The following is a 288,358-nucleotide window of genomic DNA, read 5'->3' as shown; positions in this document are numbered from 1 at the left end:
TGATTTTTCTTCTCTCCAGCCCTGGGAGAGCTCATTCATTCTTAGAACTTTAATGATGACCCAAGAACAGATGGCTTCATGTTTAGAAGTCAAGTTCTGAACTTCTATCCAAGCTCATGCCTCCTTGTACCCCAGATTCCTGTTGGATATTTGCATTAGTCTCTAAACCTTCCTTCATATTAATATACCCAGATTATCTTCCCTCAAACTCTGTTCCCCTCCCAGTCTCCCTACATCCATCAATAAAATCACTCCTCTGATTCCCTGCCTCCTCTCCTTTCTCTTAGGAAGTCCATTTGTTGTTGTTTTTAAGTCTTCATTGAATTTGTTACAATATGGTTTCTGTTTTATGTTCTGGGTTTTTTGTTTTTTTGTTTTTGGCCAAATAAGTAACTGCCCATTTAGGACATGGGCATTGCCCACCCGTGTACTAGGACCTGGGGTCAATGTTAACCTCAGTGTCAAGCAAGTAGCTTGGCCTTGTTTGACATTGTATAGAAAAGTCTTAAAAGGCTGGCCCCCTAACCCAGGCTGTTTGAGCAGGGAGTTGTTTCAACTCCCCCTCCACAGAGTCAAGTTCTCAAAGCCCTCTTGAGTTCCCTCCAATAAGGATTGTGGTGGCTCAGTGGGAAGGACCCGCCTGCAGATACAGGAGACTTCAGGTTCCATCCCTGGGTCGGGAAGATCCCCTGGAGGAGGCAATGGCAACCACTCCAGTCTTCCTCCCTGGAGAATCCCATGGGCAGAGAAGCCTGGCGGGCCATAGTCCATGGGTTTGCAAGAGTCGGACACGACTGAGCGACGGAACAGCAGCAGCTCCTTCCGGTCAGCCCTCTGGAGCCCTTGCTGATCCCCGCAGAGTCCTGTCCCCCTGCACCTGCCTCCCCCGCTCCCCAACCCGGCCCCAAGGAAAGCAAAACCCGGCAAGAGGGCGGTGGGATTACGGCAAATGAAGTCAGGCTAATCCCGGGCAAGGGCCTTTTATCCAGGAAAAGTCTCCATCAAGCCATCATCAGAGCCCTCCACAATCTCCTCTTATTAACTCGCATGCCGGAACGCTGCAGAGATTAAACTCAGGAGGAACGCGATGCTCTGCATGCAGCCCGACATGCAGGGCGGACGCCAGGGGAGGGGGCCGGCCGGGGGCGGGTGGGGCGCCGGGGGAGCCGGACAAACGCCAACATGCTCTGCGATCTTCCCGCCGGAGCCTTTGTTCCGCCGGCACGTTATTTGGTGACCTAGACGGGGCATAATAATGCACTTTATCTGTTCCGTTTATGACGTGTGTGTGTCATAGGTGTACATGCACATTACTGGCTATAAAATATGTATCATATGTGCCAGAGAGAGAAGAGAGGCTGCAAAGGCCTCTGACTCAGTGAGAATTTGTTTTCTCTTAGGCAAGCTGCACCCTAACTGCAATGAGCATCCCAAGCAGAGAGTTTCTGAGACGTCATTTCACAAAGTAGAAATAAGTATTTAAAATTTGTTTTTCGGTTATTTTACGTCCTCAGCATTTTCTTTTTTTTACATATTTGGCTGCGCCAGGTGCCAGGTCTTAGCTGCATCACGTAGCATCTTTCTAGTTGCAATGTTTAAACTCTTAGTTGGGGCATGTGGGATCTAGTTCCCTGACCAGGGATGGGACCCAGCCCCCTGCACTGGGAGCTTGGAGTCTTGGCCCCTGGACCACCATGGAACTTCCAGAAATAACTTTTTAAAACTAAAAGAAAAACGACTGTGTTAATTCCCAAGTTCCAGAGTCTGGACAAAGAACAAGCAACATGACCTTCCTTGACACTGGTTTATTTTCCAGAAGTTGTCGTGGACGAGAGAAAAATGGGATGAGAAAACAACTAGATATTGAAGATATTGCAATTTCTTCAATAATATTGAGTATTACTGAAGAAATTACATGACAGCATGTTCACTTCCTGCTTGCAGACCTACGACAGTAAGTCTGAGAATTTTTATATTTTCTGGAAGGTGTTCTTGATTAATGAAAGTTTCATGGAGAGGCTTCCATAGTGGGATTTAAAAAAAAATTGGGGGGCTCAAAGAAACCTGGATTCAAATCTTGCCTTTACCCCTTGGGAGCTGTGTGATCTGGTGTAACCCTCTTTGGCTCTTGGTGAGCTCATTTTTTAAATGGAATAGCAATACCTACCTTGCAAGTTTTGCATAACGTAAAGGTCCTTTATGACCCAATATGCTTCATAGAGCTTTATCATTTCATATTTACAAAGATGCACTAGGGGAGTGATTTTGCCTCTAAGATTGTCCTTCCTACTTTCTGCAAAATAGATGGGACAACAGCCACGCCAAGAGAGAAGGAGCTGAAGGAGATTAAGTCTCTCTGATTGCCTTTGGGAGGCCATCTTAACCCCGTGCAGTGTCCAAGAAGGAAAGACAGTAAATTCCAATCCATCAAGCTGTCCCAGAGGCTCAGAATACATGTTATATCTAGTAATATAATTCTCTTAGGAGACAGGATTGACATCAGAATTGGTTAATTTAGACTTCCCCGTAGACAAATTGGGAGATGCTCAAGACATTCTCAGGACCGTTTGTTGACTCCAGGTGAGCTCACTCTTTACAGGATGCAATTAACACCCGTGGGTTCAAGTAGGGCCGAGGCTGAGCTCTGTCACTGATCACCCGAGTCCCTTCCCCTGCGTCATACGTTAGATCTCTAGAGCCACACGTTCATTCACTCAGTCTCTTGCTTAGCAACTGTGTATTTCAACTGCTTCTTTGCTTTCAGAATACTTCTGGGGGACTTCCCTGGTGGTCCAGTGGCTAAGACTGCAGGCTCCCAATGCAGGGGGCCTGGGTTTGATCCCTGGTCAGGGAACTAAATCGCACATGCCACAACTCAGAGTCCAGACGCTGCAACTAAAGATCCTGTGTGCTGCATCTAAGACCCAGTGCAGCTAAATAAATATCTAAATAAATATATTTTTTAAAAAGAATTCTCTGGGAGGGGAAAACTGGAGATGAAGTGGCTAGAACTCCGTGCTTCCATTACAGGGGACGTGGGTTCCACCCCTGGTCAGGGAACTGAGATCCCACATGCCATGCACTGTGGCCAAAACAAATAAACTACTTTTAAAAAGACACCTACAATATTTTACAAAAGAATACTCCTGGAAGTTATGATCCGTGCGAAGGAGAAGTGACAGAAGGACTCCCCTGACTGGAGAACTCATCTTAAAATAATAAGAGACAATTTTGACAAGTCTTAAAAATCGTATCCTGTGCCTTTCTTGCTGTCTTCAGCCTGTTTTGACACCCACCGAAATCATCAAAGACAGGAGAAGACAGGGAAAAGTGAAATGTGTATTTTTATTAAGCGGCATTGGAGGTGCTCAGCAGATTTTTTTTTTTTTTTTATCAGCAGATTTTTTAAAAAGCAAAGATCAAAAACAAAGGCAACATCCTGTTTAGCACACGGGGGTTGCCTTCAAGAGATATTTCATCTGATTGAGAAAAAACTGGGCATGGGTACACGGAGAAGCCGTCACACCAGGGAACAACTCGAGAACGTCAAAGCATTATTCTTTCAACTTTCCTGAAGGTTCGAAATTTAAAAAACGAGATAAAGATGTCATATTCATTTTCACATCAGTGTCTCAAACAATATCTGTTTTATTGGAAGAGTTTAAGGCAGAGAACAGTTGTCCTAATTTGAAATGCAGAGGGAGTTGTCTATGAAAGAAAAAGGACCTGGGTTGAGTCTTTTGAGATAAATCGTAAAGCTCATGATTTTTTATGAGATTTCCTTCTCGAGTGCATAGGCTGTGCCAGGCTCTCTGGTAGTGCTCTGTGAAAACTGTTCTGTGTGATCCTCATAATAATAATCCACATTAGCTTTGCCACCCCATTCAACAGAGGGGAAAACTGAGGCTCAGAGACATTATTCGCGATCTCATGGCAAGTGAGGGTGAGAAAGGTGATGTTGTTCAGTCGCTCAGTCGTGTCTGACTCTTTGCGACCCCATGGACTGCAGCACGCCAGGCTTCCCTGTGCTTCACTATCTCCCAGAGCTTGCTCAAACTCATGCCCATCGAGTCAGGGAAAAAACTGGAATGTGAGCTAATCCGAGGTCAGTGCCCATTTCTCTGAGGAGCAGGATTCAGGTGAGTCAGAGAGTATGCCAGGCAAGACCATTCTGCATCAGCATCATGACAAAAAGATCACGGCTTGTGAGGAAAAGAAAAGGTTGGCTGTAGCAAGGATCGTGGCTTTCTCTTTGCCTTTTCATGCTGTTCGTAGGCTTCTCTTGGCAAAAGCACTGGAGTGGTTTCCATTTCCTCCCCCAGTGGACTATATTTTGTCAGAACTCTTCACTATGACCAGTCTGTCTGGGGTAGCCCTGCACCACATGGCTCTGACAAACCTAGACAGCATATTAAAAAGCAGAGACATCACTTTGCAGACAAAGGTCCATTTAGTCAAAGCTCTGGTTTTCCAGTAGTCATGTACAGATGTGAGGGAACCATAAAGAAGGCTGAGTGTTGGAGAACTGGTGGTTTTGAACTGTGGTCCTGGAGAAGACTCTTGAGAGTCCCTTGGACAGCAAGGAAATCAGACCACTCAATTCTAAAGGAAATCAACCCTGAATATTCATTGGAAGGACTGATGCTGAAACTGAAGCTCCAATACTCTGGCCACCTGATGTGAAGAGCCAACTTATTGGAAAAGACCCTGGTGCTGGGAAAGATTGAAGGCAGGAGGAGAAGGAGACAGATGGGTGGATGGGTGGAGGCATCAGTGACTCAGTGGACATGAGTTTGAGCAAATTCCAGGAGATAGGGAGTTCTTTATAGAATATAAATAGCAAATTCCGGGAAGTTCAGGGAAGCCTGGCATGCTGCAGTCCATGGGGTCGCAAAGAGTTGGACACGACTGAATGAACAACAACAGCAAGGATGACTGGCTGTTCCTACTTCTGACTTTCGTATGAAAACCCTGAATCTTAGCCTGGCACGAACAAGTCCCTGTCCCCCTCCCAACGGTAAATACACATTTCCCAGTCTCCTTTGCGCCTGCATACGGTCACATGACTTAACTGTGACCCATGAGATTTAAGTGGAAACTATCCGTCCAATTTTCAAATAACGTCCTCAAAGGAAAAACCTGTATCCTTTTGCTCCTTCCTCCTTTCTGGCTAGACTGCGGGCTGGAGAGTTGGATCTGAAACGGCTAATCGTTATCCAGGGTGACCTTGGCACTGGAGGTCACATGAGGAAGCAGCAGGACAGAAGCGGGCTGGGTCTCCGGGCACCTGGGCGAAGAACACCATTCCTGTCCTGGGCTGCCTAGACTGGGTCTTTGAAATAAGAGAGAAGCAAGCCTCTGAGTAGTTTACATCTCTGTTATTTGGGGCTATCCTGTTACTGGCAGTGGAACTTGATCCTAATTAGAACGCAGTCTACTTTGACCTGAGCCAGGTGTTTCTGTGGGTGATCAGTGGCGGAGCAGTTTGGAAAGAAATGGAGATCATGGAGAACCTCTCAAGTCAAGTCAAGGCTTGTGTCACTGGTTTTGTAGGCTTTCCAGGCAGACAAATATAATAAAATTGGCATTTCCAGAAGAAGAAATACTTTGGCTGGGTGGCGTAGAATGCCCCAGTCTGGAGAACGGATGAAAGAATTTAAAGCATTTGGGAAATGGTGCCAGTGAGCCAGATGTGAGGTGTTCGGGGCCTCAGAGAGGGATGGGGCTGTGTGGTCAGGAAGCGGGGCTGTAGGTCTGGGGTACAAAGCTGATCCTGAGGGTCAGACTGCGGAGTGGTCAAAGGTAACAGATTTCTCCTTGGTGGGGGCGGCGGGGAGGGCCTGTGGTACCTTGGCAAAAACAGGGACTCCATAAAGTGAAAGGAGAGTCACAGGGGGACAGAGAGTGTCTCTTAGGCTTGTGGAAGTCCTGCCAAGACATCTCGAGAGGTTCAGGCGGGTGTCCATGCCTGTAGCTCGTTAGAGGAAAAGTCTGAAGATGCAAGTTTAGACAACGGTTGGCGTAAAAGATAGGCTGAAACTGTGACCGCAGGTGAGCTCTTTTAGGAATGTGCTACAGAAATCGGCCCCAAATCCTAAGTATGAGGATGGAAAAGGGCAGCAGAGAGAGAAGGGATGAGGCAAGAGGGAGGAGGTGAACGGGAAACACTGTCTCAGAGTCGAACGCAAAAGCTTGCATCAACAATGGAATGTGCCAGAAAAGAAACAGACGGCCCAAGAAGAAAAGATGATGGAACGGGACGACGACGAGGTGTTATTGACCTTTCAGTGACAGGCATCAGCCAGCTGGGAGTGGAAGCCTCGTTCCAAGGGAATTGGAGGATGAATGTCTTATATGTGAAGGGAGGCACATTTGAGAAACTTGTCTATGAATTGAAAAAAGAAAAAAAATAGCCAAGACGTCAGGCTTAAAAGAACAGTGGTGTCAAAGCTCTTTATCGGGAGCGGGATCCCCGTATGGGTGAGTTAACTATAACTGGGAGGAGCTGCCTCTCTAAGCCTCGAAAGCATACCACTGAAAGTAGAGGCTACTTAACGTCTGAGAAAAATACACAACGCCGAGCACAGCAGGTAGCAGTTACCCATCGAAGGTCTACTTACCCATGAGTGCCTTCGGATGATTTCCTTTATTTTATCATGTATGTTTAGACCCAGCTAATTGGCCCCCACGTGAGACCCTGCACTTGTGGAGAGCAGACGAGAGTTTGCTGTAACCCCCATACCAACCATTTAAAGAAGCAGTCCACTGCACCTGTCCCGTGGGGGCCAACAGCTTTTGAGGATCTGCTGGGAGGAAGGAACCCTCAAAGCAGTGACTCAAACAATTCCTGTTGGTCCGCAGCAGCCAAGGAGCACACAAAAGTATCTGCTGTTGTTCAGTCGTTTCCGACTCTCTGTGATCCCATGAACTGTAAGCTCCTCTGTCCATGGGATTCTCCAGGCAAGAAAACTGGAGTGGGTTGCCATGGTCTCCTTCAGGGGATCTTTCCGCCCCAGGGATCGAACCCAGGTCTCCTGCGTCGGCAGGCGGGTTCCTTACTAGTACCACCTGGGAAGCCCCTCCCTGTCCTTCACTATCTCTGCATCTCTTCGCTGTGCAAAGGCATAGCAAGACCAAAGCATAGCCAGACAATGTGCTGAGCCAAAGCAGACTTCCTTTCACCAAATCCATCCCATGAAGTTGATGCCTCAGTCTCCATCTCATACCAGAGAAACCTGGGACTCAGAAGAGCTGAACGCGTGGTCATCTGTTGCAGAGGCTTCCCTGGTGGCTCAGTGGTAAAGAATCCTCCTGCCAATGCAAGAGACGTGGGTTCAGTCCCTGTGTCGGGAGGATCCCCTGGCGCTCCGCAATCCAGTATTCTTGTCTGGGAAATTCCATGGACAGAGGAGCCCGGCGGGCTACAGCCCACGGGGCCCCAAAGAGCCAGGTATGACTTGGCGACTGAACACACACCTGCTGCAGAGCTCACGGTGGGGATGGGTTGAGCTCATTCGGCATCTGGAACCCGGGAATTCCACCCTCACTCGATGGGTGTCTTTTGGTTCTGGAGTTCAGAGACCTGGAAATCTACCCAGCGCTCCCCCTGCTTCCACAAACACCTTCCCAGGAGGTGAGAAGTCGGCACTGACCCAGATCTGGGTGAGACAGTCGCAGGCCGGCAGTGACCCCGGCCTAACTCGGGCCAAGGGCAGCCAGACGAAGGACGAGCCTGTTCTCAAGCAGGGAGGAGGTCGGGGGGGGGATGCGGATCAGGGACCCAGGTGCCAGAGACAGCAGAGCCCCGTCTGCCCTTTCGTCCACAAGCAGAACAGGGCCAGATCCGCGGGCCGGAGTTTGAACCTCCAAACAGTCTGGCAAATCCTGAGCAGTGTTACGCCTTCCCCAAGGCCCCTGCAGCCACCAAAGCCCCAACTCCATGGAGACAGACACAACTCTGACCTTCACAGATCACAGTCATCATGGGGCCGGCCGGCCCCTGGAAGGGCTCCACCCAACTCAGACACCTCCAAATAGCTATTCTCTAAAGCACGCCCAGGACGGTTACCTCTCTACGTGAAGTAAGCTCAGAGATGAAAGACCAAGGTGATCATTTGAGTCTGGCTTATGCGTAATTATGCATTCATTAGTCAGAGCTTTAATTACCCGGAGATAAATGTGCCTTTAACGTTTTGGGGAAAACTGGCTCCAGCAAAATGCATTTCTTTTGTCTCCCAGCCAGGGACAACTAACTGTTATCCTGGGAAGGGCTTAGTGGGGAGACTCCAACCTAAACCATAAAAGGCTCTTGGCCATTAAAGGTGACCCCACTGAGATGGGCACAGCATTCGCGGGAGATTCTGCATGACCGGGGAGCCCAGGAGAGCTCCCGAGGCAAGGGCACTCCTTGAATGATGGAGAGCGAGAAACCTCAGGGCCAGAGAGGGAGGCGCGGAAGGAAGAGGGCAGGGAAAACTTGGGTCCTTAGGTAAAGCATCATCTCGCGACTTCCTGGCATGAAATACAGAATCTCAGACTCCACTGAAGACCTACTGAATCAAAATCAGTATCTTCTGTGAGCCCTGGTGGTTTCTATGTGCATTGAAGTGTGAGATGCATTGATTTAGGGACCTCATACCCCAAGACCAGGGCTTCCCAGGTGGCTCAGTGGTCAAGAATCCCCGCGCCAATGCAGGAGATGCAGGAGACGTGTATTTGGTCCCTGGGCCGGGGAGGAAATGGCAACCCTCTCCAGCATTCTTGCCAGGAAAGTCCCAGGGACAGAGGAGCCTGGTGGGCTGCAGTCCCTGGGGTCACAGAGTCGGACACGACTGAGCACCTGAGCGCACACCCCCAGGACAACATGCCTTCGGCTCATGTTAAAACAAGGAGCTGGTCTTCGCTCTCTCTCTCCTATTTATCATGTGTATTAAAGAGGAAGGGACTTCCCTGGCAATCCCGTGATTAAGACTTTGCCTCCCAATGCAGGCAGTGGGTGCGAGTTCAATCCCTGGTCAAGGAGTTAAGATCCCACATACCTTGGAGCCAAAAAACCAGAACATAAAACAGAAGTGATATTGTAACAAATTCAATAAAGACTTTCAAAATGGTCAAAAAAAAATCTTAAATAAAATAAAGAGAAAAATTGGAGGCAGAAATGTGCATATGTGTGTGTCTAAGGAGCGCTTTTTCTTTTTTAACATCTGGCAGAAGGCAGAGATTTTTCCCTTCCAGTGTTGCTTTCAAAGGTAAACATAATTGAACGGGGGCAGAGTGAGGGCGGAAGTAAAGACCATAAAACACACACAATGCCAAATTGAAGTGATTAATAAAGCCGAGAGGCGAAGCCTCCCCAGTGCGGTGTGAGATGCGACAGACAGGTCAGGGCAAACCTAGGGAATTGACTTCAGCGCCTCTCGCCTAAGGGCTGGGACAGGCAGCAACAGAGACAAAACCATTTCACAACGAGGAGAAGAGGAAGCTGGCGAGAAAGAAACCTCAGAAGAGGGGGGACGGGGTGAGAAGGGATCATGTGGGGAGAGAGATGCCTTGGGTGGCGAGGTTATCGGTGCGGTGGGATGTTACTGCAGCATCCTCACCGTGCCCACAAGTCGGATTAACAGACCACAGACGCCAGGCATCCAGGGCTGAGGTTTGAAAAATCCGCCAAAGTCCTAAGGTCTGAGGACAGACTTGCCTTCTCATCTGAACGCCGCTACTTACTAGAAATGCAAATCAGGGGGAAATGTAAGTTTTCTCATGGATCCTCAACTTCCTCATCTGTAAAATGGGGGTAATTCTACCAACCTCAGAGCGGTAATGATGAAATGAGATAGGGCATGTTAAACACTAAAGACAACAAATGAGAACCGACATTGCAGTGCTCTGTGGTGACCTAAATGGAAAAGAAATACAAAACAGGGGATAAAAATTCGTGTAGCTGATTCCCTTTCCTGTGCAGTAAAAACAACACAGCATTGCAAAGCAACTGTATTCCAATTAAAAAATGAAGCAAAACACATTAACCTGAGTCGCAAAGCCACACCCAGGTTCAAGGGTGCTATTTTCAAGGAAAAATAGTACTTCTTGATGGGAGAAGCCATTCTTTTTCTGATTTATGCAAGATGTAAATGCATTTATAAACAAAACAAAGCCAAACTCTTAGTACAATGCCTGGTACATATCACACTCTCAAAATGATAGCTATTAAACTTTTCATTTTCCCAGCAATATTCCAAGCATTACCAATTTCCCAGAAAATGTCTTCTCTTGACCCTGACCTTAGGCTGTGTTCTGAGTGAGGAGAAATGATTCAATTGCTTTTATTTTTTTTAAGGTTTTTTTGATGGGGGCCATTTTTAAAGTCTTTGTTGGATTTGTTACAATATTGCTTCTGTTTTATGTTTTGGGGGTTTTTTTTTTGGCTGTGAGGCTTGTGGGATCTTGACTCCCCAGCAGGGACCAAACCCACACACCCCTACACTTCCCTGTTGGAAGGTGGAGTCCTAACCACTGGACTGCAAGAAAGTCCCTCACTTGCTTTTATGAGCACTGTCCTCTGCCCCCTTAGTGCTCTCATTTATTCCATTCATTCACTCAGTAATTGCAAGAGCTTATTGAATTAGCCAACTCAAAGACACTTTGGGCATCAAAGCATCCTTGAAGGACTTCCCTGCTTACTCAGCAGTTAAGAATCCACCTGCCGATGCTGGGGACTCACGTTCGATTCCTTGTCCAGGAAGATCCCACAGGCCTTAGAGCAACTAAGCCCTTGCTCCACAACTATTGAGCCTGTGCTCTGGAGCCCGTGCCCTGCAACGAGAGGAGCCACTGCAGGGAGAAGCCCGAGCTCTGCAGCCAGAGAAACGCCTTCTCAGCAATGAAGACCCAGCACAGCCAAAAATAAATACATAAAATTCAAGAAAAGCATCTGTGGAAGGAGAACGAAAATGCACAAAAAACCAGGCAAATGCCTGATACCTTCTCGAACACGTGCACCTGCGTTTTCTAGGACCTGGCTCTCAAGAAGTTCGGAAAGGGATTTGAGCCAACTTCCTGGACCTTCTGGAAGGAAACCCGTACTCTCATGAGTGACTCCGGTAGGCGGCGAGCAGCTCTGCACTCCCCGAGTCCCTGGACCGTTCCTTCCACACTGGGTCCTTCAGACGAGCGCACGCGGTGCTGAGGAAGCCAGACTTGGTCACCCTTTGAGTGGCTTCTTTGCACTGTGGTGCAGTCTGCATCCCAGACTGGAGTCTCTGCTGTACGCATGTGTGTCTTTGGTCCCCGTGATGAGGGCCTGGGAAGGACGCAGAGGGGGAGGCGGGGAGGCTTTGAGAGTGATGCTCGACAGCTGATGAGTCACGGGCGCCTTTGTCAGACACTGTCAACCCAACAAAGGACCTTCCAGACGTGCCGGGTGCAGTCATCAACCTGAGGGTCTGCCCGGCTCAGGCCCCTGAGTTCAGCCCAGTGACGCACATACCTTTTTGCTTTGAAGGACTATTTCAGAAACGGTCTCCTAGAAACGACGCTATGGGCATCACAACTGCTGCCAGGTCATGATTACCTATTGCTCCTTTGGAAAACAAGAACTCATCCCCGCCCCCTATTATCTGACTGGTTCCTCTGTCAAAATCCCACTGAAGAGTGTTGTTGCCGTTGTTCAGGCACTAAGTCGTGTTTGGCTCTTTGCATTCCCTCGGTCTGCAGCCCTCCAAGCCCCACTGTCCTCTGCTACCTCCCAGAACTTGCTCAAATTAATGTTCACTGAGTCGGTGATACTATCTAACCATCTCATCCTCCACTGCCCCCTTCTCCTTTGGCCTTCAATCTTTCCCATCATCAGGGTCTTTTCCAATGAGTCAGCTCTTTGCATCAGGTAGCCAAAATATTAGAGCTTCAGCTTTAGCAATACCCAGTGCTAAGTAAGGACCTAAAAATGTGACTGACTCATCTCCTGATGATAAATCTCTTCCAGATCCAGAGTGATTTATATGGAAACTTGACTTAAATATTCTGCTTGGACTTCCTCAGGGACATCCGTGAGCCATCCATGAAATGCCCCCAACTTTTTGGACCCCAAGGACTGGTTCCATGGAAGACAATTTTTCTATGGACCACAAGTGGGGGACGGTCTGGGGATGATCACATTGATTGTGCACTTTATTTCTTTTATTGTTACATCAGCTCCCCCTCAGGTGATCAGGCATTAGATCCCAGAGGTTGAGGTTCCTGGCCCTAGAGGATGAAGTATTTGCCATCGGCTCCCTCTACTCTGGTTTCTCCTTCCACTAACAGTCTGTAAACAACTCTGCACCTGGCCATAAACCACAATCCACTGTTAGCCCCAAAGAAAAAACACAGCAACCAATTGCAAAAATCTTGGCTTCATTTGCAAACCCCTATAGCAGTTACTCATATCCAGATTGTTTCATCCTGAGCTCCTCAAATGGGCCAACGGGGGAAGGTGAAACAATTCCTCATTAGAGTCAACCACAGGGAGTACCAGGACTAATAATCTCCCCAAGGGTCACCAACACATGTGCCATCTTGGACCCACTGGGGGAGATTATCCCACCTTCAGAAAGCTTGTTCAACAAGCCGACCAGCCGCTCCACCCCTGGGTGCATTGCGCTGAGATTACCCTGAGACGACTTGGTCTTCCAGTGGTCTTTTCCAACGTGAAGATAAGAGAGCTCCAGGTTGGTCTCAGAACTAAAAATGAAACATCAGCATGAATCCTTAAATGGATGCTTTCAACTTCAAGATGCTTGACGTGTGAGACCACTAATTATAAACATTTCTGCAAACCCGAGTTTTAATTCCGTTCCCGAAAACTTGTCCATCGGCTTTTGATATTTTAGAACATCAGGCTCTGACCAAAGTTCAGAGTCACAGGAGGCAGGACGCAGAGTGGTTCATCCGGGGATGGGCTGAGAAGATGAACGTGAACTTCCTGGCCCAGGGAGGCCCTATAGTTTTCCCAGCGTCTCTCTACATTCGTCAAATGGGGCCAATAACACGGGGCCTGTCTCCTAAGGAGGTTCGAGGAGTGAGCTAGATAATTCATAACACATTGAGTCCAACAGACACTAGCGCTCAATAAATATTAAAAGCAAATAGGAAAAGAGAATGTCCGTCGTCCCAAACCTTTTCTCTTCTCTTTCAAGTTAAAATGCCATGGTAATCACCGGGATGGTTTGTTTCCAGGCAATAATAGAAAACCATCCATCCTAGAGTCATTTTAAATGAAATAGACATTTCATCTCATTGACACAGATGCAGAAAGAGGTGGGATGGGCGTGAGGGCAAGCAACAGGCCGATTTGGCCTGGGGGCTGGGAGGAGAGCGAGGGGAGGTACCATTTTGGTGGCTCTATGGCTGATCCAATGAGATTTGGCTCAGCGTCTAGTGAGATGCTGACTGAGTTGATGAAAAATGGAAAAAGTGAAGAGGAAAGCATGAATCCCACCAGGCCGCCTCCTCCTTCTGCCTGTTGGCTGCTGAGCTAAACACATCGCAGGCTTCCAATAACTCTGAACTAATAATCAAATGTAAAAGCGAGGAAATCATTGTTCTTCCCAACCTGGCTGCCCGCCCAGCTGCTACTCGGAGGGTGATGAGCCGATTTTTATCTGCGAGTAGATCTCCCCTTTGCCCCGAGAAACAGAGGAACCCCATCCAGCTGGAAGACTTTTCTCAGCAGCCTTTGCTTGGACCATGTGCCTTCTTTCCCAGCACAATCCTCCCCACACCCCAGGGAAACTCACCCTTGCCTTTTTTTCTTTCTTTTAATAAACAACTAGATTTGTTCCAGTTTCTTTAAGGATCAAAGTATAAAGAGTCTACTTTTGGCTTCCAAGTCTGCACTGCCAAGATCAGAGTTCTATGGAAACTGATCGGAGCCCAGGAAAGGCCAGGGAGAGATGCCACTAGTTCTTGAAGCTAGGAGGGCCCTGGAGGTTCCACACCAACTCAGACCTGGAGATGGAAGACACTCTCCAGACTACAGTAGATTTATGCCCTCTCTGTCCAGTCTCCTTGAGGTCTCCCACTGTTGGCCTCAGTTACTTCTTCCTGGGAAGTTGCTGACTAAAGACTGAGTAGTCAAAGGGGGTTATCAAAGTTTGTTATCAGAGATGGCCACAAAAAAAAAAAAAATGAAAAAATTGAATGTCTCAAACAAGTAGGGGTCAACAGATGTTAAAGGTGGTTATAGAAAATCTTGGTTTCTTAGGAGTCTCTGTGCTATTTGTTGTTGTTGTTCGGTCTCTCCATCATGTCTGACTCTTTGCAACCCCATGGACCGCAGCACGCCAGGCTTCCCTGTCCTTCATCACCTCTCAGAGCTTGCTCAATCTCATGTCCTTTGAGTGGATGATGCCATTCAACAATCTCGTCCTCTGTCGCCCCCTTCCCCTCCTGCCTTCAATCTTTTCCAGCATCAGGGTCTCTTGTAATAACTCAGTTCTTTGCATCAGATGGCCAAAGTATTGGAGATTCAACTTCAACATCAGTCCAGTGAATATTCAGGATTGATTTCCTTTAGAATTGACTGGTTGGATCTCCTTGCAGTCCAAGGGACTCTCAAGAGTCTTCTCCAACACCACAGTTCAAAAACATCAATTCTTAGGTGCTCAGCCTTCTTTATGGTCCAACTCTCACATCCATACATGATTACTGGAAAAACCATAGCTTTGAGTATACTGTGCTCTGTGCTATAGAAGCTTCTAAAATACGGGGCCAGGCGGGGGATGTGGCGGGGAATTCTGACAAGGGTATTTGATTTGTAAAGAAGAAATATGACTTAAGTAACTTTAGAGTCCAGAACAAAGGATACTCACACCTCCCCAGAATGCTAAGCGGATCTCAGAAGGACAGGTATGGAGGTGCCAAAGACCCTTGAGTTCTTAATGTTACCCAGACTAAGCCCACTTTCTGTTTGTCTAAGCTGTGTGTGTTCAGTCGCTCAGTCATGGTCAGCTCTTTGTAGCTCTGTGAACTGTTGCCCACCAGGTTCCTCTGTCCATGGGATTTTACAGGCAAGAATACTGGGGTGGGTTTCCATTCCTCCTCCAGGTGAATCTTCCTGACCCAGGGATTGAACCTCATCTCCTTCATCTCCTGCATTTGCAGGCAGATTCTTTACCACTGAGCCACCTGGAATGCCTATTCTAAGCTATTGGACACTGTATTCTAAGATAACCCAAGGCAGAAAAATCTGGGTAACAGAAAGATGAAAAGAAGCAATAAACTTTACAGAGGAATCACCAAGGATTTCCTCCCATGAGCTCCTTGAATGTCTTTAAAAACGTCCCACTTGAAATGTTCCATATCTACACACTAGGATGTCTAGGTACCTGTCTGTTGCAAAGGTAAGGCCCACATCATAGAGGGTGTAGCTTCTCAGATGTTTTGTCTTTGGGGAAGAATATCCTATAGTTATCCCAATCAGTGAAAGAGTTTAAATTCTGTTACCCATACATTGGGAGGAAATGCAGAATGAAGCCCTCACCCTACTGGCTCCAACTGCAGCTGTGGCCCCCTCACCACATGGAAACTGTAGTGCTCAGAGAATCGGGAAAATGAGATTCTCACATTGCGTAGAGACTGCCCACCCATCTTTAGAAGCTGAGCTCCAGAGAGCCCTAAGCTGTATTTGTGTCTGTATATGCATGTTCAGTTGCTAAGTCATGTCTGACTCTTTGTGACCCCATGGACATCTCCAGGCCAGAATACTGGAGTGGGCAGCCTTTCCCTTCTCCAGGGGATCTTCCCAACCCAGGGATTGAACCCAGGTCTCCTGCATTGCAGGCAGATTCTTTACCAGCTGAGCCACAAGGGTGATGGAATTCCAGTTGAGCTATTTCAAATCATGAAAGATGATGCTGTGAAAGTGCTGTATTCAATATGCCAGCAAATTTGAAAAACTCAGCAGTGGCCACAGAACTAGAAAAGGTCAGTTTTCATTCCAGTCCCAAAGAAAGGCAGTCCCAAAGAATGCTCAAACTACCACACAATCGCACTCATCTCACACGCTAGTAAAGTAATGCTCAAAATTCTCCAAGCCAGGCCTCAGCAATACGTGAACCGTGAACTTCCAGATGTTCAAGCTGGATTAAGAAAAGGCAGAGGAACCAGAGATCAAATTGCCAACATCTGCTGAATCATCAAAAAAGCAAGAGAGTTCCAGGAAAGCATCTATTTCTGCTTTATTGACTATGCCAAAGCCTTTAACTGTGTGGATCACAATAAACTGTGGAAAATTCTGAAAGAGATGGGAATACCAGACCACCTGACCCACCTCTTGAGAAACCTATATGCAGGTCAGGAAGCAACAGTTAGAACTGGACATGGACCAACAGACTGGTTCCAAATAGGAAAAGGAGTACGTCAAGGCTGTATATTGTCACCCTGCTTATTTAACTTATATGCGGAGTACATCGTGAGAAACGCTGGGCAGGAAGAAGTAAAGCTGGAATCAAGATTGCTGGGAGAAATATCAATAACCTCAAATATGCAGATGACACCACCCTTATGGCAGAGAGTGGAGAGGAACTAAAAAGCCTCTTGATGAAAGTGAAAGAGGAGAGTGAAAAAGTTGGCTTAAAGCTCAACATTCAGAAAACTAAGATCATGGCATCTGGTCCCATCTCTTCATGGGGAAACAGTGGAAACAGTGTCAGACTTAATTTTTTGGGGCTCCAAAATCACTGCAGATGGTGATTGCAGCCATGAAATTAAAAGGCGCTTACTCCTTGGAAGAAACGTTATGACCAACCTAGATAGCATATTGAAAAGCAGAGACATTACTTTGCCAACAAAGGTCCATCTAGTCAAGGCTATGGTTTTTCCAGTGGTCATGTATGGATATGAGAGTTGGACTGTGAAGAAAGCTGAGCGCCGAAGAATTGATACTTTTGAACTGTGGTGTTGGAGAAGACTCTTGAGAGTCCCTTGGACTGCAAGGAGATCCAACCAGTCCATCCTAAAGGAGATCAGTCCTGGGTGTTCATTGGAAGGACTGATGCTGAAGCTGAAACTCCAATACTTTGGCCACCTCATGCGAAGAGTTGACTCATTGGAAAAGACCCTGATGCTAGGAAGGATTGGGGGCAGGAGAAGGAGATGACAGAGGATGAGATGACTGGATGGCATCACCGACTCGATGGCCATGAGTTTGGGTAAACTCCGGGAGTTGGTGATGGACAGGGAGGCCTGGTGTGCTGCGATTCATGGGGTCGCAAAGAGTCGGACACGACTGAGCGACTGAACTGAACTGAACTGATGCATGTTCAGTCACTCACTCGTGTCCAACTCTTTGTGACCCCATGGACTGTAGCTTGCCAGGCTCCTCTGTCCACGGGATTTTCCAGGCAAGGATATTGGAGTGAGTTGCCCTTCACTTATCCCTGGGATCTTCCCGACACAGGGATCGAACCTGTGACTCTTGCATCTCCCACGTTGGCAGGTGGATTCTTTACCACTAAGCCACCTGGAAAACTCTTGTCTCTGTATTTATTGGACCAATTTTTTGGCCCCCAAGTAAGCCTGATGCATCGAGCACACAGCCTCAAGGTCCAAGTCAGAAAAGAAAGAAAATAAAATAGCCAGGGGAATCCAAGAGACTCGATGCTTTATAAATAAGTTCTTGTAGTTTCTAGTGTCAACCTCTGGAGGGGATGGGGGTGTGAGATTGCTTCCTGCATCAGCTCTGGGCCCCTCTGGAGGAAGCCCATTTTGATGTTCCAGCATCCTGCTGGTGTGGGACACTGGGGCCCTAGGTACGCAATGGCTCAGATGCTGGCTACACAGATGATAGGCCACTTAGGTGTCCCTGGATCCAACCGAGTCATCAACTCCACCCTCCAGTTATCAGTAAAACTCGAGGACCCCAGAATGCCTTGGGCTGATGTCTTAGGTGAATCTTCACTGACAATTTCAGAGCCAAATATATCCCTAGGTAAGAAATCGTTTTCAAAAGGAGGAAGTTAATCCAGCTCAACCACTCTTCACCTTAGGCTAGAGGAAAGAAAAAAGGAAGAAAGGAAGTTGTCCCGTATCCTCCGGACTCTGAGCGGGTTTACCCAAACGTTGCCAAGGCGATGTGTACATGAGTCGGTCTTCGCTCTGAGCCACAGTCGCTGACTTGACAGAGAACACCCATCTGGACTGCACCATCGGGGAGCGGCCAGGAAGCACGGGGGCACTGCAGCGTTCAAGTTCAAACCCAGTGACTCAGCTCCCTGCAGGAAGTCACGTGCTTTCTGCATATTGTCTGTTTTTCTCTTGGTGTACCTTATCCCCCTTTCGTCTGTTCCTCACCTTTGAGGGAGAGATAGGAAGACTAGGTTTGTCCAGACACACAAATCCGATCCTCCCCACCGTTAGAACAGAAAGAGGGCATCAGAGATGCCAGGAAACTCGGGGGAGAAACGTACCTTCTTAGGATGGAAGAGACTGGCTCACCGTCACCCAGAGAAGGCAGAGTATGTCTCCTGACTCCCATCCAGAGCTTTGCTACAGAAACGACAGTGACCTCACCCAGGATCACCCAGGAAGTCAACATACTTCACGGAGGAAGCACAGAGCCTGCCCCACACACAGGGAAGGACAGCAGATGTTTGATGAGTCAATGAGCGACTGCAAGATAGAGAGTATGGATGAGTTAATAAGATAGGGAACATAGAGAATACAGATGAATCAGTGAGCGACTATAGAATAAGGTAGAGAATGGGCTTCTCTCATGATTTTGTTGGTTTTTTTTTAAATTTATGAGCTTTTCTTTTGTCTTTCTTTGTTGTTGTTTAGTCGCTAAGTCGTGTCCAACTCTTTGTGACCCCATGGACTGTAACCTGCCAGGCTCCTCTGTCCATAGGATTTTCCAGGCAAGAATACTGGAGTGGGTTGTCATTTTCTCCTCCAGGGGATCTTCCCAACCCAGGGATGGAACCCACGGCTCCTATATTGGCAGGCAGATTCTTGACTGCTGAGCCACCAGGGAAACCCCTTTATTTTTCATCACCCATATTTTATGACTTCATACACTATCAAAAACATATTTCACAATACTTGATGTGAATAAAAAACCAATCCATATTTTATTTCAAAATGATAAAATAGGATTTTTAATAAATATGAGAAAGAGCTTATGTTTTTGTATTCTGTGTTTCAGAAGCCATAGGAAAGATGTAATTCATGAAGAAAAAAAAAAGAGTATGGCAAAATGTATTCTGAATTGAGCCCTTGATGTCCATCTAAATCTCCTGGGAAATGAAGCCCTGTAATTATACTTTGTCTGAAAAAATGAAGGCTCATGGGTTGCTTCATAATTCCTCTATAATCACAAGCTTTCTTCCTTTTTTAAAGAATGTTTATTTTTAAAAATTTCATTTTATTGACATATAGATGATTTACAAGGTTGTGTTAATTTCTACTGTACAGTAGATTCAGTTATATATATGTGTATATATATACATATATATATATACATGCATACATACATATATACCTTTTTTTCATATTCTTTTCCATTATGGTTTATCACAGGTTTTTGGATATAGTTCCCTGTGCTATCCAGTAGGACCTTGCTGTTTATCCATCCTATGATATAATACTTTGCAACTGATACAGAGAATAGGCAACTCTTCCCAAGGTTTCTGGATTTCAGTGTCTACTCACATCTACAAAATAGCCAACAGCGAGAACTCCTGCATCTCCAAGAGCGCAGCTCACAACCCGGAGCCCAACTGCTCCCAGGACCCCAGGCACAGCCTCCTCTGCTGAGAAGAGGTGCCAGAGTCCCCTCAACAAGCTGCCCACATGCCCATCACAGGAACATCAAGCAGCTGCCCCCCAGAGTGTCGTCCGAGTGTGAGCCGAGGGCGGAGGCCAGACGGTGATGAGGAGGGCAGCTGTGCGCAGCTGGAGCAGACGAGCAGGTGACCCTTACCCATCCTGCCTCACAGTACCGTTTCGGACCAGGGCTATTCATTTACAAAAGTAGCATCTCACCTAGAGACTGTCATACTGGGTAAGAAAGTCAGAAAAAGGAGAAATATTGTGTAAAATATGACGTCCTTTATACGTGGAATCTAAAACATGATACCGATGAACTTACAAAACCGAAGAGACTCACAGACTTAGGGGACAGACATGGGGGAAAGGACAGTAGGGAGTTGGGGACGGACATGGACACACTGCTGTATTTAAAATGGAGAACCAACGAGGACCTGCTGTGGAGCGCAGGGAACTCTGCTCCGTGTGATGTGGGAGCCTGGACGGGAGGGGAGTGTGGGCGAGAACGGATACATGTGTGTGTGACTGAGTCCTTTCACTGTTCACTCGAAACTATCACAACTTTGTTTATTAATCAGCCATACATGGCTCAGATGGTAATGAATCTGCCTACAATGCAGGTGACCTGGGTTCAATCCCTGGGTCGAGAAGATCCCCTGGAGAAGAGAATGGCAACCCACTCCAGTATTCTTGCCCAGAGAATCCCATGGACAAAAGAGCCTGGTGGGCTATAGTCCATGGGGTCGTAAAGAGTCGGACATGACTAAGTGTGCACACACACACCCCAAATCAAAATAAAAAGTTTTAAAAACAAAAAAATATAAAAGTACCATCTCGACTGAGCAGTGCCTTCTGCGGCTCCAGAAGAGAACCAGGTTAGTTAAACTTAATGAGGCCCAAACCAATGGTGGTGTCCTTATCTTACGTGAAGCCAGTGAGATTAGCCAGTTGCATGCAACTTATAGCTTCCCAAAACACATGGCCAACAACAACGCTCATCTATACGTATAAAAGCACTTGAAGAAACACGCAGCGTTTGCAGGGAGAGAGGCTACATGTAGAAACAAACACCCCAAATCACCTTCTCGGGATAAGCTTGCAGCTTCGTGGGCTTTTGTAGCCAAGCCCTGCTGGCTGGCAGCTTGGTTTATCTCCTTAGCGGGAACCATGATGCATTTGGCTGGCTCTTAGCTTCCAATCCTACTTGTAATTTGATCCGAGGGTACATGGTTGGGGTCAGACAGTGAGGAGCCTACAGGCTTAGAGGGGAGCCTCTTTGCTTGGTGTGGCTCCGTAGGGCGCTGAGGTATCTGCAGAGCTCTGCATCCTGTGCTGGGTCCTCTCAAAAGTCAAGGAGAGGACCAGATTCAACTCCGGCTTCAGGAGCTCCCTGGGGCTGAGCGCAGAACACACCTAGACCCCCGGGGACTTGCCATTACCAGGGCACCATGAGATGTCTTTTTAAGCATCAAGGCTAAGATGGATGCAGCTGTCACTTGTCCAGAATTCCCAGCAAAAAGTGCCTCTGGTATTCAGTACATAAATATTTGTTGATTTAAACCAACTTCTGCTTCTGGGCTTCCCTGGTAGCTCAGTTGGTAAAGAATCCGCCTACAAGCAGGAGAGCCCAGTTCAATTCCTGGGCTGGGAAGATCTGCTGGAGAAGCAATAGGCTACCCACTCCAGTGTTTTTGGGCTTCCCCTGTGGCTCAGTTGGTAAGGAATCCACCTGCAATGCAGGAAACCTGGGTTCGATCCCTGGGTTGGGAAGATCCCCTGGAGAAGGAAATGGCAACCCACTCCAGCATTCTGGCCTGGAGAGTTCCATGGGCTGTAGAGTCCATGGGGTCACAAAGAGTTGGACACAACTGAGCGACTTTCATTTCTACTTCTGCCCCCTACTCTTCTGCCACCAAAGAGAAAATAAATAATGGTAATGGATGAATTTTTTTAAAAATGAGATTGACTTTGGCATCTAGAATATAGTGCTTTTTAAAGCTGTCTTATGGATTTACCCTGAAATGAGCAAATCCAACCACTGCCCACCCCCCCACCTATGCGTGCACCTGATCTACCCTCCTGCAGCCCTGACCTCAGACGGTGTTTTAATTGCTCAAACAAGTGCCTTCATGACCCTCCCTCTTGCTCCACGCACCCAAATCCTGCTGCGTCTACCTTCTGGCCTTGCCTGGAATTGCTTCCCCCTCCCTTTCCCACCGGCACTGCCGCAGTTGAGGTCACCTGGCAGGTCTCCCTGTGCCGATCTCTCCCCTGTGCTGCCTCCCGCGTAACTCTGCGAGGAGCCCTCCCCATGGCGCCCCTGTCCTGGACCAAGCGGCCTCCCTGGTACCCGCCCTGCCTTTAGAATAAATTAAAACCCCTTCCTGCCTGCAGCAACCCCAATCCAACAATCCATTCTCGCTCCACCTGACATCTTACAGCCCACTCACCGATGACTCCGAACTTCTCACCGTTCCCAAAACGCATCCTTCTTTTTCTTTTTTTTTTTCCAGTTCAACCAGCTTTTCCAAGTATCCCTTTATTTGCCAAGCCTTGTGTTGGGCATAGGGGTGCATGCCACGTGTTCTCAACTGCGGCACTGTTGATGTCTGGGGGACACGTGTCTTTGTCGTGGGAGCCTAGCCCATGTGTTATAGGATGGTCAGCTCCATCCTTAGCTTTTACCCACGAGTTGCCGGTAGCAACTCCCCCCAAAGTTGTGACGACCAAAATTGTCTCCGGACATGGCCAAATGTCCCTCAGAGGGCAACCTCCTCCCCTTTGGGAACCTCTGCTCTAGAGGAAGACATGCCCCCGCCCTCCCCTGCCCGTGGTTTGTCAAGAGTGATGGGTACCTACAGCGGGTCACATCAGCAAAACCCTGTCAATGCTTGGCACCCTGAGACCCTCAAGAGGCCATCTTTTCCCACCTTCACCCCGCCCCTTCCACCCCTCTTAAAGCCCAGCTCTCATGACGGCTCCCTGCAACTTATACACAGAAGTCAGATTGGGGCTCCCTGCATTGCGATCCCCACACGCTTGACTTACATCTTGCTTAATGCATCGCTGACTAGCTCTTCCTGTCAGTCAAGAGTCAGCATACTTTTCCTTGTGAAATTTGAAACTAAATATTTTATTTTGGAACGTAGTCTATTACTACTCAGTGAGCCACTGTGGGCGAAAGCAGCCACAAACAGTAAAAGTGATTGGGTGAGTCTGTGTTCCAGAAAAGTTTTATTCACAAACAAGATAGTGGTGTGGCTGTGTTCCAATAAAGTTTTATTTATAATATGAGATGGTGGTATGTCCGTGTTCCAATAAAGTTTTATTTATAAAACAAGATGGCTGGCTGGATTTGGCCATGTCTAGGAGCCCAGCTCTGAGCAGTGAACTCCTTGAAGTCAAAGCCCATGTCTCCTTGACTCTTGTGTCTAGCACCTCACGCAGCACCTGTGCATCTTAGACACTGTGACACTCTTTAAATGATTAATAGATCAATGGATCGATGATAGACATCAAAAGAGTATTCACACAACACATCACTGTAAGATTTTTAGTGTATGCATTAAGGAACTGACCAAAACAATAAAAACAACCTCCATTGTGAATTCAGTAATTAAAGACCCAAGATGCACTGAAAGAAGAGATGACCTCCCTTCTCTGGAGCCGGGAGCCGACGTAGGTGTAAGATGGCCAGAGTAAGTACAAGGCGCCCCACCAAGTTTGAAATGCAGAGAAATAACAAATGAATTTTAGGCATAAACATGTCCCGTGCAATGTTTGGAATATACTCACGCTAAAAAAATTATTGATCGTACATCTGAAATTCCAGCTTCACTGTTGTTCAGTCGATCAGTCGTGTCCGACTCTTTGCCCATGGACTGCAGCACACCAGGCCTCCCTGTCCTTCACCATCTCCTGGAGCTTGCTCAAACTCGTGTCCATTGAGTTGGTGATGCCATCCAACCATCTCATCCTCTGTCGTCCCCTTCTCCTGCCCTCAATCTTTCCCAACCTCAGGGTCTTTTCCAATGAGTCAGCCCTTCTCATCAGGAGGCCAAAGTATTGGAGTTTCAGCTTCAGCATCAGTCCTTCCAGTGAGTATTCAGGACTGATCTCCTTTAGGATGGACTGGTTGGATCTTGCAGTCCAAAGGACTGAACGGAGTGCCCCTTATTTTTCTTTGCACCTTATTTAGGTGTCAACTCTCGATGCTGTCTCCTGTTCCCTCCTCACAGCCTTCCAGTCAGAAAGACGGAAACCTGTCCGACCTGCTGGTCCACCCTCCCACCCACCAGGAGGACGGCCCCCTGTACAACTCACAGCGGCAGCAAGCAGCTGTGTTGGAACTGGAAATTTAATTAACAAAATGCTAACATGTAATTTGGAGTGGGGGGGGGGGCAGTGTTATCACGAAGTTAATAAGAGAACTATTTTAATTGCGGTATTTAACAAGTTATGACCATGCCGCCGTGTTCTCCGGGAAAGGATTCACATCGTTCAAGAATCTCGGAGCCCAGAAGGGATGGGATGGCGAGCGGAGGTGGGAACGTCAGCACCGCTGTGCTTCTCTGCGGCGTCTCTTCCAGGGCTCTGGCTCTGGCCTTTAGAAGCCCCCAAGGAGTCGTGTTCTTCTACCCCATGACTCAGAGAAGACAGCTAGCTCTCCCCATCTTCCAGATCACGTTCCAGCCCATCAGGGCCTGGGGAGGCACAGAAAGCCCAGCCTTGGTGTGCAAAGCTTTCCTCTGTGCCCACGTGTGCTGGGGAAGCGAGAACTGGGTTTTGTGCAGCACATGGCCCCTCCTTGCTGTGGCCCCCTGCCTGCTCACCCGCCCCGAGTGGGCACCTCTGTCCCTCCCCTCAATGCCCCAGACAGGAGCAGAGCCACGGGCCTGGATGCAGGGCAGAGCCGGGAAGGGAGTGTCTCCGAGCGACGGGGGCCACTGTGACCTGTGTTGTCACAAAGCAGAAACAGCAGTGGTGGGAGGGTCACATGGTCTTTGCTCACACAGGCTAATCCCAAATCCACCAGCATCAGGAGAGGGCCCGTCCTCACTGTGCCGAACAGGAGACCCCACTCTTGCCAGACCTCAGCAGGATGAGGCTGGCCCCAGGGAGTACAAAGGGCGTGTGACCTCATGGCATGAGACCAGCCAGCCGGGGACAGGAGTGGCCTCGGCTCCCCCCATCACTGATCCTGTGCCCGTGACTCCGAGGCATTTTGTCACAGCAGCTGGAGGGGCCGCTGCCGGGGGAGGGATGGGCGAACAGCTGGGCACTCAGCCTGCGAGAGTGGTGGCAGGGGAGCGGAAGTTCAAGCAGAGGCAGGCAGAAGGCACTGCTACCCGGGAGGCGTGTGCCCTTCATGTCACCGAAGGAGGCTCTGAAGTCCCAGGCCTGGGAAGTCGAGACGCGAGGGCTGGAGTTTGGCTCACCACTCCTGAGCATTCACAGCATCATCAAAGCAGAGAAGCAGAGAGGAGAGAGAGAAGACACATGTGATCTTAGTGGGATGTAGCCACACCCACACAGATTACCCTCCTGAGGCAGATTGAATAGATCAAACTGCTGACAGAGTTTTATCCATGCTGAGCACTGAAATCGCCACTGCCAAGGCTGGTTACGACTCTCTCGGTGTCTTCCTTTCCTTCTTTCACTTCTCATCCTGAATTGCAGCAGGTCACAAGTTGTTGGGGGAGCTGTCCACGCTAAGAGGACAGGGGTGAGCCGTGATGACCCAGGGCCTGAGAGAGGTTGAGGGTGTCCATACAGGAGGACATCGTGACATTGTACGGGAGGCAGGGATCAGGACCATCCCCAAGAAAAAGAAAGGCAAAATGGTTGTCTGAGTAGGCCTTACAAATTGCTGAGAAAGAAGAGAAGCTAAAGGCAAAGGAGAAAAGGAAAGATATTCCCATTTGAATGCAGAGTTCCAAAGAATAGCAAGGAGAGATAAGAAAGCCTTCCTCAGCGATCGATGCAAAGAAATAGAAGAAAGCAATAGAATGGGAAAGACTAGAGATCTCTTCAAGAAAATTAGAGATACCAAGGGAACATTTCATGCAAAGATGAGCACAATAAAGGACAGAAATGGTATGGACCTAATAGAAGCAGAAGACATTAAGAAGAAGTGGCAAGAATACACAGAAGAACTGTACAAAAAAGATCTTCACAACCCAGATATCAGGATGGTGTGATCCCTCACCTAGAGCCAGACATGCTGGAGTATAAAGTCAAGTGGGTCTTAGGAAGCATCACTACAAACAAAGCTAGTGGATGTGATGGAATTCCAGTTGAGCTATTTCAAATCCTGAAACATGATGCTGTGAAAGTGCTGCACTCAATATACCCACAAATTTGGAAAACTCAGCAGTGGCCACAGGACTGGAAAAGGTCAGTTTTCATTCCAATCCCTAAGAAAGGCAATGCCAAAGAATGTTCAAACTAGTGCACAATTGTACTCATCTTACATGCTAGCAAAGTAACACTCAAAATTCTCCAAGCCAGGCTTCAACAGTACATGAACTGTGAACTTCCAGATGTTCAAGCTGGTTTTAGAAAAGGCAGAGAAACCAGAGATCAAATTGCCAACATCTGCTGGATCATCAAAGAAGCAAGAGAGTTCCAGAAAAACATTTACTTCTGCTTCAGTGACTATGTCAAAGCCTTTGATTGTGTAGATCACAACAAACTATGGAAAATTCTGAAAGAGATGGGAATACTAGACCACCTGACCTGCCTCCTGAGAAATCTGTATGCAGGTCAGGAAGCAACAGTTAGAACTGGACATGGAACAACAGACTGGTTCCAAATCGGGAAAGGAGCACATCAAGGCTGCATATTGTCACCCTGCTTATTTAACTTATATGCAGAGTACATCATGAGAAACGCTGGGCTGGAGGAAGCACAAGCTGGAATCAAGAATGCCAGGAGAAATATCAATAACCTCAGATATGCAGATGACACCACACTTATGGCAAAAAGTGAAGAACTAAAGAGCCTCTTGATGAAAGTAAAGAGGAGAGTGAAAAAGTTGGCTTAAAGCTCAACATTCAGAAAACTAAGATCATGGCATATGGTCTCCTCACTTCATGGCAAAGAGATGGGGAGACAGTGGAAACAGTGTCAGACTTTATTTTTCTGGGCTCCAAAATCACTGCAGATGGTGACTGCAGCCATGAAATTAAAAGACGCTTGCTCCTTGGAAGAAAAGCTATGACCAACCTAGGCAGCACATTAAAAAGCAGAGACATTACTTTACCATCAAAGGTCCATCTAGTCAAAGCTATGGTTTTTCCCATGGTCATGTATGGATGTGAAAGTTGGACTATAAAGAAAGCTGAGCGCTGAAGAATTGATGCTTTTGAACTGTGGTGTTGGAGAAGACTCTTGAGAGTCCCTTGGACTGCAAGAGGATCCAACAAGTCCATCCTAGAGGAAATCAACCCTGAATATTCATTGGAAGGACTGATGCTGAAGCTGAAGCTCCAATACTTTGGCCACCTGATGCCAAGAACCAACTCATTGGAAATGACCCTGATGCTGGGAAAGATTGAAGGCAGGAGGAGAAGGGGACGACAGAGGATGAGATGGCTGGATGGCATCACTGACTCGATGGACGTGAGTTTGAGTAGGCTCCGGGAGTTGGTGATGGACAGGGAGGCCTGGTGTGCTGCAGTCCATGGGGTCACAAAGAATTGGACACAACTGAGCGACTGAACTAATACAATAGGAGAAGCTAATCATGGGGGCCTTGAAGCTCAAGCAAGATCAAGAAGCATTAGGAGGAGGAAGGGTGGCAGTCGTGATAAGATCTGGGTTATACACGAAGGGATTGATCAAATGGGTAACTGTCATCAAGACAACAGAAGCCAACTTTCTCCCTGTTGGGAAAGAGAGCTACAACTGCAGAATGGGAGAAAACGAGAATGAGCCCTGTGGTGTTGGACTGAAAGTGGAAATGATGAAACGTGTGGTTTTTACTAGAAACAGATGGATGCAGAAATAAACAGGGATGTAAGTTTAAGTACATACCCTCATGAGTGCTGTATACACTTCCACATATGTGTGTGCACACATATTCCACTGAAATGATCCAGCAGTAGCAACACCCTCGAAGTGATGAGGACATTCCCAGTCCCGCACATTATTTTCCCATAAAGGGACCCAGGATCCTTGAAGGAATCACCAATTTCAGGGCTGGGCAGGGAAAGTAGGAGGCGAGCATGGACCACTCTGTTCTGCCACAAATAAAGAAAGTACTCAAAACATAAAGAGGACGTCTCAAAAGGGCCTCCAGTTAGCTTGAAGGAGGTTCCACTTGCCAAATCTGAGATCATTTGAGAGGCAAAAATTAACGACAGAATGAGCCGTGCGGTGCTAAGCCGATTCAGTCGTGTCTGACTCTTTGCAACCCTACAGAGTGTAGCCCGCCAGGTTCCTCTGTCCCTGGTGACCACCGACTTTTTACCGTCTCCATGCGTGCGTGCTACATCTCCTCAGTCGTGTCCAACTCTTTGTGACCCCATGGACTGTAGCCCATCAGGCTTCTCTGTCCTTGGGATTCTCCAGCAAGAACAATGGAGTGGGTTGCCATGTCCTCCTCCAGAGGATCTCCCCGACCCAGGCACCACCTGGGAAGCCCAATGACAGAATGGCTCATGACTAGTAAAATGAGAACCCATGCGTCCAACCTGACCTAAATAAATAACTCCAAAGTGTGGTAGGAAACGGAATAGTTGCTGGGTCTCAAAGTGCCTTCCTACACAAGAAAGATATTTATTCGCTCCACAGGGGAAAGTAGTAACTATAGCATAGAGAAGGCTTCCCAGGTGCCTCAATGGTTAAGAATCCACCTGCAATGCAGGAGACGCAGGTTTAATCCCTGGGTTGGGAAGATCCCCTGGAAGAGGGCACGGCAACCCACTCCAGTATTCCTGCCTGGAGAATCCCATGGGCAGAGGAGCCTGGTGGGCTACAGTCCATGGGGTCGCAAAGACTTGGAGACAACTGAATTGACTTAGAGGAGATTCAGTGGTTATGGAAAGAGATGGTTCTTCCCAGACAGCCGGCCCCATATGAGGGTGACACGTTTGAGGAATTGAAATTGAACTTCTTTTTTTAAATATTTACTTTTATGTATTCACTTATTTGGCCGTGCTGGGTGTTAGGTGTGGAACGCAGGGTCTTCGATCTTCATCACAGCCTGTGGGGTCTCGTGGCCTGAGCAGGGGTGGAACCCAGGCCCCCTGCATTGGGAGCTCAGAGTCTTAGCTGCTGGACCACCAGGGGTCCCGAAACTGAACTTCCTGACCTCCAAGCAACACAGATGTATTCACACCAAAGTCACAAATGCTTCCCCAACTCTGACCTGAGTGCTTATGGAAATGCATGGTCTTGTCTGAAGACTGGCTGATAAAACCTCAGAACACACTGATGCTCTCCTGCCCGCCACTCCCCCCACCAACCCTGAGCCCAGCTTAGGTTTCAGAGGTGGCAGATCCAGCAGAAAAAGGAACGAGGAAATGCCCAGAGGACCGGGGCAGGTGTCTTTCTGCATAGAATTCTCCAGGAGAGGAAGAATGTCAGCTATGCTCCTCACTCATGAGCCATAGCAACAGGCAGGCCAGCGAGATGGCTCAGATCACATAACATGGCCCTGGCGCCCAGTTCCACGTGGCACCCTGACAAACCAAACACGAAACTGCCAGGCTCATTCTCTGCCACCTGCACTGCAGAGAACTCGACTCTCATGTGCAATGAGAGAGTTTCAAAGTGGGAGAGATCAGCCCAGGGGTCCCAGCAGATTTCACAGCATAGCCTTGAGAAACAGGTAGCTTCCATTATTCTCATGAAGTGTTGCTACATCAAGAGCATGGTTGTGATCACCCAGCTGAGATGGTAACCTATCCATGCTCATATTTAGAGACTGGGTCAGTTAGGATCTCTCTGGCCATGTGTTTAGAAAAACAGCCATAGGGGAAAGATGACTTTGAACTGAAGACGTTTATGCATAAAGCAAGAGGGATGAAGACAGATGGTCACAGAGTGGGTTAATTTGGTAGTTCATATGTGTTAGGGCTCTGAGTCACCTCCCTTGAAATTTTCTTCCCTTGTCCTCATGGTCACCAAATGGCTGCTGCAGCTCTGGACATCAAATACTGTGTCGATCATTGATCATCTGCTAAGCACTGTACAAGGATGAGCCAAACACTGGGATCCCTGACTTCTTCAGACTTATAGTCTATTGTTGGTCCAGAGGTGGCCCTGGGTCCTGCCCACCTACAGTGATCCCTGTTCCTTTCAATTCTGTTTGCAGAAAACAACTTTGAACAAGCCAATCTGTACTCATATTTTTAAACTCAATGGTGGTTTAAAAGCTGGAATATCTGGAATTCCTTTAATCCAGGATTCCCAGTTTACTAATTCCTTAAAAGAATGTTATTAAATAACTTTAAAATGGTAACAACAGAAAGTAGCTAGCACAGTGCCTAGAACACAGTGATCACTTGAAGTCGGTTCCCATCCTGGTTCTTTTCTTCATATTTGAGGCTCCAGGCCACCACTGCCGCTGCCCTACTTTCAGGAAAGAGAATCTCCTTGTGGAACTCTTAGCCAAATGGTTTTCTAGTGACATGACGGACTATGACCTGTAAGAAACCTTCTCTCCAAAACTTCCATTCACCCACATGGGCATCTGAAGTAATCAGAGCCTGGGTCCTGCTCATGAAATCAATTCCAGATTAATTTGTACCGAGCAAAAAAGCTGATCCACAGCTTCAGGAAGCATGTCTTAACTGGTTCAACATCTCAGAAGCACATGCCCTGAGAACAGAAGATAGGTGGATGGATGTCCACATGGATGGGAATTGAGGATCTTCTCTTAATTGATGTGTTTCTACATCTCAGTTACCTGGCTGCATGCAACCAAATCTAATCTTCCTGACAATTGAATAAAGGAGTTATGATTTCCTTTTATTTTCACATGAAGAAACTGGGATTCAGAAATGTTCAAAGATTTACCTGAGGCCATACAGCTAATGGTAAAGCTAAGATGAAACCCAGGGATCTCAGGACCTGATCCTTTTTCTTTTTTAAAACTAATTTTTAATTTTGTTGTTCAATCACTAAGTTGTATCCAACTTTTTGCAACCCCATAGACTGCTACATACCAGTCGTCTCTGTCCTTCACCATCTCCCGGAGTTTGCTCAAATTCATGTCCATTGAGTCAGGGATGCCATCCATCTATCTCATTTTCCGTTGCCCGCTTCTCCTCCTGCCCTCAAGCTCTCCCAGCATCAGGGTCTTTTCCAATAAGTCACACCTAGGAAGGTGGGACATTTCTGCATTGGTAGATCACTTTTTTTTTAAGTGGAAGTGGAAAGAGATCCAAGCATATCTAATACTAAAATTAAAAATATAGCAGTTTGGGATGCTTTGGGTTAAGAGATGGCTTTTTTCTGAGCAAAAGGTATTTTTATGGAACTGTAACATCTACATAAATAGCAAGAGAGCTGGAATGGAGAGAGAAGAAGAAGTCATAATTTGATTCCTCTTGTTGCTGTGTAGGAAAAACACTCCCTCCTGATTTTTATACCCCTCTGCCAAGGTGGAAAATTTCCCTCTAGGTCCCTGTATCAAACCTAAATGCCAAATCTCCGGAGGGCGTGTGAGGAGGAGGCCCGCGTTGACCCAGCTTTGCTGCAATAGGTTAAACGCAAAAGTGGAAGCCAAGTGGGGAGGACGGGAGAGACGAAGTGACAGGCTGAGGTCAGCACCACGAGGGTGTCATTCTGGGCAAGACCTTGATGCTCTGGTCGAAGTTTCCACTTCTCTGTACACTGGAAATAGCCAGCTGTGCCCCTTTGCTGTTAAAAACCAGCATTGGTCCCCCGGCCACTGGCCAGGCAGAAGTGGGCAAGGAGACAGAACAGAATGGGGACCTTCCCTGCTTGCCCAGGAGACCACGTTATCAAGAATCCTGACTTCAGAGTCGGGGTATTATCTTCGCTAAGATGAGGTTTGATTCTTTGAGTTCTCGGGTCCTTCACTCCCATGCCCTATAGATCTTTCTCGGACAAACCCTTCACCCACCCCAGAGGGAGACCATGTCCAGTGGACACTAGAGCTTCCTGGTTCCTGGGGTTCCATTTCAGTGCCGTTGACTGTCCCTGCTCTTTACCACCCAGCCCACGCTTCTGGCCATGTCCTGGACTTGCCATCACCCAGAGCGGTCCCCCGTCTGTCTGACCTTCTAAAGCCTGGGATCTCTGGCGTGGCGCCCTATCTTCCCAGCTCTCCTCTCTGCCCGCTCTCTCACCTCATCATGTTCTCCAAAGCTGGGGCACCTCCCTTTTCCCCAGTCTGTCACCTTCCTCCTGGTGTCATTTGCTTCCCTGTTAAGCCCATTTGGCTGTGGCCACGCTCTGCCAGTAACAAAAGCATCGCTGCCTGTCTTTCCACTTCCAACCCCACTCGTGGACCAGGCCAACCAAAGGTCTGCTTTGGTCCCACTTCCTGACGGCTGGACAAGGCCGGAGAACTGCTCACAGACCCCACACGTGGGCAGGAGGACAAACGCCGAGAGCCCATCCTGGCTGAGTCCTTCGAGGTGCTCAGCAATCCGCCTAGAGTTTTCAGATCAGTCCCATCCCTCATCCTCCTAGCAACACTGTCAACATTTCAGCCCCTGCTGCCATCTTTCCCAGCAGCTATGAACCCTGCTTCTTATTTCATTGGAAAAAAAGAAACAATCAACTATAAACTTCCTCACTTGGAACCTAACCTACCTGTACCGCTACCTCCTTCCTCGTATCTCAAACACAAACCAGACCTTCCCTTCCGTCCCAGTTGAATCCATAACTTCACACTCATTTCTTCCATAACCTCCCTCAGTGTTTCCTGAGTTCTTTATTTCTCTCTCTCTCTACTGACTTTACCTCTTAGTCTATTAACCTACTCAAGTGTTTTCTATCTTAAGAAAGCGTCTATATGTACACTATTGATATTATGTACTGACACTATGTAAAAAAAGAAAGATAACTAATGAAAACCTACCTATTATTTTTGCACACCTGAGCCTACTAGCCAACTAGTTTTTATTAGTAACAATTATTTATTAACAAAACATAACCCTGAAAGCTAATGTATTGAATATTGATAATGTGTCAGGCACTGTATCGGGAACTTCACATGAACTACGTCATTTAGCCTTCTGCCTCCCTTTATAAGGGAACAAGGGAGATGAGAACTTGCCCACCTTCCCTCTGACCCCTTCACCCATCCCCAAAGGCAACCGTGAAGGAAACCCCGGCCTCCGTGAGCTTTCCCCTACGGCTGCCCCAGGGATCCTTGGCTTCGTCCTAAACGAGGCACCATCTCAATCATTACGGGGTCCCAAACCTTTCCTAAGTGTCCTACCTCCGGCTGTCCGGACGCCACCTCCCAGTATTTGACCTCCGACCCTTGTTAACAGGCGTCCTCTGATTTGACCTCACCCAGGGCCCTTTCCACCCAGCCCGAGGCCCCTCAACCCTAGCCCCTCACTCAGGCAGAAGCATTGCTTTGACCATGACAACAAAGGGCTCCTGGGAAGAATCTCAACATGCCTGGACCATCACCATCAGCTTCCTCCACAAACGCATGTATGGTGCTGAGCAGGGGAGGAAGGAGAGATAAGATGTTCAGAGATGGACGGAGACATGTCACAGCATCTGAGCAGAGCCAGGGTGTTTGTTGCCTGGTTACGTTGCATCAAACCTGACTCCGGTCCTTCTTCAAAACCAGTCCTCCAAAGATCCAGACGCTGCCCCAGAAGGAAAGGTGGGCCCGCCTCCTGAGTTCCTGGGAGCATCAGCTCATCAGCGCCTGCTTGCTCCCCACCATGAGATGAACCCGCTCACAAGGAGCTAAGGGGAGGAGCAGCAGAAACAAACTCCAGGCATCTCACCGGTGAGAACACACCTCCCTCTTGCTGCTCAGATGGTCCTGTTAGGAAGAACAGACTCAATTGGTTTGGCCTCAGCTTCCCTCCGAGCTTGTTTTCAGCTCCCAGTCCTTTCTCCATCCTTCCTATGCCCCCTTCTCCATTCTCCACACTGTCCCCCCTCTCCCAATCCTGTGAGCTAGCTCTTGTCCTGGGTTCAACATTCCCAGGACTGGAAACGCCAGGCAGAGATGCAGGTGCTAACAGGCAAAGTGTGGGCTGGAATCTAGAATGACCTGACCCCCCGCCAAGAGCTCCTTTTGGTGAGGAGCGACCCCAGATTTCACTCGAAGTCTTCGGGTGAAGATTTCGTGAATCTGGAAATGACAAAACTCAACAGAAAATGAACGGAATGAGCAGATGTATGTAGCGTGTTTGGGACGATGAACAGCACATGGTGAGCTGTATAAACACTTGGACCTGAGTGGAGTTTGTGGGAGTTTACATTTCAACACTGAAGCTGCCTGTATATTCCAGATCCTTGCAAATGGGTACCTGAACCTCTGTTTGTACATCCTAAGTCTCTGCTCTGTCTGCCGCCAGTCTAAGGTTTTCTCTCCTCCATTTCAGGTCCTACCAATCTGTGCCTTTGCATGCATGGCTACAGATCTCCCTCTTTTGTTCTTGCCACCCCTCCTTAGTCTCAAATCCAGTAAAACCCTTGATTTCCCCAAACCTTGTGCTCGTGTCTTTCCTATCGCCTTGGCAGCAAACACCCTGGCTTCATAATAATAACCATTTAGCGCTTTAGCATCGAGCTGTAATTACAGGAATGCACTGGAAAGCTGATGTCAAGTAAGCTTTCCTCCCCCAAGCACATTGGCAAGGGCTCTGGTTGGGTTTTGAGCGAAGACCCTCTCCGGAAGCCTCACAGGAAAAGGGTCAGCCCCTGCGGAGGGAGGTGAGACGCCGGTGGTCTGCATTTCAAGGCCAGCGCTGAGCCTGCCCGTTCCTGCTGCACACCGCCAGCACAAAACACAGACTTCTTCCCTCCGAAGCAGAGAATCCTCGGCATCCTTCAGAATCATGTCTCAAAGAGGACAGAGGCAAAAGGAGAAAGTCAGCCTTCCTCTTCAGAAGGCTTCTAGCAGGAAGGGAGGAATGGGTCTAAGAAGCAGGAAGCCTCCTGCGCCCCAGGGCACCCAGGACTCAGCTGGAAGCAGACCGCCCAGCTTCATGAATCGCTCGAGGGTGATTCCCGGTGCTGGCTGCACTGGGTTCCAGCTCAGACTCTGCCCAAGGCCCTTCCAACCTCAGGGAGAAGGAGGTGACAGGCGCCTCTCTTCTGAGATGTGATGAAAGGTATGAGTCACAAGAAGTGGGTGGGAAGTTAGCCCCGGGGTCAGGGGCCCAGAGCATCAGCAGCTGGATGGAGACACAGGAAGGGGGGGGGGGTGCGGATCCCCACGGAGGGGGGGGGGAAGAAAAACAAAAAACTGTGTCCAGTGCCTTCCTTCTAGCCCACTCAGATATTTCAGAAGTGTGCCAGATGCAGAGTGGGCAAGCCTGAGAACCAAGGAGCCATCCGCCGATAAGCACCGAGTGGGCTTACCCTGTGTCTCATGCCAGTCTCCCCGAGGGGCTGGCAAACGGGCGGAGGCAGCCTGCATGGGGATAAGGAGGCTACGGCGATAAGCTGGCTTTGATGTGGCCACGATGTGTCACGGCAGAGTTAGAGGAGATCTTGGAAGTCACTGAAATGTGGATATGCAAACCAAGGCTCAGAGAGGGCATGGGGTTTGCCCAAGACACACAGCCCCCTAAGTTGTCTGGCAAGACTTTGTTTGGTCCCCAAGCCAAGCACAGAAACGCTGGTACATGAGTCCAAAGATCAGCTCCAGAGTGGGGACACTCCCTTCAGAGCAGATCTCCACCACTTCGCCTGCCGGTCACAGGATGGACACAGGTGACCGCCATGACCTTCTCATCCACCTGCCCGTTGTCTTTTTTTCCAGGTGAGATTCAGCACCTGTGGTTAATCCTAAGAAATTCAAGTCTGATGGAAAGCTTTCCATCAAATACCACGAGACACGTGAATCTTCTACTTTTTATCGAAAGGACAATGGAGCCCAGAGCTGATGTAAACATGGTACCTTCTACCGCAAGGTCTTTAAAAACAAGCAGTAGGAAAACAATTTGTAGGCAATGTAGGCAATAGGGTATTATTCTGTGCTAAACGGAAATGAAGTATCAAGCCACAAAAAAGATGTGGAGGAATGCACGTTAGCAATTGAAAGAAGCCAATCTGAAAAGGCTACATATTGTAGGATTCTAACTACATGGCATTCTGGAAAAGGCACAGCTAGAGACAGTAAAAGCAGGGGTTGCCAGGGGTTAGGGAGCGGGGAAGGATGGATAGGCAGAGCACAGAGGATTTTTAGAGCAGGGAAATCTTAGGGCAGGGAAAGATTGAAGGCAGGAGGAGAAGGGGACGGCAGAAGATGAGATGGTCAGATGGCATCACCAACTCCGTGGACATGAATTTGAGCAAACTCCGGGAGTTGGTGATGGACAGGGAAGCCTGGCGTGCTGCAGTCCATGGGGTCTCAAAGAGTCGGACACGACTGAGCCACTGAACTGAACTGAACTGAAATTGTTCTGCGTGAAACTATAATGGTAGATACATGTCATTATACATTTGTCCAAATGCATACAATGTACACCACCAAGAGCAAACTCTGTTGTGAACGATGACTTTAGGTGATGACGATGTAGGTTCATTAGTTTCAACAAATGTGCCACTCTGGCGGGAGATGTGGATACAGCGGGAGGCCATGCATCTGTGAGGGTGCAAGGGGCCTTTGGGAAATCTCTGGACCTTCCTCTCAGTTTTGCTAAGAATCTCAAATTACTCAGAAAAAAAAAAAAAAAATAGGCTTTAAAAAAAAACCTATGGTAAGAGGAATCCAATTCCATTCAACCAACATTTGAGTTGCTAATTTCACCAAAAGAATTTTTTTCTCACCACTGTTTGCTATTTTCAGCTTTCATGATTTTCTGCTTCCTATTGTACTTTGTGGAAACACCAAGGAAAAGAGCAAGAGGCCTCTGGGCCTAAGAGAGTGCTCTCAAACTTCAGTGCACACGTTTCCACACTCCTCCGGCATTCTCGTTTAAAAAGCAGATTTTTAAACCCTACCTCTGGCCCTCTAACTCAGAGCCTCTAAGGGCCAAGCCAGGCTTCCCAGGTGGCTCAGCGGTAAAGAATTCACCTGCTAATGCAGGAGACGTGGGTTCCATCCCTGGGTCGAGAAGATCCCCTGGGGGAGGGCAGGGCAACCCACTCCAGCATTCTTACTGGAGGATCCCAAGGAGAGAGGAGCCTGGCGGGCTACAGTCCAGGAGGCCATAAAAGAGTCAGACATCACTGAGCGACTAAACAACACAAAAGGCCAGGGACTCTGCATTTCCACAGCTTCTCCACGTGATCACCATGGATGCTAACCTTCAGTAAAAACTGCCTCCCTAGTACCTGGAGCAGGAAGATGCCTCTGGGAAGAAGTCTGGCAGCCGGACCACTGTAGCCTCAGGTTATAATTGAAGACTGAGGAGAAAAGACTCATAAAGGACCACAGATAATAGGTGAAGAGCCGGAGGCATGGAGCTGACACTCCCCTCTCAGGAGAGTCTTCAGACCCAGCAACACGGCTTCCCTGTGGCTTCCCCCTCCTAGACGCGAGCTTCTGCGTCAGGTTCGTTCATGACCACCTCCCCAGCTCCTGCCCAGGATAGATGCTCAACGTCGTGGTTGGTGTTTGCTCGCTCAGTCGTGTCCGACTCTTATTAAAGAAAAAGAGATCAGCTTTGTGACCCCATGGACTGTAGCCCACCAGGCTCCTCTGTCCAAGGGATTCTCCAGTCAAGAATACTGGAGTGGGTTGCCATTTCCTCCTCCAGGGGATCTTCCCAACGCAGGGATTAAACCTGCATCTCCTGCATTGCAGGTAGATTCTTTACCTCTGAGCCTCCTGGGAAAGTCCAGATAATAAATTAATGCTGAACAGATGAATCAGTCTTGTCCAGGAGAAGAAGCAGGTAAAGACACAAGCAAAGGTCTCCCCAAATGACTTAATCTTCCCCTCCATTTAAATGTGCAGCTCTCCCCGGAGGCCCCACTACGAGGGAGAATGAAGCTTGGACACGATACATCAGCTGCTCAGGAGAATGTGACCCCTTCTGGAAACCAGGGATATTCTGTACCCAGAAGTCTCAGCTCTCAGGAGCCCCGCTTGCTCTGGAGGGGGTGCGGTGAGCACTGCTCCTTTCCCAGGATACTGAAACGAAAGCTGCTAAACACACACCGAGGTCTCAGAGGGGAAGAATGTGGAGGAAAATGTGTCTGATGGGGGCTGAGCCCGGCGAGGCTGCCACACTGGCTTCCCCCAACCCCTGCAGCGAGTGGCAGAAATAAAGTGATGCCTGGGGCACATTGGCTCAGCGGTAAAGAATCACGTGCCAAAAAAGAGACAGGGGTTCAGTCCCTGGATGGGGAAGATCCCCTGGAGGAGGAAATGACAAGCCACTCCAGTGTTCTTGCCTGGAGAATTCCATGGACAGAGGAGTCTGGTGGGCTACAGTCCATGGGGTCATGGGGTCACAAAGAATCAGACGTGACTGAAAGACTGGGCACGTATCCACGGGGCCTGCAGAAATCTGCTGCCCTCCCCTCAGTACCTGCCCCCCCAAATTGCAGAGTGTCCTGCATGCTACCCTCTAAGATAATGCAACTTTGACTTTTTCCTACTCTTTGAAATCACAAATGCTCCTGGAATTGCTATAACCAGATTCACACTAGGATATGTGTTACTTTAGTTTGTTAGGGCTGTTGTAACAAATACCACAGACTCAGTGGCTGCGTGGCAGGCAGATTCTCTACAGTCTGAGCTACCAGGGAAGCCCTTCCACCACGTTCATTTCACTGTGGCATTTGGAGATGCCGCTTTTTCCTGCTGCGTGTGGCCCGCGGGGAAGATGGGCAGGCTGGCCCCCCACCCCTGCATAACGCGACTCTGCAGAATTTGGAGGCTGGTCCACTAACTCCGTCTCCCAAAGCCCTCAGTCGTCCCAATAACTTGCTGCCAGATTGAACCTCCTCCGAGCCCAGCACGCAATGCTGCTTTTGCTCTTGGGGTGCCTTGAAGATATTTCCCAGGGGCGACAAGGGTAAGCGTCCTGTCACCTCTAACACACTTTGCGTTCTCACGGCGTCAGGCCAACCTGGGCTCTGCTGCCTGTTGCGTCACTTACCACCTGCACAGCCTGGGGCGGATGACTTAACCTGTGCCTCAGTTTCCTCCTCTTCAGGGAGATGGTGGTGACTGTCCCTGTTATCGTAACGATTAGACAAGACAACGTATGTAAAACATGTGCCTGCGTAAGGACGGCTGGGCGCTACCCACCCTGTGCATGTGCGTGCCTCCCGCAGCCCTCTGCCTGTACAGATAGCAACGGCTCCCTTGCATCTATGCTGTGTATTTGGAGATATTAAAAAGCGTGCCCCTGATGGTGGTCCAGTGATTGAGAGTCCACCTCTCAGTACAGGAGACACAGGTTCGACCCCTGCTCCGGGAATTTCCCACAGCCTGTGAGCCACAACTTCCGACGCCCACACTTCAGAGTCTGGGCTCTGCAACAAGTCACTGCCGTGAGAAGCCCCGACCCCCGCAAGGAGAGAAAACCCTCGCACAGTCACCATGACCCAGCGCGGCCCAAAACAAACAAACCAAAAAATGTGCCCCGACTGAGCCGCACGTTCGTGGCCGTGATCTGGGTCAGCCTCCTTCCTTGCGCCCTTCTCCATAAAAGCCCCAGATGTTAAGGTTTTATGGTTAAGAATGAAAAGGGAAACCTTTCGGTACACAAGGAAAGTACGATGTGTGTTTTCAATTTAAAAAATAGGTATAAGGAATGAAAATTCAGGCTTCCCGGGTAGCTCAGTGGTGGAGAGTCTGCCTGCCAATGCAGGAGACGCAGGGGTGAGGGTTCGATCCCTGGGTGGGGAAGATTCCCCTGGAGGAGGGCATGGCAACCCACTCCAGCATTCTTGCCTGGAGACTCCCCATGGACAGAAGAGCCTGGCGGGCTACTGTCCATGGGGTCCTGGGGAGTCGGACACGACCCAGCGGCTGAACACAGCACCCCACAAGAGTCAGGGACCATCCCCACCTCTGTACCCCATCCTCTCCCTTCAAGCCCCAAACATTCTATTCTGGATTAATCCGCTCTGTAAGTCGCTTTAGGGAAAAATCCTCCAGTAAAGACTGGGCGGACACAGTCCACCTGGCCGTGGGGGATCGCGCCTCAGGACAGGAGGACCGAGGGCATCACAGCTCGAGGCCCAGGGCGGGCTGATTCCCACGGCCCCCACGCAACCCCGAGCTCCACGTCTTCAGCAAGCGAGGCGGGGCCCTCCGCCCCTGACCAGCGGTGACTTTGGAAACCCCGCACTCAGGCTGAAGAGTTAGCCCAGCCTCGCGGCAGAGGGATTCCTCTGCAATCCGCACACGTGTCCCGGGGATCAGGCCCTGGGAGGTGCCGCCGGTCCGCGGCGACAGCTCAGACCCCTGGCCCACCGCCCGTCGAGCTCCCCAAGCCCTCTCGCTCAAGTCGACTTCAAATTTAATCAAGAGCAAGTGAGATGTTCTTAATTAAGATGGTCCTCTGCAGGGCCATCACCCGGGAGCGGGGAGGGGACCAAGGAGATAAGCATCTCGTCGTGATGCAGAAGGCTGGAAGAGCCTCCCGGAGCCTCACCTGTGAAAACAAGCCCGGACGCCAGCGAGCACGCAGGCGCAGAGCATGCAGGCGCAGAGCATGGGCTTCGCGGGAGCCGGAGCCCCGCCTGTGGGTAGCGGGGCCGCGGAGGCTGCGCAGATTGCTCCCCAGCCTCCAGGAGAGGCCGGCCCCCGCGGTCCCCCGGGCAGCAAGGAGGCCCTCCCGGCCGCTCAGTCTCCCTCCCCGTCTGCTCGGCCAAAAGGCCTGCCAGCAGCTCCCCGAAAGCTGGTGTGAGTTAGTAACCGAAGTCTGAGAAGGATTTAAAGAGACGATAAGAGAATCGAGACAGACGTCCGGGGCGGTCTAGTGGTTAAGACTCTGCGCTTCCACTGCTGGGGGCACAGGTTCGATCCCTGATTAGGGGAATAAGATTCCACATGCCACGTGGTATGGCTGAAGAGGAGAGAGTGGATAGGAAGAGCTGAGAGAGGAAGATGACAGGGACCGGGCAGTCTGGCAAATCTCTGGAGCTGCGGCCCCTGGGGAAGGCTTCTGGCCTCCATGGATGAGCCAGGCAATTGTTGGGCATTCCTAAATGTGTGGCTGGCTGGTTCCCAACATCAGAATAGCCCCCCGTTCTGGGATGCCTGGGGAAAAAAAACAGATTGCTGGGAGTTTGCTGGATTTAGGAAAAGACCTCCTATGGGGGCCAGGAAATGAGCATTTTAAAATATCCTACAGGATGTTTGGGGGCCACCGTGGTGGTTCAGTTCTAAGGAATCTGTCTGCCAGTGGGTTCAATCCCTAGGTGGGGAAGATCCCCTGGAGAAGGAAATGGCACCACACACAGGTATTCCAGCCTGGGAAATCCTACGGAGAGGGGAACCTGGCGGGCTACAGTCCATGGGAATCACAAAACAGCTGGACATGACTTAGCAACTAACCTACAACAACAGGGAATCTTGAGTCCGCGCTTTAGAAGGCTAGGGTAGTCTCAAACAGGGATTGGTAAACTACAGCCCAGGGGCCAAACCTGGCCCTCAGCCCGGATATTAACTAATGTTCATTTGTTCATCCTTTCACAAAATACCTGATAAGAACTTGCTCTAAACAGGTCCTGCTGTAGGTACTAGAAATAAAACATTGAAAAAACGTTGTAATCTCTGTCTTCATGGAAAATGTGTTCTAAACAGGGAGAGGGAGGAAAACATTCCCCCCACCAAAAAAAAAAAAAAGAAAAAACCAAGTAAACATGTAATATCTTCAGATGATAATACAAGCTATCAAAGAACAGTAAACAGTGCCAGACGTCACCCTAACACAGGGACATGAAGATTGGGTATAACACAGAAAAGCATGCAGGCGATGGCAATGACCCCTCTAGGGGATGGTGAGGCTGCTTCAAGCCAAGATTCTCTAACTTCCTGGGACTCCAATATAGTTATTTGTGGTTAAAAAAAATTGAGCATTCTATCAAGGAAGTTATGCAACACAAAACAAAAATAAAATAAAAACATAAAAACAAACAAACAAACAAACCCCCACACTTCTGCCAGAGGTCTGCTTTTTTTTTTTTTTTTGCTGGCTTCTCTGCTGAGATGAATATTTATCTGCACGCTCTGCAGGGAGGTGGGGGCTTCCGGCACCAGCAGAAGAACGTCGGGTTCCCAGAGGCAGCCAGCTCTCAGCTACAGGGGTGGCAGCCGGGACCCCAAGCCCACCCCTCCAGAGCCCACAGCCTCATTTTCCACATGTAACCCGAGATGCATGAAAGACAGAGAAACCGAGATCATGGCAGCTACGGCCAACCACGCTCCCAGGGGGAGTTTTGTAACAGAGGAAGAAGATTTTGAAACAGCTCTCTCTTGTAGCCAGCGAGACATAAATCTCAGTTTCTGGTCAGAGGCTGAGACTCGCTGGCTCTGGGAGTCACTCAGGAGAGACATCCACCATCTGTGGCCTTGCCTCCATCTCCACCCTGCCCCGCCAGGGAAATGGTCATCTCCACGCTCCATCCACCCGGTGCTCAAAGGGCCTTCAAAGACTTAAGAAGCAAAACGCTTTATGCTAACTGTGGTTTCTCAGTCGTCACCCTGGGGTGGGTTGGGTTCTTACACACTACAGCCTTCATGCAAGTTTCATTCCTGTATTTCAATTCCGCTCACCCCCTTGCTGCAACTTGAAAGCATCGACTCTTTGGCGCTCAGTCTTCTTCATGGTCCAACTCTTGAGAGTCCCTCAGGCTGCAAGGAGATCAAACCAGTCAGTCCTAAATGAAATCAACCCTGATTACTCATTGGAAGGACTGATGTTGAAACTCCAATACTTTGACCACCTGGTACGAAGAGCCGACTCATTGGAAAAGACCCTGATGCTGGGAAAGACTGAGGGCGGGAGGAGAAGGGGACGACAGAGGATGAGACGGTTGGATGGCATCACCGACTCAGTGGACGTGAGTCTGAGCCAGCTCTGCGAGATGGTGGAGGACAGGGCAGCCTGGTGTGCTGCCGTCCAGGGGGTCACAAGTAGTCGGACACAACCAGGGACTGAACAGCAACAACATCCCCTTACAAGCACACACAAACGTACTAGCAGTTGGGATCCAGTGACCTGGTAAGAGTCCTTTAAAACCTTTTGACCTATGCAAAGTGGGACTTTATATTTCCCCTTCGAATCAACCAGACTCCCTCCCCCGAGTCCCCTGACACACACCCAGAACAACAGAGCATGTTGAGGCTACTCAGGAAGCTGTTTGCATTTATTGCTGGAGTTCTAAGGAAAGGATGGTGAAAGGGCGGCATCTGTGATATGGGATTCTGCTGTACAAACTGCACCATAGAGACTTTCTGGATTCTTCTGTGAACAGCCACCACACCCTTCCTCGGAGCTCATGGGCCAGTAGGAGACAGATGAGGAGAGAAGTTATTCCCACGTTGTGGTGGTTGTTCCGTCACTCAGTCATGTCCGACTTTGTGCAACCCCACGGAAGGCTTCCCTGTCCTTCACTATCTCCCAGTCTTTTCTCAAACTCATGTCCATTGAGTCAATGATGCCATCCAACCATCTCATCCTCTATCATCCCCTTCTCCTTCTGCCCCCAATCTTTCCCAGCATCAGGGTCTTTTCCAATGAGTCGGCTCTTTACATCAGGTGGTCAAGGTATTGAAGCTTCAGCTTCAGCATCAGTCCTTCCAATGAGTATTCAGGGTTGATTTCCTTTAGGACTGATTGGCTTGATCTCCTTACTGTCCAAGGGACTCTCAAGAGTCTTCTCTAGCACCACAGTTCAAAAGCATTGCTAAGGAGCAATGAAGCAGAAGAGGTCACTCAATATATCATATTCCAAGTGCCCACTCTGTCCTCAGATGATGCTAGATACCCAAAATGCACAAAGAAGCCATATTATCTTCATTCTAGAAATTCAGAGTCCATAAGGATAACAGATAAGAGGTATATTTTTAAATGACAATAACAATCAACCTCCTTTTTTGGACTGTTAAGGCCTTCTATCATCTGACCGCCACCGATTTTTCTGAACACATCATACTGCTTTGCCTCATTTACTCCACGCCAGCTATACTGGCCTTACTGATGTTTCTTGAACATGCTAAGAATGTTTCTGCTTCAGAGACCTGGCATTTTCTGTTCCCTCTGTCTGGACGGTTCTTCCTACAGACATGTCAATGGCTGGCTCCCATATTTCTTTCAATTTGCTTCTCTGTGACCCTCCAGGGAGGCTCCTCGGGCCATTCTACCTGAAACAGTCCTGTGGTTTCTCCACCTACTCTCTTCCCCTGCTTTAGTTTTCTTCCATGGCACGTATCATGTATGCCTTGAATAGTACAAACTCATTTATTATCCGTCTCCCTCACTAGAAGCAGATCTCAGGTTTCTTTTGTTCCCTGCTAAATGTTCCGTGTCTACCACATAATAAGCATGCAATGGATATTTATTGAATAAGTGAATAAATAAATGCTATCATAAAATCAGAACCTAGCATCATCTATCCAAACCACTCCCAGTCTACCATAACGATATTCCACTTGAAGTATCACCCTTTTCTGGAAAGTTTCCTGTATGCAGTTTTAAGCATCAAATCTTATTTCCCAGATGACATTTATTGCAAGAACTGGAGATGCCTTTCCCTGGAAAAGAGAAGTTTACAGTGACATACAATGAAATCTCAGACAACTGTTCCAAATCATGTAAACATACAATATGGTGATTTTCTGAAATACTGGCTGCAGGGTTTCAGAAAACTCATATGCGAGTGCTTTAGCAATAAGGCAAAAGACAAAAAAAAAGTCAAGATGGTGCGGTGGGAGGGGGAGCAGGAACCAGAGCTTCATAGACAGGACTCGGGTATTTATTTTTTTATGTTTAATCTGCATGGTGGGCTTTCCTGGTGGCTCAGATGGTAAAGAATCTGCCAGCGATGCCGGAGACCTGGGTTTGATCCCTGGGTCAGGAAGATCCCCTGGAGGAGGAAGTGACAGCCCACTCTAGTATTCTTGCCTAGAGAATCCCATGAACAGAGGGGCCTGGAGGCTACAGTCCATGGGGTCATAGAGTTGGACACAACTAAGCGACTAACACACTATCTGTATACCAACTGCTGAGCCCAGAGACCAGAGAAGGGGAAGTTTGCTGAGATGTCACCATCTGTCACCAGGATACCTCTCCCCTAGCCCTCCCCTGTTTATTTGCATGAGATAACAGCGGTCATTCAGAAGCCGGGAGGTACCACAGCCGAGGAGTCCCAAAGCAGGAAGTGATACGGGTTAGAGGCAAGCCAGGAGAGCAAAAGGGAACTAATCTGGACCAAGAAGAGACTTAACCAAATGCGAACACTCAATGCAAAACTATTTGCATGCTGCCGCTGCACGTGGCAGGCACGTAGCTCAAAGGCAAAGCTCTTGGTGCGACCAGCCTCGAACCAAAAGCCAGAGTTCCCTGCGTGAGGTTCAAAGGCGGCAGTGAGTATAGATCCACGTGGATCTGGCCTCTGCGCTCGAGGTTTCTCTGCTGGAAGCGTCCCCTTTTCACGGTGACAGCCAGCAGTGCTGTTTGGCTCGGGTCTCTGTGCCTGGCCAGGAGGGGCCAGATTTGAGGCTGGAAAGTGCTGGCCTTCCCTGTGGACCTTCAGCGGGTGTCTCAGCCAGAGGAGCTGGGCTGGCAGAGAAGGGCGGTGAGCTCTGATCTGCTCGCCTCTGGAGGAGACAACCCTGTGGGCATCTCCATTTTGGGTTTCCAGCCTCTGGAGCTCTGAGACACTACATTTCTGTTGTTTAAACCAGGGGTCCCCGACCTCTGGGATCTATTGCCTGGTGGTCTTGGGTGGAGCTGATGTCCTAATAACAGAAACAAGGAGCACAATGAATGTAAGGAGCTTGAACCATCCCCAAACCATCCCCTTTCCCCAGGACCATGGTAAAATCATCTTCATGAAATAAGTCCCTAGTGCCAAAAAGGTTGGGACCCTGGTTTAAGCCCCCAGTGGGTGGTTTGTGATAGTAGCCCTAGGGAGCTAACACCAGCATCAGTAACAGCTTCTACTCCGTGACAGGTCTCTGGGAACTTACAGGTTTCCGTGGGCCCGAGCCCTCCCTGACGCCCCGGGGAGGATGTTCACGGAACGACCACTGTATGGTTTTGAAGGATGCTGGGTTCAGCTCACATTCTGCATCCAGGTCTGTGGACACACCCTCCCCCCACCCGGATTTTCACTGCTCACCTTATCTTAGGTAACATACAAAGGCTCTAGCGGATCATCTCATTTTATCCTTACAGTGATGGATGCACCTGTCCCCCCGCCCTATTTTATAGAAGAGGAAAGAAGGGCATCCATTGCTAAATGACATTTGTGATAGACAGCTGAGAAAACATGGCATTATATTTAAAGTGGCAACTCCTTCACCACCCCCTAGGACCCCCATCCCCATCACCCACCGGGAACACAGCAGCTAAACCAACGGAGGACGTGGTGTTTTCATGGAGCTTACATGAGCAGATGTATTTACTTGGACAGAAAATATGTGGTATTCATTTCGTTACTTTTTTTCATTCAGACAGTTCAATATCATATCTGTTCTCGGTATTTTATTATGACTTCGTATCAACGTCCTTGATCTTGACTTTCATCTCAAGGGCGAGAATCTTCCCTGGTCTCTTTTATAATGACTTTTCATTTTCAAAGAATTTTCAATTTGCAGGAACGTTGTGACATTGGCCCCACGAGCTCCCACACCGCCCAGTCCAGTTTCCCCTCCTGGGAGCTTCTTACATGCCTGTGGCACATCTGTCACAATTTATGAGCCACCACCGAGACTTTGCTATTAAATGGGACTGTCGCCCTCCTCCAGGGGATCTTCCCAACCCGGAAATCAAACCTGTGTCTCTTGCATCTCCTGCACTGCAGGCAGATTCTTTACCCACTGAGCCACCCGGGAAGCCCTTGTTATTAAAGAAAAGCCCTACATTTCTCCAATTTCCTTTGTCCCTTTTCTTTTCCAGGGTCCCAGTCAGGATACCACATTGCATGTGGTGCTCTTGTCTCCTTATGCTCTTCTTAGCCGTGACGGCTCTCAGATTTGCCCTGCTTCCCACGACCTTGATGGTTTTGAAGGGTGCTGGTCAGGAGCGTCAGAGAATGTCCCTTAATTTTGATGTGTCTGATGTTTTTGTCATGATTGTTCTGGGCTTATGAGTTTCGGGAAAGAAGACCACAGAGGCAGGGACTTAACTGGTGGCCCAGTGGTTAAGACTCCGCCTTCCAATGCAAGGAGTCCAGGTTCGGTCCCTGGTTGGGGAGGGACCTAAGATCCCACCTGCCTCTGGACCGAAAAACAAAACCTAACACAGAAACAATATTACAACAAATTCAGTGAGGACTTAAGGAAAAAAGGTCCACCTCAAAAAAAAAAAAAAAGAGAGAGAGAGAGAAGAAGACCATACAGGCAAAGGTCCAATCCCACCACACCCTGCCTAGTGCCCAAGCTCCCCCTGCAGCGTCTCACCAAGGCGGATGCTGACCTTGACCCCGCACCCCCACCCCCACCCCACCCCCCCCACCCCCGGCTGAGGTCGTGTCCTCAGGCATCCCCACGGTTTCATCTCTCTTTCCACCTCCTTTCCTTTCTATGCTCTTTGGAGAGAAATCACAAAGTCCCGTCCCTTTAAGGGCAAAATAGCTACATAAATTATTTGAAATTCTTCCGCACCAAGGATTGTCATTCTCCTCCATTTCATTATTTATGCACTCACTGCTTACATCAGTATGGACTCCTGAATATTTACTTTATATGTATAATCCAGTTCCACTTTATTTACATTTTGCCACATTGTTTCAGCTTTGGCCTTGGAGAGCTCTTTCATTGGGTTCCCATGCTCCCCACGCTGACCCCATGGTTATGGATGTATCTTTTAATTTTGACTTTTCTTTTTTTGTTTTCAGTTGCCCTTCTCTCTGTGACCCCACAGACTGCAGCCCACCTGGCTCCTCTGTCCATGGGACTCTCCAGGCAAGAAGACTGGAGTGGGTTGCCATGATCTTCTCCAGCGGATCTTCCCAGGGATCGTATTCCGGTCTCCGGCATTGCAGGTGGATGCTTTCACCATCTGAGCCACCGAAGAAGCCCGGTTTTTCTTTTAGATGTTTGTATTATTTCCTTATTTTCTGTGTTTCAAGATCACCCTGAGTATTCCGTGCCTTATTCCTAAAGTCAGCCCTTTCTGCAAGGAGCCCTGGTTGTTTTTCCTGCAGGATAGTACGAGACACAGATACCTGGGCATCAGGTGTGCACGCTGGACTGGGGCGCTTCCTTCTAAGCCGGCTCAGCTGACAGACGAGGAAATCTGTACACATGTGCTAGTCCCTGATACATACACGCACACACATTTATAAATGCTCCTATATGTAACCATTCATATCCAGATTAAGCTAAACAGTGCACCCTATTTCCAGCTTGAATCCACTACCCCATGGATGATTCCATTGCTTATCTGTAAATGCCCTTCCAACAGTGAGAACCCAGTCTCCCCGCCCCGCACCCCCGTCCATACACTTAGCTGTTCATTTCCAGTGCCAGGGTAGCGAAGCATCAGGACTGCTACCCCATCCCCCCATGGGAAACGGACTACAATTATGCATACTTTCCCACTGCTCTTAGTCTCAAAGACTCATTTCCAAAGTTACTTAGGGGCACACCTTTTCCTCCCAGGCCCTTCCAGGACGTTGCTTCATACATTTGTAATCCAGTTAGATTCTTCGGTCACATCCTGCATTCCATCCTGGGATTCCCTCAATGTCCTAAATAGCTTTTTAAAAATTGCCTACATGAAGGTTTGCCTTTGTGCTTAAACTTCTATGGTTTTGGCACATGTCTATACCACCGTAGTATCAGACACAACTCTTTCATCACCCTCAGATGCTCCCTGGGCTTCACACATTCAAATCTGTTCTCTTTCTGACAAGAACCTCTGATCCTTCTGTGCCGTCCATATTTTGGCCTTTTCCAGAATATCATAAAATGGGATCACGCAGTTTTCGTTTTCCAGAATAATCCTTTTTGCTCAACAAACTGCATTTAAGATTCATCCGCATCTTCGTGTAGCTTGCTAGTTCATTCCTTTTTTGTCACAAGATAGTATTCTACTCTGGGGCTTCCCAGGTGACTTAGTGGTAAAATACCTGCCTGCCAATGCAGGAAATTCAGGATCAATCCCTGGGTCGGGAAGGTCCCCGAGAGAAGGAAATGGCAACCCACTCCAGTACTCTTGCCTGGGAAAGCCTGTGGACAGAGGAGCCTGGCGGGCTACAGTCCATGGGGTCACAAAGAGTAGGACATGACTCAACACCTGCACACCCATACAATTTCCCATTGTGTGTAGCATCAAATTTTCCTGATCCATTCGCCTGTGAAGGACATCAGTGTTGCTTTCAGTTTGAGGGGATCATGACTAAAGCTGCCATGAACATTCATGTGCAGGGCGGACGTTCTCACGTCGGTTTGGTCAATATCCAGGCACGTGATCGCTGGGTTGCAGGGTAAGATGGGGGCTTCCCGGCTGGTGCTAGTGGTAAAGAACCCACCTGCTAATGCAGGCTGATATAAGAGACCCAGGTTCAATCCCTGGGTCAGGAAGATCTCCTGGAGGAGGGCACGGCAACCCACTGGAGTATTCTTGCCTGGTTAATCGCATGGACAGAGGAGCCTGGCGGGCCACAGTCCACGGGGTCGCAAAGACTCGGACACGACTAAGTGACTGAACAACAAAAAAAAGAAAAGCCCTGGCCAGCTACGATCCACAGCATCGCATAGAATCAGTCAGGACTGAAGCAACTTAGCAGGCATGCAGGGTCAGGCTCCGTTTAGCTTTATGAGAATTTCTCTGTTGTTGTTTCTTCTTTGTTGGGTTTTTAGCAGTGCTCAGTACTAAGATGTCTGCAGACAAACATTTGATAAAGAGCTGCACTGTACTGAGGGTCAGCCTTTCACCGTGAATGAAGGAAGAGACGTGCCCAGCCCCTCTTTCTTGACCGCCGTAAAACAGCAGTCGGAACACCTCCACACTGAACCTGACCCTGGGGTCATAGGCTGTGCCTTTTTTCTGCACCTAAATTCCTTTCAACTCAGCCATGCCTTGTGGTTTCTGAGATGATACATGTCAGAGGAATAATAATCACTATTAACTGTCCCTTACTGTTTAATTGTGTGGCTCAACTGAAAACCTCCATCTGGTAACTTAATTGCATTCTCACTCATAGGCAACCATTTCTCCAAATCCAAATAATCCTGCTGCCACATCCCAGAACAGAGAGAAGCCCATTTTTCCAGAAAAAAAAAAAAATTACTATTAAAAAGCCTAGGCTTATTTAGAGACTCTCAGACGGAGAGTCCCCCTGGTCTGCAAGGAGATCATATCAGGAGATCAAGCCTCTGCTCAATCTGCAGAGGTTAGCAGGAGAAGAGAGACACACCTACAGGAAAAGCAGTGGGACGGCATCCTTTGTCCTCCTGTGGGTGGAGGGGATTCAGACCCTGCAGGAGCAGTCTTGCTGTTCTTCAGTCACTCGGTCGGGTCTGACTCTTGTCGACACCGTGGACTGCAGAATGCCAGGCTTCCCTGTCCTGCAGTCTGTCCCGGAGCTTGCCCAAACTCATATCCATTGAGTGGTTGATGTTATCTAACCATCTCATCCTCTGCCACCTCCTTCTCCTTGTCTTTAATCTTTCCCAACATCAGAGTTGTTTCCAATAAGTCAGCTCTTCCCATCAGGTGGCCAAAGTATTGGAGCTTCAGCTTCAGCATCAGTCCTTCCTATGATGAACATTCAGGGTTGATTTCCTTTAGGACTGACTGGTTTCATCAAACTTTCTGGATCTTCCATAATAGCAGAGTTATTTTTCCTTGTTCAAGATAGCACAGATGCCTCTGCTCAGAGGTGACAAGGGCAAAATCAAGCCCATCACAGGAGTGACAGTATTTGAATTGTTATCTCAAAGGGAAATGAACGAAGCATCATTGCTCTCATCTGCCAGCTCTGGACACACACGCCCAGGACTTCACAGGGGCCAGCACTCCAAAAAGACAGAGGGCAGAAAATGGAAAGGTGGGGAGGGTGAAAGATCATGGATTTTACAGCAATGCTTGTCAGAGCAATCCTTTGTGTTTGACCATGCAGGGTCAAGAACATCAAGCACCTAAAAGATGAGACTGCTGATATTCTCCACTGAAAAACTGAGGGGACAGGAGAGCCAGAGCGGATGCCTTTGCTTCGTCCTCACAAATAAAAAGCTCCAGCCATCTTGTCCTCCTAACCCTGGAGATTGTTCACCTGAGCAACTCACTGTAATCTTTAAGAGGTGTACATCCCCAATACAGAGTTTGAAACTCAGATCTAAAAAAGCAGGAAGGCATGAGACTGGTACAGGAGGAGAGGTGGGGGGACAGAAGGCTTTGTCTGCTTTTCCTTAGCTTTTAAATATTATTGGGTGATTTCCTTGAATTTCTAATAAGCAGGTTGGAGTTTAAATTACAAGATCTCTAACAGAGTCAGAATCCAAATGGCTCAGGAGCCAGCAGACAACAATGGCTGCGGCCCATGGGTTTCAGGTTTGTTCTTTGCAGAGACAAAGCTCCCATTGACCGAGCGGTGGAGAGGAGATCTGGGCAAGGAGAACGGGAGTGCAGAGAAGGTTTTCATTACCCTGATCACCATCCCCACGGCCAGGGGAGGACGCTGGGGGAAGAAAGCCTAGCCTTACCTGGCCAACGTGCTGCTGAGGAGGACAGTTTGGAGAGAGGCACGCAGTTGATATTTGTGGTTCCTCCCGAGCAAGATGGAGACAGAAGACCAAAATGAGGGAAAAAGGAAACAAGTCCACCTATGCAAGCTCATGCATTCAGCAAGAATTAAAAAGCACAAACATCAGAGTAGAGAACGGGTTCTTGATAGCAAACTATGCCTGGCTTGTGCTAGAGAAGATAGGTCTCACTGAGGGATTCTGGGAGCCGAGGTCCACCCTGCCTTCATTTTGCTCAGGAAGAATTTGCAAAACCCTTTAAGCCAGAAAAACTCATTGACTCTGTTCTCTTAGAGGCGCTGTAGCAGAGCGGTTATGAAGTCAGGATTTTCGGGTGAGAGTTTCAATCCTACTCGGGAAAATTAATACTAAACTTCATCTAAGCCCCGTGTTTCTCGCAGACCTTTTGTGAACATCTAAATGCAAATACCTGCTAGCATCAGCAGTGTTTTTAGCACTTAGAAGCACCTAATAGCTTATGACCATTTTCCCTCTTAAATTTTTTTTAAAAATTTTTATTTGGAATATAATTACTTTACAATATTGTGTTAGTTTCTGCCATATATCAACATGAATCAGCCACAGATATACATAAGTCCCCTCCCTCTCAAACCTTCCTCCCCATCCCACCCCTCTAGTTTATCACAGAGCACTGGCTTTGAGCTCCCTGCATCACACAGCAAATCCCCACTGGCTGCTTATTTGACACATGGCGATGTATATTTTTCCATGCTCCTCTCCCCATCAGTGCCACCCTCTCCTTCCCCCAGAGTCCACCGTGTGTCTGTTCTCTATGTCTGTGTCTCCTTCGCTGCCCTGCTCTCCTTGCACCTTCAGGAAAGGGGCTCTGAGCAGCCTCTGACCACTCTTAGGATCATTCTCCATCTAAAGACCTTCAACCGAGTGCTTTCCTGCTGAAGTTTCAACATTTCTCATTTCTTCTCTAGAACAGCTGGTCCCAATCTACTAAATAACCCCTTTGCACACTTGAAGACCATTATTAAGATTCCCCTTGGCCATAAACATATGAAGAAGTGTTTAACATATGAAAAAAATGTTTAACCTCACCAGTAATCAAAGGAATCCAAATCAAAACAACAAAATGCAATTTTTGCCTATCAATTTGGTAACTCTTTTTAATGATAGTACTCAGTGCTGGTGAGAGGAGGGTAAGGGGGCAATTTCATACTTTGCTGGTGGGAGCATAAATTGGTACAATCTTTCTGGAAAGCAATTTGGCAATATGTTATCAAGACCCTGAAAATTGTCCTTACCCTTTAACCCAGCAATTCCACTTCTGGGAATCTATCTCAAGGAAATCGTCAAGACCCAGACAAAGCTTTCTGCTCAATGGAATTTGCTCCAGGGCACAATATTTTGATTTATGAATAACTAGAAACTACCTAGGAGTTCGATGATGCTGAGACACCTACTAAAAAGTTATGCAAGGTCGTGTTGATGAGAACCATTCAAGGACATGCAAAGTGGTCACCATAAAATAGAATGGGAAACACAAGCACATACAACCGGATTAAAAAACTGAAAACAGTAGGTTTTTAATGACATAATTACATATACTTATATTTTTATATATAAATAGAAAAAGACCAGATGCAAACACAGCAAAATATTAACAGTTCTTATTAGAAGGTGATAGAATTATGGGTGCCTTTTATTTTCTTCTTTATAATTTTATAATCACAAAAATTTGGATAAGAACTCCCATGGTCTCATACTTGTTTGCTAAGGAGTTCAGCATGGTCCCAGCCTGCCGTAGCATATTGTCTGGAATTCTAAACAATAAACTGTCAAGGGTTGCAGAGTTTTTCTTAAAAGGGCCAGATACTGAATATATTACATTTGGGCCATGTGGTCTCTGTTTGCATATACTCACCTCTCTTGCACAGCAAAATCAGCCATAGACCATAGGACAATGAGTGAGCACGCCTGTGTTCCAATAAATGTTTATTTATAAATTAGGCGAGGGATCCATTTTAGCCCTTGGCCTTACTGTGATGACCCACAGACTAGATGGCCTAATTTTCTACCAGACTGCAAAAATCTATAGTTTCAAACAAACGTGGTTGGGAAGACTTCTAGAAGAGTATACATGAGCTAAGTTGCTTCAGTCTTGTCCAACTCTTTGCAACGCTATGGACTGTAGCCTGCCAGGCTTTTTTGTCCTTGGGATTTCCCAGGCCAAAATACTGGAGTGGGCTGCCATTTCCTCCTCCAGATCCTCCTGATCCAGGGATTGAACCCACGTCTCCTGCAGCTCCTGAACTGCAGGTGGATTCCTTATAGCTGAGCCGCCTGGAAGGACCAGGGAAAGTGCTTCTGCATCCCCATCCCACATTAGCCGATCAGTTGGTCCTGAAACTTTTATTCAGAAGCATTCAGCTAGGGGGGCACACTTCAGGGGCCTGTTTATCCACTGCGGACGGGTGACCCCTCTTCTGCATCACTTGGTCCCCTCCCTCACTGGTCTTTCTGCACCATTCACTTTAGCCCTTCATGCAGAGGGGTGACAGAGCATGAGATGGTTGGATGGCATCACCGACTCAACAGGCTTGAGTCTGACCAAACTCCGGGAGATAGTGAAGAGCAGGGAAGCCCGGTGTGCCGCAGTCCACGGGGTTGACTGAGTGACTGAACAGCAAGCAGAGGTTAGGGTGGGGCCTAAAGAAAGTGAGAAATCAGAGCTATGGCAGGAAATGGGCCGGGGACTTGACAGAGCTGGAAACGAGCCTAAGATTCCATTCCTCTACCTTCATGTGGCTGCAAGAATGAGAGACAGAAGATTCGCTGAGTTTGCTGTATCCCAGGCAATGCTCAATGGGTGGCAAAGAGATGCAGTTTTACTGAGCTGGGCACCCGTAGGTAAATGCAGAAGGGTGATAGGAAGCTTTGAAGAGTCCCCTCCTCTCTTGGGATTGGAGCCCTCCACCACTCACCTGTCTGCACACAGTCCTCACCAGGTACAGTCAGCATTCCTCCCCACTCCCAGCTCTCTGAAAAGAAAGGCTGGGGGTGGGAGCCGTAATCGTATCCATTGGCAGAGGTGTAAAGTCGGAACAAGGGGCCGCATGGGAATGCCTGGCACAGCGTCGGTGCTCAGGACAGCTCATTCCCTCTTCACTCTTTAGACGAGAAATGCTGCTACCAGCTCCGGGGATGCAGGGAAGGATGTGGTTTTCTGGCCCCCCCCCACCAGGTGCCCAGTCTTCAGGTGATGGACACAAATGACTCCAGCCTCGGGCGTCTGTGACATGCTGTCAGAACAGAGAAGAGGGGGAAATTCTTTCTAACCACTAGCGTTAGTGAGGGCCTCCGGGAGGATGTGGCATTTGAACCTTATGGACAGGATGGTGGTGCAGGAGGGGCGTCTGGGCGGGAGAACCGTTAGAGCTCGGGGACAGATGGGGAAGGACAGAACTCCTCGGGAAACGATGGAGTGTCACGATGGCTCAACACTCAGGTGCCTAAGAACCCAGAGTGAAGGGGAGACTAAAATAACAAGGAGGCTGGCTCATGGTGATCCGCGATCCCCTGCGCTGAGAAGGGGATCCGTGACTACCGTCGGCAGCCCTGAGATTCCGAAACCGGGACGTGACATCATCAGAAAGTCATTTTCACAGCATGAACCTGCATCTCAGTCTGCCCGGGACAGTCCCATCCTGTAATTATTACTAGTGCTCCTTTTCACGCCCCAGAGTGTTCCCGTTTGGACCCTAAATTACATGGCCACCCCAAGTTTCCCTCATCTTGCTGTCAGTGGGAGACAGAAACTGGAGCAAAAAAAGGCTAGAGCCAGACAGACCAGTTCAGAAGCCGCCACTCTGAGTATCTGAGTCGGTAATAAGAATTTCCGAAGACAGAGAGCTTATGGGAATGGATAGAAAGAAACGGATCAAAGACCCACTTTGAAGGCAGATTCAGTAAGACACATGGTTTGATAGAACAGAGAAGGTATGAGAAATAAGAAGTCTTACGGTATTCTCCAGATATATCCCTAGGCGTGGGGTTTCTGCATCATATGATAGGTCTATTTTTAGTTTTCTAAGAACCTCCATCCTGTTCTCTATAGCGGTAGTTACAATTTACACTCCCATCAACAGTGCATGAAGGCTCCCTTTTCTCCACACTCTCTGCAGCGTTTATTGTTTGTAGAGTTTTGGATGATGGCCGTTCTGACTGGTGTGAGGTGATACACCAATGTTCAGCGCAGTCTTATCTACAACAGCCAGAACGTGGAAACAACCTAAGTGTTCATCGATAGATGAACGGATGAGGAAGATGTGGTACATGTACACACGATGGGCTATTACTCAGCCATAAGAAGGATCAGTCATCTGTAGAGATGTGGTTGGATCTAGAGTCCATCATACAGAGTGAAGTAAGTCACAAGAGAAAAGAAAATATCATATATTAACACATATATGTGGACTCCGGAAAAACGGTCAAGATAAGACCTAGTTCCAGGGCAGGAATAGAGATGCAGACAGACAGAACTGATAGGGGGAGGAGCGTGGGATCAACTGGGGGATCGGGACTGACATAGATGCACGGTCACATGTAAATAAACAGCTGGTGGGAAGCCGCTGGAGAGCAGAGGGAGCGAGCTCGGGGCTCTGGGATGACCTAGGGTGGGATGGGGTGGGGGGTGAGTGAGCTCCTAGAGGGAGGGCGTCTATGTGTACATATGGCTGACTCACTTTGTTGTACAATAGAAGCTAGCAACACCGTAAACTAATTATGCTCCAGTTAAAAGAAAATACATATGAAATAAAGAAGCAATATTTTTTAAAAAAAAAGAAGGCATACAGAACGACTGACATCTGAGTACTAGAAATGCTAGATGGGTGAGGCAAAGGAAGAACAAGGGGCTGAACGTGAGGATCCGGGGCTGAGGAGAGGTCAGAGGTGCAGATGTGGACTCGGCAGACTTTGGGGGGAAATCCTGGCTGCGGAGGGCATGTGTGAGACCACCCAGGGGGCGGCAGAGCTGACGACCCTGAGGGGACAGAAGATGGTGACTCAGGAGCCAAAGGCGTGAGCTGGGGCAGGAGCAGACTCAGGAATGCCCAGGGAGAAGGGGGTGGAGGATGAACCTTTGGACCCACGGAGCCAGATGCTTCCCGAGGACTGAGGAGCACGGAGGAGGGCAATTAAGAAGACTTTTGAAGGCTCCATTTCAGCAGAGCGGTGGGGGCAGAAGACAAATTGCAGTGGGCTGGGAGGGACGGGGGAGGCAGAAAGCAGGGTCAGGAAGCGTCGATGAGTCTTGGGACAGTTCCGTCCATGAAAAGACTGTGGTTTGAGGGCAGAGTCCAGAGAAGGAAGCACATGGGGGAGTTAAGTGGAACCTGAACATGTGTGAATACCAAGAAGAAGATGCTGGAGAGAAAGGAGTTGGGAGAGTCCAGAGGTAATCATTTGGAATTAGACGGGAGCAGATGGCGTGCACGTGAGTGGAGGGGCCAGCCGTAGACCAGAAGCAGTACTCCCCACCTTTGCGGAGGCTGGAAGGAAGTGGGGCTGGACCACAAGAAACTCTTGATGTGGGTGGATGATAAGATGACAGAGTGAATGCCCCTGACGGTGTTGGCGGTCGTGGTAGAAAAAGCTGTGCTGGTGGTATTATTTCTAATTGTTAGCATTATCATTACTTTTTGTCTACACGGAAGTTCCCTGCCTTTGTTTACGTAACTCCAGAGACAACCCCATTTTACATGGGAGGTAACAGAGCCAGAAAGGGGTTCAGTAAATGGCCCACCATCCACCATAAAAGTGGCAGAGTTCGGATTTAAACTCAGGTCCTCCTGGGTGGCATTAGTGATAAAGAACCCACCTGCCAATGCAGGAGATGCAAGAGATGTAGGTTCTGCGCTTCAGTCGGGAAGATCACTGGAGAAGGGCAGACCCACTCCAGTATTCTTGCCTGGAGAATCCCATGGATGGAGGAGCCTGGTGGGCTACAGTCCATGGGGTCACAAAGATTAGGACACAACTGAGTGTGCATGTGTGCACACACACACAGACACATGCACACGAGTCCTGATGGCACAGCCAGGCTCCCAGGCCACTTGGAGTCAGTATAGACCAGTGGCTTGGTCCTTGCGGCGGAGCGGGAGGTGAAGTCATCTTCTACGAATGGTGGGGGTGGACTTGGAGGCCTGAGCAGGAGGAGAGTTGAAACAGCTGCTGTGAAGAATGCGCAGGGGTGGGCCAGGGAAGAGAGAGGGCACAGCCACCTCCCAGGGGTGCCGACAGCTTCCGGGAGATTCCATCCGGCTCTGACCGCCCCAACTCCCAAGCCCATTTCCTGCCAAGAACCGCCCCCCGACCCCGCTCACTCTGCTCACTCCTCTTGTTGCTCTGGTCCTCCAGTCCCTCCCCTCAAGAGCGATGAGTCACTCGTCTCGAGGAGAATGGGGCAAGGATGCTTTCCACTGCTGGAAGACTGTGGGTGATGGCCACAGAATGGCGCTGGGAAGGGAGCTCTCAGAGCTTTCCTGTTAACAAAAACTCACAGCCTGAAAGGTCAAAGGAAGCAGTGCATACAGTGGGCAATAATGGTTGCACATGGAAAGTTTGGGTGGTGTGGTCCGGTTGCTTAGATCCAGCCCATAGAGCTGAGTCACGGACCAGCTGGCACAACAACCCTCCTGCTGGGCCACCAACTTCTATTCCATTCGTTGACGCATTCAACCCGTATCACTTCTTTCTACCAGAGACCTATCACTTTTATTTAGCAATCAGGTTTTTGTTGTTTTGTTTTGTTTTGAGGGGGGAGAGTTCCCTGATGGCTCAGATGGTAAAGGACCTGCCTGCTAATGCAGGAGATGCAGGTTCAATCCTTGGGTCAGAAAGATCCCCCAGAGAAGGGAAGAGCTACCCACTCCAGTACTCTTGCCTGGAGAATCCCACGGACAGAGAAGCCTGACGGGCTACAGTCCATGGGGTCGAAAAGAGTCAGACACGACTGAGCAGCTAACACACAATAAGCCAAGCTCCTTCACTGGAGCCCAGAACCTAAATCTTGACCTTTGATTCACAGATCCGATCGCTTTGAAAATAGTGGCGGACTGAAACTCACTGGGCTCCCTGTTTGGGGCATCGCCATCGAATTACTAGCCAAAGGTGCTGGCCTCAGGGACCCGCTTGAGGACACAGGCTTACCCCTTGCTGGATGTGACCCACAAGCTCCAACAGAGCTATTAAGCCATCGGTTGAATTAATAAAATCCATATGGGATCAGAGTCTAGAAGAAGCTGGGCTCCGTTCAAATTTCCGTAAAAGCCGCCCACAAAACCAGAGAGTTGGCATCCCGTTTTAGAAGTGCACTGGCCTCCTGCCTCCGAATGTCATTTTCAACACATGAAGACTCGGGATAGCAGAGCTGAGGACCGCAAGACTCCGGGAGCTGTTATGAGAACCTTCTCAAGGCCCTCTCTTCCGCGGGGCCAGAAACTCGCCTAGCAAGAGTCATGGCATTTGATGCTTAAATATAGAGAAAAAGCACAGGGAAAATGGCTGTTTCCCTTATTCTGTTTGTTTTTAGCTTAATTTTCACAGGAGTATAGCTGCTTTACAATGTTGTGTCCATTTCTACTGCTCAGCAAATTGGATCAGTCATGCATAAGCATATAGCCCCGCCCTTTTTTATGTATTTTTTTATTGGAGTATGATTGTTTTACAACGCTCTGTTAGTTCCTGCCGTACAACAAAGTGGATGGGGCACAGCAGCGTATATCCCCTGCCTCTTGGCCCTCCCACCCACCCCAGCCCCGTGTCTTACGTTCAGGCGAAAAATGAATGATTTGAGGGGCTGCAAGCCGGGGAGGGACTTCCCAGGTGGCTCAGTGGTAAAGAATCCGCCTGTGATGCAGGAGACTCAGGTTCAATCCCTGGGTGGGGAAGACGCCCTGGAGGAGGGCATGGCAACCCTCTCCAGTATTCTTGCCTGGAGAATCCCCTGGACGGAGGAGCCTGGCGGGCTACAGTCCACGGGGCCACAAAGAGTTGGGCACGACTGAGCGACTGAGGGACAATAAGCCACCGAGGCTCTAATTCCTACGCTAAGTGGGACCAGTTGTGAGGCCGGGGGTGAGGGAGTAAGAGGGGTAATGCAGTTCTTTCTGGAGAACTCTGCTGAATTTTCAAGCATTCAGATTCCGTGGGCGAAAGTTTGAGAAGCAGTGACGTGAGTGTGCGTCCACACACAGCCTCCTGGCTTCTGAAGAGGTGTGTCCCATTCTCCAGCCCAAGTTATAGCATCAAACCCGAGCCACCCCGTAACCCCTGATTTAAATTGGATTCTCCTCCCACAGGCAACAGAGTCTCCTGAAAACCCTGGACACGGCCAACTCTCCAACAGATTACCATCTTTCCCTTAAGTCGCCCTGAAAAGAAGCCCAGGGGCAACAAATCCCTCCCTCTCCTGACCGTTCCAACATTTCTCTAATTAATGCAGGAGAAAATTAATTACAGAGGGATTTTCAAGACCTTGGCATCTAATGACCAGCCGGGCCTCCCCGCCCCCCCGCTGGCTCCCTGCAGCTCGCCATTGGTCCTGCCTCCCTCCCGCCGCCTCGCCCCCTCCCCACCCTTCCCAGAACCCCCGAACAATACCGCAGGCTAATTAGGCAGGGAAAGAGTTTCTTGGCAAAGAGCGCTGAGTGCTAGGTCAGTACCTTGAACAACCCAGAAGAGAAACAAAACAGCATTAAAAGAAAAAAAAAAAAGAGAGAGAGAAAAGAAAGAAAGGAAGAAAAAAAAAACCTGCTAATCCCAAAGCGCATTTCCGCCAAATATTCTCCTTTTCAAGTGCTTTCTTCCTGGTAAACAAAGTTCTGTCGCTGGCTCCGGAGATTTTAGGACACGGTTGCTTAGTAATATCGGAGAAAACACAGCGTCCCCACCTCAGCTGCATCTCGTTTCTCTTCTCTCTTGCTCACTTCACCCAGAGGCCCTGACATTCCCACATTGCGAGGGACGGCCTGTTTGTAAAGAAGAGCTGGGTTTTCTTTCTTTCTTTTTCTTCTTTTTTTTTTTTCAGGTCTAAATGCTTTCCCAAGCCAGGCTAGGAACAGAGATCATGTCCTCGAGGTCAGTCTGGCCCGGTAGGACTTTCTGCAACAAAGGGGTGGTTCTGTGTCTGCGCCGTCCAACATGGTTTGCCGTGGACCACACGGAGACTTTGAGCACTTGAAGCGGTGCTCCTGACACCCGGCAGCTGGAAGTTAAATGTTGCTGCCGTGGTTGTTCAGTCGCTCAGTCCTGTCCGACTCTTTGCAGTCCTGTGGATGGCAGCACGCCCGGCCTCCCTGTCCTTCACAATCTCTCAGAGCTCGCTCAAACTCGTGTCCATGAGTCGGTGATGCCACCCAACCATCTCATCCTCCATCACCGCCTTCTCCTCCTGCCTTCAATTCTTCCCAGTATCAGAGTCTTTTCCACTGAGTCGGGTTTTCGCATCAGGTGGCCCAAGTATGGGAGCTTCATCTTGAATATCAGTCCTTCCAGTGACTATTCTGAAGAGCCTCTTTGTGAAGGTGAAAGAGGAGAGTGGCAAGTTAAATGTTACTGGGCATGATTCACTGCAGCTTGAAATGGCCCCGTGCGGCTCAGGGCTCCTGACTTACCCCCCGCAGACCCACTGGAGGGGCAGCCATGTCATTAGTGACAAACAGGGGACGCTCTGGGGTCCTGAACACACCTGCTTCCATTCAAAGGGAGGCCCATCTTGTCTCTCTGTGACCTTGGACATCCCCGAACTCTTCTGTAATGATGGACGCACACACACGAGTACACCTCAGGGTCATGTTTGGTCATGAACCCCAAGTCCCTGGCACATGGGTGGGCCCCTTGGTGACCCCTTCCACCAGGAGTCAAGAGGGCATGGCCCACTCTGCAACGGCTCTGCTTGGCTTGCGTTGCTGTGCTGGGAGCCCATGCTGCTTCCTGCCTCCACGTCCTCACCCACATTTCCCCTCGCCCTCCTCTCTCTGCTCCCTTGCGTCGGCTTCAGTGAGTGCTGTCCAACCCACAAGGTCCTACAGACAGCCTGGCTGTCCTCTGCACGGGAAGGTTCGCTCCTATCCCCTCTGGCCTCCGCCTTTTCTCTCCCTCCCTCTCTCTGCAACGTGGCGGCCACGAGCTGCAGGTGGCCATTCACTGCCTTGGAACTGTGGCTAGTGCAAATGAGCAATGGAATTTGTATTTTTTAAATTTTAATTATCAATTAATTTGTTGTTTAATAGCATGTAATTTTAATTGGTTGAAATGGAAAATGAATTGGCATTTCATTAACTGAAGCTGAAATGGTCACATATGGCACGCTCGCTCTCTCCCTTGCATGCACGCGCGTGCGCGCGCGCACACACACATACACACCCCCCAGACATCCCATAGCTGGTCTGAATGCCATTTGCAACTGTCTCTGTGAACGCCTGCTTCTCTGTACTTACCCAGGATCCTGTCTTTCAATGACTTTTTAAATACATCTATCATCCCCACTGGAAAGTCAAAGACACAGTCTGTTTTTTACTTTTTTTTTTAATGCGGACCATTTTTAATCTTTAATGAATTTGTTACAATAATGCTTCTTTAAAAAAAAAAAAAAAAGTTCTGGCTTTTTTGGCCATGAGGCTTGTGGGATCTTATTTCCACGACCAGGTATCAAACTCGTATCCCCTGTATTGGAAGCTGAAGTCTTAATGACTAGCCTACCAGGGAAGGACCACAATCTGTGTTTGGCTTTGTTTTGTTTTGCTTGACGATGGTGCCCCAAACATCCAGCGTGGTGTCAGGCACACAATCCCTTCTCTGTAAGTATTTGTTAGGCAGGAAACGGCACTTATTCATCAGAGTTTGCACCCTGCGTCAGGGGTCAGCAAACTACAGCCCAGAGGGCAATTTCAGCCTACTACCTGCAAGAATTGATGCTTTCAGGGTGTGCTGCTGGAGAAGACTCTTGAGAGTCCCTTGGACTGCAAGGAGATCCAACCAGTCCACCCTAAAGGAAATCAACCCTGAATATTCACTGAAGGACTGATGCTGAAGCTGAAGCTCCAATATTTTGACCACCTAATGTGCAGAGCTGGAAAAGACCCTGATGCTGGGAAAAACTGAAGGCAGGAGGAGAAGGAGGCGACAGAGGATGAGATGGTTAGATGGCATCACCGACTCAATGGACATGAATTTGAACAAACTCCAAGAGACAGCGGAGGACACAGGGGCTTGGGGTACTGCAGTCCATGAGGCCGCAAGGGTAGGACGTGACTTAGAGACTGAACAGCAAGCTATAGGGTGTTGTTTTTGTTTAATGTTTAGTTAGATTTTAAATGGTTACAGAATGACCTACATAACATCCTCCTTTTGCTCTTGACCCGCAAAACCGGAAGGTGTCAAAAACGTTCGCTGACCTCAGGTCTAGATCCCAACAAGAGCTGCTGATGGGCTGAGTGTGGCCTGCAGTCAGAGAAAAGGAGAAAGGCTGCCGGGGAGAGGGGCTGTAGGAGGGACCTGAATCTCACCCTTGTTGTCTCCAACAGAGCTGGGCCCAGGTTGCTGAGTCGATTGGCAGGAGCTGATCCCCAGGACGCAGCCAGGCCTGGGCTTCCTCTGACCTCTCTGACTGCCCGCCTCTCCCCGCTCCTGCAAACATGAGTGGGAGTTGGAGCGGCAGAAAAAAAAGTCAAACCGAGGCTTCCTTGGCCGATGTGCGTGCATGCTCACTCGCTCAGTGATGTCTGACTCTGCGACCCCACCGACTGTAGCCCGCCAGGCTCCTCTGTCCATCCGATTCTGTAGGCAAGAATATCCTGGAGTGGGTTGCCATTCCCTTCTCCAGGGGATCTTCCTGACCCAGGGATCTAACGCGGGTCTCCCACGGTGCAGGCAGATTCTGTACCATCTTGCAAACCACGTGGCCGCAGTGATAAAGAACCCACCGGGCCTGGAGAATCCCATTGACAGAGGAGCCCGGCGGCCACAGCCCACGGAGTCACAGAGTCGGACCCGACTAAGCGGCTGACACCTTCTTTATCATCTGAACCACCAGGGAGGGCCGCTCCACGTGGACTTCCGGGAGAGCTCTGCCTCGCACGCCCTAACGCCACGGCAAATGGAAGAGGGGCTTTTCTGTCTTCTGGGTTGTGGTTTGGCTTCAGTGAGTAGCAGTTTCCACTTAAAGTCAAGCTCCCAAATGGGTTTTTCACAGCCATGGAAAGACTTTCCAGAACCGCGCACCCAAGGGCTCAGAGGCAGGCATCCAGCAAGCAGGAAAAAAATTGGATCTTCCCTTTCCTGCTAAGATGTGAACTGGGGTTTCTAAGAACCCAGGCAGAGATCGGTTCAGGTCCTAATCAATGTGAGTGCCAGAAGCCCCCAAAGACACCCCATCTCTGTCTTACAAGCCTTCTTACCCTCCAGACACGCTCCCTGACTTCCAGACCCGCAGCTCTGAAACAACGTGCCAAACGTCAGGGCATCTGGGAGTGCCCAGAAGGCTCCCTCACTTTCCTGCTCACTTTCCATTCATTCGTCCCAACAGGGAGGAGCTGAGCGCACCCAACATGCTAAATATTTCCCTGCTGGAGAAGCTATTTTCCTTCTGCTGCTGCTTGGCAGCAAAGAGACAGGAAGCTATTTAGATATATTATCTTCCTCTTCAGAAAGTTTAGAGGAACTTCTCTATTGCAGTTCACACAAACATCCCGCCTAATGGTCATTTAGTCATGCCCCTTCATTAGGTCACCAGTGAAGAATGCTCGGCCTGATTAAACATCATTTGATTTTCTCCACACTTGCTGCCCCAGATCCAAGAGGGAAAAGACTTTCTCTGGCCTGGTGGTGACCAGCTTAAAGTCCTTGAAGGTCCAACATAAATGATTATTCTTTCCCAGGGTCATTTATGGTTGATAATTTGTATGTCATTAAGCAAGAAGGTGGCTTCTATGAGCTGTTTCTGGCCAGAGAATGTTGTCTCCTTTAAGGGGCATCAAAGAGAATTCTTGGCAGGAGTTAGTAAGAATGCTGTTACCAAAAATGTGATATGGACTCACAGATTAAATTGGGTCATGGAGATGAGTCAAGAGTTGGAACACGAGGCCGGTGTAGACCATAATGTCTAACTGTGGGTGCGTGAGTGCTAAGTCGCTTCAGTCATGTCTGACTCTGTGACCCTATGAACTGTAGCCTGCCAGGCTCTTCTGTCCATGGGGATTATCCAGGCGAGAATACTGGAGTGGATTGCCGTGTCCTCCTCCAGGGGATCTTCCCAACCCAGGGATCGAACCTGCATCTCTTTTGTCTCCTGCATCGGCAGGCAGATTCTTTACCACTAGTGCCACCTGGAAAGCACTGGTCCTGCAACTGTGGGTGACCTGCTGTGATACTCTAGACAAGCTTCTATGTGCTTTATGTGTATTAACTCATTTAAAGCTCAAGCAACTTGAAGAGGTAGGTATTAGAAGGAGATTGGCCCCCAAAGTCAAATATTTTTGAAACTGGCCTGAGGTATCCAAAGGAATTTTCTGTGATGACAGACATGTCCTGTATCTCTGCTTTTCAGTAGGGTAGCCACTTGCTACATGTTGCTATTTGAGGACTTGAAAACCTCAATATGATGGAGGAATTGAATCTTTCATTTTTAAAAACCATAATATATTTAAATTTATATTTAAATTTCCTGGTAGTCCCATGCCTACGATTCTGCTCTCTCATTGCAGGGGGCCCGGGTTAGATCCCTAGTCAGGGAACTATATCTAACATGCCGCAGTTAAGAGTTCTCACACCACAACTAAGGATCCTGCTCGCCTCTGTGAAGACCGACGATCATGCATGCAGCAGCTAAGACCTGGCATGGCCAAATAAATAAATAAATATGCTTAAAATGTATTTAAATAAACCTTCAGATGTGGCTAGTGGCTACAGTGTTACATTCCCAGATTTAGGCAGTCTGGCTCCAAAATTCAGACTTCAACATTATAGACTATCCTGTCTTTCAAACTAAAAAAAAAAAAAATAACAATAATTTGGGACTATTTATTATGATAATAATTAAAATACAGAGACGGAGTTTAATCAATGTATTCAAAGACAGGAAATGCAAAAGAGAAAAGTTTGCTTCAGTTAAAAAGTAGGTGTTCAGGTCAGATGTTTGGGAAAACACCTGTAAAGAAAAGAGGGTGAAATACCAGTGTGGTTTGTCAAGAGAGGAAGTGGTTTCCTTTTGTTTAATCAATAAATTATGCTGAGCTCACACAATCTGACCTTATAAAGCACTCGGGCTTGCGCTCTTGGGCCACGCAGTCTAGAAGGAAAGCCAAGTCTATTCCTTCAAACCAAGGCTGCGTGATCCAAGGTGGATGGAGCTCCTCAAGTCTGTTCATCCAGGTGGAATTCAAGTTAGATGTTTATCAGGAAGCACAGGAGCAATTCAGGAAATCTGCCTGGAGGAGGTGGCATTTCAAACAGCTCTCGAAGGAAATGGCTTCTACTGGGGCACCAGGAAGTTGGGAAGGATGAATACAGCGGCACACTTGGCATGAATAACAGACTGTTCTCGGTGACTCTCTTGGAGACTGACGTAGAGGGATTAATCAAAAATGACTGCGAAGTTTCTAGCTTGGATAAAAATAGTGGTTCTGGGGGCAGACAGAGAAACTTTAGGGTTGGAAGGAAACAGTTTGGGGAAATTATGACTTGGGTTTTGGGCATGCGGATTCTGAGGGGACAGCTTGTGAAAATCTCGGATTAGGGCTCACTTTTCAAGAGCCATTAAGTGTCCGGTTTAGACAGAAAGAGGGTGGATCAGAGGTGGTCCAAGATCACCTTCATCTAATACTCAGAGAGTCTGCTCTCCCTCTGAGCCTGAGAAACTGGACCATAGCAGAAAAGAAGAGAAGCCGCAGGACCCCGGGGGAGTCACGTCACCGCCCCGCTGGTGACAAACGCGGCCGCTGCTTCTCTGCTACGCGGAGTTGACAGGTATCTGGTTACTTCATCTTGGAAGCTACATTCATCTGCCCTTTAGAACATCCTGCCCAATGACCGATTTTTTTAAATAGCTTTTTTTTCCCCTGATTTTATTTGTAGTAACTACCCACTGCAGAACACTTGGAAACTTTTTCAAAAACAGAAATAAGGAAATGCAATCACACATAGACACTCAGCGACCCACATATCTATGGCTGTGTGTGTGTATACATATTAATAGTTGCAGTGTTCACCCATTTCTAGGAGGTATTTTGAAATACAATTTTAAATTTTTGCAAAAATTTTTATTGGGGTATAGCTGATTTACAATCTCATGTTAGTTTCAAGTGTGTAGCAAAGTGAATCAGACACACATATATATGCCCATTCTTTTTCAGATCCTTTTTCCATATAGGTTATTACAGAATATTTAAAATACATTGCCAGCCCAGAAGAGTCTGTACAAATAAACAAGAAGACAATATTAGCCAGCTTTTATTGAAAGGTCAGTGTATTCCAGACTTATAAGAAAAACATCCATCCATCTCAACACACAGGCATATCTAAAAGAATCTGTTCCTGAAACGAAGCTCTAGACTCTCCACTTATTACCCAGCAAGTATGTCTTTAACACCTCTTTTCATCGTTTGCTTATTTTCCTTGTAACCGTATGACTGTGGATTCAGAGGCACTTGTCAGGGAGTAAGAGGTGGCCTGTGAGGGCTGAGAAGAGCCGGCTACAGGGGTCAGGCGTCAAAAGTAAGGACCACAAGCAGCCAGAACCTCACCAATATTCCAGACTGCAAATCTGGAGTTCCCGACTCAAAGGATGCCTCCGACAGGAAAACAGACATGGAACAAATGTAAGGGAAGACCACAAACCACCACATGTTAACAGCCCATGGAGAGAGAAGAAATGCTCCTGGAGTAAAACCGGAGTCTGGGAGGCAGAGGCGATGGGGAGCCACGGGGAATCTGCGTGTTGTCCTTAACCTGTCCCAGGGAGTCAGGGGTTGGAGTAGTCCGTAGTGACTACCATCAACATAGATACGGAATCTACGGGTAATTGAAACACACCTACCCGTACACAAACACACACAAGCGTACACAGACCCACACAAACACACACACGTACATAGCACATATGCAGACACATGAGCACACACAACATATACAAGCACACACATCCAGAGACATACGCAAGCACAGATATTCACACACAAACACACATACGCCAATACACACAGTACGCATGCACATATACACAGCACGCATGCATACACACAGCACACATGCATACACACAGCACACATGCACACACACAGCACACATGCATACACACAGCACACACATACACAAACACACACAAGCGTACACAGACCCACACAAACACACACACGTACATAGCACATACGCAGACACACAAACACACATAAGCATACACAACATACACAAACACACACATAGACATACACAAGCACGCACATGCATACACACACACAAACACACACAAGCATATGCACACATACGCAAGCACGCATGTACACACACAGGCACACAGCCTCAACTAGAGACTCCTTCCTGCCTTAGGCTCCTGCGGACTCACACTAAGGGACCAGGAGACCCCCAGGCACACCAAGGGTGTGGGTGGGTCGTTATCTGGGCCACTTTCTCAGAAACTGCTGGCTCTGAGCAGAGCCCGTGGGAGGGGAGAGCTCCTGGTGTACCTCCTCCTGGGGACGAGGGGACCGCCCTTCCTCCGAAGATAACACAGCCGCCCCAGAGCGCCGGTGACGCTCTCTCCAAAACCCTCCTAATGAGCTGTCTGGGGGAGGGGTGGTGATGCTCAGCCATATTTTGGCAGCCGCTTGCTTTTGAAAATTCCGCCTCTGTTTTTCGATTTCATAAACGCCATCTGCAATGACCTTTTTCCTCGCTACCATCTTTGATGGCTTCTCATGCGTGAAACATATTTTTGTTCGTTATTCGGTTGTCCACCACCTCCCCTTGCGACCGTCCGGCCTGGGTCTCCCTCTCTGCACCCTTCACCCCCATGTCAGACATGTAATGAATTACCATTCCTTCAGACAACGAGGTTGAAAACTTGTGGTCTCCAAGGCAACAGGGTATCCTGGGGTGGGGTGCTGGGGACGGAGTGGGGGGGCTGGCCCGGCCAGGAAAGGCCTGGAAGGAAAAGGGGGTGGGCAGGCAGAAGCAGAGATGATATCATTCCTGAAGCCTGAAGGCAGCCAATCGGGACCCGGGGATGTGACGTCACCCCCACCCCCACCCCCTTTGAGCCTAGGTAGCCCCACTGAGAATTCTAGACAAGCATTGAGCTGAAGTTGTATTGCTGTGAGGGAAAGGGGGTGGGGTGGCCACGGTGGGGGGAGTGGAGAGCAATCCTCTGGATGGCCCTACCAGACACTGGCCTTCACTCGAGGCAGCCCCATAAACATGTCATCGGCTTGGGCCCTCCCTGCATGACAACACAATGATTTCTTTGGGGGAGAAGGAAAAAAAAAAGCCAAAGATTTATTTTGCAGCCACACCCCCGCCTCCCTTGGAAGAGAAAAACCAACCAACAAGTTGTGAATGAAGTGTCTGCAGGCCGACTCCCACCAAGCCAGCCTGAGAAATTCCCGAGCAGAGAGACGAGGGGCAGAGGCTCACAGGAGACGTGCGGGGCGTCCACGGGGAATCTCTGCAGCCCCGGGGCCGGGGCGGCGGGCTGAGTGCTGCAGGCCGGGAACCTGGTCCGGGGTAGAGCAGCCCAACCAGGTGGGACCGGCTGCTGAAGGCCCTGGGGGCAATAGCGTCTGGGCCTCAGTGTCAGGCTCTGGGGAGAAGCAACAGGCTGCAGCTCTAGGGAGAGTGCAGGCTTGTTTGCGTGCCCACTGAGGCATCGGCATCGCCGTCGGGGAGTGGGCGAGTGTGCCCGGCTCCCTCCTGCCAGACTTTTCCCTTGGAACTGGGAAACAGCGCTGCTTCCCCAAAGTGTCCCCAAGAGACAAGGACGCTGTGTCCAGGGCTTCCGTGCAAAAGGGGCAGGTTCCCCCGCACGGCCTTCCCGCAGTCTCTCTGGACTTGTCCCGCGTGGACTCACCTATAGCAGCTTTGAGGAAGTAGAAGCAAAGAGCTCGTGCCCACCTCCCGCCGCTGCCACCGTACAGATGTGGACATCAAGGCTCGGCGGAGGAACGGGGCCAGCCCACTGACCAACAGAGTCGCCAGCTGGTCTGGGGCTCCGCCCTACCAACCGCCGTTCTGAGTCACAAGCCCACGACACACAGGTAGTATTTGAAGGTGGAAAGCCTGCAATTTCAGCATCACCTGTTCACCACTGTCTTTACTTTTTATTGCGGTGTAGCTGACTGACAATGTTGTGTTAGTTTCTGGTCTACAGCAAAGAAGTCCAGTTTCTATTTATACAGCAAAGAGGTCCAGTTTATATTTATATTGCTGTGCTGTGCGGAGTCGCTCAGTCGTGTCTGACTCTAGATAGTCCAGGTTCGATCCCTGGGTGGGGAAGATCCCCTGGAGAAGGAAATGGCAACCCACTCCAGTATTCTTGCCTGGAGAATCCAATGGGCAGAGGAGCCTGGCGGGCTACAGTGCAGAGAGTCGCAAAGAATTGGACACGATGGAAGCAACTTAGCAGGAGTATATATAAATATATATATGGCATCTGGGCCTCAGTGCTAGGCTCCGGGGAGAAGAGATATATATATTCTTTTTCAGATCCTTGGCCATCATAAATTATTGCACGATAATGAACATAGCTCCCTGTGCCATACAGTAGGTCCTTGTTGTTTATTTTATATATAGTCGTGTGGACACATCAATCCCAGTCTCCCAGTTTATCACTCTCCACCCTTTCCCCCGTGGTAGCCATGAGCTTGTTTTCTATACCTGTGACTCTCTGTTTTTGTAAATAGGTTCATTTGCCCCCCTTTTATTAAGTTTCCACATAGAAGCAATATCATACAGTATTCGTCTTTCTCTGACTCACTTTGCTCATCAGGACAATCTTTAGGTCCACCCATGCCACTGCAAGTCTCATTATCTGATTCTTTTGTATGTGGTTAGTCGCCCAGTCGTGTCTGACTCTGTGCGGCCCCGTGGACTATAGCCCACCAGCCTCCTCTGTCCATGGGGATGCTCTAGGCAAGAATGGTGGAGTGGGTTGCCATGCCCTCCCCCAGGGCATCTTCTCAACCCAGGGATCGAATCCAGGTCTCCCGTATTGCAGGCGGATTCTTCACCACCTGAGTCACCAGGAAAGCTCAAGAATCCTGGAGTGAATAACCTATCCCTTCTCCGGGGGATCATCCCAACCCAAGAATGGAACCAGGGTCTTGTGCATTGCAGGCGAATTCTTTACCAGCTGAACTACCAGGGAAGCCCCATTCCTTTGTACGCCTGACTAATTTTTTTATATGGTTTTGTATGAAGAAAGTTTGAATGTTAATAAACATCCACTTTAAGAGAAAAAAAAGTCGCATCGGGGGCCACAGCACCCCTGGCCAGACTGATCGGACAGACTGATCAGACGGGGCAGGGGAGAATCCCCTTTCTCCAGCGTTCTCAGAAGGCCACCCGCGTGACCTTGCATCTCGTGGTCCCAGCCACAGCCCCGCAACCAGGAAGCTTTCGGAGAGTGTCTGGGAGGAGGAGGCGTGGGGGCAGAGTGCCCAGAGGGGACCCTTCCTAGCAGTTGGTTTCAGCTCCGTTCACAGGGCAGGCGGCCTGCTCTCGGGTTCTGCTGGCGGCCTGTTCCCATGCACCCTTGGCCTTTTCCCTGCAGGCGATCCAGGGCCTTTCTGGAAATGATTGCAGTCAGCCCCGCCAGCCTGAGCACTACGGCAGAGCCCTGCCAGGGCCGGAATCACACACTGTCCTTGCATTCTATGAGTGAGCAAACCTGTGTGCTTTCTATAAACGTCAGCGTCGATCACCGGTGGGCATTCCCATCTCAGCCGTCCCGGGCTGCAGAGGCGGCTTCTTCCCCGAGGGGGGCCCAGGGCCCGCTGCCTCTCTTTCTCCCGGGCCCTGGGGAGCTACCTGCTGGGCTGTTCCCGGGCTCGGCAGAGAGGGCTCTCACTCAGGGACTCAGCCCCAAAGAGGCACAGCTCACCTCTCCAGGGGCCCCTTGGGAAGAGGTTCAGGTGAGGCTCAGAGCATCCTTCTAAGCTGTCCACCTCGGAGCTCCAGGTCTCCCGGGCCCTGGCGGGCACAGCACACGCAGAGAGGCACCTGCAGCACTGGCCCTTTGTGTAAAAGCTCGTGTCCACTTAACTAACAAGTAATCATTAATATTACCCCTGGCCCACGTATCCAACTGTTAAACTGACACTAATGAAATGAGTCGCAGGTACCAGGACCAATATTAAAACCCAGCCTGAGCTGTTAATTTAAATGACCCAGGCTGATTTATACATCGTGCTCTGCATTTAACCAGGAAGGAAGGTATTTTATATCAAAATGCACGGACATTTCTTCCACCCTGGCTTTATTATTTCTTTATTATACCTGCCTGCCCCAGCTGGATCCAAACACACCACACTGAAAGGCCCCAAACTTAATCACTGGCATCACAGTTTTGCCTTCTTGTTGACAAGAGATTCCCAACAGAGGGGAAAATCTAGAGTTGAAAAAAAATGCAGCACATGTAATTTTGGAGTCTGCTGTGATGAGCAGGCTATGGAATGGGGAGGGGTAAGTTAGGAGTTGGGGATTAACACACACACAGCTACTATATACATGGGCTTCCCAAGGGGCTCAGTGGTAAAAGAATCTGCCTGCCAATACAGGAGATGCAAGACACTCAGCTTCAATCCCTGGGTCAGGAAGATCCCCTGGAGGAGGAAATGGCTACCCACTCCAGTATTCTTGCCTGGGAAATCCCATGGACAGAGGAGACTGGCGGGCTACAATCCACCAGGTCACAAAGAGTTGGGCAAAACCAACTCACTACTATATATAAACTAGGTAGTCAACAAAGACCTATTATATGGCAAAGGGAACTCTACTAAATAGTCTGTAATGACCTATATATGACCCACTCTCGAAAAGAGTGGGTATATGTTTATGTATAACTGATTCACTTTGCTGCTCACCCAAAACCAACACAACATTGTAAGTCAGCTATAGCCCAATATCAAATAAAAATTAAATTAAAAAAACAGCTTGAGTCTTCATTATGATTAAACATAAATGTGTAGGGGTGGGAGCCCATTGGGGGAGGGGGTCTCCCCGAGGGGGAGGGTCTGACTCAGCAGGTGTTACTTCTCCATCTGACCTCTTTGAGGCTGGCCTCTGGGAGGCAGGAGAAAGTCAGAATCCAGAAGCAAGTTGGGGAAACCCTGCCAAGGATGGCTGCCCACTTCCGCCCTTCCTTCTCCCCGAACATCCCAGGATCGGAGTTCTCCCTTAATTTAGAAGCAAGTGACACATTCATCCCACAGAACACCGCTTTCCTGCCAGCCAGCCTCCCTTTCCCCGGGCCCCACCCCTGGCCTCGGGGACACAGCCCATTCTGCACACCCAAGACAGTCATCAGCCTCCATCATCTCCCCGTGAGTCACAGGCTCGGTGTGGGTGGGCAGCCGCCAGGAGAAACAGAGCTGACGGAGGGAGCCGCGGTTCTCAGGCAGGGCGCACGAGGGCCAGACCAGCAGCCTGGGTGGCCGCGGGACCCAGAGGCGCCTCCGTGACAGAGCGCATGCGCCCTTGGGGTTAGGCCGCTGTTGGGCATATCCTTCTGAAGACCGGAGAAGCTGGTGCTTCCATAGCCAGAGCTGAGGATGCGGGCTGGGCAGCTAGAGCTGGGTGGGCAGATAGCATCTCCTCCTTGTAACCACCTGCTGAAGACCAGGGGCATGAATGCCAGGGCTCAGGTAAAGAGCCACCCAGCCACGGAATAAGCGGAGGCAGCCCGGGATGGAAGAGGGAGCGCACACTCCAGGCCTGGCAGACACACCTGCCCCCACCCACCGAGTCGCTCCAGTCTGCATGGAGCTGCCTCCTTGACGACTAAGGCTCCAGATTCTCCTTGCTTGATTCTCCTTTTAATTCACGACTTGGTTTTGATTACCAGATCTATCACGTATTAGCTGTGTGGCCTTGGGCAAGTTATTTACCCTATCTGAGCTTCACTTAAGTACATCCGTGCAACAGGTGTGATTAACAACTACACCACTCACATGGAAAGGTAACGTGACGGTACATATAATGCCCCCTGCCCCGCGTCTGTGGGTGCTCACTGGCTCCGTTGTGTCTGACGCTTTGCAACCCCGTGGACTGGAGCCCACCAGGCTCCTCTGTCCATGGGATTTCTCAGGCAAGAATCCTAGAGTGGGTTGCCAAGTGCCTGGCAAGTGGTAAATGCTGGACAAACATTTTCACCTTCCTTATCCTTCCAACCAGGTGGTCTGAATGTCACCTCTGGAAGGAAGGTGCTCTTTCCTGGGCACCCGACCTTCTGCCCGGGGTGGCTCCCTGTCCTGGGGTTTACTCTGCTAACACCAGCTCCCTCTGGGGCCAGGGGACAGGGGTGGCAAGAGCTGCTGGCTGCTGGGTGGCCCCGGGGCAAGCTGAGAGTCCGCCCCCAGAGCCGGCTCTCAGCAGGCCCGTTTCCACCTGGACGGCCAGGGCCCGCAGTCCCGGAGACCACGCCCTCAGGTGTCACTTTCAACTTCAGTGCTCCCCCTTCCTCCCTGCCCCGCCTGGCCTGCTCCCTCGGAAGCTCTCAGACAACCCCGCTGCCTCCGTCAGGCCCTGACTCGTCTGGCTGGCTTGCCTGGGTCCCGAGGCTTATCCAAACATCTTCATGGCTTTTCATAAATTCAATCCGTCCTTATCAGCCGTACCATCAAGAGGAAGGGCAGGAGGGGCTTGTGATTGAAGCAGGGGGGAAGACAAGCTCTAATTAGCCTCCCTGCTCTGCGGGGTCACCCGCAGTTCAATCACTCCGGCTTCACGTGGCCCGGATCACGTCGTATTGCGGGCATCGTTGGCGACTATCCTCTGCCCCCTGCACACAGGGTCCCGCCCTCCCTCTCTCCTCTGGGCCGGAAAGCTGTGAATGGAAGTCAGTTGGCTTGATCCCCTCCGACTGGCACTTTGTGAAAGCAGCTTAGTCACCTCTATGGGCGCGTCTCTGATCCACTGGTCCCTGTATAAACTGCAATCCCAGGACCCCGACCTCATTCCCTGGAGCTCGCCCACCCTGCAGAGAGCCTCAAAGCACCTGTTATTGGGATGCAGAGTGCTCAGCCAGTCTTCCATCCCAACTCCAGGACAACCAGCTGAAAAGAGCATTGGCCTCAGGGAGGGCTCATGGAGACCCTGGATCCTGTCACCATTCGGCTCTGAACTTGGGGAAAGTTTCCTTGTCATTAAAAAAACAAAGAGTGAAGATGACAATACCTTTCCATTGCTACGAGCCCTGAGTCAGAATGTATGCAAGAAGGCTTCCTGATGCCCCAAATTCTAAACAAATGACACATATTCCTAATTATCCAGCCCACGGGACGTACTGGTAACATATTGCCACAAATAGGCTCAGAGGCTGCTCTTGGTATTTTTGGTCAGTTCTGCCATTCCTGGAGCCTAGCTTCCTCCATAAAGACCTTGACTTAGATTGAGCATCTCCCTGATAGGGTTTGAAATCCAGGGGTCATGTTTCACAGTGTCAGGCACTTCAGGACGTCGATTCTTCCTGCACAGTTGGTCACTGGAAGGCTGTCTGGGAGACCTAACATGAGTTCCCAGACCCCTGCCTCAAATTCCCAAGATAAAGAAAACAATTTGTTCAATAATCAGCATTTTTGAGAACCCTTCTCTTTATGAAGCTGTGAGCTGGCCCCCAGAAAATGTCCTTGACTTCTTCATGGCTGCCCAGAAGGATGATGGATGAATGAGACCATAAGACTTATGGTTCAGACTGGAACACTCTTGAATAGTGGATGTGAGCTATTAGTAACTACGCTGGGAAGACCAGTTTAAACTGGAACCGTCTTGGGTAGATGGGGAGTATGGTTACGGATGTTCCAAATCTTGGGGGAGATGGGAGCAAAGGCAGCTTGTCAACAGAATTTGAAAAGCAGATGCTGGGACTTCCCTGGTGGTCCAGTGGGTAAGAACCCACCTGGCAATGCAGAACATGTGGGTTCGATCCCTGGTCTAAGATCCCACATGTCACAGGGCAACTGAGCCTTGAGCCTCAACTCCTGAGCCCACATGCCACAGTGCAAAGATTCTGCATCATGCAACTAAGACACCGCCAAAGAAATAAATTTTATTTTCTTTAGAAAAAAATAGATAAATAAAAAAGCAGATGTCGAAGGGGCTAAATGAATGAACGCTTTGGTCACCGTGTTCTCAGGGAGAAATGGAAACGCCCCTTCTCTAACTTGATTCATTCAGGGTCTCCCCGGGGAATAAGTCCTGCATGCCCCCCATGCCCAGGGCAGTGCCTGGCACATTAACATGCAGTACGTGTTGGCCGGCCCGAGCTCCAGGGAGAAGGCAGATCTCAGAAAAGAGACACAAGCCTAGATTCCCCGCGAGGTCCCAGCCCGAGCATTTATGATTATGATTATAACTGGCATGTGTGCGGTAACCAGGCCTTCCGAGCACATTCTCATGCATTTTCCCTTTTGATCTGAAGCAGATAATGCAGAGGGGAGCATGCGTCTGAAAGGCCACCCTGTTGAACAGCACACTGGCTGAGCAAGAACAAAGACCATAAATGAAGAAGGATGTTTGCACTCTGCTTCCCGCTTGCCAGAAAACAGGAAGCTTCAGCGGCCGGCCCTGCCGAGGTCTCCACCTCTTCCTCACCCCAAAGCTATATGGCCTCAGAGGCTTCCCTTTTATGACTTTTTTTTTTAATGCAGCAAATCTCTTCCAAGACACTTTTTTCCCCCGTCTCACTTGGTTGCCCTGAGAAGCAGCCGTGTCTGTTCTGAAGAGTCGGTGGGGGAATAAGGATGGCTGATGGCCACCCCCTTTCCTCTCGTGTAACCCCACCTACAACCTCTGCAGACCTCACCTGCCACAAGCACTTTCGAGGAGAAGTTGTCACCTGAGGGGAATGCCTGCGGCTGACCCCGTTGAAACAGCTGGGCAGGCTCCCGGGACGGATGACCTGGAAGAAGTCAGAGTTGTCAGATGGTGGAGGTAGGCTTTCCTGCAGATGACAAGGACTGCGAAATGGCGAGAACAACTGGTCATGAGGATGGAATTCAGTGACACTGGAAAGGAGCAGAGGAGAGCTCTTTCGCTCACGGAGAGGACCCAGGGATGAGCCAGCTAGGAGCCCTGGGGGCTGGATGTGGCAGAGTGCAGGAATGGGAGCGGGAGGTGACGTTGGATGCAGCAGGCAGAATGCGGTCCAGACTGGCCTCCCGGGTTTCTGTGCTGCAACCTCAACAGCCTCTGAGTCTCAAGTCTCCTGTTCTTAAAATCTAAACATGGGCAAGAGAGTAGATCGCTGAATCAGTCAGTTTCTCCAGAGAAACAGAAGCAACAGGAGAGATACATAGGTGATAGACAGATACATCGATAGATACATAGACATATATATGTTCATAGATGCAGGCATGCTGTAGATACAACAATAGATACATAGGTAGATGTATACATACATTCATACATAGATACATAGGTAGATACACAGATATTAAAATGACATTTGTCTTAAGGAATTGGCTCATGCAATTTCGATAGGAGCTGACAAGTCTAAAACCCACTGGTCAGACAAGCAGCCTGGAAATCAAGTAGGGGTTGAGGCTACGGTCCTGAGACTGAGTTTCTTCTCTGAGAAACCTGCCTTTGCTCTGAAGGCCCTCAGCTGGTGGGATTCGGGCCCACCCACACTGTCAAGACTGATCTGCTTTCCTTACGGTCAGATGACGGTCAGCATTCACCACATCCACAAGATACATTTGCAGCAACATCCAGTTTAGTATTTGATTAAATACTAGAGCCTGATCAAGGTGACACGGAAAAGTTACCATCTCAAGGTCACCCATGAGAAGCTCTAAAGCCATTTTTAGGCTCTGCCATCCTCCTGTCTGAGAACCCAAAAGTCTACCCTCAAGTGGCAGCTTGTTGGTGGCAGGGGAGAAGTTTCCATAGTCACTTCTAAATCACCAGTCCACTTCGCACAGTTCTAGAGTGAGGAGGTGCCCATTAACGCCTCTTGAGTTGGACTGAATTAAAATGAGGAAAGAAACTCAGTGTCGTGAAAAGGTCACGGACCAGAGAATCAGAAGACCTAGGTCCAAATTCTAATTTTACCATCAATTGGTGGCGATCCTGCAGGCGGGTCGTTTTTACTCTCAGCATCTCAGTAAGATGCATACACATTTAATAGAATGTTCTTCAATCCCCATCAGTGATTGTCCCTTGCAAGTCCTTGAGGACACGCAGCTTACTTAACGCCTTCAGGGGCACATGTGCTTCGAAAACCCGACAGAGACATTAGCAAATTCAAGAAGTAGATAGATGATCGATAGAGAGATAGAGATAATCTGTAATTAAGTATGCGAAGCCGCTCAGTCATGTCTGACTCTTTGTAACCCCATGGACAGTAGCCTACCGGGCTCCTTCATCCATGGGATTTTCCAGACAAGAATACTGGAGTGGGTTGCCATTTCCTTCTCCAGGAGATTTTCCTGACCCAGGGATTGAACCCGGGTCTCCTGCATTGCAGGCAGACTCTTTACTGTTTGAGCCACAGAGGATAGTAGTTAAGTATATCAAGTAGAAAACAAAAGTAGATAAGTAGATAAGAGGGGATTTGCCACCCACATGTTTTAAAGTGTGGACCTTCCTCTTTCATTTGTCCATCTTCTCTGCTCCCCAGATTCTCTGAAGTTTAGCTTATGCCTAAGGAATGTGAAAGCAGAGTTCAGTGAATGTCGTTGCAATATTTAAATTCTTCCCTTTAGCTTTCAGTTACTGTGTCACTTGGGGTCTTGGCAGGAAATGCACCGACGCACTCAAATTAGGTAACTGAAGGCCAGTTAGTAAAGGGATCGGTTTACAAGGTGTGGGCAGGTGCAGGAAGTGCTGAGGGGAACACCGTCCAGAGGGGCCCAGCGGCTGCCAGTGGGGACAGGGGGACAGGGTGGGGAGGGGCTGAGACCACCCCCTCCCTCTCGCCCGTCTTGCAGCAAAAGCCACCATGGCCCAGAGCCACCTGCGAGCCAGAGGGGCAGAGAGACTGTTGATGCAGCTTGGACACTGAACTGTGGTGCTGGAGAACACCTGAGAGTGCCTTGGGCTGCAAGGAGATCCAACCAGTCCATCCTGAAGGAGACCAGTCCTGAATATGCACCGGAAGGACTGATGCTGAAGCTGAAGCTCCAATACTTTGGTGACCTGATGCGAAGAGTCCGCTCATTGGAAAAGACCCTCATGCTGGGAGGGATTGAGGGCAGGAGGAGAAGTGGGCAGCAGAGGATGAGACGGTTGGATGGCATCACTGACTCAATGAACATGAGTCTGAGCAAGCTCCAGGAGATGGTGAAGGACGGGGAGGCCTGGTGTGCTGCAGTCCATGGGGTCTCAGAGAGCTGGACACAATTGAGCAACTGGACAACAGCAATGAATGCAGGTTGTATGTGTGAGCACAGTTAGTCCTGGGCACCAGGGGGGAAGCGGGGGAGGGCGCGAACGGGAGAAGCCCACAGGCATGGCTGTCTATTCCAATGAGGGGAGACTCACAAAATCCCAGTTAGATTTTTAGCTCGGGCATCACACGTCCATTTGGATGAAGATTATCAACTAGTCTTTCCTTTACTTTCGGCTCCATCACTAACTGGTTCTGTGCCATTGGGCGCCCCCTCCACCCAAGTCTGGGCCCCCTAATTTCTTGATCTGTCAGATGAAAGTGTGGACCTAATTATTTCCGAGGTGCCTTCTGGCTCTGACTTCCATGACTACTTCCATGACTGTGAGTCTAGACTTCCATCCGAGCCTTGATTCCCTTCTTATGGTTCGTAACTATTAGGGACAGCTCTCAGCTCACTGGCGATAAGGAAACAGCCCACACAGATGAACTAGGGTAGGCCATGCGTCTGTGTGGATCTCCAGGAAGCCGTTGCCTCTTCCGGGGCTTCCCAGGGGGCTCAGTGGTAAAGAATCTACTGACAGGGCAGGAGACTCGAGTTAAATCCCTGGGTCAAGAAGATTCTCAGGAGAAGGAAATGAACACCCGCTCTAGTGCTCTTGGCTGGGAAATCCCGTGGACAGGGGAGCATGGTGGGCTACAGCCCATGGGGTCACAACAGAGTGGGGCTTAGTCATTAAACAACAACTGCCTCTTCTACTTGGGACAGAGAAGGCGAAACAGCTTTGCCAAAGTGGACCAACCCTGAGCCCTCCCCGCCCGTGCTCCCCACCAGAGCAGCCCAGCGACAGGAGGTGCAAGCCAGACTGCTGAATCCACGGGTGGTATTACTGATTCATCACTTCCAGACAAGAGGCAGGTCACCGGGTAAAGGCAGAAACAGGTGATGGAGATCTTCACCTAGTTCAACACCCCCTTTCGCCTCTATGCCCTGATCAGCCCCCAACCCTGTGAGTCAAAATACAGACAGTTTGATTCCAAGGAAGGTTGCTAAGAATCCTCATTTCTCAACCAGAGACGCGTGTACAAGGAATGCAGTATGCGGTGCACGTTAATCTGCGCCCCTGGATACCATGGAAACAGGAGGATGGGTTTGCATACAAGTGACCCCACTGTGGTTTGGCCTTGCCCTTCCTGGCTTAAGGTTCTGAGCTCTCCTCTCTCACCAAGACAGACATTCCTTTGAAATTCCAGCATCTCCTTTGTCTCCAGAACAAGCAAGGCTCTTGGCAGTGACCTTGGGCTTCCCCGGTGGCTCAGACAGTAAAGAAGCTGCCTGCAATGCAGGAGACCTGGGTTTGATCCCTGGGTCGGGAAGATCCCCTGGAGAAGGAAATGGCTACCCACTCGGTATTCTTGCCTGGAGAATCCCATGGACAGAGGAGCCTGGTGGGCTACAGTCCGTAGGATTGCAAAGACTTGGACACAACTGAGCGAGTAACAGACTAACACTCTGAACCAAGAGTACACAAAAGCTGAGACATCATCTAACCAGGACACACAACCCAGCTTTAAGTTCTGAAGAAGCCGTAATTGAGATCACAATGGCTTAAAAAAATCCCTCCCCGCTGTCTTTCCTACAGACTTTCAGTTTCAGAATACGGTGAGTTCACTCAAAGGCAAGCGTTTTATCCTGCATTTCCTTCTAAAGTGTTACACTTCTACTGGGTAGACACCCAGAACAATGAGACATGGAACGGAGCCAATCAGCTGAAGAAATTGATACTGAAAAAGGAAACACGTCTTACCGGTGAGAGGCTCTCAGGTATGAAATAAGTCCCCCAGCAATGCAGGGCATTGCTGGAGATTGAGTCACACTGCATTAGGTCTGAGCCAAGATGAGGTGCTCAGTTACCCATCTTCCCAGGTATTAGAGCTGAGAAAGAATGGGTAAAATGGTCTGAGTAATTCTTCGCCTGTGTTGACTTGATTTTTGTTTTCAGGTGTTGTCTGAATGTCCTATGTATTATCAGCCTTAAATATTCAGGACTGCAGAAATGAGAATGGCCCTCTCATCCGTGGACTTCCTAGGCAAAAAAAAAGGGATCAAACAGTAATTGATCACGGGTTTCCCTGGTGGCTCAGATGGTAAAGAATCCACTTGCAAGGCAGGAGACCCGGGTTCGATACCTGGGTTGGGAAGATCCCTCGGAGGAAGACCTGGCTACAGTCCAGACAGTTGCAAAGAGTCAGACCTGACTGAGCAACTAACACTTTCACTGTCGTTGAATCTACTGCCTTAGAGAACAGGCAAGAACGGCAAAAATTCAGCAAGTAATCAACTCTTGTTCTTGAGTTTCAAAGAAGGCTTTGGAAACCTACAGCAAATACAACACGTATGTGCTCCCCAGGGGGAAAGCCTTCCCTGCGCTGGGAGAGCCGAGGGGGCAGACGCCAAGCAGAGAGAGAGGCAGGATCCTGGGAACGGAGGAGGGAGGGCTGCCGGGAGTCTCGGAGCAGGAGCTGGAAGCGTGCGGCCCTGGAGGGTCTCTGGATGGGAACCACAGACAACCTGGCAGTGACCGGGGTGGATGGATGACCAGTGACCTCTCGGTATATTGTTGTTGCAGGTCTCCGGGGAATCTGGTGTAGACAAATGATACAGAAACCCCACACCTCCCAGCCCCCAAGGCCCCCTGCCCCATCCTCTGAAATCTGATGTGACTCCAAAGGGTAAGGCCTGGGGGACCTTGAGATGCCGTGGTGGAGTTATAAGAGAACCAAGCCGGAGTTCTGGGATTTCTGAGCTTGTAAACAGAGAGTCACTCCTGCCCTCGGGGCCAGGTGTCCCCCAGAGCAGACCCTGCCCTCTCTCTCCTCTCAGCACACAGAGCTCACACCATGCCCTCCTCGTTCCAAAAGCCTCCAAGCACCTGCCCCATGGGCATCTCTGCCACCCAGGAAGATTCCCTCACGTGCATGCATGCTGCATCCGGACAGGGGGCTGCCCTGTGGGACCAGCTCCCTGGGAATCTTGGGCTTCTGGATGCCCCATAGATGGACAGCAGCTCCCAGGACGAGCCCATCCTGACCTGAATCCCTGGCAGAGAAAAATGCTGGGGCAGGAGGGAGGCTCAGCCAGGAAAGGACACTCCCCGCCACCCACCTGGGCTCTGGGAACACCGTATCTGAGGTTTGTTTGGCCACCCAAGGTGCTGGGCTCTGCCAGACCCGATAACCATTCCGGTCTGACAGGCACCCACGGCCCCCTGGAATGTGCCTTTGGCCCACCTGGTAGCTCTGTTTTCCTTTTCCTCCAAGATCCCCTGGGCTGCTGTTTTCCCCTCATCAACCTGCCTGCCCCACCCCTCCAACTGACACAGCAGGCCCGAGAGTTGTCACCCAGCCAACCCACAAGAAGCAGGGACAGGACACCCCACCATAGTGACGTTTTCAGCTTTTAAAATCTTGGAAGCGAGCCGTCTCCGGCAGGCCAGCAGTTAAGACTCCATGCGTCCAACGCACGGGGTGTGAGTTCGATTGTTGGTCAGGGAACTAAGATCCTACATGCCACAGGGGTAGTCTTAAAAAAAAAAAAAGAAACTATAAAATAAATGGGGCTTCCCCAGTGACCAGCACGTAAAGAATCTGCCTGCAGTGTAGGAGAAACAGGAGATGGGGGTTCGATCCCTGGGTCAGGAAGATCCCCGGGTCAGGAAGATCCCCATGGCAACCTACTCCAGTGTTCTTGCCTGGAGAATCCCATGGACAGAGGAGCTTGATGGGCTACAGTTCACAGGACAAGAGTTGGACAAGCCTGAAGTGACTGATCATGCATGCACATAAAATACATTTTTTAAAAACACCTATAAAATAAATTAAAAAAAACAAACCTTGGAAGCACCGCAGGGTGAAAAATTGTTTGAGACATTTCGGACAGTAGTTCTCCACCTCTGCTTCCCCAAGGAGATTTTAGATCCCCTGGTGGTTCAGACAGTAAAGAATCTGCCTGCAGTGTGGGGCACACGGGTTCGATCCCTAGATTGAGAAGATGCTTTGGAAAAGGGAATGGCAGCCCACCCCAGTGTTCTTTCCTGGAGAATCCCACGGACAGAGGAGCCTGGCAGGTTATAGGCCATGGGGTCACAAAGAGTGAGACATGACTGAGCGACTTACACTTTAACTTCCTCCTTCCCCAAAACACACATTTGTCTTTCCACGATATTGTCTGAGCACCCGTGACACTCTGTTAGGAAATGGGACCCAGCAGCAAGAAGGTCTACAAGATCCTTGCTCCTGGGAAAGTGCGTGGTGGCCCACCGCATAAGGCAAACCCAGCGACGAGCCACCCAGGTCCCCCTCTAAGGAAGGACTCCCTGCCTGGCCAAGAGGGACAGCCTCAACCACTAGAGTCTCGAAGAGCCTCTTCAGATTTCAAGCTGAGGTCACGCTCTTCCTGGGGCAGCCCTGGTCAACAGCTGAGCAGGGCGATGAGCAAGGACCAAACCGCGGCCACCCCCAGGGTTCCTCCAATGGGCAGCCATTGCTCTGGAGCCTCGTACGGACCGCAGAGACTTCTTGGACCCTCACACACCAACGATCCCTCCTGCCCAAGCCTGCTTCCTCCCCTTCCTTCTCTCGGGGTTGCCCTCATCGCAGAATCTGCTTCCTGGAGAACCCGTCTCCCACTTGAGGGACGTGCAAATCAGGGCGACTGCAGGTCAGGACCTGTGCCGTGGACAGAACCGGGCAGGAGGATAGGGCTTGACTCGGCATCACAGGACAAGGTGGGCGCCGTGTCGGGCGCACCCACCGTCTCTGAGGAGGTGATGGTAGAGATGAGACGGGCAGCAGCCAGCCACGCTCAGGGGGTCGGGGAAGGGAGGCCAGGCGGTGTGGGAGGAAGAAGCGTGTCAGAGGGAGAGAAAGGGGGACCGTGGCTGGAGCGCAGTGGTGAGCGAGGGGAGCCCACGAGTGGAGGACAGGGGAGTCACAGTCTCACTCGCAAGCATTCTTGCCCCTCCGCAACCAATAGAAATCGATCAGAGGCCAGACAAGAAATTCAGGCAAGGCTTGTTGGGGGTCCTGCTGCAGCAGGAGGGAAGGAGAACAAGTAACAGTTTCCCTCACTCACTCTCTGGGGTCGGGATGAGCTGGTTCCTTACGCTGGTGAGGGCAGGGGAGGGTCCGGGGGTCGGGTTGCAGGGGGGTTAGGCGGTTTGCCCACCTCTTACTGGTGCTCTGTGCAAGGGGCTTGCATAGTAACTTGCTTTTGCTCCCAACCCCCTGCTTTTTGCTCCAGGCTCCTCACAGGTGGCAGCTGGGTTTTTCGGTCTCTTTTACCTTTTGGATCCAGACTTTGACAACCTGCGCATGCACGCAGTTATTTTTAGTTCCATGCAGTTTGTGTTACTACTTGGCTGCTCGAGGAGAGGTGTGTCCAGGTGCAAGCACTGCAGCGAAGGGTCCCAGGCCGCGCCTGCCCCGGGAAGACGGGCCGATCGCACCCTACTCTGACTCAGAGGATGGCAGCCCTGTGTGTGCCGTGGTCCCCTGGGCAAACCCAGATGCGACGAAGCCACAAAACACGGCAATAAATTGTAATTAAAACAGAACTTGGGAGGTATTAGCAAGAGCTGCCTCCCCCGTCTGGGCTGTGCCCAAAATGAGCCGGGCTGGGGTTGGGGGTGGAGAAGGGCTAGTTCCCGCCACTCAGAAAACCCTAACGGGAGGCAAGAGACTGAGAGCCGTGTCGTCCTGCGAGTACCCTCTCGAATTTGTTTTCAGAAGTGAATCACTCAGAAACCTCAGGATGTTATTCATAGCAAGTCATTCGCTTGCCTCCTCAGATGTGAGGATGACACACAGGTACATCACTCCTCCCTGAATGAGGGTGGCTTCTCTGGAGCCGAGCAGGGATGGGGGGAGGGTGGCTTCCCTGGAGCCGAGTGGGTTTGGGGGGTAGGGGGCGGGATTTCCTGAGACATGGAAGGCCCCCTCCCCTTACCGGGACATCTGGGACTCCAGAGAGCCTTCCCCCGAACCAGTGGTTCTCAGCTAGAGGCAGTTTTGTCTCTGGCCCTGTCTGGGGATATTTTGGTATCTACAATTTGGGGGGAGTAGGACTGGCATCTAGTGGGTAGGAGCCTGTTATTATTCAGCTGCTATGTCATGCTCAACTCTTTGCAACCCCATGGACTGCAGCACGCCAGGCTCTTCTGTCTTCCACCATCTCCTGGAGTTTGCTCAAATTTTTGTCCAATGAGTTGGTGATGCTATCTAACTACCTCATCCTCTGCCACCCTCTTCTCCTTTGGCTAATCTTTCCCAGCATCAGGGTCTTTTCCTATGAGTCGGCTCTTGGTATCAGGTGGCCAAAATGAGCTTCAACTTCAGCATCAGGCCTTCCAATGAATATTCAGTGTTGATTTCCTTTAGGATTGACTGGTTTGATCTCCTTGCTGTCCAAGGGACTCCCGAGAGTCTTCTCCAGCACCACAGTTGGAAAGCATCAATTTTTCAGTGCTCAGCCTTCTTGTTAGTCCAACTCTCACATCCATACGTGGCTACTAGAAAAACCATAGCTTTGACTATACGGACCTTCCTTAGCAAAGTGATGTCTCTGCTTTTAAATATGCTGTTGAGGTTCGTCACAGCTTTCTGTCCAAGGAGCAAGCATCTTTTAATTTCATGGCTGCTAGAAGCCGGGGATGCTGTCCACCATGCTTCAGTGCACAGGAGAGGTGTGTCCAGGTGCAAGCATTGCAGCAAAGGATCCCCCCAGCACACGCACACACAGGGTGATCTGATCCCAGATGCCCATAGTCTGGCGGATGAGGATGCCTACCTCCACGCGGGGTTCTCCAGGGCCCATTCCCAGACCAGCAGCTTGAGATTTACCTGGGAACCTTAGGAAGGCAAATCCCTGGGCCCCACCCCAGATCTTCTGAACTGTCTGATGCCCCAGCCGCTTCCTTCTTTCAGTGGTTGCAGAATGAGCCTCAGACAAGATCCTGTTAAGGAATCCGCAGTGTCAATCTGGAAGAGGTCGCCTCACCATGTTGCCCCATCGGGGTCCTGAAATTAGAGCCAATAAAACTGGAAGCGCTTCTGCCTTCTTCCTGGGTGACACGTCACGATGTCGGGAAACATAGGTGGTGGTCACACAGTCGGGGGGAGGGGGTGCTCCCAGCAGCCAGTGGGTGGAGGCCAGAGATGCTGCTAAACATCTGACAACATGCAGGATGGCCCCCACCGCAGAGAATGGTCCAGCCCCACACGCCAACATGCCAAGTGGACATGGAGGAACGCTGCCCTAACCTAGAGCCAAACCATGCATCTCTGAACCGAGAGGTGCTTTCAGGCAGGTGCCTTGAGATGAGAGCTTCCGGCTGTTTGATGGGGGTTTCCTCGGGGTCATGTGACTCTGTAAGCACGACCCCTGAATGCTTGCACTGTCCTACTTATTGTAATTCAAGTACCAAGAAGGAACTGTGGATCCTGCCCCCCAACCACTTGCTGGCCATCTCCTAAGCCTGGCTGGGAGGGCCAACCAGGGTGGGGGGGGATGGGTACAGATCTAGTGAGAGATGGAGGGGGGTGGGTGAGATGACCCTCCCAAGGGAGGGCCTTTGCAGGCAAGCATTCCTATGATAATAATAACGTGAAATGTGGCAGAGTGCTGCATTTTAATTAATTCTGGTCCCTTTCAAGACCACAGTTATTATTATAAAAACACCGATAATACCAAACACATGCTGAATGTACACAGCCGGCTGCAGCCCTGGAGACCCTGGGACGTGCGAAGTCATATGTCATCGGGGCTGGTGAGAAGTCAGCAGGCCCTCCCCGGTGCCCTTGGAGACCCCCACACCCTCCTCCGCGGGCCTGCTCGCCCGTCTCACCAGCCGAACCCCTTCCCAGCCCAGCCGCTCTCCTCCCCGCACCGCTCAGACCCCCTTCCCGGCTCCCCGCAGAATCCGCTAGGGCCCTCCAGAAATCCCAGTTTAATTATTTTATTGGGAAAGGTGGGGGGAAGGAGTTGAGAACAGGCGCATTCTCTCATTTTGGAAGAATGCTCCATTATCTGCCTCTAAGGTGCGTGAAACACCTCTCCCGGCTGTAGGCAGCCCTGAGTTATTACGTGAGACACCCAGGCGCCTGCGCCTGCCTCTTGCCCCACATCCCCCCCGCCCGCCCACCCTGCTGGTCCGGGGTGCAGGCAACAGGGCCCCGCTTTCAGGTGGAGCCTGGGAAAGGCCCAGAACCCCAGGGCAGCGGGGCGTCGTCGAAACAGGCTGGAACCGGCCTGAGAGCTGGTGCCTGGAAAACACGCCCCAAGCAGAGCACTCAGGCTGGACGGGACCCTGGAGCCTGTCTGAGTCCGTCTGTGCTCTTGTAAGAACTGTGTCTCTTGCATCCATGGCCTCCTGCTCATCACTTCTGGTTCCCAGGAGCCTCTTGCCTCCTGGACCAGCTCAACTCCAAGTCAAGCCGAACCTAACCTAACCAGGAGGCTCCTTTGTAGCTAAAATAACTAGAGATTTCATGGCCCACAGGTGAGTTTACCACAGTCTCACTTAACATCCTCTACTCTTGGGCTGACAGAACAGAGATGGTCAGCCCCATAGGACAGGTGAGAAAAGTGATACCTAAAGAAGTGAAGAGCTTCCCAGGTGGTTCTGGGGGCATCCTGCCAATGCAGGAGCTGGAAGAGACACAGGTTCGATCCCTGGGTCAGGAAGATCCCCTGAAGGAGGGCATGGCAACCCACTCCAGTATTCTTGCCTGGGAAACTCCGTGGACCTAGGAGCCTGGTGGGCTACAGTCCCTGGGGTCACAGAGAGTCGGACATGACTGAGCAACTAAACAACAAGAGTGGGTCTCTACCATTCTCCAGATCATGTCTTCAACGATGCCCCCTTTGCACTTCCCCAGGGATCACTCTGTTTCTCCTCAAATGTGATGCTCACGATTAAACATACTCCTCTGGGCATGGCCTGCTCAGGCCAGGAGACCCTGCAGCCTCACCTTCGTGGGTCTGGACACCACATGTCCTTGAAGGCAGCCTACCAGGATTTTTAACATTTTTAGCAACAGACACACTGTTGGATCCAATTAGGCTTGTGGTCGACTGAAACCCCCAGATCTCTTTCAAGCGAACTGCTGCCAAAGGGTTGTTCTCTAATCTCATGCTTGTGCTTCTGAATTTTGAAACCACATGAAATTGAACAGCAACAGTTGAAAGTCTTCCATCTTGCTGGGTTTGGCTGAGGACTTGGGTCTGTGGAGAGTATCAGGGACCTTAAACCAGGCATCCACCGTATCGGCTTCACTCCCAGTGTCATTGCAGGACTTTCCCGGTCTTTGGTCAGGTCACTGATAGAAATTTAGGATGGAGACCGATGGCGTGACTGCAATTTGAAACGAACCAATAGGTACTTGGGGTGTGATTGTTGAACCATCTGGGAATCCGCTGAACAAGACTATCACCCAGCTCACGTTTGCTCTTTTAACCAAGCAATGAAGTCGGATGAAACCTCATTTATTTAGAGCTTGCTCTTGGAAAGTATCTAATTTCCCCCCATATATCATTCTTATTGACTTCAATACGCTATAAACCCTAGCTAATTCACAGTCGTAGTGAACTTATTATAAAGAGAATTCAAGCTGGAAGTTAGGTGCCCTGAATCCCAGGGCTTCCTACATCGTCAGGAATATCGTGTCCACCCAGGACACCAAGAGACAATCAAGGCACGTGGCCTTGAGAGAAACCAGTCCTGCTAACGTGGTGCCACCTGACTGTCAGTACAGCCTCCGAAATGCCCAATACTTTCCAGCCTGCAGCTTCCCGTCCATCAATACACCTCTCTGCCCGTCCAACTAAAAAGACGAGAAACGTGACTGCCAACTATGTGTTGAGTAAACACCTGGAGTCGTTCACATGTGACTCATGTCACGAAAGCGCACATCACAAGTGTGGAGGAGGGTTCCGGGGGGGTCTCCCACGACTCTGCCCATCAAGGGCCACCTCCCAGATCAGACTCGGGGAGGAAGGCTGGTCTGAATGACCATAACCTTCAGTTATGGGAATTCGGCCGAGACAGGGATGCTGGTGTTATTTCCAGCTAGAGCCCGTGGTCCAGAAAAGGAAGAGCCAAGAAGAGGTTCTCCGGACTCTGATAAGAACTCTCCCTAATTAACACACTGATTGTTTCCAAGCAGATGTTTCCAAGTGCTTGAAAAGCTCATTTCCTCAACTAGACTGAAAACCGCCGCCTCTCCTTCAACTATTGTTGGAATCATGAATTCCCTGGACTCAACTTTTTATCATAGAAAGTTTAAAAGTAAATCTAAAACATGATGGAACTATTCTGAATTCTTAATGAATGAAATCCCTGATAATTACTTTTTTAAAAAAATTCAGCTTTCAAGATCTTACTGGAGAATAGGAGAAATTTATCCAAATTAATTTGGGGGTGGGCAGCTGAGCTATGCACAGTATGTGGGGTCTTAGTTCCCTGAACAGGGATTGAAGCCAAGCCCCCTGCATTGGAAGCATGGAGTCCTAACCCCTGGATGGCAAGGGAAGCCCTGGGTTTTTTTGTTTGTTTTTTAAACTCTAGAATCATGTATCTTTTATTGATTGGTTTTAACGCTCATATTTAATTAGGCAGCTTTCTATGTAGGAGTCAGGCACTGGACTATGTGCTTCCATTTATTATCTTAGTTTATCTTGTCAAAACCATCATATGAAACACTGAGAGCAAATTAACCCCATTAACAGATGGAGCTAGTGAGGCTTGGATTGGTCACACAGAGAGTGACACTTAGCCAGGAATCAAACTTAAGCTCTGGCTCCAATAAGACTTCCCTTTTTTAAAGCAATAGAGAAGGCTGAGCACAGAAGAACTGATGCTTTCAAATTGTGGTACTGTGGAGAAAACTCTTGAGATTCCCTTGGACTGCGAGGAAAGCAAACCAGTCCATCCTAAAGGAAATCAACCCTGAATATTCATTGGAAGGACGGATGCTGAAGCTCCAATACTTTGGCCACCTGATGTGAAGAGCTGACTCATTGGAAAAGACCCTGATGCTGGCAAAGGTTGAAGGCAAGAGGAAAAGCGGGTGGCAGAGGATGAGATGGTTAGAGAGCCTCACAGACGCAATGGACAAGAATTGGAGGAAATTCCGGGAGACAGTGGAGGACAAGGGAGCCTGGCGTGCTGCAGTCCATGGGTTTGCAGATCTGGACACGACTTAGTGACTGAACAAGAACCACAAGCACACAGTGACTAAAGCCTACAGGCTTTTCATGGGGCCATGAAAATATCTGAAAGAAAGGAGTAAGAAAAAAAAACAACACTGGCTTCAGAATATAAAAAATTACAAAACTTATCTTCTCCAAATGTTTATAGTTAAGTGTCTACAAAATCACAGTTAACTGGCCAATGGTGATTTAACTCAATTCTCAAATAGTTATTAATGAATACAATAAAGTTTAAATCACAAGAATGAATCTTATTTTCTGAAATCTGTAAGTTAAAAAAAAAATCATAAAGCTCTCCCCATTCTTTTTATTCCCATAAAATTATATGTAATGCAATGTATGGGTGCATTTCAACTCTCTTGATGCAGGGTGGAGTCTCCAAAAGCAAGAAAGCTTGGGGACTGCTGAGATCTGACATCGTCTGTGGATTTGAGAGTCTTGCCTTATAATCCCTTTGCTACACTACATTTCATGTCTAAGTTCATACCCCGCAGTCCCTGATGACACATAAGCCAGTTGTTATTGTTCATTTTAACATTCATTCAATCATCCACTTCTTCAATATTTTGGCTTATAGGGTACCATCAAGTCGAATATATAGAATGATATTTCTTTATAAAATAGCCTAAATTAAGGATTTAAAGTACTGGAAAATTAAGGATTTGGGCTAAGTCAGAGGGCCCTGGGGAGAGAGTACAGTCGGATTAAGTGATATTTCAGGATGATGGGGGCAAGCACAGAACAGTCTGGAAAATGAGAAAGTCAACTCATTCAGCAGTCACCTGGCTTCGGTCAAAGGGACCACTTTGCGCCTGGGCGTATGGACCAGGGCTTTTTCCAGGGGAGGAGCCGGGAGGGTAGAAGGCACAGAAAGTTTGCCAAGCTCCACATCCACCCATTTCTTGCAGAGAAATCACATGCCATGTCACCGGTCACAAGAGCCCCAACTTCCTGGAAACAGCATCCAGGCCAGACGTCCGAGGCACTGGTCAGGCTGCCAGGAGACTCTGCCTCTCACGAGGCTTTTGTCTCCGTGAGGAACCAAGACAAACCGGCAAAACCAACTTCTTGATTTAGAGAAGGTTCCAGAGACCCCAGCTAGAGGTGGTGGCGGGGGAGGTGGGGGGAGGGTGGTGTCAGGGCTGAGCTCCCATGAGCCCGGCCAAGCCCTGCCCGAAACCAACAGCAGGAGCATCTGGCACTCTGCAGAGTGTTTTCTTTGGGAGATGCTTGTGAATGTCTCTCCTCTGACATAGCTGCCGTGCCCGCGCCGGGAGCCACGAGGCAGAATGCTTCCATTGCAATCGACAGGTGAGGTTCAGATCACTGAAGCCACTCCCCCAAGGCCACCCCGTGAAGCGGGGCCCCTGGACCCAAGGGTCGTGTTTTGGGGGCTACGGTCAATGGCTCCCGCCCGTGGGCTGAGCCTCCCAAGAGAGAGCCAATGGTCCAGGACAGGATACAGAAAACACAAAAGCAGAAACAAAACTTGGAGTCTCAGGCCTGCTGGCCGAGGGCCTCAAATTCACCAAGCTTTTGATTCCAAAATGGTGTTTGTTCATCTAAGACCCGGTAGCTGAAACGAGGCATCTCGCTTTGGCCCTTGGGAGGAGGAGGCCGGCCGGCCTAGAAGGGGTGGTCTCCCCACATCACCTGTCCGCCCCTCCCGCTCCCACCCACCGCGTTCCTGTCCTGCTGGGCCTGTGAGCTCAGCTGCCTTCCGGGTAGACTAAACCCATTCTTTCCACGCTTTCGAAACCGGGCATCTGGCCTGCCACGTGGTTTCTGCTGCTACATCAGCTGCTCTTGGCAGCATCTCTTAAAGCAAGACTGCTGTGTGCTCTGCCCACCTGTGAGGCTTCCCGCACAGGTAACACGTCTCCCAGATACCGACACCCAGGCAGCCCAGCATAGGACTCTGCCCACTAGGAAGGAGGTGAGCTTCTTGGGGGCAATCTGGGTACCTGGTTCCTCTCCGAAACCCCTGTCCTGTCCATCACGGTGACCTCTCCCCCTGACCTCTCCCATTTATCACTCCATAGGCATTTGTTGGGTTTCCCAGGTGGCACTAGTAGTAAAGAACCCACCTACCAATGCAGGAGATGTAAGAGATGCAGGTTTGATCCCTGAGTTGGGAAGATTCCCTGGAGAAGAGCATGGCAACCCACTCCAGTGCTCTGGAGAATCCCATGGACAGAGGAGGCTGTCCTCTGTCCTCTGTCTGTAGCCCTGGGGGGCTACAGTCCATGGGGTCACAAAAGAGTTGGACACGACAGACACGACTTGGTACGTGCGTACACATGTGCACACACACACACACACACACACACACACAGGCATTCGTTGAGCCCCCCTGGAGAGCCAAGGCCTGGGTTACTCACGTGGGATACAGTTTGGACCCAGGGCGAAAATTTGCTTAAACATGAATATTTCAGGGAAGGCTCCCTGGAGGAGGTGATGCTGGCGTTGTTGCTATTTAGTCACTAAGTCATGTCCAAATCTTTGTGACCCCATGGACTGTAGCCCACCAGGCTCCCCTGTCCATGGGATTTTCCAGGCAAGAATACCAGAGTGGGTTGCCATTTCTTTCTCCAGGGGAGCCTCCTGACCCAGGGATCGAATCCACATCCCCTGCATTGGTGGGCAGGTTCTTCAGCATCTGAGCCACCAGGGAAGACCCTGATGCTACAGTAGAGAATCATAAAACCTGGATCAGATCCTGTTTCAAATCAGAGCTCTGCTGGGTCATTTTGGGCCAGCCCAACCAGCAGAAGCGCTCCTCCACATACAACAATCTCCTGGGAATACCACCAGGGTCTCCAGGGACCCCGCCCCCAAGTCAATAGCTGGTCTGTCCTTCCTCCCACTTGTTGACAAGATTTCTCTAGAACCTGGAAGCCAGGCAGCAGGGGCCGTTTTGATGAGCGGCTTCCTCATGAAGGCAGTGGGGTGGCCCGAAGGGTGAACCTTCAGAAGTGGGCCGCTCAGAACCCGTGGTGGTGGGAGATGAGGGAGCACAGGTAAGCCTCCAGACCCCCGGAGAGGGGGATTCCGATTTGGCTTGGCTACCTTCCCCGGTGATGACACACAGCAGAGACCTCAGGGGTGGCCGCGTTAGTCCAGACAACGGGTTTCTCTCCACGATCGCGAGAAGCTCAGCTGTGTCTGAACGCAGGGACAAGAGCCACGCTCAGCCAGCTGCCAGGAACGAGTGACCGGCAGCTCCAAGATGGGAACCCCCATCCTGAGACTAACTGCAGGCCCCACCTGGCTCCTCCCGCGGGAGGGGCAGGTGCAGCCTGGTCTTGGGGTCCCTGTGGGGTCCAGTGGGATGGGGTCTGAACCCGGAGGGTCTGGGATAACCACGTGGGGATGGGTGGGTGCAAGGCACAGAACTGCTTGTGGGGAAGAGGAAGGACGTTTCAGAACAACCTATTCCTTGCCCATTACATGTGCCAGGGGAAACTGAGGCTGGGAGGGGCTAAGCAACCTGCTTGCAGTCAACCAGCTCAGGTGACGGTGTGCGGAGGTTGGAGCCTGGTTCATCCGACTCTGACACCCCTGCTCTCAATCTGCACGATCTTGCCAGAAGAAAGCACCTCGTCTAAGCCACCGGCCCTCTTTCGGATGGTAAAGCTTTTCAAATTGCCCTGAGGTCAGGGGGGAGGAGAAGGTTGGGATGCGGGGGTTCAAGAGTCAGGCTCAACGAGGCAGTCATTTTGGCCGAGCTGGGGAAGCTCATGCAGGGTGGGGTGGGCGGGGGGCAGCCCAGGACAGATGCAGCATCCTGTTCGCCAGGCTCTCTTCCCCAGTGTTGGCTCAGAACACAGAAGGACCTCCCAGGGGACCCGGGGGTGTCCACCTGGAGACTCTGGCCCCAGGTTCCCTCTCCCACATCCTGCCAACCCGCGGAGCCAGGCAGCAACCTCTCCACCCGCCTCAGGGGTGGGTGGGAACACCGGTGCCTGGCTCGGGAGGCCCCTGGAAGCCCCGGTCACGGATCACTGCCCTCAGCCCCGGGATTACAGGGGCTCAGAGCGAGGCCAGCCCGCCTGGTCCGGCCTGCCGCCCTGCTCTGGAGCCTGGCCAGCCGCCCTTCCTGGCTCAGCCCCGGTGGCGGGGGCGCCAGGCGGCCCCAAGGAGCTACGGACGGAGAACAGGAGTGAAGTCAGCCTCGACCTTTCCTTCCGGCCGCCACAAAGGGCAGGGCCCCTCGGGGACCGGAGGTGGCCTTTCCCGGAGGGAGGGAGGCTCAGCATGGCCAGAGTCCCTGGGACGGGCACCCTGGCCCAGCCTGCAAGGGGTGTTGGCCTGCTCTGCGGACAACATCCCACCCGGGGCTTGTTTAGAGTGAATCACTTGGAAAGAGAGCTGAAACTGTATCCTGCCGGAAATCACAGGCCAAGAGCCAGGAAGAAACCAGGTCAAGCTTCATGGATTCAGGCCACCAGGAAGGAAGGCCAAGAACCCAGGGTTTAGGGAGTGTCTTCTCCACGCCGGGCGCTCTCTGCGAGTGTGAAATGTCACTCTGCTGGGCAGTTCGGCCTTGACTCCTTTCACAGATGCATGCTAAGTTGCTTCAGTCATGTCTGACTCTTTGAGACCCCATGGACTGTAGCCCGCCAGGCTCCTCTGTCCATGGGAATTCTCCGGCAAGAATACTGGAATGGGTTGCCATTTCCTCCTCCAGGGTATCTTCCCCCACCCAGGGATCCAACCCGCGTCTCCTGAGTCTCCTACAATGCAGGCAGATCCTTTGCCACTTGAGCCATAAATCCAGGTATGCCCAGCTCCAAAGTCGAACTCCGTCCTTCACACCCGAGGCCATCAATACACTGATGTATCTGGTGGTGGCCTCCAGACACCCTCCCCTAAGCCCCAACCCAGGAGCAGAGAAGCAGACAGCAGGGAACTCCCCTGGGGCCACCTCCCTCTGAGAGGCAGGGTCGTGCAGGGTCAGAGCACGCAGCCCAGATTCAAACTCTGTCTCTGTACCTACAAGCTGTGCGACTTCAGGTTAAGTGTCTTAACTTCTCTGTGGCTTAATTTCTTCGTTTGCAGAATAGAACAATGGAGGGTCCACCCTTGGAGCTTCACCGTGAGGATGAAAGCAGGAATTCTGGGGGAAATCTTTAATGTTGTAAGTGTGCAATAAATTGTAGCTATCATTATCGACGTTGTTGTTGTTAATATCAGTGTCAACCCAAATCTCAAAGACCCAGCTCCTGTCATCAGACCTTCCTTCATCACACCCCCTGTCTAAGCCTCAACCAAGAAGCAGGCTTTCCGGCAGGTTGCTGACTGCTCAGGGCAGTCCCGGGAGGGAGCTGAGTGGAGCAGGAGGGGAGGGCTGGGTAACTGAAAATAAACACTCATCCGCAGACCACACACTTCACCTCCACCCCTCCCACTGGGAACAGGGCAGGAGGCAAGCATGCAGATTCCTCATCCCAGTTGAGTCAAGGCTAACGTGTTTTTCTCCTTCAAGAGAGAGGAGGCCACGTGATACCAAAGGTGAGTGTCCCCAGACTACCACCCTGAAAGTCACGTGGTCTCCTGGGTGCAGCCCCACCTGATACAAATGTGGGGAGGAGCCAGGAGCTGGGAGGTCTGGGTATCATCCCGATGCTGGGAAACAGTGAGGGCAGGAGGAGAAGAGGGTGGGTGACAGGATGAGATGGTTGGATGGCATCACTGACTCAATAAATATGAGTCTGAGCAAACACCAGGAGATAGTGAAGGACAGGGAGGCCTGGTGTGCTGCAGTCCCTGGGGTCGCAAAGAGTCGGACACGACTGGAGTGAACAACAACCAGTTAGGAGATTAAGGGGGGCTCATAAACCCACAGAGGGGGTCCCACGCACACAGGTGCACAGACCCTCCTTCACTCATGGGCCTCGACTTTGGGGGAGCCACAGCCCTACTCAACCTTCCCCCCAGGACATAAGACACAGAGCCACCGTGCCTGGAGGACCCTAAAAGGAACAGAAATTCAGACACAGTCTGCTTCCTAAGGTCCTTAGAGACTTGACCCTCCTTCACCCACCTCCAGGACCACACCCAGACCCTCTCGGGTGGAGGGAGTCCATTTTCTTTTGAAAGACAAGAGCTTCTTCCCCTTCCTCCTTCCTCGCAGGCTTCTGCCAGACTGCGCTGCTGTGACCACCGCGACTGTCACGCCAACGACAAGCTTCCCAGGGGGCTCAGTGGTAAAGAATCCGCCTGCCAACACAGAAGACTCAGCTTCAATCCCTGGGTCTGGAAGATCCCCTGGAGGAGGAAATAGCAACCCACTCCAGTATCCTTTCCTGGAGAATCCCACGGACAGAGGAGCCTGATGGGCTACAGTCATGGGGTCACAAAGAGTTGGACATCACTGAGCAAGTGAGCATGCATGCACACCCACCGAGGAAGCCTTCCTCCGGGTACCCCAAGGGCCCACGGTTTCCCTGCTCCTGCTTAGGTGCCTCAGACACCATGCTCCCCGGGTTCTCTTGCCCTGACCTGTCTAAGCACCCCGCTCATCTCTAGTCTGCTTGGCCCTGGCTCTGGGGCTTGCAAGAATTCATTTATTTCCACCTCTCAAGGCTCACGCCGTCCCCTCCACCACCCCCCCTCACGACATCCCCCCTCCTCCAGCACTGCAAATAATACCCCATTTTATATGGAAAACACTAAAACAGGATCACACCTTTTAAAAGATATTTCCACCTCGCAGTCTGAAATCAGACATCACCTTTCTCCCATCCTCCACAACCACCACGCTGGCCACACACACACACACACACACACACACACACACACACGTTTTGCTACCAGACTTCCCTAAGCCAGTTTAATTGAAAAGGCATGATTTAGGTTAATTGACAGCAGATGGGTTCGGCTGCAAACTGCAGAGGCGCATTTGCGGAACATGATTTACAGCAATGAGGCAAAACTTTCTCCTTTTTATATCTTTCTTCGAGCTTCGCAGCCAAAACAGCTCAGCAAAAATGAGAGGAGAAAAAAAAGTAATTAGTGTTTAATTTTTTAACAATTTTTAACTCCCTTTTTAATTGCTTTACATAAACCTGTCCTAGAATTTTACAGCCTTCAAATCTCTGTCTAAGTCTGGTCCTTGTTTCTGGTTTTAATTACCGGGAGGCTTGTCTGGCACATTAAATTAGAAGAAAAAAAAAAGAAACACACACACGCACAATTTCAGAAATATTTTGCTGTTGGACTCCCAGCTGAACATCTAAAATTTCAGCGTGCGAACGGGAAAGCTTGGCCCGGGAGGGTTTTGGAAGAAGGCAAATTGTCTAAGGGCTGCTACAGCAGTATTGCGTCACCTCCTAAACTGTCTTCCCTGTGATTAGGACGGAGAGACCAGTCGTAGGACAGCATCTGAGAGTCCACCGTGGCCCCGGGCACCTCAGCTTTGTGCAGATACGTAACAGGCTTCCCAGAAAAGCTGGGCGCGTGCAGACAGATGTCTTAGGCTTTGGGCAGAACTCAGGTTCTTATTTCCAAGCCCTGCCATCAGATCTTCTGCTCATTTTCCGTCAGTCCATCTCAAGCGAGGAACACAGTGTGGCGAAGACAAAGGAGACGGTCCCGCACGGCATGAGCAGTCATTCCAGAGGACAGGGAAGCCGGCAGTAGTCAGCCCCGGGAGAACTTTTCTGGGTTGCTGTGTCCCATCCTGAAGGGAAATGCATAGATCTGGACCGTGCACCTGGCTTCAGATGGGAAGACTCCGGCTGCGGGAGGGCCGGGAGGCTGCCCCAGGGTCTGGGCCCTCAGTGACCAGGAGAACTCTCTGCAGACTCCGATCTCATCTCGTGTCCCCCAGCCTCCACGGGGTGGTTTAAAGTGAATCCAAGGAACTTTGGATAAAATTTAAAATTCCCTTCCTCAGTCACATAGCCGCCTTTCAACTGCTCCACGGCCTCCTGTGGATAATGGCTCATTAATATCTCAGGCAGTGTAAATACAGGGCATTTCCATCTCTGCAGTTCTGTTGGACAGGGGTGCCCTGGACTCCTGCTATTCAAAGTGTGGGCAGTGTGGGCGTCCCCCCTGGGAGGCAGCTGGAGACATGAGACTTCTGGCTTCCCCAAGACTTGGAAATGGCCCCATAACGAGACCCCAGGGGTTTTGAACACACATTCAGGGCCACATCCCAGAAGCAGCGTGGCCGGCTGAGCCGGGGATGGAGACAGGGTCCGTGGAGTCCTTTCCAGGTGTGACTGGAGTGTGCAGGTGTGGGGTGAGGGGAGGCCTTGCCCAAGAACGACCCAACCCCGCAGGGCCGAGGCTCCCTGGCTCGTGTTCATTAGCACCGAGGCCACAGACCCCCTTGGCAGACCCTGCCCAAGCCTGCCCTGGGCCCCTCCACGACTCCTGCTGGGAGGCGGAGGGCCGCCTGGCGCCGCTGGGCGGGCAGCGCTGTGCATGGAGGCCCGCCAAGGCTGGCTCCCCCACACACGGTCATTACCTCCCGAAAACCCAGGAGTTATTACAATTAAAACACGTTGCTGTGGGGTAGGGGTGGGGTGGGGGGGAGAGTGGGGGCTGGGGGAGGTCCCTTTAGGAAGGAACACTGGGATTAAAAGAAATTAGAGCGGTTGCCATGGCGACGCGGCCCGCTGGCCCTACCCTGTGATTATTTCAACGGGAACGAGATGCCGGGAGAGACAGGGCTGGGGCAGGGGGTGCCGGGGAGCCCTACCCAGCTGCGCAGGCCGGGCCTCCGCTTCCCCCGGAATGCGATGCCCCAGCCCCCGTGAAACTATCCCCAGGTTGACTCTTGCGGCCCTTCCCGTTCTCTGGAGCCACCGCTTATCGCCTGGACCACCGTCCTCCAGGAAGTCCACGCCCCGGGCCTCAATCTGATTTCTTTAGAAACCAGGAAACTCCCAAGAGCTGCCCCCGGCTCTCAGGGCCCCGTGGGTGGCGGAATGACCTGGCCTGGGTCCCTATCAGCTCAACGCAGGCGATTAGGAGTGCCGTGGAAAGCCCGCCACCCGCCTTTCTCGAACCTGAAACCGGAAGCACAGGTGAGCGGCGGAGGCATTGGAGCGACGCGGGGGGCGCGAGTGTCCTGGACCAGGGCCCGCGGTAACAAGGGAGACGGAGATCCAGGCCTGGGCCACCTCCAGGTCCCCGCGGAGGATCCTGGTCCTGACAGAGGGGAGCCTCGTCTGGCAGAGCCACAGGGCCTGGAGAAGAGAAAACAGTAATTAGCTCTCCGCTGGTCTCCCGGGGAGGCCCGCAGGAAGGAGAGGCTGCCTGGACACCTCTGGGGGAGAGAAGAGGGAGGCTGGGCCGGGGTGATGGGGAGGTGGGGAGGTGGGGTGAGGGGGAGATGGGGATATGGGGTGATGGGGAGATGGGGAGATGGGGTGATGGGGAGATGGGGATATGGGGAGATGGGGTGTTGGGGTGATGGGGAGATGGGGTGGTGGGGAGATGGGATGATGGGGAGATGGGGATATGGGGAGATGGGGTGTTGGGGTGATGGTGATGGGATGACAGGGAGATGGGGAGATAGGGTGATGGGGTGATGGGGAGATGGGGTGGTGGGTGGTGAGGAGATGGGGTGATGGGGAGATGGGGAGATGGGGTGATGGGGTGATGGGGATATGGGGTGATGGGGAGATGGGGTGGTGGGGTGATGGGGAGATGGGGTGGTGGGGAGATGGGATGATGGGCAGATGGGGTGGTGGGGTGATGGGGAGATGGGGATATGGGGTGATGGGGAGATGGGGTGGTGGGGTGATGGGGAGATGGGGTGGTGGGGTGATGGTGATGGGATGACAGGGAGATGGGGAGATAGGGTGATGAGGTGATGGGGAGATGGGGTGGTGGGGTGGTGAGGAGATGGGGTGGTGGGGAGATGGGGTGATGGGTGGTGGGGAGATGGGGTGGTGGGGTGATGGGGAGATGGGGTGGTGGGGTGATGGGGTGGTGGGGAGATGGGGTGGTGGGGTGGTGAGGAGATGGGGTGGTGGGGAGATGGGGTGATGGGTGGTGGGGAGATGGGGTGGTGGGGAGATGGGGTGGTGGGGTGATGGGGAGATGGGGTGGTGGGGTGATGGGGAGATGGGGTGGTGGGGTGATGAGGTGATGGGGAGATGGGGTGGTGGGGTGGTGAGGAGATGGGGTGGTGGGGAGATGGGGTGATGGGTGGTGGGGAGATGGGGTGGTGGGGAGATGGGGTGGTGGGGTGATGGGGAGATGGGGTGGTGGGGTGATGGGGTGGTGGGGAGATGGGGTGGTGGGGTGGTAGGGAGATGGGGTGGTGGGGTGGTGGGGTAATGGTGATGGGGAGATGGCGTGATGGGGAGATGGGGAGATGGCGTGATGGGGTGGTGGGGAGATGGGGTGGTAGGGAGATGGGGTGTTGGGGTGTTGGGGTAATGGTGATGGGGTGGTGGGGAGATGGGGAGATGAGGTGATGGGGAGACGGGGAGATGGAGTGGTAGGGAGGTGGGGTGGTGGGGAGATGGGGTGATGGGGAGATGGGGTGGTGGGGAGATGGGGAGATGGGCTGGTGGGGTGGTGGGGACAGAGTCAGCAAATCCTCATCCTCTCTGCCCTCCTTCCTCTGATGCTCCCCGTGTGGACTCAGGCCACAGGGAACCAGCTAACAACACTAGCCCAGGCGGAGGGGATTCAGGCACGGGGAGGTGGTACCCTTCCATCTTGAAGGGGGACCTGCTCCAGGTCAGTGCTCAGTCCTCCTCAGGCACTCAGGCCGGAGACTCTTGAGCTGCCGAAGTGACAGGAAGGAGACACCCTCTCAGAGCACAGTCCTCCCCGGCCCCTCCTTCCCTCACGAAGGAGACCCTGCCCATCACTCCCATCCTCATGTTTGTATCGGCACCGTCCACGGCACTCCTACACAAAATGCACGGCACAGTGTTGACCTCAGCCAGAGACTTGGGGCGTGAACTTGGCAACTCCATCAGCATCACCAGCTCACTTTCCTTCTCTGCAAAAACAACATCTAATTGACAGTGTCTTCATGAAGGATTTGCGATAATGGACTTTGAATGCCTGGCTCTGTCACAACCAGCCTTCCTGATTTGCCCCAGTCTTGGGGGGTCAGTGGGCGGCCTTCCCAAATAGCTGAGTGGAAAAGAATCTGCGAGTTCCATCCCTGGGTCGGGAAGATCCCCTGGAGGAGGAAATGGCAACCCACTCCAGTATTCTTGCCTGGAGAATCCCATGGACAGAGGAGCCTGGCGGGTTACAGTCCACGGGGTCGCAAAGAGTTGGACACGACTGAGTGACTGAGCAGCAACGACAGGGTCCTCTGGGGACACAGGATTTTCCATTTTAAAATCAAGACGGTCCCCGGCAAACCGGAGGACTGTTCACCGTTCCAGGCACAAAGTGTGTGTCTTGGGGGCCCTGGGATTATTTGTATGTTGGGTCTTCGCTCAGTTTAAAATTCCTTATACTCTGTATATGTGAACACAAAAGTATATATATGTGCATACTCAAATGTATATGTACATATATGCACATGCATTTTCCAAGGAGATACATTGGGAGTTAATTATTACGTTTCAAAAGGAATGTTCACCTGGCAAAATGATAAAAGGTAGCATTCCCCTCTCTACAAGGTTGGGGCGGGGAAGAGGACTCTGTAGATGGAAAATTCAGAGAGACTAAGCTGATGGATTAGAAAGCGATGAGCAGTCCGCTTACTTGCTGAGAGGCTTCTATCTAGGGGCGAACCCCCCAGCACTCCTGGAAGATTCTTTTGCGCCCAGCATCAGGGCCCTCTTGCTGGGGGAAGCTGGGCACAGGTGTACGGGGGCTCCTAGTGCACTGACAGCCGCCCGCCCTTTGTCTGGGGAGCCCCGGGGAGACGGGTGTTCAAAAGGCTCCCGGGAGCCCTCCAGCCGGGTGGGAGTTCTTAGCTGGCGCTCATGTTTCATCACACGAGCGCCCTGTTTATTTTTCTGCCCGCCCCTCAGTTCAGAGAGTTCAGAGACTGCCCAGGTTTCAGCAACTCTGAAAAGACGCCAGGTGGAGAGTTCACACACAAATCGAAAGCGCCCATATCAGGTCATATTGCCCGAGATTTTTTTCTTTTTCGCCACTTAGCTCTTGGAACAATGGGGAAGAGGGGGAAGAAGGGAAATGGTGGGTGGGGGAAGAGGACAAAGGGGTCCCGACCCCCTCCCTGCCCACGCCCACCTTGACAACCCAGAGGCCCGGCTGACTGGTGCTGGCAGCTTGGCCCTGTGAGGGGTTTGCAGAAGGAACGGGGGCTCCCGCGGGACAGGCCACGCTGCAGTCCTGGCTGCCTGCCACCCCCGGGGCCTCCGAAACCAGCGCCCGGCCCAGCGCTCCAGCAACAGAGGCCGGCTGGGCCCCGCGGGCGGCACGGAGGACCCCGCGTCCCCCGCCTCCTGTCCGTCCACCTGGTGCGCTCAGGGGCCCCCAAAGCCCTGTGGCCACAACTGCGCTCCTGAGCTGCACTCACTTCCGGTCCAGATGCGGAGGAGAAGGGGCCCAGCTGGAGACACATCCTGTCCCCTTCAAGGTGAGTCCAGGGCCAGGGCCAGGACCGCCAGCAGGAAGGACGTCAGGAGGTGCTGGAAAGGGAGAACTCTCCTTTCTCCCTGATGGAGGGATCAAAGTCCTGACGTAATGCAAAGAAGGCAGATCACCTCTGAGGTCCCCAGAGCCCCCGTCTCCCCAGGATTCCAGCCCCCCAGCCCCCTGGACTAAGGCTGGTACATGGGAGAGCTGCGAACGGTCCGCCTGCCCTGTAACACCCGGCGGAGGTGCCAAGGGCTTGGCAGTGATGCTGGATTCTACCAGTTCTCACTGGTATTTGGTGAGAGGCGCACCGCACCCCCAGCTCTGGGACTAAGGCTCAGGCTTGTGTGGAAGAGAGAATCCAGCTAAAGGATCCACGACCCCTCCCCCATACACCTCCATCTCCACCCTACTTCTTTTTCAAGATTTTCTTGAGGGGGACCATTTTTAAAGCCTTCATTGAATCTGCCACAGTATTGTTTCTGTTTTACATTTTTGGTTTTTTGGCCTCGAGGCACGTGGGATATCAGCTCCCAGACCAGGGATCAAACCTGCATCTCCTGCATTGGAAGCTGAAGTCTTAATCACCGGACACCAGGGAAGTCCCAGTCCTTCCTACTACTGCCATCGTGATTACCAAACTGCTTTGAACCCTGTCTTTCCTCTCTCTTCTTCTCATCTCTGACCTCTTACAGGACAAGAGGCGACGTCTCTGTGTGTCTCAGTATCCCATGCACACCGTGCTTGCTTAGTCGCTCAGTCATGTCTGACTCTTTGTGACCTCATGGACTGTAGCCCGCCAGGCTCCTCTGTCCTTGGGATTTTCCAGGCAAGAATACTGGAGTGGGTTGCCATTTCCTCCTCCAGGGGATCTTCCCAACCCAGGGATCAAACCCGTGTCTCCTGTGTCTCCTGAATTGGTAGGCGGATTCTTTACCAGCTGAGCCAACGAGGAAGCCCCAGTCCTATGCACAAAAATGAACACTAAATAAATGTTTGTGTAGGGCTTCCCCTGTAGCTCAGTTGCTAAAGAATCTGCCTGTGATGCAGACCTGGGTTCAATCCCTGGGTTGGGAAGATTCCCTGGAGAAGGAAATGGCAACCCACTCCAGTATTCTTGCCTGGAGAATCCCATGGACAGAGGAGCCTGGCAGGCCACAGTCCATGGGGTCACACGAGTCGTACACAACTTAGCGACTAAACCACCACCACCAAATGTCTGCATACCCAAACAGATTCTTTACAGCTTTCCCACCATGTCTGTCCCAGGGCAGACACAATGCATACGGTACCCGGGCCAATGCCCCAGGAATCCAGGCAGGGTATCCTGCCCTCTTCCTGCCCCTCACCTCTCCTTTTCCACCAATTTTCCCAAAGGAGGCCCTCCTCACACCAATGAACAATGAAAGAAATGCAAACGAGCGCCAGAGGAAGAAAAATAGTAAAGAGAAAAAAAAAAAACTGGGAGAAAAGAAAGAATGCTTATGATTACATATAGGCTAGGAGCATGCATATCTCAGCCCCCGACAGGAACCAAACAGGAAGTCTAGAATCATTACCAAATGCACTTCCCCTGCTCGCCTGGCCCTGGGCCCCCGGGGTCAAGGATGCTCAGGCCTGGAAGCCACCGGAGGGAGGGGTTTTGATCGATTGATTGGCATTTCCCTTCTCTTCCTTCCTCGCTGCTTGAAAGGGCTTCCGGGTGGATGGATGGCTGGCAGGATGGGACTGAAGCCTCCGCTGGCCTCCAGGAGCAAGGGGGCTCCGGGCCTTTCCACCCAAGCCTCCCAGGGTGTTGCAGGGGAAGGCGACAGCCAGCCGGCCTCCCCCGCCCCACTCTGCCTGCAGAGAGCCCCGTGACAGCCCTAGCTTCGGGAGCAAGACCTCCTGCTCTGAAGAAAGCAGATCAGAAATTTTGGCATCAAAATAAAATCTGCTCCAAGGAAGCAAGTTGTAACCCTTGCATTAAAATGCAGGTCACAAGGTGGAAGTGAAAAGTCAGTAAGAGGGGGCTTCCCCGGTGGCTCAGTGGTAAAGAATCTGCCTGTCAGTGAAGGAGTCACGGGTTCGATCCCTGATCTGGGAGGATCCCACATTTTGCAGAATAACTAAGCCTGTGCACTACAACCCTTAGAGCCTGTGCTGGAGAGCCCAGGAGTCACAGTGACGGAGCCTCCTCACTGTCGCTACTGAAGTCCAAGCGCCCTGGAGCCCATGCTTCGCAACAAGAGAAGTCACGGCAACGAGATGCCCATGCAATGAAGCGAAGACCCGCCTCACCACAACCAGAGAAAGCACAGTGACAAAGACCCAGTGCAGCCCAAAATAAATAAACACTTTTTTTTTTTAAGTCAGCAGAAAAAAGGAGCCACAGGGACCGTGAGTTCAAGTTCATCCTCCATGGGCTAGTCCTTCTCCTCAGATCATAGCCAAGACTGTGCCCCATCTCTGTGCTAGCCTCACCAATCCATCGAAGGTCATTCAACTCTTCTTTGTCAAGGACCGGATAGTAAATAGTTTCAGCTTTGTAGGCCTCAGGGTCTCTGTTGCAAACGCTGAACTCTGCCATTACAGCATAGAAGCTGATGCAGATAATCCACAGGTGAAGGGGCAGGGCTGTTTTCCAATAAAACTTTATTAATAAAGACAGGCAGCTGGCCAGATGTGGCCCGCCCACCGGCTACAGCTTACCAGCCTCTTGGCCCAGATCACAAAGACAGGAGAGTGACTTCACTGTTGAAGAGCATGACCTTTGAAGTCAGGCAGACGCGGTTCATATGTCTGCCCAAGACTTACTGTGTTAGCTGTGCTACCTTGGGCCAGCCACTGAACTCAGTCAAACTCAATATCCCCATCTGTAAAATAGGGTACCGGGGCTTCCCTAGGGGTCTAGTAGCTAAGACCTTGCCTTCCAATGCAGGGGGCTGAAGGTTCGATCCCTGGTTGGGGAGTGAAGATTCCACACGCCTTGGGGCCAAGAAAACTAAAACATTTAAAAAAAGAAAACAGAAGCAACGCTGTTGCGAATTCAATAAAGACTTTGAAAATAGTCCACATTAAAAAAAAAAACTTTTAAAAAATTAATTAAATAAATAAAACAGGATATTAACGCCTGCCTTGTTGGTGCCGTGATGGTGACACGAGCAGCAAGACTCACCTGATGCTCGCCACTATGTCAATCATTCTCATGATGATGGAAAGGGGACGGGTGGGTTCAAAGTCTTTCACGGGTGGAAAAGCCTCTGAACACATGGGTGTCATCACAGCGTCTTTCTGTGCAAAAGTTCATTTCCTGAAACTTAATATTCCATGGATTCCCTTCGTGACATGAAACCAGCGGTTGCACATTTGAATCATCTAAGGAGCCTTTAAATCTCACTGCCCGTGCTGCAGCCCAGACCAATTAAACCAGAATCTCTGGGCGTTGACACTCCACACCCAGGCATCAGTTTATGTTAAAGCTCCCCAGACGACCCCAGGGTGAAGCCCACACTGAGCCCCACCGGACTACTCAGAAGCAAAGATCCCGGGCGAGTCTGCTCGCCCTTCCTGCCCAGGTGTGGTCCATGCACGGCCAGCATCAGCGTCACCTGGGAGCCCGTGAGAAATGCAGATACTTAGGCCCCCACCCCCAGACCTGCTGGGTCAGACTCGGCATTTTGACAGAATCTCCAGGGGATTCTGGTGTGCATCCAAGTTAGAGGAAAACCAATCCTTTCCACGGGGGCCCCAACAAGCCTGGCTCATTGTCAGAATCCCTCGCAAAGCTCAAAACATTCCTAGACCTCATCGGCAACTCACTGAGTCTGAATCACCATGGGTGGCCCAGGGCTTGGTACCTTCCCCCAATATTTTACTTGAAAGTCTTCCGCATACCCACCTAGACTCTGTGATTGTCAGGATTCCACTTTGTTTCATCACATATCTATGCATTTATCCAGCCATCAACCCATCTTATCTTTTAAACACATGTCATGGTAAAATGGGCTTCCCTGGTGGTTCAGTGGTAAAGAACCCACCTGCCAACACAGGAGACCTATGTTCAATCCCTGGGTCAGGAAGATCCCCTGGAGGAGGAAATGGCAACCCGCTCCAGTATTCTTGCCTGGGATAATCCCATGGACAGAGGAGCCTGGCGGGCTGCAGTCCATGGGGTTGCAAAGAGTCAGACACGACTGAAGTGACTAAACAACAACAAGGAAAAATGCAGACCTCAGGACCCTTCAGCCTTAAATATTTCAGAATGCACATTACATCACTAATTCTGAACAAAGTTTCCTTGATGAGGCTATTCATCTAGGGACAGTTTTTCTCTGTTCATAAAGACTTGGTAAATAGCATTCCTCTCCCTCCAAATGTTAAAAAAAGGTATGTTTCAGCCTCCCTGGTGCCATCACTTGCAGTATTAGAGATAATTTTTGGTGTTTGACCTAAGCCCATGGACTGTAGCCTGCCAGGCTCCTCGGTTCATCGGCTTCTCCAGGCAAGAACCCTGGAGTGGGTTGCCATTCCCTTCTCCAGGGGATCTCCCTGATCCAGGAATTGATACCTGGGTCTCCGGCATTGCAGGCAGATTCTTTTCCGTGTGAGACACCGGGGAAGCGGTAATTCCGCATGGCCCTGTGAATTCCGTTTCCTCTTTGCCTTGTGAGGACAGCAGGAGACAGTCACTCTGTTGTCTCTACTGGATCATGTATATAACCGTGTTACTCACTGGACATACCTGCGTCTCCAAAACCTCACCTGGTGCTTTTCCTCCTGGAAAAACCCCGCCTCTTTGCAGCAGTGCGTTTGTGCAGAGTGGTAGTGGGGATTCCTCTGTGCTTTGCAGTTCCTAGCGGAGAAGCTGTGGAAGAGGCTCGGAGGTAAGATGCCATCTTGCGTCACTTCTAGGTTTTGGAGAGCCATGGACCAGAGAGCAGTGATCTCATGCACCTCTGGGTTTCCCTCCATCTCGGTTTTGTTTTCTTTGACTGTTACCTGCCAAATACAAAACTCCAAACTCTGTTGTTCAGGGCTGATAGGAAGCCCCCCCAAACTCATCAGAGATCCGTTTCTGCCAGTTTAACCCAGAAGGGAGGCTGGCCCTGGGATGCAAGGCAGAACCGGTCATTCTGGTCAACAACTCAAGAGATTTTAGGCAAGAGGCTCTGCCATTCCCCTTGATAGCTCAGCGGGTAAAGAATCTGCCTGCAATGCAGGAGGCACAGGAGATTCAGGTTCGATCCCTGAGTTGGGAAGATCCTCTGCAGGAGGGCATGGCCACCCACTCCAGTATTCTTGCCTGGAGAATCCCCATGGACAGAGGAGCCTGGTGGGCGACAGTCCATAGGGTTAAAACGAGCTGGACACGACTGAGCAACTAAGCATGTAACACAACATAACATCTGCCATTCCACTAGTGCCCCTGGTTCTTTCGAATCTTTTAGAATCCCCGAGGTGGGGCTGCAGTTAGAACCAGTTCGGCCTGCAGCCTCCTGCTCCTCTCCAGGCACTCAGATAAGTCATCATAGCCCTCACGATAAATTAATAGGAGGGACTGCCCCTAAATCGTCATGATTTCCAAATACCCTTTTCAACAATCTACAAAAAGGCTGTCCCCGAGTCAGAACACACGCCCCTCCCCAAGTCTTATAGATGAAGATCAGTGGGGCTGGAAAGAGGCCACAGCCACACAGCAGTTTCACCTACAAACCTAGAAAGGCCTGGGCTCTGGGACCCCCACCCTGGCCTGCTTCTCCTCCAGACCACCCACTCTCTGTTTGCAACCGTTTCTCCAACCTTGAAACCCGACACCCTCCTCTGGAGGAACCACCCATGTTTAAACAAATAAATACCCCAAAGTAGCCACCTCCCTGGTGGGATTCAAATAAACGTCCCAGGAAGGAGTATGGGGGAGGGGGAAGGTACCTGGGCCTTCTGTGCAGCTTGCCTGCCGGGAAGCATCCTTGTGCCATGGTTTTCTCTGCAAACTTTGGGTCAGTGCTTAAGTCCAACACTAGCAATGAGACCCTCCCAAATTGGGGAGGGACTCCTTGGGCTGAAGGGGGCTCTGTCGGTGACCTCCTGGGGGACGTGGTGGTTGCTGGAATTGGGGAGGAGCACCAGGGATGCTGGTGGGGGGCTGCTCAGTCAAAGAGGAAGCCCCTCCAAAGCTGTTTGGAGATTCCCTGGAGCTCTGGGTACTCAATCATAAGCCCCGAAATCTCTCCGCCATTTGGGAGGGGCAAGGATCAGCTCTCTCCGTGACTCAGAAACACTTAAATAGAAGCCAGAGACCCGCGGGCAGTGAGGAGGGGAGGGGTGCGGAGACCCAGCAGAGACCCACAAGTCAGAAATCTCCCTGCTCTGACTCAGGGGAGGAAACCGCTGAGCGTCCTTGGTTTCACGGAATGCGGTCGGCCGGGAACGGGAATAAAGGCTGGGCGCTGTCACGGGTCGGCTGGTCCGCAGAGTCGCTAATGAAAAGGATTTTCAAGCGTATCCAAGAAATCAGAGGGATGAGGACAACTGCCCGAATGCGGCTTTAGGAGAAACTCCAGGAGTGGAAGCCCCAGCCCCCCAGAGGAGGGAGGGTGGGCGGAGAGGCTGCCCTCCCACCTCAGGAGCTGGCCCAGTGGGTTCAGGGCTGGCAGACCCGGCTGGACGAGATTGTGCTGGGAAGCTGGCCGGCACAGCTAGAGCATGAGGAAGAGAAGGGGATGAGGGCAACCACGTCCAAAAATAAACACAAACCCCAAAATAAACACTGTTAATGGAAGTGACTAATCAAGGGTGTGCTGAACTTGGTGGTTCTTGATAAGATACAGGGGGAAATGCACTTGGAAAAAAAAACAGATTTCTTTTTCCCCTTTGATAAATAAAGCGATGCAGAGCTGGGAGGTGAGGGTTCACGTTTGTTTCAACCTGGCAGAAAGTCGCTCAGTCGTGTCCGACTCTTTGCAACCGCATGGACTGTATAGTCCCCATGGACTGAATTCTCCAGGCCAGAATCCTGGAGTGAGTAGCCTTTGCTTTCTCCAGGGGATCTTCCCGACCCAGGAATGGAACCAGGGTCTCCTGCACTGCCAGCGGATTCTTTACCAGCTAGCTACCAGGGAAGCCCTTCAATCTGACAATGGAGGTTTGAAAAATAAAAGTTTCTTGATCTTGACACTGTGGACATTTGAGGCTGGATAATCCTTATAGAGGGCTTCTCAGGTGGCGCAAGTAGTAAAGAACCCACCTGCCAATGCAGGAGACTTATGAGACCTGGACTGGGGGTTCAGTCCCCAGGTTGGGAAGATGCCCTGGAGATGGGCATGGTAACCCACTCCAGTATTCTTGCCTGGAGAATCTCATGGACAGCGGAGCCTGGTGGGCTACAATCCATAGGGTTGCAGAGTCAGACACAACTGAAGCGACTAATACACACACATGCACACACACGCACACACACATGTGCACACACGCATGCATACACGCAAACACATGCATGCACACATGCGCGCACACACGTGCACACGCGTACACACAGACACACACGCACGCACACACATGAACGCACGCGCGCATGTGCACACGCGCGCACACACACACAATCAGGTACAGAGCTCTGCTGCTTCAAAGTTCTCAAGGAACAGCTGCCATCCATCTCACAGCTGCCTTGGCCCAGAAGGTTAGTGACTGGCCCATCCTGCGGAAGAATCCAGCCAAGAAGGGACGTCGGAGACGCCACCTGGGCCCAGTGGGCAGAGCCTCCTGCGTTGCTGGGCTCCATGGCGGGGGGCAGGGCAGTGAGTCCACCAGGAGGCAGTCCTCACCCAAGCGGGTCTTTGCTGCAGTGGGGCTTTCTGTCAAAGGGACTCCAGGATTTAAAACGTCCAGTGCCCAGGTTTGATGCATGAGACAGGGTGCTCAGGGCTGGTGCACCGGGATGACCCTGAGGGATGGGATGGGGAGGGAGGTGGGAGGGGGTTCAGGATGGGAACACATGTACACCCTGGCGGATTCATGTCAATGTGTGGCAAAAACCACCACAATATTGTAAAGTAATTAACCTCCAATTAAAATAAATAATTAAAAAAATAAATCCAATCAGAAAATTCTAGGATGTTGCTCAGAGTGTAGTTTAGACACTCTGACCAATAATCTTTGGGGGGGCGCTTCTTGGAAGCTAATGCTTATGCTTAGAAAAGGCACAACATGAAGGGTTTTCTCTTTGCCTTTGGACTGGTTCTTAGCTAGAATGTGACTGTCTTGTTACAATGCATGGGACAATCTATGACATAATATACATTCAAATATTGTGAAATAAAATAAAATGTCATGTGCCTATCTCACCTTGTAAGAGTGAAAATGGTCTCCCTCTGCGACCTTGCCTCTGTAAGCTCTGCCCAGCGAAGGGCTGCCTGCTGGGCTGGAGGGGAAAGATGCCAATGAGCAGGAGATGGGGGCGGACAGGAGCAGGCTGTGGCCGGTGCCTCCTGCTCGGAGTCTCGGCCTTGACCTCTCCCTCCCTCCACCCCCAAATCTGGAAGCCAGGGCAGAACCAGACTCCTCCCCGCCTGCTGGGTGCTTTCCTCCTCTGCAATCTGCTTTCCACCAAACAAAAAAGAAAAGTGTTCTAAATAGAGCGGAACTGAGGATGGGCTGCAGCCCGGATGAAGTCTTCCCCTCCCTGGAGAACCCAGCATGCCCCGTGGAGGGCTGGCCCACCCCCAGCGCCTCTTATTCAAAGCATTCTTGACCCCGGAGCACACGCGCCCACCCCTGACGGCAGGCACGGCGCTGCCACGAATGGATTCTGCTTCTGCAGCACTTTGCCTGCACTTGGAGCCCTCCTCCCGTTCCCCAGACACCTTCTCAGGCCTCCTCTCCCTGTCGGTACTCTCTAGAGAACCCTGTTTCAGGTGGAGACCAGAGGCCTGATCCATCACTGCTCGCCATCAACTTGCCGAGGGAGGTTGGGTGTTTAATTGACCCACCAGAACCTTGGAGGTCCCCAGACCAAAGTCCACGAACAAGGACCACAGTCTCTCACCAGGTCAGATTGCTGAACACTAATCTTTTTTTTTTTAAAGTGAGGATCTCCCATTGCTCTCGAGGGGACCTGAGCACCAGGTTGGGAGTGGATCTTTAGACATTCCTCCTCCTCGATTCTGGAAAAGTCTATGTAAGGCTCATCCCCACCAGGCACAGAGCCGGCAGCACACTTGGGATCCAGGCTCAGCATGTGGTTCTGTGCCTTTCACTCATTATCACGTGTGTCCAGGGTCATTCCAACACCGATCAGGTTTCATTGATGAGGGTCTCACACCCCCTGGAAGAAGAGCCCCTCGGAAGACAAGGAGTGAGAAAGTCCACGACCTCCAGAGGGGAAAGGTCTCGCTTTGCCATTCACCTTGTCACCAACTCATGACCTAGGTAAAGCCCGGGACAGGTGACCTGGTGACCCATCTGGGATGTCTTTGGGAGGAGGTGTAGGGGTGGCCATTGGGAAAGCCATTTGCAGTCGGGGGGGGCTCATGGAGAAGCTGTGGAGGGGGGCAGACCCTGCCCTCCACCCCCAGCCTCTTCCTGAAGCCTCCACTGAGTCCAACCTTAAGGAATCCGAAGTCAGAGTCATCCCATGACTTGTCCGTGACTCAGCACCACTCTGCTCGCTCTTCACGGCCCCTCTGAATTCAGCACCTCCAAGAACATCAGTTCAGGCAACCCGGCAAAGACAAGGAATTTAGGAAGTGAAGTGAATTTAAACTGAAAGTGAGGATTACCCACAGTGGCCACCCTTAGCACGGGGTGGGCCTCCCCTCCCCCATCCCCACACAGAAGGAAAACGTGGGGCAGAGGGGAAGGATGAAGGGGAGCGGGGGTTACAATCTGTAAACAGGGGGCTTCCCTGGTGGCGCGGGGGTAGACACGGGTTCACTCCTGGTGGGGGAAGATCCCACACGCCGCGGAGGAGCTGAGCCCGTGCGCCATAATGAGGAGCCTGTCCCCTAGAGTCTGGGAGGCGCAGCTCCTGAAGCCCACACGCCTAGTCGGGGCCCTCAACAAGAGAAGCCACCGTGAGGAGACACCTGAGCACCGCTGCAACTCGAGAGTAGCCTCCACCCGCTGCAACTGCAGAAACGCCCGTGCGGCAACAGAGACCCAGCACCGCCAAAAATATTTAAATAAAAATCCTCTTAAAAAAAATTGGCAAACAGGGGCCCTTCATAACACAACGCATTTGTAAACAAGATTAATCACTGTTGGAAATTGTTCAGTTCTTCCCACCCCCCCACCAGTGAAATCTGTTTCAGAGCTGGGGGTGGGCGGGGGAAGGAGTCTTCTCTGTGTCCTTTCTTACAAGTCTGGTTCAGAGCACTGAAAAAAATTTAAAAAAATACAAATGCTGAAACAAGGTGTTTTTTTCCCCTCTGGATGAACTGTTTTACAATAAGCTACCTGCTGGAGTCAGGAAACCCGAGATCAATGGCTTTCAGCTCCCGCAGAAAACTCACACGAAGCGGGGGCTCTTGCTGAAGAGCCTTCACAGAGAGACAGTCACCCACACACAGCCTTTTGCGCACGTTCCAGCTTTTATCTGGAGCCATTTCTCTCCTCTGCTTCACCTCCTTCCCGCCTTCTCCATGGAGAACGGCTTCCATCCCAGGGCAAAACTCGCCCCCGCCAACCCATGCCTTGGCCTTGTCTGGAGCCGAAAGAGTGATGCTTCCATCATCAGAGGAAGGCTGGGGAGGGGCTGCTCCCTGGGCCCTGAGACGGAGCCCAGTTTCTTTACTATTAGGCGTGTGATGCTCAGAGTGGGGAGAAGTGCCCAAAATCAAAATAAATAGCAACGGAAACAGGGAGCCCCTCCCTGGGCAGGGTAATTGCTCAGCATGAGCGTTAATCCAAACACATGAGAAAAATGGTTCCTGTTGAAGGACCCGGCGAGGAACACTCCTAACTGGAAAGGAAATGTGTTTACAACATTTTATTTGCTCCTTAGTTTTTAATGCTGCTCTGGCCCCGCGTCCTGTAAACAGACCAGCCTTTCCATTCTCCGGCGGTGCCAGCAGAGCCGAAGATGGAACACACGAGCCGGTGCCAGAAATCTTGGGCGACGGAGGTCTCATAGCTACAAGAACCCACGCCCAGCCAGGGGTGGGCGGGGAGCTGAGAGGGGAGCTTGTTGGGCAACAGTGGAGGAGAAGGGTGTGATTTGAAATCTAGGTGTGAAAATGGAGAGAAGGCTGCCTGGATTGTGAGATCAGACCCTTCCTCTCCCTGGGGGGAGGAGGCAACAGAAAGTCTCCGTGAACCCGATGTGTCCATCTGATCGAGAATTCTGCAGAGCTTCCTTGGTTTGTAGGGGCACTCAGCAGGTTCGGGAGAGAACTTGGCCTTGGGGAGGAAAAAGCTTGACTAGTATTAGGGTCGCATGAAGCTGACGTGGTGTTGAATGTCCCCAGGAAGTGGAATCACTGTTCCGAGGGCCAGTACCCAGGGATTAGCATCTATGTTCCTGACTGGAACTCAGTTCTAGCCCCTTAAAACAAACCAAGTAGCCGAAAGAGCGCACCAGAGCTGGGGAGATTCAGTGATGCCTCGTTCATGTTGGGGAAACACAGACGTCGCGGCGGAGTTCGCATCTGAAGTCTTTTCCCACACAGATGCAGAGATCTCGTGAGCCCAGAGTCATGGCAGACAGGTCCCAGCATAGAGTTAAAAGCCCATGTTTATTGAATGCTGTGTCCCTGACATTCTAAGTGCCACACCGGCAATAACTCATCTAAACCTTATGAAGCTGCTTAGAGACGAGGCAAAGATACGCCCTGGAAGTGTCACTGCTAGAGGCCAGGTGGTGCCCTAAGGCAGGAACCTGAGTTTCTGAATATGTGCCTGAAAAAGAGCATCCTGCTTCCACAACCGCCATTGCACATGCTCCTGAGGGCCGACTGGGGAAGATGCCTTAGACAAAGCAACGGAGATTTGGGGCTCTTTTGTCACAGCAGCCTGCCATGACTGATGCAGTTTGCATAGAGAACTGCGACACTGTCCTTAGGGCAGGGACCTTCCAGGACCTGCTTTAGGGCAGGTCATTCAATCTCCCTCACCTGACTCTCATCACCCATGACAACAAGGTCTTCATACCATCTCATGAAGTTGCTGTGAGATTCACATGAGAAGCGTTGCCAGGGGCTTTCACACCCCATCGCCCTGTGAGACATCGGGCTGAATTCTTCTCTTTTTGTTGGAGTATAATTGCGTTGCTCTGCTGTGGTAGTTTCTGACGTACAATGAACAGTGAACCCGCTGTGTGTATGCATTCTCCCCTCCCTCCTGAGCCGCCCTCCCAGCCCCCCCGCAAGGTCATCACCCAGGTGAGTCTCCTGGGCTTCCCACTCGCTGTCTGTTACACGCGGTACTGTTTATGTGTCGCTACCCTCAGCTCACCCCACCGTCCCCCTTCCCGCCCTGGGCCCACCTGTCTGTTCTGTATGCCTGCGTGTATTATTTTCCGAACTGCCTGGTTTTTCTTGGCCAAGTGTCTCATCATCTCTTGAACGTTTGATATTGGTCCTGGTGACCAGAGCCCACAGATGACACCCACTTTGTCCAAATTCTAACTTTACTCATCTGTGTGAAGAAGAGGGGGTGGTCTTTGAGATCATCTCTTCCCCCCAAAAGAAACTTCTGCCTACCTTGCTGCTCCCCTCCCCACAGAAAGGCTGGTTAATCAGATGGCAAATGGGAGCAGTCTCTCCTCTCCTTGGGTCTGCTTGCTCTAGAGTGATGTCTCTCCCTTTGCTTTCTGTCCTCAAGTGTAAAGCCCTTGGACCTAGGACGGACCATTCCTCAGGAGGATGTGCCCTTGGACCTAGGACGGACCATTCCTCAGGAGGATGTGCCCTCAGACCTAGGAAGCCCATCCCCTTTAGCAGGGAATTTGGTCACCATTGTCCAACTTCTCTGTTTGCAACTTGCTGGAAACATTTACTATGGGGTGGAGAGTAGGCAGGCAGTATCATCCACCCAGATTCCCCAGGAATACTAACTGTGAGTTTATTTGCCAAAAGCAATTCATGGTTTCATATATGCAGTTCTTGACCAACCAGACTGTAAGTAAGATCCTAAAGGCAAAGGATATCCCATATGTCTTGTGCTTTTCTTCTATTTCTCTCCCCATTAGACACAGTGAAATTCTTTAGCAATTGTGATCTAAACTTCTGATTTTCAATTTTTCTTTCCTGTCTTAAAAATCACTCTGCATGCATGCTAAGTGTCTTTAGTCATGTCTGACTGTTTGTGACCCTATGGGCTGTAGCCCACCAGGCTCCTCTGTCCATGGAATTCTCCAGGCAAGAATACTAGAGTGGGTTGCCATGCCCTCCTCCAAGGGATCTTCCCGACCCAGGGATCAAACCTGTGTCTCTTATGTCTCCTGCATTGGCAGCAGGATTCTTTACCAATAGCGCCACCTGGGAAGCCCCTAAAAATGGCCCTAGCTCTCAGATAACTGGTAAAAAACCAGGCATATTCTATTTCAAGAAGAAATTCTGCAGAAAAACCAACCAATCAAAAAACAACCACATTTTTTCTGCTGTTCGGGAAACACTTTATTGATTAATAGGCAGTCAAATAAACAAACAAACAAACAAAACACCAGGCTAGTTTAGTGGTACACACAGTAACAGATCATGAATAGGGAAATCAACTCCACATCTTCCTTGTATACCCACCAGGTAAAAGCCACAAGGCTACGACTCAAGACTTCTTAACTGCAGGTCTCCAATGACCTTGGCTGTGGCCAGGGACCCCAAAAGGCTGATCCCCTTTCCTTACCATAGCACCTTTTGTATGTCATTTACTCTGCTTATTCTGAACTTGTTTTAAACTTTTTTTCTCCCAATACTGTTTCTCTCATAAAAGCAGAAACTGGGTCACCTCTTACACTTTCAAACTTATTCCTTTTGGGGTCCCTAGCCAATGCCAGATGCTTTAAGAGAGTGTGACAGAGTGGGAGGTCACAACTGATTGAGAGGGAGTAATTAACCCAGGAAGGCTTCCTAGAGCAGGCAGCATTTGAAACAACCTTTAAGGATGAACAGGATTTCAGCAGCCTGGCTGCCCAACATAGACTCATCCAGGAAGAACTGCCAGAGGATTAAAACTCACGCTGAGTTCAATCAAAAATCACCACTGGAGTGTGAAAGGAACTTTCCTAATTCAGCAATTCTAGAACATTTCCCCGCTCTTGACTGCTTGAGTAGTGGTGGGGAACCGCTATATCCGGGTGGGCTAGCACGAAGTCTTCTCCACGGACGGTTAGCAGGGTGGCCTGGAAAAGGGCCTTGGAGGTCTGACATGGAGCAATGTGCATTGGTATGCTGTACCCCACAGTGGGTGGGTATCAGGGACCACCATCGAGGAGACCTGAGTGCCTGGGTCTCTACCTGAGTGCCTGGATCTCTGCCTGGGCACCTGGGTCTCTACCTGAGTGCCTGGGTCTCTACCTGAGTGCCTGGGTCTCTGCCTGGGCACCTGGGTCTCTGCCTGGGCACCTGGGTCTCTGCCTGGGCACCTGGGTCTCTACCTGAGTGCCTGGGTCTCTGCCTGGGCACCTGGGTCTCTACCTGATTACCTGGGTCTCTACCTGAGTGCCTGGGTCTCTGCCTGGGTAGCTGGGTCTCTACCTGAGTGCCTGGGTCTCTGCCTGGGTACCTGGGTCTCTACCTGAGTGCCTGGGTCACTACCTGGGCACCTGGGTCTCTACCTGACTACCTGGGTCTCTACCTGAGTGCCTGGGTCTCTGCCTGGGCACCTGGGTCTCTACCTGATTACCTGGGTCTCTACCTGAGTGCCTGGGTCTCTACCTGGGCACCTGGGTCTCTACCTGATTACCTGGATCTCTACCTGAGTGCCTGGGTCTCTACCTGGGCACCTGGGTCTCTGCCTGATTACCTGGGTCTCTACCTGAGTGCCTGGGTCTCTACCTGGGCACCTGGGTCTCTGCCTGATTACCTGGGTCTCTACCTGAGTGCCTGGGTCTCTGCCTGATTACCTGGGTCTCTACCTGAGTGCCTGGGTCTCTGCCTGGGTACCTGCAGCTGCAGCGCTCCAGACTGAAGATGTTTCCAGCAAAGGGTAAAGAACATGCCATCTAGTTTGGTTCCGCTGAGGCTCATTCTTAGAAACTGGAGAGACTGGGTGGCTGTCCAACCCCTGGGGACTGGATATCTCCTCGGGTTCTTGGCCTTACCTGATCAACAGAAATTGATGACAGACCAGACAAGAAATTCAGGCAGGCTTGATTCAGGCTCCTGCTACAGCAGTGGGCAATGAAAACAACTCACAGGCCCTCTTCCTCGCTCCCCAAGTGGAGGGAGCTGGCTCCTTCCATGGGGTGAGGGCAGGAAGCAGGTCTGGGGTCAGGCAGAGCGGGGGCCTGGGTGGGCAAACCTGGGTGGCGCTGTGTGTAGGGGACACGTGAAGGGCTCTGCTTTTGCTCCCGACCCCCTGTTTTTGCTCCAGGAGCCTCAAAAGCAGCAGCTGGGTTTTGAGTCTTTCTGTATGTTATTGTCCAGCATTTTCCCCAGCTGCATATCACAGTCACGTCTAGTCCTTATAGTCTCTGTATTTTATGCTGGACGAGATGCTTTCTAGGTACAGCGGTGTCCCAGGTCCCAGCCGGACTCATGCGGAGAGTGACAAGCCCGGTCAGTTCACCGTGAGGCATTTCAGGCTGAAATCATGTGTTCACTGTGAAAAAACTTAGAAACCAAGAGGTCTGTGTCCTTTTTCCAGTGGTGGTGGTGATGCATATTTTAATGAGAGGCACAAGCTTCGCCCAACAGCCTGGGACCTGAGTTTTGAAGCGCTCAGGGTGGAGGAGGGAGGAGACACCCCCAAGGACCAGCTGGTGAGTTCGAAGCCTCGAGCCACTGCACCACGGTCATGGTTAACCCCCGGGGCAGCTGGAGCCCTGAACACAGGCGCTTCACACCCAGGACAACAAGGCTTCCACACTCTGTCTTCCCCGGCTCACCAAAGCCCAGAGTTGAGTTATCAGAGGAGGTGGGAGCTGGGGGCGGGGGGGCGGGGGGGGGAGCTGCGGGGCAGGCAAGGAGGAAGGAAATAAGAAGGAGACGGAAAAAATCTTTTTTAAAAAACCCTTCGACAGAATCTGATAACCTGGAGTACACGGTGATTGGTGCCGGACGGCATACAAACGCCAAAAGGCAAGTTCCAGGACAGGCCAACTTAAGACTTAATATTTGCCTTTCACTGAGCAAACTAATAAATCCCCTACAGTTTTAGCCACGCAGAGCTCCCAGTTTTTATTTATTGGTCAAGACGGCAGGCAGGTTTTTTTTCTCCCTCCCGGTCATCCCAGGCAAACAGCGGTCCCCCTCCCCCTGGCCTGTCATCAGTCTGAATGTCTATTTGCCTTCTCCTTCGACAAACTCTTGCTCGGTGCAGCTGACAACAAGTGCAAACAGCTTTGAAGGAGTCGTTGGTAATGGACTTCCTAAGACTGCCCTGTCTTTGGCTGGTGTGGCGGAAGGCAAAGCAAGAATTACCCGTCAGCCATGGGGTGCGTCAGACAAGGCTTAGAACTTGACACACGGGAGGAGAACTTGGAGGACCATTAAGACCACCCCCTACCTCTCCCATTTTATTGATGGGAAAACTGAAACCTGGAGAAAAAGGCTTGAGTGACTTATACATGATCTTGGAGCAAGCTGAAATTAACCCGGGGACTGCCCTGGAGGTCCAGTGGTTAAAACTCTTTGCTTCCATTGCAAGAGGCATGAGTTCAATCACTAGTCGGGGAACAAAGATGTTGATAAATCAACACATAGACAAACGACTGCTGGGTACTTTTTAAAAACTTAAGGGAAAAAGAAATTACGGCTAGGACTACAGCCAGAGAGAAAAAAAAAAAAATAGCCGATCTTTTAAGTCATGAACTATGTCTCTCCATATGACGACACTGTGGATAGCAGGGCTAGAAGAGGTTTTGGGGGATGAGTGACGTGACTCCCTCATTTTACGTGGAAGGAACTAGGAAGCGGGACATCCTGGGACAAAAACTCAGGTCTCCCTGTCTCCCCACTCTATGCTTTTTTTTTAATCAGTGTAAGACACACAGCTGGACCCAGAAATGAGAAGCCTTTGGCTCACTATCGGATGGAGAAATTGACACATGTGGACACTTGGCTGCCCATGAAGTACTCCTTAGAATCCTGCTGTCCCCTCTAAGGCTGAACATCATCCAACCTTCTCTCCCAGGTCTCTCTCAAGCTGCCAGAAAGGCTGCCTCCCCCAGGGCCTGCCCATCCCGCATCCGATGCTGGAAACGGGATTCCTGCACTAGTCAGGGGTAGATCTAGATAAGAGCGATGCTCTAGACCACTTCAGGCTCTGGGGATTTGGGATTCGACGTGGATGAGAAGAGAAGAAAAGAGGGAAAAAGAGGAAACTGCTGCTTTTGGCACCACAGTGGGACTTCTTCTGGAACCAATGACCACATGTGGGATATAAAAATGAAGGAAACATCTGAAATGAGTCTTTTTCTAAAAAAAAAAAAATGACCCCCAGTAGCTGGTCAGTGTTCCTTCAACGGCAGTGAAGGCAGGGAGATTCAGGACAGGGGGAAAGACCCACGTGCGGGAGGTTGTGTCTTAATCTTGACAGGTGTGTGATGACAGAGTCATTTCTAGATGCTTGCGTGCTCATCTCTACCCTAGTAGGTGATGACCTCCGCCCCCTGCGCCGGGGCCACCACACAAGATGAGCACGGTTAGATGAGATGCTTAAGTCTGTCTTTCAGCAGAAGAGATAAAGCCGTGATCCTCTGACAAGAAGCAACAACTTCAGGATGGCATGCAATCCTGAAAGCCTGGCTTTAAGTAACCTGGAAAGAACCTGTAATTTGCCTTCAGGTTGTTCTCACTTGTCACGAGCACCCCAGACTGGGGCTGGCACAACCTCCTTCTCCTCTCTCCCCCGCGACCACTACCAAGTTCCGCTGCCTTATCCCAGATAAAGCCAGTGTCTGGAAAGGGAAGGGAATTGGGGGAGGGGAGTTCCGAGTCAACAGCATCTGAGTTGACCTTGACGGTTATCCAGGAGACTTCAGACAGAAAGCACACACTTCGGCCCAATTTACACGCCCCTGATATTTTAAGGGACCCGAGAGGTCAAAGGAATTTCAGGAAGTGTTCCAGTCAACTCCTTCACTCTCCAGACAATGCCATCCCAAAGGTTTTTAGCTCTTAGTCCGTCTAGCTAAGATGCAGAAATTTTCTTCCTGGCTCTTATTCTATACAAATGTGTCACTCACACACACACACACACACACACACACACACACATCCCATAGTCTATTTTCCATTGTTGCCAGTGACTGTATTATTTTTGTTTCATCAGGAGCTGTTTTGTTCTCAACAGTAAAGGTTCACTTCATCAACAGGACTTGGGTTTTGTGGGGCCCCATCTGTGATCCAGACACAATGGAAAGAGAGGGTCCTCTAGAAACCCCATCAACTCTGGCTGCTGGATAATCTGTAATGAAGCACGGTGTTCTGACGTGGACTCCAACTGCCCCGCTGGGAGCTGATCACGCATCTGTATCAACAGAAGACGTGTCTGTGTTCTGCTCCTCCAGACGCGCACCTGCGTGCAATCCGAACCAAGAAAGTGGAACGTGGGCAACGCTAGTCTTCAGGATCCAGCTCCCTGCAAGAGCCCTTCCAATGTCCTAGCATCTTTAGAGCCTGAAGGATTTCTGCACAGACCTGCATCAGTCTGGAGCCTGCAGGACCAGACCCCACATCCACGAGGAGGGATGCTCTTCCAAGGCTGCTTGTACTCCAATGTGCAAACACCAGCCTTTTTAGAAGGAGCAAAATGTAAGATCAGTTGACGTACGTGTAGTGAACTATTCACTCTGTATCCAGCTGAGAAATGATAGAGTTAAAGAGAACTGCAGAGTCCGAAAGCACAGCAGACGTGAGAAGTGGGCAGCATGAAAGAATGCAGGAGAAAATCCTCTGGTTTCCAAGGACTGGTGGGGGGCAGTCTGAAGATCAGGCACCAGCAGAAGGAGTGATAAGGTCCAGGATCACGGTGGCCCCTTCAGCTGGAAGTGGTCTCCTGTCCACGCAGGTCAGCACAGATAGGACTCCTCAGGCTGAGGTTCTTTGCTTTCTCCTCAAACATCTTCTTAAATCCAGAAGCTCCTTTAGCCTCCAGAATGTGTGTGTGTGTTAGTCACTCAGTCACATCCAACTCTTTGCAGCCCCATGGACCTGTAACTTGCCAAGCTCCTCTGTCCATGGGATGAGAATTCTGGAGTGGGTAGCTATTTCCTTCTCCAGGGGATCTTCCTGACCCAGGGACTGAACCCAGGTCTCCTGTGTTGCAGGCAGATTCTTTACCAACTGAGCAACCAGGGAAGTCCATTCTCCAGAATAAGACTTCTCATTCCAATACAGAGCGCTTGCCTCTTAAGAGAAGGTCCCATCATAGCTCCGTGGGGTCTTCATGGTTACACTGAGGTTCCTGGTGGGGGCTGAGGGCGAGAGGAAGAGTTCTCCACCTGTCCTGCCTTCCAGGCCTGTGGACCAAAAAAACAGCATCAGAGTGAGATTCTAATGCCTTCTGTCCTTTCAATGGATGTCTTTCTACAACGAACATCACCTTCCTGCCTTTAATCCAGAATGTTCTAGCTACTGAACAGAACATTGTTGTTGTTCTTAAGTTGCTCAGTTGTGTCCAGGTCTTTGTGACCCCCAAGGACTGTAGCCCTCCAGGCTCCTCTTTCCACGGCATTTCCCAGGCAAGAAGGATGGAGTGGACTACATTTCCTTCTCCAGGGGAATCTTCCCAACCCAGGGATCGAACTCACATCTCCCGCACAGGCAGGCAGATTCTTTACTGCCGAGCCTCCTGGGAAGTCCAATGCTCCTTCAAGCAGTATTTTAGTTAAGGTGGGGAAAGGCCCGTTTACACTGTTCAAGTTTCCTTGGTGGCTCAGATGGTAAAAAAAAAAAAAAATCCACCTGCCAACACAGAAGACCCAGGTTCGATCCCTGGGTTGGAAAGGCAACCCACTTCAGTATTCTTGCCTGGAGAATTCCATGAACAATGGATCCTGGCGGGCTACAGTCCATGGAGTCGCAAAGAGTCGAACATGACTAAGTGACTAACACATACTGTTCAAGGAACTCTGTTCACTGCATCATTGCTGGGAACCCTCACGCAAGCCTTGCCACTACGCCACGGCTGATTTTAAAAACCAAACCACAGCTCAGAAGAAGTGGACAATCCTGTTTTTCAACCTGTGAGCGCTGGGGTCAGGAGCACGGAGGGGTCAGATCACCCAGTTTACAGATGAAGAAATCGAGGCACTGAGGGGCCACGCTTCTCTGGACAGGATGGCCAGTACCTGGTCCCTAAGCCTGATGTCCACTCCAGCTGGAACAGCCCTCAGCTCCCACAGGTGGCCGTCCACTCGGGCGTGTCCGACTCTCTGCGACCCCACGGCCTGCAGTGCGCCAGGCTTCCCTGTCCTTCGCCTTCTCTCAGTTTTCTCAAACTTATGTCCATTGAGTCCATGATGCCATCCACCCATCTCATCCTCTGTCGCCCGCTTCTCACGAGACCCTTAACAACCAGTTAGGAGATGATCCAGGGTGGATGGGGAGGAAGTGGAAAAATACGATTTAACACATCTCCCTTCAGCACTGCTGACGGTAAATACATGAAGATGGACTTGGCCTTATGCGTTCCTGGCTTCCCACTACCCCACCTAACTCCCCGTTTCTGAGCAACAAATACACTAAGTACCACGGAACGCCCTCACGGGACTTCCTCATCTTAAAATTGCTGAGACCTTCCCTGGCAGCTCAGCTGGTAAGGAACCCGCCTGCAATGCTGGAGGCCTGGGTTAGATCCCTGGGTTGGGAAGGGATCTTTCCAGGACCGAACCCGGGTCTCCTGCATTGGCAGGTGGATTTTCTTACCATCTGAGCCACCAGGGAAACTTGAACAGTTTAAATAGGCCTTTTCTCCCCCTTAACTAAAATACTGCTTTTAGAAGCAGCGTTGGGCTTCCTAGGTGGCCCAGGGGTAAAGAATCCGCCTGCCAAGGCAGGAGGTGTGAGTTCAATCCCTGGGTCGGGAAGATCCCCTGGAGGAGGGCATGGCAACCACTCCAGCGTTCTTCCCTGGAGAATCCCCATGGACAGAAGAGCCTGGCGGGCCACGGTGCACGGGCTGGCACGGAGTCGGACAGGACTGAGCGATTGAACACACACAGTCACAGACGCAGATAAATCTGGGCTCCCCGCGTCTCTGACTCCGTCACCTCCAGCCCATGAGAAATCACCTGCAAATCGGCTCGTTCACAAGCACCGCGTGGGGTGAGATGCTGAGAACGCAGACAGAAGCCAGACAGGCACGCTCCACTCCTGTGGGCCACAGCAGAGAGGCAACACTGGCAGAGCCTGAGGCCGGAAGGGCCTCTGCATCAGAGGGCCGTGCGCGGAGGGCGCGGGGTGCAGGGGGGCCAACAGGCCCCTCTGCCCCCCATGGTCCTGTGAGGTCGCGACTCAGCCTGGCGCGAGGGAGCTCTCCTTCCTGGGGGCTTGGGCTAAACTCCGGGTGGGGATGTGTGGGCTGCGATGAAGCCAGAGAGAGGGGTGCTGATGGTCAGAGACGGCAGGATGTCACCATAAGCGCCCTGGGGAGGGAGAAGATGCCTCAAGACGTGTGCCTGCGGGAGCACTTCGGAAGGACAGAGTCTGCAGGCAGGAGTCAGCTCCCCCAAAAGCCCGAGCAGCAGCCTTCACAGAAGCACCCTGGGGCTCCAGGCAGCCAAGAGGGAGACTGGAAGCCTCTCCCTCCAGACACTGTCTTTCCCTGGGACCCTGAAACGCCCCCAACGGCCCCAAAGTTCTGCTAAACTTTCTGGTTTCCACGTTCCCCCTCCTCAGACGCCTGAACCAGCAAGGACCAGGGAGAAGGCCTTTCCCCAGGGAGACGCACAAGGCCAGCAAATGAACTGGCAGCTGCCGGTGAATCACTCGGGGACTTCCTTCTCGTCTCCCGGCAACCGCATGCGCTCGGCACCGGCACATTAAACACAGAGGGGAACGTCGGGAGGCATGCGCAAAACAAAACAAAAAGCCAAACACACCGCCGCTCCCCCCACCGCCCGACTCATCCCACAGCCCCACAGACCCAGCCAAGGGGGCCAGGGCGGGGGGAGGGGAAGGGTGGACACGAGAGCGTCCACCCAGGGGAGGAGAACGAGGTTAGGACCAGCCTCAGCAGGGCCGGACACACCCTCGCCCCACACCAAACCCTTCTGGGTCTAGCGTTTGTATTTGGCCAAAGACACACCTCTGTTAGCCTAGAGAAAGGCACTGGGCCAGCAGATTAGCGGGCACCTGGAGATCTGAAAGATCACTTAGAAACCCAGACTTGGGGGCGGGGTGGGTGGGTGGGAAGCTGACGGTGGTTGAGACGCCGGGTCGGCTTCCCCGCCTCTCCCCGCAGCATCATCCTCCAGGTTGAGGCAGCTGCTAACGTCAGGGCTGGGTCCCCTCCCCCCATCTTTTCCCTCGAATGTTTCCCTGCCCGTTGCTGTGGCCACCAGGAGCTGGTTAGACAGGACTCCAACACGCCGCCTTGCCCTTCAGACCCTGCTTCTTTGAAAACACCCAGGACAGAAGGAGAACACATGTTAAGAGTCTACAGGTGGAACAGCCCCTGGAGAAAAACTGGGGACCAGGAAAGGAAGAACAGTAGTACCAGGAGGGCCCCTGCGAAAGGCTGAGTGCGTGTGCACGCAAGCTCAAGTCGTGCCTGACTCTGCCACCCCGGGGACCGTAGCCCGCCAGGCTCCTCTGTCCTTGGGATTCTCCAGGCAAGAACACTGGAGTGGGTCGCCATGCCCTCCTCCAGGGGATCTTCCCGACCCAGGGATGGAACCCGCATCTCTTGCTTCTCCTGCATTGGCAGCCAACAGGTTCTTTACCACTGTGCCACATGGCAAGCCTGACATGCTGAATATCAGCCCCTAAAGATACATCTTAATACCCCTGCAACCTGTGAATGTCACCTTCTACAGCATAAGAGACAGCGCAGGTGTGAGCAAGTCAAGGATCTTGAGAGGCAGAGATTGCCTTGGATGACTGGGGGAGAGGGGACACGTATACTCACAAGTGTCCTAATAAGGGGGAAGCAGAGGGGGAGGATGTGACACAGGAGAAGGAGCAAGAGGGGTGACGACAGAAGCGGGAGGCTGGAGGGAGTGTGTCAAGGCAGGAAGCAGGCAGTCTCCAGAGGCTAGAAAGGCCAAGAAATGAACCCTTCCCGAGAGTTTTCCAAAGGAAAACAACCCTGCAGACACCTTGACTTCAGCCCAGTGAAAGTGGCCGATGAAAGAGCCCGTGAGAGAAGAAGTGAGTGTGGCTTCAAGCCACTACGTTCGTGATGATCTTCTTGCAGCATATAGGGAACTGAGCTTGTCAATCAGGGCACACACCGTCTGCTTCCCCACAAACCAAGAGAAGAGGGTTGCTGGCTGCTCTTGGTTGGGGTTGGGCAGTTGGAGCTGGGATGAAGTCTGAGGCACTGGAGGATGCTCAGCTACACCCCTGGCCTCCAGCCTCAAGAAGCCAGGAGCAGCCCTGCTCAGGGCGACCACTGAAAACGCCCTGGACACGGCGTGTGTCTGGCATTGGGGGTGGGGGGTGGGGAACAGCGGAATCCCTCCCACGGACAATCCCTGCCTCTGAGGTACAGCCCGTTCTTGACTTCGGCTGCACCTGAGAACGACCTGGCAAGGTTTTCAAAACTCCCATGCCTGGGGCTCAGCCCCGTCTGGGGAAGCCGGAATCGCTCAGGGCGGGACGAGGCAGCAGTTAGAGCCAGGCCGCTGATTCCGATGGGCGGCGGGTGCTGAGAACCGCTGCACGTTGCCAAGGGCCAGCGAGCCCAGGGGAGAGAAGAAGAAGGTGGCGATACACCTGAGTCCCGCCGACAGCCAGGACGCAAGATGCCCCGAGGCAGAAACCGCCCCAGGCTCACCAGGGCAGATTTGGGAACGCACATCCCGGCTGCCAGACCGGTGACTGGCTGGCCTGGGATTCCCGGTGGCTGTGTCACCTCGTTTCCCGTCAGAACAGGGTGGATGCCCTGCAGGAAGGTGTCTCCCAGGAATAACCACACAAAGCCTCAGCCTCCTCCGCTCATAAAGCCAGCACAAAATGAGCCGGCTCCCACCCAACGCTACAAACATGAACTCACTGGACAAGATGCACCATCTCGGTAAAAACGGTGATTCTGCGGTGGGGCCGGTTTAGGGACAGGAAGCCTCCATTCTGCACCCAGTTGGTAAAGTCCCCAGGCACGGAAACCAGAATCCTCCCACAGGGATGCACTCTGAGCAAGGAGAGACTTCACGTCTCGAAAGCTGTCCTGATAATAAGCTTGGTTGGCGGTCCCTGCTCGGGTCAGAGCGGAAAGGGAGGAGAGAATCTAATGAGAAACCAGCCGCTGAGCAAGAGACAGAGCTGAACAGGTTGATGCTCTGACTTCTTGCAAAGAAGGATGCGGTCACGTGTAAGTTCTCTCTTCTTCTGGGACCGTCTTTTGCCTTCATTATTTCATCCCCAGCCTGCCTGGCCGAAAGGCTGAGCCAAGCATTTCCTTATTTCCTTTGGCCCAAATCGTGACGTCCAGGACGTCACTGGGATAAGCAGAGGGGAGGAGGAAGAGGAAGGAAAAAATAAAAAGAGGAGGATGGGAAGGAGGTGAGGAGGGAAGAGAGAGAGGAGTGGAGGACAGAGAAGGAGGGGACAAGACAGAGGCTCACAGCTACAGGATGAACAGGCCCCACCTACGCCAGCCCTACCTGGCCACCTGGATGGGAAGCTGCATTGGGCTCTCCTAGCAGGGGCCCCCACCCTTCAGGATCTGATGCCTGATGGTCTGAGGTGGAGCTGATGTAACAACAATAGAAATAAAGTGTACAGTAAATGCAATGTGCCTGAATCATCCCCAAACCCTCCACCCAACCAACCTGGGTCCGTGGAGAAACTGTCTTCCAGGAAACCGGTCCCTGGCGCCAAAACGAGTCGGGGCCCGCTGTTCTACAGAGGAGGCGAACACCCGAGGAGGCGAACACCCTGTGGGTCTTTGAGAGGCGAAGACTCAGTGGCATGGAGCCTCCCCGCTCCTGCCCTTCCCTTCCCCGGGATTCTTCCTGTCCACTTCATGCACCTGCTTGGAACAAAGCAGAGAAAGCCAGTCACCCTGCACCAGGGCCATCAAAGAGGAAAGGAGCCCAGAGGCCTGGTCTGTCCCCAGAGACACTGAACAGGTTCCTGGGCAAAGAATCTAGGGCTTTGGGGCTCCCACTGGCCATTTACAAGGCTCCCACGTTCCCTTCCTACATCCCGCCCTTTCCCATAGAGTCGGAATGCATCTCACTCTTAACTAGAGTGACTGAACTGAACTGAACTAGAACCTCTGGGTTCCCTCCAGCCTGTAAACCTCATATGCTAATGTCCCGACTGTTGCAAACTCATTGAGAAATAAGCTTTAAGAAGCTTCCAGATGTTCCGCTTGCAGGGTGGTATTTCTCTGCCTCTGTCCCCAGGGGTCCACTCATGAGGCCCAGTAGCCTGCCAGCCCGGGTGAAATCTGAGGGCCAAGAGGCACTGCCCGGGGGTGGGGGGGGAGACGCCCTTCCCCGCAGGACCACAGGCAACCACTGCATTCATCAACACCACCCCGGCAAAGACATGACCTTCTACACCCCATGTATTCTTCCGCCATCCCCACGCCCTGTTTCTTTCACTCTTCCAGGTGAGCCCTGCATCCCTGGGGTTTGATTCATGCAGTGCGAACACCTCTGACCGACAACAGAGGTGCAAGTCCGTGACTCCCAAAGGAATAAGCTTTGTCCTCTGTGAGCATCCACCGCGCCTCTCCCTTAAAATTCTCATTGGATAGCCCCCGTAACGGAGTCCAGGACTCAACAATATGGGGCAGCCCTTCCACGTGAGATGTTAAGTCAACACCAGCAGAGACGTCTTAGGAGCCGGACCGGCCAGAACAACAAGGGAATGGCGTTCGTGACCTGTCAAGGCCCCCGCAGGGCTGGTGGCCTCTGATCTCTAGGAAGCTAACTGCCAACGGGCAGCCTTGTACACACACAGCCACGCACACGCCCTTCCCCAAACGCACACCCCTGAGGGATTCTTTGCACAAGATGACGCGGTGTCCCTTTGATGCTCGCCGGATGTGTTCCCATTGGGCGAAAACCAGACCTCAATAAAACCGGGCATTATCAAGAGGCCGCTGGTGGGTGATAGCACCCGCCTGTTATCTCCGTGGCCCTGGGTGGGGCGCTCTGTGGTTCTCCACGGAAAAGCATTAACTTCTAGGTGGATCAAAGACCCTTCCGAACCGGCCGACCCGGATCTCTTATTTATCCGCAGGGGATTGTTCCCAAAGATGGACTTTAAGATAACTGGGACCCCAGTCCCAGGCTCACTCAGTCCTCTGCTTATCTATCATCCAGTGTGTCCCTCGGGGGCCGCCTAACGGCCAATCACAAGGCCTTCTGCTCTCTCTTACTTTTCCAAGTGGCCCATATAACAACAGGGCGTGGGGCCCGGGCCCCGGAGTGTCCTGGCCCTGCTGCAAGCTGGGGACCTGGGGGCAGAGAGACACCTACTTGGGGGGGGGGGGAAACAAACCCAGGGAGGGGGTGTTCCAGAGAGCAGGGTGTTTACTACACTCTTTTCCCGTGAGGGAGACGCCGACGGTTCCTAGACGGACAGTTCCCCACACTTGGCCCCTGAAGTCCCTGGTGGGACTCTACTGTCTACCCTGATGTTCCAGGGCCCACGATCCACCCGCGGGAGGACCCAGAGGGACCTCCGAGCTAGTCTGGCTCTGGACTGCCCGTCGGCCAGAAGAGGAAGAGCAGGTGCGCCTAAGGATGGCAGGTGTGGAGGCCTGGGGGCCCCCCCAGCCTTCCTCGGCTCCACGCGGGCCTGGCAGCTACGTGGTGTGGCCAGGCTGTTATCCTTTTTGCTCATGGCGCCCGGCTCAGCGTGCAGCCCTGGCAAGGCACACGGTGAACAGAGGAGGGAACCAACAAGCGAGCTGCTTGCAGCTCAGCAGCAGGCCTGCGCGCTAAGTCGCTTCAGTCGTGTCTGACTCTTTGCGGCCTCCGTGGACTATAGCCCGCCAGGCTCCCCTGTCCATGGGGATTCTCTAGGCAAGAACAGCGGAGTGAGTTACCATGCCCTCCTCTAGGGGATCTTCCTGACACAGAGATTGAACGCTACGTCTCTTATATCTCCTGCATTGGCAGGCGGGTTCTTTACCACTAGTGCCACTTGGGAAGGCCTCAATCCCACCAACAGGGAGAACTCCAGGAAGAACATGCCCTGGAGATGCGTCGCTTAATGATACGCAGTCAGATCGAGGTTCACTTTCAGAGTCCCAGGCACGTGAGCTCAATCCTCTGTGACCCACCTGTAAAGCAGGAATCACACTCACACCGCCTCCCCGGCAGGGGTGCTATGAGGACCGAGGCTCAAGAAGTAGGGCTTGTCTTTATTACCGTATTTCCCCATAGCACTGTCTCTATGGAGGAATCTAGGGGACTTCCCTGGTGGCCCAGTGGCTAAGACTCTGCAGTATCAACGCAGGGGGCCCGGGTTCAATCCCTGGTTGGGGAACTAGATCCCACATACGGCAACTACAGATTCCGCAGCTGCAGTGGAGACGGCTCAGCGACATAAATATTTTTTTAAAAAGAATCCAGGTAGCACGTTTTCAAGGGTGGAAGAAGTGCGTGCCTTGGTTATATCCGTGGTGTGGACTAGATGTAAGAGGCATCTGAAATGCCAGCTTGACCTTCCATCACTGCTTTTCTCCTCCTTTTTTAAATCAGTGAAGTCGTTTCTGGCATCAAGAGGAACCCTTACCTCTTTTCTTGCTCCCTCATCTGCCCCCAGAAGCCTGAGGACTCCACGTGCAGGGAGTTGGTGAGGGAGCCAGGGGTCACGAGCGGGTGATAGGAGCTGTTTCCAAGGGAGCCCCACCGTGAACACGGCCACGGACAGTCCAGGGGCTGCACGCTTGATCCCAGCCCAGCTGAGCCCACCGGGGACCCCAGCGTTGCCATTGTGAAATGTATAGACACCTGATGGCTCAGTGGTAAAGAATCCGCCTGCAAAACAGGAGACACAGCAGACTTTCAATCGATTCCTGGGTCGGGAAGATCCCCTGGAGAAGGAAATGGCAACCCACTCCAGTATCCTTGCCTGGAGGATCCCATGGACAGAGGAGCCTGGAGGGCTACAGTCCATGGGGTCGCAGAGTCAGACATGACTGGGCACACACGCACGCATGGGTGAATGTACAGACACCCTCTGCCTATAGCTTGTACATCTTTCCTCTGCGTTTCTCAGGCTTTTCACGTGTGGGCTGTCTTCCTCAAACCCCTGGTCTGTCTGCCTCCATCTCATCCCCGTTAGAGACGCCACAGCCTTGAAGAGCCAACCCAAGCAGCACGGCTGTCCGCGGACTCTGCCTGCTGTGCCGGGGCCCCGGCCCAGGCCAGACGGTGTGTGACGCGGGCGCTGAGTGCCTAAGGAAGCGGGGTCTCTGCACCCCACGGCCACGGCGGGCCGAGGCTGCCACCCAAGCCTGCAGCTGGGCTCCAGGAGGGGCGGGGAGGTCAGGCCGCGGGTTCACAGGACAGGCCACCCACACGGCGCATCAGGGCCGCTGGCTGTCCCCAGGGCCAGCCCCGCTCTGGCCCTCGGCCCTGCCTCACAACAGTCCCCCACATGGCCTCCCTAGGGGGAGGACGAGAGGACGAGGCCTGAAGCCAGGGGCGAGGAAGAGCCAGAGAGCCTCCCTGGGCGGGGGGTGGGGGCGGCATGTCCCCCCAGCTGCAAGGCCGCGGGCACGAGGCCTGCGATGAGCCGGGGTCTCCCTCTCCTAAAACCCAGATGTGTTCCCAGGGTCTGATGGAACCTGAAAGAACCCGAACCTTCTCCGGTTACTTCACACTTTTCTAATTAAAGATGCAAACTGGATTTTCATGTTTGCAGAGAGAGCTTTGACCGCGAGTGTAGCCAGCGGAGCAAAAGAGGAAGGATCTCTTTCGTGTTCTCTCTCTCTCTTTTTTCTCTCTCTCTCTTCCCTCTGAAAGCACACGGACACGGGGGGAGGGGAGAAAACAGGATCTTGGCAGCCTGGCCTCCAAGCGCCCCTGGAGCCAGCCTGCTTTCTGTTGGAAGCTCTTCTCTTTTCTTCGCTTCCCGAGACACCAGTCCTCATCCCAGTCAGCCGGGCAGAGGTGGAGGTGGAGGGGGAGCTGGGTGAGGCTCTGGGAAAAGAGAAGAAATGGGCAAAGCCCAGATCCTCTGACTTAACTGCCCAGAAAAGAGCCCGAATGCCTCGTCTGGGTGGAAGGCAACCGTCCCAGGTTCCTTGGCATGGTGGGACTTGCCGGAATCCAGAGCCCCGGCTGGCAGAACAAGGGTGGACAGTGGAACCAGCCAGGGGAGGGGGGGCGCGGTCTGGGGCGGGCGAGGGGGAGGTCTCAGTGAATCACATAAATTAGAGACAGAAGGGATGTCAGGCCACCTTCACTTCCTTCCTCTCCTAATGGGAATTATCTCATTAGCCCTGAGCTTCCTAGAGGCTAACTTTAAATGATTCCTGTACCGGCGGGGGTTTCAATCCACAGCCGCACCACCCAACCCCCCACTCACTGCCCCCCTTCCCCATCAGATCTGCCTCCAGAAGGGCTCTTAAAGGGACAGCAGTCAAAAGACACCAGTTCAACCCATTTAACTCTGAAAGCTTTGCTCCAAACATCTCATTCAATGTTTAAGTTTTGCCCTTTCAACCTTTATTTCCACTTATAGGAATTTATTATAAGAAAATGGTCATGGAGGGACTGCCCTGGGGGTCCAGTGATTAATTAAGACTTGGGCTTCCAATGTGGGCGAGGATTCGATCCCTGGTGGGAGAACTATGGTTCTACACGCCTCGTGGCCAGAAAACCAGAACGTAAAGCAACAACAGTGATGCTGTGACAAATTTAATGAAGACTAAAAAATGACCCACATATAAAAATCTTATTTAAAAAAAGATAACAGTCATGGACACAGTTGTTGTGCTGCGTTACTCACTCAGTCGTGTCCGAGTCTGTGTGACCCCCTGGACTGTCGTCTGTGCCAGGCCCCTCTGTCCATGGGATTCTCCAGGCAAGAGTACTGGAGTGGGTAGCCATCTCCTTCTCCAGGGGATCTTCCAGAACCAGGGATCCAATCCGAGTCTCCTGCACTGCAGGCAGATTCTCTACTGTCTGAGCAACCAGGGAAGCCCCGTGGACACGGTAACAGGTCAGTAAAGACCCACCTTATGCCCACTTCCCCCAGAAGACAGACATACTGTAATCTCTGGAACCTATAAATGCTATCTTATGTGGCAAAGGAGCTCTGCAAACGTGTTACGCTAAGAATGTTAAAAAGGGGAGATGGCCTTGGACCATCCACGTTAGCGCTAAATGCCATCACAGGTGTGCTCACACAGGAGCAGAGGGGCATTTGACTCCAGACATGAAGACACGACAGGATCACAGAGGGAAGGGTGGGGTGATGTGGCTGCCGCTCCAGGTGAGCCGACAGCCTCCAAAAACTGCGAGAGGCCGGGACCATTCCTGCCCGCCACTCCCCATCCCTCCCTGCCCCCGGAGCCTCCTCAAGGAGCCAGCCTGGATGACAACAACCCGAGATTTTAGCTCCTAAGACTCATTTCAGTCTTCTGGACTCCAGAACTGCAAGAGAGTAAATGTGTGTATTTTTATAAAACCACCAAGTTGACAGTAATTTGTTACAGCAGACCCAGGAAACTACTACAGATATAAATAAAATTCTTGCTACCAGGATTGTCATCAGGGCCTTATTTCACAGCAAAGAAAAAAAAAATTTTAATATTCAAAAATAACCATGTCATAATCCTGCAATGAAATAGCTACTGTAAAAATACTGAATTATTACTTCATAATAAAGGGTTAGTGTATAACTGAGTATGAATTCTAAATATTTCCCTTGCCATTTATACATTTTCCTAATGGTGAGCATGGCTTCCCAGGTGGCTCAGTGGTAAGGAATCTGCCGGCAACTCAGGAGACGTGGGTTCAAATCTTCCATCAGGAAGATCCCCTGGAGAAGGGAATGGCAACTCACTGAAAGATTCTTGCCTGGGAAAATCCATGGACAGAGGAGCCTGGCGGGCTACAGTCCAGGGAGTAACAAAGAGTCAGACACGATTTAGTAACTAAACAACAACAACAACAATTGGTAAGCATCTTATTATTACTTCCGTGGCTGTAAAAGTCGCATGTTTACTTGTAGGGTGGTATGAGGGTTAAGGATGGTTTGATCCCTTTCTATGAATGAAGGTGGAGGAACTGGAGACAGGTTAGCAGAGAGAGATAAGACAGAATCAGAGAATCTAGGGCTCTCAAGTTTCCTGGCCAAGAGGTTCTTCTTCACATATGCCACAGCCTGGTGTCACGGCCCCCCACCCACGGGCCCATCTGCAGACCCTCCTCCCTAACGCATGAACCTCCCTTACAGGCAGCTCATTCCCCTCGGCCCTTCACTTCAAGTCTGCTTCCTCCAGGCCCCACCAACCATGTCTCTCTCTGCCTCCGTCCTCTGATGCTGTTCTTTGCAGCTGGATGGTGTATTAGCTTCCCAAGGCTGCTATCACAGTCTATTGATACCACAAACAGGTGGCTTAAAACAATATACATTTATCCTCTCATGGTTCCAGAGGCCAGATCTCCAAGGTCAAGGTGGCCACAGGGTGGTGCCTTCTAGAGGCCTTGAAGAAGAGTTCTCTCCCAGCTTCTGGTGGCTCCCAGCAATCCCTGGGGCTCCCAGTAGCCCATCACCCCGATTCCTGCCTCTGTCTTCACATTGCCTTCTTCTCCGTGTCTGCCTCCCCTTCTCTTCTCTCCTAAGGACTTACTGTTGGATCCTTATCTAATTACATCTGCAAAGACCCTATTTCTAAATAAGGTCCCATCTGAAGTTCTGAACTGTATATGTGTGTGTGCTCAGTCGTGTCCGACTCTGCAACTCCGTGGACTGTAGCCCACCAGGCTCCTGTGTCCATGAGACTTTCTAGGCTGTCATGAAATTCCATGGGGACACTATTCAACCCACTAGGGGTGGTCTGCAACTTCTTTCTCTGTCCACTTTTTCAAGATTCAGTAACCTCAGTCTTCTTTGATTCTTGTAGGTCCTAGAAGTCAATCCCTTTTGGAAGTATCTAGAAGCAGGTGGAGTCTCCTTAAATGAAGGAACTTCCCAACAACTGGACTTACCACTGTTAGAGTGGTTGGCCTTAGGAGAGATCAAATTCTCCATCGTTGAAGTGTTCACACAGAAAACACCTCCCTGGGAAGACCTAGAGGAGATCCTGGGTTTGGACAGGAGATGGGATCAGCTGGTCAAAAGAGCTAGGAGAACGGGATTGTACCCAATCCATTTAGCCCAGCACTGGATATAGAGATCTCTTCAAGAAAATCAGAGATACCAAGCAAACATTTCATGCAAAGACGGGCACAATAAAGGACAGAAATGGTAGGGACCTAACATAAGCAGAAGATATTAAGAAGAGGTGACAAGAATATATAGAAGAACTATACAAAAAAAAAGATCTTCACAACCCAGATAATCACAATGGTATGATCACTCACATAGAGCCAGATATCCTGGAATGCAAAGTCAAGTGGGCCTTAGGAAGCATCACTATGAACAAAGCTAGTGGACTTGATGGAATTCCAGTTGAGCTATTTCAAATCCTAAAAGATGATGCTGTGAAAGTGCTGCACCCAATATGCCCGCAAATTTGGAAAACTCAGCAGGGGTCACAAGACTGGAAAAGGTCAGTTTTAATTACAATCCTAAAGAAAGGCAATGCCAAAGAATGCTCAGACTACCACACAATTGCACTCATCTCACATGCTAGCAAAGTAATGCTCAAAATTCTCCAAACCAGGTTTCAACAGTACATGAACTGTGAGCTTCCAGATGTTCAAGCCGGATTTAGAAAAGGCAGAGGAAAAAAAAAACAAAAAAAAAAGAAAAGGCAGAGGAACCGGAGATCAAACATCTGCTGGATCAAACATCTGCCAACATCTGCTGGATCATCAAAAAAGCAAGAGAGTTCCAGAAAAACATCTACTTCTGCTTTATTGACTATGCCAAAGCCTTTGACTGTGTGGATCACAACAAACTGTGGGAAATTCTGAAAGAGATGGGAATACCAGACCACCTGACCTGCCTCTTGAGAAATCTGTATGCAGATCAGGAAGCAACAGTTATAACTGGACATGGAACAACAGACTGGTTCCAAATCGGGAAAGGAGTATGTCAAGGCTGTATATTGTCACCCTGCTTATTTAACTTATATGCAGAGTACATCATGAGAAATGCCAGACTGGATGAAGCACAAGCTGAAATCAAGATTGCCGGGAGAAATATCAATAACCTCAGATAAGCAGATGACACCATACTTATAGCAGAAAGCGAAGAAAAACTAAAGAGCCTCTTGATGAAAGTGAAAGAGGAGAGTGAAAAAGTTGGCTTACAACTCAACATTCAGAAAACTAAGATCATGGCATCTGGTCCCATCACTTCATGGCAAAGAGATGAGGAAACAATGGAAACAGTGGCAAACTTTATTTTTCTGGGCTCCAAAATCACTGCAGATGGTGACTGCAGCCATGAAATTAAAAGGCACTTGCCCCTTGGAAGGAAAGTTATGACCAACCTAGACAGAATGTTAAAAAGCAGAGACATTATTTTGCCAACAAAGGTCCATCTAGTCAAAGCTATGGTTTTTCCAGTAGTCATGTATGGATGTGAGAGTTGGACTATAGGGAAAGCTGAGTGCTGAAGAATTGATGCTTTTGAACTGTGGTGTTGGAGAAGACTTTTGAGAGTCCCTTGGACTGCAAGGAGATCTAACCAGTCCATCCTAAAGGAAGCAGTCCTGAATATTCATTGGAAGGACTGATGCCGAAGCTGAAACTCCAATACTTTGGCCACCTGATGCAAAGAATTGACTCATTAGAAAAGACCCTGATGCTGGGAAAGATTGAAGGTGGGAGGAGAAGGGGACGACAGAGGGTGAGATGGTTGGATGGCATCACCGACTCAATGGATATGTGTTTGAATAAACTCCGGGAGTTGATGATAGACAGGGAGGCCTGGCGTGCTGCAGTCCATGGGGTCGCAGTGAGTCGGACACGACTGAGTGACTGAACTGAACTGGCTCTAGCAAAGGCACTAAACAGATGCTCATCGCCCCATCGGGAGTGCCCTCTTCCGTCTCAACAGTCCTCTTTTCAGTGAATGCAGGAAACACTACCAAGCAACATAAACTAAGAATTAGATGGTCTGTGTGTTCAACAGCTATTTGCCAAGCACCCTATTGGTACACTGAATACAGTCTGATAATCCTATGTGCCTCTCTCTTCTTTGCTGATAAACCAGCACAGATCATATGGCACCAGAAATCAGCACCCCAATGCCTATGTGGCCTGAGAAGGGGATTCAGGGCCTCCAGACTTTCTAAACGTGCAGTTGGAAGGTCCCTCGGGGAAAACCTAAGCGATGAGGCCCTGGGATCCCTTTTTGCCCCTGCGCTGCCCACTGAGAAAGGCCAAGAAGGCGGGGGAGTCTTCTGCAGCAGCCAAGGGCAGGCTGGCTGTTGTGGCTGGAGCCCAGACGAAGCGCGTCCACCGGGCGGTGACTGATCAGCTGTGGGAGGCCCCAGGAGCTCCTAAGTCACAGGTGGGCGCCTGCAAAGTCATCTTCCCAGGGGAGCAGCGGCCTCAGGCCCTGCCTCACCGCTAATCACTGTAAGCACCCCAGTGTCTCAACCCCACGCTGGGTGGCCCTCGCCCCACCCACCACCCACCCCTGGAGCCTGTCCCATGCTCGGTGATCTCAGCCGGCCTCACACAAACCCCGTCAAGGAGGCAGGACAGGTGTTACGATCCCCACTTCCCAGACGGGGAAACTCTGCCGGAGCCGCTGCACGACTCGCCCAGGGCCACCCAGGGAGTAGAAGCCCCGGGGCTCCGTCCACAGCCCAGGGCGACGGTGACCCCGGCCTCCCTGTGCTGCCCACCAGGACTTTGGGGCTTTACACGTTCTTGCTGTTCAGTTGTTCAGTCGTGTCCGACTCTCTGCGACCCCATAGACTGCAGCCCGCCAGGCTCCTCTGTCCATGGGGTTCTCTAGGCAAGAACACTGGAGTGGGTTGCCATTTCCTCGTCCAGGAGATCTTCCCGACCCAGGGATGGAACCCGTGTGGACTGCACTGGCAGGCGGGTTCTTTACCGCACACCACCTGGGAAGCCCAGGGCTTTACAGGACTGGCACCAGATAGCGAGGAGATGTCTCCTCTGCCTGGGAACTGCTGCCTTTTTAGGACAGCGGGAGCCCAACTCACCGAAGTTCCCACCTCTTCCCATTCCATCAAGCTCCGTCCTCCTGCTTGAGGGCGGAAGGGGAAGAGCACTGCCTTTGGGGGCGGTGGGGGGAGGCTTGTGCCCGGGCAGTGCTGCCCCTAAGAGTGCGACGTGCGCTCTCGGGGCCGGGGGGGAGAGGCTGTGTACCGTGCACTTTCCTGGGCACGGAGGAGAGAAAGGAGAGAGCAGAGCTGATCTGAACGCCTCGCTGCCTCACTTGGACTCACACACCAGGGCACCCCCACGGGCCCTGGAAGCACCCTCTGTTTCCCTAAGCTGGGCCCAGCAGCCTCCGCCAGGGTGGGCTGCCTTGGAGCCGAGCGCAGCAAGAACAGTCCCCCTCTTCTGGGGTCACAGGGCAGCCGGGCCCGAGGTCACGGCCCCGGGTCAGGGGGTGCCCTGGGAGGCGGCAGAGGTCCTCCTCCGTGGGGTCCCTGGACGACATCGCCCACAGCGCCCGCAGCCATGCCCAGTAGGCTTGACCGAGCCCGGCAACCAGATCCACAGAGGCGGCAGCCACGGGGCGGGGAGGGGATCACAGGATACCTGGATTTGGGCCGATCCCCCGGCTGTGGCTTCCCCTCAGCCTCGTCCTCCGTGGCATCTGTACCCCAAGGGGCCCCTCGGGAGAGGTGCTGGGGCTAAGATGTCCACGGCCTCTTCTGTACGCGGGGTCGGGCGGGAAAGGAGGCTGAAGCGGGGAGCAGACAGTGTGGGAGCCGTGAGCAGTCAGGCAGCCCGCGGCGAGCTGGGCCAGCGGCAGGTTCCCATGGCACCCTGACTGGCAGCGTGAAGAGCTAACCGCGCCCCAGACAGGTGCTGGCGGCCCGGACTTAGGAGTGCTCGCTCAGGGCCCAAGGTGATTCACTTCCCCTGTGTCGGCTCTGGCAGAGTGAGTCAGCGGAGCTTCGCACCAGCTCTCCCAGCTCGGCTGAGGAGCACCCACCCCGTCCTGGGCACCACCTGTTTCCCGGGTCTGTGGGGCCCCTGCGGCCGACCACCACGGTTCAGGGCAGACAGCGTCCCTGGTACCCAGCCTCCAGCCCTCCCGCGCCCCGCCCCACGCCCGGGACAGCTCAGCGAGTCGCAAACGTGACCCACCAGGAGTCCGGACAGATAGCCCGACAGGTGTGCCTGCAGGCCTGAGGACCAGTGAGCTGGCGTCACCTCTGACCTTTGACAGCCATCTCCGACCTTCCCAACCCTCTTTGGAGACAGACTAGAGGTGGAAAACTCCAGAACTGATGAATCAAAGGCCGAAACCATGAGGCGATGCCAGCTTCCCTCTGGGGACCAACAGGGACCGAAGGTATGAAAACCGAGTCCCGTGGCTGTTAACATGCTTCCTACTTCCTACGTCGGGGGGAGGCAGCACTGGCCACCGAGGCCACGATTCTGGAGGCAGGCTCCTGTGCTGGGTGTGGAGTAAACCTTTTAGGAAGAATGGTCTGGAAAGACATCCAATAACACTCACCCGGGGAAAAGAAACTCACACATCCCTTCTGTCCCCACTCATGTACGGTCTCTCCTACAAAATAATTTTTTTTTGTAATTAAAAAGACAAAGTTAAAGAGGGAAAAGGAAAAATATGAAAATAAAACACAACAGTTAAAAGAAAAGAAAAGCCTCACTGAAATAATTTGGGGGTTTACATTTTTTTTTCTTTTTTTTTTTCATTCTCAAAAAGTCCCTCCGACTACCTGGTTTCTAAAACAGACGGTAAACAGAGATGACATCAAATTGGACAGTGACTGGCTGTCTCCTGGCCAGGGGCTGTCCGCAGGTGTGAGACTGACAGACTGAGAAAAGATGACACCATTTCTATCCTTAGAAGATGAGAAGCGTGGAGGAGGGGCAAGGACAGGAAAGGCTGAGCTCTGGGTGTGTGTGTGGGGGGGACCCGACACCCTGCCCGCCGCTGGCCTTCTGGGTGAACTCGTTTGTCAAGATGGGGAGCCCCCGAAGTGGGGCTCCCTGTTGGGGAGTTTTGTTTACTCCTCACCTCTCAGGTACGGTTAGCTCAAACCACCCCCAAGGGCTCTGAGAGCTAGGGCTGCAAGCTGTCTGCGCTCCACGGAGCACTCCGGACTTTCCAAACTGCGTCTTGAGACTCACTGGTTGCCGCCGCGGCTTTGGCTTGACCCCTGAAGGGGGCGAGGTGCTTTCCCTGCCACACACACGTCCCGCACATCGCAGCTGCGTCCCTGGCCCCGAGTGGACCGAGGCCAGAGGGGAGGGGGCAGACTCCACCCCTGGCGGCTGGCTCGGGGGACCGCGTGAGTCATGAGGCCTGGCCGGTGACCGCGATGTCCCGGGGTGAAGTGGGAGGCCTGGGGGATGCGGCCTGATGCAGGGACCAGAGCCACGGTGACTCAGACTGGGGCCCCGCGGGGAAGTTCCGTCGCCGCGTCCTCTGGATGGCTCCTGTCACCCCCCCTCCCGGGTGAGGTCATCCCCAGGGCCGCTCAGAACTGGGACTCGCTCCGTTCTCTGCGAGCGCCTGGCTTCCCTTTCAATCACAGTTATGGCAGGAATGATCATTTTAGCATCCGCACCTCTCCGCCACCCGCCACACACACACACATGATGGATGGACCCAGGCAAAGAGCCTGTCCTTCCCCCGGGGCATCAGATTTTTCATCTGTAAAAACAGGTCTTCCTCCTGATGATCTCACGCAGGAGCCTCCGGGGCTCAGAGGCAGTGAGCAGACTGCTCGCTGAGAGGAAGTCTGCTAAATCCATGCGAGTGGGCAATATTCTAATATTACTGTTTGTGACTACTGCTCCACAGACCTGGCCACTGGGCCATCTGCCTTCATCTCCCCAGGCCACTGGGTCTGGAAGTAAAGGAGTCCAAGGTGACGGGTGAGAAAGTGTCTCCAGGGACTTCCCTGGTGGTCCAGTGGTTAAGAATTTGCCTGCCCAGGAAGAGGGACACGGGTTTGATCCCTGGTCCGGGAAGATTCCACACGCCGCAGAACAGCTAAGCCTGAGCGCCTCCAGGACCGAAGTCGTGAGCCCTAGAGCCCAGCTCTGCCACAAGAAAAGCCACCAGGATGAGAAGTCCCCACAGGGCAGCTAGAGAGGAGCCTGGCTCACGGCGGCTAGAGCAAACTGCGCAGCAGGGAAGACCCAGCCCAGCCAAAAGTAAAGAAAAGCAGCGGCTGCTCCGTGCCAGCTCCGTAGTTGCGGCCCATGGGCCCAGCTGCTCTGCACCACAGGGAACGTTCCTGGACCAGGGATGGAACCCACATCCCCCGCACTGGCAGGCGGACACACACCCACTGTGCCACCAGAGACACCCAATGCCTGCATGTTTGGGTTTCCTTCCAATTCAGGTCAGCAGAGAGCCCCGACTGCAGCTCCCCGCGCTCTACGGGAGGTTCCCGTTAGTCACCTGTCTTACCCGTACTGTCAGCAGCACGTGTACTGACGCAGGTCAATCCCAGCCCTGTGATCTCTCCCGTTTCCTTTACTTCTCCTCCATCACTACCAGTCTCTGCTGGCCAGTCTGCGGCCTGCCCGAGTGACCCCCGGGGGCTCCCCCTGCAGGGATGAGGCAGGTCTGACCCCCGGGCTAAGTCCCAACCCCAACGTGAGGGCCTCTGCTGAGTGAGGAGGGCTCAGCTGTTGAGGCTGAGCCCCGGGGGCGGGCTCCCAGCCTGCCTCCGCTCCCAGCCCGCCTTGGCTCCCAGCGCCCTCGGGGGGACGCCCACTCGCCCACCCCCAGGCTCCCCCGGCCTGGGCCCCCGCCCGGGGCACCCCCACTCCTGTCCACAGACTCCAGGCCGACCCCTGCTTTGGCCTTGACCTTGACAGAGCTGCTGCCCGCAGATGGCTCTTGCCGCCTCCGCTCCCCCAAGTGTGTGCTCGGACGTCAGCTTCTCAGGGAGGCGGCCGCCCTGTTCAGGGCCTCACCCTGCCCTCCCCACCCAGCCCAGCAGCACACTCGAATGCCCCTATTGCTGTTTCTTGCCACAATGCCATCACCGCCTTCTGTACTAGATAATCTATTTATTTACTATACCTGCTGCTTCTTACAGACCCTCCCCTGCCCAGCACCAGAAGGCAAGCTTTGTGAGAGCAGGGTAGTGTTATCTGCCTAGAACAGCCCTACCACACAGCAGACACCCAACAAGGATCTGTTTGATGAATGAATGAGTGAATGAATGAACGAACGAACGAACAAACCAAAGGGGGCATCATTGCCATCAGAATGGGGCAGAGAGGCTGTGCCTCTCATAGAATGAACTGGCATTCAGGCCGGGGCGGGGGGGGTGGGGGGGGTGGGGCATCAACCAGAGAAGGGAAGGGAAAAGGCTGGCTCAGGCGGAGAGCTCTGCTCTCAAAGGCCGTGCCCACAGCTCACCTGGAAATCCCCTGGAGTCACTCATTAACCCTGCCCCCCCACCGCCCACACGCAGCCTGCCAGTCACCCGAGCCCAGACAGCAGCTAAAGCACAGTTTAAGCCACGGACTCTCCCTCCCAGGCCCAGCCTCCCACCAGGTAATCCACACCATCGTCTGAGCACCCCGTCTGAGCAGATCCTACCAGGAGCAGCGACAAAGAGGGTGGGATACACGAGACACCCCAGTCCGGGCAAACAAGCCCCGCCACATCCTCACCGGCCCTCCAGGCCCCAGCGGGGTAGGCAGGGCGGCCCGGTGAGGTCCCAGAAGCAAGGCGATGCGCCAGCCGTGGGGACCACCGCGGCCACGGGGTCCTCCGGGCGGGGGGTTTGGAGAAGGCGAGGCATACAGACGGGCACCTGGGAGGTGGTGGGGGAGCACAGAGGCGGGGGTGGCCACAGTTCAGTCTTGGAGTGCGTGTGCGTGCTGAGTCACTTCACTTGCGTCCAACTCTTTGTGACCCTGTGGACTGTAGCCTGCCAGGCTCCTCTGTCCATGGGATTCTCCAGGCAAGAATCCTGGAGCGGGCTGCCAGGCCCTCCTCTGGGGGATCTTCCCAACCCAGGGATTGAACGCACATCTCTCACGCCTCCTGCACTGGCGGGCAGCTTCTTTACCACTAGCGCCACCTGGGAAGCGGGCGACTGGGACAGTTCACTGTCCCTCGGAATAGAAAGAGACCACAGCACACCGGTGCAGGCTCTGGCTTTACATCCTGGCTCCCCCGCTAAGTAACTGTGCAGCCTGGGCAAAATGACGGGGTCTCAGTTTCCTCCCCTGCAGGTTTGGTCCAGCGTGACTGATCGGCTTGGCTTGTAAGAGGTAAGAGGGCGTCCATCTCAGTAAGAGCCCTGAAGGGTACAGCCTAGCCTGAATTAATCGTGACGACTGTTAGAATTTATCAGCCTGAGTCTCGGGACCTTCTCTGATGGCTCCTGCCTGCCAGTCACGATGCGGGGCTGGTACCCAGGCGTGTAGGGATGCCCAGGCAACCAGGTATGACATGAAAAGAGAAGAACCCCCAAAGCCAGAGAAGCTTCAGGGCTGTGGCTGTACCTTGATTTTCAAGTGCTGCTTGCCTTTTATCTTGTCCTGCTTTCTTGGCTTGAAGCATCTCTTCAGGTCAGCCACAAGCCTCTGATTTCACCTGGAAAAAGAAGGGGAGATTTACACCAGGGAACAGGACCATGACGCTCAACTTCAAGCTTCAGACAAATGCCAGACAGTCTCCCAGGGACACAGGGGCTTCTAGGGACTCAATAAGCATACAGCTGTGTGGAATCAGAACGAAGGGAGAAATCCATTTCCTATCTGTCGTGTATGTGGCAAACTGAGGAAAGCCTTCAAAAGAAATACAGGTTATCCGCATGATAAACCAGACCGAGAACAAACTAGACACAGTGGGTATGACATGATAGTAACTGTGTTCAAATTACGACGAAATTTATTTTTTTCATTTAAATGTATTTATGCTTAATCAGAGGATAATTGCTTTACACTACTGTGTTGGTTTCTGCCATACATCAACACGACCCAGCCACAGGTACACACGCATCCCCTCCCTCTTGAAACTCCCTCAGACCTCAAACCACCCCATCCCACCCCTCCAGGCTGTCACAGAGCACCGGGTTTTAAATCCACAGTTGACCTTTTCTACAAAGATGATCTGCGGCCACAGTCCTGAGTTGGGGAGCCTTTTGCTCAAAGATTCCTATGATGCTATTTCTGAATTTTCACATGTTCCCATCTTATGGTATGTTTGGATTCACTGAATGAGATAACACACCAGGAACACCTAGCCCTGTGCTCAGCCCCTGATGTGCACTCAGCAAATATTAGCTATGCTTTTACTAATTTGACTCCTTTGTGGGTTTCTAGAGAGCAAGGCTATTCCACACCATCCACAGAATTCCTGAGCAAATGGGCACAGTTATCAGCGTAGTTGCTGTTGCTGCAAAAAAATAGATATTTAATCTTTAAATTCGACCCCTGTTCAACTTACTTCAGAAACCAAGAGTAGTATTTCAAAAGGTGTTTTAAAAAAATAGCTCTATTCTCAGCTTCCCCATCATTAGGCTCAAAGAAATCACTGGAGATCCTTAGGCTGGCAAATGAAAACAGAGAGAAGAAAGAGAAGAGGGGGAAACAATACCATCAGATTTGAAACAGAAAACCTGTAACCTTCGCTCATAAGAGAAAGCGTTGTTTGGGTGGCGTTTGGTTCCTCGCTGGATGCACACACATCATAGCGGGACTTGGATCGTGCACTCGTTTCTAGAGTTTCCGAGTTCCAGGGCCGAGCCAGTTCTTTGCAGCCACCGGATCTGGGTCCCTGAGTGTTCCAGCACCCCTCGCCCAATCCCGGGGACACATGTTTGTTGGGCGGGCTTCCTCTCCACACCCAGGAACTCATCTCAGGACCAACTTCCCAGGCAGTGCGAGTGGTAAAGAACCTCCCTGCCAATGCAGGAGACGCAAGAGATGTGACTTCAATCCATGGACTGAGAGAGCCCTTGCAGAAGGAAGTGGTAACCCCACAAATGGGCACCCACTCCAGGATTCCTGCCTGAAAACCTCGTGGACAGAGGAGCTTGGTGGGCTATGGTCAGTGGGGTTGCAACTCACACGTGCCAGAAAACTCATTGAAAAGAAGCAAGCGAAACAGCAAGAGGGGGCTTCGAAGGTGAGCACCTTGGAATGGCTCACTGGTAATGAATTCCCCTCCAATGCAGGAGCTACAGGAGAAGAGGGTTTGGTCCCTGGGTCAGGAAGATCCCCTGGAGGAGGAAATGGCAACCCACTCCAGTACTCTTGCTTGGAGAATCCCATGGACAAAGGAGCCTGGTGGGCTACCGTCCACAGGGTCCCAAAGAGTCAGACACAACTGAATGACTCAGCATAAGCACAAAACAGCAAGATACTCTCCAACTCCAACCCCAGTGTCCAGAATGGACTTCTGTTCCTTAGTACTTTATGCAAAGCCACCCCGATGCCCCACCCATGTTCAGCTTATTAGGTGGAAAGCATCTGATAAACCCATCAAGCTCAAACCTGGGTGAGTGGAAATGAATCCAACTGGCCTTCCAGGGGAGATGGGAAATGTCACACAAGTGGATCTAAACTTACCCTGCCCCCATGACATCTCAGTCCAGCCAGGAGCAGATATTGGGGAAGGAGGGAAGGGGAACCTAAGGGAGGGGGTCTTCTTTAAATCCTACGGTGAGATGAGGCGGGGACTGAGGGTCCCCAGACACGGCTGCTCACTGAAATCACCATTCCCCGGCCCCGGGCAGCTGGAAAAATCACACTGAAACCTGGGTCCCATCCCCAGTGGTTGTGATGGGTCCCGATTAAGGTCCTGGCACTGGGTTTTTAAAACAAGGGGTTTTGAAGTTCCCAGGAATCTACCTAAGGCCAACACCCAGTGGGCACAAGTCCAGGTCTCAGGACACTTTTAGGGGGGTTGCAATTTCTGTTTAAAATCAGAAGGAGCTTTGACAATAATATTAATGCCTACAAAACAATGAATCCAGCCTGGGTTATAGCCACCCTTTCATGAAGGCATAAAATATCATTATGATTTGATTGACTTTTACAGGTAGGAAGGAGCTCCCAAAGATAAAAGTACCTGAGGCCATAAAAATCTTAATTCAGCCCTGAATTTACCTATTTCCTTCCAATTGCCCAACCTGCCAGTCTTTCTTTTCCCCTTAGATTTAAACAAGTTCTCTGACTGAGGGGTCAGTTTGCTAGTTTTGACTCTGTTGCAAGCATCAGAACCCTACTCTCAAATAGACTTAGAACGGAAACAACAAAGGAGATGGAACTTTCTGGTGCGCTAAAAAGTTCAGCTGTGTTTGGCTTCAGGCAGTCAACTTGCCAGGCTTCCCTGAGACCCTCTGTTGAATCCCCCCCACCCCCACCCCAGCCCGAAGACGCTCCCCCAACTGCTGCTCATGGACTTGCCCCCGACTTGGGTGGTTCCACCCCAGGAGCACTGGGCTTGATTCTCAGCAGGCAGATGCCCCAGTAGCCACCTTCTCCCCTCCTCGTGTGGAAGCAACATCGCCTGGCAGGGCAGAGCAGCACCTCTGAGGTTCACACACTCGCCCTCAGCCCCTAGGGTGTAAGCACCGAGCATCCACTGCACCTAGGCCCAGAAAAGACAGTTATATCACCTGATCTGGCAAATCCATACCATGAATTTGAGGGTTAGATCCACAGGAAAAATTAACCTAGATCTTACTGGGATTTGTCTCCAGGTTAGGATTAAAGTTTTCTTACTTATTTCTTTTAATTTTCTTGTGAGCCTTCCCTGGTGGCTCAGATGGTAAAGAATTCACCTGCAATGCAGGAGACCCAGGTTGGATTCCTGCGTCGGAAAAGACCCCCTGGAGGAGGAAATGGCAACCCACTCTAGTATTCTTATCTGGGAAATCCCATGGACAGAGGAGCCTGGCGGGCTACTGTCCATGGGGCCGCAAAAGAGTCAGACACAAGTGAGTGACTAACACTTTCATTTATTTCTTTTCATTTTCTTGCTGCGGGGCGGGGTTGGGGGGGTGTGGAAAGTCCTTTCTCTGCCTGCCGCCCCTAGAAAGCCTCTTAGACACCACCGTTACAGTATTTCTATTTGAGGCCTGTGCTGGTCTCCATTTCACAGGCTGTGCTCATTGGTACTAAATTAAACCATGTGTTCAGCTGCCTAGCCTATTTCCTGGCCTGTAGTAAGTAATAAATAAGTGCTAGCTCTTACTACTATTCTAAAAAAAAAAGAAATTACAGAATTGCATAGGTTAAGAAAAAAAAATCTGGAAAAAGAAAGCAAAGGTTACCAGCCGTCATCTCAGGGTAAGTAAGTTGATGGGTGATTTGTGTTCTCATGTTTGTGGGTCTAAAATGAACAGGCTTTGTTTGGTAGAGAAACAAAATGCCATGGTGTTTAAAAACTAATAAATGTGCAAGGGATATTCATCGTCTTGAACCAGAAATAAAACTATCCATGCCATTAAAAAAAAAAAAAAAAAAGTCAAGACAGAATTTGCAGAATGGCTTGTGAAATCAAAAATGAATTGGAAACTGGGGGTCGCGGCTGCTAGCCTGATCCAAAGTTTGGGGTTTGAGGTGCAATTCAGCAAGGGCACCCTGGGGACTCGCTCGTCCAGGGTGAGCCCAGAAGTCAGACAGCCCCGGAAAGTCAGGGCCTCGGGGTGATCTTAGAGGCAGCCTGAGATGTCCCTGAAGGATACGGTCAGCGCTGGCCTGGCCTGTGTATCTGACTAGGAGTCCTTGCCCCACTGACAGGCTGCAGCCCCAGGGCTCAGCAGACCTGCTCTGTGGCATTTTCCGAATACCTGCCCTATCACAGACAGAGGGCTCCCTGACGGCATCCGCATTTCAGTTCAGGACCTACCACTGCCTGGAGTCTGCTACCCAACCCCTGGCTGCAAACAGACCCCGGCTCCACGACGCAGCTTGCAGGGGCCAACCTGGAAGCAAGAGTCTGCTCCCCTCTGCGCGCCTGGCTGAGAGGGAGCAGATGTACCCCGGTCGGCACCCAGGTCCAGTCAGTTGAATTGCCACCCTTTCCCTTCCTCCTTAAAGATTCCCTGAAACCCTGCGTCTAACCTTTTTCCCTAAGCCCAGCTGCCCACAGGGCAGGCTGGTCACTGATTGCCAAGTCATCAACAATTCTCGAGGACGAATGGGACCTCTTCCATTCCCCTCAGCCGGGCTCCCCTGGGGAGCTCCTCACTTCAGTGAATTCAGCTTCACTCTCCCCATCACCCAGACGCACAGCCCTGCCCTGACGCTGAGTTACTCACTCCAACTCCAGCTGGTCCTTCTGCTAAGGTTGTTCACAGTCCATCTTCTGTTATCTCCCCATGGCCATGATAACCTCAGGTCCAAAATGTTCCCATAATAAAAATGTCATTTATGGTCGATTGTGTCCCAGCCCTTCACATGTGGTATGCCCTCCTCTGGTATCCCTTCTCACTGCGTTCACTATCCTTCACCTCGTTCCCTATCCCTGGCCCTAGTTCCGGGCTAGAAAGCTCCAAGCTCTTTGGTGCCTCAGGGCCTTTGCACCTGCTGTTTCCTTAGTGGAACCACTTCCCTTAACTTCCAAAGTTCCTGCTGCTTGGACAGCACATTCTCCAAGAGTACATTCTCCACAATGGCTGTATCACACGGCCACCCAAGTGGTACAACTCAGCTGTGCCCATCACGGCACACTTAACCTCATTGGAAATGACTGAGTTTGTTTATTTCATTTCAGTTGTACCTCTGCTACTAGATCCTGGAGTGCAGAGAGCCTGTCTGTTTTGTTCTCCATTGTATGAATAGCACACACTGTATGATACGTACGATATGGGTATCATATCTTTTGGCTGAATGAATGAATGAATATTAGTATCCCTCTACGAAAGATAAGGTAATTGACGTACAGAAAGACTTAACACTTGCCCAAGGTCAGGTGGCTATGAGAAGTTGAGTCAACATTTGTACCAAGTTCCTCCAGCTCCAGGGGTGAAGCAGAAAGCAACCTGTTACTCTGCCTTCCACTGTTGCGATAACCCCCTATCGGAGCGCCTTGACTTCAGACTTTCCTTTTCCAGTCCACTCTACAAAACTCTCCAGTTTATCATCCCAAAATACCAGTGAGCTCAGTCAGACTCCGCTGAGTCGCTGTCAGTGGTTTCCACTGCCTTCTTCCTATCGCGGAGACTAGAATCAGAGGCCGTCTGCATGTGGGTCCTCTTCTCGCTCAAGCCTTGCTCAGGACTGCGCTGCAGGCATCTTAGCTAACCTTCGCTGCCCCACCTGCAACACCGCCCCTGTGCTGCCCCTCCCCAGACCTTCTGTCCAAGCCCAGTCCAAGTCTCACCTGACCTTCCAGGTGTCAGCGATGACTCACACTTGAGTCACCTCTGCCTGTACCCCTGTGTGTGTGCGTTAATCCCTCAGCCGTGTCCGACTCTCTGCAACCCCATGGACTCTAGCCCACCAGGCTCCTCTGTCCACGGGATTTTCCAGGCAAGAATACTGGAGTAGGTTGCCATTCCCTTCTCCAGAGGCCCTTCCCAACGCAGCGATTGAACCTGCATCTCTTATGTCTCCCACATTGGCAGGCGGGTTCTTTACCACTAGTGCCGCCTGAGAAGCCCGCATGTACCCTGAGAAAACCGTAATTCAAAAAGACACATGTGCCCCAGTGTTCACTGCAGCACTGTGTACAATAGCCAGGGCACGGAAGCAACCTAGCTGTCCATCAACAGAGGAATGAATAAAGAAGTTGTAGCACATACACACCATGCAACACTACTCAGCCATTAGGAGGAGAAAACTTGGGTCAGTTGAAGCGAGGTGGATGAACAGAGAGCCTGTTAGGCAGAGTGAAGTCAGTCAGAAAAAGAAAAACAAACATCATATATTAACGCTTATATACAGAGCCTAGAAAAATGGTACTGATGAATCTCTTTGCAGGGCAGGACTACAGACGCAGACATAGAGAATGTACCTGTAGACACAGCGGTGGAAGGAAAAGGTAGGATGAAAGAGAGGAGCCCTGGGACACATAGATTACCTTATGCAAAGCAGAGAGCTAGTGGAAAGCTGCTGTGTAGGGCACTCAGCCCGGTGCTGTGACGATCCTGGGGGTGGGGTGGGGGAGGGGTGGGGGAGGGGTGGGGGAGGGGTGGGGGAGGGGTGGGGAGAGTGGGGGAGGGGTGGGGGAGGGGACACGTGTACTTGTGGCTGGCTCACACGGTCATACAGTGTGAAATTTACATACAGTATTGTAAAGCAACTATCTCCCAATTTAAAATATATTTTAAAAAATCACCGGAAGTGTTTCCAGCTTTCTCTTTTAAAATCACATCTTTGCCTGGAGGGACACCTTCCGCACACGGCGTGTACCCACCCGTGACCTGGAGCTGCAGCATCCTCGGGCAGGAATGAAGCAGCTACTGCGGCCCCGCGCGCCCCCAGCCTGCTAAGGACCAGCCCGCAAAGGTGTGCGAGTCCCGGGGCCCCGCCCTCCCGCCCAGCCCTGGCCCCCGTGTGTCAGCTCCACCGTGTCTGAATGGAAAACAAAATGCTCAACTCAAAAACATTTTTCCAAAGATATTTTAAGGAAAAATGAGATCACAGAAAATCAGGGAGGTAAGTTTAAATGGTGTGACCCCAAGCAACATTTTTTTTTTTAAGAATCCCCTTGAGAGGATTGCTCACCAGATTGGGGGTGGGCATATCTGGGGAGACCTGAGTCCCAGGGACCACCTGGGTGGCAAGAAAGATCTAGTGATGCTCTGTAAGCCCACACCCTGACTGCAAACGGGCCCACATGGGCCCCGAGGTCCCTGAGGTTTGCGAAAGCGGCTGACAGCCCCCTTGCCAGCCAGGTCAACATTGCACCTCTGCCAGAGATACCAAATTTTCCTTCAACCACCCCAAACCCAGCTCGCCGAGCTATGAATAGTTATTAACATTAACTTGAGGCGTTAATTAAAAAACGTTCAGCCAGGCACATTCTCATACTTTTAAAAAGTCATTTGGGCAATTGCCTTTCCATGCCGCAAACTTTCCAAACGACCAACAGGTTGACATTTCACGGTGCTGTTTGTTTTAATAAAAAAAAAAAAATGGGGAAACAGTCAGTTCCCCGGCTCACTTTTCACATACCTTGATTTACTGATGGGCAAATCCCAACTTAAGCACTATGCCTTGTGGTTGGGGGACAAAGAAGCCCCCACCTCCTGGGGTTGCTGTCTGGGCTGGTCACGATGGAAGTGGCCAAAGGATCTGATTCCACTTTCTCTCTGTCTTCCCCTCCCCAACGCCCAGCCATTAGCTTCCTTTGTTGCTTTTTCAGTCAACTTGAGATTCCGGGGGCCGCAGGGAAGACCCTTCACGGTTCTCCAAATTCTTTCTTAAAGCAGCAGCTCCCAGCATCAGCTGGGACCGCGTGAGTAGTCACATACAACTTGGACTTTGTCTGGATCTCGGTTTCCTCATTTGCCAGCAGTCGGCACAACAATATGAACAGCACCGCCCTCGAAGGCTGTTGGAAGGGTCAATGAATTAACGTTGGTAAAGCACTTCCGACAGTGTCCAGAGCATAGTAAATGTTACTACGTGTGATCATTTAAATGCCTCCCCTCCTCGCAAACAAACTCGGACCCAGGGCCCTCGTGCTAAGCACAAGCAGAGCTGGACCTGTCCTGGCTGGCCGGAGCAGGGGGGCCGGGTCACCCAGCACCCTGCTTCCCGGGGAGGCCCGAGGTCCTTCCAAGGCCCAGCCGAGCCCCAGGGACACGGCTCATTCTGGGAACCGAAGGCACTCATGCTCCCATGTGACACACAGAAGCCTGTCCCCGTAGGCAGGGAGTTCTCCCTCGACGGCTGGACTGAGCACTGCAGGGCCCTCCCCAGGGCCCCAGCGGGCCCTGGGCAGGCAGACAACAGCCAGGGTGAGGCACGGAGCTTGTAGCTGGGGGCACACTCACCCCCAGCCCCTCCTCAGGGCCACGCCGTGGCCAGTCAGCCCGGTGGACGCTGGACACCGACAGTGGCAGTGAAGGAGAAGGCAGAGGAGCGGCTTTCTTAACAAAAAAAAAAGAAACTCACATGAAGCCTCCCTGCAACCCTATAACAAGAAAACACAGCACACAGGTGGGCCCGAACCTTACCTAAAGTCACCGCACACCACAGGGGCGGTCTGATGTGGACAAGGCACCTACCATGTGCTTGTGTTTTTAGACTAGGTGGTAACAACGCCAACTGGGAGAGACAGGTCCCCCGCTCCCAGAGCAGAAATAAGAACCTGAAAACAAATGATGCTCGCGTTTTGTGATACATATGACATGATTTTAGTTGCTAACTCGTGTCCGACTTTTGCGATTCTATGGACTGTACCCCACCAGGCTCCTCTGTCCATGGGATTTCCCAGGCAAGAATACTGGAAAGGGTTGCTCTTTCCTTCTCCAGGGGATCTTCCCAACCCAGGAATCAAACTCTAGTCTCCTGCACTGCAGGCAGATTCTTTACCAAGTGACCTATGAGGGAATCCCTCATTATATATGGATATGTTACATAATCTATGTGTATATTATAGATTATATTATAGGTGTTATATGTTACATATAACATTTGTAATATGTAACATATGAGAATCCCTTGGACTTCAAGGAGATCAAACGAGCCAATCCTAAAGGAAATCAGTCCTGAATATTCATTGGAAGGACTGATGCTGAAGCTGAAGCTCCAATACTTTGCCACCTGATGCAAAGAGCTGACTCTGGAAAAGTTGGCTTTGGAAAAGACCCTGATGCTAGGAAAGATTGAAGGCAAAAGGAGAAGGGAACAACAGAGGATGAGATGGTTGGATGGCATCACTGACTCGATGGACATGAGTTTGAGCAAGCTCTGGGAGATACTGAAGGACAGGGAAGCCTGGTGTGCTGCAGTCCAAAAAAAGTTCAAAAGTTCAAAGCTCAGTCGTGTCCGACTCTTTGTGACCCCATGGACTGTGGCCTGCCAGGCTCCTCTGTCCATGGGATCCTCCAGGCAAGAATATTGGAGTGGGTTGCCATTTCCTTCTCCAGAGGATCTTCCCGACCCAGGGATCGAACCCGGGTCTCCTGCACTGCAGGAAGACTCTTTACCATCTGCGCCACCAGGGAAGCCCAGTGCAGTCATGCGGTCACAAAGAGGAGGACAGGATTTAGTGACCCAAGAACAACAACAACAAATGTTACATATTGGTGTTTACGCACGTACATGATACGCCGACTGTGGGCAAGGCGAGAGCACAGCTCCACCGCCCTGGTGGCAAACAGGTCACCCGGCAGGGGAGCAGAGAACAGCGGCAGTGTCATTTGCCAGAGTTCACCTGGCTCAGTGGAAACAAAGACATTCAGCCTCTCCAGGTGTGAATTACAACTTTGCCACTTTTTAGCTGTACCGTCTGGGGCACAAGAGGTCTTTAACACTTTTCTGAGCATCGGTGATGAGAACGTAGTTCATAGCCACCTGCAAAGCAGGCAGGCAAAAGGTGATCGATTAACCACCGAGGAGAGAAGGCAAGAATGCGTGGCAGAGGCGACGTTTGAAGGAGGCCGCTGGGAGGTGCTTGGCTGAGCCCAGAACCAGAAGAGCAAGCCAGAGGCCCTCGTGGGAGCCCGGGGCAGCCCAGCCCCGACCCTGCGTTCCTGCTGCTGTATCATTTCCATCAGCAAAATCAGGACAATCTGCATCCTTTTCCTGTCTCCCCGGGATGTCTGGGGACACGGAAGAACCCAGCGGGGGGCCGGGGCGGGCAGGCTGGAGCTGGGCCATCTCAGAAGAAAGGCAAGTTGTGAGCAGGAAAGATGATTATTTTCCTTGTGGAAGGCAAGTGTGGGCAACGGGGGCAGGTTTCCTCGGGTTTATCACAAAACCCTAACAGAAGAGAGGTTATTTAACTGAGACCAGGAGAAGAATGTGCAGATATTTTAAAATATCAAAAGGAATTCCTGAAGCCCCATAATATGACACGTTCTTTGCCAGGCTTGGCTGATGGCAAAGCCGCGAGCTCAGACTCGGGGCCGGAGAGATCAGATGGTTGATTAACTTGGCTTTCCGGATCCCAGGGCGACAGGCCCCTCACGGGACCCAGCAGTGCAGGGACCCAGCCTGGCCCCATTCATGGTCTGACACCACCGGTTCCCAGGCTGGGTTTGGGGTATGATTTTAGACAGTTTCTTAAACCTGGAGGTCAGAGGTAAGACAATGATGGACCTCCGTCTCATTCTCTAGGCTTCTGAGGAGACAAGGGACCTGTTGGGACCCAGGCCCCACACCCTCCAGCTGTGGATGGATGTGATGACCCAGGAGGAAGGCTGGGGGGATGGAGCAAAAAAGAAGAGAAGATCAGCCCTCCTGCCGTAGACTCAGAAAGCCCCAGACACAGGGCTAAATGGTCCTCTAAGAGGGTAGAGGTTCACACACAAGGGCACGTGTGTAACGGAGCACAGAGCAGACACACGTCTGACCCCCTGGGGGCTTCCCAGGTGGCACTAGTGGTAAAGAACCCGCCTGCTGACGCGAGAGGCATCGTAAGAGATGCAGGTTCCATCCCTGGGTTGGGAAGATCCCTGGAGAAGGCAGTGGCAACCCACTCCAGTACTCTTGCCCCGAGGATCCCACAGACAGATGAGCCTGGCGGGCCACAGCCCGCAGGGTCACAAAGAGCCGGACACGACTGAGGCGACTTGTCACACAAACATGCACGCACTGACTGCTCCAAGGTGGCTTGGAGCCTGATGCAGAAACTGGACACAGCCCGACTGCACAGAGCATACAAGGTGCGCATGCACACACACACGTACACACACGTACACACACAGCACACACACATGTATACACACGTACACATGCACACACACGTACACACACGTACACACACAGCACACACACATGTATACACACGTACACATGCACACACACACGTACACACACGTACACACACATGTATACACACGTACACATGCACACACACACACGTACACACACGTACACACACATGTATACACACGTACACATGCACACACAGACACACACACGTACACACACAGCACACACACATGTATACACACGTACACATGCACACACACACGTACACACACGTACACACACAGCACACACACATGTATACACACGTACACATGCACACACACACACGTACACACACAGCACACACACATGTATACACACGTACACATGCACACACACACACACGTACACACACAGCACACACACATGTATACACACGTACACATGCACACACACACACGTACACACACGTACACACACATGTATACACACGTACACATGCACACACACACACGTACACACACAGCACACACACATGTATACACACGTACACATGCACACACACACACACGTACACACACAGCACACACACATGTATACACACGTACACATGCACACACAGACACACACACGTACACACACAGCACACACACATGTATACACACGTACACATGCACACACAGACACACACGTACACACACAGCACACACACATGTATACACACGTACACATGCACACACACACACACGTACACACACAGCACACACACATGTATACACACGTACACATGCACACACAGACACACACGTACACACACAGCACACACACATGTATACACACGTACACATGCACACACAGACACACACGTGCACACACACATGTATACACACGTACACACAGACACACACACGTACACACACAGCACACACACATGTATACACACGTACACATGCACACACAGACACACACACGTACACACACAGTACACACACATGTATACACACGTACACATGCACACACAGACACACACACGTACACACACAGCACACACACAGTACACACACATGTATACACACGTACACTTGCACACACAGACACACACACACGCACACACACAGCACACACACGCACATACACAGTACACGCACATGTACACACATGTACACATGCACACACAGACACACACACGTACACACACAGCACACACACATGTATACACACGTACACATGCACACAGAGACACACACGTACACACACAGCACACACACATGTATACACACGTACACATGCACACACACACGTACACACACAGCACACACACATGTATACACACGTACACATGCACACACACACACGTACACACACAGCACACACACATGTATACACACGTACACATGCACACAGAGACACACACGTACACACACAGCACACACACATGTATACACACGTACACATGCACACACACACACACGTACACACACAGCACACACACATGTATACACACGTACACATGCACACAGAGACACACACACGTACACACACAGCACACACACATGTATACACACGTACACATGCACACACAGACACACACACACGTACACACACAGTACACACACATGTATACACACGTACACATGCACACACAGACACACACACGTACACACACAGCACACACACAGTACACACACATGTATACACACGTACACATGCACACACAGACACACACGTACACACACAGCACACACACATGTATACACACGTACACATGCACACACAGACACACACACATGCACACACAGTACACACACACGTATACACACGTACACATGCACACACAGACACACACACACGTACACACAGCATACACACATGTATACACACATGCACATGCACACACAGACACACACACACGTACACACACAGCACACACACATGTATACACACGTACACATGCACACAGAGACACACACACGTACACACACAGCACACACACATGTATACACACATACACATGCACACAGAGACACACACACGTACACACACAGCACACACACATGTATACACACGTACACATGCACACACAGACACACACACATACACACACAGCACACACACATGTATACACACGTACACATGCACACACAGACACACACATGCACACACAGTACACACACACGTATACACACGTACACATGCACACACAGACACACACACACGTACACACACAGCATACACACATGTATACACACATGCACATGCACACACAGACACACACACACATACACACAGCATACACACATGTATACACACGTACACATGCACACACAGACACACACACACGTACACACAGTACACACACATGTATACACACGTACACATGCACACACAGACACACACACACGTACACACACAGCACACACACAGTACACACACATGTATACACACGTACACTTGCACACACAGACACACACACACGCACACACACAGCACACACACGCACATACACAGTACACGCACATGTACACACATGTTCACATGCACACACAGACACACACACGTACACACACAGCACACACACAGCACACACACATGTATACACACGTACACATGCACACACAGACACGCACAGACACGCACACACACAGCACACACGCACATACACAGTACACACACATGTACACACATGTACACATGCACATACAGACACACATGTACGCACATGTACACACATACGCGCATGTGTGCACACACATGTACACACATGCACACACGTGCACACATGTACACACGTGCGAACACATAGTACACACATATACATACAGACACACACATATGCACACACATACACACAGATACACACATACATACACACATGCGTACACACATACACACATGCACACACCTACACACATGCATACATACGCACATACACACACATGCACACACATATACACACATACATACACACACACACACAGAGGCTGTCAAGCTGTGCCTTATACCGGAACACGAGCAAGCAAAGTTTTATCAACTTAAGGAGCTGAAGGGTCAAGCCCAGAACTGGGGCAGAGATCAGGTGCGCCTGTCACCCTAGTTTCAGAAGACGTGGGCGGCATTTCCATTTACGTAGGCACAGGCGTCAGTAGAAACTGCAGCACCACTAGTTTCCAGAAACACTTGGTACACACTCCAGTCCTTCCACCTGCCTGTTCAGAGACTCCACAGCTATCTCACACTCTTGTAAATTCCCAGTTATATCTGTACTATTAGATTATCCCTAGGAGGTTGGATGCCCCTTGAAGGCACGGTCCATCCCCACTCATCTTTTCACGCTGTGGGATTAACATAAAACCTTTCAGTTCCACCTTAAGAAATCCCGCTTCCCCAAACCTCCTCTGCTGAGGAAGATAATTCTACTGCCTTATATGAAGGAAGACCTGGGGCTGAACGATTCTACCACCATCACATTCCATGTTATTTCCAATGAATAACGGGCAAAATTTTGCACCATAAGGTCAAGGGACTGTTGAGAAAAAAAATAGGAATCTGGCGATCTCGCTACTGGGCATATACCCAAGGGACTCAGAATTTAAAAAGACACATGTACCCCAATGTCCATTATAATATCTAGGGCATGGAAGCAGTCTAAATGTCCACCAACAGATGGATAAAGAAACTAGTACATATACACAATTACTCAGCCATAAAAAGGAAAGCATTTGAGTCAGTTCTGATGAAGTGTATGAAACTAGAGCCTATTATACAGAGGACCTCACTTGGATATAAGGTTGCTGCAGATGTTGTTGTTGTTGTTTGGTCACTAAGTCATGTCCGACTCTCTGCCACCCCATGGACTGCAGCACACCAGGCTTCCCTGTCCTTCACTCTGTCCCAGAGTTTGCTCAAGTTCATGTCCATTGAGTCAGTGATGCCATCCAACCATCTCATCCTCTGTCGTCCCCTTCTCCTCCTGCCCTCACTCTTTCCCAGCATCAGGATCTTTTCCAGTGAGTCAGCTCTTCGTATCAGGTGGCCAAAGTATTGGAGCTCCAGCTTTAGCATCAGATCTTCCAATGAATATTCAGGGTTGATCTCCTTTAGGATGGACTGGTTGGATCTTGCAGTACATGACTCTCAAGAGTCTTCTCCAACACCACAGTTCAAAAGCATCAGTTCCTCAGTGCTCAGCCTTCTTTATGGTCCAACTCTCAGATCCATACATGACTACTGGAAAGACCATAGCTTTGACTAGATGGACCTTTGTCAGCAAAGTGATGTCTCTACTTTTTAATACACAAACTCATACCTCCTCTTAAGTTAGTTTGCTAGTTTGTCAACTGTATTTTGAATCCCTGAATCTCCTTACAGGGCAGGAAATACAGACTTACTTGCAGAAGAATTTGTGTTCATTTAGAGATGGGCACAGATGACAAAAAATACCCCCAAAACAAACAAAACCCTCCACACCATCTGTGTTTATATACATTTTTATATGTTTGCCACGATTGCATCTTTGCAAATTGCATAAAATTAGGTATCTGCTCACTGCTTTCTCTTCCCTGGTTATCTACCCTCAGCCAGTCTCCAGCTGTGAAATACGGAGGCTCAGCCTTGGAATAAAAAGGAGGACCCGGGTGAAGCCAAAGTCGGGTTTAGAAAATGGGTGTCCCAGCACAGGTGTTACCAGCTAGACCTCAGAGCCTCCTGAGGATTCACTCTCCTTCCTGGAGAAAATGCCGGCGAGCCTCTTGCACAAACATTCACACCAACTGGGACTTTGAACCAGAAGGCTCTGTTTATTCAAAGATGCCTGGAGAAGTCTCCAAAATTCCCAGCTTGTGGGCATCTGAGAATTCATGACCAGATGCAGACTCTCAATCTAAAGGCATGCTGTGGTGGGTGATGAAACCCTTCACCCTTTTGAGCCCCTCTGCAGAAAGCGCCAACCTGACAAGGTCACAAGATGAGCAGCTTTGCCAGTGACCAGGACCACCTCCCACACTGCCACGAGGATAAGGAACTAGAGATGCACCTTATGCCAACATCACGTCAGAACCCAGACTTTCAGAAACCTCCCAAGAAGCCAGGACATTGCAATTCCATCTCTTCGGTTAAGAAAAAAACGCCCCTGCGATGATTCATCTCTGCTAAAAATGGCAAACTCATGATCTTGCTGGCATTCATTTCCCATCTAAAATAAATATACCATAATTCCGCATCTCTGATCACAACGGCAAGTTTGAGAGATCAACAATCAGGTTTGAATGTTAAAAGAAAATCCTTTTTCCCCTCTTCTTTGCCAGCAGCTAAGTATAAACGAGAGCCAAGAGAGATGCGGGAAGCCAGAGGGCACCACCAGTGCCCAGCGGCAGCCCTGTCTGCTCTGCCGTTTGCACCCGTCCTCAGCTCCCATCCTGGGGGTGTCCATTCAGATACTGCAGTGGCATCTTCTTGTCATGGTTCAGTCGCTCAGCTGTGTCCAACTCTTTGCGACCCCATGGATTGCAACCATCTCATCCTCTGTCGTCCCCTTCTCCTCCTGCCTTCAATCTTTCCCAGCATCAAGGTCTTTTCCAATGAGTCGGTTCTTCACATCAGATGGCCAAAGTATTGGAGTTTCAGCTTCAGCATCAGTCCTTCCAATGAATATTCAGGACTGATCTCCTTTAGGATGGACTGGTTGGATCTCCTTGCAGTCCAAGGGACTCTCAAGAGTCTTCTCCCACACTACAGTTCAAAAGCATTAGTTCTTTGGCACTCAGCCTTCTTTATGGTCCATAAAGGGCGTCAGATGACCTGCTGGGAGCTGGGGTTTCATCGGTGATAGATCAATCCAGCCTCTGCTTGTCCCACTGGCCTGTATTCCAGGCAGGTTCACAGAGCATGAACACAAGTAAACACAAACACTGGATAAATCATGAAGCTTCTAGGAAGAAAAAGAGAAGGATGCTCTGGGAGAGGGAGGCAGTTGACAGTGACATGAAGGCCCCTTGCAGGACACGATCTTCAGCTCTTCACCTGGAGGGGAGGACTTAAGTTCGCCCCGTGAGTGAAGGCAGGCTGCGGTCACCTCTGCCTGCGTTCTGGGGGTGACCGGGGTGGGCCCCAGCTCCAAGACCACGCTGGGGAGAGCGGCCATGCTGAAACGGCGAGGACAAAGAACGGCTAGGCTTGCGAGAACACAACGCCCCTGAGCACACAGGGGAGCCCTCGTTTTCACAGAACTGTAGACGCGACCTCAAGGCGAGGGTGGAAAGTCAGAGAGCACTTGGAGAAGCAGTGCTTCCTTGCAGCACCTGCCGCTGAGCTGAGCTCACAGTGGGCTGGGAAGGACCGAGGCGGCAGGAGGAGCCTGTCCTTCTCTGGCTCGCTGGGCTCTGGGAAGGCACTGATGAGGGCCGCCGGCATGCCCACTCCACTTTTCACCAGGAGCGAAACGTGCTTAACACTAACAGATACATAAATAAAGGCTTCCTGACGGCTTGCCTCCTGTGGGGCTAACCTGTCCGAGTCAAGACTGGGAAGTCCCTCTGCTGCTCGGTCGCTGGGGCTCAAAGTTCTCTCCTCCTCTGCCCCACCCATCAGTGGAAAAGTACTGGCATGTCCGCGGCTGGGTTTCCTCCAGGGGTCCCTGCGGGGGCCGGTCTGTGCCCCCTCTACCAGCCCTCCCCCGACAGGGAAGCCCCAGCCCACAGGCCTGAGCTCTAACTTTCCTCTCTGGCCCGCCTGGTTTCACACCCTCGAACAACCCTGCCCGAATAACCAAGCAGTCAAGCGGGGCCAGGAGCCAGGAAATATGCCTTGAAAAGCAGCGAGCACTTCAGCTCCGACCGTTGGCAGCTTGGCTGGGACGCTGCCCAGCGCCGACAAGGAACACGGTGACCTGGGGGTGCTGGGTGGGGTGGAGGAGAGGCAAAGCCCCCACGCCCCATAAAACAACAGCAGACGGTCAAGTGCCCCAGGAGCGCAGGGCGATCCTGACGGAGGCGCTTCCCAGGGAGACAGACAGTTCTGGCCGGGCAGGCAGAGGGGGACGCGAGGGCCCTCGGGCTTCTCTTCGGAAGGCGACACAGCGGGCTGGCCGGGCGCGCACCTGGGCTCGGGGCGGGGGGCAGGCCGAGCCCTCCAACACTTGTTCAGTGTTCCCCGACCTGGCAGCCCCGAGCTCCTCGCCGGCAGCGGGCAGGCTTTCTCCTCCTTGGGGGGCCACGCCCTCCCCAGGCACAGATTCCCTCCAGCCAAGTGTTTGGTCCAAGCCCCCCGGGCTCTGACCACAAAAAGCGCCCTTTTCTTTGGCGGGCTCTCACCTCGGACGTGAGGCACCCCAGAGCCAAACCGCCTGCTAAAAGGACATCCCCAGAACATTTCTTTCGAGTCAGAGGGTCCGTGGCTGTTGGCCACCAACAGCACATCCTTCCCCTCCATCCCCCCCACGTCCTGGGGCCTCCAGAACGGCTCCCTGGGCCCCTGCCCTCTTTACGCCCCGAGAGCAGACACCTAAAGACACTGCTGGCTCACGCAGGGGGCTCCTGGCCGACCCAGAGCGGGCCGGGCAGGTTTCCGGTCAGAGCCAAGCTGTCCAACAGAGTTGCACGTCAGTGCCGCTGTACCCATTCCAACATTTCAGTAAAACTGCAAAAAAAAAAAAAATAATAATAATGGCAACACCCTTCCCCAGGGATTGAGAGGGACAAGGGGTGAGGGGTGGGGTGGGGTGGGGAGACTCCAGCCTCCCCTTGAAACACTCCAGTGTGCTCTTGGAAACATTCCACCCGCATAGTGGGAGAAAAAGACATTCTTCACGCGAGTTTAGAGGATTTTTGTTATTAAAAAAAAAAAAAATTTTTTTTTTTTTTAGGTCATACAGAACCTGGTTGTGAAAGGAAAAGAAAATGCCAGCCCTGTTTGACAGGCATCAGATTTATGACCGTTTTTTAAAGCCTCAAGTACGTCACGAGAATCGGCCCACCCACCGTCCTGCCCCTACTGTAAACACGGCCGGGGCCCCTTCCTGCCCTCGCTCTATCGAATCTGCGGTCCCTCACCTCTGAACGGCCCTTGTTCCCTCGCCTTGGCCTCCGGGGGCTAAAATGATGCCTGGCCGTATATATATGGACGGTACACCGTGCAGCTCTCTGGACTCAACCTCAAAGACAAACAGGGCCGACTCACGCCTCCACCATCTGCAGGCAGGCCGCAGATGTTAATAAACACGGTTGGGGTTTACGGTCCGCCCATCGGGTTCTCCATCCATTTTACACCCGACGAGTCAGGAGACCGTTGTGTGTGGTTTTTTTTTTTTTTTCCCTTTCCCTCATCTCTTAACATACGAACTCAGTAAACTGTTGTCAGGCTTGGCGATAAATTTATGAATTTTGGCCTCCAGATGTGGCTGGAAATAAAAGTAAACACAGGGAGCGAGCCACTGCGTTTCAGGTCTGTGCCCGGTGAAGCTGAGTCTGCAAAAAAGTACCAGGGCGGAAAGAGACTCGTTTGCCCTTTTCAACGAGACACCAGGATATCTGAAAGGTAAGGACGCCATTCAGAGCAGGAAAGAGACACCAATTTTAGAAAACTGGAAAATTTTAGGGTGAGGATTAGAGTGCAGAGATTTGCATCCCTATTCAGTGAGAGTGAAAGTGTTAGTCGATCAGTCGTGTCCAAGTCTACATGACCATGGACTGCAGCCTGCCAGGCTCCTCTGTCCATAGATTCTCCAGGCAAGAGTACGGGAGTGGGTTGCCATGCCCTTCCCCAGGGGATCTTCCGGACCCAAGGACTGAACCCAGGTCTCCTGCATTGCAGACGGACTCCACTGTCTGAGCCACCAGGAAAGCCCACTCAGTCATTCAGAACTGAACCCCTCCCTGGGACCAGGACACAAGCCTGTCGGAGAAAGTCTTCAGATGAGAAAGAACTGAAAAAAAAAAAAAAAAAAAAACGCCTTTCATGAGATCTTCTTTCCCAGTACCACCTATCCAGGAAGAACCAAAGACAGGGGAATATTCAGAGAAGACGCAAAGGGTCAAGCGTATCCTGACAGGTCGGTCAGTTCCAATCAGGAACCAATAGGTTGTACCAGATTGATACAGACTGACATTAAGTCAGAAAGAGAAAAACAAATATCATGTATCAACACATATACAGGGAATCTAGAAAAACAGTACAGATGAACCTATTCCCAGGGCAGGAAAAGAGACACAGATGTGGAGAACGGACATGCAAACATGGAGGGGTGGTGGGAGGGAGGGAGGGGAGACAAATCGGGAGATTAGTATCAACATATATACACTCAGTTCAGTTCAGTCGTTCAGTCGTGTCCGACTCTCTGCGACCCCATGGACTGCAGCACGCCAGGCCTCCCTGTCCATCACCAACTCCTGGAGCTTGCTCAAACCCATGTCCACTGAGTCAGTGATGCCATCCAACCATCTCATCCTCTGCCGTCCCCTTCTCCTCCTGCCCTCGGTCTTTCCCAGCATCAGGGTCTTTTCAAATTAGTCAGCTCTTCGCATCAGGTGGCCAAAGGATACATACACTGCAGTGTGTGAAATAGCTAGCTGGTGGGAACCCGCTCCAAGCAGGGGGCGCTCAGTTCAGGGCTCTGCGATGACGGAGATGAGGGGGATGGGGTGGGGAGACCCACGAGAGAGGGGATACGTGTATCCTTACAGCTGATTCACGGTATTGGGCAGCAGGAACTAACACAACATTGTAAAGCAATTACACTCCAGTTTAAAAGGGGTGGGGGAGGGCACTCGAAGGCTTTTCAAATCAGAAATCCAGCTAACCTAACCAGAGTAAGACGAAGGACAGAAAATACCATCCACACCTGAAAAGGGCCGTGTGTTATAACTTGGCATTTCTTATGCTTTCTCTTTGGAAGAAAAACAGAGAGAGAGATGGGGCCTGAGGCATAGCATTTGAGTGAAGCGAACACCACATCTCTTTCTGGAGTGTGTTTGTTTTAGCCGAGTAATGAAACAAAAAAATTCATAAGGCAAAAGTTTTCTTGGTAACAGTTCAGTAGAAATATTTGTGAAGTCATGACCAACTGCACTTTGCTAAAGATGCTCCCCTCTGGAAATGGCTTGGCAAGGTGGGGACGATAGGCTGCAGTGTGTATTAACAGGGTGGGCAGTGGTCGTTACAAGCCCTCTTTGTTCCAGAGTAAAGGCCAGTAACTGACCTCCAAACATCAAGGAGCAGAACCACATGTGCCTGAAGACTGGATCCAGGAAGCCACTGGGAGCCGAATCTTTGGAGAGAGGTCATTAGCAATACACTAAAAGAAATTCATTCAGCTTTTCCAGCAATGGATTTTATATCTTGTTTTCTTTTTTAACTGGGACTCTAAGATGAACTTATTTTTTTTTTTTTTTTTGCCAACAAAGGTCCATCTAGTCAAAGCTATGGCTTTTCCAGTGGTCATGTATGGATGTGAGAGTTGGACTATAAAGAAAGCTGAGCACCGAAGAATTGATGCTTTTGAACTGTGGTGTTGGAGAAGACTCTTGAAAGTCCCTTGGGCTGCAAAGAGATCCAACCAGTCCATCCTAAAGGAGATCAGTCCTGGGTGTTCATTGGAAGGACTGATGCTGAAGCCGAAGCCCCAATACTTTGGCCACCTGATGCAAAGAACTGACTTATTTGAAAAGACCATTATGCTGGGAAAGATTGAAAGCAGGAAGAGAAGGGGACAACAGAAGATGAGATGGTTGGATGGCATCACTGACTCAATGGACATGAGTTTGAGTAAACTCTGGGATTTGGTGATGGCCAGGGAGGCCTGGCGTGCTGCAGTCCTTGGGGTCGCAAAGAGTTGGACACGACTGAGCAACTGAACTGAACTGAAGATGAACCTTAAAGAATTTTTTCTATGGATAAGAAATCACAGGACCATTAGGTTATATTCTCGGGAAGACTCATGAAGGCTCTATTATCAATTCTCCACTGCCGTACTCCAAGGTAATCAGGGGCCGAAGGCATGGAGCTAGTTGGCTCAGCTTACAGACCTATGTGTGCATGCTTGCTGCTTCAGCAACATTCTGATGCTATGGACTGTAGCCCACCAGGCTCCTCAGTCCCTCAGATTCTCCAGGCAAGAATACTGGAGTGGGTTGCCACTTCCTCCTCCAGGGGATCTTCCTGACCCAGGGATCAAACCTGCATCTCCTGTGTCTCAAGCACTGCAGGCAATTCTTTACTGCTGGGCCACAGGGGAGAACCTTATACACCTGAAAAATGCTTTATTTAGCCTGATGTGTGCTTTAACCTTTTTTTAAAAAAAATTAGGTGATAAGATGTAATGATGGGAGATTTTTTTAGGCTTTGCATAAAAATCTAGATTTCTGGATGGTCTTGAAAAGTGAGAAGATCCATCTTCCTCACACCTATATTCCTACACAGGAACAGGTAACCAGAGTTGAAAAGCTGTCTCTTTAAGGCAGGGCATGGGCCCTCCAGTGTACTGCAACCCACACCACGCCAAAGCGCAAGCCGTAATCATTTGAGTTAACCTCCTGGACCCTGTAAGCATCTGAATTTGTAATTCCTGGTAAAAAATCATCTCCACAGTGCAGTTTTAATTCAATCTTTCTCATGTGAATGTCAACAATGGACGTTGACCCGCTAAGCCCTTCCACATACGTGTGAGTAACACGGCTTGGTGAACAGGGAGGACTTAATACCAGTTAAGTGTCACTTACAGATGCCCCAGTGCGAGCCAGCAGAACTTCCAGTGCTGTGACACTCCAAAGCTCTTAACCACGAAACGACTTGAGCATATGTGTTAGATATTTATAGTGAAAGTGAAAATCGCTCAGTCCTGTCCAACTCTTTGCGGCCCCATGGACTATACAGTCCACGGAATTCTCCAGGCCAGAATACTGGAGTGGGTAGCCTTTCCTTCTCCAGGGGATCTTCCCAACCCAGGGATCAAACCCAGGTCTCCCACATTGTATGTGGATTCCTTATTGTCTGAACCCCCAGGGAAGCCCAAGAATACTGGAGTGCGGAGCCTAGCCCTTCTCCAGCGGATCTTCCCGACCCAGGGATCAAACCAGGGTCTCCTATATCAGAGGCAGATTCTTTACCAACTGAGCTACCAGGGAAGCTGCTGCTTACTTAACAGCCGCCCAGAAGGACCTAAGAAAGCATCCAACAGACGTAAGGCATCTCTCCCTCCTCGCACATTTAAGTTACTGTCATACACAGATCACAGTATTAACGTATCCTCAGGGGGCCTAACATCCAGTAAGTGTGCATTTGTGTACGGACACAAGAGCCAGTTTGAAGGAGCTCCCACTGGCAAATCAGGGACATTTTGGTACCAAAATAATTAAAGTAAGTAGTAAACCATTGAATAACTAGTGAGTTCAGTGAATGGGCAGGTATATAAATAAATGAAGAGGAGGGAGGTCTCTCACCAACAGTGGAACACCAAGAACCAAATGATAAATGCTGAGCAACCACTAGAGGGGCAAGGTCACTGGCAACCATCATGGTAAAGGCGGGTTCAGGCAAGCATCACCACCGGATGCTAATTCAGGTAGGAGTTTCACTCAGGATCTTTGCATGACCTGAAAGTCTCCCCTGTAGACTATTCACTTGTTGCAAGGGAGAAAGAACACAATAGTCATACATGGGAGAACTCAGACAATACCAAACATGAACCATCAACATTTGCATCACCAGTTAGGACCAGGTGGATGCTGGGTACCTCCAGATGTGACACAATGAGAAAGATACCACAGCACCGAGCCAGGATTCCAGCCCAGAAAACAACCTGCATCTAATCACAAGGAAACTTCAGACACAACATGAGGACTTCTCCACTAAATGATGGAGGAGGAGGGAATGGCATCCTTTCAAAGTGTCCATGTCAATCATAACACATTCCCTTAAAGGCTGCAGAGCACGGCGTACACACAAGACGTGCCAAGGAGTAAAACAGAGCCCTTGGTTTTGAAAAGCCCACATTACAGGTAAACATTAGGTCATAGTGAGCAGCTAAATGAATGCCAACAGGTAAAGAGATAATGATTTTAGCCTAAAACTTTACCCCAAAACTTACAAATGAGTTTACCCTGATGAGAAATGAGGATACCCACTGCAGAGCATCATCTAGGGCCAAGAGGCCACTGGCCTTCATAGGTAATAAACTCGAGGAGGTGGACAGAAAAAAGGACACGAAGAGCTGACATGTGAAGAAATTTCAGGGTTAAGGATGCAAATTTGGGAGTCATTTTTATTAACATGAAGGGTGTGTCGAAAACCACGGCAGTGGGTTGGAATTTATAGAGACCAAGGGCCGACGTTCATCCATGAACAGAAGGCAGGATGAGAGGGCGTCTGAGGGTGGTCAGCATGCAGCAGTCAGGAGTGAACAGGGGGTCAAAACTAAGAAGACACAAGCAGATCTGAAGTGGTTTAGAGGTGCCCACACAGAAGACGTACGAATGCTGGAGCTGAGATTCCAAGAGGGAAGGATGGGTACGTGGTTAAAATCAGAAGCAGAATTCACAGCAATCCTGAGGCTGTCTGTGCAAGCAAAGAAGCAATGAAGTGGCCACGCCTGAGAAAAGTGTGAGGCTAAGAAAGGGCCTTATCCGTGGTCATAGAGCGGGTCAGAGAGAGAAGCAGAGAGAAAAGAGGGAGTGATCATTTATGTGCATTTTCTCAGTCACAGTTGGGCTCTCAGCTCCGGAGAGAACCACAATCTAGGGCGAGAAGAAAGCCGTCAGGCCTTGGGAGGAACAGATGGGGAGAAGGCTGCAGCTTCAGTGTCAAGAAGGAACCGAGGATTTCCTCGGTGGCTCAGTGGCACCTGCCAATGCAGGGAACACAGGTTCAGTCTCCGGTCTAGTAGATTGAGATTGGGACCAATAGCTGGTCCCATGAGCCACAACTACTAAGCCTGCGACCTAGAGCAACAAAGAGAGCCCCCACTCACAACTAGAGAAAGCCAGCAACAAAGACCCAGGAGAGCCAAAAATAAAACAGTAAAGTAAGCAAACCTGGCCTTAAAACAGAGAGAAAGAACCGAACGGGTGAAGTTGAGGATGACAACATGAACAAACCTGACAGGCTGTGCTTCTGAGCACGCTCCCCTCCACTTGTGATGTGGGGAAGGACAGGGTTACATGGGACCAGGGAGAATGAGCACAGACCTGGGGGCTGGGGGGAGGCAGGAAGAGCCTGCGGACAACGGAGAAGGACGCGGTGGAGGCCAGGAGACGGCCTCCAGACGGGTGTCTGCATCCTGGTGGGAGCCCTCTCTCCTGTCTCCATCCCATTCTCTCCCTGAGGATCACTTACCTGGCTTGGGGAGAAACCATGGTAACAGGAAGCCCAAAGAAATGACTGAAATGCTAGGAGGACACCGCGCCGCATGGGGCAACGCTTCTGATTTCGGGGAAACTGGATCCTTCAGCAACAAAGGGCGAGGTGACAAGCGGGCCTCTGCTGACGGTTCCAACAACCGGACATGACCTTTGTGGGATGAGCAAGCTGGCTGCGGCCGTGGCCAGGCAGCAGATGGGAATCAACTGTGCCTGGGTTTCCAGTGTCCTGCTCGGGAGCTCCGGGAACGCTGAGCCCCGTGCCAGGATCATCCTCTCCCCCCGGCCAGCTCCTCCCACCCCCGGCCTGCTCTCACAATCCCCTTCACATCCGGCAAGCAGCAAGGGACCCAAGTGCACGCTGCTCCTGGGTCCTTGCTCTGCGTCCTTTTCCCCATCCACACCTGCGGCTCTGTAACTCTGGGATCACACAGGAGGGTGCTAGGGAATGAACACCGTGTCCTCCCCACAAATTCACATGTTGAAATCCCAGTCGCCAATCTGATGGTGTTTGGAGGTGGGGTCCTTTGGGAGGTAGTTATTTCATGAGGGTGGAGCCCTAATGATGGATGTGTGTGTGTGTGTGTGTGTGTGCACGTGCGTGCGAGCGTGTGTGCATGCATGCGCGCATTAAGTCATGTCCAACTCTTTGTGACCCCATGGACTGTAGCCCACCAGGCTCCCCTGTCCATGGAAGTTTCCAGGCAAGAATCCTGGAGCAGGCTGCCATTTCCTCCTCCAGGGCATCTTCCCGACCCAGGGATGGAGCCCGTGCCTCTTGCATCTTCTACACTGGCAGGCGGGTTCATTACCCTTGTGCCACCTGGGAAGCACCATAACGGGATTGGGGCCCTTATTATAAAAAGAGACAAGAATTAATCACCAAAAACTGGTCTATAAATCCAGGGTAAAATAAAGGCCTTCCTACCTTCCGGACAGGAATTTGCTTCTCTCTCTCTCTCTCCCTTCCCTCCTCTGTCCCTCCTTCTCCCCCCCCTAAGTCTACAACGAGAAGACGTCTGTCTGTATACCGAGACCCTGACCACACTGGCCCTGTGCTCTTGGACGTCTCAGCCTCCAGAACCCTGAGAAATAGATGTTTGTCATCGAAGCCCCTGGTCTGTGACAAACTTTTGTTAGAGCAGCCAGAGTAGACCAAGACAAAAAGCAAAGGCTTCAGATGAACGCAGAATGGAGCTGGGAACGTCCACTCTGCCACAGACAAGACTTCAAGCAGCCCAGAATGTCCCCTGCCCTACGCCAGGTACACACGCAGATCTCCATGCCACGACACGTTGGTCCAATCCACACCCGGTGGCATTACCAACACAAACAAAAACACACCCTCACCCCCTTCCTCCAGCTCCGATCTGAAGGACAATTTCTGACTTGATTTATTGGAGCCTGCGGTGGGCAGTGTTGGAGGGCCAGCATCACAGGACCCCATGTGGGGCCCACTGGAGCATCTCCCCCGAAGTGAAGGGACCCAGAGACCCACGGGGACCCACTGGCAGGCTTCCACATCTCTGGAATCCTGAAGATTTTACTCTTTTATTTTTTTTAACCCTGGGGAAATGGTACGAGATGGCTGCTGTCACCCTGGTGCTTCTGCAGCCAAGCCCGTCCTGCTGGTCCTCTGCCCGGACCCCTCCCCGGCTCCCCTCCCGGCCAGGTCCAGAAGTGTCTGGGATGCGCGCAGAGGAAATGCCGCGGCGGCCACAGGCACCCACAGCCCGCTCGCGCTCTGGTGGTCCTCGCCGGTGCGGTCACGGCTCGCGGCCAGACGCCCGCGGCCCTTACGCGCAGGTCCTGCCAACCACAGACGCTTTCAAACAGGGCCCGTGAAAGGGCGCTTCAGCTCCAGCCCTGCTCCGACTGACATCCTGGGAGACACGGTCCGCAAGGAAAATATTTTCTTAAAGTGACTCTCTGGTTTTGGAGGGATTACCTGCCATAGGGGAATTACTAATTTTTTCTTTTTCCTTTTTTTTTAAGGAAAGCATTGAGCCGCCCCTGGAAGAGCAGCCCTCGGAGAGAAGGGAAAAGAAATGTCACCCTCCTCTCTGTCTCTCTCTCTCCAGACCCGCCTGAATTTGAGGTTTGGCTCAAACGCCCAGGCGGGGCCGGCCGAGAAAGGTGGGGTGCAGGCAAGGCCACGTCCAGGAGCCCAGCAGCCGTCAACTTGAATCCCAACCCAAACCTCACCTAGCTCGGAATGCCGTGACCCACTTCATCTCGCTGGGCCTGGTGGCACCACCCAGGGAGACTCAGGACTCCTGACTTCACTGGGGAGCAGGGAGGTTAGCTCACATGTATAAAGCGTTTTGAAGATGAAAAGGGCCTGTGCCTAAAGGAGGCTGCTATTAGTATAACTACCTGTTAAAAAAGAGAAAAAGATTTCCATCAGGGTCTAACCACCCGCTCCCAGCATCTGCAGAGCCCGAGTTACAGGAAACCCATCCTCATAGACAATAACTCTCAGCTGCTTCTATTTATACGCAGCGCATGGAGACAGTGGTCCCCTAAGCTTGAGATGGCGAACAACAAGGGGGCGCCCGAGTTTGTTTTAGATGATGGGCAGATAGCAAAAAAGGACATCGACTCACAGCGGGAGGAGCACACTCTGTGTACCTTCTTATGTCTATTTCTGGTAATTAAAAAAATTATTATTATTATTTTTTGCCACACCGTGGGGCATGTGGGATCACAGTTCCCCAACCACAGATGGAACCCATGCCCCCTGCATTGCAAGCAGGGAGTTTTGTGTTTTGTTTTGTTTTTTAATTTTAATTGGAGGCTAATTACTTTACAATATTGTGGTGGTTTTTGCCACACATTGACATGAATCAGCCATGGGTGCACATGTGTCCCCATCCTGAACCCCCCTCCCACCTCCCTCCCCACCCCATCCCTCTGGGTCATCCCAGGGCACCAGCCCTGAGCACCCTGTCTCACACGTTGAACCTGGACTGGCAATCCATTTCACATATGGTAACATACATGTTTCAATGCTATTCTCTCAAATCATCCCACCCTCGCCTTCTCCCACAGAGTCCAAAAGTCTGTTCTTTACATCTGTGTCTCTTCTGCTGTCTCACATATAGGGTCATCATTACCATCTTTCTAAATTCCATATATATGCATTAATATACTGTATTAGTGTTTTTCTTTCTGACTTACTTCACTCTGCATAATAGGCTCCAGTTTCATCCACCTCATTAAAACTGATTCAAATGTGTTCCAATAGCTGAGTAATATTCCATTGTGTATATGTACCACAGTTTTCTTATCCATTCTTCTGCTGATGGACAGCTAAGTTGCTTCCACGTCCTGGCTATTGTAGACAGTGCTGTGATGAACACTGGGGTACACGTGTCTCTTTCAATTCTGGCTTCCTCGGTGGCAAGCACAGAGTCTTAAACACTGGACCACCAGGGAAGTCCTCTACCTTCTCTGTTTTTATTCCTGTTTTTAAAAAATATTTATTTGCTCATTTGGCTGGGTCAGGTCTGAGTTATGGCCACACGCGATCTTTCCTTGCAGCACCTGGACTCTCTAGTTATGGCTCTCAGGCTGAGTTGCTTTGTGGCATGGGAGATCTTAGCTCCCCAACCGGGGATCGAACCTGTGTCCCCTGCAAAGGGGATTCTTAACCCTGGGAGCATGGGGGAGGGCCCTGCATCTCCTTTTAACCCTACCGATTACCTGTGGGGAGAAGAGCTCCATCCCGTGCTGCTTCGGATGTCTGACACTTCCCCTCGTGATAAAGAGAAAAATAGCCTCTGAACCAGAGGCTTGGCAGACAAGAGCATCTACCTGGAATCTATAAACATGGTTTCGATTTCAACGTGCTCATTATTTTCATATTTACTTTGGATGTATGGGAAGGGATCCTGGTTCACTCAATTTCGTTTAAAAATAATGCTTCCTTAAGCCAGATTCTCTCAACCTCGGCCATCCTGGCCTTTCGGGCGGGATCACTCTTTGCGGTGGGGCCTCTTCTGTGCCTGTCAGGATGCTGAGTGGCACCTCTGGCCTCATCCGCCCGCTCAATGTCGGGAGCGCCTGCCCCCGCCCTCCCCCAGCAAGTGCGGACAGAAAGAAATGCCTCCAGGCAAGGCTCAGTGTCCCCAGGGGGTCAACTCCCTCCTCCACTGAGAGCCACTGCTTTTATTTATCTTTTTAAGTTATAAATGATTTTATACGTGATTGTCCAAGGGGAAAGGGCGGGGGGAAGAGGACTAAGTCAGGAGCTTGGGATCAACATACACACACCGTGCAGTGCTCTCCTCCGTCGGGTCCGTCCTGCGACCCCGTGGACGGCAGCCGGCAGGCTCCTCTGTCCACGGGACTCTCCAGGTGAGAATACTGGGGTGGGCTGCCACGCCCTCCTTAAAGGCACACTGCTGTGTATAGAATAGATAACCAGCAAGGATCTACTGTAGTGTACAAGGAGACCTACTCAATATCACGCAATAACCTACAAGGGAAAAGAACCTGAAAATGTGTGTAAACACGTCACACACACACACACAGCTAAATTGCTGGGCTGTATACCTAAAACTTACATGACGTTGTAAATCAACTATACTTACATAAATTTTTTTAAAAAAGAAAGAGAACCACTGCTTTTAACCTTGTTTTACGTCCCTGGATCTGTTCCAGTGTCTTCGGGTTTATAGTCTATGGGAACTTGACTTTGTATCCTACTGGTGTGAAAACTGTATAAATTGTTTAAATTTGTGTCGTAACTGGGTGAAAATTATATAAATCTTAATTATGTTGAATTGGTTCATGGTGCTTTTCAGGTCTACTATATGCTTCTACTTTTCTGTATATTCAATTAATCCTTGAGAATACGATATCAAAATGCCAACTAAAAAAGTCTCAATTTATCCACTTAAAAATAATTTTAACACATGGTAGAATTATATGTAACTTTGTTCTGCATTTTCCAAGTCTCCTATAAATGTGTTATCATACCTTCATCATTTTAAGACATAAAAAAGAGAACCGTTGCTTTTACATGGTCAGTTAAAAACATAATAATAGAATTAAATAGGAAGGGTTGGACTAAAATGGCTCCAGGCTTGGAAAACTGGTAACAGAGCAGCAGTCCTTCTGGGCCACGTCTGCTTCTGCACCAGAACCACAGTCTATGGCCTGAGGGCAGGCAGGCTGTGGACCCAAACAGCATCATTCCCAAAGACTCCGATAACAGCAGGGGCCTCTCCAACCATTTCTGAAAGTCACAGGCAAGAGTGCTTAGAAACCGTGTTCATTCCGGGCTTTCCCAGGGGTCAGGAAAGCCTGGGGGGTCAGGCCCTGATTATCAGATCTCCAGGCTCGGCAGACACCTGCTTGTCAAGACCGCCCAGAAGCCAGAGCCAGGGGGAGATGGGGCAGGCACTGGGAGCCGTGGGCCGAGCTGCTCAGAAACGTTCTGAGGACCCAGAAGGACCTCACGAGGTCTCCCAGGTCTTTCTTCCGACGGAGCAGGTGAGCTGCAGGGAGCGGGGCCCCGAGACGCCTCCCAGGGCACAGTTCCTCTGCCGCAGAGAGGGCCCCCTCTCAGCACGGGGCAGGGCAATTTGCAGGTTAAAGAAAATGTCACTGCCCTCACACCCAACGTATGAAGCAAAGGCTTATTAATGGGCTGCTTTCAGTGTTCAAAAATCAGCAGCTGCGGCGCGATGTAAATGAAAGCATGAAAACCTGCTCTGGCAGTCGCCCAGTGGGCAGGAGGGAAGCTTGCTCCGTCACCACCTCCAGCCCAGCGCCCACCGGGCGCCGGCTGTGAGCCCTGCTCACGTCCCCTCGCCACCACCGAGACTGCCTTTCCAAGAGCTCTCTTCCTTCCCTCTCTCTCTCTCCTATCAAGCATGTTCATTCCTCACCTCCTTCTCCCAAGATCACAAGGAAGCTAAGTGGCCAAACTTCCTGGTTCATGCAGAGTTGAAACTGTCAATTAAATAGACACCAGACCAAAAAAAAAAAAAAAGTCTTCATGTCGAAGACTTGGTGTCACAGCTCTGCCAGAAAAACTTCTCCATCTCACAAGCCCAGCACCGGGCATCTCAAACAAAGTCCAAATTACAAAAGGGGCTACTGTGGGCCACCGGCAGAAAGGAGGTAAGAGAAACAAGGACGGAGCGTTCTCAAAGCACCCGAGCCCTGTCTTCTGAGATGATAAACCAAAGGAGGATTGTGCGTGAGTGCTGTCGCCTCCGACTCTTGCGACCCCGTGGACTATAGCCACTAGGCTCCTCTGTCCATGGGATACTCCAGGCAAGAACACTGGAGTGCTCAGCCATTCCCTTCTCCAGGGGATCTTCCCAACCCAGGGATTGAACCTGGGTCTCCTGCATTGCAGGCAGTTTCTTAACCATAGGAGCCACAGGGAAGCCCAATTACAGACTCTGAACAAAGCCCACATAAGCCACACATGTCCCCAAGAGAACCAACGGCCCTGGTGACAGGCTTACAGCAGGATGGGATGAAGCAGGTTCTATAATCTGATTAAAGTTGCCTGTCGGCAGTTTTACGCTCCCCTGCTTATCCTAATATAAAAAATAACTTCTTTCCTGGAGTCTCACACGGGTAAACCCAGTGACATGAGAAAGATGCTAGTTGAAGAGCTGTCTTTCATGCCAGATTTGTTGTTATTTAGTTCCTCAGTCGTGTCTGAGTCCTTTGTGACCCCGTGGACTGTAGCCCACCAGGCTCCTCTGTCCATGGGATTCTCCAAGCAAGAAGACTGGAGTGGGTTGTCATTTCCTCCTCCAGGGGATCTTCCCGACCCAGGGATCAAACCGGCGTCTCCTGCCCTGCAGGCGGGGGTCTTCACCACTGAGCCGCCAAGGCTGGGTTCATCACCAGAAGGATGGACTGATAAGGAGGACTGTGTGGCATAAGTGTGGAATCTAGAAAAATCCTACAGAGGATCTTATTTGCAAAGCAGAAATAGAGACACAGAGATATGGACACCAAGGGTGAAAAGCACAAATTGGGAGGTTGGAATTGACATATATACACTACTGATACTATACATAAAATAGGTAACTAATGAAAACCTACTGTATAGCAAAGGGAGTTCTACTCCATGCCCTGTGAAGATCTAAATGGGACCTGGGTGCCTTCTCTCTAGTTACTGAGCTGTGGCCGACTCTTTGCGACCCCATGGACTTCACCAGGAGCCCCACCAGGCTCCTCTCTCCGTGGAATTCTCCAGGCAAGAATACTGGAGTGGGTAGCCATCCCCTCCTGCAGGGGATCTTTCTGGGTATCCTGGATTGCAGGCAGATTGTTTACTGTCTGAGACACCAGGGAAGCCCCGACCTAAATGGGAAGGAAATCCAAAACAAGAAGGGATCTTGTACATGCATGGCAGATTCACTGTGCCGGATAGCAGAAACTTAACATAAAGCAACCACACTCCAAGACAAATTACTACTAATAAAAAGAGTAGCACAGGTCCTCTGCTCCTGCCGAGACCAGGAGCTCCCAAACTTTCTCTGTTGAAGACGAGACAGTATGCAGTCTCGGAGGGCGAGGCGGGCTCGGTCACAACCACTCAATGAGGTTGGAAGCAGCCGTAGACAACACATAATGAATGGGCGGGGCTGAGTCCCAATAAAACTCTATTCACAAAACAAGAGGCGGCCAGCTTTGGCCCAAGAGCCACTATCTGCTGACCGCTAGCCTAGAACATTCTTCCCCCAGATAGCTGCTGCTGCTGCTAAGTCACTTCAGTCATGTCCAACTCTGCGACCCATGGACTGCAGCTCACCAGGTTCCTCTGTCCGTGGGATTCTCCAGGCAAGAACACCGGAGTGGGTTGCCATTTCCTCCTCCAGGGGATCTTCTAGACCTGGGGATTGAACCCGAGTCTCCCTCTCTCCTGCACTGAGAGAGGCTTCTTTATCACTAGTGCTACCTGCCTGGTCTCTATTCAAACGTTACCTCCAGAGAAAACCTCTCCTGGCCACCCAATCACTCCATCCCTTGCTCTCTTTTTTTCTCCTGGAATTTATCACTCACAGGTCTATTTGTGTCTCTGCATATAATCTGCTTTCCCTCCAGGGATGGAGAGCGAAGATTCTTTTCCACTGTGTTCACAACTACCCCGTGGCATTTAGTAGGCGCCCACTGAATATCTGTGGGATGAATGACTGGCATTGGCTCATCCATCTCTGCATGTCACCCAACAATGCACGTGGCTCATACTTCAGGGCAGGAGAAGAATAAAAAGGTCAGCCAGGTTATCAGACAACCTCCACGCCCCAGGGAGGCTGCGTGCAAAACCACCCTACTCAGATCTCTTCCACCCCTCCTCATTCTTCCAGAATCTCCAGAGAAACTAGACAGCAAAATGCTTCTTGGTACCAACCCCAGGTCACTGCTTTGAGCCACTGCAGAGAAGGTCCCAAGAGCCCACGGCACTGTCTCTTAGAATCTGCCAAACCTTCAGAGCATCCCACAGAGGATGTTAAGAGCGAGAAAAGGGGAAAAGCAACTCCCAGAGCCCGCCCTACAGCCCCCAAACTTAACCCTAACCCCAAGTCCTCTTTGGGAGGCTGAGCAAATACGCTTTTATCACAGAAAATAAAATCGGCCCTGACCCATCTAGTTATTGTGGGTCCTTGTTTCTGAACTCCAAACCGGTTTCTCAGGGCTGACACAGTGAAACCTGCCTTCCTAAACCCCCGGGCTTCTCAAGAAGCCCCAAACCTCCAACAGGGCACAGCCCACAAGGCTTTGCAGAGTGGATCCCAATCCCAGGCCCTCCCCCTCCATTGTGGTTCAAACCCCTCCAATCTCCAGCGACACACTGAGGATTGGAGGCTCTGCTTCTCCCTGGGGCAGCGGGGAGGCCAGACAGGACTGCTGGCTGCAGAAAGAATGTAATCCCACCAAACCCGCAAAGGAGCTGAGCCGAAGCTCTTCCCTCCGGTGCAATCTGATGGCCGGCTGACCCTTCCCCCGCGCCGGCCAGCCTCTCTGCCTCCTGCTCCTTGGGACTCGTCCTGAAGGCATTCCTGGCAGCCGCCAGCCTCCGGACAGCTCAATCTCAGTGGAAGTTTGTGGCCGCACTTTCTGTCCAACCGGTTCTGCCTTTTATTTTTGTTTCAGGGGAGGATTATCGCCATGGTAATGTCCAGATGACAGGGACCTGAGCGGGAAGAAACCCACCTGTATTCAAGCCTTAATCCCTGAGAGCGGTTCAGAAAGCAGCCAGCTTGGAAAATGAGAGACCTGGCCAGGGTTTAGTACCCAAGACAGGATAAACTAGGAAACAGCTGAGCCGCGGCCTGAAAGGAAACCCGGCCCTCTGCTTCCCACACTCGGGATGCTCTGAAACTGCCCCCCACGGGGAGGCTGGCTCCACCACGGTCTCATTTTCAGAAGGAGCGTGGCAGAAAGGAAACAGAAAGCAAAGTCTGAGATGAAGGGGGAGAAAGATGACGAGGAAAAAAGCAAGTGCTTCAGAGAACGTCCCACGAGCCAAGGATAACCATGGCGAGTGTGGTGCTGGTCGTTTCCCTGACGGCTCTGCCCACCAGATGCCCCCTTCTCCGCCCCTCTGCTCTCCAGGGCTGAGACAAACAACTCACAACTCAGCCCCTGGGTGTGAGCTCAGCACCCCAGCCACAAGCACCCTCTCACCGCTTCTGAGAAACTGCAGGCCCCAAGGCACACCTGCCCACCAAGGGCAAGAGAAGACGAGGGGTTGCCTGGAAATTCCTACCAACCAGGCTGGGATGGGGGCTTCCCTGGGGGCTCAGACAGCAAAGAATCTGCCTGCAATGTGGGAGGCCCAGGTTCAATCTCTGGGTAGGGAAGATCCCCAGGAGAAGGGAATGGCTCCCCACTCCAGTATTCTTGCTGGAGAATCCCATGGACAGAGGAGCCTGGCCGGCTACAGTCCATGGGGTCGCAAAGAGTCGGACAGGACTGAGCGACCAACAGACACACACGAACACGCACACACAGGCTGGGATGAACCGATAGGCACCCATGGGGCTACCAGCACATACGCAGGAGACAGCTGGACTCAACGAGTTTCTAAATATGAAGCTGGAAGGTCAAGTTATTGCTTTTCGGAAGCTTTGCTTTGGTTTAAATACGTACTGTGTACTAGTGAGTCCCGCAAACCAGTGAGCCAGCAAGCATCACGGATGAGTGGGCTTCCCCAGCCAGATCTCATCCCCCATTCATACGCCACGCAGTTGACCCTCATGCGAACCCCAGCACTGTGCCCTGTCTCTTCATTTAGTTGGTAAGGAGGCATGCACTGAATTCCCCCTCTTCTTGGCTCCCTTTCTAGGTGGCACTAGTGGTAAAGAACCAGCTTGCCAAGCAGGGGATGTAAGAGATGTGGATTCAATGCCTGAGTCAGGAAGATCCCCTGGAGAAGGGAACAGTCACCCACTCCAGGATTCTTGCCTGGAAAATCCCATGGACAGAGGAGCCTGGAGGGCTACAGTCCATGGTGTCGCAAAGAGTCAGACACGACTGAGCGACTAAGTATGTACATATCCTCAAGAGGTGCTCTATCTTAAAGGTTTCCAGTTCTTGCTACCCTGGAAGACTGGGGAAAGATACAGGCTTTTCAACAGGAGGGTATCACAGGTGAGCAAAAATAAAGATTTTATGAAAGTATAAAACAGAGTTAATTCAGCAATGACCGGTAACAGTGCAAAGAGAAGGGCTATCTCCTATCTGACTGTTTGGGAGTCAGGTTTGTAAGAGAAAGGGCAGTGGATGGGACTTCCCTGGTGGTCCAGGGGCTAAGACTCCGTGTCCTAATGCTGTGGGCCAGGGTTCAGTTCCTGGTCAGGGAACTAGATCCCACATGCAGCAACTAAGAGCTGGCGCAGCCAAATAAATATTTTTTAAAAGAGAGAGAGAGGGAAGGTGGTGGAAAGAGAAGCTGCTGCGATGTCTATTTCTTCTCTTATGAAGCATTCATGCAGAAGAAGGCCTGATGGACTAACTTTTCTAGAAGGTGCCAAGGCTCTAAGGCTGTTGCTGGGAGAAATAAGCAGCTGTCTGGGGCTGGTCAGGCCTTTCTGAAATCAATTAAAGTTTGCCAGCTCCCTCTAGCCACACGATTCGAGCATGTGGGCAAATGAGGAGACACCATGGTCGAATCGGGAATGTTTCTTGCAAATCATGGGTTTGGAGCAGGATTTTGCGGAGGGAGAGTCTTTGAGAAAAATGTTGGGATGGCTACAGAAAGCTAGGCTGTCTGTCAGAGTCGAGTCCTCCTTGAGATCCTGGAGATGGGGTTCTCACCAGCCTCCACGGGCACAGAGGCTATTCACACAGTCCTGTCTGACTCTTGCGACCCCATGGACTGCAGCCTTCCAGGCTCCTCTGTCCATGGGATTCTCCAGGCAAGAACACTGGAGTGGGTTGCCATTTCCTCCTCCAGGTGATCTTCCCAATCCAGGGATTGAACCTGGGTCGTCAGTAGCTAAAGATGAGGTCCCATAATGGATGAGGCATGTCTTTTAAAATGCAAACACACACACACCACACACACACACACACACACACAAAAGGTTCAGAGCCCCATCTCCTTAGCCTGGGATTTTTCAGGCTGAGGAGCTGGGTGTTACTCATGGGAACCAGTCCCTGTGAGGCCAATGTGGTTGAAACTCCTCTCCCAGGGACAACGTCACATCTCCCAGACACTGGCTCCCTTGGGAACATGTAAGCCGCTCCTCCAGAGCCAGGAGCAAAGGCTGGGGTGATTCATAACCCGCGCTCCCAGCCAGGTCACCCGTGGGTCCACGGCTTCCGTCCATTCCTCAGGCTCATCTCCGAGCCGCCTTCAGTCTCAGCTCCCACCGCACCCCCAACCCCTGGTCCTCAGACCACACAGCACAGGCTGTGACCAGCAGGGCTGGGAGCCGGGGTGGAGGGCCCAGCAGGCAGAGCCGACAAGGCAAGGGGAAAAGCTCCCTTAGTGGAAAAATTCAAAGCTCAGTTCCACCATCACCTCTCTTATTTTTTAAATTGTTACGAGTTTCCCCCACATTTATTCCTAATACCCAGTCTGACAGTTATGCTCATTATTGAGGTTATCATACTGCTTTGCATCTCGTCACTTAACAGAATGTCTTGAAGAAGCTTCCATGTCAGCACATAAAGGTTTACTTCACTGGGCTTTTGTTTTACTTAAGTATAGTTGATCCACAATTTGGTGTTAGTTTTAGGTCTACAACAAACTGATTCAATTATACAAATATATTTTCCACTTCTCTTCCATGATAGTTATTAAAAGATACTGAATATAGTTGCCCTGTGCTATACAGTAAATCCTTGCTGTTTATTTTATATATAGTGGTGCATGCGTTCAAAGTCACTTCAGTCCTGTCCGACTCTTTGTGACCCCCATGGACTGTAGCCCACCAGAATCCTCTGTCTATGGGACTCTCCAGGCAAGGACACTGGAGTGGGTTGCCATACGCTGCTCCAGGGGATTTTCCCGACCTGGGGATCAAACCCAAGTCTCCTGTGTCTCCTGCATTGGCAGGCGGGTTCTTTACCGTGGCGCTATCTATCCCTAACTTATCCCTCCCCTCCCATTTCATCTCTGGTAATCCTAAGTGTGTTTTCTGCGTCTGCTCTGTTGCCTCTTTTAAATCACCAATGACACTTCACTCAGCTTACTCTGCTCACCACAGCCTCTAAGTTTTGCTTTTTCTAGGGTTTGTGATTCTGCACATTCAAGGGTCCTGGCCGTCGTAAATTCTTTCTATAACAAGGTGGAACCAGGCAGAATATAAACAGACAAATACACATGACAGGTAAAATGAAATGAGCTCTCCAAGAAAGGCTCTGTTTTCACAAGTGAGGTTCACTTGGAGAAAGGGGGAGGGACGGGGACAGAGTGGTGCTGGGCCTCCCGACAGCTCTGCTGGGCCTCCCATGCCCCACCGCACCCCAGCTGGTGCCGACCCATCCACCAACCCAGGGGGTTCTCTCCTGAAGGGACTTCAGCGTACACCATCTCTGCAAACACTTGGAGCCTGGGGTCTTGAAACTCAGCATTTGTTTGTGAAAAAAAATGGCATGGACATCACGGGGAGGATTTCCAAAACTCAGACCCTGTTTCCTCTTCTCTTATTTTGGAATAACACGCTTTATCGTCTTTTCTGACTGTGAGCGGGCTTTGTTCCAATCAGCATTTTAAGCCTATAATTTTGGTTCTGGGTGCCTACACTCGCCCTCCCTACTTCAGAATTAGTCATCTAGAACAGGGACTGGCAGATTGTCTGTAAAGGGCCAAATAGTAAATATTCTCAGCTTTGTGGGACATATGGTTTTTGCCACGAGGACTTAACTGTCTCTTGCCAATGTGAAGTCAGCCTTAGGTGATACGCAGCAAAGGGGCATGGCTAAGTTGCAATAGAATTTTATTTATGAACACTGAAATTTAAATTTCATATTGTTTTCACGCATCAGAAAATATTACTTAAAAAAAAAATTTTTAGTGTGAAAATGATTCTTAGCTCATGAGCTACACCAGAGCAGGTGGCAGGTCGGTCTTTGCCAAGGCTGCAGTTTGCTAACCCCTAGTCTAAAATCAAATATTTAAAGGGAAACCCTCTGTGAGTCAGTTATTTTGAAAAGAATAAGAAGAACAGTAAAGCTAACATTTATGGAGCACTTATTACACGGATGAACTCAACGTGGAAAACTTCTGATTCTCATCATGACACACGAGGTCAGTCAAAGTCAAAGTGAAAGTCACTCAGTCATGTCCGACTCTTGACAACCTCACGGACTATACAGTCCATGGAATTCTCCAGGCCAGAATACTGGAGTGGGTAGCCTTTCCTTCTCCAGGGGATCATCCCAACCCAGGGATCGAACCCAGGGTCTCCCGCATTGCAGGCGGATTCTTTACCGACTGAGCCACCAGGGAAGCCCTGATATCCCTATTTCTGTAGACGGAGAGACAGGGTTATGAGGAAAGCAGACACATCAAGTTCACCCAGCAAGGATCCGAACCCAAGAGATGGGACTGCAGACAGGCAGGAAGACACACGTGTCCGGCCTCCTTGGACAACACCGCATATTGAGGAGGAGGTGATGCGAAGAAGTCACCTGTCCTGCTCAGCTTCATGGGACCAGTTCAGGAAAACCCTGCATCCTGGCCCCCGCAGAGGAGGGACCCCCGTCTCCTTCCTACACTAACTCCTTCTCAAGCATTCTCCCAAGTCAAACAGAGCGTGAAGGGACTCCAAGAAGAGCCCAGCTCGGAGGCGAGAGGATGTGCGTTTTACAGCCTGTTAAGTGCCACCTCCTACTGTGGGTCGCAGAAAGAAGAGGTGTGGACGGGCAACTTGCAGAGACTGAACTTCAGCTCCTCAGTTGCAGCTCTGCTGGGCGAACCAGTCACTGGTCCCTGAGGTTCCACCCTGGGCTCCCAAGAAGCAGAGTTCTGCCCACTCACAACCCCCCTCTCCCCATGAGAGGCCTCTACCTCCAGCCACTCGGGTCTCCCAAATCTCCCATTTCTGCCTTTCGAACCCAGCCCCAGACCTTCCCACGGCCGGCCTCCTCCTTCCAGGCTGGATGCAAACACGGCCCTGGTGTTTCTGTCGCCCCCCCCCCCCCCCAGACAGAAGGGGGGCAAGGAAGAGAGCGGGGTGGCTGCTCTCCATTCCCTCTAGGCTCACTGCCCGATTTCTTTTCCATCCCGGGCACCAAGGCGCAGCTGGGTAGAAGAACATCCCTTGGCTGCCTCTGGTCCCGCCACACCCGGTGGAAAGCCACGGATCTCGAATGTCCAACCGACTAGCGCGAGAGAAAGCCTCTGCTGGAGCCGTGCTCTGCCCAGCAGACACGCACGCGCATTCCCTGATCTCTTCTGGGGCTTCTGGAGAAGGAGGCCCCAAGCCACCCACCCCAGAGCTCCGAGAGGCCAAGCAGGCAGGAGGCGAGCGTCTCGTTATGTAAAACACTTGGCTCCCTCCTCTTTCGCTGCATCCTGCTAGCAATTTTACATCCGGTTTGGGAATTCCAGGAACATCTGCCATTGTCTCCTGCCCAACCACACATGTGTTAGCCCCAGGGCGGGATCGTGTTCGTACCTGCCACTGCCCTGTCATTAGCCGTGAACCGGGCGGCCAAACATACAAAACCCCCGGCCGGCAGCCACACCTGCAGAATTCCGCCTCTCTGCCTCGCCCCGCTCCCTGCGAAGGCAGGGAGACCAAGGCGCCTTCCCGTAGGGAGGATCAGGATCATAGAGGGCCTATCTCAGCACCGAGCTCCTCTAACCAAACAGACGGCCCCTCCTCAGCACCCCGCTCACCCCCGCCTCCTTTCCTGTGTTAGCGTCTCAGGGGCCAGGTCTGGGGAGGCCGGGTGGGAGCAGGCGAGATGCAGCTCAGTTCAAGAACCCCAGAGGCAGCACTGGCTTGTGTGGATTCTATCTGAAGCACTGCTGATGGCCTCTGATCAGATCAGGTTGGGACATTTTAGATTGGAGCATCCAAAATGCAAAAAAACAGTCATCCCTGGAGTCAGCTGGTAAAGAACCCACCAACCAATGCAGGAGACGTAAGAGATGTGGGTTCATTTCCTGGGTCAGGAAGATTCCCTGGAGGAGGGCATGGCAACCCACCCCAGCATTCTTGCCTGGAGACTCCCATGCAGGCCGGTGACTGCAGTCCACGGGGTCGCAAAGAGTCAGACACGACTGAAGTGACTTAGCACACAGCGCACACCCAAAATGCAAGAAAGAGTCGCCTCTGAAGCTGGCCGCCTCTTCCTGCTTCTGAGCCTCAGTCTGTAAGATGAGGTGAATCCAGTGCCTAATGTTTAATGAGCTACATGAAGTGATGCATGAGGCGCGTTAACAAGGCTAAACAGGCCACAGTCCACACTGAATAATGGTTATGAACGGTTACTATTATAGGGCCTCATCTGCATTACTGGGCTTCCCTGGGGGCTCACTGTGGTAAAGAACCCGCCTGCCAGTGCAGGAGACACATGTTCCATCCCTGGGTCGGGAAGATCCCCCAGAGGAGGGCACGGCAACCCACCCCAGTATTCTTGCCTGGAGAATCCCATGGACAGAGGAACCTAGCGGGCTACAGTCCATGGGGTTGCAAAAGAGTTAGACACGACTTCTTGACTAAAGAACAACAACATCGCCATCACAAAGCCTGTCCTTCACTCCCCACCCGCACACTCTCGGCTTCCTCTCTGTCCCCGGCTCACCTGCCTCTCTGCTGCTGTCGTTCAGTCACTAAGTCAAGTTCAGCTCTCTGTGACCTCATGAACTATAGGGCTCTTCTGTCCTTCACCATCTCCCGGAGTTTGCTCAAACTCATGTCCAACGAGTCACCGATGCCATCCGACCGTCTCATCCTCTGTCGTCCCCTTCTCCTCCTGACCTCAATCCCTCCCAGCATCAGGATCTTTTCCAATGAGTCAGCTCTTCACATCAGGTGGCCAAAGGATTGGAGCTTCAGCTTCAGCATCAGTCCTTCCAATGAACACCCAGGACTGATCTCCCTTAGGATGGACTGGTTAGATCTCCTTGCAGTCCAAGGGACTCTCAAGAGTCTTCTCCAACACCACAGTTCAAAAGCATTAATTCTTCAGCGCTCAGCCTTCTTTATGGTCCAATTCATCTGCCTCTACTCAGCATAGTTTCTGGGGTCCCCACCTCACCCCCTCTCCCCTGCATCTCCCACGGCTACACCTTTCCTGGGTGTGGGTGCACATCCGCAGTCTCCCCCCAGCACAGGGCAGTTGATGGTCCCCGGGCCCCGCTCTACCCTCTGCTCCATCCCCACATGCTTTCTGGGCTCATGTGTTTATTTCCCACCATCAGGCATCCACTCAGCTCCAAAGGGAACTAGAGGCCATGCGTACATTTATCCCTAGGATCTGATATTATCCGATGCAGAGAAGGAAGCCAATCAATGTTTAAATAAATAAAGCAGCACTTCTAGCCTCTCTTCCTAACTTCAAATTCCCCTTTCCAGGAGCCAAGTAGACATTTTCCCAGGAGCAACACCCAAGCAATTCCAGAAACTCAGGTAACTCCTCCTGTTGTTATCCATCTTGGCTTATGCATACGCCCAGGTCTTAGGATGAGAAAGACTCCCAATAGATGCAAATTAAATGATTAGGGAAGTAGGGAGGACTCACCTATTAGCTCAGGCTTGGGCTTATATTTGTAACATCACCTTGGCTGCATCCCACTCTTAACACCCCACAAGCATTGTGGGTACTCACGTTGTCAACGTCACCCACCCCCACCACCCCGCCAATGTCGCCTGCTTCATCATTCCCTTCCCTCCACCACCGCCGAGGCCCTGTGCCATCCTTGCTGGTGAAGCTCCCTTGTACTTTCCACTCCTTGCTCACCTGCCATCTCCCCCTCCCTGACCTGCTGCCGGGGGATGGGGGAGTAAGGTCAAGTCAAGCCCCAGCTCAAAAGCCTTCCAAGTTCTGCAGACCTCCAGGTCTGCCCTCATTTTGACCCCACCCACCATCCCTTGGACTTCCCTTGTAGCTCAGTTAGTAAAGAACCTGCCTGCGATGCAGGAGATCCAGGTTCAATTCCTGGATCGGGAAGATCCCCTGGAGAAGGAAATGGCAACCCACTCCGGTATTCCTGCCTGGAGAATCCCGTGGACAGAGGAACCTGGCAGGCTATATATAGTCCATGGGGTCGCAAGAGCTGGACACGACTTAGCGACTAAACCACCATGACCATCCCTTCCTCTAGTCCTCCAGCCCCACCCAGTCCTGGGAGGTCCTGCCCAGATCCGCCTCTGGCCCCCCAGGGCTCACTACACGCTTCCACTGGAAAGGAGCGCCTTTCCAAGCCCTCACCCCAAGTCTGCCAAGAAAGACCCTTCGAGGCCTCCTGAGCGACAACTTTCTCCAGCTTCCCCAGACACTCTGCCTGGCACATTCTTCCACCAAAGTGCCCGGGGTGCTGGCTTGCACTCACACTCTACCTTGCGTTTTGCCGTCTGCCCTCCCCTTGAAGACAGACACCAGGTCGTACACTTCTGGGCCCAGAAGAAATGCTTCCCATGAGGCACAGTATACATTAGGAGAGCATACACACACCATTTGAGGACATGTAGACGTACTTTTCCTTGTTTTATGCAGTGACCGCTAGGATAAGCCCTAGACGACTGGCCACCCAGGGGGCATCAAGGTTCGCATCTGCTCCCACCAGGCAGGATTCATGTTTCCAGAGGGATGCCCGTGGAGGTCTTCAGACACAGTGGGAAACCCAGATACACCCTGCCAGGCTTTCCAACCCTCCTTCTGCTGCTGCATTCCCCATTCTGCACATTTGATCTTCATGTAAGATTTTATTTACACCAAGGGATACGTGACTACAACTTTTTAAACTACTAATGTACTCCATGAGTTTGAGTAAGCTCTGGGAGTTGGTGATGGACAGGGAGGCCTGGCGCGCTGCAGTCCATGGGGTCACAAAGAGTCGGACATGACTGAGTGACTGAACTGAACTGAATGTGCTCCAACCAGTTCCCCTTAAACAAGCGTAGAGTAAGGGCCAGAGGGGGCGGCCACTTACTCAGAATCACACAGCCACCAGGAGGCAGTGATGTGAGAAGTGAAAGTGTCAGTCGCTCAGTCATGTCTGACTCTGCGACCCCACGGATTGTAAGCTCGCCAGGCTTCTCTGGCCATGGGATTCTCCAGGCAAGAATACTGGAGTGGGTTGCCATTTCCTTCTCCAGGGGATCTTCCCATCGGAGGGATCAAACTCAGGTCTCCTGTATTGCAGGAAGATTCTTTGCCACTTGCACCCCCTGGGAAGCACAGAATCATATGGAAGACCCACAATTTAAATATTGGCAACTAAACTCAAACCATTGTCGAGTAAGGTCTACACACAAAATAAACACCCATATGCAGGTCTCTGGGGCCCTTCATTAGTGAATTCCACCACTGAAAAATGCCTTTCTGGTTGAAAGATCAGTTAACAAGGCAAAGAGAAGCAAGGTCTGGGATCAGAGTTTATAATGAACATTTGGGTCTGAAAGAAGCCTTCTGGTATAAAATATAACTTTTAAAAGTGAGGCCATTTCAAACCACCTTCTATCCCATACCTGGGCCACCTGATGTGAGGAGCCAACTCATCGGAAAAGATCCTGATGCTGGGAAAGATTGAAGGCGGGAGGAGAAAGGGGCAACAGAGGATGAGAAGGTTGGATGGCATCACTGATTTAGTGGACATGAACCTGGGCAAACCCCAAGAGACAGTGAAGGACAAGGAAGCCTGGCGTGCTACAGTCCACGGGATCACAAAGAGTCCGACGCCACTTGGCAACTGAACAACAACAAACGTCCCGTCCTTGTATCCGCCATGCCCGCGCAGCAGCTCAGGCGTCCTGGGGAGAGTAGACAGTAGAAACAAACCAGCCATGCCTTTCTAATAAAACTCTTAAAATGCTCTCCTCAAGTAACCGCGGTTCTGATTTGAGAGTAATAACGACGCCAATAAATTAAAGCAAGGAGCCCCAGCGGTTTCCAGCTGGAGGCTGCGCCCTGACGGAAGATCCGAAGATTCAGACAGACGTAAGTAGGAGAAATGACCCCAGTTATCAGGGCCAGCCCATCTCCCACTTCCCTCCGCATCCCGCCCATAAAACACGATGATTTACAGGGGCTCGGGGAGGGATCGCTCACTTCCCCTCTGCAGAATTTATTTCTCTTTAATGGGCTGCCAGGCTCCCCCCTCCCTCTAGTCTCTTCCTCTCCTGGTCGGCTGTCTCTCCGGCCTGCCTCTGCACCCTCTCCTCTTCCAAGGGACAGTCAAGGTCAAGGTGGCAACATGCCACTGGCCAAACACAATGGCTCGAGGGACCAGCAGAAGGAGGGAAAGTGGCCTCAGACTCCAGGCGCTGGCCTGGCAGATGTGGACTCCCCGAGGCTCCACCTGGCTTTTATTGGGGAAAGAAGCTTATTAAAGTGAATAATCCAGCCTTTGGTGGAGAATCGGAACGTAGCAGACAGTGTTGGCCATGGTGCGGGGGATGGGAGTCAGGCCCCCGAAGCGGCACAGGAATGATTTATGGTCCCTGAACAGGGCTCCAGGACTAATGGGGACCAGAATCGGTAATTATACAAGCCCTACAATTACTCCAAATCCCTACCCTCTCGTGCTCCCACCCACTGGTCTTTTCCAAGAAGCGATGGCTCTGAACCCTGGAGACCAGAGGTTGAGAACTGAAGGAAGGTCTTAGAAATTACATACCTGCTGGTCTACCTTGAGTTGTGAGAAGGTGTCCTCTGGGGGAGAGCTGAAGAAAACCCCTCTGTGCAAGCAATGAGACACCAGACTGTCATACTTCGCAAAGCTCCCCCCTTTAACATCAGTTCCTTAGGTTCTTGCCTCTCTGCTTGGTCAGTGTGACTCTATCTGGTCAGAGTCTCAGAGGTTAGGTGACTTGTCCAGGTCACACAGCCACCTAGTCCCAGACCTTCTGAGCACAGGTCTAGAATTATTCCTACTTAAATACACCGACCAAGGATGGAAGCACACAAAAAAACATAGATAATATACTATATATTATGGGGCTTTCCTGATGGCTTTAGTAATAAAGAATCCACCTGCAATGCAGAAGACACAGGTTCAAACCCTGGGTCAGGAAGATCCCCTGGAGGAAACGGCAACCCACTCCAGTGTTCTTGCCTGGAGAATCCCATGGACAGAGGAGCCTGGCAGGCTGTGGTCCATGGGGTCGCAGAGTCAGAAATGACTGATGTGAATGAGCATACATACATACAATACATATTACATATCGTAATATATAATATATATAATGACAATATAATATATATGTATATATAGACACACACACATGCACACACCAGTCAATCCTAAAGGAAATCAACCCGAATATTCATGGGAAGGACTGATGCTGAAGCTCCAATACTTTGGCCACCTGATGCAAAGAGCGGACTCATTGGAAAAGACCCTGTGCCGGGCAAGACTGAGGGCAAAAAAAGGAGAAGGGAGCAGCAGAGGATGAGATGATTAGATAGCACCACTGATGCAATGGCCATGACTCCGAGAAAACTCTGGGAGGTGGTGAAGGACAGGGAAACCCAGCGTGCTGCCGTCCATGGGGTCGCAAAGCATCAGACATTACTGAGCGACTGAACAACAACAACACATGCATATATAAAAGTGCAAATATTAACAGCTAAAGGAAAAGATCTCAAGGGCCATCTCTGATGACCTCGGGATAGGAACAGCCAAGCATGTATCCTACAAAGCCACTTTTTTCTTTCCAAAAACAGGAGAGGATTTTGCTCCCCTCGGCATCCCAGAATTCTGCATTCTCTCTTCCCTTCAGGCCCCAAATGCCTTTTAATCTTCGCCACAGCTCTGCAAGGACGAACACGGGGCAGGAACTGTCAGGCGTGACGGACTCCAGATCACCCGTAACTCCGTCGGAAACCTGCACAGGCTCCCGAGAGGCCCCGGAACCCAGATGGTTCCTCTGCTGGGGGCTCTCTCTGGGTGGGGCCAGAGCAACTCAAGGTTAGGCTGTGGTCTTTAGGCCCCAGACTCCCCCAGATGCTCAGAAAGAAGGGTCCCTGGGGACAGAGTCCTTGTGTTTCCACACCTGGACTTGGGATATATCCACCCTGGTAGACAGACAGACACCTGGGGCCACTTGACAGAGTTGGCTGGAAGCGAAATGCATATTTTTGAAGACTCTAGGCCCATGTGAGCTGTGAGACTCTCACAGTTCCACTGATGGTGGACAGGAAGATAGAATTGAGACCAGGTGGTCAGGCAAAAAGAGGCCAGCCAACATGAGTAGACTTGAAGGTCAATTCACACCACGGGTTTGATAGACCAGTAGGATGAGATGGTTGGATGGCATCACAGACTCAATGGACATGAGTTTGGGTGATCTCCTGGAGATGGTGATGGACAGGGAGGCCTGGCGTGCTTCAGTTCATGGGGTCACAAAGAGTTGGACACGACTGAGCGACTGAACTGAACTGAGGTTGATCATTCTTTTCTGTCTTTTTTTCCCCTTGTTCTCTTTCCCTACAGGGACTGCCATGCAAATGTTGCTGGCTGCCTGTGGCCCTTCTAAGAGCAATGGGAAAGAGGGTTCACTTTTGCCTAATCTATGCAAAGCATCCTACTTACAATATCAGGAAAAGCTGGTCCATCATTCTACCTTCAGAGATGCAGCTAATGGATCCCCAGCTGGACTTGACTGGGGTTTTGCTCATAGAGCAGAAGGCTTTGGAGAGAAAGAACTGGGGTCTTGACCAGGGAAGTACCCTCTCTCTTAGAAAACAAGAGAAGTTGTGACATTTAGTTTGTGTGGCCACTCAGCTCTCATCCCCACCTGGCTTGTCCCCTGCCCAGACACCGCCTGGATCCAGGTCTTATTCTCAACTAGCTGTGCCCACAAAGCCCCAGCAGGTGTGAACGGATCAACAGGGTAGTAATTTAGTCATATATATGCACAGGTGTAGCCAACCCCTCTTCTGTAGGTCAAAAGAAGGTTCTTTTTAGACGAAAAGTCTCTAAAATTCAAAAGGAAACATGCTCCAACACAGGGCTTCTCAACCTGGGTGCTGCTGATCTGTTAGGCTGGATAACTCTTTACGGAGGGAGGCTGCCCTGTGCATTGTTGGAGGTGGTGTGCGTGCTCAGTGACTAAGTTGTGTCTGACTCTTTGAGACCCGTGGACTGTAGCCCATTAGGCTTCTCGGTCCATGGGATTCTCCAGGCAAGGATACTGGAGTGGGTTGCCATGCCCTCCTCCAGGGGATCTTCCCGACCCAGGGATCGAACCCACGACTCTTATGTCTCCTGTGCTGGCAGCTAGCGCCCCCTGGGAAGCCCTTACCTTTTTTAAAAATTTTGCTTTGATTTTTTGGTGTTTGTTTTTTGGAGTACAGCTGCTTTACAACGTTCTGTTGTTTCCACTCTATCACCAAGTGAATCAGCCGCATGTACACATCTATCCCCTCCCTCTTGGACTCCCTCCCTGCCCCGTCTCACCCAAAGGACACAACCTGTCTTTCCCCTGTTCTGCTTTCTGCCCTACATTGTTCACCAGCATGACTGCTTCTCTCTCTCTCCCTTCGCCTCTTTGAAGGAAAAGTCTTCTGCTACATCTTATTCCTGGAGGAGGAAAGAGGGACCCAAGCTGGCTTTTATTTACCTGGGCAAGGGTCTGCTGGGCCCTGGAAATTCTCCTGGATCTGGAGTCCAGCGAGGACCCTGATTACGATGCCGAGAAAGTCGTGGAGGAGAAAGGGGCAGGGGGCGGGCTCCTGATTAATTGAGAAAACGCAGCCAGGCCGCGTTTGAATGACTGCGCGGTGGAATGCAGGGCGCTTTTTTGTGTGCTCATTCGGCTGAAACAAAAGCGAACAGAGTGGACGACAAAGGGGTCAGGGGAGGGGAGCCCGGCAGCCAATGGATGCCCGCGCACAGGCCCTGTGTGGGGAGATGGAAGCACTGCGCTGACAGCCAGTCAAGGGCATTTGCTGATGAAATCTGTCCACCTAAGTCCTTAAGCTCATTTTTTTTATTTCTGTCTACGATGAATAGTTCCCTCCCCCCAAATTTAATCACTTAAACTTCCTCTCTAGGGCAACACTGTCCAGCACAGAAGCACTGGAAATGTGACAAGCGAATTGAAGTGTGCTGGAAGGGTAAAATAAACGCCGGATTTCCTAGATTTCACATGAAAAAGAAAAGTAGGCAATCTCACTAATGAGGCTTCCCTGGTGGCTCAGATAGTAAAGAATCCGCCTGCAATGCAGGGGCACCCGAGTTCAATCCCTGGGTCAGGAAGATCCCCTGGAGAAGGGAATACCTACCCACTCCAGTACTCTTGCCTGGAGAATCCCATGGACAGAGGAGCCTGGTGGGCTACAGTCCACGGGGTCACAAAGAGTCGGACACGACTGGGCGACTAACACTTTCACTTTTCAGTATCTCACTAATAGTTTTTTTATATCAATTGCATGTTGAAATAAGATTGGGGATACACTGGGTTATAAGAAATATATTGTAAAAACTGATTGTATCTGCTTCCTTTGTCTTTTTTTTAAATGTAATTACTAGAAAGTTTAAAATTACATGTGGGCTGTGGAGCAGTTTTTAAAGTCTTTTATTTTCCCAAATGGACTCTTAAAAATAATAATAATAATAATAAAAACCCCTTCTACTATGTACTTAGAAACTTGTCAGTGCCTAGGAAATAAAATCAGCGTGGCAAAGGGGAAAGGTCATTCGTCTGGAAGTCAAGGGACCTGAATCACTGCCGGGAGTCTTCTACTGACTAGCAAGTCTGCTGCCTGCTTTTGTAAATAAAGTTTTATTGGAACACACTCCAAAAAAAATGGCATCTGCAGCTTGGATTTTATTTCTATGGGACAGTGCTGTTTCAGGTTAATGATTCTGGGTTGCTGGCCTCTTCCTCCGCTCTTACCCTCTCCCCTTCTTTGCAGATCTATCTCAGATTATCTGGATTCTCTTAAAGAGTATATGAGGACTTCCCTGGTGGTCTAGTGGTTTAGAGTCCACCTGCCAATGCAGAGGACACAGGTTCGATCCCTGCTCCGGGAGATTCCACATGCTGTGGAGCAACTAAGTCTGTTCGCCACAGATGCTAAGCCCAGGCTCTATGGCCCGGGAACCGCAACAAGAGAAACCACCGCCCCGAGCAGCCCTCACAGCGCAACTGCAGAGTCACCCCGCTCGCTGTGACTTAAGAAAGGCCCTGCACAGTGAGGAAGACCCATGCAGCCATAAATAAATGGCCTAAAAAATCAACAGTGTACCCGTCTTCATTCAACTGCCAAAGACAGTCAGGGCGTCCTCTGCACCTAAAAGAACAAAGTTGGCATCTGTAAGGGGACCCCAACATGATTCAGAGTCTTGGCTAGGCGACAGTCAGACACAGCCCACAGCCCCCGCTTTGGAGGTGGTGGGAGCTGGCCCCAGGGGGTCCGCCAACACAGAAGGAGGAAGGCGCGCCACTCCCTGGCCCGGCCGCCATGCTGGACTGATTCCACGCAAGCAGCTGGTGAGGCTTGCCTTTCCCCTCCAACACAGAAGTGGCTTTTCTGGTTCTGCTTAGCTTCCTGGTGACACTCATCCTACCACCTGTTGTCACTCTTTACATCACAGCTTCCTTTTTCCCCTGCCCTGGATAACACAAGGACTGTACCTCTTTCCAGAGAGGAACTTGTGTTTGGGGAGATAGGTTTGGTTCTCCAAGGCAGCCCCTTCTCCCGTCCTCCTGTCGAGGGCGTCAGTTGGTCAAGCCAGGGCACGTTCAAAAAGACAGCGAAGGGACACGGTTAAAAAAGGGCATTCATCATCCCAACCTACGGCACGGCCTTGGGAGGACAATTTTCCTCTACAGTCTGGGAGCAGCAGTGATCAGGGCACCAGACCAGGAGTTCTCAAGGGGAAGCAGTTTTGACCCTGCTTGGGCTCATGATCAGCTGCTAAGTCATGCCTGACTCCTCGCAACCCCACGGACTGGAGTCCCCCAGGCTCGGCTACCATGGGATTTCTCAGGCACGAATACTGGAGCGGGTTGCCATTTCCTTCTCCAAGAGACCTTCCCGACTCAGGGATTTTACTGTGTCTCCTGCTTGGCAGGCAGATTCTTTGCCACTGAGCCACTGACCCGGCCAGGTGGCAATTGGTAACATATGAACACATTTCTGGTTTTCAGAACTGGGGTTGGAGAACATTACTGGGACCCAGTGGGTAGAGGTCAACAGACACCGCTAAATATCCTACAATGCATAGGATGGTGCCCCACAAAAATGGCCCCCCAAAGTCAACAGCACTGAGGTTGAGAAACTCTGACCTGGAATATGGACAAGACCAGCCTTCCGCACCACCACCACCAAGCCACAGCTTGCTCTAATCTCTGGCATCAACGAACATCCATCCTCCCCCAACACCACCTTCCAACAAACACTCCTGGGCGTGGGTCCAGGAAAACCTGAAGGATCAGGGCAAGAAGAACAACTGGGAGAAGAGAAACAGTACAAACATGATTAAATAAATTAGCCCCGCTAATTACCGAGTGTCTAACTTAGCACCTGGAGCAACAGCTGGTGTTGCACTGAGTTGAGCAAACACCATCCCCAACTTGGGCAGGCTCCGGGCACATGGACTTGCTCCTCCCTGCCTTCCTCTGGCAGAAGACCCGACTGAGAAAAGCCTAGGCAGTAAAGTTAACAGCGGAGTGCCCGCCCTCTGGGGGAGGGTTCCATGCCACGCCACCCCAGACGCACCTGCAGCCCCACCAAGGATGTTCCCAGAAGATTGCTCAATGCAGTCAATGCTCCTCACAGGCTGAGGTCCTGGCTTCCCAAGCTGCTGACTTCTGCAACTTACCCAGTCTCCTGCCACCATGACTACTGCTAGGCTCTTGCCTGGGAAGTGTCCAAATAGAATGCGACTGCCCACCTCTTGGCCTGACGAACCCCTTCTCGACGCTGCTCCTCTGGGCCAAATTGTGTATTCTCAATGTCTCAATCCTGGAAGACCTGCTATATAGTCTATGAGGCGCCCCCACGAAGACTGGCAGCCTTACTGCTGTGATGTCCCGCCCGGGGAGCGTGGTCTAACTAGAAATTGCTGAGCTGAGTACACAATTCCAGGCCACACAGCGGCTCTGATGTACAGCAACTCAGCACCAGACACCCCTGCCACCCCTGCACCGGCACAATGCCCACGGCTGCTTCCCCTGTCTCCGCTGAAATGCAGCTGCGGCATAACCATGGGGACGCAGGCAAAGAGCACCTGGACTCTGCCCAGGGCCCACATTCCATTTTGATTGAAAACCTGCTGTCAGGGGCTTCCCTGGTGGTCCAGTGGTTAAGACACCGCTCTTCCAATTCAGAGGGGTGTGGGCTCAATCCCTGGTAGAGGAACTAAGATCCCACATGCCAGGGGGTGCAACCAAAACCTGAGATAAGATAAAATACATAATAAATAAATAAAAATAAAACCTGCCGTCGAAGTGATTTTCCCAGATCGCACTTTACTGAGTTGAACGCCAGCGTGCTAAGTCAATTCAGTCATGTCCGACTCTTTGCAATCCCGTGGGCTGTAGCCTGCCAGGCTCCTCTGTCCATGGGATTCTTCAGGCAAGAATACTGGAGTGGGTAGTCTATCCCTTCTCCAGGGGATCTTCCTGACTCAGGAATCGAACCCGCATGTCTTATGTCTCTTGCATTGGCAGGCAGGTTCTTTACCACAAGCACCACCTGGGAAGCCCGCTGGGTTGAATGGTGGCCCCCCAAAGATATGTCCACAACCTAACCCTCAGAATCTCTGAATATGTCTTTATTCTGCAAAAGGGTCTTTGCTGATACAATTAAGGATCTCAAGATGATATCCTCCTGATTACCCTGGTAGGTACCAAATCCAGTGACACATTTCCTTACAAGAGACAGAAGAGCAGATGGAGATGCAGAGGAGATGGCCACCTGGAGATGGATTCGGGGACTGGATGCTGCTGCAAGCCAAGGAAAGCTGACAGCCCCCAGAGGCTGGAAGAGGCAAAGGAGGATGCTTCTCCACAGCCTTCAGAAGAAGCCCTGCTGACACCCTGATTTCGGATTTCTGGTCTCCAGAGCTGTGGGAGAATAAAGTCCTGCTTTTTTTGGCCAGTTGGTGGCAATTTGGCCAGTTCCAGCAGCCCTAGGGAAACTAATACACACACATATTCAATCCCACTCTCATCAACAACATTGCCCATGTATACGGCTCCTTTAGCACAAACCGGGCTTCCCTGATGGCTCAGATGGTAAGGAATCCACCTGCCAATGCAGGAGATGCAGGTTGAATCCCTGGGTCAGGAAGATCCCCTGGAGAAGGAAATGGCAACCCACTCCAGTATTCCTGCCTGGAGAATTCCATGGATAGATGAGCCTGGCAGGCTACAGTCCATGGGGTTGCAAATAATCAGGCACAACTGAGCAACTAACATGAACATAAACTACAGAACTCTGGACTTGAGTTGTATACTCATTAATTCACTTTTTTTTTTTTCGGCCATGTCACCTGGTTTGTAGGGTCTTAGTTCCCCAACCAGGGATCAAACCCGTGGCCTTGCAGTGGAAGCACAGAGTCCTAACAACTGGACCACCAGGGAATTCCCTAATTCACTTTTATTAGAGGTCTACTCTGCCCAAATGTCACCTCCTGGAGTGTTTCCATAACAACTCCATCAAAAATGGTCCCTACTCAACCTTCATATATACCTCTGGAGCCTCTGGATCTGCTTCCATTTTTTTTCATATCCCTTTTTGCTTCTCAACATTATATATTTATTTGTGTACTTGAATATCATCCAGCTCCACCATTTGAATAAATGCTCCTTAGGGGCAGGGGCAGGTTCTGCTTATTTACTGCTAAAAGCCCAATAAGGAGAATATTTAGCACATAGGACATTCTCAAAAATATTTGGCTGGATGAATAGAGTCATAATCTTTATCTTCAAAAGCAGACAGTCTAGAACATTCTATCTTCTAATAGAGCATTTTTACAAATAAAAATGTGTTTCTACCCCTTCCCTTTGGGCTCCCAAGGTCTTTTGCACATATAACAGTAGCTTCAAGTACATCAAGATTTGTCTTTGGAAAAAATGGGAATTTTCTCTGAAGGGAAATTCCTGGGCTCCTGGTAGCTAAAGTACATTGTCTAAAATGCCCCTAAATTTTTAACAAATGACCGGTTTTTTTACATCTCCCATTTCTAGCACTTCCTTTAAGAAACAGGAGTTGAGATGCACAGTGAGTGATGATTTAAGGAAGAGATGGTGACTCCACACACCGAGGTCACTCCGATCAGTAGACTGAAGCTCCCCTGGGCAGCCAGGGGCTTGGAGTGGATGGTTGCTTGTAATGTTCCCGCACATGTGAGGACATCATGATGCTGTTGTTACAGAGAAGATCCACTTGGACCTGCTCTTTAGAAACTCTGAACCCAAGAGCCCTCCATGTAAAGAATTAAACTCTTCTGTCAATTTGCTGCTGTTTAGTCACTAAGTCATGTCCGACTCTTTGCAACCCCATGGACTGCAGCCCGCAGACTCCTCTGTCCATGGGATCTTCCAGGCAAGAACACTGGAGTGGATTGCCATTTCCTTCTGCAGGGGATCTTCCCCACCCAGGGATCAAACCCGCATCTCCTGCATTGCAGGCAGATTCTTTACCATCTGAGCCAGCAGAGAAGCCCCTTTGGTCAATAGGGAGCTGCATTTCCAGCTCAGCCCGGATGAGAGCAACAGGACCCAGGTAACTGGCCAGGAAGAAATCTCCAGTCTCTCTGGTAGGCATAAATTCACTCTTTCTAGGCTTTAGATCTGCTACTAACATCACAGAGCTTTTCTTTTTAAGGCAGGATAATAAGTAAATAGAAGTCTTCAGAGTTTTGATGTGTGTGTTGGGGGCAGGGGGGCCTTAATAGGAGTAAAACTTGGAGTAAAGGAGAATTTTAAAGCTTTAAAAACCTTTGACCTTCCAGAGAAAGCCAAAAATATTATTTGTACTTCGTCTGCATTCAGTTGGAATGCTTACAAAACTAGTCAGGATGGTGGCTCTTTCTCCTAATAAGCTTTCCACTGAAAGCAGTCCATCACCATACTGCCGCCCTGGCCCAAGGGCCATGTTGGGAAAGGAGCTCTACCTCAAGAGACACAGAAAAGAACAGAACGATCCTAACATAACAGAATTTGAAAGTTCACGAAATCGGTTTCAAATTTATACCACAACCAACTTGTCCCATTTCTCTTTTTTATTTTATATTGAAGTATATTCAATTGACAATATTGTGTTAGTTTCAGGTGAATAGCAAACTGATTCAGTTATACATACATACAAACCTATTCTTTTTCAGATTCTTCTCTCATGTAGCTTATTACAGATTATTGAGTAGAGTTCCCCAGGCTATACAGTAGGTCCTTGTTGATTATCTGTTTTATATATAGTCATGTGTAAATGTTCCCCTCCAGCTCCTAATTTAACCCTACCCCACCATCCCCTTTGGTTACCACACATCTTGTTTCTGAGCCTATGAGTCTGTTCCTGTTTTGTAAGTAAGGTCACTTGTACCACTTTTTTTCAGATTTCACATATAAATGATGTTTGTCTTTCTCTGTCTGACTTACTTCACTCAGTACAATCACCTCTAGGTCCTCCCATGTTTGCTGAAAATGCCATTATTTCATTCTTCTTTATGGCTGAATAATATCCATTGTGGACTTCCGGGGTGAGTCAGTGATAAATCTGTCTGCCACCCAGGAGACTCGGGTTCAATTCCCAGGTCGGGAAGATCCCCTGCAGAAGGAAATGGCAACCCACTCCGGTATTCCTGCCTAGAGAATCCCATGGACAGAGGCGGGCTACCGTCTATGGGGTCACAAAGAATCAAACCTGACTTAGCGACTGAGCAGGCACGCGATATTCCATGGTATATATGTACCATGTCTTCTTCATCCATTCCTCCGCTGATGGACACCGAGCAACAACTTCTTAAAAACTACTGCTTGCCAAGTTTTGGTGAAATATGAAAGAAGAATATTCAGATGAAGCTGGATCTTCATACACTTTACAGAAACATACATTCCTCTATAGACTGAATGCAGAAGCAGATCTGAGAATCCAACCACTTTCAATGAAGCCAGGCAAAAAAGAGCTTAGCAAAAACAGGGGGGAGAATGCCACTCTTCTCAATTCTTCTTGTTTTGGAACACACAACTGTATTTCATAAAAAATACTAAAGGTTAAAATGCAGTGGGTTGTTTATTATTTCCCAATAAATAACTTCTAAGAATTTCTCAGTTTTCATTGCTATCACAGTCAATACCATAATTATGACCAACGAGAAAAAGCGCTCAATAATCTAAGACTATGAAAGAGTCTTGCAACTAAGAAACACCACTATGGAAGAATACTTGACAATTTTGCTAAATAGGGGGAAAACAGATTGTAAAAGATTATGGTAAATATCCATGATTTTATTTTCTTCTTTGGGTTTTTCCTGTTTCCAATTTTCTATGAATACACAGGGCATACTGTATTTAACATTCTTACAGATTCAGCAACAGGTGAATCGGTAGACAAACATTTTAAAAATTATTTCAGGTCTTTTTCCTTCTGGGTTTCACTAGTAAAGCTCTAGACAGCGTCTAGTACATAGTAGGCACTTAGTAGTCCTTCCAAATGGTCTGGAAGAGTTTTTCACACAAGGCCAATGATTAGTTGGCTTAGAATTATCATGATTTAGGGAGGGTTATTTACTTTGAATAAAAACAAATAAAAAATACATATATTTATACCTCATACACCAGTGTAGCATTTAATTGACTCCTCTATTTAACACTGTTTTCTTCAAGGCAAAGAACAATATTTAGAGTCTATCTCTGGCTTAGGTCTAGAGTAACAATTCCTAAAACAAAATGCATTTTCTTCTGGGAAACTGGAGAATGATCAAATTCTCAAAACAACAACAACAACAGTATATGATCCTTTCAATTAAAACTTGATTAAAAAATGGTAAGGGAGAGGGACTTCCTTGGTTGTCCAGTGGTTAAGACTCTACACTCCCAACGCAGGGGCACAGGTTCAATCCCTGGTGAGGGAATTAAGATCCCGTAGGCCGCACGGTGTGGAAAGGCAGAAAGGAAGAAAACAAAAGGTTATGAGAGTATGGGGATGTCATAAAAGTAAACCCAAGTGGGGTTTAGTTTCAACTTCAAAAAGAAGGTTGAGAATTGAAGCCCAGATTTGTTTCCTTCCGTGAACAGAGAAAATAAGCGTAAATAGCAATGCTCCCATATCACTGAACAATGCCAGGAAAAGAATCACTGGGGGAAAAAAAAAAAAACCTGCCTGGTCTTTGGTCACTTGGCTCTTCCTAGGTGGCCCTCAACCAACTCTGAGATTTTTGACTCTGCAGCCATGAAAAGAAGGCCATGGGCATCCACGGAGGAAGGAGGACCAGGGCGCACAAGACCAAGGTGGTTGGTTTTGCAGACTTTCTGGAACGGGCACCCTGGATTTTAGGAGCTCCAGAGTCTTGGCCTGGCTCAGAGGAGGAGGTACTCCCAGACTCCGTTCTCTCCTGCTCAGGGACCCACCAGGAGACTAGCTGTAAACCCACCTCTGTTGACGTGCAAGCAGCCGGGGCGTCCAGAGCCGCTTCCTGCAGTGCCAGCATCGTGACCCCTGGGGCCACTTCCCAAACTGCCCCAAGGCACACAGACCCCTTCTGGGGCTTCCCACGCCCCCTATCCAGCGGCTCTGGCAGGTCCACACCGCTCCCTTGGGCTGCATAACTCACGGGCTTCAGGCCACCAAGCCGGGATGCTGCGGTTCCCCGCCCCAAGCTAAGCCCCCAGCCCCTTCCTGCTGCCGCCCCACCACACACACCCACCCTTCCTCCCCTGCCCCCCTGGACCTTGCTGGGTCCCCACAGGGCAGCTCCAGGCCCGCCACCCTCCAGAACACTCCCCCATCCAGCAGCACACACAAAGCCGCTTGACATCAGGCCACGGTCACCACCTGGGAGCCAAACTCCGTCTCAGCCCACTTGGAGACGAAGCTGGGATGGGCATGGGGAGAGCGCAGAAGACAGAAAGGACACGGGTGTCTCTCCGAGACCCTGTCCTCCCGACCCCAGCCCGTCCTCCTCCCCGCAGCATCCCGGGTCGACTGTCGGAAGGTAAGGTCTTAAGAGATCACTGGGTCTTATCTTCAAAATAAATGGGAAGCGTCTCTCTCTAAAGGGCGATTCCACGGCCGCCCTCTTTCCAGACACACGGGGGCTGCAAGTGGAGGGCCACCGTCACACATTTGACCGGTAACATTAAACAACAACAGAACACCATCAGACACTGCTCCGGGGCCGACTGGGTCCCTCCCCCGGGGACACACGGTCACCCAACTCTGCACTCAAGTCATCGCCACGCCCTCCTCAAAGCAGCCTGGAAAAGGCGCACGAGAACGCACCACTTGCTAAGTTTTCCGTTTTCCAGCATTGGGACCGCGGGAAGCACACCTTCTCTTTGTGCCCTGGAGTTTACGTTCAGCTTCAGCGAGCGAAGGGAGCTTTTTTTTTTTTTTAATATAATAAAAAAAGTTATATGACTTTACTTAAATGCACTTATTAAAAGAGTGAAATATTTGGAGAGGCTGTTTTTGCGCTGGAGGCATATTTTCCAGCGTGCTGTAGAGCGTCTGCACCCGTCCGCTCGAGGCAATTTTTAATACACAAATAAATCCGCACCTGACGTGCTGACAGGTTATTATGCAGCGTGGCAGCCAACAAAAGTAAGCACAGGGGCAAGTTTTAACCTCTTGCAGTCCCAGCGCCTTCCCCGCCGGGCTCAGGTGGACATGCCTGCTGGGAAAGCCTTGTCTTCCAGGGTGAGTCTTCCTGTCCTGGAATTTGTTTCCTCCCAGCAAACAGGGGGGCTCCTCTCCCATCAGGCTGCCAGCGTGTGGCGTGAGGAGAGGACAGGAGATGACCGAGGGCGGGGTCCGAGAGAGGAAGCATGGCCACACGCGGTAGTTCCCCAAGCACCCTGCCTTCCTTCCATCCTGTTTATACTGCGACCCTGCGTTCCGCGGGCCCGTCAGCGAGCTGCCAGGATAACCCTTCCAGCCGGCAGAGCTGGTTCTGCAGATGGTGGGCCCGGCCAGGCGTCTCTCCCAGCTCTGCCCAAAGGGCGAGCATCAGGATAGCTACTAGAGAGCCAAAGGGGTATCGGGCAGTGGCCATCTGTGGGACCTTTAATGATGGAGGTTCCAATCAGCTTCGAGCGAAGGCATTTACTGAGACTGAACGACAGAAGTGGCCGTCCCCGGCTCCCCTGGTCAGCTGAGGCTTGCAGAGGCCGCTCCTGCAAAGGCGTGCTTTGCAGAGGTCAGAGGCTTGGGTGGCACTTGTCTGGCCCGGCCAGCGTGGCTCAGCGGGTGCATTTGTCCTGTAACGCGTGTTTGAGCTGCCGCGCTAGGACTGCAGTGTTTAAGACCGAGGCTTCCTCACTGGTATAATGACTCCTCAGATGAGAACCAAGGCAGCAGAGGCAGACCCTCAGAGTCGGGGAGGACGCTCCCCGTCTATCAGGACTCTTTCCTGTCTAGTACCCAAGTACCTGTGGCTTCCCTGATGGCCCAGCTGGTAAAGAATCCACCTGCAATGCATGAGACCCTGGTTCAATTCCTTGGTCAGGAAGATCCCCTGGAGAAGGGAATGGCTACCCACTCCAGTATTCTGGCCTGGAGAATTCCACGGACTGTATAGTCCATGGGGTCACACAGAGTCGGACACGACTGAGCGACTTTCACGTTCGCCTTGTGGCTGAGATCAGAGCGTGTGTTCTTCATCTGTAAACAACAATAGCTACTGTTATTATAATCTATTGACTGTCTGCAGGGCCCCATGCTTTATTATCTCCAGACTCTCCAGGGTATGGCTCATTTACCCATTTATCATTCCACTCGTTTAACAGTCACCTGTGCTTCCCAGGTGGCTCAGACGGTAAAGAATCTGCCTGCAGTGCCGGAGACCCAGGACATGCAGGTTCGATCCCTCGGTAAGGAAGATCCCCTGGGGAAGGAAATGGCAATCCACTCCAGTATTCTTGCCTGGGAAATCCCATGGCAGAGGAGTCCAGTGGGCTACAGTCCGTGGGGTCACACAACTGAGTGCACAAGCACCCCTAATCAGTTCCACCCATGCCTGACTTTGAGCCTGAGGCAGTGATACAAAACAGCCTAAGTCCTGAGAAACCCACTCCAGAGAGGTGGGGTAGCAGCAGTGGCAGGAGGGACGGTCAGTGGCTCCGGGCAGCCTCCTGCATCCAGCATCAGGGATGTTGGCTATGACAGATGTGCTCAGTGGTCAGAATGGACCAGTTCAGCAGCAAATGGGACACGTTCCTGGCTGCAGAGCCTCCAAATCTGGCTCCCACACCCTCAAGGAGATGCTGAGCTAAAGCAATCTGCTTTTTAATAAATCTCTTCTCCGCTTAAATCAGCCAGGGGTGATTTCTGTTGCTTGCACACAAGAACTCTGAGAGATACAGGATTCTGTGCAAAAATCCTGGCATGGGCACTTGGAAATTATAGCACTGTATCTCTTAGCTTTTTGTGTTTTTTGCCTTTATGAATTTTAACTGCATATGGCAATAAAATATACAACAGGAAAATGCACGTCATGAGAGCACACAGCTCACTGAATTTTCACGAAGTAAACACATCCGTGTAACCGGTACTTCACCCCAGGACACAGATCATTACCAGTTCTCCCCAGAGCATTTCCGGTCATCACCATCAATCGAGGGCAACCGCTGTCCTGACTTCTAAGAGCACAGACTGGCTCTGCCTGCTTTGGAACTTTGTGTAACTATAGTACACAGTGAAGAGTCTTTCTCCAGTCGATGCCTCACTTCTGCTCATCTTTGGCTTCACATTATGCTGGGGAGATGCATCTGGTAGTGTTTAACGGCAGCTCACTCATTCTGAGTGCCGTATAATACTCCGGTGGATGAACTGATCGCAGGCTATTTATTCATTCCACTGTGGACAGGCACCTGGGTGCTTCCTAACCTTGGGCTATTTCCAAAAGGGCTGCTACGCACTACTTACAACAGCCAAGACGTGGAAGTAACCTAAATGTCCATCGATGAGCGGATAAAGAAGACGAACTCTCAGCCTTTTGACCCAGAAGCAGAGAATCACACCTTCCTCCTCTCACCACAGACCCCAGAGCATTGGCAGCCCAGGCCCCAGGCCTTGCGGTGTCACCACTCTGCCAGCATCCGAGAGAAGGCTGGTATGTGGCCTGGGATCCCGGGCGTGAGAGTCCGTGGGGCCAGCGGTACTTAAATCAGACCAAGAGGGCCAGGCATGACAGGGACCAGGTCAGGACGCGTGGGGATCTGAATACATTGAGAGCCACTGCCCAGGCCTAAGGGGCCTGATCACTCGGCTCACTGATGTTTGCCATCTGGGAAAGAAACGCCCACTGTGGCCAGATTTCCTGACTTATCCAGAGAAGCTGGAAAACTGGATTTCTAAATGAGATACTGCAACCGATAACACTGGCCACTAACTTTAAGAAACCCGTAAAAAGTGAAATAATGCTACTTGTAGCAAGTCAGGGGCACCTAGCGGCAGTCATACAAAGTACAGGAAGTCAGAGAAAGACAAGTGCTGTATGATATCACTTACAGGCGGAATCTAAAGTCTGACACAAATCTATACAGCAGAAGACTCACAGATGTAGAAAACAAATGCATGGTCACCAGAGGGGAAAGGGAATTTAGCTCAGGCCTGTCTGACTCTTGGCGACCCCATGGACTGTAGCCCACCAGGATCTTCTGTCCATGGGATTTTCCAGGCAAAAACACCGGAGCGGTCTGCCGCTTCCTACTGCAAGGGATCTTCCCAACCCAGGGATGGAACCGCCATCTCTTGCGTCTCTTGCAATGGCAGGCGGATTCTTTACCACTAGTACCACCTGGGAAACCCAGAGAGAAAAGCTAGAGGGAGGGATAAATAAGAGTTTGGAATTAACAGATACACATCACTATATATAAAACAGATAAACCACAAGGACCTACTGTATAGCACAGGGAACTATATTCAATAACGTGTAATAGCCTATAATGGAAAAGAAAATGAAATAGAACAGATATACAAACACACAGGTGTAACAATCACATTTCTGTACACACGTAACACTATAAATCAACCATACTTCAATAAAAAATAAATTAAACAAAAAGACACTGAACACCGTCAGCCAACAAAACACACCTACGGATCAGACCGGGCCCGTGGCCCATGGGTTGACCATCTCCAATTCAGATGGACCCAGCACTGTACACTCCCAAGATGAGACCTTCTCTGAGCTGAATGAACAGAATGGACCGCAAGGTCTGGGGAGCAGAGACAAAAAGTAAATTCCTTCCCATCACATGGAGGGACGCCCTCCTTACACGCGACCCTTTCCATCACCCTGATCGAGCTTGTATTAGACTTAAAGCCCTAAACGTCATGAACACCTCGGACAAGGTGCCTCACAGCTGAAGGCGAACGGCGCTTTCTGCTCTTTCCTCGACATCTGGCAAGGACGTGCTGTGTAATTATCAGGGGTCGCTACCTCCACCCCCAGCCTTCATTTCACTTGCAAGAATTCATTCATATCAACCATACCGTTCAAGATGAAGCACAGCTTGAAAATCAATGCATCCACGAATGAAGTCATCAAAGAGAGGACAGCCCCACCTCAGCAAATCAGACCTAGTTCCCATTCAGCCCATCTCCAGCTGTCTTCATCACCTGACCAAACCCGGCCGGCTACCGTTGCAATGAGGCAAGGGGGCCATTTGGCCATTTTTTTCCTACTTGTTCTCCAACTATTAAGCACAACTACCATCTCCCTTGGGTCAGTGGTAAAGAATCTGCCACCTGCCAACGTAGAAGACCCAGGTTCCATCCCTGGGTTGGGAAGATCCCCTGGAGAAGGAAATGGCAGCCCACTCCAGGATTCTTGCCTGGAGAATCCCATGGACAGGGGAGCCCGGCGGGCTACAGTCCGTGGGGTCACAGAGTCAGACACAAGTTGGAGACTAAACAACAACCATCTCCCTGTCTCTGCCCTCATCTCTGCTATCAAACTGCCCTCAGAAAACACAGCTTGCACACACACACACACACACACACACACACACACACACAAATTCAGCAACTCTAAGAGTGAATAGGTGGGAACAACCTAGCAACAAACATGGATAGAAATAAATTGGCACTTGCTTTTTCCTGGCTTCACCACCCACCCTCTAGTTCCTTGTTAGGCCAGGCACAGAGTGGACACTCAATAAACAGCTGTCCAATGTCCTTCAGTTCCCAAGGCAAATTTGCAAAGTCTCATATGAGCAGTGAGCAAAGAAGCCAACGGCCGCTTAGGACGGACAGGAGTGCTTACCAAGGATATGTAATCCTGCCACACCCCGTGGGCAGGTGAGGGCAGGTGTGACCCCCAGACAAGCAAAGAGAAGGGCCAAGGGCTGCTGAAGCCACCTAGGCAAAGAGCAGCCAGAGAGGTGAGAGGAAGAGCCGGTCCCAGAGTCGCCACGTGTCACCCATGATGGTTAGTCAGTAAATTAACAACCTGGGTGCTCAATAAATATTAGCTCCGTACCAGAGGCTACACGTCACGAACTAATGCAACGCTCGCAACCACCCTCCAAGGTTTGACTGGAGAGTCTTAGGAGGATAAATGAACTGCCCAAGGACACCATCCAGACAGTCTCAGAGGTTCTCAAGTCGGGGTTTGGGAAACCATAATGTGGGGACGTAGGATTTGTCACAATGCATGCGGAAGCAGATGTCATCCCTGCTGAGTCTCTGCATCGTGTATGACTTCCCCAGCTTAAACGCCAGCAGAATCTCTGCTGAGATAAAATTTATTTATTTATTTATTTTTCATGCAGAGGTAGAGCCAGGAGCTGAACTGAGGCAAGGCTGCCTCCAGACTCCCTCTTCCTAACTCCCCATCCGGCAGTTTCAGAGATGTTCTAAATGCCACGTGGACGGCTTCCTTGGGGAACTCCTGAGCAGCCTTTGGGCAAATCTCAGAGTAACCTCAGCACGGAGAGAAGAGAGGACATGCTTTATTTACTAGTGTTATTATCTCAGTAAAGACAGACTGTGGGCAGGAGGAGAAGGGGACGACAGAGCATGAGATGGTTGGATGGCATCACCGACTCGATGGACGTGAGTTTGAGCAAGCTCTGGGAGTTGGTGATGGACAGGGAGGCCTGGCGTGCTGCAGTCCCGGGGGTCCAAAAAGAATCAGACACGACTGAGCGAGTGAACTGAACTGAAAGATAGATGCATTGCTTCAACAGCTGCAATGTCACAAAAGAGAGAGAATTAAAAGAATAAAGCAGGCCATGATCAGCCCAATGACTAGTAAAGATGATAAATGAACTTCCTTGGTGGTCCAGGGCCTAAGACTCCACGCTTCTGATGCAGAGAGTGCAGGTTTGATCCCTGGTCAGGGAACTAAGATCCCACATGCCAGGTGGTGCAGCCAAAAAGTTTAAAAAAAAAAAAAAAAGATGATACACGCTCCAAGATTCCCATGCTACGGGGGACTCTTTGTGACTGAGGTGTTGGGACAAGGCTTCGTGAAGAAAGCAAGACTTCAATGGGGCTTCAGAAGAATGGGACTGATTCCAATCAGGAGAGAGGAGGAAAGAAGGTAACTCAGTGAGCAGACATGAGAACCAGCCTTGGAGCTGAGGGTCAGCGAGAAGAGCATACCAGATGAATCACAGACTCTATTTCAGAGCAGAACGGGGTCACCCCACACAGGATTGAGGATGGACTCCACTGATAGCCAAGGGATTCTGACCGATCTTATAGGACCTAGGAGTCCACCACACATTCTCTGAAGGGATGATTAAAGTGGTCATTTCAGAAGCAACGACTGGACAGGCATGGAAGCGGGTCAGGGGTCAGTTAGAAGGCCTCTCAACAAATCCGGCACGGCTAAGTGCCTCCAGGAACCTACTGCAGGAGGCAATGGCAACAGGAAAAGCCATCGAGCCCTGCCAATTCCTCTGAGGACTGTTTTTAGTGTTCCACTGGATAGGAACCCATGTCAAGGACATGAAAGAAGGGGAAGGGTTGAACTTCACTTCATCTTTCAGAGTCTGATAAGCAGAAAAATGATGGCAGAACTGCTTCTAAAAATACTGAGGAAGGGGAGTTCAGTCACAAAGCTAGAAATACAGAAGAGAGGGGAAAAGCTTAGGGGGAGTCGGGGGTGTCATTCAGAGACAGTCTTGTCTCTCCCACACACAGGACGAGACCTCTCCCATCGGCTGCAGCACTAGGGGCCAGCAGGCCCAACCTCTTGTGCCAATGTCAGGTTGGTGACCCCCACTGAAACTCACCTTCTGATTCCACACCCTTGTTTATTAGCCCACCTCCGAATGCAGGCTGGCCCGGTGACTTGCTTTAACCAACAGAATGAAACAGAAGTAATGCTGCGCTAGTCCCAGGCTTGTCTGAAGGAGTTCGGGCAGCTACGTAAGCAGTCATACTAACCTATCAGAATAGCCACTGGAAGGACTGATGCTGAAGCTCCGATACTTTGGCCACCTGATGAGAAGAGCTGACTCGCTGGAAAAGACCCTGATGCTGGGAAAGATTGAAGGCAGGAGGAGAAGGGGGTAGCAGAGGATGAGGTGGTTGGATGGCATCACTGACTTGAGGGACGTGAGTTTCAGCAAGCTTCGGGAGTTGGTGATGAACAGGGAAGCCTGGCGTGCTGCAGTCCATGGGGTCACAAAGATTCCGACATGACTGAGCAACTGAACTGAACTACCCTATCAGAGGGATGATGTAGAGAGACCATGTGGAGAAAAAGAAGCCTTGAAATGAGCAGGAGAAAAAAAAGAGAGAGAGAGAGATCCAGTGTCCTAGCACCCCACTGAGGCCAGCTTCCAGCTGAATGAAACTCCCCAAGCAACTACCATCCAGACCAACAAACGAACCGACCAGCCAAGCCCAGCCCAGGTTCCAGAATCACAAACAATAAAACAGTGGCTGCTTTAAGCCACTACGTTTTGAGGTGGTTTGTTATGCAGCTGTGGGTAACTGATACACCTTTGCAAGGCCATCAGCTTGCCAGAGCGCCCCTCCAGTCCATGCCAAGCTCTGTGCACGGGCAGGCACATATGCCTCTCCTTAGTGATGAGAAGCCTGGATATAAACAGCAGCAGCACCAGATCACTGCCTCCGACAAGTGATGCTCAGCTTACTGGTACCCGAACTCAGCACAGAGTTGGTGCCTAGATACACATTTACAAAATGGATGCAGAGCAATCAAGCTCATCTTAACAGACTCCAGAAAAGCCTGTCTAAAGGGTACTTATCCCTGAACACCTTCCCAGGAACTCATAAGCTTCAACATCAGGCAATGGTCCCATGAATCCGACCATAATTCCCAAGGCCATTTCTTCTTCCCAGGACGAATGGATAACAGAGGGTCACTAAGTCAGTGTTCACCAACACAGCACCTTTCTCAGCTTCACACAGCTCTGCTTTCGAGAAGAAACAAGACCTTTATTTAGAGCATAGGTTCCATTCTGGTAGGAGAGGGAGATGGTTCAAAGATTGTTTTTGAATCCCATGTGACTGCAAAATGGTGTAGAATATATTCATTTGAAGATACTAAATTCCCCCAATTATTTTCTTCTTCCATTTTTATTATGTTCTGGTTAATTTAAAAAAATTATGAGTAGTTCATGCTACAGTTATTAAAAGCTCATTTACTGCTAATTCATTAAAACAAACAGAAACAGAAATCTTTTAAATTATGACTTGCCATTAGATTGAAGAGCAAAAATAAAAAGATTTCAATTTGCAAAAAAAAAAAAGAAAGACCGAAAGAAAGAAGGCATCTGACTCCTGCAAATTTGATTTTTTCAACTTTTTCTGGAGAGGTGCTGGTTTTGTTTTTTTTTTTTAAAAGCATCTCCCAGGGATCTTGTTAAAATGCATGTTCTGATTCAGCCAGTCTGGGTGGGGCCTAAGAGTCTGCATTTCCAGCAAGTCCCAAGTGATGCTGACGTGGCTGATTCCAGGACCACAGGGCCTGGCTCTCTCATTTTATAGGTGAGGAAGTTGAGGGGCAGAGCAAAGGTCCTTCCACTAATTGCAGGTCCCGGAGCAGACTGCATGCACCCCACAGAAGGGTGGGCCACTGGGGCTGGCCTTACTCGGCTACAGAAAACCAGTTCGAGAGTGGCTGCTGCCCGGCCACCTAAGAAAAGGCTTGCTGCCTTGGAATCACCCCCAGGAACTTACAAAATGCAAATTCCCGGGCTTTTCTGCTGGAGACTGACTGAGTAGGTCCGGTGTGGGGCTCTGGAAACTGTTTTTAAAAGAGCTACTTGGGTGATTTTGATGCACTTCTGGGTTTGGGATTATTCATCTAGAAGACTGGGGAAAGACTGACCCCAAGGAAATAAGATTCAAAATTATTATTAGCTAGCCAATATTTCATAAGGGGTTTCTGCATTCCAGGCACTGTTCCCATGTAAGTCGGTATTAAATGATACAAACTTCACCATGATTCTATCTGTCACTTACTATCACTCTTCCCATTTTAGAGAAGGCAAAACCAAGGCACAGGGCACCTGAATAGCAGCAAACATCACACCCCGAGTGAGCCGCTGAGCCGGGATCAGAACCCGTGTGTTTAGCCTGACTCCAAATTGTTTGTTTCTCCTCTTATCTACAACAAAGGTAGGGTTTCCCTGGCGGCTCATGCAGTATAGAATCTGCCTGCAATGCAGGAGATGCGGGTTTAATCTCTCATTCGGGAAGACACTCTGGAGATGGGAATGGCTACCCACTCCAGTATTCTGGCCCGGAGAGTTCCACGGACAGAGGCGCCTGACGGGCTACAGTCCACGGGGGCCGCAATGAGTCAGACAGGGCTGAGCGACCAACACTTTCAGTTCGTGCAACACTTCTGAGACTTCCCCCAGCAAATCTATGCATCTCCAAAGCCAGGGGACTGTGAGAGTGGGCTGTATGTTCTGCAACATTCTCCAAAGGACCCCTGTGTCCAGGAAAGACAGCGAGACAGGCATCCTGAGACATGAGGAGGCTGCCAGGGAACTCCCCTGGGGAACTGCGGGCCCAGAGCTCTGCTTTCAGGTACCCCTGAACCCCCTGGGAATCTGGTTCAGACGCAGGTTCCCATCCAGCAGGTCTGGGTGGGGCCCGAGTCTGCACTTCCAGCTCCCAGAGGATGCTGACGCGGCATCCCACTTGGCCTGGCGAAGGCCTGGACTACAGCGCTGGCAGGCTCTGCGCTCGCTCCTACCTCCCCAGACAAGCCTGATTCCAGCTCATCATCCCCAGGAGAACATCCCTTACACGGACTTCCAGGGGGCTCCGGCCACCGCTTACCTCCCCAGACCTGGAGCTAGTCCACGCCTTGCAAGTTTCATCAGAGGCCCTCGGGGAATCCAGACCCTTCTAGAAAAATCACAGATCCCCATGTCTGTACCCCCGGCCTTTCCATCCTTCCTGCCCATGGCACCCCCGTGGGGACCTCCTCCGAAAGCCCTCATTCTGAAGGTGAAGTCCACCCAGTGGGCACCCCCGCTCCCCGCGGCCGGAGGTTGCCGGGCACCCGCGAAGAGGGGGCAGGGGAGGTGAACGGAGGATAAGCGCAGAGCGAGGAGGCCCCGTGAGGTCTTGTGACCGAGCGGGCCTCCCGGTGCCGCCGAGGTGGCAGAGCCAACACGCAGAGCTGAAATCCTTGGCCGGCCTCCGAAACAAACACCCAACGCAAACACGCCCTGGTGTGTCTCTGAACAGACTGTGTAAATAAGGCCGAGGGGAGGGGGGGAGAAAAGAAAAAAAAAACCAACTGGCCACAGATCCCGCTTTCAAACACGCTGAAACAAAATAATCCCTCTCTCGCTCACTCCTCCTGCTCACTTTTTTTTTTTTTTAATTTCCACTGGTGCCGAGGCCCGGTGGAGCCTGGCTGGCGGCCTGTTACAGCCTGCAGCCTACCTGTCTTGCATAGGAATGAAGCCTGGACGGTTACACGATCTCCCCAGGCTCCAGCTCCCGCCCGCAGAGGCCAGGAAACAGAGGAGAAGCTGTTCTCAAAGCTTCGAGGAGAAGGGACCCCCGGAGGCCGGACTGGGGGGGCAGGATGGGCGGTGGGCGGGGACCCGGTCCCCAGACCCGGCTGCAGCGGGGTGGCCCAGTCCACTCGCCCGCGGAGTCACGCCCTGCCTCCGAGCGGCAAGCCCCTAACACGGGATGCGGGGGCCACAACAGGGCCCCGGCAGAGTGAGCAGGAGGCACTCACTCCAGGCTCGCTCTCTCCAGGGGTTTCTGAACTCCAGGCACACGTGTGTGCAGACAAGGGGGCCACTTTCTTGTGGTTTTGTTGCTGGTTGTGCATTGGGTTTTTGGAACTTTCGGAGGGCAGGGCGGGGGGGAGGGGGACTGGGTCCGTGAGTCACTGGCAGACGAGAACCCACCTCCCCCCTCGCTCTGCAAGTTCAAACAATTGAGTTGTCTTGCCCAGCTCCGAGCCAAGGTCTCTTACTCAATCTTGGAGCAAAGGGGAGCGACGGAGCGGGAGACCGGGAGGGGAGTCCAGACGGTTCTCTGCCTCTGACACCAGGCCCATCTGTTAGGATTTAGGCGTGGAGGCAGGTGAAGAAGCGGTGGAGGACGGTCGGAGGTCCGGAGCCCTGGGAGGCCACGCCACCGTGAACTGAACGCCGGGACCGACGGCGCCCACTCAGCATCTCCCTCCGCACATTCTTAGCAGCGGGTCGGGGACTCCATCCTTCACCTCGTCCCCCTGTAGGCACCTCGCGCGGATTATTTACAATCGCAGTTACCAATAAGAGGCCAGACTCGGCGGGGGAGCCCCAGTCGCCCGGGGCTGGGCAGGAAGCACAGTCCAGGGGGATCATCAAATCCTTACCAAGCATCCGCTGTGATTTTAAAACGCTGGTTTGAAGAGCCTGTCTGAGATTATCCAGGTCTGCGGGCAGAGACAACGCCACACCCATGGTGGGGTTTGTTTCCTTTTCAAATTTTTTTTTTTTAAAGCCCTTACACCTGAATTTCCACTATTAAGGAGAGTCCATTGGGTCTGCAGTATCCTCAGGGTGGGGCCCAGAAAAATAGGATGAGATGATCCCAGCTTTTAAGGAATGTATACCTTTGCTGGGAGAGACCCGATTTACCCAATGGAGTTTAATGGCTTTGGAGTCTCAGACTGAACAGACCTGCAAACGCAATGATTCTACGGGCTCTCCCTTCTCGAGTGAGCACTCCGCACAGGCCTGAGGCTCGGGACCTTCTGGGCAAGGGTTCGAATCCCCACAACCACCATGTGAGGTGGACCCATCACAGCCCCATTGCACAGATGAGCAGGTGGAGGCTTTGGGTCAAGGCCGGGTCATGCAGGTGACAAGTGACAGTGTGCACTTCCTTCCCTCAAATCTATCCCAGCACCGACCTCCTTCTGCCTGCAAGTGTAGCGGCTTTTATTCGTCTTTCCCAAACAGACAGAGCACCCCAAGGCAGGGACCACGGCTTTTCTACTTCCAAACTGCCCTCAGCCTCCCACTCAGCACTGTGGCAACAGCAGATCCTTAGACACTGATTTTGAATAAATGTATTAAAAAACTTGCAAGAGGGAAAAGGCAACTCTGTGAGAGTTGGACCAGAAAGAAGGCTGAGAGCCAAAGAACTGATGCTTTTGAACTGTGGTACTGGAGAAGACTCTTGAGAGTCCCTTGGACTGCAAGGAGATCAAACCAGTCCATCCTAAAGGAGATCAACCCTAAAGATTGATTGGATGGACTGATGCTGAAGCTGAAGCTCCAATAATTTGGCCACCTGATGTGAAGAGCCAAATCACTGGAAAAGACCCTGATGCTAGGAAAGATTGAGGGCAGAAGGAGAAGGAGGTGACAGAGGATGAGATGGTTGGATGGCATCACTGACTCAATGGACATGAGTTTGAGCAAGTTCTGGGAGATAGTGAAGGACAGGGACGCCTGGTGAGCTGCAGGCCGTGGGAGTCGGACCCAACTTAGCGACTGAAAAATAACAACAATGCATGCTGTAGTATTTGGAGGAAAGTGTACGCGTGCATGTCATTTACTTTGAAAGCACCAAACAAAATGAGACAGAGAGACACCTGGAAATTAAGCTGGATGTGTAATAATGCAAGTCCAGCGAGTCAATAATGGAATCGATGCAGTGGGTATCTGTGGGTGCTCGGTGTGTGATTCTTTCCATTTTTACACATATTTGTAATTCTCCATAATAAAATTTGGGAGGGGGATGAAGTGCATCTCAAACTGCTTCTCAAGCAGTGGTGAGTTTTCAGAGCTATTCACACAAACCCACGGTGTGCAGGATTAGGAAAATGGAGAGAGCCAAGAAGAGGGCAAAGCACGAGAGGCCCTCAGGCTGGCTTTAAAGTCGCCGGGCACAGATTCACTTTGGGATCTGGCTCAAGAGCCAAGTCAGAGCAGCATGGGTCTGCAGTCAGTTTCTCTGCACAAGACACAGTTTCCTGTTCCTCGGATTCAGCACCTCTCGGACTCGAACTACTCTCCCTAAATAGCATTTTGATGAGTTAAGTGTAAATGAACCAGAAACAAATGGATTAAGTTTCCCAGCACATGTACAGGGTTGAAGTGAGAAATTAAAAATAGGAAGGGAAGTGGGGAATGACATGGGACAGGAGAAGGGTCTCCGTTTCAAGCTGTGCATAAAACCACCTTCTGAAAAATAATTGACTGACTCACGGATCTCCATCCCATGGGCTTCTGGGGCCCTCCTCTTTAAAATACAAACGACTTTGAAAAATATTTCTCCTCCTGGAAAGCAGAGGGGAGAGGAAAGGCTTTGAAGTCCCCCAAGTCATTTAATTTTTTTTTCCCAAAGGTAAAGTAGTACATTTTTAGCCAGTATTAAATAAACATCTTCTTGAATGGTATGTTCAAAGTCTCTGAGCCTCTGATGTTGGCGTTTCTTATTTTGTATTCTGGAGGGTGAGCAAGGATGGTGTCTTTTCTTGCCAAATGTTCTGGAATCAGAGAACATCAGACCCAGGAAATTCGGCAGCCCCTATGCTATTATGAAGGAGGGGGAATTCGGACAGGCTCTACTGACCTTTCCAGAGAGGTCAGCGGTGGCCCAACTGGGTTCAGACTATAAGTGGTCTGGTTTCCAGAAGGGCAGACCATTCCATTCTTTGCAGGAGAGCCATAGGCTCCAAATCTAAGTTGAGAATCCTGGGGTCACTCTGCATGGACAGGCGAAGTTTACAGAAGCACCTTTAATCAAGCACCACCAGGGACGACAGCCACGCCTCCCTCCCCAGGGACCCGCGGAGATTAGCACTTAGAGGTAAGGTGGGACAAGGACATCGGAAGTCTATGCACCTTTATGAGGGAATCGCGGCTGAGAGGGAGAAAAAAGGAAGAAAATCACAGCTACGAAGGATTGTTTCCAACCAGCCTAATTTAGACACAACATACACAAACGTAACCCGCAGAGATTGTCCAGGCACAGAGCATGAGACACTGAGAATGAAATGGAGACAGCAAAATCATGATCCCCAAACACCCGATGTTTGAGTAACAGCCCACAAATTCTTATTAAGTGAACTAACAAATAAATATAATTCACACTCTCCTCTATCGCAGAAGTGGTAATGCTTACTGTGCAAGTTTTCAGAAAAGTCGTGTTCAGGGTAAGAAACATCAAGCAGAAGATTCTCTTAGGGACCGAGACCACGGAGGCACCCACTGTGAGTAACACAATATTATTTCAATTAGCTCTTAAAAATGGACTTGTGAGATCTGGGTCATTAAACCCACTGTACAGATGTTTAAAAAAGTGATCCACAGACAAAGCAAGTAATTCACCAAGACGACACAGCTGATAAGAGACGAATTCAAACCCAGGTCTGTCTGATTCCAGAGAGACTTCATCCTATGCTTTGTCATCATAGGTGATCTTCCCTGCCCAGCTGAACCCAGAAGGGAGAACTTAAACCCTAGAGGATCTACAGGAAATCTAATGGAGAGAGCTTCCCCAACAGCTCAGGGATAAAGGATCCGCCTGCCAATGCAGGAGACACGGGTTCAATCGCTGGTCCAGGAAGATCCCACTTGCACGGGGCAACCACGCCCGGGCACCAAGCCACGGAAGCCCCTGCTCTGCTGCCAGAGAAGCCCCCGCACCACAACTCGAGAGTAAGCCCTGCTCGCTGCAACTAGAGAAAGTCAGAGCAGCAACAAAGACCCAGCACAGCCAAAAAGAAAACTCAATCAAATGAAAAAGAAATATAATGGCGCGAGAGATAGGCCGTGGGATAAGAACAATGATAACAACAAATTATATTTGTATGCTAATCTCCTTCACCAGAGGGAAAGAACTTTATCATTTTTTTTTTAACCCAAAATAACTCTCATTGTAAACTGGAAAACTTAAGATCAGTTTTAATCACAGCACTCAGAGGTAATCTGTTAATCTTTCACTAAAAATCCTTCCAAAAATTTTAAGTGTTTTCATATGCTTTAAAAAAAAAAACTTTTTTATTTTGGAATATTTTTAGATAAACAGAAAAGTTGCAGGGGTCATACAGAGTTCCTGTCTATCCTTGACCCATGAAGGATAAAATGGTATGAACATTTTACATAACCATGGCTATTTGTCAAAGTTAAGAAATTAACATCAGTACCTTTCTGTTAAACACAGATTTTTATCTAGATCACCCTAGCTTTTTGGCCCATGTCTTTTTTTCTGTTCCAGGACCCAGTCTAGGGTACCACCTTGTACTACACTGGTATAGTTTTTTAAACAGATCCTTTTTACTCAGCCCTACATCATGAACATACAATATTTCTTTATCAACAGAGAGAAGTCTCCGACAGCATTTCCAAAAGCTCCCTAGCACTCCATTCTCTCAGTGGGTGAGACCCTCCACTCATAAGTGTCAGATGGACAAACATCATCGTTGTGTATACCTGTCTCAGACAGCATCAGGATAAATTCTAGAAGTGCACCATGAGCAGCTTAAGAGTCCTCATTCATTGGGCTGTACTCTCCTGAAAGCCTGAGCCCACTGGCCTCCTCCCAACGGATGAATGATTTTACCTTAGATTCACTTGGGACCAGAAATGACTGACTCGGTAAACCAGCTCTTCCATACTCAAGAGCAGTGGTCCCCAACCTCTGGGATCTAATGCCTGATGATCTCAGGTGGAGCTGATGTAATAACAATATATATAGTGTATTAATCATAATATTATGATGTAATAATAACTTAATAAGACATAAAGTGCACAATAAATGCAATGCACTTGAATCACCCATCCTCAAACAAATCCCCCTGAGCAGTCCGTGGAAAAACTGTCTTCCACTAAACCGGTTTGTGGTGCCAAAAAAGTTGGGGAACTGCTAAAGAGACAACCACGGGACAGAAAGACAATCACCCCCAATCTCAAAACCAGACTGATGCTCTTCAAGAGGCACCCCAAAAGCAGACCTTCATTCTCTCCCATTCCCGCTGGCCCTACTCTTCGGGCCTGACACACAGTGAGAGCTTCAGGCTTCAGCGTTTCAATCGTGGAATGACTTTCAGGGTCCAGGGGCAACTCCCACCGAGGTCAATTTCCTTTGCGTCTCTCTGTAGTCTCTCCTGAGACTCCCGGAAGGGCAAGCTTCAAGCAGGCTTGTGCAGTAACGCGTGTAGCAGGAAGGACAAGAGGATTTGATAGTCAGCAAAATTATATGCCTCTTTTTTTTTTTTTTTTTTTAAATTCTGGTGGTGAAAGGAACAGGAGGAGGGAGAGAGATTACAAAATTGCTTGCCTGTCTAGAAACGGCTCAGAGTGAACTTGAACCAGGGACCTGCCCAGCATGACAACCACGGCCGTGGTCATTCTTCCAAAAGACGCCTATATTTTATTTGGAGACTCCATTCTTCAATGCAAAATACTCTGTCCCCGTGTGCAGGAAAATGCTCTATATTTGAGATGACTGGAGGGGGAGAAAAGAAAAAAAGGAAGGCAGGGTAGATTTAGAGAAATGAGACCTACCCCATGCTGGGGAATTCTTAAGTGCCATCCTGGGTTGCAAAGAGAAAAGCAAAGCAAAAGAAAAAACAAGCTACTGGTCAGAGGGAACACTCTTCCATGCCAAACTCAGCTTGAATTAATACACAACACCACCTCTTGGAGGGGGAAACGCTGCTTTAAACTAAGAGTCTCTTCTCTAAAGGCAACTGATTGAAAAACAACAGGAAGTTAAGAATATTCTGGGAGGAGAAAGGGCTGCCCCGTGAGAAATTTCCTTCACCCTGATATTTGCGATATTGTCATTCTGGTGAAGGCCACGCCTTCAGGTCAGGAGTGATCAAGTGTCTGAGGCCACGGGTGCCAGGTCCATTCCCAGGAGAACAATGCCCAGGATCTTGGGCTTTTTATCTCCCTGGGGACTCTGTGGTTTGCTCCAGTGGCTAGGAGAACCTACTTCACTTCTGAATTCCACCCAGAAACCTCAGGAGGTTCTGCCCAGGGAAGAGAAAAGTCTAACTGGTTATAGGATACAGGGTCTGCCCAGAGGACATTCCCGTCCCCCACCCCCACCCCCCAAGTGGTCCCCTGGCCATTATAGAGGAGAAGACTTCAGCTAGGGAACCGCAGAAAGAATAGGAGTCCAAGGAGGGAAAACAAAACAAAACAAAACAAAAAAACGACTTTAAAACAGAGGAGCCACTTTCTCCTGTTTATTGAAGTACTGTAGTCATTCCAGAAGGAGTTAATGCACAGAGAACAAAGCCTTAGAGAAAATGCACTGGGACTTCCGTGGTGGTCCAGTGGTTAAGACTCTGCCCTCAAGTGCAGGGGGCGCAGGTTCAATCCCGGGTCAAGGATCTTAGATCTCACATGCTGCAAGGTGCCACCAAAAAAATTTTTTTTAATTAAAGACATTTTAAAAAGCAAAGCACCCTTGTTCCAGCCTGCATCGTCCAGGGTGAAGCAGTCCATTTCTGCTAACAGAGTCTTTGTAAACCAAATCAGAGATGTCTGAAAGTGAAAGTGTTAGCCACTCAGTCGTGTCCGACTCTTTGCAATCCGTGGACTGTAGCCCGCCAGGTTCCTCTGTCCATGGGATTTTCCAGGCAAGAATACTGGAGTGGGTTGCCATTTCCTTCTCCAGGGAATCTTCCCACCCCCAGAAGTGAACCCAGGTCTCCTACATTGCAAGCAGATTCTTTGCCCTCTGAGCCACTAGGGAAGCCCTAGAGATCTCTGACGTGTAGGCAACTCAACCTATCAAGCTTAAATTACAACTTGAGCCCAGACCTTAGGAGTCGAATCATGTGAGGGTGTCAGCGTGAGTTAGACTGTGAAGTGGAATTTGTAAAAGTGACCACACTGCCATGAGGCTTGACCAAAGCCCCGAGCTTTCGGCCACACTCCCTCAGCGTCGCGTCAGTTTTCATGATGAATGCTTATGTGTATTCAGGCAGCACACACTTCAACAGAGAGAGGAACTACAGACAGGCCTTCGTCCTAGAAGCAAACAGGCTGTGTGTGTGCGTGTGTAAGTCACTCAGCTGGATCTGATTCCTTGCGACCCCATGGATTTCCCAGGCAAGGACACTGGAGTCAGTTGCCATTCTCTTCTCCAGGGGATATTCCCGACTCAGGAATTGAACCCAGGTCTCCTGCATTGGCAGTTGGGTTCTTTAACATCTGAGCCACCAGGGAAGCCCAAACAAAACAGGCTGCTGGGCTCAAATAAAACTTGCAGCAGATGAAGCCTGACGTGTAGGAATAACCGCAGTGTTCCAGCACTATGCAAGAGGGCACACCTCTTACAGGGGTGACTCAGGCTCCACCTCCGAGGGCAAAGGGAGCCAGGGAAAGCAGAGAGCTTCCTGTGAGAAAGGCCTTCGAGAGGCTGGGTCACACACGCCTTAGCCAGGACGCAAACTCGGGGAGCCTGGATCCAGACGCCACCCCGGGCCGTGTCAGAGGATGCACAAACCACGTGACTTTCTTTTCTCAGCGGTTCTGATTCCAGCCAAGGCCGGGTGGACTTCAAACCAGTCCATCCTAAAGGCAATCAACCCCGAATATTCATTGGAAGGACTGATGCTCAAGCTCTAACACTTTAGCCACCTGAGATAAAGAGACAATTTACTGGAAAAGACCCTGATGCTGGGAAAGATTAAAGACAAAAGGAGAAGGGGGCAGCAGAGACTGAGATGGTAAGATAGCATCACTGACTCAATGGACATGAGTTCGGGCAAACTCCGGGAGACAGTGAAGGACAGGGAAGCGCGGCGGGCTGCAGTCCGTGGGGTCGCAAAGAGTCGGACACGGCTGAGCGACTGAACAACAACAAAGACGCAGGGTGGATGCCGCAGACATCTTTACTTGCTTCGTAAGCAAATGCCTGTAAGGACTCCAGAGCATTGTCAGTCCCTCTGAACTTGGTTTGGGACAAGTTTGTCCCTACCCGCTCCAGGCTCCCAGAATAGGACGGGTTTAACCCCTGGGTCCCTCTTACCAGCGCTCCTTACTGTGCCCACCTAGAGATGGGCAGCGAGAGGTAGGGAAGGGGGAGGGAAACCACAGTATCACTGGACCCGCCACCCAAGCCTTCAGGCTGCAGCAAACAGATGGCATAGGCTGGCTGGGGGCTGTGCAGGGCACGGCTGAGCTCTCTGCCAATCTCCGGGAGGGAGCTGAACTTGGCCACCCATGTTCAGAGGGCCTTATTCCACATGCACCCAACTGGGGCAGGAGGCTGGGGTCTACCAGATGGCTGAAAGGTGGACAGAGGAGCTCTGGGATCATCTGTTCATTCACACATTTAACAAAGAGTGTGTTCTGTGCCAGGTTTTGGAGACAGAATGTGGACAGAAACCACCCACCTCCCCAGGCCAGTGGACGAGACCAACATTCACCACACAGACAGAAGAATGAATTTGCTGCTGCAAATTGAAAAGAGCCCCTTGGAGGGTTGAGAACTCAGGGAGACCAGCCTTGCTAACACATGAACTTGGCCTGCAAGGGTAGAGATGAAACCCCAAGAGGCAACTGTGGATCGGCTCTTGACTTGGGTTGAGTTCATTCTTCTGTGCTTGTGTGCTGCGCTCAGTCGAGTCCAGCTCTGCGACCCCATGGATTGCAGCCCGCCAGGCCCCTCTGTCCATGGGATTCTCCAGGCAAGAATGCTAGAGAGGGTTGCCATGCCCTCCTCCAGGGGATCTTCCCCACCCAGGGATCAAACCCACATTGCCTGAGTCTCCTGCATTGGCAGGCGGATACTTTACCACTGAGCCACCAGGGAAGCCCCAAAGCGTTCCTTCCTCATCTGTACAATGGGTCCATCTCCCTGTGACTTCTCGGACGCCTAAGTGTGAAACTGCATTTGTAGGGACTTCACTGAATGACAGCTCTAAGTGACAACCTGTTTTATCAGGAGGACTGCTTAAAATAAAGGGATCGGGCTTAAGCCCACAGGGTTCTCCCTGATGACTCCCTCCCTCAGCAAAGCCACAGGCAGAGGCCGGCCTCCTCTCTTCCCCAGCAGACAGGCCTGGGCTCTTCCCATAGACTCTGACCCTTCGCACACCCTGATCTAGCCCGATTCCAGGGAGAGCCTCCTCTGGTGGCCCAGTCGTGCCTGACTCTCTGCGACCCCACAAACTGCAGCCCACCAGGCTCCTCTGTCCTCCACCATCGGAGTGGGTCGACTGCTCCCGCTTCACGACAAGGCTGTGATCCAGGAAGGGGGAGAACCACGCCTTTGATTTCAGTCCTGGGTCTCTTTAAGCAGCCGCTGCCAGCGCTGTGGGGGATTCGTGGTGACTCAGCCTTGGCCCCAGAGAAGCTGGAGGCTCTATGGCTCAGCCAGGATGTGGCTCTGAGCCCGCGAGCTGCTGGGAGGAGAGAAAGCTGCTCCCTGGGGCCTCCCGAAGCTCCCTCCCTTCTGTCTGACCAGCCTGTTGGTTCCCCCACCAGCAGCCGCCACCGAGGTGCGCGTTGGCCCAGCTATACCCCCATCCTCACCAAGATGCCAACAGAAAGGCGGCTACCTCCTCCCAGGGGCGTGGAAGGCGCAAGCATCGCCTCCCTGGCCCCCCCGGGGGAATCAAGCCCAGGGCGGAGAAGACAGAGGGAGTTCCCGCCTCCTTCTCTCTCCTCTCCTTCCTTGAAGGCAGCTTCTCTGAGCGTAGAGAACCCTGCTCCATCCCTCCTTGATGGGAACACGGGCACAGCCAGGGGACCAGGAAGCCTCGTTCCCATTCAGTGGCCCCACGAAGCCCGGGAGCCCCACGAAGTTCGCAACTGGCCCATTTCCACTCGTTTCCAAGCAACATGACACAAAACCCCCTGGAATGGGATCCCCGAGCCAGCAAACTGGAAGGCGCCGGGACCACTGTCGCTCACGCACACCCCATCATAGCGAGTGGGGGCTCGGGCATAAGCGGCGAGCAGACGCAGAGTTCTGCCCAGAGCCCAGCGCCCCGGAAACTCCTTTCAGGGCTGGAGAAGGAAAGGAGGTTCTGTCTCTTGCAGGCAAAAGACAAGGTCACCCAGCTCGCCCGCGATGCTCCACAGGCCCACCCTCCCTGTCTGGATCCCGCCTGCATGTGGCTTAGGGGTCTTCGCGTACCCACTGCCAGCCCGGACAGCCTCAGAGAGCCAGGACAAGGCTGCCTGAGCCCTTTCTGCCAACAGACAAACCGCGCCCCCCCCCCCCCCCCGCCCCCCAGTTCAGACCTCCTGTCCTTAGCATCCTCCTTAAGACATGTGGGCAAAGACTTAGCAATTGTTACTCGATTCCCTTAAAAGAAAAAGAAAGTAAAAAGTCCCTTCCCTTGTTTTATCCATCCCCCCCAGGATCATTTATGTTTGAAATGATGTCACTTCGAGGGGTAAGTACATGAGGTGTACCTCCCCGGGCACTCGAGTTTGCAGGCACTTAGAGTCTGAAATCTTAGGGAAAGTTCAGGAAGGGGGCCTTGCATTGAAGATGAAAATCCACTCAACACAAAAAAGGGTGGGTTTTCCTGTATGTCAACCAGGACTTAGTAAGAATACTGCAACGGGTTGCCGTTCCCTCCTCCAGGGGATCTTCCCGACCTGGTGATTCAAGCTGGGTCTCCTACATCAGCAGGTGGATTCTTCACCGTCTGAGCTACCAGGGGAGCCCAATTTCAATTTCAAACCTGACCTTAGAAACATATCTACAGGTTCATCCTTCCTAAAGAAGGAATACACACGCACACTATTAGAGGGAAAAAAAGAAGGAAACAAGCATCTGCTTTGCCCCACTGAAGTGGGGTCCTTCTTTTTACTTCAAAGTAAAAGCTCCATCATACAAGAATCAAAAGTGAGTTGAGTTCCAAGGGCCAAGCAAAGCAATGGACACAACTGTCCGAGGAGCCTGTATGTGGAAGGCGTGACCTGTGTCTGCCCAGCTCCCCTGAGAGGCTTATGGAACACCGGCCAAGATGGGGAACCCGGCTCTGCACGGGGAGCTGCCCACACCTCCCTTGTTAAAAAGCATATTTTACTCGAGGACAGTGGATTTACAATGTTGTGTTAATCTCTGCTCTACAGCCAAATGACGCAGTTGTACCTATCTATACACATTTCTCTTTTCATTTGTTTTTATACTGAAGTATAGTCGACTTACAATGTTGTACCAATTCTGGTGGTTCAGAGAGTAGAGTCCACCTGCAAGGCAAGAGACCTGGGTTCAGTCCCTGGGTTGGGAAGATCCCCTGGAGAAGGGCATGTATATCCACTCCAGGATTCCTGCCTGGAGCAGTCCACGGACAGAGGAGCCTGGTGGGCTACAGTACTTGGGGTCACAAAGAGATGGACACAGCTGAGTGACAAACACAACACACAACCCCACCACCATCTCTGCCGCATAGCGAGGTGACTCAGTTGTACCCAGAGACGTTCTTTTGGCCATACTCTTCTCCATCCTGTTTAATCCCAGAATGCTGAATGCCATCCCCTCTGCTACAGAGCAGGACCTCGCTGTTGCCCTCTGCAACGGTCTTTCGGATCTCACGCACCACCCAGACCAGCCCTAAATGGAACCTCATATCAGCGCCCACCAGCCTCTCACAGCCTACTTTGCACACTCGCATAGTAGGTGTTCAGGAAACTTCGCAGAATTTCCCTAAACCTGCTGCAAATAAAACAAAGCCACGTCCCCCCTAGCCCGAGAGGCCTGGGCCCTCAGGATGCATAGCTTTCACGCTCTCCGGACCCCACACGTATCACTCGAGATTAATGCGCACCGTGTCCCCAATGCCCCCAGGGTCAGCCTACTGGAATGGAAACAGGAATGAGCGAGGAACAGCCTCAGAAGGTCAGAAACTCCCCAAATGATGGTGAAACAAACAAGCAAGCAAAAAGCAGAGACAGAGTCATTCCGTCTGGCGGCTGACTCGGAGGGAAGTGAGGTTTTCTCCTCGTCGCAGAACAAACCGTGACCTGAGTTTGGAGCTTTTCAAACTGAAAGCCAGCAAACACATCTAATTAAATGATACAGTAAAGCCCTGTGCACTTTCTAGAAGTTGCCAGAACTCTAGAACAGCGCCAAGTTGATGTGGAAGGGAGAATGCATTGATTTTTTTTTTAATCCTAGATCTTATTAACAGTGGCCCATTACTGTCCACATGCTAAATGCCAGACCCAACACGGTGACTCATGGTTACCAGCGCATCCAATCCCCTTACAGTCCTCACCTAAGGACCCCTGTCATCCCTGTTCTGCAGGTGGAAAAACCGAGAGCTTGCAGTGAGATGAGGGCAGAGAGAAGATTTAAAGGGCCAGCTGACTCGAAGCCCACAGCCCCAACATCACACGGACTCTGATCCGAAGTGAGGGCTCTGCTGCACGACGTGCAGGGCCCGGGTGGCCGACGAGGAATCGGCTCCAGGACTTGTCACATTTCCGACTGAGAGGATGGAAGGGCCGCGGCACGTGGCAGGATCACAGCTGGGTGAAGGGCTGCCCAGGAGGGCCCCCTCCCCACACAGCCACCCCAGACCCCAGCAGCCCCAGACCCTGAAGCTCTCATGGCCCCTGTGGAGGGAGGCCCTGGTGTCCATGAACATCCAAACGACCCCCACTAGGAGGCAGCGGGAAGTCTCCGTAGCAGCAGGGCGCTGATGGGGAGATCAGAGGCTCAGGTTAAAACTTGAGGACCCAGTTAAGCCTACCCCAGACGCCCCCAGCAGCTGCTCCGTCATCCTTTGCAGGGGTTCTCACCCGGAGCAGAAAACAAGAGTGAATTCTGGAATCTTGCGTACATCGTGCTAAGTACGAGAAGCCAGACGCAAAAGGCCACGTAGCGTGTGACTGTTTACACACACGCAATATCCAGACCTGGCAAATCCAGAGAGACAGAAAGTAGATTCAAGGTCGCCAGGGTGCACGGGGAAGGAGGTAGGGAGGGAGGGGGCGTGACCACTAACGGGGGTGGGGCTTCCTTCTGCCGTCCTTCTGGAAGCTTCTGGAGCCAGACAGTGGTGAAGGCTGCATGACATCGTGAACGTCCTTAAGGCCACTGACACTTACACTTTAAAATGATCACAAGGAAAAAAATAAAAATAAAAAAATAAAATGATCACAAGGGTGCATTTGATGTTATAAGTCTTCTGTCATCATTGGGTGTGGGGGGGGGGAGGGCAAAAAAGGTGAATCTCTAAAGAACCGCTGAACTTATTCAATCAAGCGAGAGACCAAAGCCCGGAGCCAGGTCTGAGGCTCTCCGAGGCTTAGGACTGGACGTTCCCCTAAGACCCTCCAGTGTATGAAGTCGGTGTTTAAAGAGAGGGTGGAGTGGGCAGGGAGGGAAGGAAGAGGCAGGGAAGGCGGCCAGGCCCCCGAGCCAGCGCGCTGACCGACTGAGCTGCAGCTCGGGGAGCCCCCCAGCCCCCCCAGGCTCGGGTAGCCCCTAGACCCTGCAGACTGCCCCCCACCGCCTCCACCTGGCAGGCACCGCCGAGACTTTCTCGGGACCGGGAGCCCAGTGTCCTTGGCCCACATCACAGACTCAACACCAGTTTATCTGTACTGGGCAAACAAGGCGGCAGCAAGTGGCGGAACTCTGACAATATTTAATGACTCGGGGGGTGGGGGCGGCTTCGCAGGATGCAGGAAGGCAGGCAGAAAACTCCAGGGGAAATTCCGTGGGGGGGGGGGGGGTAGATAAAAGGGGACCGTAAAGCAATCTTGACAGGTTAACAGACAGGTAATATTCCAACGGTGTTGACTTAACCAGGCTAGCGCCACATGTGGCCCCGATCAAGCCGGGCGCAAGAGCCTGGGCAGCTGAGGGCTTCACGGAAACAAAGATCCAGTCAGAGAAAACCAAACAACAGCAAGTCAGAGGCTGGCCGCCGGGCCCGCCTCTCCCCCAGCTCGGAAGCCGCCCGGAGATGCTTCCTGGAGACCGACCTGGAGAGAGAGCCTCCAGCAGGACGGACGTGGTACAGGAGCTGACACCTGGGGACGGCTTCTTGGAAAGGCTGGGGCACGGACAAGGGGGAAGATGCCACACACACCACCCCGCGCCCCCCCGCCATGTCAAGGCACGCCAGTTCTGCAACTCCTAGTCCTAGAAAGACGGCCTTGTTGGTCCCACCCGCAGTCCCAGGGCTCCTGGTTCAGGATATAGAGACAGCAAAGAGATTTGCACCATCGCCAAAATCCAAATTGATCCACCTAGACTCAAACATGGGTTCTGCCATCTCCTACCTGTAACACTCAGGGCGAGTTCCTGAACCTGTCCGGGACTCCACATCCTCATCTGTAAAATGGGACCATAATTCTCACAAGTTTTTTAACCCATGGTTGTTCTTGTTGTTTTAGTCTATAAGTCGTGTCCGACTGTGGCCTGTAGCCCACCAGGCTCCTCGGCCCACGGGATTTCCCATGAAAGAATACTGGAGTGGGTAGTCATTTTCTTCTCCAGGGGATCTTCCCCACTCAGGGATTGAACCCATGTCTCCTGCCTTGGCAGGGAGATTCTTTACTGTCTAAGTCCCCAGGGAAGCCCAACAAATGGATTACTTATGACTAATTAAGCGTTCATGTAATTGGTATAAATATCAAGGCTACTGAGATTTCCCTGGCAGTCCTGTGAGGATTCGATCCCTCGTTGGGGAACTAAGATCCCACAAACTGCATGGTACAGTGGGGGGAAGAAAAAACACTGTAAATCAACTGCACTTCAATAAATGTTTTTTAAAAAGTTTAAATCAATACTATTGAATATATACTTAAATAATGAGTAGGAATAAGTAAATAACACGAGGGTTCAGGGGAGCATGCTGCCTGGGTGATGGCAGGTACTCAAGACATTTTAGTTTCCTTTGACAACTGTCTCTCCCACCCACCTGCCCAGATTCAGAACGGGATCTTCTGAATACAGCCGAACTAACTTACAGACTGGAAGGTGCCTGATTTTTCAAAAAGTATGAAGGCCGGTCTGTCCCCACCCATGCTCCCAAAGAACGAGGAGAAGACAGGCTTCCCCGGTGGCTTGGTAGTGAAGAGTCTGCCTGCCGCTGCAGGAGACACGGGTTTGACCCTTGGTCCGAGACGATCCTTCATGCCTTGGAGCAGCTAAGCCCGTGCACCCCACAAGCCCTGAGCCCGCGCTCCAGAGACGGAGAGCCGCAGCTACTGAGACCCACGGGCCCTACAGCCCGGACTCCGCAACAAGAGACGCACCACGATGAGACGTCTGCGCACCGCAGCTGGAGAGGAGCCCTGTCCACTGCAGCCAGAGAAGAGCCCGCAGCAATGAAGACCCCGCGTGGTCAAAAATAAATAATAGAGTCACTGGAAAAGACCCTGATGCTAGGAAAGATCGAGGGCAAACGGAGAAGGGGGCGACAGAGGATGAGACGGGCAGATGGCATCTCAATGGACATGAGTTTGAGTGACCTCCGGGAGATGGTGAAGGACAGGGAAGCCTGGCGTGCTGTAGTCCATGGGGTCGCAGAATCAGACGTGACGGAGCGACTGAACAACAAAATTTAAAAAAGAATGGGGAGAAAGTTCCTTATGGTGAATAAAAGAGGTGTCACCCTCGCTTAGGTGCCAGAGTAAGACACCCAAGCCAGCCCCTGCTCTCTGAGACCTTGGCAGGCACACTCAGCAACCTGATATAGTTCCATGTGCCTGAATGTCTCAAACAAAGTAAAAGGTCTCAAAGTCACTGAACCAGCACGTGAAGGGTACCAAGATGCTGACTTCACTTCCTTCAGGGTTCCCTGGCCTCTGTCACAGGTCACTATTTTCAGGTTGGATTATGTATTTTTAGGTTATTTGGAAAATCATTGTGGCTTTAAATAATAAAATTCTGAGTGACATCTGTCAGCCCCGGTGACCATGAGTCTGCTAAACGGCGTTTTCTTTTTTTTTTTTTTTTCATTTCTGAAAAGTGCAATGAGGTAAGTGTTACCCAGAAAGGCTTGTAAGAGTCTTCAGGGTTGTGTATTAAACACTCTCTTGAAACGGGTCCCAAGGCATGTCCTGAAGACCTAGGAAGAGGCGCGAGGCAGATAGTGGAGGAGAGGGGAGCCTGGTGAGCTGCGGTCCATGGGGTCGAGAACAGTCGGACACCACTTAGCGACTGCTCAAGGACAATGAGACGGAGAAATGGGTGTTAAGGACAGGAACACACACTCGGTTACGAAGATCACGGGGCTCGGGAGGGGCCAGGAGTTTCACTCAAACCACCGGGAACTACGTTTTTACAAGTTTTGGGGCTTTGAACTGTCTTTCTTCATAAAGACCTCTGTGATATAAGGAGGATGGGATTATTCTCCATGTGTGACCGAAAAGAAAACTGAGCAAAGAGATGATGAAGACCGCCCCCGACTCACCCGAGTCTCAACACGAGAACAGAAAAGCTGGGGCCAGCATCCAGCTCACTCATCCACCTTGGTACACTCGATTTCTTGAAATGGTGTTTTACAGCCAAAGAATCAGACATGACTGCTGTTCAGTCACTGAGACATTTCTGACTCTTTGTGATCCCATAGGCTGCAGTGTCTCAGGCTCCTCTGTCCTTCACCATCTCCTGGAGTTTGCTCAAATCCATGTCTACTGAGTCCATGATGCCATCCAACCATCTCATCCTCTCCCCTCCTCTCCCCTTCCTTTGCCTACAATCCTTCCCAGCATCAGGGTCTTTTCCAACGAGTTGGCTCTTCGCATCAGGTGGCCAAGGTATTAGAGCTTCAGCTTCAGCAACAGTCTTTCCAATGAATATTCAGGACTGATTTCCTTTAGGATGGACTGGTTGGATCTCCTTGCAGTCCAAAGGACTCTCAAGAGTCTTCTCCAACACCATAGTTCGAAAGCATCAATTCTTTGGCGCTCAGTTTTCTTTATGGTCCAACTCTCACATCCATACATGACCACTGGAAAAACCATAACTTTGACTAGACTTTGTCAGCAAAGTGATTTAGAACCCTTTATCTCTCCAAAAATGGGAGATTTCCACGTCCCATCCAAAGCCTGCAGACGATCCTAACTGAAGGGACCAGGAAGTGATCCCACATCCCAGCAGCCCTGCCAGCAGCTGATGCCTAAACCACATCACCATGTGTGGCCTTCACACCCAGGAAAACACTCCTAATCACATTTCTGGAAATCAACGAGAAGTGGCTTGCCAAAACAGGGAAGGATCAGACCACACCTCAAAGCTCCCTGTGCAAGCAGCGCTGGAAATCAGAAACACCAAAACCACACCAGGAAATGCCCCGATAGTACACCCGCCGTCTGATCTGGAACACAGTAGGTGCTCGATACACGCGAAGTTAGGAAGACTCTGGGTCCACGATCACCTGCGTTAAAAGCTCTATGCTCAGGGGTTGGGAAAGAATTAAACTGGGAGTATGGGATTAACAGATGCACAAAACCATGCATATAATATAGGTAAACAAAAAGGTTTCCTGTATAGCACAGGGAACTATATGCAATATTTTGTAATAAACTATAATGGAAAAGAACCAAAAACAAAGAATATGTGTGTGTGTGTGTGTAACTGAATCATCTTACCAACACTATTGTAAATCAACTATACTTCAATTAAAAAAAAAAAAAAAACTTCTAGGCTCCAAATGAGATCTATTCTATTGTTGTTCAGTTGCTTAATCATATCCGACTCTTTGTGACCCCATGGACCACAGCACGCCAGGCTTCCCTGTCCTTCACTACCTCCCAGAGTTTGTTCACTCATGTCCATTGAACTGATGATGCCATCCAACCATCTCATGCTCAGTCATCCCCTTCTCTTGCCCTCAATCTTTCCCAGCATCAGGGTCTTTGCCAACAAGTCAGCTCTTCATAATGGGAAAAACAGCTCTGTGCTCAAGGGGTAACCAGAGTTTTCACCCACCTTCTCCCCAACAGGACGAGAAGCAGGAAGGAAATCCCTTCAGTAGATTTCTTTTCCAAGTCCCAGAGCCCAATCCCCCATCGCTAATGCCCGCAACACAAGACATGAGCCAACACGAAGGGCATAAAATCTCCCCACCCCCCGACACTCTGTGACCTTGTCCTCCAGGGGAGGCTAAAGTCAACTAATTAACCAATCGCTGGGCAGCTCGTCGGAAAGCAGGTTTCAGTCCTGGAAGCAAACAGACTCACAAAAATCAACGTGGATTGCTATACGTGAATTGTCCGAAGTCCAAAAATCTGACACTCTTTCAAGAATGCAGAGGAGGATGAATCAAAAGCCAAGAAGGAAAACGCAACTGAGGTTAGATAAAGAAAGACCCCAGTGGAACCAGGAGGAAGACTTCCAGAGCGCGGCTAGCCGGCCACAGCTGACGAAGGGGGCTTTTCCCCCATCCTCTCTCACGCTGGGCGGGCAGGAGCTCTCTCTAGAGGAATTCATTATCTTCAGCTCCTTTCTGCAAAAACTGCTCCAAGAAAAAGAAGACATGTTTAACCAGAGATACAAGCTAGAAAGAGCCGCCGGCTCTTAAAACTTGGGCCATAAATGTGCTCGAGGGTTGGTTTTGCCCTTAAAGGAAAGAAAATTTATGGTTTGTCAGATAAGTAGAAAGGAAAACCCTCAGGATGGAAACCTGGCCAGATAAAAGTCTACAAATGAGTAAAAAGTTTTCTTAAAATACAGTGTCTAAATATTTCAGCCACAAAAAGGTCTTAGGATCCACCGAGCTTCATTTTTAACTCCAACCAAATCTAGCCACATCTCCACAAGAAAATATTCCTTTCTTTCTTTGTTGGATGGGTTTGTCTGCGGGCCATTCAGCTGGGAGAGTGTAAACCTTGCCTTTTGCCACCTTAACAGGACGATTAACCATAGAAAGCTTGAGAGGGAGGGAGGGAGGGGGCATTACCGACTGAGAGGTGACAAGACAGTACCTTCCAGAAGGCTGGAAATATTCTATTTCTTGACTCGAACGGTGATTCCATGGAGGTATACAGAAAAATTCATTGAGCCGTGCATTTCAGATTTGCTTATTTTTTTTTATTTTTTATGCTAAATTAAAAAAAAATTTTATTGGAGTAGAGCTCATTTACTATTTTTGTTTTTCATTAACTTTTACTGTAGCATCGCTGGTTTACAAGGGTGTGTTCGTTTCAGATTTGCAGCAAAGCGAGTCAGTTTATATACACACATGAAAAAGGAAAAGTGAAAGTGTTAGTCGCTCAGTCGTGTCTGGCTTTTTGCTAACCCCGCGGACTGCAGCCCGCCAGGCTCCCCTGTCCATGGACTTCTACAAGCGGCACCCCACAGCATGGGTGATGTTAGCTCCCAGATCAGGGGTCGAACCTGTGCCCCCTGCGTTGGAGGCACAGAGTTGTAACCACTGGAGCAGCAGGGAAGTCCCTCATGACAGCCCTTGGAGGCCGAGACCCCTCCACTCCTTACTGTTTCTGCTCACAAGGAGTCCCTCCCAGTCTCCCTTCCCGGAAGTCATCACATGCTCTTAGACCAGACTAGTGCTGTGTGTAGGAAGACCTGTGGAGGACTACCAGCGTCTGTCTTTGAGGCCACGCTGCGTGGCCTCGGAGCCTCAACATCAGGGTTCATCTTTAAAGTCAGCACCAGGAAAATAGACCCACTGGGCCAGCAGAAGCCCCCAGAGCCTCTGCCAGCCCCTCCCGGAGCTGCTCTTCCCCCGACTCCGACTCCGCGGCCTAAGGAGAGGCGCCTGCCTTGCCGACGGCAGTGAGCAGAAAGGGCAGCCCTCATGCTTCCCTCTAAGGCATTCATTTGTGGTTTTTATTTATAGTCTTCCACATATTTGTGCATAAATACACATGCAAGCCAGGAAGCATGGGCCCAGGTACACACACACACCCCCCAGAAAAAGCAACACTTATTTGTACATATGCACAGCGCAGTTAAAGATAAGTCCGTTCGCTGCTTCTAGAAGCCGAGAACCTATTAATCGTCACACTTTCGATGCCAGAAACCACCCGAAAAATAAACATCGTCACTTTAATCAACTCTCACAACCACCCCAATGAGAGCATAGCAGGAATTTCAGCAAGTTCTCTCCCTCTGTTCTTCTTTTTTTTTTTTTAATGTGGACCATTCTTTAAAGTCTTTATTGAATTTGTCACAATATTGCTTCTGCTTTATGCTGTGGTTTTTTGGCCATGGGTACCTGGGATCTTAACTCCCTGACCGGGGATCAAATCTGCACTCCCTGCCTTGGGAGGCAGCATTTTAGCACTTCGGTTTTTGGACCACCAGGGAAGGCCCTTTGTGCTTCATTAATCTAAGAATTTGGAAAATGGAGGGAGAACGTCTGAACTCCAGAAGTGATCCCCCGTGCAGTCTGCCTCAGACAACAGGAAACCATCTCGCTCTGTCTCTCCTCCCTCTGCGACTCGGGAACTGGCTGCTTGGATACAATCCACTCAGAGACCCTTGACCCACTTAGAGGTTCTGAAACGTGTTCAGATAGTCTCACGGGGGTGGGGGTGAAGGACAGAGGAAATATTCCTAACGACGCGACCCATCGGGTGCTGTGAACCAGGGGACAGCTGGACGGACGGGCCAGGAGAGGACCCAGGCTAGATGATTCCTTGCACTTTATTTTTTTAATTAGTTATTTTTTTATCCTTTGGCTGTGCCAAATGCCACGTGGGAATCTTAGGCCCCCAACCAAGGATCGAATCCGCTCCCCCTGCATTGGAAGCGCAGAGTCCTAAGCATCCGGACCACCTATTTCTTGTAACTTTAAAATATAACCACCCCAATTGCTGAAATTTTACAGAAAAAAAAAAAGAAGAAGAAGAAGAATCCAGCCACTGACATGAGGCTTTCTGTAACTCTCTCTCTGCACATCTGTTTCTTTCTTCATTTTGATGATCACCCAGGATGTCAGCTCCCTGGGCTGTCCCTCCTCCCTCCTCGCCCACTCCCATGCTTATCTGACAAAAGAATCAGAAGTCCTCTCCTACCTACCCATAAAGATACTTGATGAAAAAGCTTCCTGCTGGAGCTATCTGCAGCCCATGATACAAGAATACAGCCTGCAATAATGTTGCAGGTTGCAGCCTAGGAGTTACCCTAAATGGTGAGAAAATTTGTGCTGAGCGCACAGAAGCCAACTGGAAGAAATGGACAGTGTTCTCTGGCAGGAATGACATGTGCTGGAGCCCCAGTTTACCAGGGAGGAGAAGCCAGAGACAAACGCTTTCAGTAGCTTGTACCTGGGTTTGGGATGAGAGGAGGCGGGAAACCCAAACTGAGTGTCATGTGCAATGCGTCATCCCATGGTGGGATGGGGTCAATGAAGGCGACTTCTAAGAAACTTCTGGGGTGCCAAGACCAAACCCCTAGACCTCCTAGAAGTATCAGTTCATGCCTGTTTCTATAATCTCCCAGGAGAGCTTGGACATTAAAACTTGCAAAGCATTTCACAGAAGAGGATGTCTTCTGCATCTTGGTTGTATACCCTCTCCTCAGTCTCTTCCTTGTATCCACCCGTCTGGCCTACCCGCCACCCTCAGCACCCTCCCAATAAAGCCCCCCTTCAATGCCAAGATACAAATAGCCGAATATTCTCCGAGGGGTTATCAGCCTAAATTCAGAGTACATAGGGCTTCCCAGGTGGCGAAGTGCTAAAGAATCCACCAATGTGGGAGACGCAAGAGGTAGGGGTTCAATCCCTGGGTCAGGAAGATCCCCTGGAATAGGAAATGGCACACTCCAGTATTCTTGCCTGGAAAATTCCATGGACAGAGGAGCCTGTCGGGCTATAGTCCATGGGTTGCAAAGACTTGGACATGATTGGGCAACTGAGCGCGCACACACACACAGAGCACATAAAAACAGAGGTGTGAAAAAGCAACCTGAAAAACACACGCACTTCTACCATCAAAGAACACTGGTTATTCACCATAATTCCACATCTCCAAAACTCAAATTCCAGCCGTCGATTCAACCCAGGCTAAATTCTAGTCACTCTTGAAAGGAAACATATCAGCCCAGTTCAAAGCAACATATGATAAAGATACATTGAAAATAATATCCAAAGTTCCACAAAGAGAAATAGTTATGTCAAATTTTCCTTTGACAACTTATCCACCATAAAGTTTCTCATCCCATTATGAAGAAATACACTAAGGAGGCAAGAGAAAGTAGAGAAAACTCTGACAGAGAGGGGAAGGGGAGTGACCTTAGTTATCTTATTAGAACGATAATAAGAGCTAATGTCTTTTCGAGGACTATTTCCTGGCATGGAGCTATGTATATTTTATGAATAATTTAAAAAAAATTTTGTGTGTGTGTTTTGGCCACATTGGGCAGCATGTGGGATCTTAGTTCCCTGGCCAGGGATCAAACCTGTGTCCCCTGCATTGTAAGACTAGATTCTTAACCACTGGACCACCAGGGAAGTCCCCAGAGCTATGCATTTTACATGCACTGTCTCACATTCTCTTCCTCAAAACTTTTGCCTCCCAGTATTACCATTCCTTCCTTGGAGAAGGGAACAGCAGCCCACTCCAGTATTCTTGCCTGGAGAATTTCATGGACAGAGGAGCCTGGCGGGGTACAGTCTATGCGGTCACAAACAGCTGGACAAGACCTAGCAATGAAACAACATTACCATTCCTTAGAGAAACTTCATCAAGCCTCTGTGCTCCCGTACATGCTGTTCCCTCTGCCTGAGAAGCCCTTCCAGTCTCATCTCCTCCCTGAGACATGCTCTGAACACCTCTTAACCTTCATGAGACACTGACCGTCCCTGGGGAAGTCTTCCCTCTATCCCAAGCATCGTTTTCCTAGAAGTCCAGATTTTTTCTCCAGCCATGGACCACATGGTCACTGTAATCACTTGTTCCCAAGCCTTGTCTATTCATTAGCTGAGCGCTGTCCTCAAGGGCACTGATCTAAATGGACCTTTGTCTCCTCAGCATGTCACACAGAGCCAGGCCAACACTACAAGCTTAACAAATATTTGTAGAATAGAGCAACACAGGAATACATTTCTCCCATGAAGATCGACCGATAAGAGGATTTCATTTTTAAAAAAAAAAAGCACATATCAAGACTCCTTCCAGGTACAGGTGTTTACCAATGGAAGACACACCTCCACCCAAGGACAGTCTGTGCAGAGGGTGTCCAGCCTGCAGTTGACTTAAGCAAATTTCTCCACTGTCCATTTGGTCCAAGCAAACAACTACTTTGCTTTCTGCTCTCTCTCACTAAGAATTTTCAGAAAGTATTTTCTTATACATTTTCTTGGCTGTGCCTGGTATCAGCTGCGGCATGTGGGGTCTAGTTCCCTGACCACGGATTGAACCCAGGCCCCCCTGCATCGGGAGCTCGGAGTCATCTTAGCCACGGGACCATCAGGGAAGTCCCAGAAAGTGTCGTGAAGGATTTCAGGAAGCAGTGGGAGGGTCTGGCCTCACTTTATTCATCTAAGGTTTAGCTTGTAAGCCCAGCAGGTCAGCCTGCTTCTCTGCCACCAATCCAAGGAGAACAGCTTCTTCAACTGCATCTCAAGTGGGAGAACCACCTACTGCCCGCAGGAAACCACCCCTGGAACCGAGTCACGGGGCCAGAAGGAGGGCAGCGGACATTCAAACCCAGGACCGCGAGTGCTCCGCGCCTGCTGCGTCCGTAGATGGAGGCCTTAGGATGTGTGCGCACAGCGGTCCCCATGCAGTCAGCAGGTTGTGTCTACGATGTCTTTGCTGGAGACGTTTCCTGGAGACCCTCCTGGGGAGGCAGGGACCCCAGAGGGGTCCAACCGCAGCGTGCAGCGGTCCAGCTGGTTCTGGGACAACCGCCAGACAGGAGATTGGATCTTGAAAGCTGAACATGGACACCTCTGTCCTCTCTGCCCCGAGGGCGATCCACCACCCCCACCCCAGGCCCATCAACCCAGGGAGCCGGGTCAGCCACTGGGGAGCCTGACTTGGAGCAGGACCTCGAGAGAGAGAGAGCAAGGCAGTCATCCAGCTCCTCTGAGCCTTATGTGTGTGTGGGACACCCCAAACCCCAGCCAACCTCACCCAGGTGGGTAGCTAAGCAGACGGATGAGGATCAGGTTCTCAACTCTGCCTCCAGTGAGCTGTGTGACCTAAGGCAAGTTGCTTCCTTTCTCTAAATATGCTTCTTCATTCATAAAATGTGTAAGTAATACCTACCTTCCGGAACTGTGGAAGGTGTCAAGATAATCTCTGCAGAACACCTCCATCTGGGCATAGAATGTGGTCAATAAACGCGAGCTTTCTAGTACTATTATAGTCAGTCCCTTGAGTGTTTGACTACAAGCTCCCCGAGGGCAGTCTTTCTCTGTTTCCTAGGAAGCGGTGTTCTCAGCACAGGCCTGATGCAAACAGCGCTGTTTGAAATACAATGCCCCGTCTGTCAGCAGGATGAGCCCGCGACAACACACCCCAGCAACGCTCGAGGCCTCTGGGGCCCGCAGACGAAAGGCAGAGCCGGGTCCCCTTGTCCGCTGAGTCCACCCATCAGACGGCAAGCCTTCGCCACCACCCTCAGCCTCACAGGGGAAATGGTCTGAAGAGGACGCTGAGCCCTTGCTGACTGATCCCGCTCTAACCGAAGCTCATCCACACGCAGGTGTCCCCCCGGGCATGGCCTTGTCAACCTCACCCCAAGTGTCCGATGAAAGGACTCGATCTTCTTTAAAGGAATCTTCGGAGGCACAGAGCAAGGAGATGGGGGGCGAGTTGCCTGGCCTGGGGAGCCCCACAACTCACGCGGACCTTTCACCCTGCCCTGGCCGGCTTTCTCTGCCTCTCCCCCCGGATGCTCCTCCCGGGGAAACACTTGGAGCTCCTGCCCTGTGCCGCAGCTTCTAACACTGGTGGTCCTTCCACCTCCAGGGGTGAGATTCTCCACATGCATGCAAATGCACACATGACACACACGTGGACATGACACATGCGTGACACATGTGCACACGACATGCACATCCACACATATACACAACACATGCGCACGCATGTGCACACAACACACACGTGTACGTGACACCCGTGCACACGACATGCACGTGTATACATGACACGTGCACACAACATGCACATGTGTCCATGATGCATGCATGCACTCGTGTACATGACACACACACATCCTTGGAGGCATGTTCTCTCTTAGTGGAAACGAGACATGATGAGACCATTCTCTCTCATGTCTTGTGACCACCTTGAGCACGACCGTTACGGACCACGCTGCTCCTTTATTCAAAACTGCAGGGGTGTTTACTGTGCTGTCTTCAAAGCAGGGAACGGATCCCATGACTTCTAGAGGAAGAAATCCGCAAAGCTCTGGGCCAGGGGCAGGAGAAGCGGCCATCTGACCGGCACACGGGGTGGGGGCGCAAGGGGGCAAGGGTGCTCTGGGGGGCGGACGAGTACTGACCACCCAGCGAAGCGGATCAGAGCCCAGCTCCGGGTTCCCGCTCCGGCTGCAGTGCCTGACATCAGCATGACCTCGGGCAGGGACCACGACCTCTCTCGGCCTTACCCGCCACAGGGACCAAACAACGTCAGCTCTGAGGTCTGCAGCGGATAAATGGGGACCATCTCCACAGAGCCCTCCGCAACGTGTCTGGCTCACGGGAAGCCACCAGCTTTGAAGACATGACCATCCGCTCTCTCAACTTGCTTTGCCTCCGTCCTCTGACGGACGGCTGGGTGTTCGCTCCATCCAGGGCTGAGCAGACCAAAGCCGAGAGCTGCCGCAATTCGCCCAGGAGCTCAGAGTAGCCGGGGGCCGTCCCCACCGCCCTGACCCAGGGCCACCTTCACTGGCCCATCAGGGCTCCGCTCCCTTTGTCCCTGTCCCCCTGTGGCTTCTTTCCAGAGTCCTGAGAAACCACGGCCCCCTCGGGCCTCTAGGAGGCCGCCAGGGAGCGTGGCAGGAGACAGCAGCCGCAGGGAAACTTTTAAAGGGAAAAGAAAAAGAAAAGACCGCTTGCCTTCTCTCGGGGAGGTACCCCGCTGCACGCATGGAGAAGGGAGGGCAGCGCCCCCTCCTCTTTCTGCCCCTGCCCCCAGCCGCCCCAGGTGGGCGCCCGCTGGCCGAGTCCTGCGCTGGGACCTGGCCTCCCCGGAGCTGCCAGAAGACCTCAGCTCAGGCTGCCCCCTGCATCCGCCCCGGAGGGGAGGGGAGCGGGCCTGGGAGGAGCGGCCTGACCCCCACCCCTCCCTCCGCATTCATCCCGGGGTCCTCCAAGGGGACAAGGGCCTGATTCTGTGACCCCTGAGCCCCGCCTCTCAGCCCCCAGCCCCCAGGCGGCCTGGGAAGCCTCCCGCCTACGTTCAGAGGCCTGGAGGTGCCGGGAGGGGGCTCAGCGCTCAGAGGCTCGGAGACCCCACTCTGTGTGTTCCCCAGAACCGCTGATCTGAAAAAGGGGTGCTCCCTGCGCGAACGGAAACCAGGCCGCCCAGGTCTTCGCAAGGAGCCACGTCTGCGCAATCCTGCCCTTTCGGGAAACTCCAAGCCCCTCACCCTCCTCCAAAGGTCTGAATCAGGCCTCCACGAGAGGTGTGCACACAGAAGCCTAGCTGACAGCCGTCTGCATGCAGAATTTCAGAAGTGGACCCACTTCAGTGCAACTTGTTCAGAAGCCGGCTGGCCAAGCAAAAATGTACATGGCGTATTCAATTAAAAAGCTCAGCTATCCACTCCAGTGAATAAACAGATCCTATGTGGGGCTGGGGGCTGGGGGCTGGGTGGTGGGGGGCAGACCTGTGCAGTGAACAACAATAAAATCTCGAAACCAAATATCAAAAATATACAAGTCATTTCTAAGTGAAAAATCACGACTGTTTTTTATTTCCTTCTTTGTGCTTCTCAGCATTTTATAAAAACGCACCACGGCAGGTTTGGAGTCGGATAAAAAAGTTCATCTTTGAAAAGCCTCCTTTTTTCTTTTTCTTCTCCTACATTCCATCCACGCCAGCTCGCTTGAATTCGGTGTTCAAACACCTTTCTCCCCAGCACAAGCCCCAAGAGGAATTTTTTTTGAAGGGAGGTTAGAAGCTTGAAAAGAGGAAACAGACCAGCCCTGCGATTTCTCCCTTCAATTCCCAAACGCAAATCGGAGTAAAGATGGAATGAAACTGCAGGACCTCAGGATGCCCCCCGAGCCCGGGGGTAACCGACCTGGTAAACAGCTATTGGTGAGGCCGCACAAACACGGCGCAGGCAAATCAACAGCTGAAAAAAAGAAAGAAATGTTTTAAGAAGAATCAAGTCAGGAGCAGCAAGGGTGCTCTGTAAGGCCAGGCCAAGGAGGGGGAAAACAAAGCCCAAGACGCAAGCCTCTTCCGCCGGGGGCTGTCCGTGGGGAGGCCCCGGGCCCCGAGCGGCGGCTTTGTGCGCCCGGGAAGCGGGCCGCCGCGGAGGGAGCGGCGTTGCGCCCCCGCCCCGGGCCGCAGGCCGGCCGGGCGCCGGTTCCCGGGCAGGGCGGCGGGAGGCCGCGGCCGCCGGCGGATCCACAGCTCCATCGCGCGGCCGCTCGGAGGACAGCCGCGCCGCACTCCGGGAAGCGGTCCAGGGCTCCGCGCCTCCAGCGGCCCCGGGAGGGTCTGGAGCCCAGCCTGAGCCCGCCAAGCTGTCGCTCCCGGGCCCGAGGCAGGAGCCCGCAGACGGACACCAGCTGTCCCGGCGAGTACAACCGAGGTCCGGCCTGGAACCGGCTGCCCCAGGGATGCTCAGTGCTGCTCTTGCCATCAGGGGCCAGACCCAGCTTCTCCTTTGGCATCTTACTCCACGTGAGAAAGGTCTGCTCTCCAAACAGAGCAGGGCCCGAGGGAAGGGGCCCGAGGGAAGGGCAGGCCTGATGGGCCACAGGACTGCCGGGCACACCGTCCATCCGGGCTTTTTGCATCAGGAATTCAGCCTCAGGCCTGCGAGCAGGGCCTCTGGCACGTGTGATCCGGGGCTCAGCCCTCAGCCCTGCACGGTCTACAGACCTAGAACCACTTCTGAAATACAGCCCTCGACTCCAGGAGCCTCCCGAGACAGGATCCCGTCCTCAGAAACAAGTGTTGGGATGACCCGATTTCATTCTGTGTGTGTGTGTGTGTGTGTGTGTGTGTGTGTGTGTGTGTGTGAGACAGAGAGAGAGAGAGAGAGAGAGAAAGAGAGAGAGAGATGTCTTCTTTAGCCCTTTATCTGCCGATGGACATCTAGGTTGCTTCCATGCCCTGGCTATTGTAAACAGTGCTGCAGTGAACATGGGTGGGCATGTGTCTTCTGGAATTATGGTTTTTTCAGAATATATGCCCAATAGTAGGATTGAAGTGTTACTCATTCAGTCGTGTCTGACCCTTTGCAACCCCACAGGCTGTAGCCCACTAGGCTCCTCTGTCTGTGGGATTCTCCAGGCAAGAATACTGGAGTGGGTAGCCATTCTCTTCTCCAGGGGATCTTCCCGGCCCAGGGATTGAACCCCGGTCTCCTGCACTGTAGGCAGATTCTTTACCATCTGGGCCACCAGGGAAGCCAAAGTAATGGAGTTGCTGGGTCCTTTTAGGACGTCGACTGGGACATCTAGCCGAAAACTCTTTCACTGAGAGCTAAGCCCGCCTGTGGTCCTCTCATAACCTCTCACTCCTGGGCCATCACCGAGCTCTCCAATCAGTAGATTTTAGGGGTTTTGTTTTTGATTTTTGCCTTTTTATTGTTGCCCACAATAAAAATTAGAACTGGCAATAATAAGAAGAGACAAATGTTGGGATTATGGGGTCACTAACTGAAGAACATGTGATCTCCATCTTGACCACTGAAGGAACCTGAGACAGGGAAAAACAATCCTTAGAGCAGCAGCGGGAATATACATATTAATGAGAGTATTATCTGAGCCTCCCCGGCGGCTCCGCGGTAAAGAATCCACCTGCCAGTGCAGGAGATGGGGGTTCAATCCCTGGGTCAGGAAAACCCCCTGGAGAAGGGAATAGCTACCCACTCCAGTAGTCTTGCCTGGAGAATTCCATAGGACAACAAACAAACAAAAAAAATCCTTAGAACAGCAGCAGGAATATACATATTATTAAGAATATTATATAACAGGTAACCATAGCAAAGGCATTGAGCAAACTGCTTCCTACTCATTATCTCCCTGAATCTTTTCAACCACCTTAGAAGATGGGCACTTTTATGATTTCTGTTTTACAGAAAAGGAAAGGGAAGTGCCCAGAGGTTAAATAACTTGCCCAGGTCTGCAGCTGGCAAGTGGCAAAGCCAGGCCTGGATCTAAGAGCCTGGAGCTGGCTCCTGGGCTGACTGCCTCCTCAATTCCATCTTTCAACTCAGCTCCCCCTCCTAAGGACAGATCCAGGTTTTGCTGAACCTGAAGCTTGGACATTTTTCTGAAGGGAGGGGCAGCTTCTTTAAGAAAAACAATGAGGTTATAAATACACGTGAGGGTTTAAATACACAGTCCGGTACAGGGCGTGGAGGGTCCGTGTAGGTGAGGGATGGCGCTTCATTACCTCCAGGGTAGGTCCAGCTCTGCTCCCCCGCCTCCCCTGCAGCTGGGCTTCCTGAACCACTGCATCTGCTCCTCCAGGTCACTGCTCCAGCCTCTGCAACTGCCATCCACGCCCAGCATCCTTAAAACTGCTTTGACTCAAGGTCACCCAATGACGGGGGGCTTCCCGGGCGGCTCAGTGGCAAAGAACCCGCCTGCCAATGCGGGAGACACAGGTTCGCTCCCTGGGTCGGGAAGATTCCCTGGAGGAGGAAATGGCAATCCACTCCAGTATTCTTGATTGGGAAATTCCATGGACAGAGGATCCTGGTGGGCTACAGTCCACGGGGTCACAAAGAGTCAGACACGCCTAGCGAGTAAACACATCACCCTCTGACACCCCAGGCGCCAAGTACAAGGAGTCCTCCGTAGCCCTGACCTTCCTCCTCCTGGAGACCTGGAGGGCGCTACAGTCTCCCGGCTTCCCTCCTGCCATCCAGCCACTCTCTCTCTGTCCCTCGTTGCTGGAATTTCTGTGTCCTGTTTCCAAAACGTCCTGGTGAGCACGGGCAGAGGAATGAGGATAAACCCAGAGGCAAGGGAAACCTGAGGTTTCAGCCCGGACCCCTGGTTAAGAGTGTGACCCTCAGCCATCCAGTGACCTTCCCTCAGCTCACTGTCTCTTCTGCACTGTGGCTGTTGTTCAGTTGCTAAGTTGTGTCCGACTCTTCGCGACCCCGTGGACGGCAGCACGCCCGGCTCCCCCGTGCTTCACCAACTCCCGGAGCTTGCTCAAACCTATCTCCACTGAGTCAGTGATGCCATCCAACCATCTCATCCTCTGTCGCCCCCTTCCCCTCTTGCCTTCAATCTTTCCCAGCATCAGGGACTTTTCCAATGAGTCAGCTGTTCACACCAGATGACCAAAATACTGGAGTTTCACCTTCAGCATCATTCCTTCCAGTGAATATTCAGGACTGATTTCCTTTAGGATGGACTGGTTGGATCTCCTTACAGTCCAAGGGACTCTCAAGAGTCTTCTCCAACACCACAGTTAAAAGCATCAGTTCTTCGACACTCTTCTGCATGATTAGGATTATACACTACAAGTGACTCAGAAGGTTAAATGAGATAATATATGCAGTTGTGCTTCGTAGGCTGCCTATGTCCTTGGGCTCCTTAATCGCTGAGAGCCATTGTCAGCCCTGAGTTGACCACCTCTGCGGCCTGAGCACTAGATGACTATTTCCAGCACTTAACAGAATCACCTCACCCAGGAGGCTCATCTTGTCTAAAAGCACTCTTCCCCAGCAAAAATGTTCAATGACAGAGGAATGGATAAAGAAGACGTGGTACACGGATACAGTGGAATATTACTCAGCCGTTAAAAAGAAAGAAATAACGCCTGTGCAGCAACACGGATCGACCTAGAGGTTGTCACGCTGAGTGAAGTAACTCAGACAGAGAGTCGGACAGAGAAGGAGAAATAGCATATGACATCCCATATATGCAGAATCTAAAAAGAAATGATACAAATGAACTTATTTACAAAAGGCCAACAGACTCCCAGACTTGGAGCGCGAGCTTATGGTTACTGAGGGTAGTGAAAGGATTGGGCCGGGGGGGAGGGATGTTTAGGGAGTTTGGGGTTGACATGTACACAATGCCAGGTTTTAAATGGATCAGCAACAAGGACCTCATGTACGGCACAGGGAACTCTGCTCCACGTCGTGTGGCAACCTGGATGGGAGGGGAGTTTTGGGGGAGAATGGACACATGTACATGTGTGGCTGAGTCCCTTCGCTGTGTGCCTGAAACGATCACAACACTGTTCATCCACTATACCCCAATGCAAACTAAAAAGTTTAAAAGCGCTCTTCCCCCCACCCACAAGCCCGACCCCTCCCTTTTTTTCTGCCAGTTTCTGGATGGCACCACTGACTATTCGGCATGGATAAGACACCCAGGATCCATCTTGAATCCACCCTACGCTGCACCGACAATCTCCGTGGATCCGCACCTAGCATCCCCCCTCAGTCCGCACCTTCCTCTCCCGCTCATGCCCAGGTCCTTGTGATCTTGCCCTTGGACCCCTGACCAGTCTCCTAGATGAGGGGCTTCCCCACTGCCCTCAACCCATCCTCCTCCCAGAAGGCTGAGCACCCTCAAACCATCTCCCACTGGTGGTGCTATTTCTCTATTTAAAATCCTGGGAACGTCCTGCCTTTTCTGTCAGTACGAAGTCCCACCCAGCCACAAAGCCCGGGATCCTCAGACTCCTGTAGGGCATGTGCTTGCATATCTCCCCCTGAACTCCCTGAAGGATTCGCCGGAAGGCTTTTCCCCTAAAGGGTCTTCTCAGACATCCCAGAGCATCTGCTCTCCTCTCCCTTCTGTGCCTCTGCACACGGGAACCCACCGCTGGGAATGCCCACCCCTTTCTCTGCCAACCACTTGCAGAGCCCCATTCAAATGTCACCTCCTCCTGGAAGCCTGCCAGGATTCCCCTCCAAAGTCCAGAACCAATCCTCTGTGCCTCCTGTATATTCCTGGATCACGGCACTATTCAAGCCTTACAAAAGCAGGATTTATTTCTCATTTCAGAGGCTATGGGGTGAGTTCTTTGAGAGCACCAACATCTTAAAAGACAAGAGAGTGCACTGGGCAAAGAGTGTGGCTTTTGTAACTGGACACTGACACCCTGAGCACAAATCTAGTTCTATTTATCCTGTCACCACAGCTGGGTGATCTGACATCATTTCTCCAGGCTTCCATTTTCTTGTCTGTATCATGGGAGAACGATGGGATGTCCCTTAGAAGGGATGGGAAGGGGGTGAAAAGGCTTAGAACAGTGCCCAACACAAGGCAATGCTGACCAAGAGAACTAAAGCATCAGCTCCTGTGTGATCTAGGGCTTCCCCAGTGGCTCAGCAGTAAAGACTCTGCCTGCAATGCAGGAGACACGGGTTCGATCCCTGGGTCGGGAAGATCCCCCGGAGAAGGAAATGGCAACCCTCTTCAGTATTCTTGCCTGGGAAATCCCATGGACAGAGGAGCCTGGCGGGCCACAGTCCATGGGATCTCAAAGAGTCGGACACAACTGAGCAACCGAGCATGTTCAAATCACATTGAAGAACTAAAAAGAAACAGCTGAAATTCATTTTAATCATGTTTATTGAATCCAACACATCTCAAATATCATTGTTTCAACATGAAATTATTATTTTTAAAATATTATGCATGAGTGGACTTCCCTGGTCAACCAGTGGTTCAGAATCTGCCTGCCAGTGCAGGGGATGTGGGTTCAATCCCTGGTCGGGGAAGATCCCACAAGCTGAGGAGCAAGGAAGCCCAAGCAGGAGCTCGGCGACAAGGGAAGCCCTGCGATGGGAGCAGCCCCGTCCCCACAGCCAGACAAAGCCCCGCACGGCAACGAAGACCCAGGGCAGCCTAAAAGAATGAAAAGAAAATTATCTGTCAACTACTCTGTGGCTTTCTCCACATTAAGCCTTTGAAATCCAATGTGCATGTTCTGCTTAAAAAGTGGAAGTCTCAATCGCTCAGTCGTGTCCGACTCTTCGCAACCCCATGGGCTGCAGCCCGCTAGGCTCCTCTGTCCGTGGGGTTTCCCAGGCGAGGATACTGGAGTGGGTTGCCATGCCCTCCTCCAGGGCATCTTCCCAACCCAGGAATCGAACCCAGGTCTCCTGCATCGCAGGCAGGTTCTTTACCATCTGAGCCCCTGGGGAGCCCCACGTGCTCCACTGAGAGCTTCTAAGTGGGTTCACACGTGCCTCAGCGGACCTGCCCCCAGGCCACGAGTGGCTCCTGGCTGCTATGTTCCGGTGACCCCTTCCCCCCAGAGGAAAGGACCCTGGATGTGTGCCCAGTTTCCTCCAGACCCCACCGTCCCCGCACCTTTTTCCTCTCCTGATTTTGCTTTTTCTCCCTCCTCTGGAATCAGCCCTGTATCAGAGAGTATAACCCCACGCTGAGTCCTGGGGGTGAGGGGAGTCCTCTGATCGCACAAACCCCTGAACCCCAAGAGCTCCCTGGATGTGGACTTCTCAGGACAGCGTGTCCACCCTGGTCTGCGAAGCTGGACGGCCCCTTCTGCCCAGGTCTGTGCCCTCCACCTTCCTAACAGAGCCAGATCTCAACCCGCACCCATCAGACCCAAGGATCCATTGAACTTTCTGAGCCGGCCCGAGACAGAGGAGTCCATTTTTATGCATCTCTGCCTCCTAAGGCCAAGCACAGCCCTCTGGAGGGGGATTAAATGGTTCCTGGAGGTTAATCCTATGTACTCTCTATTCTAATTGCCTTTATAGGTGAGGCTGTGATAAGCTAACATAAATCGTTTTAGCCCTGCAGCGTCATAAGCCCGAGCTTTCATTAATTCCCCTTGAAGACACAGGTGTTATTCTTTCCATTTCACTGATGACTCATATATTTTGCCCAAGGTCACTCAGTGAGGACATCCTGCCCCAAACACATTTTATTACGTGGCAGGCGAGAATTGTTCTTATTCTAAAACAAACAGAAGGTGAGCATGCAATGTCCAGGCTGGCTGTGAGCATTCCGGGCACGCAGGCACCCAGAACACCCTGCTGGTCAACACTGGCGTGGGCTCCCCACATGATTCAGAGTAAGGAATCCACCCTCCAGCAAAGCGAGAGACTCGGGAGATGTGGGTTCGATCCCTGGGTTGGGAGGATCCCCTGGAGGAGGGCATGGCATCCCTTGTCCAGGATTCTTGCCTGGAGAATCCCATGGACAGAGGAGCCTGGCGGGCTACAGTCCATGGGGTTAGCAAAGAGTCAGACACGACTCAGTGACCGAGCACAGTACAGTGAAATCTCAGCCACAGAAAAACACAAAAGGGTGGGCGTGTGTGCAGGGGAGGGTTACACCTCCGTGCAAGTGGTCCTTAAAGGGTCCCAGGAAGCAGCTCCTCAAAAAGCTGAAACAAATAAGAAAAATGATTTCCCGTGAAGGTCAAACAAGTTAAATCAGCGTCCCATAGGAAGCTGGGATGGATGTCTTCCTCGGGGTTAAGTAACAGTAGGAGCTTCGGCAGCTGCAGAGTCAGACACGCCCTCCCATCCCTGCCTCTGTCTTTGTGCAGGATGCGGGCAGGACGGGGGCCCTGACCCTCCCAAAGGCACCCACAGTAAGAGGAGGGCCAGGATTTCCAGGCAGGGTGGCGGGGAGGCCGCTGAGCCCGCTGCTTGTCCCAAGAGAGGCAGCCGAAGTCCCCCGCCACCGCAAAGGGGCATCGCCAGGACCTGCCACCGACAGAGCCCCCAAGTCCTAATCCAAGCGAGTAATTAGACCTGCGTGTCATCATGGGCTTAAAAACCCTAGAACTGAACAGTCAGATCCATGAGTCAGAAGGTACACTGGTGTGTGCCAGGGGCGGGAGAGGGCAGGGCAATGGGGACTCAGGGTTTAAAGGGGACCGAGCTGAAGTTTAGGAAGGTGAAAAACCTGGGAGATGGATGATGGTGAGCGTTGCACCACGATGGGAATGTACTTGGTGGAACTGAACCGAGTGTACAGGTAAATATGGTTACAGTATGTTTATATTGTGTGGCTTTCACCACAATAAAGAAAATAAAAAACTTTAAAAAGACCTAGAGCTAAAGGAAATGATCAAGGACTATGCACTCAAACCCCAAAACACACCTAGACAATCCCTCCAAGCTTGAAAGAAACGAGTCCACGATCGAGACAAGGAAAATGGGTTTTCACAGGCACCCATGAGCCCACACTGATATAAATACAGGGTTGAACAGATAAATTCATGGGAGAGAAGAAACAAAAGTTCCTTACAGAAGAATTCCAAACATTGTATGTAGGGACCTCCCCCCCTGGGAAATTGGCCACCTGATGCGAAGAGCCAGCTCACTGGAAAAGACCTAGAAGATGGGAAAGATTGAGGACAGGAGAAGCGGGTGGCAGAGGATGAGATGGTTAGATGGCATCACTGACTCAATGGACATGAACTTGAGCAAACTCTGGAAGACAGCCTGGCATGCTGCAGTCCATGGGGCTGCAAAGAACCGAACACAACTTATCGACTGAACTGTAACAACAAAATCGGAAATGAGCTTGATCCCCTCCTGCTGGGCATGGGCTGTATCTGGTGACTCTTCCAAGGAACAGAGGAAAGGGAAAAGCAGAAATTCACGGTGGAGAAACCCAGCAGCCACCACATCATCCAAGCGATCAAGGTCAACGTCATGCTGATATCACATGCCCCTGATACAGCACCACGAGACTGCTTCACCTCTGTGGTATTCTTCCCCAAACCCCAGGCTATTATGAGAAAACATCACACAAAGCCAAAGTGAATGAAGGGCATTCTTCAGAACACATAACCAGTACTCTCCAAAATCGTCAAGACCAGACAAGACTAAATGGAATGTGGGCTTCCAATTGGATCCCAAACAGGAAGCAGTCATTAGTGGAAAATCTAGTGATACGCCAATAAAGCGTGTGGTTCAATACACAGCATTGCAACCACGGTAATATTTGAGTTTTGACAATAGGGCTGCGGAGGGTTAACAATTGGAGAAATGAGGCAAGGGCTGTGCAGAAGCTCTCTGGAGTAACTCTGCAACTGTTTGGTAAATCCAGAGCCATCCCAAAATAAAGAGCTTATTTTGGAAAGTGTAATTGACACAGCAGGAGGGTAACTGGTCCAGACCATCACCCAATCCTGTGAACAACACAACAGGATGATGTCAGAAAGCCATGCACAGGTTCAGCCCAAGGTCCCTCATGAAAGGGAGTCCTGTGTGCCAGGGCTTAAAGCAAAAGTAAAGTGAATGTCACTCAGTCATGTCTGACCCTTTGCAACCCCATGGACTAAACAGTCCATAGAATTCTCCAGGCCAGAATACCGGAGTGGGTAGCCTTTCCCTTCTCCAGCAGATCTTCCCGACCCAGGGATCGAACCCAGGTCTCCCGCATTGCAGGCGGATTCTTTACCAGCTGAGCCACAAGGGAAGCCCTTGGGTGCCAGGGCTTGATTACTTCTAATTCCCAAACCACCAGGAGCACCAGCCTCCCTTCACGTGGGCAACTGGCGATGGGGGAAGTTTAAGCAATCTGACAAAGTCACACAGCGTCCAGGTGTGCAACCGAGTCTAACCCAAAGCGTGGGTTCTCTTCCACGAGTCCCACTGGCCCTGCCCAGACGGGGCCCACGGAAGACCACCACCTCATCCGATCAGAGCCCTCGGGGCTCTGCCAGGGGGCTCCTCCATCAGATGCCTTTCGGTCGGGGCTGCTGGAACGAGATGGTCTTTTCGGAGCTGATACAGAGGGGAACCACTAGGTGGCGACAGACCCCAGCGATGCCAAGAAGCAATGCCCGCCGAGGACCACCCCCAGCTCAGACCTCTCTCTGCCTAAGAGTCCCAGCACCAATGTTTGCTGAAAACCATTCAGGGCTTTTGTCTTGCCAAGATTTGCACCACCATAGAAAGGAGGGGTGCCCTCACCCACTGGTATAATTTTGGAGGTCCAGCTGCAAAAATAACCAAAGACTGATTTATGTCTTCCTTGGAAGAAGCTGGTAGACAGCCGTGTATGTGTGTAAGCTATTCGTCGTGCCTGACTCTTTGTGACCCTGTGGGCTGTGGCCACCGGACTCTTCTGCCCATGGGATTTCTCAGGCAATGATCCTGGAGTGGGTTACCATTCCCTTCTGCAGGGGATCTTCCTGGCCCAGGGATAGAACACAGGTCTCCTACATTGCAGGCAGACTCTTTACCGTCTGAGCCACCAGCAATGCTCTGAGCTACTTGTATACTGGCATAAACACACACAGCGGGAATGGACTTTAGATTCACTCTGCAGAGTCAAACGTAGCAGGACTCTTGACAACCACGCTAACAGTCACCGCCGTGGAGCGCAGACACAGGTGCTGGTCCCTGTCTTTGAAACCCCGAGAGCTCCAGAACCCAACGGCCTGGGTTGAATCACACCATCGCGCCAACCAGCTCCATCGCTCACTGTATGTGTGACCTCAGGCGCCCGGGCTAGCGCTGAGCCTCACCTTCCTGGTCTCACCCTGGAGATGGGCTCACGACTGAGCCCACGAGATTCACTGTGACAATGACGCAGATTAACAGGTGAAAGTCACTGAAATCAGTGCTTAATAAACGTCTGCCGTTTTTGTTGTTGCTTCTCCCCCTTGAAGGGGTATGTCCACCCCACCCCTCGGCCCTCCAGCCCTAAGACGATGTCAGTGTGTATGTCAATTGTATGCAGACATGCTCAGCCGTGTCTGACTCCATACGGCCCCATGGCCGTATAGCCTGCTAGTCTCCTCTGTCCATGGGATTCTCCAGGCAAGAATTCTGGAGTGGGTTGCCATTCCCTTCTTCAGGGGATCTTCCCAGTGCAGGGACTGAACCCGGGTCTCCTGCACCACAGGCAGTTTCTTTACTGTCTGAGCCACCGGGAGAGGCCTCTGGGGGTTCCAGAGTCCCCGGGGAATCTCTCCTAGTGACAGGACAGACAAGGGGGTCTAATGAGAACCGATCTAGAAAGCTCTAAACCATATCTCTGTTGGGACTACACCTTTTATCTTAAAATATTTAATCCTGGCTTCATCTTCTTTTTCTCTGCCTTTTTTACACCTACCTTTGTTTAATTTATAAAAACAAAATTTTAAATAAGCTTCCTTAAATCCTCTTGGTGACAAAGCCAGGTTTAAATATGTTTAGCATTTTGCAAAGGCACGTGACTTTTTATAAAGCACTGTCCAAGCGGGGTGGAAAAAGGTAGGTTAGATTTTGTGGGGGGGTTTTAGCCTCATCTTGAAATTGGTGAATTTGTAGAAGCCCCTGCAATAATGTTACCTGAACACCAGAGGGCACCACAGCCCACAAGTCTGGGTGACCCAGCACCGGCCCGGGGCAGGCTCCAAGGGTGGAAAGAGAGAAGTAAGAGTGAGACCCTCTTCAGACCCCAACACCGTCTGAGCTGCCGGATGCTAACCCTCCTCAGCCTCACACCTCCAAACCCCCGGGGCAGTCAGCATGAGTGAAAGTGTGAAATGTTAGTCGTTCAGTCGTGTCTGACTCCTGCGACCCCACGGACTGTAGCCCGCCAGGCTCCTCTGTCCCTGGGATCCTCCAGGCAAGAATCCTGGGGTGGGTTGCCATTTCCTCCTCCAGGGGGTCTTCCCGACCCAGAGATTGAACCTGGGTCTCCTGCATGGGCAGGCAGGTTCTTTACCATGTGAGCCACCGGGGAAGCCTTGGGGAATAGAGAGCTGCAAACCTGGGCCACCAGATCTGCATTTGGGTTAAGCGTCTCTGCGTGCTACGCGGATTTAACAGAAGGTGGCGTCACTGACACCTGAGTGATGTGACGCACGGCACGTCGCTCGCTGACAGATCACCTCCTCCCCACGGACGCCCGCCTGCACGCCGCCCGCCACAAGGTCACACCCGGTACAACAGGCCCACCGACCCACCCTGCCGATGAGCAAAGCGGGCTCCAAACGTGCACAGCGGCTTTCGGAGACCTGGTGTCTGGGCTGGCTGCTGGCCCAGCTCGGGGAAGCCTAACTCAGCCAAAGGCGGTTTGCACTTACCCACAGCACCGCCCCAAAGGCAAACAGGAGCCTGTTCTCAGGAGTCCTGCCCTCAGTAAACCTGGGTGACGGCTGCTGACAAAGCTCAGGGTGGGTCCCCAGGAGCTTCGCCCAACGCCACCCACGCGGGGGGAGAAGCCGCCGCTCAGGGGCCCGCAGCCCCCTGTCTGCCCCAGCCTCCCCTCAGCTCTCAGCAGCCCTCGTAGCTCCTGCGGTATGTTATTACACCCTCCGCTGCATCATCGCTCTGTAACAGTCAGGCAGGCCCCCGAGACACGCGGGCCAAGACAGACCTGCCTGTTACCATCCCCACCCCACCCCCGGGCCTCTCTCTCACTCACCAGCCGGCAACGCCGGGCCCCAGAGAGACGAGGAGAATGCGAGAGAGACGAGGACCCTCCACAGAGCCCAGAAGACACCCCAGCAGTGCTCCAGCCCCACGTGGACCGTGGTGGCTTCTCAAGTGGCCACCTCCCACCCGGCCCGACTCCCCAGACACCGCTGATGGCCAGGCCAACAGGCGGGACTGCCCTGCAAAAGGGCACTGCAAGCCACCCACTTTCTTGTAGTTACTTCACTTTAGAATCAAAAACATGGATTCAATTTTCATACCCTGGCTCCATTTTTCTAGACTTATTCCCCTTTGTCCTCCACTAATAAATATTTCACTGGAAAAGACCCTGACGCTGGGGAAGATTGAAGGCAAAAGCAGAAAGGGGTGGCAGAGGATGAGATGGTTAGATGGCATCACCCTCTCAATGGACATGAGTTTAAGCAAACTCCAGGAGATGGTGGAGGACACAGAAGCTCGGTGTGCTACAGCCTAAGGGGTTGCAAAGAGTCGGACAAGACTTAGAGACGAAACAACAACAATAAATATTTCATGCCAAAAACAATTTGAAAGGGAGGAAATATATGTATACATATGGCTGATTCATGTTGAGGTTTGACAGAAAATAACAAAATTCTGCAAAGCAATTATCCTTCAATTAAAAAATAAATTAAAAAAAAAAAACTCCTAAAATGGTTTACTAGCAAAGAATGACAACATCTACCTTTCCACCAAGAAGGATGAATCTGTTGAAGCCCATGTAAGGCCCAAACGACGCATCTCCCCTTTGTGAATGCCTCCTTATTGTAGCCGGGAGTGACTGTGAACTCCTGACTGGTCCACACCCGTGGTCCTCAGGGTATACGCTGCCTGGAAATTCTTGACTATAACCACAGCCTAAGCCGGTCCATGCTGACAGTCACTCCTGGGAGGCAGCAAGCCCCTCAGCCCTGTGTCCCCACCACGCATGAATCAAAACACTGGGCACCAAGGATCTATCAGTAAGTGTTGCTTTGGGCAGAGAACTCCATCCTAATTCACCCATCAAATTTCTGAAATAAGGCTCAGCAGAGCGGGAGATCAGAGCAGAGTGGAGTGGAGTGAGCCCTTCTGCCAGCTACCACCCACGTTGGCGTCCACACTGAGGATGGAAGGAGGGGGTCTCAGTGCTGAGCTTCTGGGGGACCCGGAGCCCCTGTCTGGGACCTTCATCTCAGAGTGAGAGGCTCACCTGTGGTAAGCAGTGTCAGGGCCCGCAGTATTCTTACAGGCCCCTCAAAGTGCTGTGATTTCTTTTAAACACAGAAAAAGGAACATACAGTCTTAGGCTGGAGAAGATGTTTTAATATGTAATATTAATACATTCATATCTATACCAGCATCTATGGCTGTTCACTCACTCAGTCGTGTCCAACTCTCTGCGACCCCATGGACTGCAGCACGCCAGGCTTCCCTGTCCATCACCAACTCCCAGAGTTTGCTCAAACTCATGTCCATCGAGTCGGTGATACCATCCAACCATCTCATCCTCTGTTGTCCCCTTCTCCTCCTGCCCCCAATCTTTCCCAGCATCAGGGTCTTTTCCAATGAGTCAGTTCTTCACATGAGGTGGCCAAAGTACTGGAACTTCAGCTTCAGCATCAGTCCTTCCAATGAACACCCAGGACTGACCTCCTTTAGGATGGACTGGTTGGATCTCCTTGCAGTCCAAGGGACTCTCAAGAGTCTTCTCCAACACCACAGCTCAAAAGCATCAATTCTTCGACGCTCAGATTTCTTTATGGTCCAACTCTCACATCCATGCATGACTACTGGAAAAACCACAGCTTTGACTAGACGAGCCTTTGTTGGCAAAGTCATGTCTCTGCTTTTTAATGTGCTGTCTAGGTTGGTCACAGCTTTTCTTCCAAGGAGCAAGCGTCTTTTAATTTCATGGCTGCAATCACCATCTGCAGTGATTTTGGAGCCCAAGAAAATAAAGTCTATCACTGTTTCCACTGCCTCCCCACCTACTTGCCATGAAGTGGGGGGATAGAGAAGTGGGCAATGGCATTTCTAAACCTCAGGATGTGCAAAATCAGAGACACGTACAAACCACAGGAACACCCGTTCTCTCTGGCTTCTGCCCTGACGTCCACTCCTCCGTCGAATATCCAGGGCCTGCGGTATAGAATTCTGAGTCAGCACTTCGATTGGGAGGTTCTAGAAGAAGCAGGGCTCCCCAGGTGCCACTAGTGGTAAACACCTCGCCTGCCAAGGCAGGAAGCAGGCATCGAGGAAAACCTTTGAGGGGCTGATGGAAATGTTCTAAAACTGGATTGTGGCGATGATCGTGTAACTCCGCACATTTACTCAAAGTTGCTGGGTTGTACATTTACAATAGATGGATTTTAAGGTATGTAAAGCAAATCTTCAGAGAAGGCAATGGCAACCCACTCCAGTACTCTTGTCTGGAAAATCCCATGGACGGAGGAACCTGGTAGGCTGCAGTCCATGAGGTCACTACGAGTCGGACACGACTTCACTTTCACTTTTCACTTTCACGCATTGGAGAAGGAAATGGCAACCCACTCCAGTGTTCTTGCCTGGAGAATCCCAGGGATGGGGGAGCCTGGTAGGCTGCCGTCTATGGGGTCACACAGAGTCGGACACAACTGAAGCGATTTAGCAGCAGCAGCAAAGCAAATCTTGATAAAGCTAGCTTACAAATAAAAAGCTGGTGGTGAGGCAGGCTTCCCTCGTAGCTCAGTCGGTAAAGAACCTGCCTGCAGGAAACCCCGTTTGATCCCTGGGTCGGGAAGACCCCCTGGAGAAGGAAATGGCAGCCCACTCCAGTGTCCTTACCTGGAAAATCCCATGGACAGAGGAGCCTGGTGGGCTGCAGCCCATGGGGTCGCAAAGAGTCAGGCACGACTGAGCCACTAACACTTCACTCCACAGAGGCAGGCAGGCCGGAGGGAAAAGAATTGACCATCAGTCTCCAAGCTGTCACCTGGCATGAGTGAGTCTGACCAAGGCTGTCCCTTGTCCCCTAACCTCAGAGACACAGTCCCAGCTGATGGTCAGCTGGGTGGACTCCGGGCTTCAAGGTCCAAAAGGCTGAGCCCATTCCCAGCTCTTTGGTCCCAAGCACACTCCCCAACTTCTCCGAGCCCCGGTTTTCTCACTTGTAAAACGATGCTAATAATAGTCACTCCTATGTGTAACGTCGCCAGAAGGCACAGCTCACAGGCCCTCCAATGCCACTTTCTGGCGTTTTCTCTTTTAATTTAACAGGTACTCCCTGGTAGTAGCCAATGCAGGAGACACAAGAGACAGGGGTTCGATCCTTGGGTTGAGAAGATCTCCTGGAGACAGGAATGGCAACCCACTCCAGGATTCTAGCCTGGGAAAACCTATGGATGGAGGAGCCTGAGGGGCTACAGCCCACGGGGTCCCAAAGAGTCAGACACAACTTAGCGACTAAACAACAAAGAGATCCAGGCAGTGCGCCTGGCACTAAGGTAGGTGCTTCCAGGGAAACAAAAGCAATAGGAAAAAAGGCCATTTTCCTGTTTCCCACCTTTTGAGACACTTACAAAGTAACTCAAGGTAGCTGAGGACAAAACCTCATAACCCAGATCTAAGAAGTCAGTGCTGAAGAGTCCAAGGGTAGAGGGGTGGGGTGGTCTGGAGGGGGAATGCTCAGAGGAGCTGGGGGCTGGCAGGGACGCACGCGAAGCAGGAGGGCAGGGGAAGGACCGTCCCTCCCGCCCTGAGGTCGGGTTCAATCCCAGGTGCACCTCCTCCCAGCTGCGATGCTGGGCGGACACTCACGGCCATCAGCGGTCCCTTCCGAGGCTCGTGGCAGGGGAAGGAGGCGGCTCGTGTGAAGAAGGCCGCGGGCCGGGCACACAGCAGGGCTCAGTGAGCAGGAGGAGAGCCCACGAGTCACAGCGAGCGAAGCCGGGCGGTGCGCGAGCCGCGGAAGGACCCGCCTGGCAGAACCTTGCCTGCGAGAGCCTCCCTTCCTCCCCAGAAACCCCCGAGCCCTCCGCTCAGACGCAAAGCCAGGCTGGGCAGCACCTTCTCGGCCCTGGGCTCCTGACGCACCACGAAGGAGACCCTGACCCCGAACAGCTCACAGCCGTTTCCTTCAGGAGAAACTGGTCCCTCCCGCCCCTTCCCAGCTGCGTGAGTTTCTAAGTCACGCGTCCTCTCTGTGCCTCGGGTCCTCATCTGTCAGACAGATGCGCACAGTACGCCTGCCTCACAAGGGCGCTGCAGAAATGAATGCGCACGTGTTACCCGTGTGTGCATATCCAAACACGCCTACCTGCATGTGTCTGAACATGCCTACGTGTGTGTCCGAACATGCCCACATGTGTGAACATGCCTACATGTGTCCAAACATGCCTACATATGTGTGTGAACACACCCACGTGTGTGAACATGCCTACGTGTGTGTGAACATGCCTACGTGTGTGTCCAAACATGCCTACAAATGTGTGTCCAAACATGCCTACATATATGTATGAACATGCCCACGTGTGAACATGCCTACGTGTGTGTGTCTGAACATGCCTACGTGTGTCCAAACATGCCTACATACATGTGTGTGAACACACCCACGTATGTGAACATGCCTACGTGTATGTGTGTATGTCTGAACATCTCTACAAGCATGTGTCCAAACATGCCTCATATGTGTGTGAAGATACCTACATGTGTGTGGACATGCCTACACGTGTGTGAACATGGCTACATGTGTGTGGACATGCCTACGCACGTGTGTCTGAACATTCCTACATGTGTGTCCAAACATGCCTAGATGTGTTTGAACATGCCTACGTGTGTGTGAACACGTCTACATGTGTGTGAACATGCATACATGTGTCCAAACACACCTACATGTGTGTGAACATGCCTACTTATGTGTATCCAAACACACCTGCATGTGTGCATGTGTCAAACATGCCTGTATGTGTGTCCAAACACTCCCACATGTATGTGTCTGTGCATGGGTGTGTGTCTGTCTTAGAATGTATGGAACATAGAATGGCAGCAATTGCTGTTATTAGCTAATACCATGAGCGCTTATCACTAACTCTCAGCGGTAGCTGAGGTCAGATTCAAAGCTGCAGGATTTCCATCTCAGACCACGCGTCTCTCTCCCATCAGCGGCAGCACGATGGGAGCTGCAACAGGCCCCTGGGCGGCCCAGCGCTGAGCCAAGTCCAAATCCAGCCACAGGATCCCCACCACACTCCCACGGGCCGGCGGCGGCAGTCCAAGTTCACCCAGAATGGGCTTCTCACGGGTAGTCCAGGCTGTGGCCGGGGAACTGGCGCCCCCACCAGAGGGACGGGGTCCTCTTTCCTTCTCCTGGGCCAGCCACGCCCTGTGGAGGCCCCCACACACGCTCATCACATGAAACGGGCAAATTAATTCTCCCAGGACTGCAGGGTCATCCCTTCTGCCAAAGAGAGAGGGCGCTGGGAAACTGCCTTCGGGTCCACAAGCCCCGTCGGGTTAAAAAGCAAATAACTGTCGGTGAGGAGCCGAGGCAAGCCACCGCGTTTGGGGACACACATCCACAGGGGCAGCAGAGGTGTCAGTGGAGAGACGAAGTCATGGAGAGCGGGGAGGTGCTCAGGGCAGGGGGATTGGGGGGGGGTCTCCCCACTGCCTGCAGACACCGAGGTCTCTGTCTGCACCATGAGGTCAGAGGACCGCCACACACATCGCACAGGGGCCTCACCCATCTTCTGGAGGCTTCTTCAGCCAGCCTGAGTGGCAGGTGAAACTGCAGCGCCCCTAGGCACCCCACCTTCAAGGCAGATCCCTCTCTCCATCCTCCCTCCCGAAGCCCAGGTCTCTTCTTAGAGGGGCAGGGCTGATAAGGAAGTGGTTCCCCCAAATCCACCCGAAGGGAGGGCATCGGGACCTGCACCCAGCGAGGGTCCCCTTCTTGAGCCCCGTCAGGCCCCGGGGACCGGAGACTCGCTTCCAGTCTCCCCAACACGCCCCCTGCCTGCGCCCCCGCCCCCGCGGGCCCTGACCTCCCCAAACAAAGGTGCTTTCTTCCTTGCCCCAGGGTCCCCGCACTTTCGGCAGACCTGCTTTGTTTTCTTTCTGCCGGCTCCCATCCTGGCCGCCCTCCACAGGCACCTCCGTACCCTGGAGACAAGCCCCGTATTGTCTCGGCAGACCTAATAAATGACAAGGCTGCCCCCCCTCCCGCCACGAGCCCCGCTCGCCCGCCCGACTCCCCGCGTCCCGTCTGAAGTCTCCCTTGTGTAAGGGCCGCCCTCCCCCAGCCACGGAACAGGAGGCGAACGTCGGGCGGAGAGAGAGACAGGCTTGCATAGCGGGGCTGCCCCCTCTGCGCGGTACCAGGTGAAGATTCGGTCCAGAGAGACACTGCAGCATCCGTGAACCAGGCCCGTCCTCCCTTCCTCCGGCTCAGGCCTGGAATTGAAGGGAAGGCGGCGGACAGAGGGCGGGAGGGTGCTTGGTGGGCTCCCCAAAACACGCCTTTCATCCCCGGGAAGGCAGAGTCGATGGTGACAGAGGCAGGAAGGATTAACCAGTACAGACTGGCTTTCCTCCCCGCTGCTCCAGGGCATGGGGTCGGTCAGGTGCCATCAGAGGGGCTGCTGGGGTCCGACGACAGGTGACCATCAGCCAGGAGGACTTGGCTGCTTGAAGGTGGGGTTTGCCGGAGGACACGGGTAAGACGCGCGTCACCCTGCCCACACACAGACCCGCACACGGACTGCTCCAGAGTCTACAAAACCGACCCTTGAGCCTCCAGCCTTTGTGCGTGCATGCTGTCACGTCAGTCATGTCCGACCCTTTGCGATCCCGTGGACTGTAGCCCGCAAGGCTCCTCTGTCCTGGGGATTCTCCAGGCAAGAATCCTGGTGTGGGTTGCCATGTCCTTCTCCAGGGCATCTTCCCAACCCAGGGGTGGAACGGGTATCTCCTGCATCCTCTTGAGTTGCAGGCGGATTCTTTACCGCTGAGCCGCCTAAGAAAGCAAAAGGAGACAGCAGTCCCCCCACCCCAAACCTCTGCAGCCAACTGCCTGGAGCCCCGACCCCACGCTCGCTAAGCTGGTTCACCAGCCACATCAGGAGAAGCCGACCACCCAGGAGGTGGGCACCTTGACTCCTGAGCCTCACTGGCTCTGCCCGCCCTCAGCAGGGTGGACGGCCCGGCAGCTCTGCACGGAGACCCAGGTGCCTCCTGCCGTGGGCACCCGAGCGCCTGGCCGCTTAACGTGCGAGCACGGACCCTGACCTCAGCCCTCAGGCTCATGTGGGGGGCCTTCTCGCCGCCCCCGGACCCCTGCCCACCCGCTCCGGGCCGTGCACTCCCGGACAGGAGGAAGGGCGGGATGCAGGGTGAAGCATGGGCCCCTAGGGCCTTTAGGAGCCCACCCGGAGCTCCCGACTCACGTATGCAAGTCCACCCCCAGGGCCCGCCGCTCTGCCCCGAGAGGAGGGGGGTCCCAGATTTGGGGCCGAGAGCTGGGTAGGGGCTCCCCTCTCCAAGGCTCTTCCTCGGTCACAGCTCCAGCGAGGATCCCCAATCTGCTTGTTTGCCGCTGCACCCGGCCGCCTCCCTCCCGACCCTGACTGAGGGCACCAGCGCTGGCCTGTCTGCCGCTTGACCCCTGGAGCTGGTGCCCATGGGTGCTGAGCACCCCCTCCCCCCGAGGGCACACAGTGCCAGGGACACAGGGCAGACGGCGACACTCGGCTTCACTCCCTGGCACCTGCGGCAGGTCCCAGCCCCGCCGGGGAGGGAGCGGACGAGACCACAAGCGCAGCCCGTGCAGGGAGGCAAGGGCCGGGGGTGGCCTCCGCTCCACAGGGACCTCGGCCCCTGCCCACCCCCCAGCTGCCCTCCTCCCGCCCGGGACCCTCCACTGGGCCTCCAGCTTTGAGCAGACAGAGGCCTCAGAAGCAGACACAGCGGGGCTGCAGGCGCCCGCAGGCCCCTGCTGGGTGACGCTGGGAAGGCGCTTTCCTTCTCTGAGCTGAGCGTGCAGGGTCTGGAGGACGCGGTGAGCACCAAGACATCCACACACGTGCGGGTCCACAAAGGACACTCCAGCCTGGACAGCCCGTCGAGGAAACGTCTCATTTACAGAACCGAGAGGAAACCACGTATTGCAAAAAGGCTACCCCAGATAGTAGGGCGGCCCTGGTGGCTCCATGCTAAAGAATCCGTCTGGCAAGGCAGGAGACCCGAGTTCAATCCCTGGGTCGGGAAGATCCCCTGCAGAAGCGAATGACAACCCGCTCCAGGATTCTGGCCTGGAGAATCCCCAGGACAGAGGGGCCTGGCGGGCGACAGTCCACAGGGTCACAGAGAGTCGGACACGACTGAGCCACCGAGCCGGCACGCAGCCACACCAAACAGCTGCAGCGACGGCCACCTGAGGAGGCAGGGGTGTCCTCGCCCCAGACGGGATTCACGCCAGCCGAGTGCATGCACCACCCACACCCACACCCACACCCACACACACTGCCAGCTGGGGCGAGCATGCACACACACACAGGCACACACCCAGGTGGCTAAATGTACCCCAGATGTCTGCTACCCGGAGTCCCTGGTATCGGGCATCTTCCAAACACACACACACAGTTGGGGCCTGGCCCCCCAAGTGGGGGAGGTGTTTTTATTTTTAATCCAAGTACGTAAGCAAAAGAAACCAGCAATCTCTCCCTGGCAGATCGAGACAGACTTGCCAAAGAGACTCTCAGCGATTTAGAGAGGAGACGCGAGGCAATTTCAGCAGAGTTAGAGCCCCACGCCGAGATTCCCCCCAAAATTAAAACAAGATGCCAATTCTTCACCCTCCAGCACCAGCCCTGCCCAAGCCCCCTCCCAGGCTCCTCAGAAGCGCCCCCCACCCATCTCCAGCACGAGGCTTTGCCGGTCTCCCTGCAGGGGCTGGAAATAAAGGGAGTTCTGTCCTCCTCCCCTCGCCGGTCTGAGGGAGCTTATCTGACACTCCAGCGGGCTTTGTAAACTGAGTGTCCCAGGATAAACGCTCCCTTAAGAGTGGCTTGGCCCGGGACAGGGGGACCCTCTCCAGAGGAGAATGGGGAACTTGTTCCAATGGTCTTTTAATACGGGCGGCGGGGTGTCACTGAGGACAGGCCTCCAACAGACTCTCACAGAAGGGTCTCTGTCCCAGCGACAATGGAGAGAATTCTTAAAGACATGGATGCTGAAAGAGGGAAGGATTTTTTTTTTTTCCCTAAAAGGAAGGGAGGGAGGTCAGGACAGGAAGGGGAGGGGGCGTGGGGAGGACTTCTCACTCCCCAGAACAATCCAGGTTGTAGGAAGATATCTCAGCCTGAGAACAGGCCAGCAGAGCATGGGCCCACGAGCAGACTTCTACTTGAACCTGTTTGCTTTGCCGGCTCCCCATCTGGGAGCCTCCCAAACCCAGGATGTGAACCCACCAGCCAGCAGAAAAGAAGCGTGTCTTGTTTTTTCCTACGTGAAGGGCGTCTGTTCCATCATCAGTCCTCGGAAGGCAGACTGAATCCAAACATTCACTCCGGGAAGTGGGAGGCATGGGTGCCCGAAGGCCCTTACAGAAACACAAATCTCTCCATCCACAGGGTGAGGCGGGTCACTTGCTTTTTTGAAAAGAATATTTTACTGTTTTCTTTTTTTATTTTTTTGGCCGCGCCGCATGCAGGATCTTAGTTCCCCAACCAGGGCCTGAACCCTCGCCCCCTGCGGTAGAAGCGCAGAGCCTACACCACTGCACCGCCAGGGAACGCCCCTGTTTACTCTTCGAGGTGCTGACTTTGCTACAAGGTCACCCTAACAGATTCCCAAGGACATCCCAAACTATCATCAAGGGTGTTTCATAAGACGGCCCCACGAGCCTGTTGTATGTTTTGATTTTGTTTAAGCTGAACCAAGGGCTTCTCCAACAAGCGAAGTTAGGGTGGTGTGACCGCTGGCAAGGACCGGGGTTCTCTCCTTGCCTGCCTTGCTCGGGTCATCCGCCCACAACAGCAAGGGAAACAAGGGCAAGCATCCTCTGGGCTGAAATTAATCAAGGAGCCGCTTAGTCCACGTCTGTGGTCCGAAGGGAGGAAACCAAGGACCAGATGTGACACAAGTTGTCCCCAGACTGTAAGAAAAGAGCCTGAGATGGGCCACACGCAGGGCTCTCGGCGGAGCAGCCGTCGTCCGGCACAAAGGGCGTCAAGTGCTCAGGGCCACACCAGGCGAGGACCTTCTGAAGGCAAGAGGCTTGCAGCTGCTTTTCCAACAGAATGTGCTGGGATCCTCCAGATGGAGTCCATGGACACACCACCCACAGACGTGGTGTTGGGGTCCCCTAGACACGATCCATGGACCCAGCATCCACAGACACAGTGTCGGGGTCCCCTAGATGGAGTCCAAGGACCCAGCATCCACAGACACGGTGTCAGGGTCCCCTAGACGGAGTCCACGGACCCAGCACCCACACACATGGTGTCGGGGTCCTCTAGACGGAGCCCATGGACCCACCACCCACAGACACAGTGTTGGGGTCTGGTAGACAGGGACCATGGACCCACCACCCACAGTCACGATGTTGGGGTCCCCTAGATGGGGTCCATGGACCCACCACCCCCAGACATGGTGTTGGGGTCCCCTAGACAGAGTCCATGGACCCAGCACCCACAGACACAGTGTTGGGGTCCCCTAGATGGAGTCCCTGGACCCAGCACCCACAGACACAGTGTTGGGGTCCCCTAGATGGAGTCCATGGACCCAGCACCCACAGACCCAGAGCAGCGAGATGACAGACCTGCGTGAGCCTTGGGCCAGTCAGACCACTGAGCCACACGGTCTGTACTGGAGCTGGCATCAGGCCAGGTGCTCTGAGATCAGACAGCACACACTTTTGATGTCCCTGAAGAAAAAAGATCCGTGCACGCGAGACAAGAAACACTGCTGCTGCTGCTAAGTCACGTCAGTCATGTCTGACACCGTGAGCAGGCAGGAATAGTGCTTTGGGGCTTCCCTGGTCGCTCAGCAGTAAAGAACCTGCCTGCCAAGCAGGAGATTCAGGTTCGATCCCTGGGTTGGGAGGACCCCCCTGGAGAAGGAAATGGCAACCTCCAATACTCTTGTCTGGAACATCCCACGGACAGAGGAGTCTGGTGGGCTACAGTCCACGGGGTCATGAAAGAGTCAAACAGGACTCAGCAACTAAACAACAACAATATATAACGCTGTAGGTTGTCAGTGCTACAGAAGCTCAGGGAAGGGAAGGATTGGAGGGAAAGACAACACTGAAAAAGTAGAGAGTTAGCAGCCCGTGGGTGAGTTTATTCAAGTCTAATCTGGCAATTCCTGGACAAGAATATTGGATTCCTGTACCCTTCCAACCACACAAGCTAAAGGTTCTTTGTGGGAAGGACAGAGTACACGGCAGCTGATGGAGCGCGGCTCAGACGGGGCCGTATTCCCGCCTGGTCCTCATCACATTCGACGGGGACGACGGCACAGCATCGCACGTGCACGCTCAGTCGTTCAGTCGTGTCCGACTCTGCGACCCCAAGGACTGGAGGCCACCAGGCTCCTCTGTCCATAGGATTCTCCAGGCAAAAATACTGGAGTGGGTTGCCATGCCCTCTTCCAGGGGATCTTCCCGACCCAAGGACTGAATCCGAGTCTCTTACATCTCCTATATTGGTAGGCAGATTCTTTACCAATAAGGCCACCCAGGAAGCCCGCCGCATCAGGGAGCTCACCTCCACTCCCAAGTATAACATCAGAAGGGCAGGCCTGGCTGTGGGCCTGCTCTGAAAACTCATCGAAGCTTTGCACTCATGGAGTAAAGAGCACACAGCTCTGTCCAGGAAATAAAAGTTAGCGTCCTCAACACAACATTTCCATCGAATGCCTTGACGATGCTCCAGTCCACCTTCTTGTCCCACTCAAACACCTGCACCTACCCTTCCAAGCCTTCTTCATCGAGGACGCTGGGCCCTCCCCACAATCCCCATTCTACATGCTCACGATTGAGGGAGATGGAAGACATGACGGTAACCCAACTCGGTAAGCCCTGGGCTCAGCATCCTCCGTGGGATTTCAGGAACAAGCGGCATGACACTCACGCCCGGTCTGGATAGGTGCACCTCCTAAGGGAACAGACTTGGGACCATCCTATGGGAAAACGTGCTGGTCTGAAAAACAACCAGACCTGCATCTGAATCCTGATCCTCGCTTGCCATTGGGGTGCACAGTGACTTGTAGCTCTCCAACCCTGATGTTACATCTGTAGAGCGAACGTGAAGATGGCAAAGCAGATGAATTAGAACTAAGGAAACAGCCTAGAACTTGGGGAGCAGCTCCTGAGAATTCTTCATCAGGGAAACTCCAGTAGATGCATCTCTCAATGAATTGTTTGGTGTTAACCTTCTTCACGCTGAATTCACTGTTGTCTCTGCAGAGGAAAGCAGTCTATTTCCAGCTCCGCTCCTGAAAGAATTCTGGCCTCACCTCTGACAGAAGAAAGAGGAGGAAGCACTGTGGGGTGATGAGAGCTCTAGAAAAGCTATCAAAACACTATGATTTTTGACTTCTAACATCTTCCAGATTATGTCCTCAATATTCACTGGAAGGACTGATGCTGAAACTGAAGCTCCAACACCCTGACCACCTGATGCGAAGAGCTGTCTCACTGGAAAAGATCCTGATGCTGGGAAAGATTGAGGGCAAGAGGAGAAGAGGGCAGCAGAGGATGAGATGGTTGGATGGCATCACCGACTCAACGGATGTGAGTTGGAGTAAGCTCCGGGAGACAGTGAAGGACAGGGGAGCCTGGCACGCTGCAGATGGGGCCTCAAAGAGTCAGACACAACTCAATGACTGAACAACAACGACTAAGCATTTCCCAGAAGCGGGAAGCCAAGCTTGCAACTACGAGCTGTACAAAGAGTCACGTGTCAACCTGGAAGTAGATCGTTTCTGGCTCTGCTGCTGGCCAGCAAGGTGACTTCAGACAAGTTACTTAAGTCCTAGAAGCCTCAGTTTCCTCATCTGTTAAATGGGGCAACACTACATGCAGTGGCTAGCAACTTCCTGACATGGATCGCCTTCCCCACACCCCCCACCCCTGCACTGCCCTTCTCCAGGCTCCCTAAACAGGCCGTTCATATCCCAGCTGAGCGGAAACCATCTATCACCATGACAATGAGCTTTTCTACCGACAGGGAATGAGGATGGCTAGGAGCACCTGTCAGGGCGGGAGGGTTTCCTCTGAGAGCTCTACAAGCGGTGAGCATGAGTCACGGCTCCTCAAACAATGGCTACCTGTATAAGGAAAATGGGGTCCCCCACCTTTAGCTCAGGCTTCCCTGGTGGTTCAGCAGTAAAGAATCTGCCGGCCAGTGCAGGAGACACAAGAGACATGGGTTTGATCCCTGGGTTGGCAAGATCCCCGGAGAAGGAAACGGAAGTCCACTCCAGTATTCTTGCCTGGGATAATCCCATGGACAGAAAAGCCTGGTAGGTTACAATCCAGGGGGTTGCAAAGAGTCAGACATGACTGAGTGCGCGCACGCACGCACGCACACACACACACACACACACACACACACACACACACACCTTGAGGCCAACAGCCTGGAAAGCACAGCTGTGTCTCTTACGAGCAGCCCCCAGAAGCTGGGATACAAGCTGGACCAGGGATGTGCAAACAGTATGGAACCGTCTAAGTTGACTCATTCGGGCAGCTGCCCCAGGGTGAGCCCCTCATTTGGTTAAAATGGGGAGCTCCATCTCCTCCCTGAGCTGCCAAACACAAGAGCCCAGCAAGAAGTCTGCAGCTCCCATTGCGGGGCTTCTCATATCAAGAAAGCGACCCCTGGGCCACCATTGCTTAAGAGATGCTCAGAGTTAGGAAAGGAGCTTGTCCTTGCTCTGAAGAAATCTCAGAGAGAGGTGCCATTCCATGGACCGGGCTGCCGACCCAGGAACGAGAGGTGGACACTCTGAGGCTGGACTTCCTGGCTCCCGGATGGAGTGAGATGATGTCCCGTGAAAAAGCAGACTCTCGGGTTCAGCAAGTCAGGAGAGAACTGCGGAGGTTCATTCCTGTATCAGTCTCCACGATCAGTCAGCCCTGCTCCTACGTATCCCAAGGTGAAGAGGACCAAGTCCTTGCCCCCGTCACAGACCGCTCTGCTGCGTCATCCAGGATACCAGCCGTCCACAGTAAACATCCAAGGCCGTCTCTCTGCATCCTCCCACCTTGCAGAGTCCCCGTGGCTCTGGGGAGGGAAAGGCCTCCACCCACAGACGCAGGCGTGGGGCATGTGAGCGCAGGACACAATCGGTGTGTTCCCCCTCCCAGCCACGGGGACGGGTCCGGGGCTGAGTGCACTTCTGGGGCTGTCCCTCGGGGATGCTGAGACAAAGGCATCTGCCTTCCCCCTCTGGGTCCGCAGAGGCAGGGGGCCTGCCCAGGCTTCTGCTCTTTCTGCTTCCTCGAGAGATGAAAAGAACTGGAGAAAAACACAAAGCCAAGAAGATCCCCCAAAAGCACAACACCCAGGCTTCTCAGTGAGGTGGACACCCTCAAACTCCAAGGTTTCAGCCAGTTAGAGCTGGTTTCTCTACAACTGGCAACCAAAATCGACCCACCTAAAAACACCCTTCTTTTACGGATGAGGAAATTAAAAGACACCTGCTCCTTTCTAGTAGTCATGTATGGATGTTGAGAGTTGGACCATAAAGAAGGCTGAACTCTGAAGAACTGATGCTTTCGAATTGTGGTGCTGGAGAAGACTCTTGAGAGCCCCTTGGGCTGCAAGGAGATCAAACCAGTCAATCCTAAAGGAAATCCACCCTGAATTTTCACTGGAAGGACTGATGCTGAAGCTGAAGCTCCAATACTTTGGCCACCTAATGCGGAGAGCTGACTCATTGCAGAGGACCCTGATGCTGGGAAAGGTTGAAAGACTGACGGCAAGAGAAGGGGTGACAGAGGATGAGATGGTCAGATGGCATCATCAAGTCAGTGGACATGGATGGGAGCAAACTGGAGACAGTGAAGGACAGGGAAGCCTGGTGTGCTGCAATCCGCGGGGTCACAGAGAGCGGGACAGGGCTTAGTGACTGAACAACCACCACAGAGGAGAAACTGAACGCAGAGAGGCTCAGCAACTTGTACAAGGTCACACGGGCACTGGTGACGGGGCGGGATGGGACCCCAGCGCTGGGCACGTGCCATAACCTGTCTGGGAACCAGGGCTTCATCCTGTAAAGCTCTGGGGCTGTAAGGATGCTCCTTCAACTCTCTCAGGCCCAGATGTCAGGGATGAGAGTGCCCACATCCAGGGCTGTCAGGACCGAGGGAAACAGGCTCTTAACCACCTGCTCCCGCCTGCCTGAGAATGGCTTCTCCCTCTTCCCAACATAACATCACGGCCCTGGGAGCCGGCGCCAGCCAGTGGCTTGAACTTTTCACACCCTTACACGGGGCTGTGCAAGGAAGAGGGAGCAGGCGACATCCAACGGGCAATTTGGCCAGTGAGCCCAGCCATGCCAGCAGCGTCCCCAAGTCAGCACCCTACAGACAGATGCCCAGGGCGACGGGGCAGAGACAAACGTCTGGCAAAGAGGAAAGAATCCAGGTTCACACACAGGGTAGGGGGTCGGGGCAGGGGCCAGGATGAAAGAGAGCGGCGGGAAGCGATGAGTAAAGCGGTTCCAGGAAAGGCGGAGAAGCCCAGTGGCCAGGGCGGAATGCGAAGCCGGGGACGGCTCAGCTCCCTGGTTAACCGCACTCCTGGGGCCCACTTAGGAAATTCAATTAAAATGCCCAAACCTCTACGTTTCCCAATGGGCTTGCCAGTGGCCACGGGTTCCCTTCAACTCAGAGAAACTCCCTCTGCCTGACCATGGGCAGATGTCTGACGAGAAGCCAGAGGAGGCTAGGTCACGGGCAAGGGTCACGGGCGGGGGGTCACACAAAGGGGCTTCCCTGGGGGCTCAGAGAGGAAAGAATCTGCCTGCAATGCAGGAGACCTGGGTTGGATCCCTGGGTCAGGAAGATCCCCTGGAGGAGGGAATGGCAACCCACTCCAGTATTCTGGCCTGGAGAATCCCATGGACAGAGGAGCCTGGCGGGCTGCAGTGCATGGGGTCCCAAAGTGTCAGACGCGACTGAGCGGTGAGCACACACACAGGAAGGCACCTCCCCTCAAAGGAAAGGAAGCCTCCTCCCGGGCTGGGGACAACCCTGCTCTGCAGCCCAGCCACAGTAATAACTGCTTTGTTTCCTGCTGCTTAATTTAAAAAAAAAAAAATTATTTTTAAATCGCAATGAAAAAAAATAAAAGTGAAAAGAACCACGTTCATGGTGGCTCCAGAGACACAAAGTCACCTTCTACCCAGCACACGGGGGAAAGCGCAGAGGTCAGGAAAGACAAAGGAGCCCAAACCTGGGACGCAGACACATGGGGGTCCCGGGGGTCAGCAAAGCCTCTCAGCACCAGTGCCCCCACCCCAAGCCTACCTTGAGGCTGGACACACGCGTTTGGGACGTCTGATGACAAACAGGATCAGACAGAGCTTTCAGGGCCCACTCCCAGCTCCAGGGAGGAAACTCCAGACCAGACAGGGTCATCTGGACCCAGCTACTGACCCCGGCTCCACTGGAGTCGCCATGGAAAGCTGACATCTGACCGCCAGCCTCAAAGGGGCACTTCTAAGTCACATGACTACACAGAAAAGGGATCCACGAAAAAGTCATTGCTTTTTCCAAAAAAACCTACATACAGCAAACTTCATATACAAAATCTGATCATGTGGGACACGTGGACAGAGAGGATTCACCCCAAAGTTCCCTCAAATCATGAATCCTCTCTCCATCTCCCCCCATCAACGCTTCCGGAATATTCCCTTGTCACCTGTGTGCGAGGTTTGGAGTTAGGGGCTGGCTCTCCTGGGTGGGCATCTACCTCGTTGTGCTCTAGTATCTTCTTCTGGAAAAGGGGAGTGACACTTAGGTCACCAAGCTGAAGGTGGTACCCAATGGGGTGTGCCACAAAAGCAGTGGAAAAACTCCAGTGCAAGTGACAGCCCACATTTTAGGCAAAGGCAATGGGTCTGAAAGCCAACAAAATCAGACCTTACACGCCCCCAACGGCCCGGCAAGTAAAGAATCCTCCTACAATGCAGGAGACGCAGGAGACGCTGGTTCCAGCCCTGGGTCAGGAAGATCCCCTGGAAGAGGAAATGGCAACCCGCTCCAGTATTCTTGCCTGAAAACCCCGAGTACAGAGGAGCCTGGCAGGCGAGAGTCCAAAGGGTGGCAAAGAACGGGACACAACTGAGCACATCGATATATGAAGGTATACAGCAGGTCTGAAAACCACTAAAATCAGACCCCATAGGAGGCCCTTTGCAAGCGCCCGGGAGCCTCCCGGATCTGAGGAGACCCAGAGCTGCAGTCCCTGAGTCATTCGCCTGAACGCGGCCGCGTCTGTTTCAACCGACTCCAGAAGGCCCCTGGTTTCAGGCCTTCTGTGCAGAAACCTGTACGAACACACCAAATACGGGAGGAGATGATGATTCACGTCACAAAAAGGGCTCTTTGACAGGAACTTGCCACTTCAGCATTCCTGCAGCTTACAAACCTCCTCCAGGCCCTCCACACAGCACGTGATCACCCAAGACCGGTAGCACATAGACGTTTTTCCACGCACAAACCGGGTCTGTAGAGTAAGGGGGGCCGGGTGGTTTGCAACAGACCGTCTCTCGCCAATGGCATAGTTCAAAGAACAAGAAATTCACCCAGGACCATCCCCCTCCTGTCAAAGGAGCCGAGTGCAACTCTCCTGTGTCGGCGTGGGGACCCCAACCAGTTCCGTGTCGAGGGCTGACACTGCCTAGGATGATGCTGCTCAGAAAGAGAAATAGCAGGGTCTGCCTAGGCTCACAAACAAACATCCCGGGGAGGGGGGGGGGCGGGGAGGGCTGCCTTTCAAGGGACATCTTCCCAGCTCCCGGGGAAACTCACGACGGCAGAGGAGAGGCTGAAGACCCTACTCCCAAAGCCCAGAACTGCAGTTCTTTATCCTTCACCCAAATGCAGCCCCTTTTGCCTTAACTACATACGAAGGGCACCCGATTTCAAGATTTTCAGGTCACAACCTGTGCCAGCAAAACCAATTAAGTTCATGTGGGTGCCACACCAGGTGGAGGTAAGCAGGGAAGACTTCCTGAAAGAGGAGGAAGACAGAGAAGCTTTGCAACTGCGTACCCTTGAGAGGGAAAAGGCTGAGCTCTGGCTGTAGCTGGCCAAAAAGTCAACCAACTCCGTGTTTCTTCAACTGTCCATCTGTGGCCCAGGGAGCTTGTTAAAAACGCACCTCTTCAAGCAACGTCCCCGCCCCCCACATACCAAAACAGAACCTCTAAAGGTGGGGGAGGGTGGGATGGTTGCTAAGAATAGTCTTTTTTTTTTTAAACCAAATTTGCCAAGCAATTCATTTTTTATGCAAACCACAGGGTGCAGGCCAGGGGGACGCTCCCTGGGAGCAGCTGGTCTGGGAAGAGCTGGCAGGGAGGGCCCTCGAGGAGTCACGGAGCAGAGGAAGAAGGCGGGTGTAGACGGAGGACTATTCCAAGACTATTTAGCTCCAGCATCCCGAAGCCCTCTCCCACCGAGACTTCCTGTTATGATCCTCACTGGAGCTGGCTGGTGAGAGAAAACGTCTGTGCCAGGGCACTGGGGCGGGGTGGGGTGGGGGGAGAGGGATGACCATCTTTCCGTTTACAAGCTATAATAGAAAGGCTGGGACCATATGAAAAATCAAGTCTAGGCGACCCTGACAGTAACTGAGAAACTCCTTCTGGACGACAGAAACGTGTCTGGTTGAGAGTTAAGTAACCTCAAAACTTCCTCATCCCAAACAAACACCAGCTCCACTCTACGTGCAGGCAACCAGCCGCGGCTGGAGAAGACAGCCTGGGTTTGCGTGTGTATTGTCGGGGGAAGCTCTGGGCTGCGGTAGTCTCTGATGCAGGGAGAAGGAACTCTTTCACGGGGCTCCTCAACTCCACACAAGGGCTCTCTTATGCAAGGACGCTGGGCCAGCTTCCATTCACAGCGGTTACTTCCAAATACCCCTCCAGGCTGGCTCTGCTCACCCCGAAAGAAGAGAGGGACCCCTCCCCAGCCCAAGACGGCTGGACAAAACCCTCGATCCACCCCAAGGAAGGAGTGGGAGGCCGTGCTCCTTTAGACCTGCTCGGATCACCGGGAAACTCGGCCTCACTGGGCTGGTTCGCACACTTAGCACCAGACACACCTGCTGCTCAGGTGGCGTGAGTCACCCCCCAGGCAGCGGGCGCCGGACTCCCCGACGATGGGGGTTCCGGGCTTGGCAGCTGGCTCTCACGCAACCCCAATGACATGCCCCACCTCCTCCCCACGCCCCGAGGCAGGTCAGGACAGATCAGGCTGTAACCCAATTTCTACTGAAACAACTCACTCCCAGGGAAGGTCCACAGAGGAAGGAGAGGGTATACGGAGATGCTCCACCCGCTCGTGGCCAAGGGTCCTCTCCCCTCCACACCCTGGAGGGGCTCATCTGCCCAGCCGGATATAAAAAGGGAGGAGGGGGTGAGTTAACCTGCGGGAGAAGAGGGAACAGACTTCTCAGTTTTAAACCTCCAGAATAAAGACGGTCTGCCGAGATGCATAAGCTTTAGCCCGGGAAGCACAGCGCCTGTGGTCAATGATCCTGTATTGGATCCTTGATTGGATCCTGTATTGGATCCTTGAGGGTCTCCCTGATGGCCCAGCGGTAAAGAATCCACCTGCAATGCAGGAGCCACAGGAGCCGCAGGTTCGACTCCTGGGCCAGGAAGATCCCCTAGAGGAGGGAATGGCAGCCCCCTCCAGTATTCCTGCCTGAAAAATCCCACGGACAGAGGAGCCTGGCGGGCTACAGTCCATGGGGTTGCAAAGAGTCAGATACAACTGAGTGACTGTGTATGTAGGCACTGGACATTTGAAAATTTGCTAAGAGGGTACCTCTTCTGTTAACTGCTTTTGCTGTCAAAAGATGATAAAACAGTAAATAAGAGGGTGGAAGAAAATTTTGGAGGTGATGGGTATGTTTATGGCATGGACTGTGGTATCAGTTTCACGGTGTACATGTATGACCAAACTCACCGAGTTGTCGACATGAAACATGTATGGCTTTTTGTATGTCAATCATGCCTCAAATAAGTGGTTTTAAAAGAAGACAGCCTGCTGAATCACTGTCAACGTTCACGTTTTTACATGACAGCACTTTCTGCCATTCAGAATCCTGAAATGGGTCCTGGACCAGAAAAAAAGACATTAGTAGGACAATTGGGAAAATGTGAATGAGGCCTAAAGATGGGTTCAAAGTATTCTATTACTACTAATCCTCTTGCTGATCATCTCACTGTGGATCATAAGATATTAACACACAAGGAAGCTGCGTGAAGGGTATAAGGGAACTCCGTGTATTATTTTTGCAACCTTCCCCCAAATCTAGACTTCTATCAAAATCGAAAGTTGATAATAGGGCTTCCCTGGTGGCTCAATGATAAAGAATCTGCCTGCCAATGCAGGGGACATGGGTTCGTTCCCTGATCCCAACAGGATCCCACATCTATTGAGCCTGTGCCTAGAGCCCAGGAGCCACAACGACTGAGCCCACACGCCCAGAGCCTGTGCTCCAAAACCAGAGGAATCACCGCAGTGAGAATCCCACGCACCGTAAGTAGAGGGCAGCCCCCACTCACAGCAACTAGAGAAAAGCCTGCCCAGCAACAAAGACCCAGCACCACCAAAAATAAATATAAATAAATGAGCTTTTTAAACAGTTAGTAATAATTTGTAGAAGGACAGCATTTTAAATCCAGCTTCCCCGTAAATCTTCATCTCCGGCATTGCTAAAATAATTTCAATCCCAGCCCTGAAGGCAAATTTTAAGTTACTCTCACAGCCAATGCTGATCAACTCTTTGCTTCGGGAAAAACAAAAGGCAGCAAAACACAGCATTCACTCAGTGAGCACTGTCTGAGCTCCTACTGTATGCTGGCTCCCAGCTGCGGTATTACCTGCCGGCTAAGCGCTGCTGTCTTCCTCCAAGCCCACCTGGGAAAGGTCCACCAAGAAGGGCACTCCTTTTATTTCAGGCATGACTGATTTAGAGCAAAGAGTGACTTCTGGGAATTTTCCAAAGGAAATAATTCAAAATGTGGACAAATCCTTATGTACAAAAGACACTCACCAATGCATGACTTCAAAGGGTAAAAATTTGGAAATACCTCGGTGTCCAACAATGGGAGAATTGTCACGCAAACTATGATTCAGTGTCTGCAGCGAATACAGTCATTATGTGGGGAAATGTTCAAAAAAAAAAAAGCGAGGTGGGGGATAGAGAGGGAACCAACGTTGTATACATTGCAGGGGTTTCAGCAGTGAGGAAATATGTCAAATTGCCAGCATTACTGTGGGAACTGGGTGTTTCCTGCATTTTGCAATTTTTTTTTTTTTTTTGTAGTTTTCTATAAAAGACAGAGAAAGGGCAGCGGATTACTTTTAAAAATCAGACGGGGGTGCAGAGGTGGGCTTCCAGACCATCAGTGGGACAGTTTCAACAGCTCCTTTCCCAGAGAGGGTGGGCAGGATATCAGGTAGGCAGTGCCAGGGACCCGGGTGTGGCCAGAACACTGGCTCCCAGGGGAAGGGCAGAACCAACACATCGTCTTTTTTCTTCCAGCGGTGGCTGCTTCTCCCACTTTCCCAAGCACGTGCTCACAGGAGGCCCGTGACAGTTTCCTGACGCGTTCTGTGCAGAGGGGACCGCTGGACGGGAGGCGGACCATCACAAACAGACTTCAGACAGGGCTGGAGGAGGGAGGGGAGGGAATCTCCCAGCTGGGAAAGCATCCCCAGGAAACCGTCCTCAGGGGAAAAGTCACAGGAGTTGAGGCCAAGTGCCAAAGGAAATGTGAAAGGAGGCCCTGGGTTAATCCATACATCAAGGCGGCCTGGCTCAGTCATTCACTCAGCAAACAAGTACTCCGGGGCCTGCTTGTTGACAAGGCAGGGCGCTGCTCTGAAAGGCGCACGCACAAAAGGAAGAGGAGGGAGGGGGGCTGTGGATGCAGAAGCAGTTTGCTTTCAGCTCAGGACTCAAGAGGAAGGCCCCGCTCCTGAGGCTGGCGAGGACACCTCTTCCACTAACAATCTGCACTGACGGGCGGGGGCGGTAGCAGCATTGGAGGGAATTCCCGACACCTCTCACCCATTCAGTGAACCCCCTGATGGGTGGCGCGGTCCTTGCAGTAAAGCCGCTGCTCGGAGATCAGGGCTGGGGACCGGAGACATCCCCCCCAACCCCGCCGCCCCCACGGGGAGACGCGCGCCAAGCGCTGCCCCTCATCGCACTCTGGGTCGCGGGCGAGCAGACGTCGCGAGCTCACCGAGGTAACGGGCCCGCAGCGCGACGTGCTGAGAAGATAGTAAGTGCCAGGGGGTCTAGCGAGGACCCCGAGGACGCGGACCTCTCCCCAGGCCGGGGCCCTGTCCCGCGGGGCGGCAGGCGGCTAGGCGGCGTTGGAAGGGCGATGAGCCAGGATCGGCAATGACCACCGTGAATCCGCTCCGCCTGGAGGCAGAGGATGGCTAAAACGGCCTCTGAGAAGATGTCAATTACAAGAACAAAAATCTCAACCCAGAAGCGCAAGACCTTCATAAAGCGACGCAGGGGGTCATATTATATCCCCTCCTCCCCGAATCGCGGGGAGACTTACCTCCCAGGAAGCGACCCGACTGTTGGGTAGAACGCACCAATCCACGGATGGAGACGAGGTCGTGGGTCATCAAGCCCGGCCGAGATGCACCAAGTAATCCACGGTAGAGGGTCCGGAGGCCCCGTCCCCATTTCCATCCAAGGCCCAAAGCGCCGGCAGTCCCCGCGGAGATCGCGCGCGGGTTCGCCGGCCCGGGCTCCCCAGCTGCGCCCCGCCGACCCCTACGATCGCAGCCCGTCTCCCCGCGAGCCCAGACGCAGCTGTTCATCTTTCTTCACTGCGTATCACCAGCGCGACCCCAGGAATCCCCGCCGGGAACCCCTCTGCCAAGCCCGGAAAAGCACAAGGGGCAGAGGTACTCTGGGCCTCGCGTCTACAGGTGCGCGGGGCCCGGGCGGTGCGGGGCGGGCGCCCAGCGGGCAAGAGAGACGCCGGTAAGAAGCGCCGAGCCACAGCCGCCCGCTGCAGGGTAAACGCTCTCATAATCGCAGCTCCGCGCTCGCGCCACCGCGCGCTCTACCCGTGGCCGGACCGTCGGCCCTTATATAGCGGCCGCGGCCGGGGCGGGGCGGGCGGAGCGCGCGAAGGGGGCGGGGCGGGGCCGAACTGCTTCCCGGGAGATGGAGTTCTGTCTAAAAGCCCCAGATGCTGGGAAAGATTGAAGGCAGGAGGAGAAGGGGACGACAGAGGATGAGATGGTTAAATGGCATCACTGACTCAATGGACATGAGTTTGAGCAAGCTCCGGGAATTGGTGGTGGACAGGGAGGCCTGGCGTGCTGCAGTCCACGAGGTCGCAAAGAGTCGGACACGACTGAGCGACTGAACTGAACTTCCAGCCAACAAGCGCAGAGTACCTTAGGAATGATGGGAGTCCTCCCCAGGGCCCTAACTTCCGAGACCAGGCTGGGATTCCAGCCTCACTGTCAGCTCCCTTAGGTGCAGGCCGGCCTTTGTGCATAAAGTGGGACCCGTGTGCGCGCTTAGTCCCCCGTCATGTGTGACTCCCTCTCACGAGTCGCCCGCTGTGTAGCCCGCCAGGCTCCTCTGTCCATGGGATTCTCCAGGGAAGAATACTGGAGCAGGTTGCCATTTCTTCCTCGAGGGGATCTCCTTGACTCAGGGATTGAATCCGAGTCTCCTACATTGACAGGCGGATTCTTTCCCACTGAGCCACCTAGGAAGCCCATAAGATGGGACATGCCAAGGTAAATTCTGCCCAGGGTGACCCCCACCCCCTGGTAACCCTGCAGTCAGACAAACCTAGCTAGTTGCAGCCGTGTTTGCCATCAGTGAGCTGCTGTGTGACCATCAGGCTGCAGTTAGCATGTTTGTTCCCTTTCACAGGGCTGCAGAGGGACGTGATCCTACAGGGTAGACTTATCCCCCCATCCCTGACCTTAAGTGATAAACCACTTGCCACCCTGAGGCCCTCCTAGATTAAAATTCTGGAGCTGTCACTGCCCGTTGTCATTCAGGCTCCGATTTCTGCAGTAGCCTCTCCTTCATTCAACACTTGCATATACTGGGGGGAGGAAAGCAGGAGTCAGGCCAGAGGAGGCCAGAGTTATCCTGATAACAGCAGGGGCGTTAAAGAGACTGCATGGACCGTGGGCAGGGCTTCCCTGGTGGCACAGTGGTAAAGAATCTTCCTGCCGATGCAGGAGATGCAGGAGACTCGGGTTGGATCCCTGGGTCAGGAAGATCCCCTAGAGCAGGAAATGGCAACCCACTCCATTATTCTTGCCTGGAAAATCCCATGGATAGAGGAGCCTGGTGGGCTACAGTCCGTGGGGCCACAGAAAGTCAGACACGGCTGAGCAACAGAGCACACACACGTGGACCACAAGCATCTAACCAGTCTGGGGGCAATAGCCAGGGGTCCAGAGGGCCTGCCTCTGACCTGGTTCTGGAAGGAATGGTGAGGAAATAGCTAAACAAAAAGACACAGTGGGACTTCCCTGGTGGTCCAGTGGTTAAGACTCTGTGCTTCCAATGCAGGGGCCATGGGTTCGATCCCTGGTCCAGGAAATGAAATCCCACAGGCCCTAGGGGCACAGCCAAAAGATTTCTTTTTAAGAAAAAAGGAAGTAAAAAATAGAGGATGATGTAGAAGTGACTAAGGCAAAGGCTAAGATGTAGGAAAAAGGCACATGCAAGGGAGAAAACCAGGAAGGAAAGCAGCATAGCTACACTCTTCTGCTTGAGGACATCAGTACAGGTGCGAGGCAGCATCACTCCAGGTAAGACGCAGCTGCCCGCTCCTCTCCCATGAGGGCAAGAAGCTGCTTGACCCAGAACCCACACTTCCCCAAGAATGCAGTGGCTTCAGAAAGCCCCAGGCACCCAGGTACGACAGCCCAAGCTGACAGAAGGCTTGGGACCCATCTAAGAACATGCCTTTCTCTTTTTCAAAGAACTCACAAAATCAAATTCAGCATTGCTCAAAGGGATCCCAGCTTGCGTGGGGTGGGGAAATCAGAGCTTGGGACTGGCCCTGGGCTACTCTGAGGATTAGCAGGAAGCCCTACCCTGATTTCGCAAGAAGTTTTGTGATGCAAACCATCTGAAAGCTCTGGTCCAGATCTTCACCTGAGATGCCCTCCCTTTTCCCTTTGGTCCTGTCTTCTACTCCAGGGAGCAAGTTAGATGAGTGGGAGATTGATTAAACTGTGCTGGGAAAACGTCTCGGCCTCACCCACTCCTCCTTCACACCCCCGGGAAGGAGGAGGTGCACACTCTGTCTGACTCTTTGTGACCCCACAGACTATAGCCCACCAGGCTCCTCTGTCCACAGGGATTCTCCAGGCAAGAATACTGGAGCGGATTGTCATCTCCTCCTCCAGGGGATCTTCCCAACCCAGGGATAGAACCCATGTCTCCTGCATTGGCAGGCGGATTCTTTACCACTGAACCACCTGGGGTATAGACATATTCCACTCTTTTTTTTCTCTCTCTTTTCCTTTGTGCACAGGGAAGCATGCAAGCCTTGATTGCCAACATCAGTCATTTGCACTCAAGCCAGGGACCAGCTTCAGGATAAAGGCATCCTGGTGCTGGGAGAGCTAAAATGAAAGATCAGGGGTCCCCCGTGACATCACTGATCCTCCACTGAACCCACTGTTCCCAGAGCCTGTCTTACCATGAGACATCTTGCTAGGTGAAGAAGTACATGTCTTCACCGTTTAAACTCCTGAGTTATGTCAGGGAGGGTTTGCGTCACTCACCCAGAAGGTGTCTCTGACTGAACAGTCATGCTGACTGCTCCAGGCTGAAGTCTGAACGCCTAGCCCACTCCGGTACTGACTCTGCTGTGTGATCTTGGAGAAGGGACTCCACCTTTCTGTACCTGTTCACTCCATCTCAAATGTAGGGAAAATTTTTCCTGTCCCTCCTTATTTTGCAAGGTGATTTGAAAACCAGTGCAGGCCCTGGTGGGCCGGTGGCCGCCTTCCACAGGGCTTTTGGGTTCAGGGAGCTCGTCAGACCACGGATGGTCAATTTCAAGATGACTGTCTGAGCTGGCTATGCTGTTTCTGCCTGTAGCCAACCCCCCTCCACCGATCCCTACTGCCATAAAAGCTCCTGTCCTCTGATCATCAGTGGGGAGGACCGGCCTTTGGACAGGCTTCCACCTGCCCACCCCAGCAGCCAGCATCCAAAATAAAGCAAACTTTCCTTTCTACCAACCTGGCCTCTTTAATGGCTTTGAGTGGTGAGCAGTTGGACCCCACTTTTGGTTACAGACTCCCCAGCTCAGAGCATCTGAACCACACTCCTATCCTGCTCCTCTCTGTGGTCCTTCCCTAGACCTTCTGACTCGGTCCATTCCCCAGTCTGCCCTTCTGGTCATCTCGGGGCCACTTCCCCTCTGCTCTCTCCATCGGCTGCTAAGCTCTACATTATCCTAGGCTTCAGCATCTCACCTCTCCTACCTCCTCTCATTTCCTTCTGTCTGGACCACCGGCATCTTCTTCTAACTGGTTTCAACACAGCTAACATCTTCACCTTCAAATGCGTCTGACACAGCATAACCTGATTCATCTAAAACATACCTCGGCTCTTGATTCATCTGCCCATGACTTAAGCAACCTAGCCCCTCCCTGATCCCCACATACGCCCCGTGCTGGCCCATCTGGATTTCTCTGTTAAAACTCTTCCTTTGCCCGGAGGAGGGACCACCCTCCACCGTTACTTCTGAAGCCCAGCCTTTTCTCGTGTTCCCCAAAGATTCTGACCCTTCCCTTCTCCACCCTCTGAGATATTTCGCTTGTACCTCTCTCAGGAGGGGCTTTCCTGGTGGCTCAGTGGTAAAGAATCCGTCTGCCAATGCAGGAGACGTGGGTTCAATCCCTGAGTGGGGAAGATCCCCTGGAGGAGGGCATGGCAACCCACTCCAGTATTCTTGCGTGGAGAATCCCATGGACAGAGGAAGCTGGTGGGCTACAGCTCATGGGGTCGCAAAGGAGTCGGACATGACTTAGCGACTAAAGAACAACCACCTCTCCTGGGTCATCTATCCCATTCTACCTCACATAACCATAATCCCTGGACAGGGGCTCTTTCCTCTTCCCTTCTACATTGTACATTTGAGGCAGAAGATCACACCCTGTTCACGTCTGTGGTCGCCCCTCAGAACTAGCCGAACAGCCGGTTTGATGTAGGTGTTTAATACCAGTGTACAGAATGAACGGATGTGCCTATCTCTTGGGAGATTTTCCAAACGCCAAGTGGGCAATCCATTTCTGGGTCTGTCTCTCTTTCTATTTAATGATGCAAATCAGCTGTAGCCCTAACGAGCCCCACATTGCTGGTGGAGCCAATGACTAACCCTATAACAGACTTGGGGCTGCTTTATGAAAGCACTCTCCAAACATCTTTATAGCACAGCCAGGCACACAAGGTCGGGAAGAGATAGCTAGAGAGTTACTGGAAGCGAAGTCGAGACAAGAGGTACTGTGTTCATCTGCACAGTCATGGAGACCCAGGGCACACCGGAACCACCCCCATGCCAAACAGCAGCCCTCGGGCTCCGTGTCCTCCACGACCCACCCAAAAGCACCCCATGAGGTCTGGGGGAGCCTGTCCCCAGGTTCACGGGGTCAGGGAGACGAGGCCGGGAGTCTGAAGTCCACGGCAGTGGGTGCAGGTGGGGGGCGGGGGGAGGCGGCCGAGAGGAGAGGAACTGTCGAAAGTGCCACGATTCAGGGCCCGTCTCTTTCTGCCGCGCTCTCTGGCTCCCTCCCGCCCGCCCATCACCCTGCCTCCTGCACAAGGAGCTATTGAGAAGGGGCAGAACAAACGCGGCCTTATGCAGCTCCCGAGGAGGCTCTGGGTTTGTCCCAGACAGCTGCCTGTAGCACGCTATGGTTACTCATTACCCAGGCTCCCAGGCAGGAAAAGCAGTGGGCTTAATAGACCCGAACTAACCCTCAGCTCAAACACTCGAGCTGTAAATAAATAAATAAGTTAGGTGTACCCAGCCTGGGGGAGGGTGGGAGGGGTGGGCGATGGCCAGGCAAGGGGACTCACAGACGAGGAGGAGGAGGAGGAAACGAAACACGAGTCTTGAGAAGGGGAGCGGGAGGGGCAGAGGAGGGAACGCTCCCCTTGGAGGAAGGACAGAGGGGTGTTTGTGCGGCTGGCGCGTCCTTGCCTGCAAAGTGGACTTGGGTCTCAGCTGGCCATTCGCAGAGAAAAAGGACTTTGAGAGGCCAGGCAGGAACGCCCCATTTCTGCAGCGCCCAGGCCCCCGCCCGCTCAGGCGTGGCCTGCTTCTGGAAATGATCACCTGCCGTTCCGTTTGCTGGTGGAGAGAGATGCTGTAAGTTTCACCTGCCTCCTGGCTCCCGCAGCAAACGGTCTGGTCCCCAGTCATCACAACTCCCACTGAACAGGTAGGCAGTATGTGGACAGATGGAGAAGCCAGAGGGATGAGAGGTGGGGCGACGGCTGGCCTAATCGCCAATTTAAAATTATCTGTACTGGTGGTTCCTTTCTGGAGGTGACCTCCATCCCCTCCCACTGGGGACGCCAGGCAATGTCTAGAGACAGTTTTGATTGTCACAGTGGAGGGTGGGGCTGGCACTGGCATTTAGTGGCAAGAAGCCAGGATTTGTTTAAACACACTCCAACGCCCAAGACAGCCCCCAGGACACAGCTTCAGCCCGGAGGTCACAGAGCTTGGGAAATTCTGCCCTGGATCTCTGTCTCAGAACCGAATCTGCAGCCCAGGTCCCCTCTACTTCTGCAGATGGCATCCATCAGTCCCTTAACCCATGACAGCTCCAGAAACCCACCCATCCTTCCAGGATGAGGAAGGGAGGGAAATCCTAGACCCGCATCCACACGTGCGTGGCAGTGCCCTGGTCTCCTTTTGACTAACTCTGGAGACAAAAAACGCAGAGGACATGTACCAGTCAAGCCAGCATCCCTGGGTCACTGCCTGGCCAGTCAGCAGACTGAAAGTGAAAGTCGTTCAGTTCAGTTCAGTCACTCAGTCATAACCGACTCTGCGACCCCATGAACCACAGCACGCCAGGCCTCCCTGTCCATCACCAACTCCCGGAGTTTACTCAAACTCATGGCCATTGAGTCGGTGATGCCATCCAACCATCTCATGCTCTGTCGTCCCCTTCTCCTCCTGCCCTCAATCTTTCCCAGCATCAGGGTCTTTTCCAATGAGTCAGCTCTTCGCATGAAGTGGCCAAAGTATTGGAGTTTCAGCTTCAGCATTAGTCCTTCCAATGATTTCCTTTAGGATGGACTGGTTGGATCTCCTTGCAGTCCAAGGGACTCTCTTTTTATTGTGGAGGTTTCTCCCAGCCAAACCCATAGACCCATCTCAAAACTCACTACTGGACACTCCATTGCACTCCAGAGAGAAGAAATCCAAGGGACTCTCAAGAGTCTTCTCCAACACCACAGTTCAAAAGCATCAATTCTTTGGCCCTCAGCTTTCTTCACAGTCCAACTCTCACATCCATACATGACCACTAGAAAAACCATAGCCTTTGTTGAAAGTCCCTCAGTCATGTCCAGCTCTTTGCAACCCCATGGACTATAGCCCGCCAGGCTCCTCTGTCCATGGAATTCTCCAGGCTAGAACCCTGGAGTGGGTAGCTTATCCTTTCTCCAGGGGATCTTCCCAATCCAGGAATTGAACAGGGGTATCTGCATTGCAGGCGGATTCTTTACCAGCTGAGCTACCAGGGAAGCCCAGTTAGCAGCCTGGCCAAGTAATTTCAATACCCAGGATGCGGGCACCCTTCGCTTTGTCTCAGGGTCTCTGCCAGCCTTGACGTGTTGAGGGTTTGGGAGTTTGTGTCTGGGTTTTGTTTTCTCCTCACTCTGTGGCTCACCAGCAGAATGGTCTTACACTAGACCTCCACCCTCCCTGGACCTCAATTTAATAAAGCCAAGGTGACAGGAATGGTCCCCAGGCACCACCTCATGATCACGGCTAAGTTTAACGAGCTCTTTCAAGAGATGAGGGCTTCCCTGGTGGCTCAGACTGTAAAGCATCTGTCTGTGATGTGGGAGACCCAGGTTCGATCCCTGGGTTGGGAAGATCCCCTGGAGGAGAGAATGGCTACCCATTTCAGTATTCTTGCCTGGAGGGCTGCAGTCCATGGGGTCTCAAAGAGTGGGACATGACTGAACAATAGCAATATAACGGGATAATAAAAGTGCCTAGCCCGTGGTTATAGGAATGAGTGCATTCAAGTCAAATACCCAGTGCTGGCATACTGCAAGCACGCAGCAGATGCTGGTGGCTCTGATTAACGCTCCTTTGAGAGAAAGTTCTTCCCGGAGTCTAACCTCACAATGCTGACTCACACCTCCCCTGCTTCCCGGAAAGCCATTCCCCTGGGCTTCCCAGAAAGCCATCCCTGCCCACGAGTTGACTTCCCTTGCCTCTTGGTGGAGACGTCAGACCTGCCCACTGCCACTGTTCCAGGTCCACCCAGCTCACTCAGGAAGGGACATGGTGGTAGGGTCACCAAGCTTCCGCCTCGGGGACCCCAAGGCCTGCCCGTGTGGCCCATCAGACTGCAAAGGAAGCCTAGCTGGGGGTTCCCCGACCGAGGCCCGCAGCAGGCTCCTGTCTCCCTCGGTCCCCCAGATGCTGACGGCAACATTATTGCCACAATAAAGCACTGATGGCCTCACCCGCCCTTCACACCCTCCAGAGCCGCCCCTCCGTTCCTCGATGTTCGCTTATCTGCTGCTGGAGACACAAGTCTCTGGTTTAACTGTGGCAAATTAATTATTGAACTTCACAGACAGCTCCCCCCCCCCACACACACATGACAATCACCCCCACTGACTGGCGAGGCAGGATCCTCGGTCACCGAGGGGCAGTTTCACTCCCGGAGAGGGCCTCGGGGTAGCAGAGAGGGCCTCGGGGTAGCAGAGAGGGCCTCGGGGTGGCCGAAAGAAACTCTTCCTCCTGGAAGCCCGCCCCCACCCTTGCGGCCCTGATAAAAGGTGAAAGTGTGAAAGTGTTAGTCGCTCAGTCGTGTCTGACTCTTTTGTGACCCTGTGGACTGTAGCCCGCCAGGCTCCTCTGTCCATGGGATTCTCCAGGCAAGGACACTGGAGTGGGTGGCCATGCCCTCCTCCAGCGGATCTTCCCAACCCAGGGATCGAACCCAGGTCTGAGTCACCAGGGAAGCGTCCCTGATACCTGCATGAGACAGCAGCAACTTTAGAACACAGGCTGCAGCAAACTCTCTGTAAGTCAGTAAATGGTGCTGGGCCACATAACTCACCAGCTTGTTTCTGCTGAGCCGTATAAGCCACTGGTTCGGCTGAGAGCAGATGCTTACGTGGGGCTGCACTGATGAAGAAACACACGAGGAGTCTCTCCAACTCAGTCCAGGATGCTGAGTAATCACCGATATGTTCAAAATAGCGTCTCTAACGCGCTGATGGAACCATTACTCACTGCACTTAGGGGACAGGCACTGTTTGAAACCCTTCTTCCGAAGGTCTCCGAGGCTGGCCCTGTTGTCATCAGCCTCGAGATTACAGATGAGACACGAAGGGACAAGTAGGTGAAGTCACCTGTCCAAGACCTAAGTGAGTAGCAAACCAGGATTCAGACCCAGACAGAGTTCACACGCCTATGCGTAACATTACACTGCTTCTTGGGTAGACATCACCCTTACCCACAGGTAACAGGAGAGCTGGACGCCACCACCCACCTCAAGGTCTGGAGCGCGATGGGTACTGATGACATTCTTCGCCCAGTCCTCTCGGCCCCCAGAAGGGTGAAAACGCTTGACTTCTGTTTCTTATTCCCTCTCGGTGACCTTTGACTCCATGACTCCATGAGTATGGACCTCTAAAAACACATTACTTACCTTTGCTTTCGAACTTCATCAAGATGGTATTGGGACTTTGTTGGTGGTCCCGTGGTTAAGAATATGCCTTCCAATGCAGGGAACGTGGGTTCCATCCCAGGTTGGGGAGCTAAGATCCCGCATGCTGAGGGGCAACTAAGCCTGTGTACCACACCGACTGGGCCCGCAAACTCAACTGGAGAGTCCCTACACCGCAACTAAAGGTCCTACATGATGCAACTAAGACCCAACACAGTCAGAAAAAAAGTTATATTTAAAAAAAGATGGTATTATGTTCCATGTCACCTGCAACTCCCCCTACCCAGAAGGGACGAGCCTATTTTCTTGTATTTTCTCTCCACCGTTTATGTTTCTCTCTACTTCAACATTCCTGAGCATCGTCCACGCTATTTTATGTTCTTCTCTTCTACCAGTAATGTGGAAGGCTCTCTACAACAAGGATAATAAAATGGAACCCAGGTTGGACAAAGGGTCTCTGTGCACGTCTGGGCACCCAGGGAATGTCCTTGGGTACCCAGGTCAATATTTCCTGGATGTTTCATGGCCTGTGGGACAACAGTCCAAGACAAGATGGTTAAGGATGGGCTTTGGGGGTTCCCTTGGTGGCTCAGTGGTAAGGAATTCACCTGCCAATGCAGGAGACCTGAGTGTGATTCCTGATCGGGGAAGATCCCACATGCCACAGAGCAGCTAAGCCCAGGCACCACATCTACTGGGCCTGTGCTCTAGAGTCTAAAAGCCATAGCTACTGAAGCCCACTCGGCCCAGAGCCCGTGCTCCGCAACAAGAGAAGCCTTCGCATTGAGAAGCCGGGCGTTGCAACCAAGAGTAGACCCCACTCGCCACAACTAGAGAAAAGCCTTCGCAGCAAAGACCCAGCATGGCCAAAAAATAAAGCAATAAATGCAGTTAAAAAAAAAAAAAGAAGAAGAAGAAGGAAAAGAAGAATGGGCTCTGGAGTGAGTCTTTCCTGGGTTTGGATCCCCCTGTATTGATCAGTTACTGGCACAACTGTGTCACAAGCAAACCACGGGGACATTCAGTGTCTCACCACCACAGTCCTTTATTCCCACATTTGCAGGTCTGCAAGTTGACTGTGGTTCTGCCAATCTGGAAAGGATGCAATTGGGCAACGTGGCTCTACGGTGCCCATTGGCTGAGATTGGATCACCAGGCCATAAATTGATTCTAGTTTTCTATCGCTGCATTTAGCCACCCCAAAGCTTAGTCACTTAAAAAAAAAAAAACAGGGACATCACTGGTGGTTCAGTAGCTAAAACTCTGTGCTTCCAATGTAGGGGTCCTGGGTCTGATACCTGGTCAGGAAACTAGGTGGCTCAGACAGTAAAAAAAATCTGCCTGCAATGTAGAAGACCTGGGTTCGATCCCTGAGTCAGGAAGATTCTCCTGGAGGAGGAAATGGCAACCCACTCCAGTGTTCTGGCCTGGAGAATTCTATGGACAAGGGGCCTGGTGGGCTATAGTCCATGGGGTCATAAGCAGTCAGACATGACTGAGTGACTAACACTTTCAGGGAACTAGATCCCACAAGCTGCAACTCAGACCTGGCACAGCCAAACAAATAAATATTTTAAGCAAAAAAAACAATGACAGGTGACCAAGCTCAGCCGATGCAAAGGTATGCAGAGAGACATCAGCCAAGTGTCAAGTGAACCGCCTGGGACCGAATGGACGAGGATGGGGGACGCGATGCTACAGAGCACCAAGGCCGCCCCAGGCCCCTCGCGGAGTCCCAGTTCCGAGGTCTGGGGCTGGCCCTCCCGAGTCCTTGTCCTGGATCCCTTCCTCGTCTCAGGGCATTTGGAGGACAAATGCCTTCCGATCGGAATATTTTCCGAATACTCAACATCTGGAAGGACCTGTGACAAAGGATCCCTTTGTGCGGCAGGAAAATGGGCTGTTGATAAAAACAGCACCAGGTCACGGGCGAGCTGGGAATGAAAGGGGCAGAGATGGGCGAGGGAGCCAGCGGGGAGGGCGGACGTGAGAGCCAGGCCAGCAGGAGGTGTGCCCAAGAGAGGACGGTCACAAATGCCTGGCTTGTTCCGGGCTTCCCCTTTCTTTTCAGCACCTTAATTACATTAAAGGACTTTGAAGAGGTGGTCACGGAGACGGGGAGGCTGGATCTCAGAGGATGTGGGGAGTGGTACAGAGAGACAGGAAAGGGGGAGAGATGGAGGTGTTCCCACGACAAGGGCACGTTTCTCACGTCTGGACAGGGCCGGGCAGAGACACCACAGCTGCTGGAATGTTCAGAGCGGACAGCGTTCCGACTCCATTTCCAGCCAGATGGTTTCCTCGCGTCCTTGGAATCATGTGCAGGTACACACAGGAACAGTGCGCTCGCAGAAGCCTCTGGTCCCTTTGTTCCAGCAGGTGGCCACACCTGTGTGTATGCGCGCGCGCGCGCGCACGCATGTGCCCGAGGCAGTTAGGAGAACCCTGGAGTAACAGAGCATGGGGCGTCTCATGGAGTGCCGTGGGGCTTCCCATCCGTCCTGCAGCAACCCTGCCTCCAACCCAGCCCCCGGGCTGTCCCCAAACCCAACAGGGGCCGGCTCAATGGAAACTTCCTTAGAGACGGAAGGTCTGGGATGTCCAAATTCCTATCAAAACGCCAGGCAT

The 288,358-nt window shown here is 51.5% G+C and overlaps 1 long non-coding RNA gene and 1 other non-coding gene across 3 annotated transcripts; one reads left to right on the top strand and one right to left on the bottom strand.

Moving 5' to 3' along the window:
- Positions 1 to 119,250: 119,250 nt before the first annotated feature.
- Positions 119,251 to 276,843, bottom strand: LOC133057880 (uncharacterized). 2 transcript variants are annotated; one of them, XR_009693116.1, is made up of 4 exons: positions 276,346 to 276,843; positions 144,239 to 144,329; positions 128,258 to 128,460; positions 119,251 to 122,782 (listed from the first exon to the last, which is right to left on the bottom strand). It is a non-coding gene; the product is annotated as an uncharacterized LOC133057880 (long non-coding RNA). The 2 variants fall into 2 exon arrangements; XR_009693115.1 differs by lacking the exon at positions 128,258 to 128,460.
- A 1,459-nt stretch (positions 276,844 to 278,302) lies between these two features.
- TRNAG-UCC (transfer RNA glycine (anticodon UCC)) lies at positions 278,303 to 278,376 on the top strand. Its single transcript has one exon. It is a non-coding gene; the product is annotated as a tRNA-Gly (tRNA).
- The last annotated feature ends 9,982 nt before the right edge of the window (positions 278,377 to 288,358 follow it).

The sequence above is a fragment of the Dama dama genome, chromosome 5 (genome assembly GCF_033118175.1).
Source record: "Dama dama isolate Ldn47 chromosome 5, ASM3311817v1, whole genome shotgun sequence".
NCBI classification, from domain to species: Eukaryota; Metazoa; Chordata; class Mammalia; order Artiodactyla; family Cervidae; genus Dama; species Dama dama.
Note: the sequence above shows the minus strand (reverse complement) of the source record. Positions and strands in the feature narration are given on the sequence as shown.